This window comes from Lytechinus variegatus, chromosome 2, assembly GCF_018143015.1.
Source record: "Lytechinus variegatus isolate NC3 chromosome 2, Lvar_3.0, whole genome shotgun sequence".
In the NCBI taxonomy this organism is placed as follows: Eukaryota; Metazoa; Echinodermata; class Echinoidea; order Temnopleuroida; family Toxopneustidae; genus Lytechinus; species Lytechinus variegatus.
In genome coordinates this window covers 19417381-19660346 of record NC_054741.1, presented here as the reverse complement: position 1 = coordinate 19660346, position 242966 = coordinate 19417381, and the positions used below count along the sequence as shown (strand labels likewise).

The 242966-nt window shown below is 36.4% G+C and overlaps 8 protein-coding genes across 10 annotated transcripts; 4 read left to right on the top strand and 4 right to left on the bottom strand.

Annotated features, from left to right (window-relative positions):
* Positions 1-50545: 50545 nt before the first annotated feature.
* Positions 50546-75909, top strand: LOC121409681 (histone acetyltransferase KAT6B-like). Its single transcript, XM_041601590.1, has 4 exons — positions 50546-50633; positions 69920-70087; positions 72062-72231; positions 72948-75909. The coding sequence occupies exons 1-4, from the start codon at positions 50546-50548 to the stop codon at positions 73314-73316; spliced, it is 795 nt and encodes a 264-aa protein (XP_041457524.1). The 3' UTR covers positions 73317-75909.
* Positions 75910-83425: 7516 nt separating this feature from the next.
* LOC121407514 lies at positions 83426-88442 on the bottom strand. Its single transcript, XM_041598642.1, has 5 exons — positions 88008-88442; positions 87241-87470; positions 86666-86749; positions 84969-85085; positions 83426-84364 (listed from the first exon to the last, which is right to left on the bottom strand). Exons 1-5 carry the CDS (start codon positions 88038-88040, stop codon positions 84226-84228), a joined length of 603 nt encoding a protein of 200 aa, XP_041454576.1. The 5' UTR covers positions 88041-88442; the 3' UTR covers positions 83426-84225.
* A 4807-nt stretch (positions 88443-93249) lies between these two features.
* On the bottom strand, positions 93250-103438 carry LOC121407513 (solute carrier family 52, riboflavin transporter, member 3-A-like). 2 transcript variants are annotated; one of them, XM_041598641.1, is made up of 3 exons: positions 103197-103438; positions 94092-95433; positions 93250-93643 (listed from the first exon to the last, which is right to left on the bottom strand). In XM_041598641.1, the coding sequence occupies exons 2-3, from the start codon at positions 95259-95261 to the stop codon at positions 93410-93412; spliced, it is 1404 nt and encodes a 467-aa protein (XP_041454575.1). In that variant the 5' UTR covers positions 95262-95433; positions 103197-103438; the 3' UTR covers positions 93250-93409. The 2 variants fall into 2 exon arrangements, with proteins under 2 accessions (XP_041454575.1, XP_041454574.1); XM_041598640.1 differs by lacking the exon at positions 103197-103438 and adding an exon at positions 100225-100587.
* A 7004-nt stretch (positions 103439-110442) lies between these two features.
* Positions 110443-126001, bottom strand: LOC121407512 (solute carrier family 52, riboflavin transporter, member 3-A-like). 2 transcript variants are annotated; one of them, XM_041598639.1, is made up of 3 exons: positions 125916-126001; positions 111558-113259; positions 110443-110868 (listed from the first exon to the last, which is right to left on the bottom strand). In XM_041598639.1, the coding sequence occupies exons 2-3, from the start codon at positions 112755-112757 to the stop codon at positions 110638-110640; spliced, it is 1431 nt and encodes a 476-aa protein (XP_041454573.1). In that variant the 5' UTR covers positions 112758-113259; positions 125916-126001; the 3' UTR covers positions 110443-110637. The 2 variants fall into 2 exon arrangements, with proteins under 2 accessions (XP_041454573.1, XP_041454572.1); XM_041598638.1 differs by lacking the exon at positions 125916-126001 and adding an exon at positions 117033-117308.
* Positions 126002-127801: 1800 nt separating this feature from the next.
* On the top strand, positions 127802-157784 carry LOC121407511 (deoxynucleoside triphosphate triphosphohydrolase SAMHD1-like). Its single transcript, XM_041598637.1, has 16 exons — positions 127802-127902; positions 135847-136016; positions 137371-137437; positions 138354-138432; positions 139258-139418; positions 139905-140020; positions 141316-141386; positions 141976-142125; positions 147056-147271; positions 148301-148392; positions 149882-149941; positions 153498-153693; positions 154459-154551; positions 155256-155360; positions 157018-157155; positions 157572-157784. Exons 2-16 carry the CDS (start codon positions 135869-135871, stop codon positions 157695-157697), a joined length of 1818 nt encoding a protein of 605 aa, XP_041454571.1. The 5' UTR covers positions 127802-127902; positions 135847-135868; the 3' UTR covers positions 157698-157784.
* A 12844-nt stretch (positions 157785-170628) lies between these two features.
* Positions 170629-200848, bottom strand: LOC121407510. Its single transcript, XM_041598635.1, has 4 exons — positions 200713-200848; positions 178838-179033; positions 177897-178268; positions 170629-176370 (listed from the first exon to the last, which is right to left on the bottom strand). Exons 1-4 carry the CDS (start codon positions 200721-200723, stop codon positions 174118-174120), a joined length of 2832 nt encoding a protein of 943 aa, XP_041454569.1. The 5' UTR covers positions 200724-200848; the 3' UTR covers positions 170629-174117.
* Positions 200849-215578: 14730 nt separating this feature from the next.
* LOC121407509 (mucin-3A-like) lies at positions 215579-234753 on the top strand. Its single transcript, XM_041598634.1, has 2 exons — positions 215579-215688; positions 229397-234753. Exon 2 carries the CDS (start codon positions 229417-229419, stop codon positions 234109-234111), a length of 4695 nt encoding a protein of 1564 aa, XP_041454568.1. The 5' UTR covers positions 215579-215688; positions 229397-229416; the 3' UTR covers positions 234112-234753.
* On the top strand, positions 220446-224095 carry LOC121409680. The gene is made up of 3 exons (XM_041601588.1): positions 220446-220493; positions 221073-221223; positions 223524-224095. Exons 1-3 carry the CDS (start codon positions 220446-220448, stop codon positions 224093-224095), a joined length of 771 nt encoding a protein of 256 aa, XP_041457522.1.
* Positions 234754-242966: the final 8213 nt, after the last annotated feature.

Below are 242966 nucleotides of genomic sequence, written 5' to 3'. Positions count from 1 at the left end.
AAATCGACTGTCATTGGAAATAACGTAATAGCTTTGGTCTGTTGGATGTCGATTTCGGCGTTGCACCTGTACTATTACATTTGTTTTGTGTATGATTTTATCTCTCAAAATACTCGTCAACCAATGTCAGGCACAGACTGTCCGACGTTAATTATATATTTTTCGTAGTCAAAGAAAAATATCACGCTGCACCTTGCTGCATCGATTGCCAGTTTATTATCGCATTATTTATCTACAATTATCTTTAATGAAATTTGAAATGAAAGCGCTTATATGTTACAAGTATATACATGTACATGTACTTCAATGTGATGACTTACTGTATGTACACTACAAATGCGATAGGGCATGAACATGGTTGTAAAAAAAATCTGAAAACTGTCCAAACGAGTATTTCGCAGTTGTTCAAGATCGTCAATTAGTGCATGGTTACAGTACTTACAGATGAACTGATGAAATTGATTCTGAATAAAATACAGCACAGTAAATGTTGAATGTTCGTTGAAGTTCAATGTTTAGTGCGTATTTTGTTCGCTGAACGCTGTCTTTGCGGTGATTCTCTAAATCTTTTATTATTGCAATAGAACAAAAGGCAAAAAGAAGAATAGATAAGCACAATGAATATGCTACGATTCACTGTAATTGTTTTCTTTTCTTTCATCGATGATTATTATAAACCTTGAGCATTATAGTTTATCCCAGTCTTATTTTGCTGCTTCTTCTCCTTCGTCGTCGTCTTCTCCTTCACCTTCTCGTTCTTCTTCTTCCTCTACTTCTAGCTTCTTTTCTCTTCCTCCTCCTTTTTGCTATTCTCCATCTCCTCCGTGTATTTTTGTTCTTCATATTCTTGAACTTTTTCTTGTTAGTCTTCTTCTTGTTCTTTTCATTTTTTCTTCATTCTCTCCTCCTTCTTTTCCTTCTTCTTCTCCTCCTCCTCCCCTCCTCATCCTCTTTCATCTTCCTCTTCTTCTCCCCCTCCTCCTCCTCTTTCATCTTCCTCTTCTTTCTTCTTATTCTTCTTTTTCATCTTCCTCTTTTATTATTCTATTTATTTATTTATTTATTCATTTATTCATTCATTCAAATGTACTTTGAAGGAAAACAAGTTCAGAATGGGACACTGTCATTAACGGTTTCATCCACCATGATTAGAATAATTGCTTTCCGTTTTAATGGTCTCCTCACCCTCTCCCCTTCACCCCCCCCCCCCCTCTTTCTTTCTCTCTCTCTCTTTCTCTCTCTCTCTCTCTCTTTCTTTCTTTCTTTGATTATATCAATCAAGCTATGCCTTATTAAGGTAATAACAGCCATAAGAAAGAATTTCATAACTTGAAATAGGAATGATGACCATACAAGTGTATGTTCACATGAACGTAGCCCCAACGAAAACAAAAATGTCTCATATCCATATAAAGTACTTTGCCATTAAATGCTAATTATAACTAACTAAAAAAAAACTTTCATAACTGCAGAGTTTTTGCTTTCTATATTATGAATTTTCTATCACTTTCGTTAAATAACGAACACAAAAGTTACATGTACTTTTATTTCATTCCTTCGTATCTGAAAGCAGTGGTAATCTTGGTGTTGTTGGTTAGCTAAATTCGGAAATATGGTATCGCAATTGGTATAGGTGGTCGACTGTTGGTGGAAGTGTGTCGGCAATCAAAATAAGACATCTCTGGAATTTTCAGCGTTGCGGTATGAGTGGTCTCCATTGATGTAAAGCATGATATAAGTCATGTATAACATTTCTACTTTCTACTTATGTACATGAACTTCTCGGATATCCGTCGACTCAATTTCTTGACTATTCCTAAAACTGCCCATGTTTCGTCACCACGCTGTTACGTCCCTACATACATGTTTCAAGTTATTTATTTCAATTAGATTTTACTGCCAGACCATTCCTTTAAGTGTCTATGACTATGAGAGTCTTGCAAGTTTTCCCTTTCACGCACCCTTCCTTGTCAGGAGCCTTTGGTGGGCTGTAGGCTGCTCGTTTTATTACATCAGTATTGTGTGTGTATATGTCAGGGATAGCTGTTTATCACCCCCTCAACATCCACCCATGTTAAGAGAAAGACTTGAGGGTACAACTTCACTAATGACATTTCTCCAATGTATGCTACGATGCTTAGGCTCTAGCTCAGAGGTTGGTTGGTTTTGTCGGTTGAATAAAGACCATTGGCTGTGCATCTGCGTTAATGAAATCATCAGGTCGTAGCCTATTGAAATGGTGCGCACATGATTATTAAATCCCGGTGACGAGTTTATAGTTCAAATGTTTTGATACGACCTCGGGTAACTTTATTGTGGAATGATCTTTGAATTAGAATATGTACTTTGGGTGATAACTGGGAAATGTGATATAGCTGTTCTACTCAAGGGCTTATCCGGATTTTTCGAAAGGGGGGGGCACATTTTCCCGAGGGAAAATTTGACAAGCAAAAAAAAAAAGTCTTCAATTTCGAAAGGAGGGGCACAACGGCATTTTTACATTACAAATTTTAATTGTGCCTCTCAAAGGGGGTGCACGGGCCGGCTGTGCCCTCCCCCACCCCCTGGATCCGCCAGTGGTTCCACTTCCTATATTTATCATCATCTCGTTGCAATTATTTGTGACATGATGTTGTTTTCAGTATTCCATGCCTTTGTCAATCTCGGAATTCAACAGATATAGAGTCTACTTGATGTCTTATTTGGATCACACGTAGGCTTATATGACGTCAACAAAGTTTTTACTATAGTAAATAAGCGACACGGAACTCCAGATCAATGTTTCACTTTTATGCTTACATATACTTTGTTAATGTTTTGAAATAAATGATTGTGCCACATGGTCTGTCATGGTTCCACGGCATTTCCTCTGGCGACAATTGCTCCGCTCCAAATTCCACACCCTGGATTTGAATTGAATTGAATTTATTTTCATACTGCACAAGATAACAAAATAATAACATAATACAAGAAATGCATTTGGTTACATAGAAAATACAAAGATAATGGCAGTAAATAAAGTGAAATATGAAGGAACCTGCATGAAAAGCAGAGCTTGTAATGTCTGCAGGTTCCTTAAAGTAATTATGAAGTTCGTAAGGAGATCGGACACTAAAGAAGAATTAGACTACAAAGGAAAAGCCAAACATTAGCGCAAAATCAAGGGGTAAAGAATTAGAGGAAAAGTGGACAATGTGAAATATAGGAGGGGGATGAGCGAAGAATGAAAAAAAAACATTATACCTTTAAAAAGGTACAAATCAAATACATTATATATATTCAGCCAGTGCGTCTTAACGGTGTCCATAACTGGACAAAAGAAATGATTTCAGTTTACATTTAAACATACTTAGGGATAAACAGCTAGTTATTTCATTTGGAAGATTATTCCAAAGCCTTGGTCCTTCGAATACAATTGTTCTTTGAGCAAATAACGTACGAGTACGTGGAAGGTGAAATGAGTCCCTTTGGCGGGTAGGGTATAATGGATGAGGTTGTTTCTTTGAAACAAGGAAGAAAAAATTTCCGGTAGATCATCTTTTGAGAGTTGAAACATGAATGTACCCAAATGAAATTCGTAAAGATCATGAATTTTGAGGATTTTATTTTTTTATAAATAATGGATTTGTGTGTGCATAAAGTCAGATTGGTTAATTACCCTAAATGCCCGCTTTTGTAATTTGGATAACATTTCTAATACAGTCTTGTTTGTATTACCCCAAGCCAATATACCATAATTTAATCGTGATAAAATGAGAGTCATATATAAGTTTAATAGTATATAATCAGGGAAAAATAATTGTGCTTCTAGAAGTCAATTTACTCAAGTAATTAATGTGACACTTCCAAGACAAATCATGATCAATATAGAGCCCAAGAAATTTGGTGGATTCAACCTGTAATAAATTTACATTATCCGTGACTACTTGACCAGGTAAACTTTTGAGAGAATTACTGAAAATCATAAAATTTGACACTATTTGACAAGATTTGACACTATACACTTCCCGAAGCCTAACATGAAACCCTATTGCAACCCTAACCCTACATCTTAGACGAGATTAAGCCCGGAGCAATTGTCGCAGGAGCAAATGTCGCGTCGCCTCTGTCATATGTGCAGTTATGGCCACAACTATCGACACCGTTCTCGAACTGCAGGGTAGAATGAAAGGCACTCATCCATTGGCTGTAAGTCAAATGACGTCATTATAACGCAGGAGACGAAATTGTAATGTCCGTTTCTTATCAAATGTCAGTCGAACGGGATGGCGAGAGATGTGATACATGCAGTGATGTTAAAATTTATGAGTATTGGCATGATTATGAATAATAATGGCATATAGACCATTGTGATGACCATCATACTTTCGACGTCTCGACGATAATTACAGTGATGATGGTAACGTTCGTTAACATTTTTAACATGCCTTTGTGTTAAAGACAAATTCAATTCAATTCAAATAAAACATTTATTTTCTTCAATTTCAGTACATTTTTCATAAACATGAATTCATACATAAATCAATTTGCTATAACAAATGAGAACGGGATAACTTTCTGAAATTCTATATTGTGAGGGTTGACATTGTTTGAATCTTGGGAAGAACACAGCGCTGAAGTGTTGAAGGGAAATGGACAATAGACAAGGGTAAACATTATTTCAGGTGATGTCATATATTCAAAGGGTTTTCATGACCGCGATACATGTACAGGCATTCATCCATCATGTCATCACAGTTTATATAAGGTCATAGTCTTGGCATTTCTGCCTGAGGATTTGTAGCATCCACCACCCCCATTCTGTATGTTCCACAACGGCGTCCTCTGGCCTGCTCACCTCTCAATCGTTCAGAAATAGGGGTGTGTCTTTATCTATTCAAGCTTAGGTCGTATTGGGTGATTTCAAGTTCAGTTTTGACCTATTGGTTATTGGTGTTAGGTTAATTTTTTTACACGAGTATAAAACCAAACATTAAATGAAGATTGTCCTGAAAAGTCAATCACTAGTTTTTGAGATGTCAATAATGTGATTTGGATCAGTTTTACAAACTCAGAATAGATTTTGGAGCTAGGGGAAGCAATCAAAATTCCAACACCAACACCGGACTTGAAATCACACATTATCTCTAGATGGTTGAATAACCACCATCATCCAAATCATGATAAATGTTATCACATTTTTTATTCTCTACTCATGAATGTAATTATAATCAATCGAAGCGCTTTATTTTCAATAGAATTGAAATCACGACCAGGAACAAGACGACACTCTCCCACGGTCGTACATTGTTCAAATTTTGGGGCAATATGCCCCCTCCATTCGGCCCCGGAATAGCACCCCATGCGAACAAACGGTCTTGCGTCTTTGCGTGTACATCAAATGGGTAGAATTGAGCTACTACATTGGCATCTAATCACGATGTAATTGCCGCATGCCCAAAGAGCTCAATTTTCTTCACATTGAAGTTAATCACAAAGGTTTATTTTCAATAGGTCTAGTGTCATTTCGTCCAATTACAACTCGTCTACTATCATCTAGTTTATTATCAGTTCGTCCACTATCAACATGGTCTAAATGTCATTTCGTCCACTCACCATTTTGTCTAATGACCATTTGGTCCAATAGCCATTTAGTCCATATACCATCTCGTCTAATTGGACTAAGTGTTATAGACGAACTGGTGATTAGATGAAGTTAGAATTGGACCAAATGGTTGTTAGACGAAGTGTTTATGGACGGAATGGCATTAGACTAAATAAAGTTAGGATATGTTGTGAGTGGACGAGTTAGCAGTAGACGAATTGGAAATTTATAATCACTAATATCATTTTAAGTGAGTTTTTCTCATGGACTAGAAATGTTTTTATGCCCTTAGAACATATTGATAAAATATAATTGCCCCTTTTCATTTTTAACACCCCACCCGATGTCCTTTTTTTATGTTTCTTCACTTCAATCTTGGTACCAACATCCGAATTATTGGTAACGCGCCCCTTCTTTTATTGTTTCATCCTTTCATTTGTTTAAAGATCTTTTACAAACTACAACATTCTCCTTTGTCTCAGTTTTTCAGCACCGACTTCTTTCTCTTTATTCACGGTTTGCATTTTCCGTTCCCCTTTGCACGCGTCTGGACTACAAGCATTACAAGACAGATCCAGATACCATAAACGTTCTTCTGTTTCGAAATGCAATCATCGGCTCACCGCGGAATATTTCAGGACTGAATCATCATAACCACTGAAATGTGATTACTGTCAAGTCCTAGGAATGATCCGTGGCAAAACATAGTTTTTAATAGAAAGACTGATCAGTGAACTAGAGTTATTTAAAGGTTCATATTCAACTTTCAGTTTCATAAAACTTGTAAATCGTTTGTTAACAGCTTTTGAGATTGAGAGTTACATTATTGGTATGACGCAATATTCGTTCAGACCTCTTTAGAAAGGCAGTAATTAATTATTTTTTTCTATTATACGTAAACTAAATTGAAGATGTATAGTATATCAAATTATAAAACAAGTTGACAGATATGGTGTATCACCTAAAATAGACGGTATTTAGCGGTATTCTATTTGTTAAACATATAGCTTTGCTGATGTTGATATCTATGTCTACACCATTACACGTATGCATGTACATGATGTATAATTTTTTGCCGCGACACAAAAGGCCCCAACGATCGAAATATAATTTTTTTAAATGCCAAATTACTTGCGATTAACAAAAGTACTAACAAAGTCGTATTTGCCATTAAATCATTGGAATGGACGAAGATCTTACATAGCATTTTGTTTAAAATGTTCGATAGTAAACAAAAAAAAAATGCTCATAAAATTCTTGGCGCCGTTTTCTTTTGGACGTGTGGGGGAAGACGAAAGACACGATGGAGAATGTTCTTAGATGCCAAGAGCCTGAATATTGGAGCAGTGAGCGAGTGGGTATAGATTTACGATGTGGATTTGAATGGTTTAGTAGCACACCATCAGTCATGAGTTACTCAGCTACTGTCTGCAGCGGGTCGTCTATCTTTCAACGGTCGGTCCGTTTGGTATCTAATCATTGCTCTGAATGACCCTATATTCATTATCTTCAAATATATTCGTATTTTAACAATTACCATTCTCCCCCAGAAAGTAGTATGATAAGGCGCAAATTGATGATACAGTCCTATTGTAGATAGGTCATGTGACCCATGTCTACACAAGGACGAGTAAAGTCACAGTATAGGCAAGGGATGGAACATAATGATTAAACATAATGTGCCTTAACTTAAGTAGAATAAGGTCCTCGGTCAGTTTTATTTCGTTCGACATTCACCATTAATGATCTATTTCAAAACCACGACTTAACCATATTAACCAAGCCACCAGTCCCACAAGTATATATATTATGCCTTGGTTGTAGTAGGTCCATAATTATCCTTATAATTATCAATATCTATAAATCCCGTGGCTATGTGGTCGTGATTTTTTTATACGTCTCCTAGGCCTATCTTGTGCAACCTAACAACTTTATTGCTCCACACATCAAACCAAAACTCATCTTTCGGATTTGAATGTGCTTGTTCTGGTTTCAAAACCCACGTGTTACTGACTGGGGATCTTCCTACTTGATAAATCTTTTAAAATCATCATCGTTGGAACCGACGTGGAGCGCATGCATTGTGGCAGTCGGTCAATTTCTCGTAGCAGGTTATTTTCGTCACCCGACTACGTCTCTGGATCAATGCGATGAGTTAAAGCCATAGGGTGCATCAAATCCAATTTGACACCCCACCCTCTCCCCCCTCTCTCTTTCTCCCTCTCTCTCTCTCTCTCTCCCTCTCTCTCTCTCTCTCTTTATCTTTCTTTCTTTGTTTGCTTGTATCTTTCTTTCTGTTTTTCTTTATTTCTCTCTTTCCTTCTTTATTTTTTTCTCTTTTTTATATTTCGTTCTTTCATTTTTTTCTCTCTCTTTTCTTTCTTTCTTTCAATTGTTTTTTCTCTCTCTATCACCCGCTTATTTCTCCTTCATTTCCTCTTTCTTTTTCTTTTTCTCTTGATACGTTTATATTATTCTCTCACGTACTGTACATTTCCCACTTTTTGCGTTGATATTTCTTGATATTTCTATCTCTTTCTTTCTCCGTATATTCACTCGTCATGTTTTCAAACGTTCCCCCATCCCTTCGTCTCTTCTTCTGCTGCTTCTTTCTCTTCTTTTCTCCTTCCTCATCCTCCAACTATTTTTTTCTTCTTTTCTTCTCCTCCCTATTTACATTCACCATCATATAAATCAATACTGATCATCAATCATATTACCACCACTTCTATCCTTCTCTTTTCCATTCATTATCGTCTTTTTCTTTTCACGTACTTCATCATCTTCTTCTTCTACTATTCCTTCTCCTCCTCCTCCTTCTTCTCCTCCTTCTTTTTTTTCTTCTTCTTCTTGTCCTCCTCCTTCTTTTTCTTCTTCTTCTTCTTCTTCTCCTCCTTCTCCCCCTCCTTCTTCTTCTCCTTCTTCTCCTCCTCCTCCTTCTCTTTCTCCTCCTTTTCCTTCTTCTTTGTATTAAATGACACCAAGGACGTACAACGTTACCCCTCATTGTCAACCTGCAATCTTTCAGAATTTTTATCTTTCACTGACTGTTTGTATTGATATGTAGATGTGCAGCGTTCTCAAACTAAAACGTCTTTGATTCCTAATAAAAAGATCTTAGACGTTCTTTTATTCATGTCTTTGATTTTGATATTAATGTAGAAGGCATAATGACACACGTGTTTCTAGTGTTTCGAATCACTAACATATTCATTAAAGGTCAAGTCCACCCCAGAAAATGTTGATTTGAATCAATAGAGAAAAATCAAACAAATATAACGCTGAAAATTTCATCAAAATCGGTTGAAAAATAAGAAAGTTATGATATATTAAAGTTTCGCTTATTTTCACAAAACTGTTATTTGTACAACTCAGTGATATGCAAATCAGAGAGTCGATGATGTCCCTCACTCACTATTTCTTTTCTTTTTTATTGTTTGAATTATACAATTTTTCAATTTTACAGATTTGACCAACTAGACTGAGCCACAAAATGTTAAAACAGTAGTATCATGTCAGGGAGGAAAAAAAACTTTGATACATATGATATCGAGGAAAAAAGTAAAATATTTCATATTTCATACAATAAAATACAAAAGGAATTTCATATTACATATAATAAAATACAAAAGAAATAGTGAGTGTGTGATTTCATCAGTTCCCTCATTTGCATACCGACCAGGATGCACATATAACTGTTTTGTAAAATTTAGTAAAATTTTAAAATATCATAACTTTCTTATTTGACATCCGATTTGATGAAATTTTCAGTGTTATGTTTGTTGGATTTTTCTCTTTTTATTCAAATCAACATTTTGTTAGGGTGGACTAGTCACGTTCATTACACATTTCATTTGCTACTCTGGTTAGGGCCGTGCATTTTATATGAGCATTTAACATACATGTAATGTCGCCGGTTCGTTACAACATTGAAGTCTACACAACACACTTCCGCTTTCAATGTTTCGCAATTTTTCTTTAATTATTTCCGCCGCCCAAACCTGCCATGAATATATCCAATACCATATGCATGTATAGTTCATGTAATGTTTCATTTTCAAGACGTAAAAATGGAATTCCCCATATAAAACACACAATAACTATCATGCCAGTTCATAATGTTTGCACAAAGAAGTATTCGATCAAGATAAGTTAACTGATAGCGTGAAGACTTTGTTCTACACTCGACTAACATATCCTTTATCAATTTATCAAAACATGATACATGTATATTGCGTTATTCGATGTAAAACTAAAATGTCTATCTGTAGATGTCAGGCACAGAAATGGATGACGTAAAGTATGATAATAATTGAATAATAATGATGATTGATATGAAAATATATTCATGGGTTTCTTGTATTTTGAATCATATTCATGCGTACATGTAGGTGGCATGTACTCGAATTAAAAGATTGTACATGTAATGTATGTTAGAAGGCTAAATCAAACGGCCAAATCAATCTCATATTTTATAGGCCAAGAGTTTTACTTTGCTGCTAAAAAAATATAATACGGTTATCTGATTATTCTCCCGCTGAAATTTTCAGATCGCTTGCTTCGTTCTTTCGCACAACATCGATTATCAGTACACTCCTTTTCCAATTCAAATCAGATTGGGGGTGGCACGCCAAATGTGTGTCTTAATCAATTTGGATTACATGAGATACTCGCTAAAAGCTATTTGTTTAATAAATGTTTATTTTATATATGTTATAGACATATTTTCTTTGGCTGTAATCTTCAGGAACATTGGATGAATGTTACCAAGCATTTGTTTTCAGTTTATGTTATATTTACATGCATGGTCCCTCTTAACCCGATATAAAGATATTCTAGGCGTTACGCTGAAATAGACAGACTTTAGATAAGCATTCCATTGTGAAAGCAAGTTTTCAGGGACAGTAATTATCTCATTCTAAACATAGTAGCTTTAAAATGATCCATTCTGTCTTAAGATGTGAATAATATACTTTGATATCACATGTTGGGTCTTAATATTCAAGTCGTATTTAAAGTCAAATGAGAGGAACACCAAGGACACACACCAATTTACGATGACCATTAGGTATACATATCTTTCTCGTAATACTGTCAGTATCATTATAGTGTGAACAGGGTTTGACTGACAGATCCAGGATTTTTTTTAATGAGGGGGCTCATTATATATAGTTTTTGACGAGCAGGAATAAGGGGTTTATCTTTTAAATAGAGAGAGAGAGAGAATGGAACATTATGGGAATGTGAAATTGCAAGTTCAGATTGCGTAATAAAAAAATTCCCCTCTGGCTTTTCAGAAGGGGGCAAACATTTACCCCTTCAAGGCCATTCGAAGAATTGCGTGTGAAATTCAAGTCGACTGATACCACGGACCTACTCAATCAAAGTCTATAGATGCGGGTTTGTCCCGCTTAGAGATATTTATGGAACTGAAAGTTCACTGCAGTTCTCAAAGTCTGTCCAATTTAGATTTTGGTTATATAGTCCACGTGTACATTGGCTTGTTTGTAAAATGGAATATTGATATATTGTGGCTGTGTATTTATTGTCATCTGTATTGGTTTCAGTTGCCTTTTAAGCTTTTCATGTGTAACATATTTCATGATGTACTTGAATAAGAAAAGAAATCGTCATAATCATCATTATTATAGGAAATAGGATTATAAAAAAAATCCGGCAATATCTAATGAAAAGACAATAACAGCGATCTTACGGTGTATTTCCAATTCGTCTAATGCCAATTCGTCCAATTGCCAACTCGTCTACTATCATTTGGTCTACCATCATTTCGTCCACTCACCACATGGTCTACTTCCATTTAGTCTATTGCTATTCCGTCTAATAACCAGTTGGTCCAATAGCCATTTAGTCCATGTACCATTTGGTCTAATTGGACTAAGTGTTAAATTGTGCAAAATGAATGAAAATGAAATGGATATTAGACCAACTAGGTATGAGACGAAATGGTCATAGACAAAATGGTGATTTATACGAATTGATGATTGGACCAAATGGTCAATGGACCATATGGTTGTTAGACGAAATGTTGATGGACGGAATGGTATTAGACTAAATGAAAGTAGACCATGTAGTGAGTGGACGAGTTGGCAGTAGACAAATTGGCAATTTACCTATCGTACTACGGGATTTGAAAACGCATTTTTAATGTAATACATCTGACTCAAGACTATACGCCCGACTGTATTGAATATAATAAAGGGTGTTTCCGCTCTTCGTCGCACAACAGATCCAGAAACATAGAGAATGTATTGCCAATTGCCCTCCATGACAATGAACAACCAAGAAGTCTTTGTCGAAAAAATGGTGAATCAAAGCATCAGTTTCCACGAAACTGCTGTTCCGGTCCACGAAGTTTCGGCAAAGACCATCTCATCCAGCTGTTCATTGTCATTTTGCAGGCATTTTCAATACATTTGCTGTGTTCCTGAATCCGTCGTGCATCGCGGTGCGAAAACTGAATATTGGTAGGTTGATCAGGGAATTGTTAGTGAGATTAATAGACTGTTAACATGGTGTGCAGAGTCGACTTTTGAAGAGGAAGTTTTGATAAACATTTTCCACGGGATACTGTAAATTATCGCAAATTATTGATTTGTTTATTTGATTGGATTGTCAATATCATTATCACTATCATGTTTTACATGAAAACAAACTAAAAGTGAAAATGAAACTAATCTAAATAACACAAACGTGTATTATGTTGAGAGATAAACCCAAGAACTGTTCTATTTCAGGGCCCTTGTCGAGGAAAAGGCACTGGTGCTTATACACATTGATTATTCCTTTCGAAAAGAAAACTTTGGAGGGAGATTCACTTTGTCCAAAATTTGGTTCTCGTCGCCAGAATACAGTCTGGAGTCTATCACGAGAATTTGGGTCGACATTTTCATCCTTTAAAATATGACAAACAAGCGAGCAACAGCCAGAAAATGCAGGGGGAAAATTATCTTTTTTAGGGGGGGGGGGCGATGAAAGGGAGAGTTCGCGAGAAACCATGCACAAATCACTGGTTTGTTGTGTTCAAAGTTGTAAAAGTAACCCGAACATTTTTCTTTTTTTTAAGTTTAAACTTTTATGTTTCATTTCCCCTTTCCAGTATTAATTTATTCTCTTTTTTGAGGAATGGCATTTTCACTTCATTACTCTATCTATCAAGCAAACTGATTTTTTTTAAATTGTTTTTCAAACATTTCAGCTTTAATCTCGATGCGATGGAGATACAAATTGATAAAAGCAGTTTAGTCATTATCATGATTATTGTGTACCTCGATGCATGACGAATTTTCTCATGTTTATGGGACATAATCGATTTTTTAAGATTAGTGAAGGATACAATCATGGTGTTTTTTTTTTTTTTCTTTCTCATTGCCCTACCTTTCTCGAACTCCCATTTTCTTCTTGATCATAAATTCTTACTTCGAAGCAATTTAAAATAGCAGGGTAGTCCCACGTATTGTAATTTAGTAATTGCACTCATTTATCAAAAAATGCTACTAAAAAAAACAGTAAAAGTCGACAAACATTTTCCTGAGTGATATTTTGTTTTGTTCTTTGTCTTCGTTCATGTTTATCCTGTTTGTTTTGAGTTTGTTCAACTTCATAGGGCTGAATCCGTATATCATCATCAATTTCTCGATACTCGACCTTGCCGGGTTTTTTTCGGGGGGGGGGTTGAGGGGGGAAACCACACATTAATATAGATCCTTTAACTTATGTTTACTACTTTAAGATGGGATATGACTGTGAGAAACCTACTTTATTATAAATATTTCATATTATGATATTTTCATTTCATTTTATTTTCTGTTGTGCTTGTTTGGTCCGAAAAGAATATCCCTTCAATATTCACTATTGTGTAGTTTTGATGTCGTTTTTTGTGGGCGGTTGTGGTATCACTTTGTCCATGCGTGTATGTGTGTTGATTAATAAATTATTGAAATAAAGCAAGGATGGAGGGGGAAAACCCAAGTACTAAAAGAAAAAAAAACACGTCCCATAGAAACTGCTGTTTCTCCCACGTGAAGCAAGAGTTTTTTTTATCATGTCATTATTACAAGCAGTTACATCAGGCGTATCCATCATTATACAGGGCACTCGAGTAATAAAACGAGGGGGGCGGGTCGGGGTCATAAATGAAAGAAAAGCTAAGGTCACAAATGCGTTCGTTCGAATCTCGCTGTTCGTACGAAATCTGGACTTCGTAGAGATGCTTAGAATGTTCATAGATTCTTACAGTCTTCTCAAGACCGTCTTTTAACGAAATGATTTTCAGTTAAACATTGGCCTTAGAATTCGTACGTATTTGGCAAGAAAGCCACGAGTTATTCTTTCGTATGACTTTCAATCATCTTACAAGTTTTGTTGTCGCAAGATGGTTGTATTTGTAACTCATGGCACTCGTAAGAAGGAGAAGTCATTCGAAAGAAGATTTGACCGAACGGTTTCATGGATTGTGTACCTACGCCTTACGAGTCCTTTGCGAACGCCTGAAAAAAGTCAAGAGTCGTTCGTAAGTGCGCCGTACGAATATGCATTCGTAAGGCGTTCTTACAAACGTCGTAAGAGCCATCTATGGACAATTTACGGCTTTCTTACGATCACTGTAAGAATTCAAGGCTTTTAGAATTGTCTCCCAATCCTACCAAATCTGGCGTACTTCTACTTCTTACGATGATTTTACGACGTTCGTATGGCGCCTTATACCCCCATTACACCAACGCTACGTCCATGCAGTTCTCGCTACGTCAAAGAAAAATTGCCATGACGCAGTGGGAACTGCTGCAGCGTACTGAGAGCGTAGAGAGAACTGTTATTGACGTGGCAAAGTCTGAATGATTTCCGAAAACAAATTTTCCGCTACGTGGACTTTGAACATGTCCAAAGTCCGCGTAGCGGAAGCGCCGTCTAAACCGAGCGTAGTAATGACGCAGTAAATACCTACCAACATCTTCATAGACGTAGCGGACACCGAAAGAACGTGGCAACAACTCTGTCCATGTCTACTGTACTGCCACTACGCGGCCACCACGTAAACTCGGTTGGCTCTACGTCCAAATAGACGAAGGTACAGAAAGTCGCGCAATCTGCTGGATGTAGTCGGAACGTAGCGGGAACCGTTTCGATGCAGCATGGACCGGCTCTAAGCGCAGAATGAACTTTGTGGGCACACTACACACGCAGCACAAACGTCACATTAACGTGATGTGGACGTAGCACGCACGTGACAATTTCACATCTTTCGAGAAATTCAAACAAAGTTGGCGCCACGTCCCAGGGTTTCTTCTGAACTTCAAGAACGTAGCGGGAACTTCGTCTGGTGTATAGGGGGTATAACGAGGAGAGGATTTCGTGCGAAGTTAAAAAAAAAGTCTTCGACTAAGTCTCACTCTCACGTCCCTGCTCCGACCAAGCTGTGAACGGTCCACAAGCGGTATGCGAATAGAGGTCCAAAATCGAGCCATTATACAAGGGTGGATCATAATATGCAAGGGAAATGCGGCAATCGAGTAATAAGGGAAGAATGTAAAAAAAGCCTATTATATTTTCAAAACGGTACAAGTTTGAGGAGAATGAAACCCAAATATTTTAGATGCCTAGCTTGTATTGAAGCAGAAAGGTGACAGACATGGAAATGTGTCATTTGTTTCCCCATTTCAAATAAGTAAATAACTCATAAAGTTGATTTCGAACAACATGTTTTTTATTACAGTTTTTTGAAAGGGTCACGAAAGCATGCATATATCTATATTTATATCTATAGGTCTATATAAAACGCAACATGACCAGTTGGCCTATCTGTGTCCTCACATTTTCTGAAATTTTATCCCCCTCCCCGGGCAGGAGATTCATTCGTACAGTTTGCGGTTTTGATGACTCTTTCCATAATTTGCGATTAATTTAGAACGCCATACTTAAGCTCTATACTTATATACTTAAAACTCTAGTTTTAATGATTTTAAGTATTCATTCCCGTTTATTGTCGCTACGAAATTAAGTAAACCCAGACACATTTGATTTGTGAAATTGTGACCTTATCATCCTTTCTACATCAATTTTGTTTTCGCGCCATTTTATTTTAGGCTAAGCCTCCTCCTTTCCCATCCCTGTACGAAGCCGAGTGACCGATCAGTACGTAGGCAGATATAAAACAAGGGGAGTGTCCTAATTACGACTCGTGATAAAATAAAAATTAAAGAAGTAACGAAACGCAAACTAAACCGCCCCCACAAGAAAGATAAAACAGAACAAAAGAGAGGCGTAGGGGTAAAAAAAGAAACCTGAAGTATGTCGAGTTAAGCTTTAAAAATTCATATTTGATTGATATTCCATTATCTTTGTCGTCAAATCAGCGCACTTTGATTAATTAGGATGTTTGTTTATTTTGTTTCCATATTCAGTAAAAGAGAGGAAAAGGGAATAAAATTTCAAAATAATATTCTTGTATAATTATACCTCATTTTTCGTTATCATTTCATTTGTTTGCTTAGCAGGTATATCTGCTGTACGTCATATGACCGTTTTTATCAGGGAATTATTGGTGAGAGAATTCTCTGGTTTTTATCTAGTTAATATAGTTAATACAAGCAACTGGTCTTCTTCGCTGATCGTCTAATACCACATAGGCTAGATGCATTTGGTCTACTATCATTAGGACTAATTGCCGTTTGGTTTGGTCTAAACTACACTTGGTCCAATTCCTGCTTGGTGTAATTGTCAATTCGTCTACTTATATTTTCCCTCATTTCGTCTACTGATCATTATTTTTAAATCAATATGTTTCCAGTTTGGTCTACGACCTGCATGGTCTTTACATCACTTGGTTTAATTTTCCTATGTATGTGTGTAGTCTATTTTCATGTGGTATAATGCTACTCGGTCTAATTTTCATTTAGTCTTTACCAATGTGTATAATTGTCATATCGGGCACACACAGTTATGGTTAATTAAAACTCGATCTGATTATTATTTCATCTCATTCGTTACTAAACGTATTCTTACTTCAGCACCACGCGAAGTACTATTCAAAATCTAGTCTTCTTACATGTACACTTATTCAGGTACCGACCAGCCTCTCGTTAGACCTAATAGACATTAGATTCAATAGTCCATAGACCAATTGGTCGGTAGACTATCAGTCTAACCTGTTATAAAACATAATCTAATTTTGCCTAACTGGTCATTAGATGAACTGAAATATCGCCTATTTCGATATTAGCGGACATGGATAAACCCTGAATTGATAACCGAAAAAGTGAACTAGTATTACACGTAAATGTAATTAGACGGGTCATGTGGTCCAGTGGTTAGAGCATTGGACTCATAATCGCAAGGTTGTGAGTTCGAATCCCAACTCTGCCATTGTCTCCACTTTGATAAAAAGGCCCAAGAGTGATATCTGTCGTCTATTACGTCAGCCACTATGACTGATTAACCTAGACGTAAAATGTTTCCAAGGTAATTGGTTATATACCAGCTTGGCGTTTACCAGCAAAAAATGCTGTCCTGCCGAGTTCCTACGGGAGTTACCACAAACAGAAACAGACAAAATGGATAACATGTAGATGAATAGAATCGAATGTAATAGACAACTGGGCCCTGTCTTCCAAAGAGCTTTGACTGATCTAATTAAACTCAACTATATGGAAATCCAACAATGTCATAAATTTTCCTGAACGAAATTTTGTCACTGTCATTTTTTGTACAAAGAGGAGCACAGTGAATTGTCAAGAAAACAATGAATGTACTATATGAATATACATCATTATCTAGAAAATATTTTGAACATATTTAGAAATTGACATTGCTGGCTTTCCATCGTTGTGTTTGATCGGATCAATCACAACTCTTTGTGAGACGGGACCCTGGTGAATAAACTAACTGGTGAATGTAGGCTAGATGGTGTTAGAGCAAGTGGGTTATAGACTAAATTGGTATAGCCTATATGACGTATATGGTCAGTAGAAAAAATTCAGACCAAACGGTTATTAGACGAACAAGTAACAAACACAAAGCAAAAGCGATTTTGTGTCTCGCCCACTTATGAAAATAACCAGAAATATCGTGATTTGCGAGGGCACGCAACAGAATTGTATCGAAACTTCATTGTGAAATGACTGGGATGGAACAATACTTGTCATAAGAGCCTTGCACGTAAACTTTAACGTTGACCTGAAAATGACCTTTGACCTTACCATGTGACCTCCGACTGCAGCAAAAGATGCAGGTCCCCCAAGTCCATCTACCATCCAAGTTTGATTGAAAAGTGACTTACGGTTGCGGAGTTAGGTGTCATATGAGAGTCTTGCATGCAAACTTTAACGTTGACCTGAAAATGACCTTTGACCTTACCATGTGACCTCCGACTGCAGCAAAGATGCATGTCCCCCAAGTCCATCTACCATCCAGGTTTGATTGAAAAGTGACTTACGGTTGCGGAGTTAGGTGTCATATGAGAGTCTTGCATGCAAACTTTAACGTTGACCTGAAAATGACCTTTGACCTTACCATGTGACCTCCGACTGCAGCAAAAGATGCATGTCCCCCAAGTCCATCTACCATCCAGGTTTGGTTGAAAGCGACTTACGGTTGTGGAGTTATGTGTCATAAGAGAGTCTTGCATGTAAACTTTAACGTTGACCTGAAAATGACCTTTGACCTTACCATGTGACCCCCGACTGCAGCAAAAGATGCACGTGCCCCAAGTCCATCTACCATCCAAGTTTGGTTGAAAGCGACTTACGGTTGTGGAGTTATGTGTCATAAGGTTTGTGACAGACGGACGACGGTCGACATTTGGCGCCTTCACCTCTGGTGGGCGAGACAAAAATGAGACCATTAGAAATTGGACCAAACGAACAGAAGATTATGTTAAGCTACCGCTTCGTCTATTGCCGACTCGTCCACTCATCACAGTGATCTACCTAAATTTCCACCCAGCCCGATCGTCCACTCATGCCAAAAATTGGACAAGCAAAACAGAAGATGGGTTTCCGCTCGCAGATGAAGGAGATTTGAATCAAATCTTATACATTGAAGCATACCAACCTCAGTTCCAGAAATATCTGGAACTGCTTTCCAGTGCCTTGTTATCTGTTTTATCTTTACATGTATTTGGAATATAATGAGGTTTTATTTTTGCTTACCCCACCCCCTCCCCTTTCAAGTTGGAAGTGGTGCATTGGATGATACTCCAACGCAAAACTATCAGTTTATGAATAATTGCTCCAAAGTACCTTCAGTTTTTGGTTTTGCTTCCATGAATATGATAATCTGTTCAGTTGGGAAATACATTCCTGCGTGAGGTGGATTTCCTCACCCAATAGCTTGGGGGATTTCCCCCTCTTGAGTACGTGGAAGAGAAATTGACACACGTGGTGCCGTGATATATCTATTAACTGCCTCCGCATTGTATTATAACATAAGACTTAGAAGCAGATAATTAGAGTGATAAGAAGTCAAAGTTGCTTACTATACACTCCTCTTTTATTATTACTTTTTATGAATTGATACTTTAAACATTTATGGATGTCCCTTGAATAAATAATGTATCGCCTATTTTGTTTCAAGATATTAATAACAGACCCGGTAGTCGGTGCATGCTCATAAATATTCATATTTTTATTGAAGGGCGTATATACATGTACCTTTCGTTGTTTTCTTTTATATATATGATTTTCCCGCTTCACGTACACAGTAAAAACGCTGTTTAAGATTTTATACAACGCTGTTTACTTTATGAACCTTACAGTATTTGTTTAACAGCTTAAACAATCATGATTAATTCATTGAAGATTAGATAATGAAAATTAAACTTTGTTGCTTAAGATTTAAATACTTGTTTAAAGTGTTGAAACAATTACTGTCATGACTGTAAGGTTCATATACTAAACAGTGTTGTACAGGTTTTTTTTACTTTCGAGATGATCAAAAAGTGCACTTGCGTGATAAAGAAAACAAAAACACTTATTATTACAAAATGTAAAAGTCTACTCGTATATAAAGTAAGACTTATGTTGTAAAGTATAAGAACTGTATTAATATTTCTATCATGTTTACTTATAGTATACTGTATTAAAAGGAAACAGATGCGATTAACAAGAGAACAACGAAATTAATTGAATATCAAATGTAAGAAAAGAGAGTAAAAGAGATATAAAAGGGAAGAAAATGGGAAAAGGAGAAAAGAAGAAGAAGAAAAGGGAATAAGAAGCAGAAGAGGCAGGGGGTCGAAAAAAGAAGATTGAAAGGGGGAGTTGGTGGAGAATACGAAGAAGGGGAGGGAAGGAAGGAAGGAAGGAAGGAGGAAGCAGAAAACAATTAAAAGATGTAGTAGTTTATGCTAAGATGAAGAATAACGGTGAAAAGAAGAAGAAAAACGACGGAAAGAAGAAAAAGGAGAAGAGGAAGGAGAAGAAGAAGTAGAATAAGGGGAAGAGAAAGAAGTAGAAGTAGAAACAAGGGGAGGAGGAGGAGAAGAAAACAAGGAAAATAAGGAGGAGGAATTAAAAAAAAACATTTTCTCCCACTTTATCCAGCCTATTCAAGGGTTAAAAAATCAAGATGATGGCATAAAACAGGGGACATGTGACCCCTATCTTTTATTACCTTCAGGTCAAGGTTACTGCCCCTTCGGCATGCTACTTCCGGTCATACGCGTGCCGAAAATCTCTCCAATTCAATTAGCGTAGGGGAATCTGAAGAAATGCGAAGTGCCGAGCAAGTAATTATTATCCCAAAAATATGACTGACTGCACGATGGATTGAATGTGGACACTGGTGAGCCATAAATCTGTCTCGGACGCCGGTCAAGTATGGTCAAACACGACAGGACTTGATATACGATAGGGCATGGATGAGACAAGGATTGTTGTCAAGGATGCGATACACCGAGCTTGCCTGTCAAGAGAGTGTTTTTGCTATGCTTTGGCCATGGCTCTATTGTCATTTAAATTTTCTTTGTGTCTTCAGGTCAAATCGTATTTTTTTTTTAATATAAGACATTTTAACGTTGAAGGGTTGGTGAGGAAATGGTGAAGAAGGGGATAACGTTTCTCCGACTGTTTATTGACTGAAACATATTTTGTTTATTGATTACGATCTTAATCAGCATTCTAATATCTGCAACTTCACCTACCCTTGTTTCCAAAAAGTTTTCAATGCCAATGCAAGCTTCGAATTCACATTCACGCCCTCACTAGACTCGCAAGTTCACGGTAAGAATCACTCAAAGTCAATAGCATAAATGAAAGGTGTTGCAATATTAGAAATAAATGGGCTATTATTTTATTCCAAGATAATAGTAAACACTGCCAATTATTGATGCACCAAGGCTCTTTTTTTATTCGTGTTTTACCGCGACGAACGTATAACAGATGCACAAAGTTATTGCCGATGTGTCGACCCCACATTTTCCCACCACAATTTCAATCGAACCATTCTCATTCAAATAAATGCTTTGCCGTGATCTGGGTTAACTAGGGAGGTAACGTTTAGTTTTTTTATTGCTACAATTTAAACAGATTTAATTACCTTCATAAGACTCGTTAGTTTATTCTGGCCGAGTTCAAACAACGACAATTCACAAATCAATGACAATATTCCGCATGTATCGAGAGTATTTTGACGCAATGTTTCAATGGTATACGACCACCACGCATGATCATCATTTGGCATTAGAAAGAAACTGTGCCGAATTTTAAGATCAATTAACAATTTTCATTAATATACGAATACCGAATAATTTTGGCCATAGAACTCCTCCTGTCTTACAGTTTGTGGGCCCTTATACAGAACTTATATAAACCATGAGTCGACTGTACGCCAAATTTACCCAGACATCCATAACGGCTACTTACTAATTAAAATCAACATTTGAAATTAAAGTCTGCATTATATCAATACTAATAAGTTACGTTTAAGGATCATTATGTTCACTTGCGAACGGTTCATCGGTGAGTTCTAAAATATTTTGATATTTGTTCTCGTGAGAGAATGGTATACGGTATATTGAGTCCTGGCGACCTTGAGGGGAAGTATTCAATATTACCTGCCATCATACCCCAAACTGGAAATGTTCAGATTGAATAGAATCGCGTATTCAATTACTGACTTTACTTTAATTGTACACGTGTTAAGTTTGCTTACTGAATCTGATACGAGCAGCCTCTCCTCACAAGGTCTCGCAGACAGACAAATGCAAAAATGGAAAGTGTTGTGGGATGGGAAATTAGGGCCCGTTTCACGGAACCGTCGCAAGAGGGGCGTTGTTTGACGACTCCAGAAACGTGTTATAGAGTGAATACATGCTGTTATATGTCCATGAAGTTAGACTTCTGGTGGCCTTGTGAAAAATGGTCCATGGTGTACGGTCTTGGCCCTATGATGATGTTGAGATGGGGTCACACATCTGGGCCATACCCCATGCCATTCACGGAGGCGCTCTTCATTATCATGTTATCTTCATTAATCACCCGTTACAATTAATGTAATTATCCCTATGACCGTGATCGTGCTTGCACCTGTCTCATCATTTACCCCTCTCCTATCCCCGTCTCTCTCCCCAACTCCCTCTTCACCTCTTCTCTATCTATCCTTCATATCCACGTCACTTTATTTCCCGCTCTTCCACTTCTCTCTATCTCTGCTCTTTTATTTGTTGCTCTTCTTTTCTGTCTACTTTCTCTTTCTCCTCTCCTCCCTCCCCCTCCCCCCTCTCCCTCTCCCCCTTCCCCCTCTCCCTCTCCCCCTCTCACCCACACTCTCAATCTACCTAACCATTTCCCTCTCCCATTCGAGTGATCTCGTTTATCACTAAGTTGCTTGTGTGTGTTTTTTTTTCTGTGTGTGTGTTTTTTTTTCTGTCTGTCTGTATATTACATTTATGGATATTTCTTACTCCTTTTCACTATAAGGATTCCAAGGCAAATTCCCGTTTAATCATGGACCTTAGAGTAATAAGTCACTGGATCCTCGTCCTCCTAGCCTCCACCTCTTTTGAAGAAAAAAAGAAATCTCTCTCTTTAATCACACAACCTCATGCAAGCGATCAAGTAAACCAAAATCTATATGTATCAGCAATTGATTTTACAAATTTTCTCTCTTCTCACTTTCCTTTTCTCTGATATTTTTATCTTTAAGATGTGTACACCTACATGGCTTGTCTTTGTCTGTTATCTTTCGATTTCTGTTTTCACACTTTGTCAACTTTCTCTCCCTTTTCGCCGTCTATTTGCTTTCTCTTTTACAACGGAAGGTGATCCCCTCCAATACACCTCGTTTTTTCGACAACCACAATCGACAGTTTCGTTCAATCAACCATCACTTCGTCATGTTTGGACAAAGAGAAAGCGAGAGATGAAAATTGAAGTGTAAATTAGGCATTGGTCTACCGCAGTGGTCAAGAGCGAGCAATCTGAATTAACCGAGCAATTATTATTTATCTTGATGGTATGTATGTGTGCAGTGATTCGTCCCCATTGTTAAGTTCCACTTCTTGGGCGTAATGGATGGGCGAAGGCCTCCTCCAAGACGCTAAAAGGCTTCGGCATCGTGTACTTTTATATTTGCAACTTGCAAGCGCAAGTTTAATAGTTTGTGCCATCGAACGCAATCTTTAAAATTAAGAATTACGTGATGGCCTTAGAAGCGAGAAGGTTTAGTTTCCGTTCGTCTAATGCCAATTCGTCAAATTACCAACTCCTTTACTATCGTGTGGTCTACCATTAGTTCGTCCACTATCCACATGGTTGAATTGCCATTTCATCTAATCACCATTTCGTCTAATAACCAGTTGGTCCAATAGCCATGTAGTCCATATACCATGTAGTCCATATACCATGTGGTCTAATTGGACAGTGTTAATTAGGCGAAATGAAAATAAAATGGATATTAGAGTTTAGACCATCTAGTTATGAAACGACGTGGTCATAGACGAACTGGTGATTAGAACAGGTGATGATTGGACCATATTGTCATTGAACCAAACGTATGTTAGACGAAATGGTGATGGACGAGTTGGCAATAGACGGAATGACAATTTACCGGCGAGAAAGCGGAGAATCATATGATTTTGTAGTAAAGAGAGTAGTGAATAGAGATGACTGGGTTTTAAATCGCCCAATAACATGCTTATTGTGCAAGAGTTCTGGTATATGGTTAAACCGATTAAATATTCTTAATCTTACATGTTGTTCTTAATTAGATCTGTACTGTGTGAAAAGATAATGAAAATCTTGAATACGTCATTTTCAAACAGCATTAGATACTTATGATTGAAAATATTCTGCATATTAGGCTTTTACAGAATGTGTTTCTCATGACTTCGAGACTCCACTTTCAATGCATAGTACTCATTGGCGTCATTGACCATTCGGGAGAGAAAAAGAAATTGCGTTAGTTTCCCTGTATTTATTGAAAGGTGTCCCATTATCATTTGATTTGCGTTTAAAAAAATTATCATTGAGAAATAAATACAAATTCTGATATCAAGGGGGAAAAAAAAGCACCCAGTATATACACGGGCATGTATAAGTCCTTGATGATACGAGCATAAACCTAGGCATGTCACCTAGTTCGAATACAAAAGCACAAGGCACAGTTTTCATTTTACATTTGGGTATTGTGTGCACAGGCTTAAAGGAGAACAGTATTGATAAATCGTTATAATCAATATAAGAAAAATCATCATACTTTACCCATATTTCAAAGGCAATTATAGTTGACGGAACTTTGAAGAAGCTCAACCTCACAATAATATCAGCTAGCAGCGTATCATATCATTATCAGAATGTATAGACTCCATTTCCATGCATGTAAATTCTCAATAACGATATACCATCATCGTCGGTCCTTTCTCGCATTAATTTATTTGCGATGATAGAGCTAACAATGATTAGATGGATATGGAGAGAGTGACCAAAATATTTTGCATTTCGAAGAATTGTCAACATAGATATGTTTGCTAATGATGGTTCAAAAGTTCATCCGTTATCAAGCCCCGAGAACATGGTGGAATTGAATCTAGAAATTTGTTTACTCAATCCTCAGCTGGGCCACATGGGAGATCGATAAATCCATATTCCAAACAAACTATCCAAAAATGATTTTACGGGCCGAAATTCGTTTTCTTTTCGCGGAAGAATTACCCTGAAATTGCGGTGAAAGTGGGTCAATTCATGCTATACGTATATTTTGTGGATTTGCATTTTCATGAAACGAAAATCACTACTTTAACAGATGCTGTCAATGGGGTCATACCACATTGTTTATAATGTCAGATGCAGATCGTTTATGTAAATGGTTATTGGCATTAATTCTAATACATCGCTAACTTATAGCAAAATACACTCATGCTTACAGCTCGTATATATGCATCATATATTTTTATTCAAGATCTACAGTGACATACTGCATCTTTTGTGTATGTACAATTCATGTCGTTGGATGTAAACTAAATTAATTATGTTGAACTTCATTCGGTTGGTGTGTACGATGCACTAACATATTTTCCAATGATAATTCTTCTCACCTTTCAATGATGCTGGAACAAAATGTGAAAGCTATCATTGAACAGCTTTAAATTACACTGACCATACAGGACATCTCCACCCCTTGTTCCAGGGAACGATTCTCTGCCAGTCTCACAAGCGATACAGAACTATTACATCTGCGATCGAGCGCCACGAAAAACGCCCCCTCACATTCAAATGGGGAAAGAGACTCAGAGACTTTTCCATCTTTAAAGCTTCATGTCTTCTCGAACATGCTAAATATCACGATTTCCGTCAATTTTTCACCAGTTATGAAAGTAGAGAGAAGAGTGAAGTCGTATACAATCGATACTTGTCAATTGCACATAACTTTGAAACCAGAGATGTTGATTTATTTATTATAAACGACGGAGCTCACATGCAGTCTAATAGCTACAAAGAATCATCTATTGCGTAATTTATGCGAAAATAAACTTCGCAATTTTCACTTTCGGATGCAAGTCCTTTTGTTTGGCTGGGAACAAAGTTGGTATATTTATACCCTATTAACACGTTTCGATTAAAATATCCCACAAGAAATTGCAAGTATACAAACACTACAGCACGCCCCGCGCTTGGCCAAATACAAAATATTTATGATTATGATACATGTACTGTGAATGAAATATACCACTGTTTACGTTAAGATGAAATGTGAACAAAATTATGAATTCATTGGCGTGCATATTTCATTTGGAAATGATACGGGTTAGTAGGAGTGAATCGCCCGTTATCTCGATGATTGAGGAAGAGGATATTTTGTCTCACTGGCAAGGCTACCACGGTGTGTAATGCCATATATCAGCTAAGTCCTTCTTACTATTGTCAGTACACATGTAACGGTTCACTTCAACTATCTTCTATTCTATCAGTATATCGGGTTGTCTTTTTAATGTTTTATGGGTGGAAATAATGCAGGTTTAACAAAATATATCATGGATGAATAGCACTTTTGAAGATTAAGCAAAATGTCATATTTTGGGTTATTGTTTGTTGTAGAAATATGAGAGTTGGTCAGGCCTGACACTACACATCTTGCATGTCTTGGTTACATTGCCAGTGGGTCTCCATGTATTAGAGATTCCGACATTCAACTGCACATAACTTTTTGTCGTTTGTCCACTTGTTCTCAAACTTTCATTTCGTTTCATTTCATTATTTCCTTTTCCAACAATCATTTACAATATGTTTTGTTCCATGCATCTTGATACATGATCAATAAAACAAGTGAAATTTATATGTCTGATAATCAAGATAACCAAACAAATAGGTTGGTTGGGAACAGAGGAAGGCGCTATAAAGCGAATCTTGTAGAATGTAGCCTCCTGTTAAGATATTCGTATAAACAATATAATACAAAACACAAGTACAACATGGTGAAAATTTGATCATAAATCCAGTTGAATGTATAGTTTTTAAAAAATAAAGAAAGAGAAAATTACCTTGTTCTTTGTTATTTGTGTTTTCAAACAAGCTGACTTGTTTCACTCTCCGCAAGGAATACCACACGATTGGGGAATCGTTCAAGACACAACCTGCGTCATCAAGTCACTATCTGCCTCTGATCTGTTGATGAATACCTTCATTCGTGATATAGAATGCTGGTTATTTTGCCATTATTGTTTCATCTCCTTAAATCCAATATCATTCATTATGCTCAATACACTCTAAATTTCGACTGAGATCGAAATTTAATATCTATGGTAATGACTGGATTATCCGTCGATTCTTCTTCACTTCAATATACTAGTTATTGTGTTTATTATTATGGAAAATTTGATAATCAAATCTGTTTGTATTTACAATCCACCCAGTACCTGCTCAAACATTTAAAGAGCATAAGAGTTTACGCCATCCACCCACTCTCTTACCCCCCCCCCACCTCTTCTCTTTCTCACTGTCCATTCCTCCCTATTTACCTTTTCTATATTCAATTTATTACCCCTTGACTCCATTTCACACTCTTCACTTATTCTGCTTTCTTTTTTTTTCTTCATCTCCTCCCTTCGTGTTCTTTCACATCTTTATTCTCTTCCGTACCCATCTCCCTCCCTTCCCCTCTCTCTACACTATCTTCTCTATGCCCCCCCCCCCTCTCTCTCTCTTCCATTTCATCTTCAGATCTCCCGAGACTGTCTATCTCTATCCCCCATGACGTATCTTTCGCTACCCTTTAATCAATTTTATCCCCGTCTCTCACTGTCCAATAATTCGTGAACTCGTATCATCATCACCCATACCATTGATCATGTGCATCGCCAGAGGTCGATGACCTAACGTTCATCTACAGGGGTCATCCACTCGGTTGTGGAACCCCCAATCCAGTCACGAAATGGCGGGAAACTATACAGACATAAATTCATGAATCATCGTGGGAAATTACATCTTGGGGGATATAGTATTTGTCAGATTGTAGTTTCACGCAAAACGAAATAATAAAATTGGTCATTGATGTTAAGATGCAATAATCATTATATACATTATAGTCGTAATGAACAGGAGTATTATAACGAAGGTAGAATATGAAATAAAATTAAAGAATGATTCTGATTAGTACATCAGTCTTATTAGTTTGGGCCTCACAAGTCACACTGCATACAAAATCATGCTGTCCTCAAAGCCGACTGCACTGTTAAAAAAACCCTGATTTTACAGGAAAAAAAGAGAAAATTTTGCAGAAAGCAATAACATAATCTTTCTGTAAATTCATAAAACAGGATTTTTTCTGCAATTTAACAGAACAGGTCTGTTTAAAAAGGGGAAAAGAGTGTTTTATTAAAGGAAATTTGTAAAGTTCCATACACCAAAAACCAATTTCCTGTAATTTTACATGATATAATGTAAGCTTACGCAATCTGGTAAGATTACAGGTGTTCTCGAGACTCTGCTGCAGGAACTTCTTTTATTTCAAGGATAATTTTTTTAACTGTTTGAATTCCAGACCCATGTAATCAATCGTAATGTTCTCATGTTGCGCTGAAAATTTTAACCAGGGTACTAATAAAAACAGCATATGTTGATTGTTTGTGTATTTTGATAAATAAATAAGTAAATGAATGTAACCATGCCTGGGGCTTTAACCGTCTTGATGACTGTAGCCTATACACACAAAAAAAGAAATCATCAATAAGATAAATGAATGAATCATAAGCCCGTTTGAGCTAATTTCATGTATATTGAACAATCGCTTCAAACTAGTGACTATTACGTAGAGCTCTATACAATGCATTTATATTGTTTTAACTTTGATTTATCTTTCCTCAGTGGGTTAGAAGTTTTTAATCCTTTTTTTTTCTGGGAACCTATGATTACAAACTATGCTTTTCAATAGGTTCCTCATATTTCACGTTACTCAATTCAATTACTTTGTTGATCTGTAATTATTCTCATTATGTTCTAATTTGTTCAAGATGTGTTTCCTTCTGGTGGAATGTGAAACTATAAAATCAGTCAATCTATAATGATCATATTGTGCACTATATTAAGAGAGATTACGTATATAATACATGTAAAACAAAGAGGATGGAGACGATTGTGACGTCAGAAAGCACTTATTACAATGGGTATCATTTGACTCAGTCGAGTATATGTATCGCAATGTTTGTGAGAGCTTGATCATGGATATTTCAAACCATGAAAACTTATTACAGATGCATGAACGATTTTGAAACAGGTATGTGAGTTACATGAGTTATATAGAGTTTGTTACAGTCGCGGCATCTTTGATGTTTTCGGAATTCATTGTGTTTCGTTGATAACTATGGATGAGTAAATACGCTCGGGAAAAAGGAGGGGGTTTTAAATTTTCACTTCAAAACTACTTTCTTTATTTCGATGATTGGAATTATGGAATAGGAGGGTTATAATACCCATTGCAATTTACATTTCAATGATAATATTGTATGCAGACTTTTTCTTGAACAGATGTGTCTATAATGCGCGCGTTACCAAGACATTTCTTTATTTTGAATCAGTCGTTGGATTTCGTCCTGTTTTTGTATTGTAGACCTTTATAATTTGCATGACATCGTATTATTGTCAACAAGGGTATATAGTACAGTTTCCATTTAATTTTTAAAAATGATGGATAGTAATGAGTCAGAATAAGAGTACTCTATTATACAGCAGTACGACATACGTCGGTTTTAATCTAAGCTTATCATGCACTAATCAGAACTAGCCAAGAGTGCAACTAGTCTGCACTCAGGAAACCTAAAAGTTATTTCGTATTCCAGCCACGTTTTTAGCCGAGGATCGCCTCTATTCTTCCCGCGTGTTGCAGGGGATGCACAGATCATCTCCCTCTTCGCCTACTCATCAACCGCTGCATCGAATTCATTCAATCCAAGTTTTAAGACCTTACTTGAAAATTACCTTTGAAATATATATGTATTGATTTATTTATTATATTTCCAATCAGCCCAGACATATCAACTCTCGGAGGAGTGCGAAGTGTTTCTATGGTTACGGGAAAACGGACTGGATTATTATTTCTCAAACTTTATGAGTGGCAGCTATCAGACGCTGAGAGACATCGCATCCATGGATCCCACCCCTGAAGTTCTCCGAGAGCTAGAGGTCCAACTCCCGGCTCATCGCAAGCGGCTCCAGTTAGCAGGTAAGTGGAGGTTCTGTGTTGATAGTGTTCGAAGCTTATGAGATTACCATGAATTATTCTTATTTTTGTGTTTGGTTTCTGTTTTTGCTTTTTTGTCTAATTCATGAAATCAATCCGATATAGAAATCGAAAAACACTTACGCACAGACACAAAAAGGGTCTGTATTTTTTTTATATGAAAACATTGTTGTTTTCAGATGATTTTTTTTCGCTGTATTTCATATAAAGGGTGTATACTCTATAAATATCCAGTGCTAGCAATCCTAGCATGATATTGGCTTTGTTATTATGGCTCTGATCTACCTACGTACGTCATACTATGTTCGAAAGGCATCATGTGGGCGTTTATTATTTTTATGTAGCTGTAATAAAAAAAATGCGCTGTTATAAGATTATAAGACATGTAATGAATTTCAGATCTAGAGGTGTCTCGTTGTATTTTTGAGTACGTTAGAGCGAACATTAGATCACTGTAGAAATTACTAAGTGCAATTAAGTGATAGCAATTATAAGCAACTATATTTGTAGCATGACGGTAAAGAGCCAACATCAAATCAATGTAGAAATTACTAAGAGCAATTAAGTGATATCAATTATAAGCAATTATATTTGTAGCAAGACGGTCAAAAACGCAGAACTGTTTAAAATGATATTAATATAATAATTTTACAGTGAATCGAGGGATTAAACGCATTTTATTGATCGGAACAATGTGTTTGGTAAATACAATATACATACCTTAGCTTGGAAGATTGTTCATCGTCCTATTGGATTTGCACGGGATTTCTCCGTTGCCATTCTGGACCTTGACAGGCTTGTTTACGGCAAGCTCGACACATCAATGCACTATCGTGACTATAAACACCTATCATGACTGTCCATGACTCTGGCGTTGAGATCTAAATGGAAATGGAGCTTTGCATGTATTTGACCTACATTCTAATTTGATTTCAATCTAATTAAACGCACCAAGACGACAGGAGTCGGAACGGATTATTAGAAAAGCATTTAGAGTTATCTGGATTTGACCTTGGAATGAATGGTTAGTGTCTTTTATTTTAAGATGTCAGTTTTCCTCTCTGTTTTGTCCACTCTCCTTTCCTTTTTCATAATCTTTTTTTTTCTTTTTCCTCACTTCATCTTCATCCACCTTAATATCATTTCCCTTTTCCTTTCTTTTCCTTCCTCCCTTTGTCGTTGTTGCCTTCTTATTCTTTGTATTGTATTCTGTTATTGTTATCATTATATTTTATTATTGTTGTTGTTATAATAATTATCATAATCGCCATCAATCAGTCTTGTGCACCTCGATTCAACCTGTGTATGGTATACACATCATGTACTTGGTGTTTTTCATATCAAAATAAAATAAGGGCCTCTTGTACAACAACACTCTGACCCTTCTCGCTTCCATTTTGGTCGCCCCTAATGCTGCCCAATCAATAATAAATATACATTGAAACTCATTTATCAGTTGAGTAGCAAAAGGTCGTTGCCTCACACTATTAACCGTAGAGCTTAACTCCCTTCTGTCTCCCCCTAAATAGACTCATCTCATCTCGTATTAAAAAAAAAGACAATAAACCATTTACTTGTTCCGGTTGGTTGAATGATTGATGATGGAAATAGTGAGAGTCCAGTTTCTTGACGAGGGAAGATATATCTTTGGGGTTCCGTCACGGGTTCTAAGAAAAGAATTCTATATATTTTGTTAGATAATATCACTTATGTCATATCAAATGCCTTATTGAGAAGATATACGAATATTTTTGAAAATCTGTTTTGAAATGGCAATGCGGATTTTGTGAATATCGAGTATATTGATACATTATGTTCAGGATGTATCGAAACCCAAGAACGCAACTTCTTTGTTTTTTTCTGGCACAATGATGATGATGATGATGCTTAATTTAATGATGATCATGATGATGTTGGTGGTGATAATGACGATGATGATGTTGATGATGATGATTATGATGATGATTATAATGATAATAATGGTGGTGATGATGATGATGATTGTTGTTATGATATGAAAGAGGTTGTGAGGTGGATGATATTTGTGACGATGATAACAGTAATTGTGAAATTAGATGAAATGATGAATGATTTTGATGATGACGATGATGGTAACTATAAAAACATAGAAGATGTTATAGAGCTGACGAAAGTTTCTATCCAATTAAATCAATTACGTGTGTCTATTTCACATTTATATGAAATTGATTGAATATTTATCATTTTATATACATGTATTATTTATTATCTTAACGAGAGAGGCGTGGATATATGTACCAATCGCTTTGACCATTGTTTATGATATATGTGTGAAGAGTAGAGTAGAATCAAGGATGAAGCAAAGTATACACTATGTTGTCAATTATATGATTTATTATTTTATGTAAATATATGCATATGCGGATCCAGAAGTTAGGCCCCATCGATTTTCCTGGAGGGGGGGGGGGGCTTGCATTCTCGTCCAAAATATTGTTCATGGGAGAATGCTCTCTGTGAGGGGTGATGATAAATGTTGCCACTCATCTCAAAGTGCCGCCCCTTGTGAATCTTGGAGCCCCACTGCAATTATGCCAATTGGTATGTGATGGATTACAATAAGGTTATCATGATGGTAATGATATAGACAAACGATTTGAAGTCATTACTGGTAATATGCCGTGCGATACATTATATTTGGCTTAGGGATGCATATGACCGAAGTGACATTCCATGCCATTGGAAATATCGCAATAGCTTTGATCGGTCAGGGGTCCATTGCAAAAAGCGTTGCGTTTAAAACGCAAGTCCAAAATCAATCGCAAGTCAAAATACGCGCTGTTGATTGGTTGAAAATCAAGTTGCGCGTGATTTTTTGAGTTGCGTTTGATTGCAACTCTGTCTGCAACGGGCTCCTGGAGTCGGTTTCGTTGGTGTGACTGTAATATGTACATGTATTTTAACAAAAATTGATTTCATTTTTCATTTAATTCGATTTCATTTATTTCCAGTTCCAACGTTCACATTATGTTTTGTCCCATACATCTTTATTCATAATACAAGGAAAATTTTTGTGTACAATAATCAAGATAACCGTATTTATACAAAGAAGTTGGGTATGGAGGAGGCTGCTAAAAGCGAAACTTGTAGGGTGCAGCCTCCTATTGGAATATTCTTATAAACATTATTAAAAATATTTTAGCTTTCTTTCCATTCTACATTCATATCTCAAGATAGAACCGAATGCTGAAATGAAGTCCCAAAACATCGTCACATTATAGTAAGCAAAATACATTATGTACTTGATGAAAATTACAAACCTAGTTTCCAATAAGCAGCCTAATTAGATTGGTGTATAATAAAATATGTGGGAATACCAGAGGCTCGTTGTAATATCATGTCTTGCCCAATATGTCATCAGCCGAAAGGAAACACATTATGAAGTATGAATATATGAGGTATGTCAATGTTTCATTTGGGTATTAGAGTGCAGTTTACTTAAGGGTACCTTAGGACGCCATTGGACGCCATTTTATGTCCAATATTATGTATCGGTGATACCTGCTCATCTAAGAATCAGATACCATTTTGCGTCGAAAGCTTTGATACTCCTTTATGAACCATGATGAACATATACACAAGTGGTTTTAAAGATTACCCTTGTTTTTTTTCATGTAATTTTATTTCTGCCAATTGAATATGATAGAGGTAGGTTGGTAAAGTATGTATAAATTGTACGAGGCACGAGAGAGAACGGGGAAGAAAATTGGGTGGAGTATCAATGTTTGTGTGCGAACAAGAGGAAGAAGGGAGATGGAGAGAGAGAGGATATCTCAGAAACATAGAGAGGGAGAGAAAAGAAATAGAAGAAGAAGGAGAAGAAGAACAAGAGGAATAATAAGGAGGAGAGGAAGAAGATAGAGAAGAATGAGAAAGGGAAAAAGAAAAAGAAGAAGAGAGAAATGTAAACAAAAAGACGGGAAAATGATGAGCTGAGGAGCGAAGGAGAAGAGAGAGGGGGGTTCTAATGACCGACCGAGCGAACGAAAGGACAGACGGTCAGTCGCTTGACATAGCCCCGGGTGACCGATGGCGTGATCGTACAAGTGTTGGATGGGCAGGCCTCTGGTCACTTGGGGGAAATAGCCATCGCAATTAGCCGTGACTCGCTTCTCGTCGCCATTACCAATATCCCATTTAATCCTCGAGGACTATTTTCATAAAGGGCTATGGAAAGTTAAGCTTGACTTTACGAACAACATGAATAAGTACCTCAATCATTTTAATCATATCAGCTACAATATTATCTATCCATATGTATATGCGTCAGCGATTAGGGTAATGAAATACAGTCAATGTTTGTGTAATTCAGGCCTATCTTACTCGCCATGAAAAAAGTAAGAACCACTGGCGTACGGATGGGGGGGGGGCTTGGGGGCTTTGCCCCTTTCAAAGTCCCGCGATCAAGATAAAGAAAATAAAGAAAATAAATAATAAAAGATTAGAAATATAACCGTATTTTTGAAAATATTATATCAAAATATCTCATGAAATTAGAGTTTCATTTCAAGAGACCCAAATTTACCCACATACGCAACGTTGTTCCCCTCATTTTGGCTCTTTTTTGAAGGGGGGGGGGCTAATTATGCCACTGGTCAGGACGTAAACGAACGGACAGAAATGTAGAGGAAAAAACAGTGAAGATGAAAATGGCGGGTTAAATATGTTCATGGTATTAGAATCGAAATTTCATCTATAAACCTAAACTAAATATGGTTGTAATCTGTATCACGGGGAACGTGCATAAAAGTTGATTAGACAAGGAAGAGTGGCGAAATGTAGCATTATCTCTCGATAATTCAAGTCATGCCCAGCCTGTAGTCATTGTAATTTGGAGTCATTAACCTCCTTTCATCATTGCCGCATGTCTATTCTTTACGAACATGATCGGCGAACTCATTAATAAATTATTTGATAACGGTCTTGGTGAAATAACGAAGCGAGTTTGATACCCTTTGGATGACCTGTGTGTCATTATGTGAATGTATTGTGTTAGTTTCTATCGCAACCACTATTGATCTATCCTGTTCATTTTTTTCTTCATCCTCTTTTCAATCCATGGTGATAGAGATCGGTGAATCATGAACGCTTCGATTCTTTGCATATAGTTGGGATATGGGGGGGAGTCGGTGAAATTCTCGAGGAAGAATAAACAGAGCATGGTGAAAAAGGATATCCTTTTCTAGTGATGTTTATTTTTTATTTATTTATTTATTTATCTATCTATCTATCTATCTATCTGTCTAACTAAATATCTATTAATTTAGTTATTAATTCACTTATACATTAAATTCATTTATCCATCCATTTATTTATCATTGTTTACATTTGACACGTTCATGCGTCGGTATCAACAATGCCCATATAATTTTCATTTATTTCAATGTATGATAAAAGAGAAGTGCATAGAAAAAAAACAAAGAAATTGCGTTGTTCGGGGTGTTGTTGCCGCCTTACCTGGAATCGAACCCCGGACTTAGTGTCAGTATGGATGCCTTAAAAATACTCGGCTATGGAACCCCAACCTTAATCAGAATCAGGGAGTAAGAACGATGCAAAGATGACCATGTTAGTACTATGCACATCTCATTTTGATAAAGGTCGGTTGGTCTCCAGTTTTCATATCATACTCTTGGGTAAAGAAGGCCAGTTTCACATAATTATGATGTCTTCTTATCTAAATAATCAACTGTCTTCGTATACACAGTACTTTGGTTTCGTCTTGAATCAAACATAATTTTGAAGTCACACTTTTGAAGCCGTATAGTCGACCAATATTTCGTCATTAACTGCATCTCTCCATAATGTCTAAGTAATTAAGTATGAGAGGCACAACTATGATCATAATTTGATTACTTTGCCAAATAAATAAATAATCAGTTATTTTCGTGGTTGGTTCGCCTCTCCATATAAACATAATAAGGAAATGATAATTGATATAGCGGTAATGGTACTTGGGGTCGGCTAACCGCATTCGAATGAGTATTTTTAATCATTTTGACGTCTATATTCCGGAAACAGACCTTAATAGACCCTTATAATGTCTATTGTTTCTGATTTCAAAATAGAACATTTCACTTTCATGTGATTTGAGGGTGTCTTTGAATGTTAATTTATTGGGCGTCACGTGGATGTGGTACGTGTTAGCTCAAGAATAATGATGACTTCATACGTGATGTGTGAAACTATAGCCGTGATCAGGTGGTGTATAGTCGTCAGTTTCGGCTTGTTTGTGAAGCTTATATACGTACGTATATGATGTTAGTGCACTTCAGCCCAAGTCACGCCAATTCTCTCTTGTCGAGTAAAATGTGCCTCATTCTTTTATTAAAACGTAATGATAATAATAATTTCATTTCACTTTGCTGTGAACATCACGCAATTTCCAATTGATACATCAAATTCTCCACTTCGTTCGTGGCAGCAATGTACAATGTATGACGCTTTGGAGCTTGGTTCTGATTTCACAGATTTTTTTTTCTAAAATGTGTCCAAAATTATCGGTTCACTTCCCTCAATGCAGCCTTTCAGTAATGCTTACCAAACGACACACGACCAGCAGTAGAAAACTATAGATTGTTATGGTCATTAAAGTTATTTGCATCAAATATACTGTATTACACCACCTTGAGTATTTATATTTCAATAATTGCTGTGTTGAAAAGTTTGCTTCGAACGCCATCAAGCAGATGTTTCCCGACCAATATCACTTTATGTTCCTCGTACGTATTGCCACGTGCCTTCCTCGTATCTATGCTGACTTTGACCGTGTCCGCTAATTGACCGCGATTTCGTCACCTCTCAGTCGAGACCTGGGACATGGCCGGCCGAGAAGAGATAGACCACCCTGGACAAGGGGTCGAAACTCATGAATGATAGATGAAGTAGGGTGGCCGGCTGATGAGCGAAATAGAAAAGTTGATAGGGTGTTTTGGGGTGATGGTAATTGAAGTGTCGTTGGAGCTGGTTGGATAAACGAACAATAAGGTAATGGATTGTTGAAACAGATGATGCTGATTATGACGTTGCTGGTGGAGATGGTGTTTGGTGGTCGTGGTAGTGGTGGTAATTAGGGGTGGTTATTATTCGATTCTGATGATGCTTTCGATGGTGATTGTTATCAGATAACGATGGTGATATTGATGATGGTAAATATAATGATGATGATGATAGTGATGATGATGGTAGTGATGATGGTGACTTTAATGATGGTGATGATGATGATGACGATGATGATGATGATGATGAAAGTGATGATAATGGTAGTGGTGATGATGATAGTGATGATGGTGGTGGTGATGGTGATGATGGTGATGATGATGACGATGATGATGATGATGATGATAGTAATGATGATGATGATGATGATGATAGTGATGATGATAGTAGTGTTGATGGTGAATTTAATGATGATGGTGACTTTGATGATGATGATGGTGATGATGATGGTGATGGTGATGATGATGATGATAATGATTATGATGATTTTATTTAAATATTCAAACATGTCTACCAGGAGCCATCATATCGCTCATTGGTCTTATCCCGTCAAGCTGTATTATGTACTTGAGTATTAATTGCAAACAAATTTTTTACACAGGATTTTCTTAACCCCGGACTATCGCTAACCCCGTACTATCCTTAACCCCGTACTATTTTTTTCCTTTTCACACATGCCAAATTGTTATTGCTAACCCCGGGTAAGGAATGCTTGCTTTTCACACACGAAACTCGCTAACCCCGGACTAGTGGTTTTTGTCGATCATTCGTAGTACAAGTACTTCACTTGTACACTTTTTACACACGCTACAATTTCCTTAACCCCGTACTATAGGTGGGGCCAAATAGTACGGGGTTAAGCTTAGCCCACTTTCGTTTTACACATGCGATCTTAACCCCGTACTATTGCTCTTAGCACCGCAATTGGTGGGATAACCCTGCTTTTTTGCAGGGCCAAATAATCCCGTACTATAGGTGGGGTTAGCCCACTTTGCAAAAATGCTGTGTAAAAAGAAATACCCTTTTTAGACAGGCTAAAATTTCCTTAACCCCGTACTATTGGTGGGGCTAAATGGCAATTTAGCCCCACCTATAGTACGGGGTTAAGCTTAGCCCACTTTCGTTTTACACAGCGTTTTTGCAAAGTGGGCTAACCCCACCTATAGTACGGGATTATTTGGCCCTGCAAAAAAGCAGGGTTATCCCACCAATTGCGGTGCTAAGAGCAATAGTACGGGGTTAAGATCGCATGTGTAAAACGAAAGTGGGCTAAGCTTAAATAGTACGGGGTTAAGGAAATTGCGAGTGAAGCACTTGTACTACGAATGATCGACAAAAACTACTAGTCCGGGGTTAGCGAGTTTCGTGTGTAAAAAGCAAGCATTCCTTATCCGGGGTTAGCAATAACAATTTGGCATGTGTGAAAAGGAAAAAAAAATAGTACGGGGTTAAGGATAGTACGGGGTTAGCGATAGTCCGGGGTTAAGAAAATCCTGTGTAAAAAGGGCAATAGTGGGCTAAGCTTAACCCCGTACTATAGGTGGGGCTAAATTGCCATTTAGCCCCACCTATAGTACGGGGTTAAGGAAATTTTAGCCTGTGTAAAAAGGGTTTAATCGCATTGGTCAATATTGATGTAAAATGTATGCTGTAAATTTGGGTCGCCAATTCGCACTCTAGATTCGTTTCATATATCCACTTAAGTTCAAGCCCCTAAATTTATCCAATTTACCGCAGTATTATCCGAGAGTATTATAATAACCCCAATCCGAGTATTGTCCTGTGAGGTGGAGAAGACATTGATATACCAACGTCTTTCCGTCTCACAGCACAAATACTCGGATTGGGGTTATATATAGCGAATTATGGAACAAGAAAAAAGCACTTACAAAATATGACAACAACTTTTTATTCTGATTTACTTCTTGCTTCTCGCATAGTGTTTGTGAATAAATGCATTTCTGAAGAAACAGAAACTCCCAGGTGCACGTTATTCATGTTATATTCAGACCTCATCAGCAATTATTATTTTACCCCAGTTTTCTGTCCGCTGACTGACCCCTCTTAGGGCACGCCATGCTTCACCAAATACCTTAATAGATTCTGCACGATCCAGGCACCCGAGTAATAAGAGATTAACCAGTGACGTGATTAACCTAATCACATGGCGCTCTTTGTAGCAAAATATGATTTTTTGTTCCTCGCTATAAAGCCGACTGCATTGAATATGTCAGCTTCCTGCATATATCTCATTTGGATAGACGAAACCGATGTCAATTTTAGCTTTCCAACTTGTATTTTTACTAATTTATCCACAAGATTTAATTGTTAATTGAACGTTAATTATTAATGATATTAATGATGATGGGGCGGCTGACTTTTGTACCGTGCCTTGTCAACGCCTCAGGCAGAAAAAACGATTTCGAACTTAATATGAATGTAAATTAACAGGATTATATTAAGTGAAGCGAAGTGGAGTCAAATTCTTTTATATGCCAATGCTCTCAGGGTAGATCTTTCGTGACCGTGCTGCGGGAGATGACCAAGAATGACCAGTGGACCGTTTACTCTTTCTCACATCATCGATATGGCTGTGGTCAAATATACTTTGATGAAGAGAAACTGGGCGTATATCTTGCAACCAAGAATATTCTCTTTCCACAGAGTTATCGACTTGGCCAGAGGGGCTTGGTGAAAACAAAAACAAAACATAAGTAAAGAAGGGTTTATTCTGAGCAAAAGAAAGGGAAGATGTGAATATATAATTACTCTGCAGTGACCAATAATGAAGTTAGCCTGGAGGCGAGGTTGTGTTGCCGAATGTGAGGCGTCGACGTTCAAAAAATTATCTGCCGCAAAACGGTCAAAGACCCTCCGTTTTTGTCTCACCTGCGAAGCAAAGTGAGACTATAGGCGCCGCTTTTCCGACGGCGACGGCGACGGCGGCGGCGACGGCGGCGGCGGCGGCGGCGGCGGCGTCAACATCAAATCTTAACCTGAGGTTAAGTTTTTGAAATGATGTCATAACTTAGAAAGTATATGGACCTAGTTAATAAAACTTGGCCATAAGGTTAATCAAGTATTACTGAACATCCTATTAGAGTTTCATGTCACATGACCAAGGTCAAAGGTCATTTAGGGTCAATGAACTTAGACCATGTTGGAGGAATCAACATCGAAATCTTAACCTGAGGTTAAGTTTTTGAAATGTCATCATAACTTAGAAAATATATGGACCTAGTTCATGAAACTTGGACATAAGGTTAATCAAGTATCACTGAACATCCTGCATGAGTTTCACGTCACATGACCAAGGTCAAAGGTCATTTAGGGTCAATGAACTTTGGCCGAATTGGGGATATCTGTTGAATTCCCATCATAACTTTGAAAGTTTATTGATCTGATTCATGAAACTTGGACATAATAGTAATCAAGCATCACTGAAAATTTTTTGCAAGTTTCAGGTCTCATGATTAAGGTCAAAGGTCATTTCGGGTCAATGAACTTTGGCCAAATCGGGGGTATCTGTTGAATTACCATCATAACTTTGAAAGTTTATTGGTCTAGTTCATTAAACTTGGACATTAGAGTAATCAAGTATCACTGAACATCTTGTGCACGTTTCAGGTCACATGACCAAGGTCAAAGGTCAATGAACTTTGGCCGAATTGGGTGTATCTGTTGAATTACCATCATAACTTTGAAAGTTTATGGATCTGATTCATGAAACTTGTACATAAGAGTAATCAAGTATCACTGAACATCCTGTTCGAGTTTCAGGTCACATGATCAAGGTCAAAGGTCATGTAAGGTCAATGAACTTTGGCCATGTTGGGGTTTTTTGTTGAATAACCATCATATATCTGTAAGTTTATTGGTCTAGTTCATAAAAAAGGGAAATAAGAGTATCCATGTATCACTGAACATCTTGTGCGAGTTAGAGTAGTATTCAAAGTGAGCACTGCTGCTATATTGAACCGCGTGATGCAGGTGAGACGGCCAGAGGCATTCCACTTGTTTTCAAGGGCTTTCGGTTTACGCGCAACCTGTCAATTTAAAACCAGTGTCAACTAAAAAGTCTTTTTCTCTCTCTCTTTAACTCTTTAACAGTTATTCAGAGTTCTACACAGGAAGATATCAAGAACTGTTAAAGAAACAGCTATAGCTTTATAATTTTTTCCCGCTTGTATTATTCGTAATCCTTATTTACATCTTCTCCTATGGATTGCTTGCGACAAAGATGACGCAAACAAACGCCTTTTCTGCTCCCTCTCTCTCACCCCTCCCTCTTTTTATTTTTTTTCTCTCTCTCTCCCTCCCTAACTATGTCTGTTTCTTTGTGGCATTTCGAGTTTTTTTTCTGAGTATCTTCATTTCCCCCACTATCTTTGATTTATTAATTTATTTCATTTTGCCAAAAACTATTTAAAAATTATGATATTTTGAAAAAAGTGAGGGGTTATTTGTTTCTGTTTTATAAATACACATTATAAAGAGCCGGATATTTACTAATTATACAAGTCTACTAATGTCGTTATTATCAATTTAACCAAAAAATGCTTACATATGAATATACCTTTCTATACAGCACCCATGTCTCATCTTAGAAAAGTAATTCGGATCGAATGTGATTTCATTTGGCAGCTCGCAAGCTATATGCGCCTTATTAATATATCCAAAGCGCTTCCAACATTAGCTCCCATATTCCTTCGACAATTGTTCCAATCAAACTCAATAATGTCAATCGATATCGAAACAATGATTAGTCTTATGTCTAAACTCAATTTCATTTCTTACTAAGGAATAATGCAACGAACCCGAATAACACTATGATATTGTGCAGTGGAGGGGGGGGGGCGTCATGGAAAAAAATGAAAGTAAACTTCTTTGATTTTTTTTAAGTAAAATTCTTACATCGAATATGAGGGGCTGTCTTTAAAAGACGTTGTGATTGGGTTTCGAGCTCAGGACATCAGTGTCTATTTCAAATGATCCAATACGACTCGGAATCTATCGATATTAGAAGCTGACTGCGTCGCTATTGACAGTGTTCATAAGATGATAAAGACCCCCCCCCCCCCCGCCCTTCCCATCCTCTCTTCTCTCGCTCGTTTCTCTCTCCCTCTCTCTTCCTCACTTCACAATCTGATCAACCAAGTAGTCGTGATATGATGTTTCCTCCAAAAGACTGGCTCCTGTTTTCCGCTTCGACAGTATAGATTCGAATCAATGATAATACATGTTTGATATCAATGTTTGTATTCATATCAAACTTACACACCGGTATAATTCATTTCATTATTCATATCTTTAAAATTTCCATCAAAGAAAGAAGAATGATATGTAACTGTCCCTTTCTCTATCTATCCTCTCCGTGCTTTTCATGGAAAAAACTGCATTTTTGTATTTTATTTATATAAAAGGAAACGAAGTAAACGTAATCATGATATATATACTCCTCCTTCATTGCACCTCTGTTTTATGATATAAAAATAATCACGTATTGGACTTAAGAGAACTTTACTGTTTAGTTTCTATGACATGCAGGACAGTAATCTGACGAGTATTTGAAGGAATTTACGTAATTCATATTGATACGATTTCTTATAACACAAAAATTATCATGACCCGACCTGGTTATTCTGATGAAAATGATTAATAACGGGGGTATAACAGGCGATTATAGATTATATCAGTGCAGCAGTCCAAAGAAATGAATATTGATGTGAAGTCATTATTGTCGGTGTGTGATTCGTCTGCTAAATGCTTTCAGCGGCTCGTTAGAATTAGTGCCAGTCACGAACAAGACGCACCCTTCTCATGCCATGCTTTATAGTGAAGAAATCGGAGGATGCTGGATAAGAAAGCTTGATAAAAGCCTAGGTACAATGGAAATTAATATTTAGAAAACACAGTGTGAATAATGGAGTCCAAAAAAGGAGTTGGATGTTGAATTTTATTAAAAAAGGGAATTTGTGAGTCGGGGTATCCATCAAATACAGATCGATTTAGATTAGTAAGTAGATTCAAAGATCAAGGCTGTATCACTGTTAAAAAGGAATTTTGAAAGTGTGTAACTGCTGTTTTTAAAACAATGCACCTGACTTATTTTAAAGAAAATAAGGGATATGTCTTTGATTTGTCTTGCAACATCCGACCATGATGTCTACTTGTTGTATTATTTATTATCATATTGAATAGAAAGACAAACGAAGCAGTTGAAATAGCAAAAATCACACACTAAATCCACTGCTAAAAACACCGCATCACCAATGAGAAACATCATCTCCTCCTAAGATATATATATATATATATATATATAAAACCACATTGTAAAACTCTTAAGCGTAAGACTGTAGTACTATAAACACTTGCAATATTATACTTAATTTATATATATGTAAATACTATGTCCGTTCCATCTGATTTTCTTTTTTGGTAGGCCTGACGAAGGCCGATGATGACCAAAAGCCTGCAATAAAAAAGGACACCTGAAAGCTACGTCTCACTAGTCGTTATTTCTGACTTCCAAGTATATATATATATATATATATATATATATATATATATATATATATATATATATATATGTATGTATGAAGGGTTAGGTATGGGCTTTTGTTCACTAAGAACATTTGTCCTCACGAGTGGCTTTTCTTTTTTCTGACAAGCCTTCTCAGAAAGGTCAACATTAATTTCGGAAGCATTTTCCCGTCCCAAATTTCCAGACAAAAAAAGTCGTAGAAATTCTGCCAGAGTCCCCTCTGCCCCCCAAAAAGACTTGATGAAAACAAACATTGTGTACTCAGTGGGGGGAGGATGTAGAATTAAAAATATATAGAAAATATTGGTATTTTCAATGCACATAAATGTCAACGACTGAAACATGGGTTTCATGTCTGAGTTATCTTCATCCCTCGTGATACTCTTCACCAACAACAATCCAGTAATGTTTTCATGTGCAGCCTGCGCCTTACATTTCGCAAGGTATTCTTGACGAGCAGATTACGATTTCGTGTGCGCACAGACAGCGCGCTCGTGCGTCAGGTCCGTCGATGCAATGTAGTAGATTGGTACATCTATCTGCTCGTCGACGGGCCTCGCGGAGCTCTTGCGCAAGTGTACTCGAATTTGCATGTCCTTCTTCTCCACTATCTCCACAACATTGAGAGGCCACTGGTCTATGAATAATTGATCAGAACAGAAATCATTATGACGATTAATAATTCATTATCTTTCGTGGGAAGCTAAGCTGGATATTTTTGGTCGTAGCGAGCGTGTTTTATTTTGGAAAAATCGCGGTGCCGATGCCTATGATCAGGTGAGTAGCTTTTGATGTTGGCAAGGATTTCTATATGCGTTTCTTTGTAAATCAACTATGAGAATCAAATACATTATCATTAATTCTTATTAATTTAAACTAACAATGAAATATTGAATTCTTGTGACAAAAATGAGGATATTTATCTGATCGATTAGCTGTTTTAGATTGTCATTTCCGAGCTTGTATTTGCTTCGTTTGTGTCGTTGGCTCGGTTGGGAAGTAGTAAGTAATTCATTATAATCGGAAATGTTTGACACATGATATAACAACGGAAAATATTATTAATATAACAATTTGTTGTAGGGTTAGCTGCAGGAATCGTGGTTTTTTCTTTCAAGTACCATGATCAGCATTGAATGGGGACAAAATACCTATTGTATTCCTGTTTTCACGTGACGAGGAAACTGATTTTCCCAATCAACATCGTGCCATAAACCAATCAGAGATGTATCTGTAGTAGGTCTGCGTGTAAAATATAAACTCATTTTTATTATCATATTTATATTGCACTACAATGATATGTTGGTGTATTTTTAGGAGGGGCTACCAAATGCATCTTGACAAAAAATAGGCAGTGGATTATTCATCATCCTGCATTGACACTGTTTCATGACTCGAGATAAACAGATATCATACACAATATGCAGAATTATGACTGGTTGAAGAGTCTTGTGAATTTGGGATAACGGAATTTTTTTCTTCCAGTTTCTGTCCTATCCAATGCAGTAGGGCCTACCTCTAGGTGACAGACCAATGAATCGAGTGCTGCCCAAAAGTGAATTCTCCACAAATCAAATTTCGAATAAGAGTTCTAATATTCTCGCAAATGAGCAATTGAGACTAACTAGTTTTTCATATTAAAACAGAAAATATACGTTTAGAATTCAGAAGGAAAATCCAATGCTTATAAAACACGAAATATTCAAATTATGTTATTGGTTCATCGATTAAAAAACTGTACTAATTAGAGTAGTATTTGTAATTGTAACGTATGAACCACTATTTCTAAGCCCGAAACTTGACAGTCGTTTTCGCTATACCCTTATAACTGCGTTGTATTTATATTTGACGTACGAGAACGTATGCAGTCCTACATATAAAACGAACTCTAACAGGGTTGGATGCAAGTTCAAGAGGTTGTCGTTTCCGTTGCACTTTTTTCTATTCCTAAATGCGGGTTTACAATAGAGGCACAGGCGCAAGAAAAGTCACCCTAAAATGGGCCCCTTTTTGTCTGCATGGGTTCAACAGTAAAAGGGGTCGAGATAACAATGCGACCCGAACCGAGCCGTGTGCCAACGCTCAATGCGAACCGCATACGGCGTCGTGCACGGCAATAAAAAAAAGAAACCTCACAAAAACTCGAAAACGAAGCCGTCTCGTGACCTCGGCTGACCTTTGAATAGCGCGTGACACACACGCGACCTGCACCCACTCACCTCGCGGCGGACCTTGGCTTTACAGGAATACCAAAATGAAGGTCATTTGACGGTCAAGTTGTCTCGAACCAAGGGGGTGACGATTGTCCATTGCAGCACACGTTGTAGGATCAGGTCACGGGAATGCCCGAGATCTCGCTCTGTTGTACAGAGTGGCAAATGTACGCGCCATGATGTACAGATGCATTTCTTGTAAAGTTCCGAAATTATTAACCATTTGTTTTCTCCGTTGTTAAATTTACCCATATTTCGCTGCAAAAACATTTTTTATTTGAATCCCCATGATGGTATGATGGGGATCTAATAACAATTTTATCTTGTCATTTTTATATTTACCCCCCCCCCTACCGTCACCACCTCTTATGTCAAATCTTTGTATTTTTCCTCCCGTGTATGTTTGTTTAATTTTTATTGGATGGTAATCAACACGATCGCAATGGAAATGATTTCCAGAGGCCTGTAACATAAAGCTAAGCAATTGGTCGCGGGGGTGATTTCTAAGCTTGATTGCATTGGTTTTTGTGTATGATCAATCGTAAGAATTAGGCCAACGATTAATCGCTGAGCTCTGATGCTGCTGGTCCCAGGTTATGATGTGTTGTTATTTTAACTGAAAGTCTGCGAACGAATACTAGTATTTATTAACAGATATAGCTTGGATAATGATTAACACTTGTGGTGATTTCCCGGTTAATTCACTCATCCATTTAAATAAACATGTCTTTTCTTCCATTTTGACAAAATAGAATTTTCAATGTAAATTTTACAATATCATCCGTTATAAAATACCATAAATAAAACATGTTTGTTAACAGCATGTATCGTGATACATACACGCGATGTCATATGTGCGTAGCTAAACTGTAATTGGGTCTCTGTATTCCTTACTTTTTCGCAAATATGCATCACGCGGAAACACACACACTTTAAGATCATCCTTTGCAATCTTCTATTTTTTTCTTCATTTGATATTATGTATAAGAAATGCAGGTATATTTAGATGTACATTACAAAAGCTACGGTGCTACTTGCCAAGTATATGTATATCCTTAAATGTGTACAGATGCCGATGATTGTGCAAAGTGCTAAATGCTGTAGTATACTAGTAGCAGAGCATATAATCAGACCTGTTGAACGTCTGTTGCCGGCGGTTTCACGCCCGAACTTGAGGCGATCTTCAGGCAGGCTGATGTTATTGACTATTTGCGTGATGTGGCGGGTCAATTTGACGCTTCGGTGGTCAATATATATACATACATATATATATATATATATATATATATATATATATATATATATATATATATATATATATATAGGCCTATATATATATATATATATATAGGCCTATATATATATATATATATATATATATATATATATATATATATATATACAGTGCATATCAAGACAATAATCCTGGAAAATCATATATTTGTAATATCCTGAAGCGTTTCTACATTTAAACATTTGTAGAGATAAGCAAATGACGATATAACTGTCAAAAAATCTTTCCACCCGAGTGAGCTCCACTTTCTTTTGAAAAATTCGTGAAAATGATTTGCGCTGAACTTGGAATTATTAATATGAATAAAGTAGATGTTAATCATGAAGAACAAATGGACTGTAGTAAGTAAGATTGATTTGATATAATACCTTTTTAACGTGTTTCCTTGCCCAAAACACTCTTCATAGAGTGCTATTGCGCCCCCCCCCCCCTCCCCACACACCGAGGTCTTCGTGAAGATATCTCCTTTACTTGTAGCTGTGATTCAGTTAAATTGCGTAGGCATGATTTTCGTTTTGTTAATCATTGACAAGCTTGGAAAAAGTGTGGAGAAACGAGTAATAAATGAAATGTAAACCCATTTCAAATTATTAAAAACTTAGTATACGAACGCTGGGAATGTCTGAAAAAAACTTGTTTACATTCGTTTATGTCCTTAGACCGAGCTGGCACAAAAAAGGTTAAAGGTTGTGCTTTCTTAGGGCTGGAATGTTAATTTGGATGGCAAATTTGTAACAAAATGTTTGATTGGCTAAAAATGCAAAAGAAATGTTTATGAGAAACGTGTCGCACGGTCAGTTTGTTTTCGGCTCTTTTTTAACATGAAAATGTGAAAATGAGCATTACTGCGCGAACCAATTTCTGCGAGCTTTACAAATATGGACAGTACTTGCTCAAGCATATCAAGTAGTGTAACATTTTGTCAATATATATATATAATACCTTTTATCCAGATATTCATAAATCTCTCACCTGCGTTTACACACACTTCATTTTTCAATTTCTATTTTTTTTCCATTTCTTTGATGAATCGTGACATTAAATTTTTCTTACAGACGCAATTATTTTTGTCGATTTTCATGTAGCCCTTCCCCTTTTCTGCTGATGTCTGTTATTTTTTCTATATTGTATTAATGTATTTCTCCCGTCACTTTATAAGATTGTCACTAGTTATATATCAATGCCATGTCATGTCATTGCCATGTCTCATACATTGTAAATTTGTTTTGTATATTATTCCAAGAAATGCAGAAAATCCTTCCAAAAATGTATATACACGGAACTAACTTTGTTGTAAGTATATTGTTTCATTAGAGTTTTCCCTTACAATTTTATTGAAATGCTATCTCATTGTGAGTTACTGTCATTGACATATTAAAGGACAAGTCTACCCCAACAAAAAGTTTATTTGAATAAAAAGAGAAAAATCCAACAAGCATAACACTGAAAATTTCATCAAAATCGGATGTAAAATAAGAAAGTTACGATATTTTAAAGTTTCGCTTAATTTCACGAAACAGTTATATGCACATCCTGGTCGGTAATGCAAACGAGGAGACCGATGACGTCACCCACTCACTATTTCTTTTGTATTCTATTATATGAAATATGAAATATTCTAATTTTGCCCTCATTGTCAAGTGAAACAACGATGAATTCCTCCCTGAATATGTGGAATTAGCACTATTTAATATTATATGGTTCAGTCAAGTTGGTCCTTATTTTCAAATCTGTAAAAAAAAGAAGAAATATTGTATAATTCAAACAATATAAAAAAAAAGAAATAGTGAGTGATGGACATCATTGACCGACTCATCTGCATGTCATTGACTTGTGTATATCACTGTTTTGTGAAAAATAAGGGAAACTTTAAAATATGCCATATCTTATTCTACATCCGATTTTGAAGAAATTTTCAGCGTTCTGCTAGTTTGATTTTTCTCTATTTTTTCAAATCAACATTTATCTGGGGTGGACTTGACCTTTAACTGCCTACCTTCAATCTTGTTTTAGTCCGTTTATATTTATCTAAACATTTTGCACCAACACATTAAACGTTTTCACATACCTCCCTTGTGAACGCTACACATCTTGCATTGCTCTTCTAACCATTGCGAGATTGCGACGAAGAACATCCATCTCATGCTAAACATGTGCCAGCAAGTAACCAAGGATGTGATCAACCAAAATTGCAGCTAGACACCAGTTGTGTAAGTAACATTCACTCGCGAAAAAAATATCAAAACGGTAAAATTTCACTGAAATTTGCAGGGCAAAACTCTGATGAAACCAAACCTTACAACACAGTGGGTTTCGTGCTTGTGAATTAAAACCCCAAAACGTGAAAAAAGTAGGTTTCGTACCCTTCGCGTTTGATGGGCTATAACTCTGTGACCCGTGGCAATTGTGACGTAAGAAAGGTGCCAAATTAAGTTGAGTTACTCAATTATGTGAAATAGAAATCACTAGAATAAATCATATATTATTAATATAGCCGACCTTTGAACTGCGATTACCTTTTTTTAGAAACACCCTGTATATGTTTAATATATATACAGTGCGTATCAAAAAAAAAGTTTACACTTTGAAAAAGTCCTGGGAATTAAAAAATATACACCATGTGGATATTCTTTTCCCATATAATCTTGGGTTTGGGTCTCATCTATCCAATGGAAGTAAAAGTTTTGACAGAATGTTACACTTGAGTGAGCACTGTCCATTTTTGTAAAGCTCGCATAAATCTGTTTGCGCAGAAATGCTTGTTTTCACGCTGTGTCAAGGGGAAAGGGCGAAATCAGACTTACCCTGTGAAACATTTCTCATACATTTCCCTTGCACTTTTTAGTCAAGTGAAATAAAACAGATACGTTCAAGCAATTTGTAACAATTTGCCACCCAAATCGAAATTTCAACACTTAGTAAGCACAGCCTTTACCCTTTTTGTGCCAGCTGGATCTGAGGACATAACTGAATCTGAACAAAACTTTATATCAGACATCTCCAGCATTTTTTCACTATGTTTTTATCATTTAAAGTGGGTTTCTATTTCATTTAATACTTGTTTCTCCACACTTTTCCGAAGCTTGAGAATGATTAACAAAATGAAAATCAAGCCTTAGCCATTTCATGTAAATCACATCTCAGTGTAAAGCAAATATCGTCACGATGGCCTCGGTGTGTGGGGGAGTGCGGTGGGGCGCAATGCACTCTTCGAAGTGTTTTGGGCAAGGAAACCCAAGGAAACAAGTTTAAAAAAGGTAAAAGATATCTTCAAATCAATTTACTAGCTAAATTATACGTGTTCTTCAAGATTGAGTTCTACTTTTACTCGCATAACTATGTTAAAGTTCTGCGCAAATCATTTTTCACTAACTTTTCAAAAGTAAGTGGTGCTCACTCAAGCGGAAATATTTTTTGACAGTTATATTTGTTTGAATGGATCTGCACCAATGTTCAAATGTGGAAAAATCTTCAGGATATTACAAACATATAATTTTACAGGATTTTTTCTAAGTGTAAACTCTTTTTTTGATACGCACTGTATACATATTAGGAATGGAGGTACTAGATCAAAGATTGTCATCCTTGTGCTTCATCGACATCTTTAAAGCAATGGTAACTCAAGTGGGGATCAACGGCGAACCAATGGCAGAATTGTTTCCTCCCATAAGAACCTTTTCATTGTAGAGACTATGCTGCTGATGCCAACACCAAGGGATACAGAGCATTTCCTCCTTGGAACCTCTCCACTAGGAGCAAGGGTAATACCTCGTGTCGGAAGTGAGTTGTGGAAAACCTTTTTTCCAAGGATGAGTTTTGGTTGTTCGAACATACATTCCTCCAGAGCAATGTGGAACAGCTTATGTCCACCTATTTAAACAGATTCTGGGTCTACTAACAAATCTGTCGATGAAGCGGTAACATATATCTTCTTTGTAAGCCTCATGATCAACCGGAAAAAGTTTCTACTCTTTTGGCAGATCTTGAAGGCCTGGTCACACCGCCCGAGCGTTGTTGGAGCGGTCGTGGAGCAGAGAGAAAAAAAATCATCACCGCTCGCTACCGTTCACCATTTTCGATTTCGATTGTTTTTTATTTTTGTTTTCTATTTTTTCCCCAATTTTGTGAGCGAAATTCGACCCTCTCTCCCTACCGCTCCACGACCGCTCCAACAACGCTCAGGCGGTGTGACCAGGCCTTAAGCACCAAGTTGAACAGTATCGAGCGGAGGATTCTTCTTCGATCATGGCATATGTGCCAAGGCCATACAGCAGTGGCGTGTTGCTCTTCAGCAACTCGGCCTTCCCCAGACTCGATGAGCTCGTACGGAAACCTCCAAGCTACCACCTTTGGAAGTAAACGGTTCAGGCGACAGTGAAGCAGGCATCTGATACTAGACAGCCGGGTGCACTTGACAATAGGGCTTCTCTGTCGTCATGGTCTCGGTTTCCTCAGCCCAAGGCCAAGCCGCCGAGGATCTGTACCCTGGACACATTGCCAATCCAAGTCTGCGGGGGTCTGCGGACACCGTCACTATCCGTGCCCAGATTAACTTGCTAAGTCTATCTGACTCAGGCCAGAGTTGCCAAGATCGGAAAATCCACCGATGACTGCTGGTATTTATCCATGTCCACCCATGAAGATGGCTAACACATCCATTGTATTGGAGAGCATCTCCATTGTAGACGATCATTAGGCCCCCGGTAAAAGCACCCCCCCCCAAAAAAAAAAAATCGTTCTAGTCTAGAACCACACCATATTCGTAATTGTTACGATCTTTCTTTTTTTTTTTGTTAAATATCTATTCATTTATCATTATTCATTTATTATTATTATCATTTATCTATTTATTATTTTTAGGGGGATGCTTTTGTCATTTTAAAGGACCCCTCCCCAAGCTAGAAAAACTTTTCCCCATGTGTTCTTCCACCCCTCTAAACCATCCCTCTTCACCACCCCTACCCAAACCCCACCCAACCACCACCCATTAGCCTTTAGTTTTGCTGAATCAGGGTTTCAGCACAAACAATTATCAAGGGTATGAGGTGTCAGACTAAACACATGGAGATGATACATTGCTAATTGAGTTTGGCACTACATTAGTTTATAATATCAGACCCCTTAAAGGGGAATGAAACGTTTGGAACAAGTAGGCTTGTGTCAAAACAGAAAAATCATGAATAAGAACAAAGAAGGTTTAAGAAAAATTGGACAAATAATTGGAAAGTTTTGAGCATTTGCATATTGCAATCACTCATGCCATGGAGATCCTTCCATTGGCAATGCGACAAGGATGTGTGATGTCACATGTGAACAACTTTCCCTTTGATGGACTAGAAAATACCCCCAAAATGTATCTCTTTGGATTTTATTTAGGTGATACAAACTCTTTATCCATGATGTATTCTGTAAAAATCTGTATTACATGCCCTCCTAAAGAAAGAACACATGATCTAGTGATAGATGTGATAAAAGAGGCAGTTTAAGTGAAATATGTACTAAAGTAATGGGGAGAGTTGTTCACAAGTGACATCACACATCTTTGTCGCATTGCCAATGTGAGGATCTCCATAGCATTAGTGATCGCAATATTAAAATGCTCATAACTTTCTCATTATTTGTCCGATTTTTCTCAAACTTTCGTTGATCTGTTTAATTGATTTTTCTGTTCTCACACAAGCTATCTTATTCCAAAGGTTTCATTCTCCTTTAAGTTTTATAAATTCTTTTGTTCCGTTTGGCGGCTACTAACCACCACCAAAAATATCTGGTAATAATGCTAAGCAAGAAAATATTCCACCGATTTCATAAAGTTTCTTTTTCAGCTTTAGGCTAGCTCAATATATTTAAGGCCCTTCTGACCACCCCCAACACTGAGGACCAGCCAGACGCGCATTTCCTTAAGAGACATACATGTACATAGTTACATACTATACTGTATTACAATGAAGATGGAAATTGGTAACCTTTTCAGGTAGGCAGATGCTGCTGGTTCCCTTACTATTTCGTTGCCTTGTTGAACATCTTCAAGACCTTGTACCCAATAATGTATCCATGCTGCCACTATTCATTGCCATAATAATCTTTGCATGTTGTCTTGGTGATACCATCTTATGTGACCGCATATTTCGTGTAATAATCCTCTTTATTTGCTTTCATCTGTCACATTTTCCCCCTATTTTATCCAGTGTATGAAACTGGATTTCCATGGATTTCGTTTACTACTGATGCTAGCGTGGTGATATAAGCCAATTTTATAATGCCAAGTTTGACGTGGAATCTTTCTCGCTAAGGATTATTTCCACCTAACCATTTTGAGTAAACATAATGTTTCCAAATTGTATTTAATCTTCGAGCGACTCCATTTAAATAAATAATAATAATACTAATAGAGGATTTGTATAGCGCACGTATCCATCTTCCTATGCTCAACATGCTCAAGGCGCTTCTATGTTACCCCGGCTAAGCTAGTCCACAAATTGCGGTGCGCACAGCTTTTTACGGAATTACTTCCTGCTGGTATTTTGATAGAAACTTTTAGTGTCTCAATTGTCTGATTTTACTTCCTCTGTTCAAATTATATTATTTTCAGATTGGAGTACACCTTGAACGATTTTGTGATCGAATATTTAGGTGGCCGGTGAAAGCACTGAGTGAAAAGATTTTCAGCTGGTAATCACTACAAGATCACATGATCACTATAAGGTCACAAATAATTTCTGCTAAGAATAAAAGGTTTATTAAAAATACATAAGAAATTTATAAATTCATATCGTATTTTTTATAAAAGTTTTGCTAAGAAGGCCGCGAAGACTGCCTCGACCAGAAAATATTGTATTCTGACTTATCAATTCTAATATTTGTATCCCTATTTGTTTACTGGGGGTACAATGCATTTTACATATTCTTTGAGGCGAAAAAAAATCTGGCAAACCTGGTCGCTTTTAATATCTACTTTTACTTTTAAGCGAATGATGCTGATTTTGAAATTGATTTTCATGGCTTCATTTCGTGTAGGCTCATGTACGTCACACTTTGCAAAGTTATCAAATACATGTATATTTAGCAATATTTAGGTAGTTTAGATAATGTATTAGTGAATTTTTTATTGTTTTGAATGATCGGGTCTCGCCCATCGTAAACTCTCACTAATGTAATATCTCATGTATTACTTTCTGATATCATACCTGCCGGGCATTTAGTATTGAGACATAATGATTCATGCTTACAAAAACACAATCGTTATCATGTAGTTAGGCAGTATATAAATAGGCCTATACAACCTAGAACCTTGCTAGAAAGTCGTTTGAGATTTATTTTTTCTTTTGATCAAACTTTAATGGGTGCCTGTATATAAAACAAAGACCAGCCCATTTCTCTTCTCTCCCTGAACCGCAGCCCCTTCACTCTGCTCACCCTCCATCACACACACCCACACACCACCCCCACACACACTCCACCCCCACCCCTTCTCTTTCTCTTGTTTTTTTTCCTCACTTACCAATGCACCCATGTGTAATGAATACAAGGCTCTTGTTTTACACACGAAGTTTAATGAGATTTTTAGCATTATGCTTCTTTCATTCTTCTATGTTAGTTCAAATTTAACATTTTTCTGGCGTGGACTCTTTCTCTTGTTTTATCTCTCTCACCCATGTATAATTAATACAAAGCTCTTGTTTTACACACGAAGTTTAATGAGATTTTTAGCATTATGCTTCTTTCATTCTTCTATGTTAGTTCAAATTTAACATTTTTCTGGCGTGGACTCTTTCTCTTGTTTTATCTCTCTCACCCATGTATAATTAATACAAAGCTCTTGCTTTACACACGAAATTTAATGAGATTTTTAGCATTATGCTTCTTTCATTCTTCTATATTGGTTCAAATTTAACCCTTTTATGGGGTGTACTCTTTCTCTAGTTTTCTCTCTCACCCAAGTACAATGATTACAAAGCTCTGTTCTTCTCTCCGCATTTCCCTCCCTTTTTATTCTTTATATTAGCAGTCATGGCATTTATTAGTCAGTAAACACTACTTTTACTACACTACTTTGTTTATCCAGGGGCTAATAAACATGGGTATAAACGTTGTGCGTGGGATACAAAAATACGATTTTAAACTAAAATCAATTTGACCATTGTAGTTTTGTATAGACATCGCATTTTCGCTGTCTTTAAGTGTCGTAATATGAGTGTCGGACGTTTACTCAAAAGCGAAGGCAAATGTCTCCATATTGTACTTTTATTAGTTTAATTGAGCAATTTTCATGGCACAGTGCTATCTCAACTTCTGTCAACATTGCTCCTTGCTTTGAAATCTAGTGTTTCTTTCCTATTTTTTTTTCTTATTCTTGAATGAAAGCACCGAAAAACATCAAACAACAATCTCTTATTTATATTCTGTTCTCACATTTGTTAAAAAGTATTCGAATTCTATATCATAATTCCCTTTATCCCGCTCTTTGGTTGCTTTCAACCTTAGCCAGCCTGCTCTTTCCATTTTCCATAAACCTTGGTTTTCTTGTAAGACAGCTATAATCCTTGAGTACACACAACCATGGCAACGGTTATGTTGCATGCCCCTCTTAAAAAAAAATCTCTCCCCCCCCCCCCTCCTCTCCACTCTCTCTCCCTCTTTATCCCCCTCTCCCACTCTCTCTTTCTCCCTCATCCTCCTTCATGCGGCCAACATCTTGTTTCGTTTAATATTTGTCTCTCTCCATCTCAAGTTTTGAGTTCAATTTCATGAACCTCGTTTTTAAAGCGGGCCGCCATGCTTTTCGGCTGGGCACCAGGGACAAGCGCTGTTAGTGGTTCTCAAAATTTGTTAATAAATGGAATGTGTATATAGAAACAATTTTCACAGTCGGATAATTTATATAAGGCACTTAATCACGTTATTACTTATTTGTTTTTTATTCTATGTATTTTTTTATGCATTTTATTTTTATTCTTTACTTATTTTTTATTTATTTATTTTATCAGGGGGGGTCGTCAAATTTTCAAATGCGCTCACCTTCTTTGGTTTGGTTCCGGCAGTCATTTGGTACTTTTAAAGATAATTAGAGAAATATACCACTATGGCAACAAGGAACAATTGCGTGATTTTTAACCCAGTCTAAGTTTGATAAACCTAACCAACATCATTTGATGTCATTGGTGCAAAAAGGGGTGGTTTCATCTTTCACACTGACACACGCTTGGAACGCGCTTTGAACCTCTTTGTTCTGTGAAACCCTTACCAGCCTTAGGTTCTCACTATCGCATTCTCAGAGTTGAATTTATTTATTTGTATTTAAGTTTAAGGTTCCAATAATCTGAGTCAATTTGCCCCAAAGGGTGTTCTTGTCATACTCTCCCTGAAATATTACAATTTGTTGTCAAAGATTTTTAAAATCCAATAATACCGAATTCTGATATCTCACCGTCTCATCTTTTTATAGATTATGGTTCTGAAAGCGAAATATTAAGTTTCCTTTCTCTTTCTCTTAAACGAGTGCGTGCTGTGACTTCAGCATTTTCATTCACTATTTTCAAGATCAAGTTCAGGTTATTTATCCGTTGCTTTCGACTATTTCTTTAATAACTTTGCTCCTTATAACTGCAAGCATTTTGATACAGGATTGGATTGTCAGCAGTATATCACAACCTTTACAATTTGTTGAAAGTGTACTTGTATCTGTTTTTTTTTTCATTTTTATGATAGACATACAAAAAAATAATCTCAAGTTTTGAAGGGTTAGTTTGTGTTTCCCGAGTATGTTCTCATTATTTCATAATTCAAGTGCTTAAATAAAAATCATGAAATGTATCAAACGAGAATCTATATTTCAATAAAATGATATTTCATTTAAAAATTGGGCAATGCCTCGTGCAGTGCTACTTTACTGGACAATACAAATGAAGATAACTGCTAAATTTTCAATTCCGATTTGGCGGGATTTTTTTTGTTTACTCAATTTCTTTTAACGTGGTATCACTAACATGGTCAACGTTAAAAAAGGTCAAGTCCACCTCAGAAAAATGTTGATTTGAATCAATAGAGAAAAATCAGACAAGCACAATGCTGAAGATTTCATCAAAATCGGATGTAAAATAAGGAAGTTATGACATTTCAAACTTTCGCTTATTTTTAACAAAATAGTTATATGAACGAGCCAGTTACATCCAAATGAGAGAGTTGATGATGTCACTTACTATTTCTTTTGATTTTATTGTTTGAATTATACAATATTTCAATTTTTACGAATTTGACGATTAGGACCTCCTTGCATGAAGCACAAAATGTTAAAATAATGGAATTCCACGTGTTCAGGGAGGAATGAAACTTCATTTCACATGACAATGACGAGAAAATAAAAATATTTCATATTTCAAACAATAAAAAACTAAAGAAATAGTGAGTGAATGACATCATCACTCTCTCATTTGGATGTAGCTGGCTCGTTCATATAACTGTTTTTGTAAAATGAAGCGAAATTTGAAATGTTATAACTTTCTTATTTTACATCCGATTTTGATGAAATTTTCAGTGTTATGCTTGTTGAATTTTTCTCTTTTTTCCCTATTCAATTCAAGTTTTTGCTGGGGTGGACTTGTCCTTTAAAGTCTAGTGTGCGCGAGGTCAACCAACAGTCATACAATATAGCGTAGGCTACAGCTCTAGAATTAATCTGGTTATAATTTTTTGTTCATAAAAAACAATGAGCAGATTTTGTATTAATGAAATGAAATAAAGGACTCTTTCCATAAAATATTTTTACCCGAGGACACGGGGTTATATAGCTTTATCACAACTTTTTTTTGGGGGGGGGGGGGCCTCGAGTTTAAATCAATGTTGGAATTGTGCTTTTCTGACGTTTATTTTGTTGTGGTAAGATATTAAGGTCTTTTAATTTGTGAATCAATGATTCAATGATCATGACAGAATGACAATCAAAATAGCTCCACATGTGAGGGGATGAGATCTCCCCCACCCCCCCCCCCCCATACATGACTTTTCGATTCAGTTGAGAAAAAGTGACGTCACATTTCGGCGTGATTGCCCCCACGCCATATCAACGTTATGGCACTGCCCTTGCTTGAATATGTCGTGTTTACACGTGCATATGATGTCTTTACATTCCCCAAAGTTTCGATGGTGATATTTTTCGATGAAACGTTAAAATTATAATAGCGTTTAAAAAAGTTATTGTAAACTTCGTTTAGGTAAGAAGTTTTTGAATTACCTCTATTTTATGGGAAGTGGTTTGACTCTCTGTTTATAAATTTAAAAAAGCATCATATTTTTCCACATTCTCAACTCAATTTAGTCCTTACGAAGAATTTAGAAAACTGAGAATGACACAATCGTTAATGAGATAATTGAATACATGTATGTTGCTAAAAATATGTCATATTTAACGCAGATTACAAAATTTTCATTTGGTTTGATCAACATATATAATATGATAATGTTCAAACGTGAGGAAAAATCTGGAATCACTTCCGAGAATTTTACAAATTTTGTATATTCACAGTTCTCATAAAATAATGAAATACACGGAAAATAAACAATGCATAGTAAATCGGAATAACGTTGTTTGCGAAGGATACCTATAATTAAGAAACGCGTTGAACATTAAAATCATAGAGGAAAAACGCTATTTTATTCCTTTCTTTCACGACTTTACGATGAGAATAACCAGGGCATGGGCCATCACTCACTCGATATCACCCTGATTTTACAACTAGATTTCTCCCGCCAAAATGTAGGGCAACATTTGCTATTATCGTATCGTGGCCTCCTTACCTGTCGTCTGCTGCACACAGTAGTCGGGCACGTTAAACTGTTCTACGGCTAAAGTTACCTGACCAACACTAATATTTTGGCTGCAGAAGTGCCCGCGCACTTGTCGTTGAAGATTTGACCCAAATTCCAAGATTTGTTCTTCCACTTGAAGCTGTCTGCCCTGCCGCGTCTCCCCCATCTTGATTTGCATTGTTACACGCGATCAGGAAAGGGCTTGTTTGGACGTAATTAGGGCATGGAATTCATCTAGGCCAAATAGGCCTCTCACTATCTGTCGGTCACGGGAATGCCCAGGGGGGTCTCAACATGATCAAGACGCCACTAGACTTTGGTGCAACGAGGTAGTTTTCGCGCCGCTATGCAGAACGCTTTCAAGAACATAGAAACTATATTGTCAAACGCCTTTCATAACAAAGGTCAACCACGAAATCTTTGTCAAGAATTGGTGAATAAAAACAGCAGTTTCGTCCTGGTGGGTGTTTCATAAAGCTGTTCGTAAGTTAAGAGCGACTTTAAGAACGACTGGTGATCCTTTCTTGTGATAAATGGTATATACATTGGCGATGTTTAAGCGCGTAAGAAAGGTTCACCAGTCGTTCTTAAAGTCACTCTTATCTTACGAACAGCTTTATGAAACGCCCCCTGGGCTCTGAACAAAAGACGTATTTGCAATTTTTTTCAGCTCCGAAACTGGACAAAACTGGTGTTCCGGTTCACCAATCTTCGACAAAGTCCTCCCAACAGTTCATCGTAATTTAGCGGGCATTTTCAATACATTTTCTATTTTCTTGAAAACGTTCTGCCTCGCAGTGCGGAAATTCATTTTTACTGCGTTTGCGGAGTATCACGTGTGTTCAAACTTGTCACCTTGTTGGAAGGGGGGATTCATATCGAAAAGCAGCGCTTTAATTAAACGAAAAAAATTTCTTTGTTACATGAAAGAGATTTCATATTTTTTCTTAACAAATATAAAGGTTTGTATAAAAGTGTAGTGTTTTCAATTTCAATATTGTAGACAAAAACATAGCATAAACAAATGGACAATACACCATTGATGAAAATGAGTGTTTTTAACACTTAAATTCTGATCCTGTTAAAGTTGTCTTAAACATTTTATTTTTTTAAAATCAATACTATGCATGGGGCACCAATGTATGAAAGAAATCCTTCAAAGCAGATGTTTAATCAGAGTGGTTTATACAATTCCAAAACGCAGTATATTTGTATAAATAAATCTCTACTGAAGTATTAAGTGTACTTCAATTGATTGAAAGATCATTCGTCTAAAGGAAGATAAAAATATCACAAACAAATTTATTAGAGAACTACATAAAATATACCAGCGACAACAACCTCCTAAAAACTTTTAATACAACTTTGAAGAGTCGTATGACTGCTTGTGTATGTAAACTGATAAATCAGATGCACTGAAGAATTACAACACCTTAAAGTGTTGGTAGTTTGTTTAATTTTGTTGTCCCCTTCTTAAGAATGATGGAAGCACATGGTGATAATATCAAATTGTCAGACATTTATAAACGAAGATCCGTCACAAATTACGATGTACTAAAGAACAAAATGTTATCAAAATTAAAAAAAATGCTATTGTTTCCCCTTTTTTAGTTTGTATGGATGAGTTGAAATTAAATTTACTGATAGGATATTGAGCATGGACAACAACAGTATATAGGGCCTACATGTAGTAAAGTAGTGTATCGTCGGATAGTGATTTGATGATGTTTATAATCTACATCATTCTCTACATATTAGAGCATTCAGTTTGAAACCAGGAAAACACCGCACCATAAAAGCGCGGGAGGGAGTATTGGCATGTGGAAGAAATTATTTTTGGATGTCGTGAAACGCCCATGGGTATCGTCTGCGCACGGTAACGACTGTCCCGCTTGGTCGTTCGTCCGGTCTCCCGACACATTTCTCATTAAGATTCCTTGCACGCCTTGACCAACCACAACATAGCACATAAAAGACCAGGAGACAAAGAATGATATGAAAAGATGGAGCGAGATAGAAGGGGGAATCATCTTTAGATGAAAACAAACAAAACGAGAAAATATCTTAAAATACGGACATAACTATCGTAATTAATTACCCCTGTACCCGAAATCAGTTGTCATTTCTTGTGCTAGTAAGGGGCGAGGTTATTTGATTTATTTCGCTGTTTGCGATGCATGAAAAGCAGAGTTCATCGACTTCAGTCTACAGATCATGTTCTTGATTAAACCATAAAACCATTGTTTTAATACAGAAAGAGTGACTTTGGATTGGAAATGTGTATTTATTACTAATTTTTGTTCTAGATCGCGAGTAATTTCGAGATTTTCGAAATTAGTGTAAAAATAACACATTTACGCCGTAAAGTCACTTCAGATTAACCAGTTTATTTTAAGATCAAGGCGAGAACATTTCATTAACTTTGAAGAGAGTGTTGCTACCATATCTAAAGTCTAATATCGTTTCCAAAATAATTTCCACAACTTAAAGTACATCCACATATCCTTGGCGTCTGTATTATAAACTATATTGTGCTACTTTTTTCCAACTGCTGTGATTTCTTCTAGTACTGATGTCTATACTGCTAGCATACCAACGCCACCGTCATCATTTCTCTTATTGCTCCTGCTGCTACTCCTCCTACTACTACTACCATTATTACTATTACTACTACTACTACTACTACTACTACTAGTAGTAGTAGTAGTAGTAGTAGTACTACTACTACTACTTCTATTCTTCTACTACTTCTACTGCTATTTCTTCAACGCTACTTCTACCATACTGCTTCTACTATACAACTACTACTACTACTACAACAACTCCTACTTCTATCGCTCTTACTTCTAATACTGACATTACTTTTCATGTATACTGCTTCTACTACTACTACTACAACAACTCCTACTTGTATCGCCCTTACTTCTAATACTGACATTACTTTTCATGTACTACTGCTTCTACTACTACTTCTACTGCTATTACTTCAATACTACTTCTACTATACTACTTCCACTACAACTGCTACTACTACTACAACTACAACTCCTACTTTTATCACCCTTACTTCTATTACTGCCATTACTTTTCATGTACTACTACTACTACTACTACTACTACTACTATTGCTGCTGCTACTGCTACTACTACTACTACTACTACTGCTGCTGCTGCTACTACTACTACTACTATACTATACTACTACTTCTAATACATCTACTGTTATACTTCAATACTACTTCTCTTATACTACTTCTTGTACTATAATACTAATACTACTGCTATTACCACTACTGCTGCTGCTGCTGATGTGGATAATGATGTGATTATTGCTGCTGCTAATGCTTCTAATCCCAAGTAAAAGCTTAAAACATGTATAGAAAAGGAATGCAAAAACGGAAACAGCTACATGTATTATTAAAATCTGTTAATGGTTTCAAAGTGAACGCCCTCTAGTAAGGGTAGGGTAAGGGTTGAGTTGGAGGGATGAAAGAAGAATTTATGGATATTTCTAAAGAGAAAACAGCTATTTCGATAACGTTCGAGAGGGGCCCATCAACGTAACGCATAGTATAAATGCATACACATCTTATGGATCTTGTGCAATTCTTCAATCAATAATAACGCCAATGCAGATCTTCAAAGCTCAATAGCAAAGGTCATTAGACGTAAGTAACCTTGGGCTGAATTCACGAGAAGACCATTGCTTTCCAATCATCACCTTCGCATCACTATACGGCAAGCTAATCACTGCTATCACTACTACCCGCCTCACATTAAGATGTATGTTGTCAGATGGTAGGAAAATAATGACTTCTCGAAGCGTAGTATATAGAGTCCCATTAATTTAAGGTACACGCCAGTGGAATTCCTGGAAGAGCTATTAGCCTAGACCCTGGCGGAGACTCCGGGGTGTGAAGGCAAGTACCATTTCATCGGAATTAATTCATTTGGGTTTATAGTGTACTGTTGATTAGTTTCTGTGGTTGTGGAAATGCACGTGACTAGATGGGCGTCACGTGACCTACAAGTGACCTAGTATAGTTAATTGTGATAAAGGATAATGACCTCAGTCAGCTGGGGGGGGCATTTTACGGAGTGTCTTGTTAATGAATTATTGGAAAATCTCAGCCAAACCATGGTCCCCACACCACTACGAAAGATCAAACAGACGTGTGGATTTTAATAGCTCCTTGTGGTTATCCTCGAAACAACTTGGCAAATTTGAATATTTTTATACAATTTATATTTGATAAAAGCAAAGTGTTCAAGGACCAATTGTTGCGGGACTGAGATGCAGCCTCTGTAATGGATGAATGGTGCCATGCACCTGTTAAACAAATCATTTATTTGACGTGTACCATAATGTACAAACCTCCAACAAATTGTTGGAATAAAAAAAAACATTGTTTCAACAAATAACTACAAATTTACACGTCAAATCCAAAGGATTGAGCTTATGTTGGCATATTCGATGACAGTGATGGAAAAGGGTCCAAACGTTTCGCGTTGGCGCCGTCGTTGGCAAAATACATATACGGATGGAAACCAATTTAAATGGTGACGTCACCGATGACAAAGCTGGCAAGTTTTAATCAGATATAATACAGGCGTCATTGAAAATATAAATTTGTTTAATCCCCAGATATTTATTTATTGATAGGTTCTTTTCTGTGTAATGTAATCCTCATTTGTTTCTATTGGCGCAAGCATTCGTAACTGTAGACGTATTAAGGTCTGTTCGTGTAGACTACGGTTTGACTAAGTAGGATTAGGTTATAGTCGTATTGGCGTATTGACTAGCACAAGGTCATGGCCTGAATCTATTAAGGCCGATCTTCTTTCAGGAGATTTTCTGCGTTACAGCGATGTGAGATTTCAAGCATAAAAAAACCCTCGAGTATTATAGAAAAGATCTGATTGACCGCATTGTATTCGTTGGGTGAAAGTTAAAGATGCGATTCGTTCTCTTTTTACAACCATATTCCTTTTTTGGTTTTAAATCATCATAAATACTATAAAAAATATTAATTAATTGATTGATTGAATTGAATTAAATATAAACCCTATTACATGAAGGAAATGGGATTTTGTGTTGATGTTTGCTGATATATTTACCACTTTTAAGCTTTAGTCATTTTTTTTATTTCCGTATTTTCATCGCATCGCATTGTACGTCTAGCGTAGATGTTAACACACTTCCAAGCGTATTAATCAATCAGTGTATGGCTTATTAAAGCAAATCATACGAGAATTAACCCGTATTCAATTTTGTAAATGTTGTAAGGCAGACAATTTACATGCAATAAAATTAATATCATATGTAAATGTAAAAAATCTTTTCACATCATTCGTCTTCTTTAGATATGAAAATACTAAAAAAAATTACAGAGAAGATAAGTCTTATGATAGCATGTTAATTACTATCTGTGGTGGATTGACCGCGTTAGTATGATAAAATATGAGACCATATTTATCGCCTACTAAGAATCAATGCCATTGATTCCGAAATATTACATTTCCACTCGGCCGTGCCGTAGCATGCAAAGCTTTCTCTAAACCCATTCCAGAAGTTAACACGTGACCCCTTAACGTCCATCTCGTGTGGGGGTCGTGGAATGGTCAGCTACGGTCACTCACATTGCACGCCGTAGCGAATTGAAGCTAGGGGCTATTTAACCAACACTCCACGGTTGTCTGAGTATATTTACGCAGTTATATGAAAGAGCTGTTGACATAGCCTGCTGTGAATTACACAACATGGCGACATTCCACTCTTACTAAGGTTGATCCTTGTGCATCGAAATGTTCGTAAAATATACAAATAAATCATATTTGTAGGTTTTTTGAAATTCCAATTATAGTAAAAAATCACACATCTATTTATACATAATTTGAGGAACACTGATATCACAAGACATAATTCGAAAAAGAATTTCGTCAATTTAAGTAGATCGACATAGGAGGAGGGGAAGAAGAAGAAGAAAAAATAATTGCACATTTTGCGGATTACTTTGGCACATACAAAGTGGCAGATTTGCATTATAAAACAAATACATCGTAAGCTCACTACTTTATCCCAAAAAATATGTTTTATAGTGAAATAATACTTTGTCAATCGATATTTTTTCAGTGGTTTTACATGTAGAGCAAATGTGCAATTTAAACACAAACTATGATTTGGTTACATTTTCAGTGATATGAACTTGATTCTCCTAAAGTTTATTGAACTGGAGATAAACTATTTCATATTCAAAATAATTTCAATAATCACCTCTCTCATGCGACTTTCCAAGTTCCCAAGAAAGAGATTTAATATGCTGACAAAGCCATTCTAATTCCATGATTTAGTTTTTAAACACGGAAGCACTGAAACTCTGATTCAGAAAACCAACTGCAGGAGAGATTTGATACCAGCCCTTTGACAGATAATATATTCTATCTGTGTTTACTCTGGTAAATTGATTCTAGGTTTCTTGGAAAGCCGTGAGTAAAGGATATGAGTCAATATACCCTCTGCATCATCGGATGATCAGTCAGCATCTTCTCATTTATTATCCATACCAAGCTTCGTCATCCATCATATGAAAGTCAAAAGGTCACTTTGTTAATCAAGTCGATATATGAAACTATTGACCGCCGTTAACCCCGTCGTGATTTAAAAATACATTCTATCAAGATGACAAAAATTGGATATTGATACAACTCTGGTTTGTTTAAATCGTTTTCTATGAAATATTTTCTATGAACATTTTCTGTCCCTATATTTCTAACCAATTAATTTTGGTTGCTTTATAAAAAAAATAAAGCACATTATCTCTTGCGGAATAGATGAATATTCTTAACCCTGTATTTTATCGTTATTGAATAATTCACGTCATTGGAATTATTCTAGTTTATTTCTAATTATTCTTGATTATATTTTGCCAACATTCCTGTCAATTTCGATTAATTCACTTTTAATTCAGAATACGGACCACTGTGATCATACTGTATGACAATGTGTTCTTTCCACCAGGGTAAAATATATTTTTTTCTTCATATACTCCAGATAATGGTATGGTCAGTAGTGATTCTTCAAATCAAAGCTTTGAAAATCAGCTTTAATCAGACCACCATATTGTATTTGATGAGGAAATCTATAGTATCATTTCATTTTTTGTATTATTCATTTATTCATATATTCATCATTATTTATTTTGATTTTTTTTTTGGGGGGGGGGCTATCGGTCAGCAGCGTCCTAAGTACATTATGAAACATAAACAACAAAATTCATATTGAAGCATACAAATGAAATGTGCCAATTACAACTCACTCTCTCTTTTCATCCTTTTTTTTTAATGTATTGAAAAATAAAACTTGTGCGCTTTCATAATACGTTATGTCAGATATGTCAGAACGAGAGTCATTGGTGCACTTTTACTCGCAGCTCTGCATGATGAAAAACGTTTCCTGGAAAATAATATTCATTGTGGTCAACAAGCTCGAGATGGCCATTAATAAATTTCAGTTGGTGAATGACTTATACCCCCTGACAAAAAGATACGAGACAAGTCAATAACCAAACAAAACCTGAATGACACATCTCGCCCTTAAAAAAATGAATCCGTATTCAACGTTTGTAATTGATTAAACACAAAAGATGATTGGACGGCGAGGAGGGGCTCCGAACACCGAGCGATCATTTTTGTTCGTCAAATAGCTTATTCCGCCACGATCGCCTTTATTTCGCATGACTTTCGTGCGTCTTTTGTATGTTTGGTGTGTATTTCTTGGAAACATCCCATACCCTTTTTGCTAACCATTTTTGGCGCGCGTTAATTTTATTATGGACATGGTTTTATTTAGCGAGTGGATGCGGACTGGATAGCGGCACAGTGATAATGCATCTGTGTGGATAGTGGTCATCGCCCTTTTACCATATTTTTGGTTGTGGATTTTACACCACCAGCTTTCATCCCTTTTTTATACAACAGTAAAATATATATCTAATACATATTCCATCGCTTAATTTCCTAGACATATAAAACTGTCATCATGAATCCAGAGACATCGAAAAGAAAATTATCTGTAACTTTTCACTTTCCTCGACGTAAATATTTTTGACAATTCGTTAACGGTTTTATTCTTTTTCATCTGAGCCGGTTGCTAAAAAGACATGCGTGTAAAAAAAAGAGAGTGCAGTTCTTTTGAAAACCTAAATTAATGATATAAAGAATTTTTTAACTACTTCATATTCATATCCCACGTCTCTCTTCAAAGTGTTCTATGTACATATAATTATGAATATGTATAGTCATGTCATAATTTAAAAGGCTCACTTCACCTTAAAAAAAATTAAAAGCGCTCTGAAGGAATTTGTGAGCATCTTAAATGATGTTATTATTTCTTTTGATTTATTTGATAAAATAGTAGTAATAATGATGATAATAACAGTAATAACAACTATACTAATCATTGATATCATGTACATATATATATATATATATATATATATATATATATATATATATATATATATATATATATATATATATATATATATATATATATATATATATATATATATATATATATATATATATATATATATCGTGACTGCTTCCAGCCTGAGTGAATTATTTTCTATTCTTACCGTGACACGCTCATCTTATCATTGTATTAATGATGACGTTACCCATCGAATGATGACGTCGCACCTGGAGGTTTATAGCGGATGTTTCCATGTCAACGAGATTTTATCACTGTTTTTGATAATAGACCGAGTAACACGCACCACCTATGATTTCTACGCTGTGCTTGATATAGCAGCTATACATTGTAATATTTTGTTTTCAACACTTGTTTTGGATTACAATAAAGTCATAAAGTTTGGAAATATATTATGAAGAATTGTGTATGCGTGGTATAAGAACAATGAACGAAGAAAGGAACATACACAAAACCCTCTCAATGCATCAAAAATACCTTTTAAAACTTTAAGAGAAACATACTTAAAGAAGTTGAATGGGCGCTGTGGTGTCCGTCTGTAACCCAGTTATGGTATTTACAAATTGATTCAGAGATTAAATCAGGTCCTCATTCACGTCTTTCGGATGATGACGCTTAAAGGGGAAGTTCACCCTGACAAAAAGTTTATTGTAAAAATAGCAGAAAAAATAATAAAAAATATTGACGAAGGGTTGAGAAAAATTCATCAAATAATTTAAAAGTTATTAGAATTTCAATTATTTGATTTGTGACGTCATATGCGAGCAGCATTCCTACATAGCGAATGGTAAAAAATCAATGAAATGTCATTTTCTCAGAAAATTGAAAATTGTTTTTACTGTACCTTTTGTATATCAATAGACAAATCATTTCACACCCGATCATGAATAGAAAACAAAATTAAGTCATCAGCAACCATATAAAATTTGAAATTCATGCATTTTATATTACATAACACATGGGGCAGCTGCTCGTTTATGACGTCACAAATCTAAAACTTTGAACTCTAATAACTTTCTTATTCTTTAACGGATTTTCCTCAAACCTTCACCAATATTTTTTCTGCTATTTTTACAACAAATTTTTCTTCAGGGTGAACTTCCCCTTTAAACATCCAGATAGTTGTAAATAAAATCATAATAATTATATTCGGATACATGTTTTTTTTTATCAGAAAGCACGTATACACTTGTCTCGCATACACGGGAACACACTCAAATATGTCTCTTTTGTAATATACGGTGCATATCAAAAAAAAGTTTACACTTAGAAAATTCCTGTAAAATTATACATTTGTAATATCCTGAAGATTTTTCCACATTTTAACATTGGTATAGATTCATTTAAGCAAAGGACAATATAACTGTCGAAAAATATTTACGCTTGATTGAGCACCACTTACTTTTGAAAAGTTTGTGAAAAATGATTTGCGCAGAACTTTGAAATAGTTATGCGAATAAAAGTAGACCTTAATCATGAAGAACACATGGAATTTAGCTAGTAAAATTGATTTGAAGATATCTTTTACCTTTTTAAACTTGTTTCCTTGTCCAAAACACTCCACAGAGTGCATTGCGCCCCACCCCACTCCCCACACACACTAACATATGGAATGTTAAATCAACATTTGAAAGGTTGGAGGAGTGACAACCTTTTCCAAATTTACATCCAACTTTGTATAAAGCAAAATCCAACATTTTAAGTGTTTGGTAGAACCATTTAAAGTGGTAAATGCAACATTTAGAAAATGTTGTCCCTCCTCCAACCTTTCAAAATGTTGATTTAACATTCATTTTTTAGAGTGCACCGAGGCCATCGTGACGATATTTGCTTTACACTGAGCTGTGATTTACATGAAATGGCTTAGGCTCGATTTGTATTTTGTTCATCAGTCAAGCTTTGGAAAAGTGTGGAGAAACAAGTATTAAATGAAAAAAAATGAAATGTAAATCCACTTTAGATGATAAAAACTTAGTGAAAAACAATGCTGGAGATGTCTGATATAAACTTTTTTTCAGATTCAGTTATATCCTCAGATCCAGCTGGCACAAAAAGGTAAAGGTTGTGCTTACTACGTGTTGAAATTTCAATTCGGGTGGCAAAATTGTTACAAAATGCTTGAATGTATCCATCTTATTTCAATTGACTAAAAGTGCAAGGAAAATGTATGAGAAATGTTTCGCAGGGTAAGTTTGATTTCGCCCTTTGCCTTTAACACAGCGTGAAAACGAACATTTCTGCGCAAACAGATTTCTGCGAGCTTTACAAAAATGGACAGTGCTTACTTAAATGTGTAACTTTCTGTCAAAACTTTTTTTTTCATTGGATAGATGAGACCAAAACCTAATATTATATGTGAAAAATATCCACATGCTCTATATTTTTTAATTCCCATGGCTTTTTAAGTTTTTTATGTAGTCATGCGATGCACTCAGTATACACATATATGTATATTTTTTCTATTTCAAATGACTTTATAGGAAGCCATCAAATTGAAATATATTGATCTTATATCAACAAATTTCACACGAAATATTCTACATGCAGTATAATTGTCAAAACATCCCCTATAAAACAAAACCACATTGAATGCTCATTCATTATACTTATCAACGTTACTATGCATGAGAAAGTGATGCCAGACGTTGATAATAAACTAATCTAAGTCTTGGCATGTTAATCGCAGTTGAATATTTACTTAAGTTTATAAGTATAAAGACAATGTTCACAAATATCTATGGATGAATATGAACTTTTTTCTTTCTTGTAGTGCCAAAATTACGTAAGAGAAGGAGGATAGAAGATGCAGAGTCCGCCACACCGCTGGCTATTGGATACTGGGGTAAACCACCAACGCTAGAGGGCGCCAAGTTCGATTTTCTTTGCATCCATGCAACTCTACGATCACTCAAACCAGATGGTCCAACATTCAAAGAGGGTAAGTGGTGACCAGAATTTCAGTAATTCACGACAAAACGTGACACGAATATTGCTTTAAACATTTTTTTCTTAGACAATGCGTGAATACTTTAGCCAAAACCTTACAAATTGTCAGAATATTCACTTAGAAAATCCTAGAACACTATTAGCACATAAAACACTTAGACATCATGGGCCTGACATATGGAATACATTGCCAAGTTCGCTGAAACAGTTAAGATTCATTTCTCCTTTCAAAAAAGGTATTAAATCACTATTATTGAATAAATATTCACAAAGTTGATAGGCTATTTCTCTATATCTTATGAAACACATGTTTTAAAAAACAGGAAAACAACAACTATAAGAATACAAATAAAGCATACATTATGAGGACCAAGCGCCACGCACGTTATCATTTCCCCCCCCTCCCCCGTCATTATGCACCTGCACCCTTATGCTAAGATAATGTAGTAAGAATAATTATCATCGTTTTCTGGGGTTGCCACGCAGTCAAGCTTAGCTTATAGTGGCAACCCCTGCAACCTTCTAATAATCGATGTTTTAATAGAAAATGCATTATTTTTTTGTATGTTTTGCTTGTCAGTTATATGTATATTATTATTGTATTTTCTTTGTTAATATGTTCATGAAAAAGTGTTGCAGAAACCAATAAATGAAAAATGAAAATGAAAATAATGGGGAAAAGGAGAATGGACTCATTAAAATTAAAAACAGTGGACTCATGAATGATATAGCGTATACCACGGCAACAGGCGTCAATTTAGCGCATTGCGACAAAAGCAAGAAACAAATATATTGATGGTTCCTATATACAAGCCGTTCAAATGCATTGAAAGTGTTTAAGCTTTTCAATTCTTCCAAAATGTCGAAATTGATAAATTTATCAAAATTTTGCAGCATTATAATGGATAAGTTTAATAAATGAATAAAATATTTTTGTCAACATTTTATTTTTGAACACACGTTCATGTATATTTGTTAATAAACAATCATTAGGTAAAGGGAAATTAGACTTCTCTCTAACTTTTTAAAATCAATTTTGTGATTCATTTTTATATCAGAAATATATATTCACGTTATATTCACATATCGGTGCCTTTGCATTGCAGTTCCAACTCTTTCAATCCTATAACATGCTTTCATTCGTCTATCTGTCTGTCTGTCTATCTATCTATCTATCCTTCTTTATTTTCTTATTTTTCTTTCTGTCTCTCTCCCTTCTCTCACCAATTGATTTAGAGACACAGTATTCCTTTCACTATACCGTTACGTCTCTAATGTAGTATTTATTCCATTACTCTGTAAATATGTGATTGTATATATATGTGTAAATACTTCGAAAGTATAATTGTTTATGAAATTACTTTGAATATGTATCATGTTAAATGTTCAATGATAGTGTCCCCAATGCCCGAATTAGGGTGACATGGGTAAATAAAATCATTTTCATTGCCAGCATTGGACCGCATACATTCGTAATTCCGAAGCTACGTTATTCCGATGGTTCGGATATTCAGAAGGTTCGTATTTCCGAAGGTTCGTAATTTCGAAGGTTCGTTAGTCCGAAAACGAAACGAGGTTCGTAATTCCGAAGGTTCGTTAGTCCGAAAACGAAATGAATAACGAACGTTGTTTCGTTTTCGGACTAACGAACCTTATTTCATTTTCAGATTAAGGAACCTTCGGAACATCGAACCTTATTTTGTTTTCGGATTATCGAACCTTCGGAATAACGCCACAAATGTTCAGATTAACGAACCCTTTAACGTTTTCGGATTAACGAACATCGAGGTATAGGCAATTTACGTGTTTCGGAATAAAGAACCTTCGGAATTACGAAATGTAACCGCATTGGACATTGGCGCAGTAAATAATATCATGTTGTTATTGGTAAATCCACCGAATGACCACTGATATCAGTGTGACTAATTTCTTGAACAAATTCTTCTATATACTTTTTCAATTGAAGTTTTCATGGTCGATTCTGGGAGTGACGTAGTGACGGCGCGTCAAGAGATTTTAAACCGGTTAGATCTGGAACTAATCGGTACAATCCAGAGCAGAGGAGTTCATACCACCGTCGAGAAGCAACTCTACAAAGCAATGCTAGTCATAGGCAATCATGAGGTTGAAATTGAGGTAACACAAAATCAGCTATTTTTCTCCTTTACTATATGTTTTTTGTTCGTTTGTTTACATATTTTCAAAACAAGAACTGAATATTGTATTTACTGTATACATTCTTCCCGAGAACATTTGAATATCAATTTAAAGAGAATAATATTTTTATAACTGATAATTTCGTCGCAAACTTAAGTATTTTTGTACACTGTACAATATAAAATGATTTTTCAGTTTACATATTTACAGCAAGCAATTATCATATCATACTCAGTTGGTTCTAAATGAAACGTCTTTACAGATTGGTTATATTAGTATTATTTTGTTTGAGAGATTTAAATTCAGATCCTCGGATCCCTAAACAACAGAAATTACATGGTTTTGTCAAAGTTAGATTTAGTTTGGATGCTACGTAGTGGCGTAACGAGCAAAAAAAATTAAGAGAGTCAGATTTTACGTATTGGACAAAAATTTAAAAGAAGTTGCGAGTGAGCGAGCAAACATTTCAACATTTTTTATTGTAAAAAATCAAATTTTGTGATAGATTTTGACTAATTTTTCAAAGAATAATATAATTTTTCTTTGTCGTGATTTTTTCATCTTTACGCCACTAATTAGAAACCGAAAGAGTTCCAGTTAATACTGATATACTTTGCTCTCATATGAAAAATCTCTGTATGTATGTATTTCTTATGTTGTATCATTAAGAAAAAAATATATATGTATTTTTGCAGATCATGGCTGAGCCATACGAGTCCATTGGAAACCGTGTCATGAGGCACTTTCGTCACGTGATAGACAGCACGGTACACTATTGGCTGCCTGAAAGCCGAGTAGAACCTTCCGAAGGCATGACGGCAAGCAGCCGAAGCGACCCGAATACCAGCGGCGAGTCGGGCGAGACTTCGGGTACGCCCGAATCGGACGAGGAAAAAGCCGAAGAAGAAGAGGAAGAGGATGAGAATGACGAGGAGGATGAAGAGGAGAATGATGGCGGAGCTTCTGGTGATGTGGTAGATGAAGGGGATGAGGAGGAGGAAGAGGAAGAAGGCGGGGTGGAAAACGGCGCTGAAGAGGCTGTTGGTAATCAGGGAGACCCGTAAGGGGTCATCAAAAGACCAAACTACTGACGGGTAACGAGTTGGAGAAGTCATGTAGTCAAGATAAAGGGTGCCAAAACCCGTTCAGTTCATAGAAATTCACTTCATATTCATGAACTGAAGAAGGACAGGGGTTAGATATTTACTCTATCAACTAATGGATGATTACTCTCTCGTGTGATTATGAGTACAATCCTGAAAGTAAGGGTCATGAACGTGGGTTTATTTAATATTGTCTCATCAAACAAACTTAGGCTAGATAATTTGTGTTGATTTTCATTTGAGGAACGCCGATAATGAAGACACGATTAGGGTGGTCCCGTTGGTAACGCATTAGTATTTCCGTGGATTGTTGACATTAAGAATGCACCAAAGGCACTAGGTAGCCAATTATGATTTTTGAGTGAGATCTAAAGTTGTTTATGAAAAACAATTGAACCAAAAAGGGTATAATTTCGATGGGGAATTGTAGATGTATGAGAATGATCAGAAATGATATGAACTGAACGAATCGGACCAATCTTAATATTCAGAAGAAGAATTGTACCAGATTGAAAAGTTATCAAATTTTAAATCTTGAGGAGATAATGTTCTCGCACTCAAGAAATTTGATTAGTTATAGTCCTTTGATCAGTCTATCTATTTTGGCGATTGAATCAGTTTTGAACCTAAAAATATAGTTGACGATAATGCTAAATCATCTTGCCAAAATGCAAATGAAATATGCCGACATTTCTTTCTACTACCCCTCCCTGTACAAAAAAAGGATGTGACTAAAATTGTACGATTACGTAAAATCAATCCTGAAGAGCATAACATCGTGGCTCTAGATTTGATTCCTATTCTTAATGATGCACCAAATCGAATATTCGTGTAGAGAAGTGGGTGCGCACCTTCTGTAAACGAATATTTCAATTTGGCTGGGCAATTAATTGAAAATGATGCTTGAAGCTACAAGTCGAGGAAATGGTGAGAAATTATGCGTTCAACCTTCTGCAGTTCAAGTTTCGACCCAGGTCCAGAGAGTGAGAACGAGTGATTTTTCATAAAACATTTCAATCTGAAATATGGCGTCAACGTTAATAACATTCCCATTTTATTGTCGAAGATGATCAATGCATTCGCGTTAATACGATGAGACGTATTTCAATCTTCATTTAAAATTCATATTGATTTCAAACTTATAGATCACCCAGATAGGCCCTAATTTTTTAACGTATTTATTATCAATCGGTTGTCAGTGTCTCCAATAATGATCGAAAGGATGAGGTACTGACTTTGGAAAATATGTATAATAATTCGGATAAATCCATTTGAATCCATCAAACACTATACTATCCGTACTCTGATTCTGTTTCTGTTTTCTCACTCAATCCGGGTTTTAGTTTTAGCATGTTTAGATGGATTCATGTCTAAAAAACAGAAGATTAAAAAGTACTTCGAATATGAATATAAAAAAACACTGAACTTTGTAAGTAGATTATGTTGCATTATCCATGTTAGACGTCACATGAAAAAACGAATCCATATTCCAGATATCACCCGCCAAACTTGGATCTCCGAAATTCTGACGTCGCAGTCTCAAAACAAAAACGAAACTCGTATTGATATGGCAAGATACAAAGAAGTCTTCTAGCGCACTGTATTCGACTTTCTGAAAGTAATATGGTATAACAGGTACAATAAATATGATGCTGTATATTGTATACATGGTCAGTATTGCAGGCCGGTTCAGCTGTAGGTTTTTTTTTTGTCTCTATATTGGTGTATGAAACGTCAGTCAAAGTGGTGAAAATATATTTATTTCCTTTATTTCTCTCATTGTTTTTCATATTCATATCGGTGTTTGAAAGTATGCTAGGGTTCTAATCTCTGCACCGTTTGAGAATAAATAGCATTTCAAAAATGCGTTGAATGATATCAAAATGCACGTGATTAGTGTTGTCATGAATAAGCCGGGAGCGGTATTCTTCAAAATGATTTTGTTTTTATTTTTACCAGGTGTTCGGCTGGATTGTTTGGGCTTTAATTTGTGAGGAAATTGAGCAGATTGAAAATACTCCAATACCTTGTCTTCTACTATCAAATGTGAATCGTCATAGATATATCTTTTGATCATCACACCAATCATCATTATGATCGTTTCAAAGTTGAAAATGAGAAATGTGTGTCAGATGTTTACCGAGTTTCGTGCAGTCTCGTCACATCTATATATTATAATTATATGATGTCAACATAGGTACTGTAGTTGCTATCAACTTGCAATGTTTAGTTTCATCTTTACGGATTAAAATTCCGTATAGAATATATTGGCCTAAACTACCTTACATCCAAAGAAAGTATCGCCGAGTCGTTTTGCACAGAGCCTTAATTTTTAAAAATTGTCTATAGTAAGGTATAAACCTTTGTTTGAATATACTTTCTCATCTCAGTAATTTGTGTCGGAATGATGGCGTCAAAAATTTGGTTAGAAATTTTATACGAGCATAGTCTTTGGGCAGTGTTATGGTCTGCGTAGTATCTCCTCCCTTCTACCTTTTCTTTTCGTTTTCTTCTTCTCCAATTTCTTATTTTGCCCATTTTTCTTCTTCCTCCTCCTCCTCCTTTTCTTCCTCCTCCTCCTCTTCTTCTTCATCTCTTCTTCCTTTTCCTCTTCTTCATTTTTTTTTCTTCTTTTTCTTCTTCTTTTTTTCTTCTTCTTTTTCTTCCACGGCACTGTACATATACATGCTCCTGCACAATTCTCCATGTACGAATATATTCCATTCCTGTGGACTGTACTTTCACGGATGATGGTTACTCTTCCTATTCTTTTCCTTCTTCCTATTATTTTCCTTCTTCTTTTCTTCTATGTTCTTCTTTCTTTTTCCTTCTTCCTCTCCTTTTTCCTTTTTTCTTCTTCTTCCTCCTCTTATCCTTCTTCTTCTCTTCCTCTTCTTCTTCCTCCTCTTTTCTTCTTCTTGCCTCCTCTTCTTCTTCCTCCTCCTCTTCTTCATCTTCTTCTAACATTGACATCATAAGTACAGACACGTACCTATCACTTTAACGCAGAGCGATATATCTTCAACAGAATCAAAATTCGAATTTAGCATTTGACTCATTTGTTGCAAATGTATCACTCATCAATGTTTTATGAATGTGGGTTGAATGTATACAATGACTTCTTCGTTATACCAGCTTTAGTTTATATGTTATAATAATGCCGTTTTGAGTGTGAATTCGAATTGTAGCCATGGTAACGCTTTAATGCAACGCACTGTCTATATAACATTGCCAAGGACAGGCTTTAAAAGAAAAAAAGTCTTTAAAGTGTGTCGATGTGGTAGTGTATATTATACAAGAGTTAATATATTCCACAGATGTGCTAATATATGAATTATTCTATTCATGGTATTTTGTATTTTGATGTATCAACATTCTACATTTTGTGAATACGATTACTATCCACGGATGGAATATATTTATCCAGTTATTTACTACTCTGGTGTACATATTCATTGCCTCTTTGATGTGACTAATGGTATTCGCTATAAGCGTCATGTTTTGTCAGAGTTGTATAGTTCTTGAAGTGCATGCTGCTTCTTTTTTACAGCTTCATTTTCACATTTCATTATTTAGAGACTTATTCTAAGAATTTAAGAGTTGCTGCGATCTCTTCAGAATCTCTGCGGAATCTTTAATATGGGGGTGAATTCGTGTTAAATTCAGAAACGACCCCTTTTTCTTATGTATTAACTTGCTTACTTCAACATGTTCAAATATTCTCTGTGCTTTGATCATACCTCCACACTGTAAAACAACTGAAGTGTTAAAACTGACACACTGGTTGGTGTCCTTCATGGACCACACATCATAGGTGTTAATATTACACCCTAGAGATTGGACATAACACCAGAGAGTGTTAAAGCATCAACCAAAGGTGTTCTAATAACACCCGTATACGTGTTGAACTAGCATTAAAAAAAATTAACACCAAAGCTAAATGACTGGTGTGGTCATGAATATCAATCAACACCACAGGTCCACACGTTCACGGTAAAATAAGATGGAGATATATATGCTATTGTTTATAGACAGAGCAGATTATTCAAAATATTTGCGGATAAAATTTGTTTGATTTGAATTCCTGATCAATTGCGATTTTGAATGTTATCTATTTATTTGCCTAATCTTCAATGTATTAGTATTGTCATCCAAACATAATTATTATAGTTATAGTATAATGGGCCTACATTTATTTAGTTTTCTTTAAGTCAAGTAATATTGTAGTAGCTTTCTGAAATACTTGAATGTATAAAAACCAGACATGGTACTATTGCAATTATTAGTACTAGTAGGCTATCGGGTATTTTTTTCAAAATGAATGAAGAAAACAAAGATTTACAAATTTGAAATGAATCGTCGATGTCGGGTTAATTTCATTATTTCATTTATTTCGCAAATCGACTGTTATACAGGTTGTCGATACTTTATTCACAAAATTTATCTGAAAGTGTAGGCCCAACTTTTTTCTTAAACCGACATAAATAATTTTCAAGATAATTATGATTCCATGGATTTGATATTATAACTCGATTCCGCTATGTCTGCAATGGTATCAGAATGTATGTAGATCGATGTGCATTTTGAGCGAGTATTTTTGATGTTGGTACAAGATTTCTGATGTGTCTAATCTGCCTGCACTTCATTGGCAAGTATTGTCTTAATTGGTAGATGTCAATATTGTGCATTTTTTTGATGAATTCACACATTTCTTGGATCAAAACTTTTGTAATTTACAACCTTTATCACTTTATCTTTGCTCTCCTCTTCTATACTTATATTAGTTTATTGGTTTATGACAGCGCTGATACTACAATGTTTTTCTTTCTGCTTTGTTTTGCTCTTTCTTTTTTTAAAATCTGTACAGGGGCTCGTATGCCGGAAATATATTACAATATTATTTATTTTTAATGAAAACAATCATGCGAAATCTAGAGAAAGACATGTGGTTGTGTATGGGATTATGGAAACAAAATTACTTGGAACTCAGGACGATTATTATACTACTTCACTGACTCAAAACAAAAAGCGATGCAAATGGATGTTTTCTGAATGTTTGTTATACAAGAGAATGCCTTGGAACTGCATGGAGCAAACTTTGGTAACGATTGTTTTTCGTCTATTGGTATACACAGGTCAGGTGTTTTTTGAATTGTAGATAAGAAATTGTTCGATGAATAGGGGGCAATACATTAAGAAGAGTCTGTAGTTTTTTTATCATTTTTAGAAAACTTTTTAATTGTATACTATCAAAAACAAGGCTTGTCCAATCACTCCTTTTGTTTGTGTGTAGACGGGAATTCGTTGTCATGGAAACAATTTTGAAATAAACATTCTTGAGTTTTTATCGGTGTTGGGATCTGATGAGGATGCATGGTTGATTGAGTTACATTTTAATTTGAAAAATGGCAAAAGTCATTTGAATCGATTGATAATGAATTTGGCAGATTAATTACAGTAGCTATTCCTAACATTGATATTTTGTAATTAAGATTGATCACCCCTTAGGCTAAATGATTGCCACTATCAGTCTACTGAATGAACACGAATAGGGAAATTTATAATCATTATTATTGTGTATTAGTTTTCAAATGAAAATATGAAAGCATTGATAATGAAATAGTGCGATAGACCTAGCTAAATCTAAGTTATCAGACGTTAATTATGGATGAATATTGTTAGCAATTGTTAGAATTTCCAATGAATATTAAAATTAGCCAAGAGATGTAATCGTAGATTGAATTGTACAGTAAAAAAACCAACACTTTAGAATGAACAACCACTTTCCTTTGGACGAAAATTTTTAGGATTGGAATATCAATAGTGGGATATTTTATGGCGAAAGAAGGATAATATGTAAATGTGAACATTTTTGACTCTGTACAAGTACTACCGTAAATCCAACTCTATATGCACATACATCTAGTCGTAATCAACCCAACAAAACCGTCAAGATATATTTCATATTAATTATCTTTTGATGAAAGCAAAAGATTCATGTATGACATGAACGTTTCATTCTGATTCCTTTCTCTTTTGGAATTTTTTTTTTCATACGTGTACTTGTATTTAACAATCGCCACGACGACAGGCGTGAACAGTATTACTCAAGGAGTTGGATCTTCGGTCGTCATGGTAGTTTTTAGGATTAAAGTTCTTCACCTCTTTGTGATAAATGGCGTAACGTAATGGGTAAGGTAATTTACTTTGAAAATGAAACACAATTAATGACGAAAGGAGTGGAAACGATTTTCGGGGCCCTTATAAAGAAAGGTTGAGGTTTATAATCATTTACATTTCTTTCTCGTGTTTATGAAACGAGGTTTTCACATGGAGCCTACCGCGCCCACGGTCCTAGGCCCTGTTTTCATAAAACTCGTTATCAAGCATGACTTGTCAAAGGCAAAGTTATAAGGTACTGTCACAGGCTGTTGAACGGTGCCACCTGATTGGCCGGGATCAACTTTGCAATAAAATACAAGTAGAATCTGTTTAATAAGAATCTTATAAGACATGGCCATTATGACTTTTCACCCTATCTACCCTTTCCTTGCCTCTCATGTAATATCTTTCTCTTTTATACACCTTGGTTTGTAGCACCGGACACCCACGCCCCGCCCATATACGCTACGCCACTCATCATAATATAAATATACTTACGATTGCCATTTGGAGATGGCGAAAATGTGTGTGAAAAAATGCTAAGTACTGGACTATTCAAATCATAAGTATGTGTGTGTGTCGTATCAGTCCTGTCAAACAGTATTGTGCGATATCCAAAGAATTTAAAAGGAATAAGAAGTATGAGATGCACCATATCTAAGACTTAAAAAGTAGAGGAGCGTTTGGAAGAAATTCATGTACATGTATATTGTAAGACGTATGAAAGGCGGACTAACTTGATGTTTAGAAAGATTCGTGACCTGTCACTGTTAGCTATGTTGATAGATTCGGTTACATGTTGTCCAAAATCTTTGTGCTATGTCAGAAAATCTCCCACAATAGCGAGTTTTTGCACCGTCACATAGAACGAATTCTAAAACACAGTTTTGAATATGCCGGTCAAATGACAACGAACAGCTTGGAGGTCCTTGTCGAAAATTGGTGATCCAGAACAACTGTTCGTCCCTGCACTCAAAAAATATTGGTTAAAAGTGCTCCATGAAGGTAATAATGTGTCCAACCAACATTGTGCATTTCTTTTGGGCATTTTTATTTATCCAGTGTCATGAAAATTTGCCCATTCTAAAGTAATTGCTGCTTATTTTTTAACCGCATTGGATAAAATTCTGCCCAAAATTGGTTGGACACATAATTACCCTCGTGGTGGTAAAAATTTACCCAATATTTTTTACTGTTTATTCCTTGCTGACGAAAACTTGCAAATAATGTCGTTTGTCCAGCGTCCTGGGGAGCGTTTCATGAAAGGACTTGTCGGACGTTTTATCCGACAAGTCCCATTTCATCCGACAGTTACTATAGTAACAGTGCCTCTCAGCCAATCAGAATCAAGGAAAGATGTCAGATCTGACAACTTATCGGACAAACATGTTGATGAAACGGTCCCCAGGTTGAAACCCTTGTCTTGATTCACCAATTTTCGACAAAGACTACTTGGTTGCTCATTGTCACGAAGGGCATTAAACAATACAATTTCTATGTTCTTGAAAGCGTTCCATGTGGTGGTTTGAAAAGGGCTGATTTATCTACAAAGAGGAAGTGGCGCGTCTTAATATGAACGTAAACTTTGCACCATCCAGGGGGGGGGGATATAATACAAAGGAACACTGACCTTTCAGAAATTTGCACCTCTTCAAGGCTATGTGTAGCACTGGTCCGTACATAGTGTGTAACTTGGACTTATATTTCGTAATGCATACTCAATTCAGAATTATGTTCATGAAAATATACTTATACTCTGTAAACTTTGAATGATATTATCATGATAAGTAACATTTCCAGATCTTCGTATTCTGAAAGAAGTCGACATTCTCATAGAATACTATTTTTCATTTTAAGTGAAATTGGATTAAATGACCAAGTACGTTTAACGTAATTGATGTTATGAATGACATTCTCATATATTTGGTGGAAATAGTCTGAAATCTGAATAAAAGTTAATGGTCAAGGAGTATAATAGAAGCACCATGATGATATTTTTTTTCTTTTCTTTCGATGTTTATTCCTTGCTGTGAAATTACAAACCTTGATGTCAATGGTCACACTATTTTCATGTTGTAATATTGATTTATTGATGGATTGTACATTGAATTTTGAATTGTTATGATTTCAATTGTGATAGTGAGTAGTCTTAATTCTACCAATAATGTACATCATTATTTTTGCAATTTGTAATTTATCATAATATAGCAAGTCAAAGAAGGTCTTCAATGAAAAATAAAAAGTGCGCGTACTGCACGCTGATTTAGCCTGTATTGCTGCATTAAAAAGGTATTATAATGCAAATTGCATTCATCTTCCATAGATCAATGGTCAAATGAAGTAATTTCCACCACCGAAACACTTTGTTTGTTCAATATTGTGTTAGTTGTTAGTTAGTTGTGATAATAATGGCAGAACTGCTAAAATCCACATCAGGCATAATTTTCTTGATGTCAGTTATGAATGTATTTGTGATAGAGTCATGAGTGGTATTCTGTTGATAAAATCCGGAATTTTCCGTACATTCCGTTGTCACATTTCCCGAATAGTGTACTTTATGTCGTATTCTTTATGATAGGAAGACGCCCCTACATTATTATGAACATATAGCCAAGAAATAATTGAACTTCGTTATTCTGAAAACATTCTTAAACGGGCAACTGTCTACGAATGATGTAGTCCAGGACAAAATACTAGTAACTTTATTCAAAAAAGTTACACCTATTAAATTCACCTATGGGAATGCAAACTAAAAGCTTCCATATACGTACATGTAGAATTACCCTTTAAAATTGCCCTTTTCTCATTAGCTTTATGATGGTGTTAACTAATGATAAGATAGGTTTAAAAATGCGATGTATAGAGTTTAGATTAAAGGACCTGTAAATTTTAACGAAAAATCGTTATATTGTTGCCCGAGTTGTAGATTATTGTAAAATTTACGTTATGTGTGTGAACTTATTTGAGATGTGAACTGCGCAAGCCTTAAAAAAAATGAAAATATGATGTTGATGTAATTTGTGTTGTTTGTTTTTCAGGTATAGTAGCAGAATGAAAACAAAAAATACGTTTGAATAAAGTGCTCCATAAAGGCAAATGATTTTTTGTCGGTTGAATTTACTTTTCTGTGGAATGTGTAATAGGATATAAAAAGTATAGTAAAGCACATCGGAACACAGCAAAGACTGTGGTGTTAACCGGTATACATAGAGGACCACACCAGTCATTTTACTTCGGTGTTAAATTGGCAGTGTTAGTTTAACACCTATAGGTGTTATTACAACACCTTTGGTTGTTATATTTACACTCTATGGTGTTATGTTCAATCTCTAGGGTGTAATTTTAACACCTCAGGGTGTGGTCCTCTATTAACACCAACTGGTGTCAGTTTTAACACCACAGTTTTTACAGTGAAGCAATTCTGGGGCCCGTTTCTTAAAGAGTTGCAACTGTTGTAATCTTGCCATTATGGCAACTACCATGGAAACCTTGATTCGGATTAGCTGCTGAGCCCTTTTACCGATGGTAGTTGCCATAATGGCAAAGCTAGCTACAACAGTTGCATCTCTTTATGAAACGGGCCCCAGGACTGGGGACATCCAAGTGGCTAACCTCTTTGGGGAGGGAACTCGTGACACAAGTAGTTTTGGGCGGCAATTAAGTCGTCCTAACGAATTTGGCGGAATAATGCTATCTTCGATCGAATGCTATTTTTCTCGTTAAGTTTCTAGAAAGCGAGGGAGCGAAGCGACCGGGCATGTGTATTTTTAATTTATTGAAGGATTTATTACACAGTTTTAATAGGGTCGTGATCATGGAAAACAGAAATATATTTTTGTTTCTCTTCTTGCTCCCTCGTTTTTGTTGGGGTGAAAATGTTATATGCCCCTGCCGAATTCGGCACCCCTGATTTAGATGTCTTTGATCCGATAAAGGGCCTTGTTCTTTTTGGTTTGAAATTATATGAAAGCCAAGGAAAGGTACAGCGTATGATGGACGAGGGGTGGAGGGGAGAGTGAGAGAAAGATGTGTTAATTGAGAAAATCTGTGTGGCATAGGTAGAGAGAGAGAGGGGGGGAGGGATCGGGGTTGAAAAAGACTTAAGTGCGAACAAAAATCGCAATAGGTCATTAATACCCATTACGAAATACAACATTAGAAACAAAATTACTCAAATATGCGCTTTATTAGAAAAGTTATTACATATCTTGAAATTCAATTCCCTATTTAGAAGGTTTATCAAAGATGGGGAGAACGTTAAGCAAGGAATGTAGGGTAGGCGGGCCAGATGAATATAACTATTTTAAGGGAAAGTTATTTAAAAGTTTATCAATTAGTATCGGGGCAAAGTCTTTAATTGCGATTCAGCCCTAATCCGATTCCTTCTACAAGGGAAATTTTGTCAATACAAGAGCTCAACATCGTGAACATGACCTTTATTAAAAACCCTTAATAATCACGATATCATGGCTTATATGATTACTCAAATGTGTTTATTTTCGATGATCAATTAGAGTTAACAATACGACGTCCACCAGTTGTTGGTTTTCACGATTTCTTACAATATCTGCTCTCCTATCCTATCTATAAATGATTATTGAGTGAGTATCTTTTTATTAAAATTCAAATACTTGGGCCACGTTTCAGGGAACTGCTTGTCATGGTGGGGTGTTATTTGGGATAGATAGTTATCAAGCAGGAGCTCGGGTTAGACATCGTTTCCTCCGTAGCTGCGAAGTTTCTCGACCTTATTGAAGGGGTTGCAGGGGTAGGTGAGAGTGACTGTACGAGACATCGGACCCATGTGAGGAAAGTGGTCCATGTTGATCAGAGGAAACATCAATGGTCTGGAGAAAAGTGATGAAAATTCAAACAAAGCGAACTTAAGATCATGAGGTTGGCGATATAGTTTTGATTTGTTTTTATTCCTTCTGTGATAAAATCTAAATACATTAGCAAAACAGGTTACTCCTCTATTGAAAAAAACACACACCATAACTTCTTAGCAAAATAAAATGTTTCAGCGAATATGGCTGCACTCATTAACAAACTTCCATGGGAAGATTTGATTGGTCAATTAAGGCATGCATGAGTAAGCAAAATAAGGCAAAAGTGTCACCTTTGAAATATGAGAAGGGTCAATTTGGTAAATTTCTGTTACAGAGTTTGGGAGAATAGTAATTTCTGGTAGCGTCGTGAGTCTACTATTTATCCCTCACATGTCTCCTGGCGTGCATTTTTTTTTTTAATTTACAGTTTCCGGTTCAATGAACCGAGTTACTTTGAAAGTTTTAATCTTTCTTACATTTCGATTTTTTATAATCTTGTTAGTTTATCGAAAAAAGAAAGAATTGCGATGTGTAGAAAGTGAAAAACAATAGTACAGGTTGAAGCGAATATTAGAATCCGGATTAAAAATAGAGCGATGGAGCCACCAATGATGGACCTTACCTATAACTGGCTTTCATAGTGGTCGTCATCCTGAGATTGGGTTCATTCAGATTCTCCATGGGGATTCGAAGCGGTGACCTAGGACGGTAGCCTGCATAACCGGGACACTGGCGGACACTATACCGAGTAATGAGGGAAAGAATTCAAATTGTGAAATTTAGGGGGGGGGTGGGTAATAGGAATAGAGGACAATCAGTGGCGAATCCAGGGGGCAGAACTGGTCAGTGCCCCCCCCCCCTTTGAGAGGCACAATTAAAATTTGTAATGTAAATATGACGTTATATTACAAGTGTCCCCCCCCCCCCTTGAAAGCGAGGACCTTTTTTGTTGGTTGTCAAATTTCCCCAAGTAGAATGTGCCGCCTCCCCCTTGGAAAATCCTGGATCCGCCCCTGAGGACAATGATAGTACGTGAAAATTGTCATTTTTTCAAGCAATCTGCTTATGATGACAATCCTTCTCCTGCAAATTTTGAACATCATATAGTTAATCATTTTTGTCTGGAATTATCTTTTAGTAATCTTTATTTACAATTTATGCCAAAAATGCTAACATATTATGTTTATTATGTTATGAAAAATGTATTATACAAATGTTATGGATGCAGAAGAAAACAATAAATCAAATCAAATCAAATTAAAACGAAGAATAGACGAGAAGTGGATAATACAGATGTAGGATCGGTTAGAATATTGTCAGCAATATACCACAATGTTCACGCAAAAAGGAACGGAAATATACAAAAATAACACAGGAAAATGCCGGATATCGAAGACAGAAAATGTTCATATCAGAAATGAATTATGTAATTAAAGAAACCTTATGGCCTTTCTACAAAAGTAGCAAAGTAGAAATGTCAGAGAACATTGAAAATTAATCTAAACCTCTGGTGACGATTGTTATTATCAGTATCAAACGAATATATCAGAATACGAAGACAATTAGATTAGATAATCATTATTGAAATGCAATAACACAACCAAAATGTACTGCCCCTGCACTACGAGAACGAAGCCTGTCCATAGTGGAGCGTGGTGGCCCAGTGGATTAGTCTCCAGACTTTAAAACAGAAGGTCGTGGGTTCAATTTCACAGCCATGGCGTAGCTTCCTTCAGCAAGAAATTTATCCACAGTGTGCTGCACTCAACCCAAGTGAGGTGAATGGGTACCTGGCAGGAATTTATTCCTTGAAATGCCGAGCGCTGGAAAGGCTGCTTTAGGTACAGCCTGGATAATGATATCCAAGTCCTTTGGAAGCGCATAGAGACGTTAATCATATGCGCTAGACAAGAACTGACTATTATTATTATTATTATTAACCACCCAAGGGAAACACAAAATGTGGCCTTTATTGACAGTGGCTCCGACAGACATGTTATATACACACAATCTGCCTCAATTTGAAACAGTTTTAGTGGTCACTATAGCCAGGTGGCTGCTATAGAAAGGTTCTTATACACACAATCTGCCTCCATTTGAAACAGTTGTAATGGTCACTATAGGCAGGTGGATGCTACGTACATATGGCCACTAACACAGGTTTGACTGCATATTGGTATATAGAGGTGACGTGGAATAGTACTCCCGTTAATTTTCAGACCCCCCCCCCCCCATCCCCGTTATTTGCAAAAGTGATCTGGTAATGGTAGTTGGAGTTACAGAATAATGGGAAAGGGATCTGGTTGCTGCTATACTTACTAGGTCGAAGTAAGCCTTTCTCGTTTGACGAGATCTGTTATCGTTTCGTTTACAGAAATACTGCCACCATCTTTCAATTTTGATCTGAACAGAAACGGTAAACACAATCATGGAAAATGTCAAAGTTTCATTTTTCAGTCTTGTGGTTCGCACTTCAACTCCAACCGTACTGCCAAACTGAGTACAACAAAATACATAAATAAATTATGATTGATAAACCATTATTTGCATAACGGTCTGTTATGACTGTGTCACGCTAAGACTTGTTGTTGAACATTGGAGATGACATTGCAGGTTTTTCTTTGCTCAAAAAAAAATACTTAACGATCCTAACATGACTAAAACCAGATGCCTGGGAGCTGATCGAATAATCTATGAAACAGGCAAACCACAATCACGTATCTCTGCCAAAAAGAAATTGTTACCTGAAAAGTGGGTTAATATTTAAAATAAAAGGTCTCCACCAAACGCCAAAAAAAAAGACTGACGCAGTTGCTTCAGACATTTCTTTCTTTGTTAGCAAAATAACCCCCAAAAACACCGACAAGCGGAAAAGGGTCCCTGCCAAAACTTACTTTCCTGATTTGGGCCTATTGATGGCGGGTATAGGGGTGAATGCCGTGGTGTTAATGACAGGTGTTGGTCTAGGATAGGACTGTCGAGGTTTGATCCTGGCCCGTTCCTGGATCCGATCCCATACTGGAGGTGTGATCTCCTGCCAGGTGGCTGGACCAACGTCGTATCGCCAGGGACGGTATTTTACCAGGTCTGCGTTCCTCTCTAGCGTCGAGCTTGGAGGACGGAACTGAGGATTGAGAATTTTTAAAATATATCTGCATAAAATATTGTTGGCTTATTTACAATAAGGAAGAAGAATTTAGGTGAAATTTGCACAATAAAAGTTCATCATCACCCCCTCCCCCTCAACGAAACAAAAACATTTCTTACTTGTTAATTTTTAAAAAATAATTTTACAGAAGACACTCTTTAAAGCTTTATTTCCTTATAATTTTCAAAGCTTAACTTCCTAATAAAAAAACGGAAAGCCCCCCCTCGTAACTGGGATGGCAGAAAAGGATCAAGCTTTTCATTGTCATGCACATTTCGTGAGTACAGTGGTGTTCTTCAAGTTTTATTTTGTTCATCTGTGGATTTCTCAATCTGTGTATCATATCGAATATTCGTCATTAAAAAGAAAGTGCTATTATTATTTGAATTTTGCATATATAATTTTTTAACCAGATAACATTTGCAAGATCGAGTACTAAAAAACCCAATAAATTATCGAAAGAAAAGGAAGTTTTGACCATCGTTCACCTAATGTGAAACGTGAAAGAACTACCTTTGGGACTGGAAGACAAGCTTGTTCTGTCATCCTTCGAGTCGTTGATGTCCAGAAAGCTCTTATAGCAAGCTGGTTGATTTCTTCAGGACTTAGTCCCTTCAAAGGATCCTCGTCTGTGTCTTCCTTGAATGATTCTTTCTTTCCTTCCTCCCCCTCTTCTTCTTCCTCTTCACTTTTCGATTTTCCTTCCTTCTCCGCTTCTTCCTCTTCTTTTAAATCTTTCTGTTCCTTCGTTTCATTTGTCGTTAGGCAAGTATTCTCTTGACACGGCGGTTCTTTGACATCGTTGTCATAGTTTATCAACTGGAAGGATGTCTTAGTAAGATGGGGAGGGTCTGATCTTACTATAGGCTTGTCAACAAAGAACCTGAAGAAATGAAAGATGGTTTTAAAGGACACGTCCACCCCAACATATACTTGATTTGAATGAAATTAGAAAAATCCAACAAGCAGAACATTGAAAATTTCATCAAAATTTGATATCAGTTAAGAAAGTTATATTTTAAAGGTTCGCTTAATTTCGCAAAATGCACATCCTGGTCGGTGTAGAAATGAGGTCACTGATGACTTCCCCCACTCACTATTTCTTTTGCATTTCATTATATTAAATATGAAATATTTCCTCCTCATTCTCATGTAACACAGTTTTATTCCTCCCTGAATGTGTGGAATTCCTATTGTTTTAACATTTTATGGTTGAGTCAAGTTGGTCATAATGGTCAAATCTGTAAAAAATGAAATATCGTATAACAAAAAAAGTGAGAGACATCGTCAACTCTTTCATTTCAATGTAGCCGAGCTGTGCATAAATAACCAAAAATATGCAAAACTTTAAAATGTCTAATAACTTTCTTATTTTACATCCGACTTTGATGAAATATTCAGCGCTTTCCTTGTTACTTTTTTCTCTATTGATTCAAATCAACATTTTCTTTTCTGGGGTAGACTTGACCTTTAAGTTTGAGTGAGATATTAGTCGTATTACAAGCTCATTTATGATAGATTTGTGTCATGTTAAGAAAACTCAGATACACATTGACGTAATGATAAGGAAATATTAGATTGGATACTGTACACGATTCCCCCTGGTAAATAGATGGCATAGATTTAATTGGAAGCAGTAAATCGGTCTCTGACGAGTCTCACATCAGAATTGGGGAAAGAACAGCAGCAAACTCTACAACGAATATCTAGACCTATATTGCAAACACTGAAGGGCATTCATTTCCATATCATAGTGCTTATCTAGGAACATAATTGTGCTTACATCTACATTGAAAAATCTTATTATATCTCCCATAAAGACTTTATTTTTGTTGCTTGATTTATGCTTCATTTTTTAGGATGATTGAATTCTGCAACGAAAATCAAACTAAACTTTACCCCAGTTATTCATTTATTTGTAGGGGGTATAGGATGTAGATCTAGGCATAATATTTTTCGATTGAATTAGGGAATATCTATTCTATTGTATATTTTTAGATGAATATAAAAATTTGTTTAAGCCAACATATTTGTTTAAATGATTCAAATTTACTAAAAAAATTACGCTGGTACTCATTAAAACATAGATATATGTGAAATAATTTATTTTATATTCTACGTCGCCGGTCGTCATATAACAGATTTTCTTTGTCTATACCCAAAAGGCAAGAATAAATAAAGGAGCAGCAATCTTGTCTTGTCTTGTCTTGGGTTAAGTCGGCATATGCAGACTTGCTGTACTCCGCCAACTTTAGTCCCAAATAAGATTTTTTCAGAAGTGATATTCAGAAAATTTTTTTACCTAATGTTGCATCTCATTCCCTGGTCCCAGCCAGCCTCCCAGTGTCGTTTCGGTCCTTGGGGCTCGATCGGAAATTGTCTTGGAGATAGTTTAGCTTCCTTCTCGAGTTCGATTGAGGGTAGTTGATGGAATTGAAACTTTGGTGGTATTTCACTTGGATTATACTGATAGCACAATCGATTGGTTGTGCTAATAGATTTAGGTGGGCCCTTTATTTCCATAACATGGAAACATTTGCTAGTTTTATTAATCTGTCCCTGAGCCCAGTTTAAATTTCATATAAATTTAACAATCTAAATTACACTCTTGCTAGCTATAATAGATTGACAGTTCAAGTATTCTTATTGTCTTAAAATCTTATTACGTCATCGCGTTGTCAAGCTTTATTGCGCACGCGCGTGCTTTTCGCGCTCTTTGTGACGTATGGAATTCCCCTCTTCTTCTCCTCCAAGTCATCACATGTTATCGTTTATCTTTAATTTGAAGGACTTCTAATTATCTTACGAAACATCTCTCTACTCTTTCATTGATTCATTCCTCGCCTTTAAATTTACATCCAATCTTTTCCATTTGAATTCATTTCTGATAAATGAAACTGTCCTGATTTAGCATGGTGAACTATACGCCTTATTAATGCCACGAATAACATAGAAAAAGAAAATGTTATATAAATTCTTGTTGTCCAAAATAATAAAGAGGGGCGATGATTGTATTTACAACTGTCGCTTTCTTTTCTCAAGGGGGAGGGTACGGACGTTAATCCCGGGTGTGGGGATATATCCCCAACTTTTCGGAGGCAGGTTGCATGTACAATCATCCCCCACTTTTCAAGATAACATCTTTGTTAATCTTCAATTGAATAATACTGTTTTTAATGCGTTTATTCATCTGTGCAGTACTGAGTGCTTGAATTAGCCTATAATCTTGCATTCTAAAAACGCAGTATTATACTTTTGAATACCTTTTGTTGTCCTGTCGATCAGTGAGAATCGTTGTGATTGCTGAGGACAAGATTCTGGAGACCTTTCATCTCTCTCTTTCTCATTTGCTCTTATTTTCTTTACCCCCTAAATATACTTTTAATAGGTTTTATGATCAAGTTGTCGTTGTTTTTTGGGAGGGGGAGTGGGGGTCTGTACTGTTCATACGAATATTTTAATAGGAGGCTCTGCTCCGCTTTTTTAGCACCCTCCTCAATTTCCAACCTATTTGTATAATCGTCTTGACTATAATTTTTGTACTTTGAAATTTACTATATATTTTATTACTTATAGTAATTATCTGCATATCAAGATGCATGAAGCCCATTGTAAACAATAAAATATGGAAAAAACGAATGAAATTTAATAACTTATAAGGATATGATGACGAGTTGTAACGATCTTTTAGCTCCTTGCAGAGTTATTTATGATGAAGATCAAGATCACAAAACCTGTACGCTTGGAAACATATGCCCAATACTACTTATTCATTGATTTGATAAAAAAATAATCATCCGCTTTTGGTTACCTCCGATTGACTTTTAAGTCCCTCGGTGGTGACTTAAAGCGTTCGGTCATCCAGTTGCTCACAGCATTCATTGTTCCTTTGCAGACATGTAAAACAAATCATTCGACTCCTTTTTTTCAAAAGTAGATTATTTTATTATATTAGAATAAATGATGTTAAAACGTATATCTATTGAACGGCAATTCTGGTATACACACTCTAAAAACAGATCAGTCAAAAATGACTAGTTAATAGGGTCAGCTGGGTGCAACTGTTATTCTCGTCATATCTGACTATTTTCTAGCCGTATTTTACTAGAACAGACTTATTTTTGACTAGAATATATGTCCGAAATGTGATAATCAGTGATTGCCACATCAGTTGCTCCCAGCTGACTACTGGTCTAATAAATCACACTGATTTGTTTTAAGAGTGCACAGTTTAGGACTTTATATTAGGTCATAAAAACATGTTAAAGTTTCTGAAGCAATCATTATATTGAAAAGGGTGATAAGCATTATTGATTATTATTTAAACAGGGTCTATCTCATCACACAGATAGTATTTTTGTACATCAATATTCTTAATATATATGGCAAGAAAATCCCGCCGACGTCTAGTACACGGAGAAAACGAGGAAAATGACTTTAAAGTGATTTATAGTCTCGGTTAGAAATAATGACATTTTTATATAAGCACAAATTATATAAATTCTAACCAATTTAAGAGGAAACCTAAAAAAGTAATGTACATGAAAAAGAGTCATACAGTCATCATTTTCACAAAGAGTAAGATAATTACAATGAGACTCAAATAACATTAAGCTTTGAAATCATATATATGGTTCAATGAAATGTTTATGGACCTAAATTATTGTTTATTTGTTGACATGCAACGACATGAAATATACACACCACATCCTTTTTTGTCTACATAACTGGATGGGTAGTCGAACTTGAGCACATCTGGAACCGGTTTCATAAAAAGTTACAACGAATGGACATATCTAACTGTTGTCGAATTGATTCACTTGCCCGAATTAAGATAACCTCCTTGTCATCGGGTAATAAGATATCATTATTCTGCTCTTTAAAGGTCAAGTCCACCCCAGATGAACGTTGAATTGAATTAATAGAGAAAAATAAAAGCATGGCACTGAAAATTTCATCAAAATTGGATGTAGAATGGGAAAGTTATGACATTTTCAAATTTCGCTTAATTTTCACAAAATAGTTGTATGCACCACTCAGAGATATCAAAAATGAGAGAGTCAGTGATGTCCCTCGCTCATTTTTTTTTTATTGTTTGATTCATACAATATTTCATTTTTTACAGATTTGATAATTCCACATGTTCAGGGAGGAATAAATCTTTGTTTCACATGGCAAACAGGAGAAAATTAAAATATTTGATATATCATAAAATGAAAAACAAAAGAAATAGCGAGTGGATGATGTCATCAGTTGCCTCATTTGCATACTGACCAGGATGTGTATATAACTGGTTTGTGAAATTAAGCAAAACTTTAAAATGTCCTAACTTTCTTGTTTTTCACCCAATTTTGGTGAAATTATCAGTGCTATGCTTTGTGGACATTTCTCTTTTTATTCAAGTTGACTTTTTGTTGGGATGGTTTGTCCTTAACTGAGCTATTGGAATTGAATCGAGTTATTTTGGAGTGCCTCATTGACCACCGAAGTGTCACAGAGGGGTTCCCAAGGTCATTATAAATTTTCAGAAAACACACATTGTTACTCCAAATAAACTTCTTAAAAAGTGAAGAAAAAATAGATAAAGACCGCAGATATGTTATGAGCTCCCATCAGTCGTTGGCATTTTATCAAAATGTAGCAGGTCTACAAAATTTGATGCTTTGTTCTCACTTCTAATGTACATTGCTTGTCTAATCATATTCCCATAAGTCAACTTGATTTTGTATCGTAGACTGTTCCTTTTTGCATTCCGAACTCTGAAGCCACTACTGTGGTCAACGAACACCCTTAAATAGCTCATCAAACCTTATACGTACTCGATAATAGCAATGACGCTTCTTTGCACTGCTAACTTTGGTACTGTCCAAAGTCGAGCTGCTCAGAAATGCTCAAACATACTAGCAATCCAAATGCTATGACGGCTCGCAGATGGGATATCCTTGACATGGATCGCTGTAGTACGGTACAAACACAGAGAGGACATTGACGAAGGGAAAGATGATGAGGGCGCCTGTCATTGAGCCAAGTTGGGTGACGATACCGTACCATGTCAGCAGTCGATGGTTTTGGGGCTGGTTACGGAGGATAAACCCGATGGTGGCCTTCACGTGAGCAAAGAGACCACCTGCTAGGATCCAAGCTATCACCTGAAGGATGTAGACGAGGGAGAAGGGAGGTAAGAAAAGAAAATAAGTGGGAGGAGAGGAGAGGAAAAATAAAAAAATGAAATTAAAATTAGGGATCATGATGCCTCATTACTCTTTTTACGACTACCGGCCTCATTACTCTTTTTACGACTCGGTAGAGACGCTGGAGTAGGATATTGTTTCTACCTTAGGACACTGATGGAATCTTTGTATAGTTGAGATAATGAGGCATGATTTAGTAAATAGTTTATGTCAAAATATTTCGAAAGTAAAGACATATTTTTTCGTTGATTATTCAAGGAAAATTCGTAATAAACGAACTGAATTTTAAACTGACATTTAGAAGCAAACTTTGTAAATGATTAATATCATTATGTAGGCTATTTCAATTATATCCGAACCATCAACAAAATGACTGCAGAATGCGAATTTAAACGGTACGTCTTACCACAAGAACGACTCCTGATATCTCTCCCTGTAGGGGTGGTGCTGGACTCAGTAAAGCTGTGGCCATGCAATAACCTCCCATCAGGAGTCCTAGAAGACAGGTCCCTGCTACCAAGACCAGACTCGTCTGTGGGAAGAACATGACGATGAAGCAAGCTAAAGGATTGGCTACCTGGCCCAATGTAGCCGCTAGAAGATAAGCATTGAAGCCGTAGGCGCCACAAGAAAAGCTCTGGATTGACGGAAGAACGCTGTTGCTTAAGGCATTGGTAATGGCAAGGATGACAAATAAAATGGCGTATTCTCCTTTAGAATATCCTTGTCGTTGCTCAGAAGTCTCTTCTTCTAGTCTGTCTGAAGCCTTTTGTTTTTCCGTACTGTCCTCTTTGTTGAATTCGGTCTCGCTAGACCTTGACTCGTTGTATTTTTCAGAGGATGACTGTGTCTCGGTAGTTTGCTGAGCGTACTCCTTCTTGGACGAAGGAAGAATGTGCAGGAAAAGGAAGGCTGCGAAGGACAGAAACATGGATGCGCAGAGGAACGAAAAGAAGGTCTCTGGTGCGAATTTAGCCGGTTGCGTTTGCGACATCCATGATGTGCAATTGTCGCCAGTTGAGAGGTAAGTGTAATTGGCGACGCACACCTGCTTGCCAACGCCTTGTCCGAGGGCTACCAAGCTTGGTGCCAAGGCACTAAAACCCTGACCAACGAAAAACCATGTCATGTACGAGCTTTTCAGTTTGACCATGAACGGGATGAATGTCACCGAGGATGTACAGTTCACCAGAGCTAGGACGAAAGACAGGCATATCAATGCAGTACTGCGTGGTTCTCCAAACACTCCCCAAACAGTCGTCGCATCCCAGAAGAATACAAGAAGAAGACATGCCAATACTCCAGCGGACAAACTCAAGTATATGGTGGGGATCTCAAGCTTGTTTCCCTTCACGAAGTAGCTGAAGGCCGTGAACGAAAGAGGTCCAACGTTCGCTAACTGGATGATGATGACCAGGTAGGAGGCAAGATTGTATCCTTCAGGGATTCCGAGGGCTACCATGAGGGGCAGTTCCACCCATAATCCATTGATGGCCAACCATGATCCCGACCCGAAGAGCACCACCAAAATAATCACGAATATGTGACGAAATCGATCTCCTAATCTCTCATTCATGGCTGTCTATCAAGTAAACGTCGCTTATCCAGCTCCAAAAGTGAAGAAATAAGCTGTTGACCTACCGATTTTTTTTGTTATCTAGTTTTGTGATGGTACAAAACACCTGCGATGTCTAAGATGATTAGAGGACACTGATACCATTCGCGTAATCACTGGCTTCGTTAATTACCTAGAGAAAAAAGCAAACAGAGCAATGTAGTTAAAACTTATATAAGAAGAAAATATCATTGAAGTGTATGTGGCTAGGGGAGGGGGTTGACCGACGAATGTTCGAATGTACCATTATCACTCTAATCAGGGAAGTACTTCCCTGCTCTAATGGTATCGTAAGAAAACATGTGTATAGCATTACGCATGGACCTATGCACAACTCAACTTGAAAATGACAGTCATCATGACATGAATGATTTTGCAACAGAAAATATACCTAACTGGTGACAATGACTACAAAAGATGGAGGAAGAGGGCCTCACATCCCCATGGCGTGATCAACAAGTTACGCTGAAGTGATGTCGTGGCGATGACAAAACGACAACAGACGAATGAAGCGATCCAATCGACGAGACACCAAGATAATGACCCAGAAATCTATTCAGCCGTGTATACCCTGTATTCACTCACTGCCCAACTTGAGCTGAGTGAAGCAATTAATGAAATAGATATGACATAAAGCCAGAGATCAAGATAACATTGCTGACCCCAATACAAAGTACAGCAAACAACAGTGAGATAAGATTCTGTTAGGGGTACCATGAGAAGGAACATAAATTTACACGAGATCGAACTATAAAGATAGAAATAAAAGCTGGAATCGGATTTACAATGATAATCATTTCTTTATATGGGTAAACTAATGGGCCCGTATACTGATGTAAGGTTTAACATAGACCATGGTCTAACCCTGTGCTAAAATTATGGAAAGCCAAAAGTGTCCAAGTTTTTTAAAAAAAATGTATGCTTCTTATGTTTACTATGCTCTTTCTAGATTCAACGATGGTGAAGATAATCATAATGAATGATTTGAGAACCAAATAAGCTGAAATATGATATATCTTCTAATAGTCATTTACGACCGATTGGCTATCTATACTTAAACCACAATTTTAAACCTGAGGGCAGGATGATTCAGTATCCATGCCATGTCAATTTAGGGTTTCTTATAATCAGCTTCATATCCATGCTATGAATCACGTGACAATATCCGTACCAGTGGCGGATCCAGGTAGGACACATCGGACCTGCCCCCCCCCCCCTTGAGATGGACAAAAAAAGTTTATGGGAATATGTCATGCATACGCAATTGAGGACATTGTTTTGTCAAATTTTTTCCTGGAACAACATGGCCTCCCTTTTTGTGAATTTTTTTTTGGCTTGTCAACATATTCCTGCAAAATGCCCCCTCCTTTGAAAATCCTGGATCTGCATTCTGTACCGAGTTAAATTACATTTGCATTAATATGATGGAGACATCGATCTAATTAATCATTCGCCTAAAACTTAATTTCGTATAGAATAAGAAACAGACAGGTTCATTGCGTTACGTCGATAGGAAAAGTGGAGTCACGATATTGGTCTTCACTACAAGATACTTTCTTGGTTACTTGGTTGATTGTTTAATTGATTGATTGATTGATTGGTTGCTTGTTTAATTAGTTAGTTGATTGATTGGTTGTTTTAATGATTGGTTTATCGTTTGCTTTCTCTTACAGATCAGTTACCAATCTCAAGAGTCTGTCGTACAACTTAATATGACAGCATATCATGTATTGCTATCTTGATATTTATTAACAACAAAAAATAATTTCTCGATATCAATAACTCAATTCTTGATAAAGAAATTTGTTGATATCAAGAAGTGATTCTTGCAATCACTGATTGCCAGCCATAATTATGTCTGTATGTACGTCAGTCGTGGCACTGGAAAGCGGGGTGCAGGGCCTGGGATGTACCATAGGCAACACTCCCTTGAAGTCAAGTTGGTATGATAAAATGTAGAAATTTGACAAATATCATCTTCATTTCGGAGCTAAAAAACTTTTTCCCGTTCTTCGTCATTTCTTTTTCAAAACCAGCAAGTCACTCTTAAGAAATCGTTCCCATGTCCCTGACGTTTTCTGTTTCTGTTTGTGGTAACTCCCGCAGGAACTCGGCAGGACAGCATTTTGCTGGTAAACGCCAAGCTGGTATATAACCAATTACCTATGAAACATTTTACGTCTAGGTTAATCAGTCATAGTGGCTGACGTTATAGACGACAGATATCACTCTCGGGCCTTTTTATCAAAGTGGAGACAATGGTAGAGTTGGGATTCGAACTCACAACCTTGCGATTATGAGTCCAATGCTCTAACCACTGGACCACACGACCCGTGTGGTTCGTTGGTTCGTGCTGGCAAAAAAGTCAAGGAATGACAGCCAAATTAGCAGAGAAATCTAGTTTGTGTTATGGCAAAATTCTAGCATATTGTGTAAATTCTTTACATTTCATAACCCAACCGATCCACAAAGCAAATTCACTTAGGAGGCGTGCCTAATAACGCTGAAGCTTCTTTAAAGATAAATAAAAGGTCGGTTACTTTAAGGCAACGTCATCAAGGCTGATGTACTTTATCATACATCATTTTTCTTTCATAATTATGCTCAGATGTCATCTGATATAAAATATGTGCTTTTTTATTGAAATCTCGACAAAAGATTTACAGGATCCGAACCGAACTAGGTCATGTTATTGCATATAATCAATTACTGAAGAGATAATGTGATCAACACGCGTAACACCTATTTCAATAATTCTTTAACTGGTATTCAGTTTCAAACATTGACGTCCGTGTTGTGGGCCCGGAAGGGGAATCTTCCACGCATTGGCAAAACTATTATCTTTTTTAGAAGGGATCTGGTAATGTATTGTTGCCTGCTCGTTATTTGTGAGAATAGACTTTCAAAAGCCAATAAACAAAATAGTTCTGTTATTTTGTCCATCTTGAAAAAAAAATACAATATCCATTTTAGGGGGCGTAGAAGGCAGGGTTGTACACAAAGCATAATGCCAACAGTTTTCAATGGTACCCTGTTCTTTCTTCTTTTTTTTAGGGGGGGTCAAATATTCGAGGAGGCAAATGTCAACCCACTTCAGCTCTATGGTCGATCAGTTTCATCGACGAGCACCATTTCATTTTTTTTCCAAAGTTAAAAAACATAGAGCATTACTGGCTTGTAAAATATATGAAGTTAGAAATTAATTTAAAATTCGAGGGCGTGGCCCTTTCAAGATTCTCAGGATTTCGTGCTTGATAAAGGGCATATAGGATATCCTCACTATGGACCTTAGGCTAGGCGTAGGCCTATATGTTTTCTAGGATGTACGGTCTTCAACATGGGATTAAATTTACCCAGCAAGTTTAGGGTGAAATATACGGATATTGGTGAAGGTTTGAGGAAAATCCATTACAGATTAAGAAAATTATTATAAGTTTAAGTTTTGGGTTTATGACGTCATCAACGAGCAGCTGCTCCATATGTTATGTAATAAAAAAATGCATAAATTTGTTTAATGGTTTGTGATGACTTATTTATTTTATATTTAGGAACGGGTGTGAAATGATATGTCAATTGATATACCGAAGGCAAAGTAAAATCCATTTTCAATTTTCTGAGAACATGGCATTTTATTGATTGTTCACCATACGATATGTAGAAAAGCTGCTCGCATATGACGTCACAAATTAGATTATTAAAATTCTAATAATTTTTCGGATGGATTTTTCTCAAACCTTCGGCAATAATTTTTATTATTTTTTCAGCTTTACAATTTTACAATGAACTTTTTGTCATGGCGAACTTCCCTTTTAAGAAAAACAAACTGTGGTCGCTTATTGTTGGCTCTGTCATTGGCCTCCTAAGCTGCTTGCTGAGGGAGGGCATCAGCCAATAAAATAATGTACAACATTTCAGGAACTTACTTAATATTTCACTCACAATTTTTGATCGTGCCCCTCCCCCCCTCATGCCATGACTCACGGTACGTTACTACTATAGTGTATAGAAAATGACTCCACTAATATTTTAGAATGTAGACAAGAGGGCGTTTTAACCATCGATTGACATGAAAGAATGTAATCAAGAGGATATGCCCTATATTTGCAAATAATAATGTTTGCGAGTGAAAATGCGAGCTGATTTTTTTTCAGATTGAGACCTTAAAACAGGAAAAGCATGGAAGCACTTCTAATCATTGTAATAATGAACAGAAGTATCGCAATAATAAAATATTGCGAGCGCGAGGTGGACAATTGTTTATGTTCAAAACTAAAAAGAGGCTTATTTTAAGTACTGTATGTAGGAATTCACGACCAAGAGCATAGTATCTCACTAATCAAATAATCCGAGCGCGGGGCACGAGAGCTTAAAAGTTTTCATATTCAGACCTGAAAATTTATTGTTTTAGGAATTCATCAGACGTATCTCATCATTAAACAAAGGCGACCTGATATTTTTTTTTACATTTAGACATAAAAAGGGTACCCGGCTTACAGCACTATATAGCCGTAATCCCGAAAGAGATGCGTTGGCCTATATCACTAAATAATTTAAGGACGCTAGGAGAAATTTAAATCTGTTTTCTAATGAAGTCAAAACTCAATGTTTCAAGCGTCATTAAATCCTCTTGTCTTGGACGGGAATTATGAATCTCAAATTGCTTCCGTCGGGAGGAATGAAAACATTCAAGTCATGTGCAAATTATGTTTCATATTCTGAAAAAAGTCCTCTTTCACTATAATTCTCTTTCTTACCCCCCCCCCCCCCCCACTTTCTCTTCCTTTCCCCCGTTTTTTTTTAATCTCTTTTGCCAGCGGAGGGGGGGGGGCTCTTGCCCCCGTGCCTCCCATAGCTGCATGCGCGACATCAAATGGCTTAATATCTCGGAAGCGCCAATCGGAAGACATATCCTCATTTTGCTTACCATTCAGAAGCTTTAGTAGTCGTAGTAGTGGCGGATATCAAATTGTGCCATTATAATCTTGACGCTGAGACTTGACTATGGTGATTGCCTCACTAAAACATTTACAAGACTGCCTGGTGTTCATCTTTTTTAAATCACATTCCTGCACAGCATATAAGGCCCGGCTCGTCGTTTGAATAGGCCTAACTTTGTTGAAGTAGCTACATGATTTGACCGATATTTATCAACCATGCTTCATTACACGTGCACTTTCTACTGTTCCCTGTTCGATATAATGTGTTGTTTGGGCATAATTCATGCTTGGCTGGTTTTATCAGGGCGTCTCTGGTTTTATAGAGCCCCCTTTCAGAGCGGTCATGCGACACACCACGTGTATTGCAGTGAGAGTGTTTACAATGTCTGACCATGGTCTGACCAATGACAACCCTTCCCTGGAGAGAGTTGATAAAAGATTCTATACCTTGATTGTCTGGAATGATGCACGGCCCTTGGTAGCGGGGACAAAACCATTTTTTTTCGCTTGTCAAATATCTTGGAAACAAAACGATCTTCATTTTCTAGTAAACACTTTTTTTGCTTGTCAAATTTACTTCAGCACTCACAGCAAAAAAAAAATCGTTCCCAGCAGTGCCCATGAATGATGGCGATCAAAGGTATTCTTTCGGCCGACTTTGTGGCCTCATGCCTCCCATGGAGAGTTGGGTAAAAAAAAAGGAATAGGGGTTGAGTTCTGTAGTAGCCATATCTCATATCTCCATGGTATAACGACGAAAATGCCCTTTGTTTTTCAGCAATTGAACTAAACATTTTAATTTTATGTCCTACGTCTTGTACTCGTGTTATATATTTTTTTTACATAATATCTGTTTCATCTACTACATTGTATTCATATTGTGACATTTTGACCATGCATGCATGCGATATGCCATGCATATAAATGAATGAATATATAAATAACATCTGAACCGAATCGAATGAATCAATAAATACTTTTTTTTTCTTGAAGACTTAATGTGGATCTGGATTTAGATATTCACTAAATTAATGATACTCCGAAAGCAATAGAGGTACATGTATATGTAACTGGGGAAAAATGACAAAATAATATCCCAAAATTATTCTTGTGTGTTTTTAATGAAACACTTTCATTTTTGCTCAGAATCATATAGGCCTATATGTATGAACAAACAAGAACAATTTTAACCCAGAAGTTTGTCATTAGACCTATGTCTATGTGAAGGAAACCTATATAACCATTTTTGTTTTTGCTAAAAAACCTAGACAAATTCAAAATCGCACCATTGCGATTAAGCGGAACTTATTATTTGTGCTAGATTTAGTTCAATTCAGGCCATCAAAGGTTGATCGTTTGAAAATGGAATATTTTAAAGTTCGACCAGCAATCCTGCGATTTCACACGTAACGTGTTGATATGTGAGCCGCATGGGCGGACCTAACTTTTATCAATAACAAGGAGGGGGGTGTTAACCGAGAAATGTATATAGGTCATCACATTTTTTTTACTTGTCAGCACAACGGCGAGGAGGGGGAGGGGTTAAACCTTGGGTTAAACCCTATCCCCCCGTAGATATCCGTCACTGAGCCATGTGTTAAGCCCGGTGTTGAGGAAGAGGTGTGATGTAAGGTCGAGGAAAATAACTGAATTTATGTTCATGATTAGACAATGACCTTTGTTTGCATGACTTTCTCACCGGCATTAATATGGTTTCGTTTAGGGACTGATGTACTAGAGGGGTTTGGGGGTAATGGGTCCCAAAATAAGTTCTATGACCAAGAAAAAAGGCAGAGAAAAGGGATATTTCAAAAATGTGAAATAATTTATCAGTAGAGAAAGATTTCATACCATCATGAGTTCGACCAGGGAAGGGGGGGGTGGGGGTCATGAAGTAAACTCCCACTTCCCTGGTTCAACATGATATTCCAGAATAAGCTTGCTGCAAGCAATATTTCCTCACATGAAATAAATTAAATTGATTTACAAACAAAACTAGAATAAAAATCCTCACTAAAATGTAAAACAAAAAATTAAGGTAACAAGTAGATCGATGAATTCCATAAATTTATCGTTGTTCGATTCCCGGTTCGATTTCACAAATCCACTTACTGTACGTAATACAGTGACATGCTACCATTACCCTATTCATTCCTGATAAGTTGTCTAACATTTTTGAAAAATGGTCAAAACTAATAATTTTTTTTGTGGTCATGAATTTGTTTTAATGTTGATCTTAACTCATTATAATAATGATCAAATACCATACGAAAGAGGGTCTATGATTCTTAGATATAAAGTCAACTAACATACATGAATCCATATATACACACAATGATATTTGATATTCACCAATTGATCCCCCCCCCAGCAACACTTAAAAAGGGGTAGACACCATAAACTGAAATATCAACGAATCGCCATTTACTAATTACATAAATCGACAATTTAAAAGTGCAGAAAAGTACACATGTACAAGAAGACATATTAATAAAGCTCTTTGTTTAGGAGCAAATTTTGTTTCTTCTTCAGATTTTGGATTCAGGGGCGGTGCATGCCAGGGTAATTTTATAGAGGGAAAGACGATCCAAAAGTGACGTCATTTTTTCCGATTTGATAAAAGGGGTATTATACATAATATACGACCCAGATCCAATTTTCATATCATCTCCTTTTTTTTATTCTTTCTTTCATATTACTCCTCTTTCTCTTTCTCACCTACTAATTGACAAAGTAGGGGCACCTCCTGTCCCATGTAGCTTCGCCTGTGGTTGGATTATGCAATTCTAATTGGCATGTTCATGGTCTCACACACTTAAATTAAATGCGAAAAGCGAAAGAAACATGAATGAATAGTCAAAAGAATATGATCCAAGCGATGTTAATTATCGAAATGATTGTGAAAAAAAAAATTGTTACCATAAATGCATAGAATGAGTAGAACGCTCTGAACACATACCTTGTTGGTTTGCCAGTAGATACGATTGATGTGTTGAAATAATGACTCACGTAATTAATAATACAGAAAGAATTGTTATCCAACTGCTGGATTTTTTTCGTGAAGAATGTCAATTTTGATCCGCTAAATGATGACGTATATTAATTATTAAAACCGAATTGTTACTGTCCGCCGATTGCACTTCCAGAGCTAGAATAGAGTCAAATATAAAGAGACGCGTTTATTCAGTGTTAGGTAAGTCCTCCAAATCATCGTGTTTTGTAACTTCACTCGAACTTGGGCAAAAAATTGAATTGACGGAAACGATTAAGATAACATCCTCAAACAATCGCTTTTAGCCAATGAATCATTAACAGTAGTATCCATTATAATGTATTTGAAAGGACGTTAAGCACCAAAGTTGGGGTTGATTGAACAATGTGATTTAAAGTTTATACCATAATAATGCACGAACTTTAAAGGGATGTCCGGGCTGAAAGTATTTATAGCTTAATAAATAGAGTAAAATTATTCACTGAGCAAAATACCGAAAATTTCATCTAAATCGGATAACAAATAGAAAAGTTATTGAATTTAAAAATTAGCCATATTTTGCGAAAACAGTCCTGATTAATATTCATTAGGTGGGCTGATGACGTCACATCCCCACTTCTTTTGTATTTTATTATATGAAATAAGGTTTATTTTTTTTTCCTCCAAGAAATAGAAGAATTGGATCGACAACTGATTTAATGCATTAGATATTTATTGCTGCAACTTATTTCATTGTAAGGGAGACATATTGTTCACAAAAGTATGAAAAAAAAATGATTTTATGTAATAACATAAGAAAACGGAAAGTGCGGATGTCACATCATCAGCCCACCTAATGAATATCCATGACGACTATTTTCACATAATATTGCTATGATTTAAACTTCAATAAATTTATTATTTGTTATCCAATTTTGATGAAAGTTTTGCTCAGTGAATTCTTCTCTATGTATTCAGATATATTTTCCGCCCGGACCATCTCTTTAATATTAAGACAATAATGAGACCCCACCCACATTATCATGTTGCCAACTGGTAGACATGTCTCATTCGGCCACCAAGTGCATGCTTTAATTCAGATTTACACCCCAACCACCTGTTAAAATCATAACTCCTGAGTAGTTTAAAAATGATAAAACAAGGGAGGAATGTACTATGTGAACTTGCACTATTAACCTTCACTGCAGTTAAATGTTTTGAGGAGTGTTGACCATGCATGTCGTGGAAGATCAATTATTGTCAAAACAGAGGATGAGAGGTCAAACGGCAGAAGCAATCGGCAGCTGAAACCTGATATCGTGATACCGTTATTTGTATCCTTCAGTGGCATGAAAGAAATACAATCGGGTATCAAACAGCAAACTTCGCTTAACAACAAATATAAATATACATAAGTTAAAAAAAATAAAGCTTGAAATGATAAGGTCATACAACAAACAATAACAGCAAGAATAGATGAAAATTAAAAAAATCCCATATATATTCTCAAGAAAACAACGATGGCATTGTTGCCGAAGTCAAGTAAATGAACAAGGGGGACCCGTGGATTCTCTTGTATAGTAAATACATTCGAGGATAACTCAGGGGGTTGGATCCGGGCATGCTCCATCTTCAGAAATTTCATGAGAAAATGGCATTTTCATGGAGTTTATATTAAAGGGATGGTCCAGGATGTTCTCAAGAAATAGAGTAAAATTCACAGAGCAAAATGCTGAAAAATTGATCAAAATCGGATAACAAACAACGAAGTTATTCCGGTGAAACATGCAGTTCTAGGCATGTCTTCATAAATATATTCATTAGGTGGGCTGATGATGATAATATCCCCACTTGTTCTTTTGTATTTTATCATATAAACTTAGGTTTATAAAAAAAATTCTTCCAAGAACTATAACATTTGGATTGACAACTGATTAAGTGCATTGGTTATTTATTGCCGCAACTTATATAACGGAGACACATCATTTACACATGTATGAACAAATGAAACATTTATGATTTCATGTAATAACATAAGAAAAAAGAAAGTGGAGATGTGACATAATCAGCCCACCTAATGAATATTCATGACGATGTGCATACAACTGTTTTCACACAATATTTATTAAGTTTGAAATTTAAAGGACAAGTCCACCCCAAAAACTTGATTTGAATAAAAAGAAAAACATTCAACAAGCATAACACTGAAAATTTCATTAAAATCGGATGTAAAATAAGAGTTATGGCATTTTAAAGTTTCGCTTCATTTCACAAAACAGTTATATGCACATCTCGGTCGGTATGCAAATGAGGAACAGATGACATCACTCACTATTTCTTTTGTATTTTATTATATGAAATATTCTAATTTTCTCCTCATTGTCATGTGAAATGAAGTTTCATTCCTCCCTGAACACGTGGAATTCCATTATTTTAACATTTTGTGCTTCAGGCAAGGAGGTCCTAATCGTAAAATTCGTAAAAATTGAAATAGTGTATAACTCACACAATAAAAAACAAAAGAAATAGTGAGTGACATCATCGACTCTCTTATTCATGTAACTGGCTCGTTCATATAACTATTTTGTTAAAAATAAGCGAGACTTTGAAATGTCATAACTTTCTTATTTTACATCCGATTTGGATGAAATTTTCAGCATTGTGCTTGTCTGATTTTTCTCTATTGATCAACATTTTTCTGAGGTGGACTTGACCTTTAATAACTTTGTTATCCCATTTTGATGAAATTTTCACCATTTTGCTCTGTGATCAATCAATCAATCAATCAACCAGTCATTCATTTATCAATAATATTCACTCAATTAATAAATATCAACTATCATATTCAATCAATCTACAAATCAATTAAATTGGTTTCCAAAACAGCAAATAATAATAATAGCTATTTTTTATAAAGCGCTTTTCCATTTATGGCTCAAAGCGCTTTTCAGCATATTATCACCCTGGTCATTGTATTCGTTTCGATCCTGCACGAAAGTGCACAATTTCCACTACCTGGAGAGAATTTCTAACCTTCATCGCAGCCTCAAAAGGCGCTGGCAAATTCAAACATATCAACAGTACAACAGCCCAACATGTATTCAATTAATCATTAATCAATGCACAGTACCTTGACCAAGGAAAAATTCAAATTACCTAAATTACATCTGAATATTCCAAAAATTAATCATTTAACAATCAAGGAAGAATACCCCCCCCCCCCCATTTAGTAGGCAATCTAAAACTGGTCTATTTTATATATTAGAAGTTCCGTTTCACACACAAACACACACATTAGAGACACTAATTTATGTATTTATCATTTCAATCATCACTCTCTTTAATGATTAAATCTATAATCTCATAATTGTTTCACAGTACTTCAAGAGACATGACTCAAAATTCCATAATTTCAGATTTAAATGAAAAACAAGTCACTATCTAGAAAATCTTTTAACCATCTAAAGTGATTTTTTTTTCTGTCTAGATTATAATGCATCCTTCTTCATTCCTTCAATACACATAATCATTGGTACACTGCAAAAACTCTGGTGTTGATTTAACACCAGCCCAGAATCTATATATGTCCACACAAGAGAAGTGTTAAACAACACCAGTTTTGTTTTGGTCTAACACCAAATAGGTGTTTATACAACACCAATTAGTATTAAAACACCATCAGTTTGATTCCAAACTGGTGTTGTTTCAATACTTCTCTGGTGTGGACATATATAGATTCTGGGCTGGTGTTAAATCAACACCAGAGTTTTTGCAGTGTACAAAAATGAACTTCTAAAATAAGCACCATCTTCACATCGTAAGATACTCAATTTTACTCTATTCATAGCTGATACAAATAATGACAATTTGATTGACCATATTATCAAGTGAAAATACAAATTACACACCATTTCAAGTAAGCTAAAATAAATCGAAATAATAATTATATGTAAAGAAAATTGCAATTTGCACCAAATGATTCAATCAAATAAAGATTAATTTGGTCAAAACTCTCTCCAAAGACACAATACAAAATAGACAAACTGGTAATAAAAAGTTCTACCAATAATCAGATCTCAATCCAATTTAGTGTCATAAATAATTATCCTCTCCAAATTATTAGTTATGCTATCAATTTTACCCTGTCTCAAGTTTAAATTCCAAGCATTCAAGAATAATTACAAAAAACAGCAGCAACAATCTTTTACAATAATTTTCATATAAATATAAAGATCTGTGATCAATTTTCATATATTTCTATAATTTTTTACATAAATGAATTTTCATAAATTGATGATACAGTTCATGAATACTGCTTCCATAAAATCTAGATTCTGATATTTTATTTGAAAGCATACATGGACGATGTAAATGTAATATCTACCAATACATCTCGGTATTTCAACTTCAAGACTTTGTAACAATATTTTCACTGTAGTTCAATCTAAAGGCCTGGTCCCACTGGCCGACGGACACAACGTATTTATAACAGATATAGCGGACAAGCAAAATTTTAGGGTTGCTACATCCGTTTTCATCCGCTCCAGACAATGGACAAAATAGGCGAACAATGAAATCACAGTGGACGGATGCTCGATGGATATAGAGTGTATGAAACATGTATGCAAAGAGTACATAACAGATACATAACGTTTTCCAACAGACGGCAAGATTCTTTTCCGTTTTACATCCTCTCTGCATCCATAAGTGCAGTGGAACCAAGCCTTAATTGAGTTCATTCATTAGTTAATCATTGAAACTCATTGGGATCAGAAACAACATTTTCTGGATAATCTAAAATTCAATCATCCAATACTTGCACTGCTGAACATATCTTTATCCAAAGACCAGTTCTTTAGCCCCATTTTTTCTATTTGATGTGCATTGCAAAGTAATTTAGCTGAGCTGCCCAAAAGAGCAGATAATTTAAAATTTCAGTGGGCAAAGTTCATCAGCATGGTTGGGGTGGAGAAGGAACTGAGAGTCAACACATAGTTCTCTGAAGTGACTGCTCCCCCCCCCCCCAACATTTGTGACCCAACACCAAAATACAGGTCACTAAAGACGGTGCTGCACCATCCCGAATTTGCTCAATCTCGAGATTTTATCACTATTGGCCCTCTTCGCGATTAATCTCGAGATTCAAGAAACCCCGTCTCCACCATCGCAAGAAGAGCGATTCCTGCTCGAGCGAGGCATCGATGCATTATGGTCTGACGCCGTGAATAGATAATCCCGAGTGCGTCTGCACCTGCAAATTAGTGGGATAATTCGTAAAATAGCGTGCTATTTTGCAAATAATCCCAAGTTGACTTGGGAATGCAATCTCGAGATTGATCCTACGAACTAGCGCGATAATTGCGTCTCCATTGCAAATAATCTCGAGATTGTTCAGGTTGGGATAATTTGCCGGATCAGAAATAACGCGCTAATTTGAAAACTCGGGATGGTGCAGACGGCCCTAATGGGGGATCTGACCTTGGTAATAATGTAACTGAATTAAAGGAGAAAAATAAGAAACACAGAATGGTGTTGTTTAAATAAAAGACAAGAAATTTCTGTGCACTCAGCTGTCAGGAATTTGTTAAGTAAATTGTTTGCCAAAGACATTTTACTCAAATTGTGCATTGGAGCAAATTGAAGGGAATTCACAACCTTATATCAAAATGACAATGAATCATCTCACACATTGAATCATTTGAGATACATAACAATGCAGTACTCTGTTGAATGTTATCAAAGTACTCTAGGATAAGTACTTTCCATTATAAAACCTGTGATGGGCTGGGGTTTTCAGAGTGTTCGGGGACAGGGGAAGAATTGGGTTTATATATAATGTAAGGCACTCCCGCTAAACCAGAAAGCATATCTACATCAACATTTCCTTCAGTTACTGCTTTGATTACCTAATTCACTAATACTGCAAATATAATGACAATAATAGTAATGATAATTGTTATGCTATATTCCCATTTCAATAACATACACATTCACATCTTTCAGCATTCAACTATAATCTTTAAACCCCCAAAAAACAAGTATCCTGTTGTTGAAACCAAACAGAAAAATCCCATACAAAAACTGGATGCATACATGTGCATGTAAGGAACCTTTCGAGCATACTCCATGAATATTCTATTTTTTTCCAAACATAAATTACTACATAATTCTATGTAGAATCTATCATACCATGCTTTCATAATGGAAACTATACTCCTCATTGTGCATACCATGCAACTATATTAAAACCTACATCTTGGTTCAATGACATTTGCTCTGGCGACAATTGCTCCACTGTGAATGCCATACATTAATGGAATGACCAACTTCAACCCTGGATGTAACACTAAGACCTTCCCTAAATCCAACATAAAGCTCTATTCCAACCCTGACCCTAAACCTACATCATCAGACGAAATAATGCCAGGAGCAATTGTTGCAGGAGCAAATGTTGTGTCACCTACATGTATATCCTTGCATAAAGAACTGAATGGATGTCATAAACATGATTCCAATGATATAACAGAATTCAGTTTCCTTGAATAATATTTGCATAGTAATACCTACATATATACATATTACCAAAGGTGTTCTTCAAGGTTAGTCAAGGTCAAAGGTACATCACAAGATCACTAGTACATGATAGTCTACAAGCAGAGACCCTTGATTTTTGCAATTTGCATGGTGCACAATGCAGAGTCTGAAGTAGTGAGACTAGATTCACTGTGTACTGTGGTTGGCTCTGACACAGACAGAGCCTCTGACATGTAGTCTTCACTCAAGACATGGTATAAATGGTTAAAGTGTCAATTTTGAATCTGTTCTTGCAGACTAAGTACATGAAGTGGATTTCACATCATATAGTGGAATGTACATGTATTTTTATAGTGCAAATTTACACACTCTACTTCTTAGCATGGGGGAAGTTGATTATTTCCGCTGCTCAGTAAACAGTTTCTTTTAAAAAATGGTACTTTAGATAGAGTTCACAGACTTGCAAAACTACAGCTATGTTATCATGCATGCCTTGAAGACAATGCTAGTTTTCAATGTATGTCTTGAAGGCTTGCCACAGTTTGCCATGCAATTCATACATGTAATGAATGGTTGAAAGGTAGTATATCAAACTTCACTCTGTATAGCTTATGATGTTTATAATCAGAAACATGCATTAAACATAAATGTTTCTTTGGGCGATCAATTAAATAATTTCATTGTTCCTTTTTTACGCAACTATAAGCTACTGCGTGCTGAACAAAATTTGAACTTTTGTATTAATCTAACCTGCTTGTTCAGGTTGTAAACAAATTTTGCAATGAATAAACATGAAGAATGATATCTGTCATGGACATTTAATGGACTGTTGACCCTTCAAGTGGCATTTACTGTTTGCTCAACTGCTGTTCAAGAGTCTACACTACTAGAAACGCTATGACGGGCAAGCCTCAAAACCATCGCATGGAGATGCATAGTATGGAGTGAAGAGGTAATAGACATTGACGAGAGGAAACATGATACAGGCACCGACCAGTGAACCCAGCTGGGTCACGGCTCCGAAGCCAATGAGAAGCTTACGATTGTCGGGTTCGTTGCGAAGGATCCAGCCTATGGTTGCCTTGGTGTAGGTGAAGAGGCCCATGACAAGTATCCAAGCAAGCACCTGTAGTAAGAGTTTATTGTAGCCACGGAAAGAGAACAGCAGATGGGAGGGGAACGGTGGGTGGATGAAAAGAAAGAAACAAAGAAATGACTTTAAATCTTTGATTCTTACAAGATGAAACCAGGGGCCCGTCTTACACTATGGAAAGCCAGCAAAGTCAACATAGAAAATGCATGTTTGCCCAAATTTCTTTCTAGATATGAATGCATATCCATAAATTCATTGATTTCTTGACAGTTCAGTGTGTTCTCCTTTGTTTACAAAGGACATTTTGCACATTTCCTGTAGAAAAAATTATGACACTGATGGATTTCCATAGAGTGATTGGATCAATTGTAACTCTTTGTAAGATGGGGCCCCAGATCATCCATTGTAAACATAAACAATATACATAACCAAGTAATATAAACAAGTGATCATGGGAAACAAAGGATTACCAATAAAGGCTATAAATTGAACTAAAATATACAATGAATTAAATCTCTGGAGTGCATTCAAATTAGAACTCATGCCATATTTTCTATAAAACTATTCTTTTTTACTCTTTCAAGTTATCATAATTCATGAGGTTTCTTCACAGGTCCGTACATCCGTGGCCACATTTTTTCTTCTTTCTTAAATATTCCTAACCTTCAGTTTGCTTGATGCATTTTTTTTTTACTGGAAACAAATTGAAGTTGATGTCTTACCACAAAGACGGTTCCGGCCATTTCATCTTGCAACGGTGGTGTAGGACTTAGTGCTGCTGTTGCCAGGCAGTAGGAGCTGATAAGTGTCCCACAGAATGCAGTCACTCCTACCAGGATCAGACTCTTCTGAGGGAACAGCATCACAATGAAACAGGCTACAGGATTGGCTACATTACCCAAGGTTGCTGCCAGGAGATAAGCATTGAAGCTATACGCTCCACAGGAGTAGCTCTGTATGGATGGAAGGATGCCATTGCTGAGAGCATTCACATAGCCAAGCAGCAGAAAAATGTAAACGTAAGCTTCTTTAGATTTCCTCTGTTTAGGAATCATTGGGTCTTTGCTTGTAGGACTGGGTAGATCCATAGCATCCACAGCATCAAAATCATTTTCTTCACGTTTGGCATACTTCCCACTGGCACTCAAAGACATGCTGTCCGAGGAAGAGACGGATTTGGCAGAGCCGGACGATTCTGATTGGCCATGAGCATCTACAACATATTCTCGCTTGGCGAGTGGAAGCGTGTTAAGGAGGAAGAAAGAGATGAGAGATACAGTCATCATAGCGAAGAGGAACCAGAAGAAGTCCTCTGGAGGGAAGCGTGCAGGAATGGTTTGTCCCATCCACATAGTGCAATTCTGGCCTGTAGTGGCATTCACATAGGTGTAGTTTGCAACACACTCATCGTTTCCAACTCCCTGACCCAATGCAACCAGACTTGGCAATAAGGCGCTGAATCCTTCTCCCACAAAGTACCAAGTGAGATATATGCTTTTCAGTCTGGACATGAAAGGTGTAAAGGCCACAGATGAAGTACAGTCTACGATGGATATGAAGAATGACAGAGAAAGTAGAGGTGTGCTTCGTAAGACCCCTCCAACATAAGTGGTCACATCCCAGAAGAAAACAAGAAGCAAGCACGCTACGATACCAATTGGAAGGATGATGTAGATGGCTGGAACTTCAAGACGTCTGCCTTTCATGATGTAACTCAGGATGGTGAAGATCAAGGGTCCGATATTAGCAATCTGGATAATGATGACTAGGTAGGAGGCAAGATTGTACCCCTCTGGAATCCCCAATGATACCAAGAGGGGCAGTTCTACCCAAAGACCATTGATGGCCACCCATGATCCAGTCCCAAACAGGATAACAAGCAGTATCACTGGGAACTTTCGAAGACTCTCCTGAAACCCCATTCTGACTTCAATCCACAGCTCTTCAAAAGTATCTTTCCTTGACAATTTCTTTTGTAATTTTACCTGGGTTTTGACATCTACGCTAAATGTAATAATACTTTTTGGAGGTTGTATGTATGTAATAGCTCTATAGCAACTGCCAGTTCCCAAATGATTTTCCTTCAGATCAAATTATCAATGAATGTAACTTTGTCAGACTGGTTAACACAGATCTGATTGCACTCTTATGTAAACAGTCCAATTCTGAGTTGTGTAAGGCCGAGGTCAATTACCACATCAAATAAACTTTATCCTGCGGAAGCTCGTCAAACACTTCTGTAGACTCAATCATTCGGCATTGATAATGTCTCAATCCAAAGTGTGCTGGTACCATCAGTCCTACACATTCAATACCGAGTTCTGGATCATACTTCCACGAATCCTCCTCATTCATGTAAGATTGAACACCGAATGATGCTGGTGGCTGTGTGTGTGTCTCTCTCTTTCTCTTATCAAGAAATTCCTGCAGGAAATAAAAAAGCACATAAAGTTCTTAAATACAGGTAGAGTCATGGTACTATTCCTTATAATTCTTGTTAATCTCAATGGGCTTCCATCACAGCAGGAGATCTGAAGATAAAAATAAACTGGCAGTCATACCCTTTAATAAATAAAAGAGATAGCTCAACAACTAACAAAGTGAATGTTGTATTTCTCAAGCTCACATAACTGGAAATGACAGGTGCATTTAAAAAACCTACATTTACATAATAAAGTGACTCCAGGTCAAGGAATTAACTTCATGACTTTTGGACTCCTCCTATCACATGACAGGCAAATAAAAAAAATCATACATAAGTGCTTTCAGACAGACCCTAAGTTTCAGAATACCAGTTATACTCTGATAGAAAAATTTATCCAGATTTTACCCAATCTGAAAAAGGACATTTTTTCCAGTGTGAAAGCAAATTACTTGAAATATCCCATAAACATACAAGTACTGAAACATAAATAGTAGGTACTTGACAAAATAATGAGAACTTTCTCATGAAATTTTCCAAGGTTGTGGCTATTGTCGCAGTGTGAAAGCAAATTACAAGAATTTTCCCAATCCAGCAAGAATGTTGGGCACAGTTGGCGTGGCCATGGGGATGCTGAGCTAGCCATATTGACTCGCACGCCTCATCAGTAGTCTGCAGGCACAGACCCTGATTGAAACTTTGATCAACAAGTGGGCCTCCACACAAAGACTAGCACATACAAAACTTGCTAGCTGCACATATTCAGAGCCTTTACTCCCGTGAATGGTTTGCACAGCAGACTACCTCATCTGCTACTAGACTACACTGTACATGCTCATAACTTTGAGAACTTACCCAAAAAGTCTCTGGTTTGGGTGGGTATAAATGTGAAAATAAATATCAATTATCAGCGCTGAACAAATTCTACTAAATTTACAGGTATTCTGGTGATTGAGTCCATTTGAAAGCACCTTACATTGTTCATGACAGTGTTGACAGTTATGATTTAATTGCACATTAGCTGTCTGTTATCATGTTTTATCAGTTGTTCAGGCTGTAAATCAATTACACTCTTATACATTTATTGGACTGTTAATGGCAAGAGAGATAGAGAGAGAAAGAGGATGGGAAGAATGATATCCATGTAGGTACTGTACAAAACTAAATCTGCAATCTACACATAAGAATATTTAGAACAGTCAAGACAACTTTTTACAATTAAATAGGCTTATAATGTGAACACTAACTAATGCATCATAGCCTACATACAAAAGTTGGAAGACTGCTTTTCATGGTCGCACAAGCCTATTTACATCTGGCTGGCAAAAGATATTCATTTAGTGCCAACCCCATTCTCATTTTAAATTTGATAACTAGCTGCTTAACAAAATGTATGAATATGATCGGCCATCCACCACTGATTCCAGGGAGGGTAACTACTGACCTCCCTTTTCCCAAATGTGGAAGAAATATCACCAATTTTGGAACTATTTTGACTGGTGGAAGAATTATGACCATTTCACTGTCTCAAGTGATGTACTTCCCCCTAAGAACTATTTTTTTTAATTGACTGCTGATTGAATGCATTAGGTATTCATTACTGCAACTTATTCTATCATAAGGGAGACACAGCATACATACTTGTATGAAAAATTAAATAATTATGATTTCATGCAAAAAAAGGAAAGTGGGAATGTGACATCATCAGCCCACCTTATGAATATTCATGACAATGTGCATTTAATTGTTTTCACAAAATATTGCTCAACTTAAAAATTCAATAATATTGTTATTTGCTATTAGATTTTGATAAAATTTTCAGCGTTTTGCTTTGTAAATTTTAATCTATTATATACATGTAGATCTTTTTAGCCCGCATTAACCTATAAGACTTGCATATTGATTTTTTTTTCATTGCATATGTAAATGTAACATTTTTTGGAACAGTCACTGCCCCTTGCAAGTTGCTGCCCAGTGATTGAATGTAAGATGGCCATGTGTTTATGAAGTACTTGGGTATCAATCTACATGACTCACATCATATCTTACAAAGATTAGTATTTGTATGATAAGTCTGCAGTAAGTATGCTATATCAACAGTCCATGCCGAAACAAAAGCAGACAAGGAGAGCATATTCCAATAAGAAATTGTTCAGAAGTCATGGGTTTTTAATGTCAATACTAAGTATGATGAATCAAACATAGGATATTAATACAGTGTACGGTTACTCTTATTACCCGGGGGGGGGGGGCACTCAGTATATAATGCATAGTGGGTATGTGCCGCAGAGGGGACCCCCATTTTTACACTCAAATTTCTTTTCCAAGGCATAGCATTTTTGTCTTATTGAGAAGGACAAAGAAAGCCGCTCCAAGGCATAGCATTTTCGTCTTATCGAGAAAAAAGAAGAAAGAAATCCGCTCCAAAGCTTCGCATATTTTTCGTTACGCCGTTCCGATCGCATTGATCTGCTACAATGAGCTGCAATTTTGGTGAAAAGCAGCCGCAGAGTGCTGTCCTATCATCGCCTCAGCTCTCCGCGAGCGCACCCGGCGGAGGCCGCGATAGCTGCATCATGCACACATGACAGTTCCATAGGGATGCATACGCACTCACACACTGGCGATCCGTTCCAAGGTCCCGTTTTCACAATTATTTGTAGTTCCGAAGCCTGTTCCAAGGACCCCCCTTTTTCCAATAAGCCCGCTCCAAGCCCCCGTTTTTTGTCTCGCCCGCGGCACACCGCCACCATTTTTTGGTCGAGTGCCCCCCCCCCCCCCCCCCCCGGGTTATTACATAGGCCTACATGGTCATTTGAATTTTCCCTAAAGATGTGTAAAATCCTTGAAAAAATATTTTCATTGCAAAAAAATAAATTACACAAAGTGGAAGTTTGGAACAATATAGGCCTACAGATATGCTTGAGCATGAAGAGGGGAATTTAGTTTCAAGCCTACCCCCCCCCCCCCTCCCCTCTCTCTTTCTATTTCTCCCTCTATCTCTCTCTCTATCTTAATCAATCAATGTAAAGTCAATCCACATCCCCCCCTATTTCTGGTGTATTGGTCTCAATATATGACTGTTCATATATTTAAAGGTCAAGTCCACCACAAGAAAATGTTGATTTGAATAAATAGAGAAAAATCAACGAATAACGCTGAAAATTTCATCAAAATTGGATGTAAAATAAGAAAGTTATGACATTTTAAAGTTTCGCTTATTTAAAAACAAAAGTGATATGCACGACTCAGTGACATGCAAATGAGACAGGCGATGATGCCCCTTACTATTTCTTTTGTTTTTTTATTGTTTGAATTATACAATATTTAATTTTTTACAAATTTGACAATACGGACCAACCTGACTGAACCATACAATGCTCATTCCATATGTTCAGGGAGGAATAATTGTTTTTTCACTTGACAATGAGAAAATTGGAATATTCATATTTCATATAATAAAATACAAAAGAAATAGTGAGTACTGTAGATGTCATCAGTCTCCTCATTTGCATACCAACCAGGATGTGCATTTAACTGTTTTGTTAAATTAAGCGAAAATTTATGTCATAACTTTCTTAAAAATCAAGAATATGGTAATTATATTATATTGGTTGGCTTGGAATGAAATACCAGAAATATTCCACTCGTTAGGGCCAATATTCCGCTCATCTCCAATTTGTTGATTATTTTCCCAAACTCTTGGAATATTTCTGGTATTCCATTCCAAGCCAACCAATATAACATAATCACCATATTCTTGATTTTCACTTACCTGCTGAATTCAAGCTGTGTGCATTCTATCAGACTTCAGCAACCCATGATACTCTATATATATCCTCTATCCAATAAATAATGCAGCTTTCTAAATGAAATGCTGGTACATGCCTCTTTTATTGAAAATGGAATCACCTTTTTCGCATGCTTACAAATATACACACATTCAGATTTCAATAGAAGGCACACAATGAAACACGAGGATGTCCACGTTTTATTTTGCAGTGAGTAGGCCTCTACAAATGCAGTAGCTTGCAAGGAACATCCTATTCAGAATAATACATGCTAACTATATGGTTCAGTGCCTCTAAATACTACACGAGGTTCCTCCCACACACAAGGATGATGTAACACACATTGAGTGCTTTCATAAGCAAAGCCATTGAGTACAGATTGCTTTCAATCAAACCAGACTAATTTATCTTTCTTCTATGTTATAATGACTTCTGTTCACGAAAGCTGCGCCTGTCTGGGTCAAGAGGAAATAATTTAATTAAGGAGTTCTAACTGACCTGTCTGAAGTAAATCTAAATTGAATAAGCAAGCCAATTTGATTACAAAATCAACCCTACAAGCATGTTATCAAGACTAGCACCATCAACACATTTGTCAAGGCCTCGAGATTGGTCTACATACTCAACCCAAGCAGCAGCATTATTTATTCATTTTATCTCCATTATTTGGTTACCGGTATATGGCACGGAAGAAAGAATTATTTTGGTTTGATGCCGCCTAGCTGGTATTGAACTCCTGTCTTCATTCCCGTTTATGAGGCGAATGCTCTTACATGTAAATCAACTGAGCCAACACAAAAAAAATTCTCCATGGAGAACAAGATCAGGGCAAAATTTCAGCCAAATTTATAATTTTTGAAATTTTGTTCCATTTACATTTTTATCATACATCTAGTATATTATCAAATTACCAATACTCATCCATAAGCAGATTAAGCACCTATACAGGATCTTGAAAATTTATTAAACCAGGCTAATATCAAACCTCAACAATCCAAGAATCTAAAAGAAATAGTCCTAAATTAATTTACCTAATATACAAAAATTATTGGGTTACTACCCGGGGGGGGGGGGGGGGGGGCACTCAGTATATAATGCATAGTGGGTATGTGCCGTGGAGGGGACCCCCATTTTTACACCCAAAATTCCGTTCCAAGGCATAGCAGTATTCAGAAAAAAAAACAATAAAAGCCGCTCCAAGGCAAAGCATTTTGTTCTTATCTAGAAAAAAAGAAAGAAATACGCTCCAAGGCTTCGCATTTTTTCGTTACGCCGTTCCGGTCGCATTGATCTGCTGCAATTTTGGTGAAAAGCGGCCGCAGAGCGCTGTCTGACCATCGTCTCTGAGCAAGCGCAGCACCCGGCGGAGGCCGCACTAGCTGCATCATGCACGGATGTCCGTTCCATAGGGATGCATACTCACATGCTGGCGATCCGTTCCAAGTACCCCCGTTTTACAATAAGCCCGCTCCAAGGCCCCCGTTTTTGTCTCTCCCACAGCACACCCCCACCACTTTTTTTGATGAGTGCCCCCCCCCCCCCCCGGGTTACTGACTTTACTCTGTACATGTACATGTACCCTGCCACAAGATTAGATGGAAGGGGCAAAACTATCCCACCCTTTCAATACCTACGTGATGAAAGAAACACAAATGAAAATGAGTTTTTTCCTCATTTACCACGAACTATAATGTCATCATCACGGCAATGCAGTACTTACCCCACATATTACAAAAGTATTTTGTATGTCTTCCCTCAAAGATCAATGTGTGTGCCACGCCTCACAAGCAATGGGAAAATTAAAGCTGAGGCAGTGTGAAGATTTCTTTTAAAAATGCATTTTATTCTTTTATAATAATAAAAATAATAACAATAACAAGAACAACAACAATAATAAAAATAATAATAATAGTCTGCTTTTATATAGCACTAAATACATGTACATCAGAACGACATCTCTAATGCCCTTTTTACACAGGATTTTCTTAACCCCGGACTATCGCTAACCCCGTACTATCCTTAACCCCGTACTATTTTTTTTTTCCTTTTCACACATGCCAAATTGTTATTGCTAACCCCGGATAAGGAATGCTTGCTTTTCACACACGAAACTCGCTAACCCCGGACTATGTGGTTTTTGTCGATCATTCGTAGTACAAGTACTTCACTCGTACACTTTTTACACACGCTACAATTTCCTTAACCCCGTACTATAGGTGGGGCCAAATTGCCATTTAGCCCCACCTATCGTACGGGGTTAAGCTTAGCCCACTTTCGTTTTACACATGCGATCTTAACCCCGTACTATTGCTCTTAGCACCGCAATTGGTGGGATAACCCTGCTTTTTTTGCAGGGCCAAATAATCCCGTACTATAGGTGGGGTTAGCCCACTTTGCAAAAACGCTGTGTAAAACGAAAGTGGGCTAAGCTTAACCCCGTACTATAGGTGGGGCTAAATTGCCATTTAGCCCCACCAATAGTACGGGGTTAAGGAAATTTTAGCCTGTCTAAAAAGGGTATAAGTGCTTAACAGATATATACCCTGGTCATCAGATCCTGGCATGCCCGCATACTGTATGCACTTTCTCCATTCCCTGGGGAGCATTCCAACAAGAGTTCCAAGATTCAATTGTTAGGCATACTACATCTTTCGCATCCTACTAGGTACCCATTTATTACCTGGGTGGGAGTGGATAAGTATGGATTGATGCCTTGCCAAAGGACGGTAGACCATGGTGAGATTCGAACACACAACCCTCTGATTTCATTCATTATTTTATATCATTCCAATCGTATGTGATCCAGTAAAATAACATACAATACTATGCACTCTTCACTCAAAGCCAATGAGTGTGCCTATTTGGCTCGGGGGGGGGGGGGGGCATTTACTTTGACGAGTGGATAACATGCACGACCAAAAACACACATAAAAAGGATGTCTTTTTCAAGATAGGGCACGTTGCATATGTAACATAATAAGGGTGTCAAAAACACAAAAATTATAAAAAAGGGTATATATTTCGCTAGGAAAGCTAAGTGTTTAGGGTAAAATTTGTGAGGGTAGGTATAAAAAAGACTAAAATGTTTTATAAAGGATGTACTTTTTACCCCAACAGTTAACACTGAACACTATGTGTTCCGACTTGCACAAGGTGTGAGAGGTGAGGCCGTACTAAACCCAAAAATGTAGGTTGAGGTAAAACCGACGACCTACGTCCGTGACATATAACAATTAAAATATCGCTGTACTTGTTTAGGGAATTCAGGGAATACCAGTACTTGCCAAGGGTATCGTTTTGTTTCCGATACTTGTTAAGGGTAGGGTTTAACATGCTAATACCTGTTAAGAGGCGCACTTTCAGAATTATAGAAAATACATGTTTAGGGTGCTGTTTGAGACCCCATGGTCGTGCATGGTATCCACTCGTCAATGGAAGTGCCCCCCTTGGGCAATTTGGTGGAAACTGAGGAAGTAGTTTCATCTGCAAAATTTGCAACCGGCAAACCAACTGCCCAACTGAATGTATTTTTGTACACTACACACCCCTATCAAATTTTGTTTGGTGAGCATAATGACAGAATATGCTAAGGGCATGGTTGGAGGGGTGTGATTTTAAGGCTAGTCTGGCGTGCATACCTGAATACAGGTGGTCCACCTCTCTCAATGGCATAAAAAAAAATTATGTATAAGAGCAAAATAAATCAACATTTTCAATCTCTCACGCTGCAGAGGCTATGGTACTTATCATTGACATGCACACCTCTTGGGCCTCTTCCTAATTTGTTCCCGCAATTGGACATTGGCCGGTACTCACAAAGAAGAAAATGGAGATGATAGTACAGTATTTTCATTTTTCAAATTAAAAGTTTGTGAAAAAAAAATTACAACCTGTGACACAGAAAATCCTTGATCCATGACTGTTTATTAGAAAAGTATTCTATGGTGATGGTTCCTGCCCTTTGCCAATCTTTTTCCAGAACAAAATATAAAAAATACTTCATGACCTATTTCAGGGGGTGTTTTAAGACTGCCTCGAAGTTTGTCAGTTCCAGGTATTTTCTGATCAGGAAATTTGCTCTGATCTACCCCGATCAGAAAATACCAGGTAATTCTGGCTGTATGAGAGCAAATAATGTGTAATATCCTTAAAAGTAAATACCCACTAAATATCAAATACTTGTAAAAATTATGAGAACTTTCATGGGGATTTTTCTCCAAGGTTGCAGGTATTTTGGCGGTGTGAAAGCACATCACAGGAACTTTTAACCCAGCGTGTAGTACATGAAGTACATGATTCCGTAGGTGGCTGCTGAGTGCTGAGCAAGCAATTTCAAACCTCGTGCCTTGCCTGCTTATCAGACCATACTGAACATGCTCGTAACTTCAAAAACTTACCCCGAAAGGGTCTGCTTGGGGTACATACGAATGCAAAATTAATGGGTATTTTATGCCTGAACAAGATCTCATAATTTAACAGGTACTCTGGTGATTGAGACGGTCTGAAAACACAGATTTACATGTGTGCAAGATAACTTTAATCCATGAAGAGTGACTTGCATGAGTAAAGCCATAAATATCTACATGTACATGTATATCAATTGCTTTAAAGCCAGGTCCACCCTAGAAAAATTAATATATTTAATAAATAAAGAGAGAAATATCCAACATAACACAAAAATAATCAAAATAAGATGGAAAATATGAAAGTTATGACATTCTAAATTTTCTACGCTTATTTTTCCCAAAACAGTTAAATGCACAACTTAGTGGCATGCAGATGAGAGTCGGTGATATCCCTCACTATTTCAATGTTAGTTTTTTTATTGTTTGAATTATGAAATATTTCAATTTTATGAGCTTTACAATGAGGACCAACTTAACTGAACCATAAATGTTAATCAATGGTAATTCCACATCTTCAGGAAGGAATAAATCTTTAATTCACAGGACAATGAGGAGAAAATAAGAATACTTCCTATTTCATATCACAGTCATGGATGACTTCATCAATCCCCTCATTTGCATACTGACCAGGATGTGCATATAACTGTTTTGTGAAATTAAGCAAAACTTTAAAATGTCATAACTTTCTTATTTTACATCTGAATTTTGATGAAATGTCAGTGTAATGCATTTTGGATTTTTCTCTTTTTATTCAAATCAACTTTTTGTTGGGGTGGACTTGTCCTTTAAAGGAAACAAAAATTGTGGGAAAATCAATTTTCAATAAAAAGGAGGGATTAGAGACAAGCAATGCAAGATGATTCAATCAAAATCAGTTAAAAAAAACACACAAAAAATATGAAGTTTGGAGATTTCACTTTAATTGCATTCCTAAAATTGGCAAAATAGCAGCACTGATATGTACATGGTGAGGTACTTAAACTCATGGTTATCAAATTACAGTGAGTTGTCCATCAGTTCTTCCATTTTGAATCAATTTTCTACTCTGTGGGTTGCCATAAATGTTTTTTTCATAATTAAATAATCACTTGAAAATAATAATTCAGTATGTACTAAAAACAGCCTCTCATCCTCAACAGAATTCTGGCTCAAGACTCAGAAATGTCCTGTACAACATGCAACATTTTCATTTCTAATTCACCCACGAACAATATATTTTTGTTGGTTGTCATTTTAACTACCCATTAGTACCTTGGAGTTCCTCGTTTGTTTGGACAGCAGGTCGAAAAATTTGAAAATTGCTGATTTTTCTAGTATGGAATTGCCCTTAAGATGTTGTTGAATTGTACAAAGCATTGGTGAGAACCACACTTTGAGTATGGAAATGCTCTTTGGTACCGAAGGTATGTCTGTGACCTAAAAGCCATTGAAAAAGTTCAGGGATGCATTACCAAATTGGTGCCATCATTGAAAAATGTAGACTACAGTACGTAGAAGGCTTCGTTCTATGAAGTTACTGTCCATTCAGTACAGAATGTGAATAGGGGATATGATACAGACGACCAAGATCATCAATGGCTACCAAATTGGTGCCATCATTGAAAAATCTAGACTACATGACATGAAAGCCCATAAAATACTACAAGTTCACTTCACAACATTTATGGTGAGTAGTATAAAAATCCAACATTATTCACAAATTAGTTCAGTCAATTAATTGTAACTAACTATAATTTAATCAAGCAAACTCTTATATTCCTTACATAAATTACACCTGAAATTCTCGCATAGGGAAAATTATGATGTGATTTTTTGTCTGAATGGAAATTTGTTCTTATGAAATTGGTGTCATTTGAGAGCCAAGTATAATCTGTATTAGGGTTGATGTTATAAGTATATGCAGATCAATTTGTATAACTTTAATCACTAAAATGAATAAACAGGGTAGTTTAGGGAAGGGGGAAGCGGTACACATTACATGTGACTCTATGGGATTGTTGTATTGTCTTGTATTGTATTGTCTATTGTATTGCTAAGTAACTTTGGCTTTCTAGGGGTTAGACCCTTGATTTTGGTATTAATTTACAGCTTGATAATAATATAACAGGTATAATGATACACCTCTAGACACAAATCATACAATTATTAATTCATTATGATTTATTACAAATTTTAGGTTGAAACTTAAAAGTGCTGATTTTGTTGAAAATAACAAATTTGCATACATCAAAATGTGAATGAAATTAATGACTCCCCTTAAGTTACATATCATTTGAAAGGAAATTTCATGAGCTGTAAAAATCTGGTAATTATTGGTCTGGCCAAAGAGAAAAAATATGGATGTCTGAAATAAAGTTTATTCAGGATCCTGAAATGTTTAACATTTTCACTCATATGTCAGCAGTTGCAGTTTAACATACCATACCTCACTTTTTTATAGGATTTTTGGAATCCTTATGAAATTTCCTTTCAGAAAAACATACTGTTTTTAATGGATAGGGTAATATTTTCAAGGTTATAACTATTTTTATATAGGTGCACCATAATTAGATTTGGGAAATGTAACTTTTACTAGACAAAAATCTAGACCAAAAATGTTTTTTTTTGTTAATCTGCTGATCTCCGTTGGGGCCACTCACCAATTACAGAGACCGAAGTTCTAACTCGATCAGGGGCCCGTTGCAGAAAGAGTTGCAATCAATCGCAACTCCAAAATTCAAGCGCAACTTGGTTTTCAACCAATCAACAGCGCGCATTTTTGACTTGCGATTGATTTTTTGACTTGCGTTTTAACGCAACTCTTTCTGCAACGAGCCACTGTACTTTAGGGACTCAATGGCCATATGTTTCGGATAAACCAGGGAGTGGGAGTTGCGGGACAGCCGAAGTAAGTCACTGTTTTCTTCCTTTTGAGTTTATTTTTCCCTGTTTTGGTACATTTCAGGCCAATATAACAAGGAATAATAATCTTTAGTTTGGTCCGGTTATTTTGCTACATTTTTATGAAATGAAGAATCGATGAACGAAGTTGCATTCTTAACCCCCTAATGCTGGCTGCAAGATCGCGAGCCGTCTTTGTATGAGAAATAAAAAAAATGTTAAATAACTCATCAAAACAGACGGCTGCCAGCTGTCAAAACTTTTACTAGAATCTTATCCAATATCTAGGTTTAGATTCTAGATCAAACACAAAAATAGATCTAAACAAGATTAAGTCTAAGTTATATTCAAATTTTAAGCTTTTTGATTTGGCTACTCCGCCCCCGGTGGGGTCACTCACCTGCAGAGGGGGACGCGTATGACCGTTACCGCAAATGCAAGTAACCCCCTATTGCAGTCAATTTCAAGGACATTTTGTGAAATTTACCCCCCTATTTTCACGCAAAAGAAGGACAAAATTGCGATAAAATGGTAACTTGAAACACCCCTAATTATAAGAACATTTCTCTCATTTCGCAAACTTACCCCTATTTACCATATTTCAAGGACAGGGCATTTATACCCTTTCCTCAGAGGAAATTGCAACACAGGCGTCAGAGTGCTCAGTCCTTGAAGATGACCAAGAGCCATGTCCTACTGATACAATAAAAAAAAAGAACTTTATTTTTCTTGAAAAATAAGAAAAGTAGAATTCTTTGTAAAAATAAATGTAGAGTTGTCCACATAAAGATACAGAACATGATGAGCACGCCCTCTGCGGCTGGTGACTCGGCGACAGATTTTACTTCCCGTGATAGTTCTCCCCTTTTTCCATCAGAACGAGGACGGTGAGCACCACTATTTTCACTACTTCGAGGAGTGTTCTGTCCGCGGACCTTCCGTGAAACTGACCCCTTTTCCCGCGATTTTGGTAACGGTCATGCTGTTCAAAAGTCATAATGAGTGACCCCACCGGGACTCCGCCCACTCGACTTTTTGTGTTAAATGACAAATGGCCAAATCAAAACTAAAGCTAAGCCTAAGGCTAAGCCTTAGAAGTTAGAATTCTAGACTAGACTAGTCACTAGGATCTAGTCTAGAAATCTACTTTAATCTTAACTTATTAATCTTGAATGGATTTTCCTCAAACCTTCACAAATTTTTACAACAAATTTTTTGTCAAGGTGAACTAGCTAGCGCTAGCTTCCTGGCATCTCGGAGTACAGCTTTGGACTTGGACCTAACCTCGCACAACTCGTATGAAACATCCGAGGATTTAGCTCCCGCGTAATTCGAGCGACTGTATCACAGAAATGTGATAATACAATTGGGTATACGTGCGTAAGAATTGCGTGCGCCGATAATAGCAAGATCCTCTATGCTCCAGACCAGTGTATTCAACAACGGGCGTTCAATAACAAATTACTCATGAGACATGAAGTGGTGGCAAAGAATAAACATTGATGCCATTGCCAATAGTTCATCCCATCGGCGTACAGGTACTGATCATATAATGTATTACTTTATCCTCATGTGACTTACCAAAGACTTGAGGTAAACCATAAATCTGTAGTGTAGGGTTCCTTGACACGGCAGCCGGCGGCGTGGTTGTCCGGTAATTACGGGAGAACTAACTATCGATATCGGAGCTAGCTATGCCACGCCCCCCCCCACAAAATACACAACAAAAACACACAAAACTATTAACTTCCTTCTCTTTCCTCCCTTGCTTTGCTTTCGTCTCTCTTTTTCTCTTCTTTTTTTTTTGCAGACTTTTTTTTGGGGGAGGGGGGGGGGGTTAGGGGCACCGGCCCCACCGCCCCCGCCCTGGCTTCGCGCTTCCCCTTTTCCCTTTGATGGTTATAGCTTTCTTTTCACTTTTCCCTTTCTTCCTCCTCTTTTTCTTCTTTTTATCTTTCTTTCTTTCTTTTTTCTTTTCGTTTTTTTTTCCGGGGGGGGGGGGGACTTGCCCCTCTGCCCCCCGCCTGTTACGCCACTTCTCATTAAACCTATTAGATTATGAGATTCTTTTTCATGAATTCATCATCTTCAATGTCCCCTTTTCAACTCGTAATATCAATTTTCAGCTCTTGCTTATCGGAAGAGGAATATCATTTTCATTATGATAACAAATGTGATTATAATGTCCTATTCCTAGGAAATCTTATAATATTAATGATAATGATGAAATGATTAGCTCGCATCATTTATTAAAGAGATGGTCCGGGCTGAAAATATTTTTATCTTAATACATAGAGTAGAATTCACAGAGCAAAATGCCAAAAATTTCATCAAAATCGGATAACAAATAATAAAGTTATTGAAGTTTAAAATTTAGCAATATTTTGTAAAAACAATCGTCGTGAATATTCATTAGGTGGGCTGATGATATCACCTCTCCACTTTCCGTTTTCTTATGATTACATAAAATCATATTTTTTCATTATTCATACTTGTGTGAATAATAAGTCTCCCTTGTTTATATTGATCACGAGGAGCCACATAATAATTTCAAGAGTTTTTGCTATACCATGAACGTATACCAGCCATGCGCAGTTTTATGTCATCATCATCATCATCATCATGACCACCATCATCAGATCAACATCATATCGTTTTCACCATCATTATTGCCGTTTTTCATCACAGTGTTTTTTTTTTCCTTCTATTTTTCTAAACAGTTAATATTTTAATATTTCGCAGTCATCCATTCGGCTCATTCAATAAGATAATATATTTACTATGATATGGTTTGTCATAATTTTCAATCTCAATTATATTTGCTCACAGTGACAATCCGTCTTCCGCGAGGGGTTTTCTGTTCAGTGATGTATATTTCTGATTTATTGTCAAAGTATTTCTATTATATCTATGCTACCATAAGATATTGATATGCAGAAAAAATCAAATAATTTGTCTGGTGCGGGAGGGGGGGGGGGCTTGTATGTGCGCCTATGTGATATTTCAAAACAAGGAACATTGCGTAACGTGTGTTGTGATCAATTAGTTTCGATTGATATGCAAGCTAGCGAAAAAAATATATTCCTGGTATTTTAGAACCTACTTCCATTTTAAACCAATATTTTGATTAATTTGGGGGCATTCATGTATGGCCTTATATTGCTGGCCCTCCGATAAATTGACGGAGATTTGGGAGCAATAGCATTGGACCATCTTCTTGGACTGAATTTTTCTTCTTCTTTGCTTGTAATTTTTTTTAAGCAAAGCACTCAGCACCCCTTTTAAATAATCGTTTATAGGGCCTTGTGAGTTTTGATTTAAATGCTATTGAAATGCTGACGATTTTTTAATGTTTTATTGAAAAAAAAAATCAACATGATTACATATTTAAAAGATTTTTTTGTAGATAAGTAAATCTTCCCTTTATTTTAGTTAGGCATCTTTCCCTTTCCGTATACGGACAACTGAGGGCGCGATACTTGTAATGGTTCTATACGTAAGATCGTATCTCTGTGTAATGATTTATAGCTTGCTGCGGACGGTACAGAGGCGCGGCGTTTGATTGACGGTGAGTAAACTTTTAACAATTTCATTTTGTCTTTCATTCAATTGTATCATTCCTTTTGATTTGAGTAAGAGTCACAAGTATTATTATATGCCTATGTCTTATTTCAATCGTTGTTTGTTTGGCACTGGGCATAATCGTGATATAGTCCCCAAATCCAAAAGTGGGGATCATTAGAATCACACCTACCAGAACGCATGAAAATCACTTCCTTTCTCCAGAACACAGTCCCCAACTCTCGCACAGCTCTGTAGCAAAATGATAACACACACAAATGAAACACACTGTATATAAACACTAGGGTTCTCTCCCTATTATATACTCGTGATACAGTCCCCACTCAATGGGAAATCAAGTTCGATTTTCACGGCGGTGGGGACAGCTTCAACAGTATAGTATACTCGTGATCCAGTCCCCACGCTATGGGATACACAGTTCGCTTTGTACGCAGTGGGGACAGTTCCAACAGTATAGCTATACTCGTGATACCATCCCCACGCTATGGGATACACAGTTCGTTTGGCACGCAGTGGGGATAGCTCCAACAGTATCATACTCGTGATACCGTCCCCTCACAACATGAAATCGTGCTCGTTCAACAAGGGGATGGGGACAGTTTCCCAATGCAATGTGAAAGCATTTTAGGGTATGGCTGCGGAAGTTGGGGGGGGGGGGACTTCAGCCCCTACCTTTTTCCAAACATAAACGTGAAAATATGACCATAGAATTGTGATTTTATGTGCAGCTTCCCCCTTTTGCACCCACAAATGTAATGCACTTTACCCACGAATGTAACAATTTTTGATCGCCCACCCCGGGGGGCCACTTACATTGACGAGTGGATACCATGCGCGACCAAAAAAACACGTAAAAAGGATGTCCTTTTCACGATAGGGCACGTTACGTACGTAACGTGAAAAGGGTGTCAAAAACACAAAATAATGAAAAAAGGGTATCTATTTCGCTAGGAAAATTACGTGTTTAGGGTCGAATTTACGGAGATGATAAAACAAAATTAAAATGTTTTATAAAGGATGTCCTTTTTGCCCCAACACTACGTGTTTAGAGTCCTATTTGCGGGAGGTGTAGAAGGTGGGGTCGTACTAAACCAAATAAGGTAAAGCCGACAACCAAAGGACCCGTAACAATAAAACATTCCTGTACTTGTTTAGGGGTTCATTTCAGGGAATATTTGCCAAGAGTATCGTTTTAATTTGTCTCCAATACTTGTTAAGGGTAGGGTTTCACACGCCAATACTTGTTAAGGGGTGCATTTTCAGAATATGGAAATTACGTGTTTAGGGTACTTTTCGAGACCCCATGGTCGCGCATGGTATCCACTCGTGAATGGAAGTGGCCCCCCCCCCGGGTCGCCCACAGATGTAATAATGACTTTACCCACAAATGTAATAAATTTGAAGGGATTTTCAGCGAATCCTAAACTAAAATCCTATAGAAATGCCTTCACAGCACACAAAGTTCAAAGTCTTTTTTTCCAGACCCGGTTGATTAATAAATTATAATGTGAGCCCAAAGTCTTTTTTTCCAGACCCGGTTGTTTCAAAAATTATATAAGTTCAGTCTTTTTTCCAGACCCGGTTGTTTAAATAATTATATAAGTTCGAAGTCTTTTTTTCAGACCCAGTTTTACAAATCATTTCTTAAAGAGTCAAAAAGTAACACAGATCCCCACCCTCTTATTAATGTAAAATAACATGGAAATATAGCGTAGTCTTACATCCAGACCCAGGGTTTTCCAAAAAAAATGAATACTACTACTAATAAATTAATGATTATATCAATTTATTAGAATGATTCAATTCGATAATAATAATATTAATTTATTAGTAGTAGTATTCATTTTTTTTTGGAAAACCCTGGGTCTGGATGTAAGACTACGCTATATTTCCATGTTATTTTACATTAATAAGAGGGTGGGGATCTGTGTTACTTTTTGACTCTTTAAGAAATGATTTGTAAAACTGGGTCTGAAAAAAAAGACTTCGAACTTATATAATTATTTAAACAACCGGGTCTGGAAAAAAGACTGAACTTATATAATTTTTGAAACAACCGGGTCTGGAAAAAAGACTTTGGGCTCACATTATAATTTATTAATCAACCGGGTCTGGAAAAAAAGACTTTGAACTTTTGTGCTATATGAAGGCATTTCTATAGTATTTTAGTTTAGAAGGATTCGCTGAAAATCCCTTCAAATTTATTACATTTGTGGGTAAATAGTCATTATTACATCTGTGGGCGATCAAAAATTATTACATTCGTGGGTAAAGTGCATTACATTTGTGGGTGCAAAAGGGGGAAGCTGCACATAAAATCACAATTCTATGGTCATATTTTCACGTTTATGTTTGGAAAAAGGTAGGGGCTGAAGTCCCCCCCCCCAACTTCCGCAGCCATACCCTAAAATGCTTTCACATTGCATTGGGAAACTGTCCCCATCCCCTTGTTGAACGAGCACGATTTCATGTTGTGAGGGGACGGTATCACGAGTATGATACTGTTGGAGCTATCCCCACTGCGTGCCAAACGAACTGTGTATCCCATAGCGTGGGGATGGTATCACGAGTATAGCTATACTGTTGGAACTGTCCCCACTGCGTACAAAGCGAACTGTGTATCCCATAGCGTGGGGACTGGATCACGAGTATACTATACTGTTGAAGCTGTCCCCACCGCCGTGAAAATCGAACTTGATTTCCCATTGAGTGGGGACTGTATCACGAGTATATAATAGGGAGAGAACCCTAGTGTTTATGTACAGTGTGTTTCATTTGTGTGTGTTATCATTTTGCTACAGAGCTGTGCGAGAGTTGGGGACTGTGTTCTGGAGAAAGGAAGTGATTTTCATGCGTTCTGGTAGGTGTGATTCTAATGATCCCCACTTTTGGATTTGGGGACTATATCACGATTATGCCGTTTTACCTAGTTTTAATATATGTTGATTTGAATGTTGAAAATGGTATCCGATATGACGCGATCGTGATGAACGCAGGCGTGAACGCCAATTTGGAGCTAACCTAGTCCTAGAGGGCTCCCGGCCGCGGACCGCTACGCGGCCGGCCGGGAGCCCTCTGGGTTAGTTGGGAGCGAGACCACGGATGGGTGAGATGCGGGAGAAATTCGACCGGCCATAATTAAATCTCTTTGATTTTGCGGCGTAGGTAGCCTGGGGCGTTTTGGGGAGTGAAAGTCATATACTGTACGTATGGTCACTCCTCACTAACGCCTGGGAGCCCTACCTTTATTCCCCTACGAACGGGTACAAAACCAGAAACCTTCGCCCCCGAGAGTTCTACTTTCCCTGAAGTAATCACGGACGGACATTAATTTCATCACCGATGGACAAAGTTAATTCACTCAAAATTCAATTCACTCTAGTTTTATTGTTTTCAAAGTTACTCCAGTTTTTTTAATGGTCTTGCACTCTGAACATTAATCTATCATCAAACATAAATTAGTAGGAAAAAAATATGGGAAGTAAACTTTCCTTGTAGATGTTAACATTTCTGTCCGTCTGTGATGAAATTAATGTCCGTCCGTGATCATTTTTATTAGGATAATGTCTATGGATTCAGCTTTTTATTCTTTATCAGAATAGAAACAGAAATAAGAGTGTGTAGAAGTATTTCACTGGAAACTGTACATCATTTTATTTGAACATAGCTAAAATCCATACATTTTATGCATATAATAAATCAATCAAAATGATCACGGACGGACATAAATTTTATCATGGAGGGACGAGTGAAATACTGTGGAAAGATATGCAAGTGAGAAACTTTGCTGAGCAGATTATGAATTTAATTTTAGCTTCTAATTGCAGTGAAAAATGGTTCTGAGAATTATTCAGAAATCAAATGGAATAAACCTACAACTATTCACAATTTTTTGTGATATCTTTGTTTGGCCGTTATTGGGGCTATATTGTTTTCTGGAAAATTGTTAAACATTATTGGAACAGATAGCTACATGTACATGTATATGCCAAAAAAAGCAAGAAACAAAATATGCCAAGAACAAGTCCAAAGCTGTAGATTTCATCAATTCAAGCTTGCAGAAATTGATGGAGAAGAAGTAGAATTCAATGCAAAATCTGATAAGCAGAAAAATAATTTTTTTCATGTACAAACCTATGGATTCACAATGCTTCTAACAGAACATGACGTGCATTCTTGAGGCTTGTGAAAATTACATGAATACCTTTTTTCGAAGTCCATTTTGGAGCTAATATTAAAGTGATTGGTTAGCATTGGTTTGACTTTTAAAACATCTGAGCTAGAAGGTCACACTTGTCACCTGTGTCTGTGATACGTTCCAAAAATGAAGCCGAGAAAAAATTGCATTTGAAAATAATTATTTATTGCTTCAAAAATTGAAATATAAAGTGACCGGAAACACCATCTTAATTTCACCCCATACACTTATGTGTACTATTTAGACGCCTATTTACAAAATCGGTGTTTGCATTGTAGTTTTAGCTTTTCGTTCTCAATAATGGTTGTTTTCAGGGTTAATTTGTTCTAATGCATGCACTTGTAAACATTGTTCATCTTGGTTTGAGAATTTTTTAAATCGGCTGCTCACAAAGTTAAACAATACCTTTAAGCAAATCGCTTTTCTGGTAAACTGTGAAAATGCATAAAGCTTGCACTGTAGTGTTTAAAAGTTTTAATTTAATTGGATTGGTATATCAATTTCAATTTTGGATTCAGTCAGGGCCTAAATACATGAGGGCTGTTGATGTTATTGGGTATCTTCACTTTGATGTGTGCAAAAGATGGATTTAAAGAGAGCCCCTGACAAGTGTTGATCCAACAAACAAGCATAAGGATCAGCGACCTGTTGATCTTTTCGATTTAGTTTTGGACCTTAAAAAAAACATCTTTGCTTTTGGAAAATTAATGCCTAAAAATCATCATGATCATAAAAATACTTGTATCAACATGATCATTGAACAAGCTGTTGATTTGGAACCTACTAGTATTCTACAATTTAAAAGACAATATTCTTTCCATTCGATTTTCACAAGAACTGGGTTTAGAGCAATCATATGTCTAGATTATACTGTGTGTCTAGCATAGAAATCAAGTTGCTACATCTTAAATCAAGTTGCAGCAACTTGATTGAAGTTGTAGCAACTTGATTGTGCAACTAATAATATTGAAATATGTACAAATCATCAATACAGTAGCATTTGTTACCCCAAAAAAGTATTAAGAACTTCTTACAGGGTACTTCCATTGTATTTTGATTGTGTCCGTCCATGATTTCCGTCCGAGATGTCCGTCCGTGATGGAAAATATTTGCAATTCTCTCAGAAATTTGATATTGGTTAAGAATTCAATATGCTGAACATAGAAGCTAACATACCCGAGTGTTATTTGCATTCACAATTATTGGTCCATGTAAAGCTGTTTAGATAGAAACAATAAAAATGTACAAAAATTCTAAAAACCACATTTCTATCATGTCCGTCCGTGATATGGCACATTTAGTGGATACCTGTGTTTGTAGGTAACCATGGCAACAAACTTTTTTCATCATTCAGCATACTTTGTCCTTCCCTTCACTATAAAACACAAAGGAACCTTGTTCATCTTATTCATTTGTTACAAGCATTCAAAACTTTCAAAATCTATCAAATGTCCGTCCGTGATGAACCGATCACGCTCAATATCGGAATTTGAAACTGCGCTACTCGCTATTTTTTAAGGCTTATTCATGATTTTGAGTGGATTTTGGATGATTTATGGAAAAACGAGGTACGGTACAGAAAAAAAGACCCAACAACAACTTGCCCGATCGGCAATTGACTTTGAGAAGTGCTTGCCCGCACGTCATTTTCACTTGCCCTGGGCAACCGGGTTTGTCGCGCCCTGTTATCATGATCCAAGTCCCCAATGATTTGGATCCACGGACAATTTAAAATAATGACGCCATGTCCTACACGACGCTACAGCCTTACAGGACTTTGTGATGAATATTTTTATTTTTACATAGAATCTGGAGTGTATGCCAAGTTGTTGTGTGTCCGGACGATCAACTTTTGAAAGTCATTTGGAAAAAGTTACAAGCAAAGTTTCATAAATTTTTAGTACAAAATGTTAGGAAATGTTATAAAGAACCAAATGGAAAATGATTACCCGGTACAAGTATTGAATTCATATTTTTAGTGTAATCCAAAGACAAAAAAGAAGGCTTCAAAAAGATAAACTGTCCGGACACCCGACCCCCCCATCCTACCATACCAGACTAGATCTACTTTTCATCATGGAGCCTTGAAACCCTCCCCATACTTGCCTAAGCGGGACATATAAACACTTATGGATTTCATAATTAAAGCTGTAAATTACCTTAATTTGTGAGATTTCATTCTATATTTATACAACTTCATACGCCTTATGCGTATGAAGGTACGAAAAAATGTTAGTATAAATATGAAAAATGAGAGGTTTCTTACCAGACCGATCTCTTGCAGATCATGTAAACAGCATAAATCTAAGAGGATTGACCCTTTGTTATGACGTAGCCTCGATAAGCGATTTTATCAAAAGCCGTTATAAAGAACAATTTAAAGATAAAATTTATTTGTTTTAGCTATTATGCATATTTTGGTCTGCATCAATATTGGTTGTGCAGTATCAGAGCGTATCCCTAGAATGACCGAAATTCTGTAGAGTATCCCATAGGCTCCTGTGAAGAGTTTGCTATTGAATACATGTATGAGAGCATATTCAACAGTATAGTGCGAATGCGTGAAATATACAACACTTACAACAATGAATGCAATGCGGTGTGAAGCATAAGAGCACAACGGCACTGAAGAATGCCATAATGAATTACAGTATGCAAGTCGCATGTCAACGACCAAGTTTGATCTTAAAAAGTGATGATGCCATTTATGTGATAAGTGATTATGACTTGTTAAATCTAATTTCTCCCTCTTTTTGATTGCTAGGGGTGGGATAGATTATATTGGATGTCTTTCTTGGAATACCAGAAATATTTCACTTGTTAAGGCCAATATTCCACTCGTCTGCGATTCTTGGAATATTTCTGGTATTCCTTTCTGAGCCATTGAATATAATATAATTATTATATAATGATGTCAAGCCTTGTGAAAATATTCTTATTATTTCCTCATTGTCCTCTGAATTTTTTTATTCCTCCCTGAACATGGTATTACATGTACCATTGTTATAACATTTTATGGTTCAGTTTATTTGGTTCTTAATGTAAAATTTGTAAAAATTGAAATATTGTATAATTCAAACAATAAAAAACAACAGAAATTGTGAGTGATGGACATCATCAACTCTCTCATATTCATGTTACGGAGTTGTGCATATAATGCGTACTTTGGTCTATATCAATTGCCCGTTCAAATTCAATACTATATCGTATCCCTGAAAGGACCGATATCCAACGAACATTCCATAGGCTCCTGTTAAAAAACTTGCTGTTCAAGACGAGACTGTATTCAACCGTCTAGTGCGCATGCTTGAATTTGTGAAATATACTATACAACGCGTAAAACAATGCAAGCAATGCTAGAGCAGCGTAGAGTCATACTCAATGATGTCATAATGAAATACATGTTAAGTCGCATGTCAACGACCAGATTTGATCTTATGAAGTGATGATGCAATTTATGGTAAGTGACATGACTTGTTCAATCAAATTTCTCCCTCTTTTTTTTTTGGGGGGGGGGGAGTAGCTGGGATAGATGATGATAATTATATTGGATGGCTTTATTTCATGAAATACGAGAAATATTCCACTCATTAGAGTCAACATTTCACTCATCTATGATTCGTTGAATATTTGCCATTCCTTTAGGAATAATTCTGGTATTCCATTCTGAGCCATCCAATAAAATATAATTAGTTCATGGGTAATAAACTGAAATCTATTTATTTGTTCCAGATATTTGCAAGACCTTTTCACCATGCCAGATTCCATGGATACAAGCTTTGAACTAAACAACAGTTCACACAATGGTATTCAGCTGCACCAGTGGCAGAGTTGGACACCTGAGGATGTTAGAAGATACTTCACGGTGAAAGGCTTGTCCGAAGAGGGCAATATCCTCATGGGTAAATCTTGGAACTTGTTGCATAAATAGGCCTTCATTTTATTTCAGGGCATGACATCTTTGTCATAGGGCACATTTGTAAATTGTATCACAATCTGGAAAAATGGGGGGGACCCAACAGAATTATTCAAAGCAATAAGAGGGGCATCAAAGAGAGTCAATAGGGAACCCAAGGCTAGACATGTCTTTGAATGATTTAAGCCTGGATTAAAATTATTATGATGACTGAAACTAATGGTAATGCCTTCAGCTCAGTGATAAACCGCTAATGAATGTATGTGGATAGTAACCTATAATGTCAAAGTTGCTATGGCAGCACATTTTTATGCAATATGACCCCAGAAATAGTGTGAATTTTTTAGCTCTTCAGTCTCGATTCATTTGTCTTAAAGTGATGATCCAGGCTGAAAATATTTATATCTTAATACATAGAGTAGAATTCACTGAGCAAAATGCAGAAATTTTATCAAATCAGATAACAAATAATAAAGTTATTGAAGTTTAAAGTTTAGCAATATTTCGTGAAAACAGCCGTCATGAATATTCATTAGGTAGGCTAATGTCACATCCCCACTTTCTGTTTTCTTATGTTATTACATGATATATTTTTTTCATTATTTCATATTTGTGTGAATAATATGTCTCCCTTATTATAATGAAATAAGTTGCAGCAATAAATATCTAATGCACTAAATCAGTTGTCTGAAATCCAATTTTTCTAGTTCTTGGAGAAAAAAATTGAATAAACCAAATTTCATATAATAAAATACAAAAGAACAAGTGGGGATGTGACATCATCAGCCCACCTAATGAATATTCATGACAACTGTTTTCACAAAATATTGCTAAACTTTAAAATTCACTAACTTTGTTATTTGTTATCCGATTTTGATGAAATTTTGGGCATTTTGCTCAGTGAATTCTATATTAAGCTATAAATAGTTTCAGCCCGGACCATCCCTTTAAATATTCTTAAGGAGAACTATCAGCACCTACATGTACTAGGTATATATCTGATGTTGTGTTTTGTTTAGTAATGACCAGCATGTTGGAATTTCCAATGTGACTTACATTTTCAATCCCATTCTTTCCTTATTTTTTATCTGTGTTCCTATTTCATTATATAAATCCTCATACATTATTTATGACAAACCTTGTACCCATTACTTTTTTATTTCATTGCCAATAAAACAAGAAATGTTTACTGATCAGAAAATGAGATTGTGTAATGCATCTCAAATGTCTAAAATTTAAATGTCACTCGATAGAATGATATCCATCATTTTGTTTTACATATATGTTAATTCACCATGTAAAGTTTGTCAAAATTATAATTTCTATCCTCTAAACTGTAGGTGAAAATATAGATGGAAGTCATTTATCACAGCTTACAGAGGAAAGGCTCGAAAAGATGGGAGTACAGTAAGTATAAATGACTTTATAACAGATTTGAGATACATGAAAACTAATAGATAAATTTCAGCACCCATAATGCAGCTTTTTTTTATTCATGAAATATTGTGAACTATATTTTTTGCCTTTAAGACAGTTAAACTTTCATAATTTTACCTTAGATTAGACCGATAATCCTAAATAATAATGAGGAAAAGCATGTGTCCCGCAACACAAAGGTTAGTGATTAATCGTACTCTCGAATTTCACGATTGATTGTACATTGTAGTCAATGTGATCAATCTTAGAAAAATGTTTACGATCATTGCTAAGCTTTGTGTTACGGGTCCCTGATTATACAATGACTGTCATTTCAAATAAAAGTCAAATCTTTAACTTTAATATTTTTCGTGTACCCATGAAACTAGACTTAGTAATGAAGTTACTTGTATATATAATGCAGTCTTGATTTTGCTCTTGCCTTTTTTCAGTTGAAATGTGCACTGTATCATTCAAATAAATTGTTTATCAGAGAATGTACAAAACTACCTGTATTCATATAAGAATTGAAAAAAAGCTGTAATGGCAGATATGGTAATATATATATTAGGCTTTGAGGAAGTCCAGTGGGAATTATTTTAACCGAGTTTGATCTGGCCAATTACTATTTTTCCCAAGGGGTGAAGCCCCAGTGAGAAAATAATAATAATGCCAGTTCTGTTACCCTTAGCCCCATGTAATCCCCCCTGATTTCTAATGAAAGATGCTTGAGATTCGAACAGGCATGGTTTATACAAGATTTAATTGAAATGTTATACAAATTTTCTTATTAGTTGCTCAACAGTAGCATGTGCATGTTCTCACATAGATTTTTTTTCTTGCAAATAATGAATGGAAATGAAATTACAAGAATTGTTATTTGTTCATCATATCCTGTATATCTTAGAACCATGGGAAAGAGGCTGTCTGCCATAAACCTCATCAACAATCTGACAAAAACTTCACATCAAAGTGTGAAAACCAAGGTAAGTACCATCATATGACCAGGCTATATCATTCAGAATAATAATAAGTCTTTAAATTAAGATAATTCTTTAAGATCAAATCGAGACTTCAAAATCAAGATCAACATACATGTTTAATATTTCCATATCATTTAATAAATATTCAATGAAGGCATACTTTTTTAAACAGAAGTTGTCCAGACCAACATGAAAGCTTGACAGAGGTTTGTTCATACATAGCAAAGCTACATGCAATTTGGATTCCAAGAACAGTTTGTGTATGAATAATGATAATCATATCATTTGCATGGTGCTTAAAAGAGATGTTTCTAAAAGCTCAATGTTCTCACTATAGTGTAGCTAGAATTTACTACTGAAAAACAAACAAAACAAAGACGTGCACTTCCATATAGGAAAGCAAACAAATGATATACTGATTGGGTACAATTTGCTTAGTTTAATTACTCTAAACTCCATTTTGTGATTGTAACCACACCTTGAATTTATGTTCAAGATATCAACAATGTGTATGAGCAAGTTACTAGAATATAATTTCCCAGGTCATCAACTTCAGTCATGCTTGATTTTGCAAGAAGAATGCATGCTTATTGTCTTATAACATGACCCCAGTTTAACATCAGGGTCGGACTCTGAACTCGGTACCTTGTAATTCAAAGACCTTGGAACACTCCATTGCCTTACAGTATCTCTATTGAAACCAGACTCGCTGACACTGTACTCCCTAGCTTGAGAGCCCATTCTTGATAAAGCAATGTATACCTGGATACAATATTATATCCAGTGACATGATTTTTATTGTGTTTTTGTGCCTTGACTTCCTCTCAGGTTTTCAACGACTCGGTCCATGGCCACATTGACTTTGACCCTCTGCTGATCAAAATCATAGATACGCCACAGTTTCAGAGACTGCGCTTCATCAAGCAACTTGGCTGTAGCTACTTTGTCTTTCCAGGAGCAGCACACAATAGATTTGAACACTCACTAGGGTAAATAGCAAGTGTAGGGACTATGGTAGCCTCGAATTACCATTGATTACATATAAGTGCTATTGCTTGGAACTTTAGATGGCAACTTTGGTGAATATTCATAGTGGCAAGATCTTGGATTGGTTATCATTCCAATTCGTTCACACTAAAATTCACACAATGAATTAAAGGCTTGTAAGATTTCCCTTTTCTATCCAAAGAATTTCTTAAGACTGGTAATATTGATGGATTTACCAAATTATAGTCTGGGGCCCATTTTGTAAAAATACAACTGTGATAACGTTGCCACTATTTATGGCAACCGCAATGGTAAGAGGACTCGATAGCTAATCAAAATGAAGGTTACTTCAGTAGTAGTTACAATAGCGGCAAAGTTAGCATAACTGCAAACCTTTATGAAATGGGCCCTTGATGTTTTTAGATTACGACTGTCATAGAGCAACAGGTGAAGAAAACCAATGTACTCATTTTCTTGACTTAATACAGGGTGTGTTACCTTGCCAGAGAGCTTGTTCTTTCTCTTCAACGCAAGCAACCAGAGCTGGACATCACCAACAAGGATATCCTATGTGTGCAGATTGCCGGGCTTTGCCATGATCTTGGTAAGAACGAGTGTTGAATAATTTTGATGGTTTGATTTGCCTTTAACCCTATTCTAACTTGGCTATATGAGACCAGGCTTTATGGGGGGGGGGTGTCAGTTGACTCCCTTGAGATTTTTCGCACAATCGCCACAAAATTATGTGTATAGAGTCAGATATGCACTACAAATCTGTGAAGTAGAATTTTCAAAAAAAAATCTTTTATATATATTTTTGAATTAATTATGCAAATAAGTATATGCCTTTGACTCAAACTAAATAGATAGGAGTCTGCTAATTTCTTGGGGAAAATATTAATTTTGACATTTTTAACAAATATCTACAAAAATTTGCTAAAACATGATTAATTTCCTATGTATTTTATTGTTATGTGAATTTCTTATTTTGTGCGGTGGTGTAGTCACGAAATTCGTCACTTACTTAAGGGTTAAACAGCTCTTGGCAATTTCCACATACACAGGTGTAATAGTTCAGATTTTCTGCTATTCTTTAAAAATTATTATTTTCAGCTTATTGTGTGCTTTGCCTACATACAGGTATAAAAATATATGAGCATCTGAAATTTTAGCTATTTCCATGTGGTCACTCACAGCTCTGCATATATATATAGGCATTATTATTCTTGTGTAATTGTAATTTAGATATTTGTATGCCTGTTTTGATCAGGCCTTTCTTTCTTTGATGCTAATATGTCCATTGTCATCTGAGTTCTCGAATTTGGCTTTTTATTTGTGATACTGTGGTATTTTTACCATTTATCCATTTTTTAAGTTCTGAATAAATTATTTTATTAAATTGATTATACCTTTGATATTTTGGTATACCATTCTGTTATGAATTAGCTTCTCTTTTTAGCTAATGATTTTAATATTCTAAGGGTATTTCATAGAAATTTAACTGTGACTAAAAATTGCACTTAAATTTCCTGTTGCATGTGGTAAATTATTTTTTAACCCTTCAATGGGTGAAACAAATCACCAACAAAGAAAGAAAGAAAAAAAACAAAGGTGAAACCTTCTGTGTGTCTGTCTTTGATGCTATTTTATACAATAAAATCTATGTGAGAGGATAAACCGTTTCTTTGTTATAGTTTTTAATTGTAATACTAGCTAAAAACAAAATGAATGAAATTGATAATCAATAGAAATGATTTTTCAAAAACAATTTTTTTCAAGTCTTGCTTGAGTTCTTTAGAACACCAAATTGCAACCTTATGCGTGTAATGACATTTTAATGCTATGTTATTTCATTTGTCTATTTGTACTTTAAATGCTCTATTATCATTTCATCATCAGGTCATGGTCCGTTTTCCCATATGTTCGACTTATTCTTCATTCCTCATGTAAGACCTGACTTTAATCACAAGGTAAGTGCAAATCTTTGCAGATGAAAGGAAAACTCTTCCAAATTTTATTCTAGAGTATTTAATATATATATTGTTTGAACCATTTTGACTTATTCTTCATTCCTCCTGACTTTAAATACAAAATTTTATTCCAAGAGTAAACAGTTTTGAAGGTATCAAATGTGATATTTACTCAAAATGATCTGTATTTAAGTTTGTCTTATAAAATAATGGTGGAGATCCTACTTGATAAATCACACATCTCAAAATCATGGCCAGAGATGATCAGGGAATAAGTTTTGCTTACCAAAGTCAGTTAACATTCTGTACAGTTCCGCCTAAAAATCTGCAAAGACTTTTTGTGTAGTATTTTAAAGATTTGGAGCAGTTATGCCCTGATAATTATCATTTATTTGTATTCATAAGTAGATTACTTATACAAAATGAATGTCTGATATATTAGGATCCAACATGATAGCAAATATGAATGAGTGTCTAGCCATTTATGCCATGTGCAACTTGAACCTCCAACTCATTGTTTCAGGGTCAAGGGACTGAACTACTGCACTACTTTTGTTCCTCCATTTATTTTTATTTTTTCTCTGAACAGCATGAGCATCTATCTGTACTGATGTTTAATCATCTGATCAAGGAAAATCATCTAGAGGAAAAACTGAAGGAGAATGGATTGGATGAACAGGATCTAGTATTTATCAGAGAACAGATTGAAGGATTACCCAAAGACTCTAGCCAAGATAAGGTCAGATAAGATTTTGCCAAACTCATGGACAGTTCATTCACTCGTATTTATTCTACATACACCTTGTTGGTGTTTTGTAGGTTAGGCATAAGTAACAATCTACTGTTATCCCTCTCTAAATAGATTCTCAATTTTTTTTTTCATCAAATCAGCTACATATCAGCTTAGGAAAAATCAAATCTTTATTTGAGATACCTCATAATTAAGCACAAAATCAGGTCACAGTCATACAGAAATTCATACAGGCATCTGATCAAATTTATGTTTTAAAAATTCAACATCACAATTATTTTGTTATGTATTCTATTGTTTTCTAAATTTCTAATGTATTTCTATGTTTTTCAACTTCTTGTTTTTTATTGTTTTTTCAATGGAAATTGTCCCCGACAATTTCCATTGAAAAAGCAATTATTTTGACCATAAAAAAGATAAGATTAATTGATTTTAAGCAGTAAAAGGAAAAATAATGATACATTAAAGTAGAAATATATTGAAAATCGTAAAAATGGAGAATCATATATCACAATAAAGGAGAAAATAAGGAGAACACGATGGTGTACATCATTTATCATGGAGACCGATGAAACTCGGTTAATTGATAGTTTAAAGTTCTCTCTCTGAATGCTTCAAACACGCAGAATTACGTCCGCGAAATTGGGGATTTTTTATGACGTCACTGTCTGTACGAGAGGCGTGCATGATTGGCTCTCCCACATGAAGCTCCACTTGCATGCAAAACCTGTTGCAAGGGTACATTTCTCCACATTGTCACTGAATACTTCGATCCCGAAATGAAATAAAACCCAGAATTTTATCTAGATTTGGATTTTCAAATTGATGATTTTGAGATGAAGAGAATGATGATGAAGTGAACAAAACAGTGACGTAGTTGGAGGTAAATTGGGCCGGGAATTACGCCGATGATGATGATGAAAATTCAACTTGCATCACGATCACAAGTGAAGTCATGTATGCCGATTCGCTACCAATTCATGCTGCTGGAAGTGCTAGCTACACCGCGCGGGCCAAATTGAATTCATGCTGAACATGAATAACCACATCCAGACAGAGTCTATCATAAGAAGGAAAACAATGATATAACTGTACTTACAAACAAGTGAATAATCCGAACCTGAAGGCAAATCAATTACTCAACGAATAGTGGCAGACGATATGGCATATGCACTGACGATAAACTTCATGTGGCTGGGATAGATTGTCACTCGATCGTTCTGTTAGATGTAACTTTTATCTCATTAATTTGACAAAATTACGAAACTCGGGGAATTATTTATCTATATAAAAATGTAGTAACATCTCTTATCATTTTTTGAATTACGATAAAACCTGTTTTGAAGGAAAACGTTGAGGTAAATTGAAATTAGATGTAAAAGATCATCCCCATCATTATGTGATCGTAAACAAACCATCACAACAACACATGCCGTATTGTTTGCTCGCCTTGGCTGAGACTGAGAGAATATGCACGTGTTGCACAGCTCTCAATCAGCAAGGCGAGCAAGGAAGGAATACGTGCATGTTTGAGATGGTTTGTTTGCAATGACATACAAGCTACGCATGTTGGGGGATGATCTTTTACATATAATTTTAGTTTACCTCAACGTTTTCCTTCAAAACAGTTTTATCGTAATACAAAAAATAATAAGAGATGTTACTATATTTTTATATATATAAATAATTCCCCGAGTTTCGTAATGTTGTCAAATTAATGAGTTACAAATTACATCTAACAGAACGAGTGACAATCTATCCCAGCCACATGAAGTTTATTGTCGGTGCATATCGTCTGCTGCTATTCGTTGAGTTGATTTGCCTTCAGGTTCGGGTTATTAACTTGTTTGTAATTACAGTTATATCATTATTTTCCTTCTTATGATAGACTCTGTCTGGATGTGGTTATTCAATTTCATGGATTTAATTTGGCCCGCGCGGTGTAGCTAGCACTTGTAGCAGCAGCAGCTGTATGATAGCGAATCGGCATGTACATGACTTGTGATCGTCAGGCAAGTTGAATTTTCATCATCATCGACATAGTTCCCCCAATTTACCTCCAACTACGTCACTGTGTTGTTCACTTCATCATCATTCTCTTCATCTTTAAAATCATCAATTTGAAAATCCAAATCTAGATAAAATTCTGGGTTTTCTTTCATTTCGTGATAGAAGTATTCAGTGACAGTGTGGAGAAAACGTACCCACGCAACAGGTTTTGCATGCAAGTGGAGCTTCACGTGGGAGAGCCAATCACGCCTCTCGTACAGACAGTGACGTCATCAAATTCCAGTCAATTTAGAGACCGATGCGAGGCATATTTCGGAGGGGCATTTTAGCGTTTTTTAATCGGCGATTTTCACCTTTTTGTATTATTTTCGGTATTTTTGAATGACCCACTGATGATCCCCACATCATTACCTTTCCATTGATATATAATAAGGCCACATTCATAATCAATATATTTCTCCTTTAATGAATTTCGGCTAAAAACACTATGTGCATTGGATTTGTACTCAAATTCACGTTTTTGAGTAATTTTGGGTCTGCATGCACTTACGAAATGTTGCGTAATTTCCGAATCGCGTACCCGGGGGTCACAATTTTGGTCTCAAAAGTTGCGCGAGACTTGAAAGAAAAAATTCAGCGAGCGACGCGGTCAAAAAAATTTGCGCGGCGGATTTATCGCGAAAAATGTTGAGGGGGGCTGAATCAGCCCCCCCAGTCTTTTTAGGGTTAAGAATGACTATGATATGATTAGATTTGAGATTGCACTGTCAAAATCACATGGCCTCTAATTTGCTGCGATCACTAAATAGTTGTTTAGTTGCTCTATATGTGTTCCAGCAATTTATCGGTTTGGGGTAAAAAAAAAATCATTTTGAATATACATAGCCCATTTTTGTCCACAGGAATGTAATTTTATACAAGATCTAGGATCATTGGTCTTCCTGACTGATTATTTCAGATAATACTAAAAATTGTATTTTGAACTTTGAATCGTTTGGGAACTTTTTTTTCTTTTATTAAATTATCATTTTTTTTCTATAATTAAATTATCATTTTTTTTCTATAAATCTTATCAATCTGTGATATCTGATAAGGGGCCCGTTGCAGAAAGAGTTGCCTTTAAACGCAAGTCAAAAAATCAATCGCAAGTCCCAAATGCACGCTGTTGATTGGTGGAAAATCAAGTTGTGCAAGATTTTTAGAGTTGCGATTGATTGCAACTCTTTGTGCAACGGGCCCCTGATGTCATGATGGTGGAGACATATTTACGAATCTAAAGAATTAGTTACAATTCAGAAAAAAAATTAATGTGAGAAATGTGCCCTTTATTTTTGATTGATGATATTTGTGATAATGAAACTTGAAAAGACAGGGAAGAAAGGGTAATGATATGATGTATAATGCCAATATTTAACAAGGTCACCTTCAGGAAATGTCCTATAGAGAAAATGTGGAAATTTACTTTTGATTAAAAGCTGTGATCAAAGGAATGTAATGTACAAGCCAGGAATCAATTAATCATGAAATATACAAGAAATCTACCATAAGATTGTAAGTAGACATTCCACCTGTCAATCATCGGGTGAAATTTACTCTGAGGCATGAAGAAATTAACACAGATACTTCTCCTCCTCTTCCTGTGTAATGTACACTAAATCTGTAAACAAGCAGGAATCCAGGTCACCTTTTACACTGTATTCTATTACAATTTTTTAGGGGGGCAAATGTCTCCTTGACAGGGATTTCATTTGAACACTATATAAAATGAAGTCAGATGGCATTGGTATGGAAGCTTAAAAGTGCCACCGAGATGTTGAGATAATTATCTCGGGAAGTCGACATCTTGATAGCAAAAGATAAGATGACCAGATCCCAGATCTCATCATGTCGACATCTTTTAGAAGAGATGATGAGATGACAAGATCCCGGATCTCATCATGTTGACATCTTTTAGAAGAGATGATGAGATGACAAGATCCCGGATCTCATCATGTTGACATCTTGTAGAAGAGATGATGAGATGACAAGATCCCGGATCTCATCATGTTGACATCTTGTAGAAGAGATGATGAGATGACAAGATCCCGGATCTCATCATGTTGACATCTTGTAGAAGAGATGATGAGATGACAAGATCCCGGATCTCATCATGTTGACATCTTGTAGAAGAGATGATGAGATGACAAGATCTTGGATCTCGTCATGTCTACATCTTTAAGAAGAGATGATTAGATGACATGATCATGGATCGAAGATCTTGTCATCTGATCATCTCTTCTACACGATGTTAACATGATGAGATCCTGGATCTTGTCATCTGATCATCTCATCTACAAGATGTTGACATGATGAGATCCTGGATCTTGTCATCTCATCATCTATTCTACAAGATGTTGGCAAGATGAGATCCGGGATCTTGTCATCTCATCATCTCTTCTAAAAGATGACGACATGTCGAGATCCGGGATCTTGTCATCTCATCATCTCTTCTAAAAGATGTCAACATGATGAGATCTGGGATCTTGTCTTCTCATCATCTCTTCTAAAAGATGTCAACATGATGAGATCCGGGATCTTGTCATCTCATCTCTTCTAAAAGATGTCGACATGATGAGATCTGGGATCTCGTCATCTTATCTTTTGCTATCAAGATGTCGACTTCCCGAGATAATTATCTCAACATCTCGGTGGCACTTTTAAGCTTCCATACATTGGATACTAGAAATATTCCAGAAGTAACAGCAGTGCAATATTCACCAAGTGGAATCATTCTGAAATCCCAACTAAAAAGATCTATAATAGGATTTTAATTTATTTTTGGGATGGTGTGAAGTGGGTTGATCATTGCAGAAAATGAAATCAAGGTTTTACTGAAATCAATACAATTATCTTTCTTACATCTTTGTAGAAAGAGTGGCTATACAAAGGACGAGGGCGTGAAAAAAGCTTCCTGTACGAGATAGTGGCAAACAAGAGGAATGGCGTTGATGTGGACAAATGGGATTACTTCGCCCGGGACTGTTACAATCTTGGAATAGCCAACAGCTTTGACCATCACAGGTACATGAAGTTTGCCAGAGTGATTGAGGTCGAAGGAGAGAAACAGATTTGCAGCCGAGACAAGGTAATTTTTCAGAAAAAAAAACACAGAACATGCTCATTTAAGCGAAATTGTTTTTATCTTTCGAGATACAAAAGGATAAGTTTGAATCCTCTCATTTTGTATTACACTTCAAGTTTAGACCCCCCCTTCCCACAGAGGGTGTGGCATTTACTTTCAAAAGTAGCTTTTAGTCTAAATTGATGTTATTGTCATGATCATTTGTTCCATATAATCCCAGTAATCCTTTTGTAATTGGTACAAGGAAGCACATTGACTTTTTAAGGGTAAAGCTTGTCACAAAAGGAAACACAAGAAAAGCAGCTAGGGCCATGGGACAACGTTCATCCTTTAAACAATATAGAATGCCCATAATAGCATGCCTGAATGCACACACAAAACACCCACACAACTTTTCATGAGTTAAGAGCTTATTATCTGAAACCCCCTATCACACAATAAAGCCTGAGTTAAACAATGCAACTGTGCACAGATTTGAAATTCCTCAGCACATTCATTTATTCATTCAATTCAAGGTGTATCAAAAACATAAGTCACAGCCAAATGGCTGAATTGGTCATGTATATTAAAGTGCAAACAATTGATAGACTCCTTACATATTTCAAACATTAAAAAAAAGCAACATTTCAAATACTGAGATAAGAAGTATGTATGTAGATAACAGGGCAAGACTAGTTAGACATTGCTTGCTTTCCATAGTTACAATTAATCAGATCAATTGTAGCTGAGTAGCTCTTTGTAAGACGGGCGCCAGGTCTTTTTCCAAGCATTAGAAATTTTGTGTGTGCTTATCTTTAGTTAGAATTCTACAGTGCGATTGTTTCTCAGCTTAGATTTCATGATTTCACAGAATTATTTTATGTAAATGTAGAAATAGACATACAATGATATGATGACAGGCTTGATTTTCAAAACTTTCTCATGAAATTCCTGTTTGCTGCGATTACATTCATTGATACCATTAATGCAGTTTATATTTAATTTCAGTAATTATTATTTTTTTTAATTTTTTGTAATATCCTATGTAATTAGGAGATAGGCAATCTGTATGACATGTTCCACACCAGAAACACCCTCCATCGGAGAGCCTATCAACATAAAGTAAACAAGATCATTGAAACTATGTAAGTATTTCAAAGTATTCATTTTCTCATTCTAAACTCCTTTGCTGTTCTGTACATATGATGCACCACGCCGTACACCGGGGTACCGTAGTACCCCGGGGTACAGCGTTGTGCACCGCCATCTCGTGTTGTAATAGTGTACAGTTACATTGTTGTCATGGTGATCACGGTGCGACAATCATGACAATGAATGGGGACAATGATCACAACGCCTATTTCCTTTTTTTGATACAATCTAATGCAATAATAGTAAACAAATTATGTTATACTTAAGAATTTAAGTATACTTTTAGACAGCTAACTTACACAAAAGATTAGCTTATAGTCCCAAAACTCGCCCTGGTACACGCGGTGGGGGTGGTGTAGGCTTATTACTCGTCCATCACAGGCACAGCGCAGTGCATTTGCAATGGTATTGCATGAATTTCCAAAAGTGAAGATAGCCATTAGTTTTTGTATAATGATCGAGCAATGTTGGGGGAGAGCTAAAATTAAATTTATGGACTTTGATTCTTGTGATTAACGTCAATAATTATAATTTTACGTAATGAATAATATTAATGTCATTAAAATGAATTTATAATGATAAAGTTATCATTTGCATGCATTAATTGTTACATAAGATCACTAAAAAGAAAAAAAACATCTGTACAAAACATTAAAATATATTTGTACATATTTTCTGGTAACCCAGGGTACAGCGCAAAAAATAAAATAAATAATTCAACAAAATGGCGGATTATTATTTGGTACCCCAGGGTACCAAATACTGCATCATATATCTATCTAAGTGATTTTCTATTTGTTTTCAATCTGTGCAATTGTTTCTGTTTTCCTGTTCCCCCTTTACTCTTTACACTATTTTAAAATGAAATTTTCTCTTGAAGCCCATATTAAACTGGTTTGAATGCTATGATAATTCATTTTTTTAAATATGATTTATCAAATATAATGCAAGAATATATTAACCATCACAATGTCTAAATAAAAAAAATAAACAGTATGAAAAAAAATCCTCTATTTAGTGTAAATTCAGAATACAATCTTTGAGCTTATATTTTTCTGATATAGTATCAATAAATTTGTATATTAATTTTCATAGCATCTCTACTGAGAAAAAATTAAAAACTTAAATGGGAGAGAGAGGGGTGTGCTGAATATGATTAACTGAAAAATTGAAACTTTCTTGAATAATCCATCAATAAAAGTAATATGTTTAATATGGGATTGTAAGATTTGAATGCTTGAAAATGGTTCAATATTATTCACATGATTGAACCTTTTCCAAAGCTGTAATTCTTTCCTCACAATTTCATTTAAAAAAATGGTCAAAAATATTTATTGATTTCATGATTGATACAGCTACTAATAAACATAATTTAGGTATGAGGACATCAATTTTTTAAGTGTGAAACCATTATCTAAATTTATTTTCACTGCCTTTGCAGTAACATTTTGCTGACATAATTAACTCAATTTTCTCTTGTAGGATTGTAGATGCTCTGATCAAAGCTGATGAACATCTCAGGATCTTTCCAGGAGCTAATGGGTCAGTATCTAATTGTTTCGTTTTTTGTCTCGCCTGCGTAGCGGAGCGAGACATAGGTATCACTATTTCCGGTGTCGGCGGCGTCGTCAACAATTATGTTGTACACCCAATAACTTTCTACAGCTTCGAGGTGGGATCACCAAATTCATACCAGAGGTCCATCTCCTGAAGGCAAAGGTCAAGTTCGAATATGAGTTGAATATGAATAAGGTCAAAGGTCAGTGAACTTTCCATGACTGGCACTGTGCTATGTTGTACACCCAATAACTTTCTACAGCTTCGAGGTGGGATCACCAAATTCATACCAGAGGTCCATCTCCTGAAGGCACAGGTCAAGTTTGAATATGAGTCGAATTTGAATAAGGTTAAAGGTCAAAGGTCAATGAACTTTCCATGACTGGCACTGTGCTGTGTTGTACACCCGATAACTTTCTATAGCTTCGAGGTGGGATCTCCAAATTCATACCAGAGGTCCATCTCCTGAAGGCACAGGTCAAGTTTGAATATGAGTCGAATTTGAATAAGGTCAAAGGTCAATGAACTTTTCATGACTTGCACTGTGCTGTGTTGTACACCCGATAACTTTCTATAGCTTCGAGGTGGGATCTCCAAATTCATACCAGAGGTCCATCTCCTGAAGGCACAGGTCAAGTTTGAATATGAGTCGAATTTGAATAAGGTTAAAGGTCAAAGGTCAATGAACTTTCCATGACTGGCACTGTGCTGTGTTGTACACCCAATAACTTTCTACCGCTTCGAGGTGGGATCACCAAATTCATACCAGAGGTCCATCTCCTGAAGGCACAGGTCAAGTTTGAATATGAGTCGAATTTGAATGAGGTCAAAGGTCAATGAACTTTCCATGACTGGCACTGTGCTGTGTTGTACATCCAATAACTTTCTATAGCTTCGAGATGGGATCGCCAAATTCATACCAGAGGTCCATCTCCTGAAGGCACAGGTCAAGTTTGAATATGAGTCGAATTTGAATAAGGTTAAAGGTCAAAGGTCAATGAACTTTCCATGACTGGCACTGTGCTGTGTTGTACACCCAATAACTTTCTACAGCTTTGAGGTGGGATCACCAAATTCATACCAGAGGTCCATCTCCTGAAGGCACAGGTCAAGTTCGAATATGAGTCGAATTTGAATGAGATCAAAGGTCAATGAACTTTCCATGACTGGCACTGTGCTGTGTTGTACACCCAATAACTTTCTACAGCTTCTAGGTAGGATTGCCAAATTCATACAAGAGGTCCATCTTTTGAAGGTGCAGGTCAAGTTAAAATGTGAGTTGAATTTGATTAAGGTCAAAGGTCAATGAACATTTTACTTCAGAACTCGGTACTCTCTATACTTGAACCAGATTTTGTATTTTACTTGTTTATTCTTTAAAAGCTGTTGTTATTTATTTAATGAGCTATAGTTCTTGGTACCATTTATAATATTCACACAAATTTGCCAAAGGTACAATAGAAAAGCTGTCAAAGTTTTCACTCACATTATTATGAATTACATTTTTTTTCACTAACATTCATTTCCTTACTTCCATGGAAATCATTATAGCTTCATAGTATTAACAGCATTCTTAGTGTTATCTCATTTCCTAGGGATAAAGTAGGCCTATAGCATTATTGCATATGTAAACTGTCAGAACCACAATTCACCCCCTAAACTGCTGACAGCCTCAGAAGTCATATAGCATAGTTTTGACATACATTCTCTTCATGACTGCAATATGCAGGCGAGACAACGCTTGGCGTTTGCCTTGTATATGCCTGTCTTGACAGTACGTATTATGGTATCATGCTCGGTGTCCGTCCATCTGTCTATCCGTCTGTTAACTTTTCCTTGTATACGCGATAACTTCAGTTTAACTTAACCTAGGCTCATATAATTTGGTATGTATTATACTAGCGTGGATCCAGGGAAGCCTCTTGATTTTGAGGTCAAAGGTCAAGGTCACAGTGACCTATTTTCATTGTACCCTTCTGCAGTCCTTGTAAACGTGATAACTTCAGTTTAACTTAACCTAGGTTAATATAATTTGGTATGTATAATACTAGCATGGATCTAAGAAAGCCTATTGATTTTGAGGTCAAAAGGTCAAAGGTCGAGGTCACAGTGACCTATTTTCATTTTACTCTTCTGCAGTCCTTATAAACACGATAACTAAACTTAACCTAGGCTCATATAATTTGGTGTGTATGATACTAGCATTGATCCCAGGAAGCCTATTGATTTTGAGGTAAAAAAGTCAAAGGTCACAGTGACATGTTTTCATCTTATCCTTCTGAAGTCCTTGTTAATGCAATAACTTTAGTTGAACTTAACCTAGGCTCATGTAGTTTGGTGTGTGTATGATACTAGCATAGATCCTAGCAATTCTATTGATTTTGAGGTCAGTAGGTCAAAGGTGAAGTCGCCATCTTTCACTTTTCTTGCTTGACCAATAGCTCCATTTTCCGCGTTACAGACTGGCGTATTATGTGCTCACCTCAGCGACACTCTTGTTATACATATATAAATCTTAAAGAAATAAATGTTTGTAGATGCCTTCATATATATGATATGTTTGTTTTGCTTCCCTGTATAATTATCATTGATAAATATTTTGAATTAATCATTATATCATAATTTTAATTTAAAACAAAATGGGAAATATGTTGTAGTTTTTACCCACTACCCAGCAGGTCTAGCAGTAGAACAAGGGTAAGACTGGGTCATTATAGTGGATGTTAATATCTAACATTGGAAGTACACACCTGTCCTTGAACACAATGGAAGGGATTGCCATGGATTGCAAATATGAAAGAAAAATTCTGATTGGTTCCTGGTCAATGATTTCAACGAAATGCGCATGCCACAAAGATGTTGATTGGCCATTGCCAAATTAGCTATTGATGTCAAATGTGTTTAAAAAGAGCCATGGTTAGCAATCAAAACATGCCTCTGAAAATGCATCCAGTAACACTTATTTTGTGGAGAGAAAGTAATATGAATGTGCTTCAAAGAGTGACCTATTTTGTAAATTCATTCCAATATAAAATTTGGGGAAATGTTTTGTAAATGATGCAGGAAAAAGCTGACCATATCTGATGACTCCAGTGTTGCCATTCTTATTCAGTGTTCATGTGATTGTTTTAAGCATGTTTGTGAACCTTGGTTTAGTTTAATAAAATACATTCTCTTCTCACAAGACAAAAGGCTTCAAGTGATAATACATATACCTCCTTATCAGGGGCCCATCTTACAAAGAGTTACGATTGATCCATCAACCGTAACTCTATGAAAATCCATCAGTATCATAATTTTTTCTACAGGAAATTTGCAAAATGTCCTTTGTAAACAAAGGAGGTCACACCAAATTGTCAAGAAATCAATGAATTTATGGATATACATTCATATCTAGAATTTTTTTTTAACAAACATGTATTTAATATGTTGACTTTGCTGGCTTTCCATAGGTTTCCATGGCTTTCCGCAACTCTTTGTAAGACGGCCCCCTGATGTATCTCTTCTAATATCTCTCTTATTTTGGGAATTTCTAATGCAGGAAAAAGTTGACCATGTCTGAATCCCTTGATGACATGCATGCCTACACCCACCTGACAGATAGTGTACTTGAACATATCCTCTTCTCCCAGAATAAAGGCCTGAAGGATTCCCAAGACATCATCCAGAAGATCCTTACCAGGCAGCTCTATAAGTGTGTAGGACAGTCACAGCCACCTGCTGGCACTAAATTAGAGGTAAGGATTATATGGGATGGGCTTCCTGAAGAGTTAAGCACTTGCATTCTGAATCATCAATGTTTTTCTAAAATCAAATGCAAATATTTGACATTTTTAGTTTGTAACAGTTGTCGATGAACAATCTTGGACGTGAAATGTCACATTGATGAAAAATTCATAATGCCTTTTTCATTTTTCTTAATTGTTAATTTAACTTAACCATCTTACTATTATTGTTGTTAATCATCTTTGTTTTATTTGTATATATATATATATATATATATTTTTTTTTGGGGGGGGGGACTTTTAACAATTTTTTTCTTAATTATAAGAGCCACAACCATGCTTGAAGCTGCAATATTTTCTCTGTATTGAAGATATTGTTAGTCTGTCAGTCTGTTGGTCTTCATCAATTTTGATTAAATTTGGTACAAATGATCATTGGATAATGTGTGTTGTTGATGATGATGGGGTCAAAGGTCATTTAAGGGTCAAAAGGCAAAGTTTTGGTTCAACGTGCTCTCACTTCTTTATTTCTGCATCAATTATGATCACACTTGATACAAATGATCCTTGGGTAATACCACATGTATGTGTGTTCATTAGGGGTCAAAAGATCATATTGCATATTTTATCAGGCGAGACTCTTGGTTCGCGAACCACCTTATGTATAACTTGTGAATTCATTGTTTCTTTTCTTTTTGGTCACAACTGGAAATACGCAAACAGATCTGCGAACCACTTTGTTTATAACTCTTGAATTCATTGTTTCTCTTTTTGTAGTCACAACTGGAAATACGCAAACAGATCTGCCTGGCAGTGTCAGAGGAGGACCTGAAAGGACCCCAGCTTGATCTAGATGACCTGGTGGTTCATGTAAGTATCCAATGTTATTCTGAAACTTGGTGAATATTCTTGATCTAGATGACCTGGTGGTTCATGTAAGTATTCAATATGATTCTGTAACTTCATGATTTTTTTTCACTCCATATTTTCCATCGTTTCCAATATGTTTCCATTGAAATCAGTTTGTAGGTAAAGCTTAAGTTTTACATACCATTAATGATGCAAATATATCACTTATGGTGCAAGTATACCAATATTTGGATCTCTGTATCTTTCATGGTTTCAAATATTTTTCTGTTGAAATCAGTTTGTAGGCAAAGCTAAAGTTTTCCATACAACTAATGGTGCAACTATACCACTAATGGTGCAATTATTACAAATATTTTTAGCTCCATTTCTTTCATGGGTCTAAATGTATTTCCATTAAAAACCTTGATTCTAGCGAAAAGTGAAACTGACAAATCATTCACTAATCAAAAACTCATAAGCTACAAATTCATTATAATGCCAGGTTTGTGTCTATTTTTCAACCCAGCTAATTTTAGTTTTTCCAAGGCAAACAATCGGCTTGCAAGCAGTGAATAAGCACAAAACTTGCATTGTTGTGCTTTGCTAATGGGCTTTCGATTTGTAAATTTCACATTCAGCCTCAGTTATGGTCTGTAATGAGAGCTGATCATACCGTTGATGGTGCAACAATTTGTTTCTCTATTTGATTATCATTGTCATATTAGGTGGTGAAGATGGACTATGGAATGGGGAATCAGAACCCTGTGGATTATGTCCGGTTCTACTCCAAGGAAGACCTCAACAAGGCAGTCAAGATCAGGAAAGGACAGGTAAGGAGCCCTCTAGAATTTTGTATGTTTCTCTTAAGGCCACTGCACACCTTACAACCCAACTGGTCGCCGACTGGTGTGCGACTGAGTGAGGGGAGATGTGACGTCACAGCTCTTGTCAGCTTGAGCGTCGCAGACAGGTCGCAAGGAAAATCGGAAGGATTTGACATGTTGAATCCTTATGGCCGGATCGCAAGCTCAATCCAACCTCCAGCCAATCAGACAGTAGAGTTACACTATGCGTATATGATAAACAACACGCATACACAGTAGTAAGCTCAATTTCTCAGATGCTATGGCAAAAAGCAAAAAGTGCATGCGTGTGTCGCAGATCGGATCGCAAGGTGTGCGGTGTCGAGGCTTATGACTACCTTGCGATTCATCTCCCCTCACTTAGTCGCAAGCCAGTCGCAGACCAGTCGGGTCGTAAGGTGTGCGGTGGCCTTTACGTAATGATAGATGGGATCTGTAGTGCACCGTATCCACTTTGCTGAGTGCCCAAGGCCCAATGAAAGAAAAAAAAAAGAGAGAGAGAAGCTTGTTCAGCTGTGTAGCTTAGTATACCACGTGTATTGAAAGATTAAATTGATGTGTTCTTCTTCTAGTGATAAATGGCCATTTGTTTACATAGCATTAAAAATTGTCAGCCTGTGATTGGGCAAAATTCCAGTCATGGAGTTAACTACTGACTGCTGCCATGCAGTGTTGTAATTAAATACATGTATGTATAAATCAGATGCATAGTCAAGTCGCATAGAACAAAGAACTCTTTTAAGTTTGGTCAAGTTAAAACTTTCGCTACTGGGTGGCATTGACCCTGCAATATGTCCTGGGGTATACTGCAGTTCCATTTGCCATATGGGCTGTAGTATGCCCTATTGGATAGTGAGCCTCAAATCTGTAATATTGTATATCTCTTTATCAATATCATATAACAAACATGGCTTGATATCATCATCATTAGTGCTAAATACTAAGTTTTGTCTATTCTATTTTAAGTTGTGTGCTAGGATGGGGGTTGTTTACATTTCATGTTATTTCAGTCGCTTGAACAACCTTCGCAAAAAAAAGCACACATGCTTCATTACCAGTAAAATTTTGTCACAGAGTGTGCTCTCTGCTGATGCATAACGGGTTATTTATTTGATAGTAATTTGCAACAAATGCAGGGTTCCCAGCCCATCAGGGAAATCAGGGAAAATTATTCAACTTTTTTCCAGTTAAGGAAATGTCAGGGAATTGGAAAAAAAAATACCTCAAATCAGGGGAAAATGCCTCCAATGAGGGAACAATCAGGAAATTTTTATCAGCCCAAAAGTCGAAAGCACGGTAGTCAGTTGTATTTTGTTGCATATTAACCTCTTTCTGTGTAAGGTGAGGAAAGGATGGCTGTATGGAGGAAAGGGAGCCAATTACATGCCTGTGTAATAGTACATTATTGTTTTTATACTGAAAATACATATAATTTACAGCAAAAACTTCGAAAATATGCGAACCTGGGAATGGGTTTAAATAATTATCAGGGAATTTTTAAACTTCATCAGGGAAAACTCACAGAATTTTGTTTTCTTGAAAAGCTGGGAACCCTGAAATGTGGGTACATGTGTTCTCAGAACTTCATAATAATGCATCTTTGTAATGATGTGTCACTTATCAGGTGTCCCAGATGCTTCCGGAGAATTTTGTGGAGCACTATATACGTGTGTACTGCAAGCATCGTGATCCTGAGAATGTTGCAAAGGCTGAGATGTGTTTCGCCGCTTGGTGTGCAACAAAGGAGTTTAGCAAACCAAAGGTAATTAAAAAGAACAGAAACAAACACTCTTTGAGGTCCATTTCTTCTGACTTATATTTTGATTGGAATTTGTTTTTATCTTGCCTTACCTATTTTTCTTTTCATTTGATCGTTGATTTTAAGCTAACAATGTATTTAAATTCTGCTGATCTGCTCTCAGTCCCTTTCTATTATGTCAATTCCATAGTCTAAAGAATTCTCTTTGCCTGATGTACATACAGTTTCAATTTCATGAATTGTAAATTCTTTTCACAGACATGGAGATTTTTGTATTCTGTTGATTTTATGCACTCTTTTATCCATGTTATGTGAAAAATATGACTCGATACAACACTTTAGAATAGTTGCACCATTGGGCTTTCTCCTTAGGAGTGAATGGTGAAATTTTCTTTATAATTTCTTTTACAACACTACAGCCTGGAAACTTCCTTGATTCCGCAATGACACCAGCTTCCACTAAAAGACCTGTTGATGAACACCGAAGCCCATTTGACACCAAAAAAGCAAAGAAAAGCCTTGATGACACTTACAATAGTATGTAATAGTAAAATGATATCACTTGTGATAGTTTCAAATACACTTTCCTTGTGCCTTAACCTATTCTTACTGTGTTGGGAGAAATAGACACAGAGGTGATTGAAAAGTGCCTTGAATTGAAATGCAAAAGTTGGTTTTAGATCATATATATAGTGAGTGGAACCCCTTTTGATATTTACAAACAAATGTAACGTGAGGAATCTTGAGGACGAGAGATGGATTTTAGTCGTAGTATTTTGTTGCAAGATAGTTTTAGTCACTGGTGCTTTTAATGTGCACAATACTCAACATCCATTATTTTTAACCCTAAATAGACTGGGCTATTTCGACACCTATAAAGACTGGGGGACCCTTATGATCTCGGCCGTTGATCGCGCGATCGCGACGAAAATTGGCGCACGCGTTACCCATGGCATTATCTACAAAACTATAACATCAAATTCGGCAAAAAATCTCATGTCTCATTAATTATGCTAATTTATGCGTAAAATCATAAGTTTGCTCTAATTAATAAAATAATGCCCCTGAAATGCTAATTTTTGTTTCACATACTCTAGATAGGCATCTGATCAAATTGATTTTAAAAGAATTTCAAAATCAAATTTATTTTCTTATGTATTCTATTGTTTTCTAAATTTCTTATGTATTTCTTTGTTTTTCGACTTTTTGTTTTTTATTGTTTTTTCAATGGAAATTGTCGGGGACTTTATTTTGACCATAAACAAGATAAAATTAATTGATTTTAAGCAGTAAAAGGAAAAATAATGAAACATTTATGAATTTTGGCTAAGAACACTATTTGCATTGGATTTGTACACAAATTCACGTTTTTGAGTAATTTTGGGTCTGCATGCACTTACGAAATGTTGCGTAATTTTGGAACCGCGTACCCGGGGGTCACAATTTTGGTCTCAAAAGTTGGGCGAGACTTGAAAGTAAAAAGTCAGAGAGCGACGCAGTCAAAAAATTTCGCACAGCGGATTTATTGCGAAAAATGTTGAGGGGGGGGCTGAATCAGCCCCCCCCCAGTCTTTTTAGGGTTAAAGCACAATTGAACTGCCTATTAAATTATTGGTATTTTATCAGTTATAAATTATACTATTTGCCATGTCCTCTTAATGTCCAGGGTCTATAGATCTACTTAAAGATTTCCTTATTTGTTAAAAAGATAATCACAATTTTCAATATCCCTTTGCATCATTTTGTATAGTTCTGGTAAGTGGTACAACAGATTTTTTTTTTATAAAGCCATACTTGAAAACCGTCAGGATTTCCTTGGGTAATGTGCAATGACTATTTCTATTCCTACTTTTTTTAAAGTCTTTCCTTTTTTTGACTGACATTTGAAAGTTCATGACATTTACTGCTCACTTATAAGAAAATAGCTATCTTCAAGAACATGGGATTTGGAAATCATGAGAAGATGAGAAGTAGCCAGCACAGTAGCTTTTAACTTTGAATATGATATTTGAACTTGACTTTTAAAATTAGTATTATTTCAGGTCCTCAATAGTAATTTTAAATTGCTATCTTAGCCATTTTGTTCTGCCCCTTCCCCACTTTTCATGTGGTGCACCTATTTTGAGATATGCGTCAAATTGAAGAAACTAGGAGTATTGTTTCATTTTTAGTAATGTGAAGCTTTCATTTGTCTTAGCAACTCATGTAGCCATGATGTTTATAGAAAAGTTTGTAAAAGAACCAAAGATTATGACAGAGTAGGTGGTGCCACCTATCAAAAGCTGTGTATGTTTTATACTTCTAATTTGTCTAAAATTAAATCATTCTATATAGCTGCATTTATCGTTGGAAATCATTTTTTCCAATTTTTTTTTACTCCAAATATCATTGGTGATAGAATAGGATTAACTTTATAGTTTATATTACCACTTCATCGTCTAGTATGAAATGTTAATTTCAAAGTCTAATTGTTCTTTTTCTTGTCAGAAAAAATATATATTGGTAAAAACATGAATTTGGTCTAGATGCTTTATTAGGTGCAAAAGAAGATGAATGTGGAATATGTACATTATTATTGTATCATTATGAACGATCATGATACTTTCATATGATTGTGTGTAAATATCCCACAGTTGGGAGGCTTTTACTGTATACAGTGAATACTAATTACACTTCCATATTTATGTAATTGACTTGAGTAGCATATGTATGTGTACATGTAACTTGAAATAATGGTAATATAATCAGATTTGGTGAGTATTTTAGACATTGGAAGGTAATCACTAATATGCAACTACATAAAATGTGTACGTCTGACCCCATGTAGGTGAGACGTTCATTAATTTTTCTGTCTCTGATTTCTAGTTCTTATGACAGTCTTTAATGTTCTCATACGATTATGACTTGGTCAGTTTATGAAGTGAAATAAGACGTGAGAAAAATGGGGGTCGGATGTACAAAAAAGGTTGATTATTTTACGGAATTGCCTTAATATTACATAATCAAGAGCAATAAAACAGTGTAGTAAAGTTTCATGTTCACAATTACGTACATACGTATTAGATTATGTTGATTTCTTGTTTCTTTTACATTGAAGAAATGTACGTAGATTTTTATTATAAATGATGGAAAGATATAGTAGGATTTTAACAGATGTGAAATATAGTACCTTTGAAAATAATACAATATTTTCTCCTTCAACTTGCCTTGAGAAAAGTAGTGTCAATTTTGGTGACACACATGTCATGTTCAAACATGTACTTCAAAGTTGTTTCTTGATGTACATTCCATTGTATGGTTGATTGCAGTACTCTTTTTTTAAGTCAGAAGTAATGTTTATGTTTTAATGTACTGTATTTAGCATTATGTTGGTCATCAGAGATGCTGCAAGGGATCTTTTTATTCATACTTTTGCTTGTTTTCATCGTAAAAGTTTTTATCAAAATGCTATTTTACCTTAGTTAATAGTGCATTGACTGATTTATTCATGAGATTGATGAATACAGCAAAGCATTCTTTGACTCCAAATTCTACCTACAAAAATCTTATGAAACAGTAAGTTATATATTTGAACCTCAGTGTCGTGACAATATTTTAAGTTAGTGATTGCTAGTTTGTACTTACAGTTAAGTGTTACATTAGAGAACATGTACATGTAAGTAATTGGGGTGTTGTAATATTGGTTCATGTTCTGTTCTTAATCAAGAGATTGAAAATTTATTTCTTTGACTTATTCTATATTTCCTTTATATGATTAATGTGACAGCTACATTATTGATTCTATATTTCGGTAAATTAGTTGAAATTTATGTATTTCTTTGTTTTAGATTTTCTTAAATCTCCCATGCATCAACAGTTGTAATTTATCAATACAAAACATTGTTTTCTATTCTACAATGCTACTTATTTAATATAAGAAGTAGATTGGTGTAGAGGGTGCGTGGAATGATAAGAATAGAGGCTTTAGTCTTACATGAGAGAAAAATCACTAAATTGTTAAATATCGAAACTTTTAACATATTATTTACTGATATACAACTTCCAAGAAATTTGTTTTTAATACACTGGGTTGACAGAGACATCTGTTTAAAAAACTAATGGAAATTGTCTGTAAAGAATGTCATATAGAATTAGTTTCCAAGCCAAGAAATTGCAAGCTACAAATTCTAATGCAAACTCAACAATTCCACAGATTTATTATCAGAGTTTATACAACCTGTACAATTTTTCATCGAAAGAGAAATTTGCTTTCATGACTATTCATTTTCTGGGGAAAATTGACTTTCTTCATTCGCTTGTCTTGTACTGTGTGTACAATGTCAGCATCTGATCTTGAATCTCACAATTGCATTGAGAATTGTATGATAAAATAATTAACACTGGTTAGGTATGACATCATCATCATTGCTTATATTGAAGCCAGGCTGATGTTTCATGGGTAGAAGTTTCATACAAAAATTAAATACTATTTTTCTAATCTAGCACTCTTGTATAGTGTTTAAATTTTGTTGTTTGACAGTTGTATACTGTGATTGAGCATTTTTTATATTCATATGGCCAAGAATTCCACCAGATTACTTTTACTACCTCTGCAATTCCTTTTTCTCTTTATGATCTCTATCCCGGATTCCTTACTAAACTTAATTTTTACTTCTTTCTTTAGTCTTTCATGTACCACAATTTCAAATCAACAAATTTTCATGAAACACTATATGAAACTAGTTAAGCTCTGAGATTTGTTTTCATTGCTCTTCTGAATGGTTTTGTGGAATTAGTTTTTTTAATATACAGTGAGGCCAGATGTTTACATAACACCCAGGAAATTCAAAGAAAAGTTGACACTTGCCAAACATAAAATTTACTGTTTCTTATAAATGTTTGTGTGATCATGAAAAATTTGATATGAAACAAATGAGTATGTCGTGCCCCTTTATCACATTGCTTTGTCATCAGGAGCTGAAAATATTTAGGTGTCACTTTTCCCTCCCAAATCTCCATATTTCAGACAAATTAAAAATGAAAACTTGATAAAAACATATTTCATAGTTACTTCTCAACACAATCATTTCAGATTACACTTTCTGTTCAGTGGTGACATATGATAAAAATTGTAACAGAAATCATAGATTTGACATTTATATATTTCTATGAAATGATATTTGAAATTATAATTACAGACGATAGAATACATTTAGCACAAATATTACCTTTTTCTTTAAATAGAATTCCTCCTGAAATAAACTTCAATCCCAAGTGCATCCGAATCATGTGAAAGAGCTTAATAAGCTCTTTAATTTGATACCAAATTGGTCATGGTAGTATTTATTTTTATGAAGATATATTAAATGTTATGTTTGGCAAGCGAACAAATTTCACTGAATTCCATGGGTGTATGTAAACTTTTGGCCTAAACTATATAAATCTTATGACACTGAAAGGATTGGATGTAGAAGAGAATGTGTCATGAAAAGGGAATCCAAACTCTTTTGCACGGAAGCAGAAAAGTATAATGGTGTGATGAGTGGTGCAGGGACAACTTTTCCATCTTGAACAGAATTGTGAGGTTTTTCCCAAAAGCACCTTTTCCTTCAGGGTGGTAATCGTTATAGAAATATCATATTCCACAAGTCCTTATAAAAGAAAAATTTGATTCTTACTAAACTAAACTCTTTCAAGTTTTTAATTTTGTTTATTATTGAAGCAAATTGAGTTGTCCCTCCCTTGTATCACCATGACATCACCTTCAATTTTAGGTCAATTTTAAAATAGCCATATAGGTATGATAATTTTGAAAAAAAATTAAGCTTGAGCTCTTGGTGGCAAGTTCTTCTGTTCCAATTCATCACATCACACCTCATCAATTCACTTGATCTTTATGAAAGATTAATCTCTTGTCCATCTCTTTCTAACCTTTCCATTCCCATTCATTTTCATTTCTCATTATCTTCTCTTTATTCTACCACCCATCCAATCACATGGTCAGCTGTGAAGAACTGTGCACACTCTGCCAAGATCCAATTTTCAAAGAAACTGTAAAAGCATTTGATATAAACATTTCAAGCTACAAGAATTAAATCTTACCTGATCAAGTTCTAAAAAGAGGTATGAATACTAAATTCAACATTCCAATCTATTCTGAGCCTCCCTGTATGAATGAAAGCAAATTCAATCCCAAATGGTAATGTCACCATTAGCGCCTGACACTAGACTTTATACTAGTATTTTTAGCATTAAGCTGCACTTCATATATGATAATCTATTTTTTGAACTTTTATATTAAATGCAGAATGAAATTAGTTCAAAATATTGTATCGTGTAGTGTGAAGTGGGCTTAAGCCACCTTTACTGAATAATTTGAAAATATCTTCTCAAATTTTCGTCTTTTTCTTCCATTTAAAACATTTTTTCCCCTAGAGTTGGATTGAATGACTCGTCAAAATTGTCATCTTGGCAAGAATCAAACTACTTTCATGATAGGCCAACCTCTATGTAATGCACATTGCCTCTCACTTGCTTTCATGAAATATCACTACCCTCTATGTACTCTCAAACACTTGTTAAAGGGGAATCAAACCGAAATAAAAAAAATTGTTTTTAGAGGAAAAGGAAAAATTTGACAAATTGATAGGTGAAAGTTTGAACAATATCGGACAAGCCATAAGAAAGTTATGAATTTTTTAAGGAATAGGTAATAACTATACCCATGGAGACTTCAAATTGGCCACATATGTGATTTTACAGTGATGTGAGGCAAGGAAATCTCTGCCATGTACTCCAAAAGTACTTCAAAAGTTTTAATTCAACTTTTTCTTTCATGAGGACATAAAACAATACATATAATATATAGAGGGTAACATTTAGATTCCTGCCCCTGGGGAATGGTTACTTAGGAGAAAACCACAAATCCCTGATAATTGTACATAGCCTATGAGAAAGTTGTCCTTGCCCCTTGTCATAATTTACTTACCCAGTTGCCAATTTGAAATCAACATAGACTTAGCCTAAGGGATCTCAATTTTAAAGCAGCCATAACTTTCTTATTGCTTGTCAGATTTCTTTCAAATCTTTTTTTTTCTCCTTTCCAACACATTTATGACCAAGGCTAGATTCCCCTTTAAAATGGGCAAAAGAAAAGTCACAACACAATGAAATAGTGTTATACAGTCCAAACATGGCTCTTTTTACTCCATTCCAATAAAAAAAAGTCTTTCATACTTTTTGAGTACAGTGCAGTAAGCATTTGACATGTCTGTCTATCTCTGTGTATTATTTGACATCTGCGTAATTTTCTTTCTCAATGCCCAATTCAACCGTGACATTATGAAAGGTCACCAAGAACAATGAAGCAGCACAAAAGATCTGGGCCCCGTCTTACACCGTCTTATATTTGACAACTATGGAAAGGCAGCAATGTCAACATCTAAAACACATGTTTGCTAAAATATTTTGCAGATATGATGTATACTCATACATTCACTGTTTTTTTGTTCTTGACAATTCAAAATGCTTCTTTTTGCTCTCATAGGACATTGCGCAAATTTCCTGAAGAAAAAACTATGGCATTGATGGATTTTCATATACTTCAGTTTGATCAGATCAATGGTAAATCTTTGTAAGATGCGGCCCTGACATTGTCTTAGTTTGCACAGCCATTTCTCCTCTTTTTCTAATAATAAATCACTTGAAATGCTTCTATCTCACTGCATCACTGTTTAGAGACATTTCAGTATGTCACATATGAATGGGTCTGTGTCTTGAGTGATACCAATCAAATCATCATCGGAAAAAAATGACAAGAATCATGATTACATAAAAACAACCACATTTTGTAAAAAGAAAGGATTTCACTTAAAAAACAACATCCTAATTAGAAAGGCAGGTGCGCCATAAATCTGTGTAGTGATCACCAATATACAGTAGTATGGAATACATTTTTTCATTTCCACAAAGAACACTTCAAAATGTAGCAATCGTAATAGTAATGCAAAATTACAAAGTGAGGAATATTTCATGTGACTTTTTAGAAGTGCCTATTTTTCATTACCACCATATCTAGCTTATAATACAGCAATTGCATCACTAACAATGTGTCCATGACATGATTAAGTTTATCAGAAAACTTTATTACACTTTATCATTATTTCTACGCATACACATAGAATAACTTTTGTAGTCAATTAATATGTGTATGTTTTCGTTTTCTCCAGAGATTTTGTACCGTTATAAAATCATCCGAGCTTAACATGACTTTTGGAGCTCCCCTTCGGAGATGGGGAATCCATGGAAACTCTTCCCACACTGGTGGTATTAATATCCTACACCCATACCCATGTGTGAAAGGAGTAGGAAGTGAATGGATGAGGGATGATGATGACCTTCTATACCCTCAGGGGTATTGTCATCATACCACGGATAAAACACCCACATCCAAACCAGAGTCACATCTCCGTAAAGACTCCTCCATGACCACAAATATATTTAACTTGCCATTAATACCATTTGATTGAATGCAAGCCTGCACGGCGCGTACTGCATCGACACGATTGCTTACAAAAATACCATTGCAAACTTCCGTGGGATAAACCAATGAATAACCCTTTATCAGTTTGAAGGTGGGGATATAAAGTCTCAAAATAGATTTCTAAAAATATATATGTCATTGTTATTTTCTCCCTCCCTACAGATTGTATTCACAATTAAAAATTTATTTGAATTATATGATAAATCTCCATTTTCCTCAAATCTCTATAATTATTACACGATTCTTTACATGATTGTTACTTCAAAATGCATTTGAAATATACCTGCCAAAATAAGGCGCAGTTTAATTAAAAAACAAAGCATATATTTTGATGGCATTGATTCAAAGTGTCAAGTTTTCCTTTATGTTGCATTCTACAATTTCATTACCTTCTTCTGCTAATTACAAATTTGACAGGGTTGCAAATTATGCAGATATATCAAATATAATGTCAAAGTGAGAGAAATTAACAATTAGTGCTAAGTAGAGGAGGATGAGTGAGATAATTGAACTCAGAAAATTATGAACTGCTGTTACATACTCTGATGAATGGTGGTTTTCTTTCAGTCTTGAGTATGCAACCTCATGAATATATTCAACCGAAAACATCACTCAAGAGGAAATCCATTTACACGATTATAAAACAACACATACAGATGATCTCCACAAGGACCTGGGTGATGTAACATTGTGAGTACTTCTACCTTGTTTTAAGCACTACTACAAAATTACAATCACTTTAGTTTCCCTGGGGGCATTCATACAAGTCTTTGAAAAATACAGAATCAAAATTAAAAAAAAAAACCTCTTAAACTTCTGAGTAGCGATAGTGATTAGCAAAGTAATCTCAGATATCAGACAAAACAAAGTCCTTTTAAACCTGATGACAAGATTATGTGAATAATGTTAGACTAAGAACAAGGATGACCTCGAACCATGGAGGTAAGAGTTGGAATTTCAAAACAGAGAAGTAAAGCATCTTACCAAAGGTAAAAATTGATAGCTCACTAGAGTGGATGTTTTACTGTGAAGGATCACATCCTGATAATCAAATTGCAAATGATAAATGCTTGAAAAACAGAAACCTAGATTAACTTCAGTTTGATATTCAAAAGTACTAAAGAAACTCTTTAAAATTGAATTACTTCCATAACAAGTTTTGATCATATTTTTTAACTGCTATTTTATTTAGTTTTATATAATCAGACTGGAATCATGGCATGCATACTAAACTGTGATGAAGAAAGCCTTTTGTTTTTTTTCTGATGAAGAGTCTGCAAGGATCACAAAGTGTGTAAAAAAATTTTTTTTCCCATTTTGTCAAAAATGTTTGATTGCATAAAATCTTTAACAGACACGCTTTTCTTTTCCTTCACCTGGTTAGAGTATACACACATGCGAGGGGGGGGGGGGTCATGCAAAACTGACCCAAAGAATATGGGGCTCTTCAACAAAGGGGCATAACAGAATGTAACCGAGACCATTTGGGCACCATCTTACAAACAGTTGTTATGAATCGAATTATATTAACTTTAAAGTTAATATTTTGTTTATGCAGTGTCTCTTTGTAAATAAAACAAAGATGCTGATTAGTCAATAGTCATACATAGACAGGTGTTTGTCAGCTTCAGAGAACACTTTACATTCATGCATGCTAGACGATGGTTTCCGTGGTTTCCCATAGCTGAGACTAATTACAACTCTTTATAAGACAGGGCCCTGAGAAAGTTCTTTTCCCAAGTACTCCCTGGGGGGTGTTTCACCAAGATTTAAGTATGACTTAGAGTCGCACTTAAATACCTAGTTGCGTACGGTATGAAAGGCTTGACAGCATTGGTCAGATCGCGTCATGAGGATGCGCACTACTGTGTGTCTATCAATAAGATCGCGCGTTCCACATCATGTACTCAAAGGCATTTAAGTGCGACATAAGTCATATTTAAATCTTTGTGAAACACACCCCTGGTGTATTTGTATAAATATAACATCAAATAATCAGATATCTTCAATAAAGTTGGAAAGATATAATCAATATAATGAAATGTATATGACAAAAAAGAATAAAAAATATCAATTTTATCTCTAGAATCATGATCTTTGTATATCTTTCTATAACTCTGTTATATCAGCCATGAACAAAATATTAAAAAAAAAACACCAAAAGATGATGATGATTGTATCACTTAGCATTCAAGCAGCTTAGTCAATGTCGATCCATTGTGTGTATACATTGTATAACTGTTCAAACTTATTGTCTTACTGAGCCAGTTCAGATATACACAAAAACATTATTACACAATAAACCATTTCTCAACAAGTTTTACAAATACACGTACCTCTCAAAATGAGGTACATTGTAACATTTTTATTCATGTTTTCTTAAAGATAAAATTATCATACGTCAAAAATCATGTTATGCATTCAAATGCATGGCATTTTTATTTTTGCACTATCACATACCAATATCACTTTTTGACACAAAATAGTATTTACATTAGATTTAAGTACAACCATACCAAAATAGTTAATAAATTTTGTGATAACTCTGCATTTTACAAAATGTGTAGGCAAAATGACACCCACTATTACATATACAAGTGTATGGTGACAAATATAAAAAGGTTGGAGTCCAGTGTGTTTTTACATACAAAACACTTCCTGACCCTAAATTTTACTTGATTCATAAAAACATTAATTTGATGATATAACTTGACAACCTTATACAACATACTGGCAAAGACATGAAAACATCCATTAACAAATTGTGCATGCTTTCTGAAGCCAAATATATTGATCAAATCCCTGATAGGCTAGATCCCCCACAACATGAAACAAAACAATATAAAAGAAACCAATATCCAAGGCAGCTTACAGTCAGAAATGATAAATTTTGATTTTTTTTTAAATAATTGATATAAAAATTGGGAGGCTAATTTCTGTGTCATACTTCAATGTATTGAGGTCATTAAATATTATGGATTGTTATTTTATAAGGTTGGAATTGAGGGTTGTGATTTTTTTTAACTTGCTCAAGATGTAACTTGAAAAATAACTCAACAGTAAATTTGACATCCATACTCATGGAAGAGATGTTCAAATTTCTCGTAAAATGCAAGCTTGAGGTTGGATCACTTCATCCTGTCCTCTTCGGCCCATGCTCTGAAGTCGGGTTTAACTTACACCATATGTATTCTTACTCATGGGAAGCCAAAAATGTCACAAATTTGCTTACATTGCATGTTTATTATGTTTACTGTGCTCTCTTAATTCTTTAATGGTGAAGACAATTATCTTTAGATCAATCTGCCCCAGACAGTTAAGAATGATTCGAGAGTACAATTAGCTGATACACTGAACCTCTACTGTTAGAGATTTATGTCACAATTGGCTATCCATAGTTAACCCATGACATTAAACCAAAGTTTAAATTAAACCCGACTTCAGAATATGGGCCCTAGAGTCTGATCAGATCACGCACCAAATATAAGATGATCCAAGCATGGACCCAGGAGGACCATGATTCTATCTATCTTGTTTTGCAATTGATTCATAGAAATGAAACACTATTTGTGGGTCTCTTTTTCTTTGTTCTTTTCTAGCAAGGTATTCCTCTAAATCTGAGAAAAACACCAACCATGTTGGTGAGAGCTATTGCCCCCAAAAGTTTGTTTTGTCATAACAACCCTGCTAAAACGTGCCAACTTTTTAATTCAAATTTGACAAAATACACATTTTTGACAAAAAAATAAAAAGGCTTGCTAAAGGAAGTTGTAGGACATCCATATCATTATCAGAGGATGCTCCTGTCTGCCTGTGTAGGCATGCACAGGAAACAAAATGTTGTAAGAGCTTCATCATATTTATTAAAAAAAAGACCAACCCCTCAACCAACCCTATATACCACAGTTAAAGCAAACAAACATATTTTTTGCCTAATAGATTATGATATCCAGCAATCAGGAACTTATCAAACATTCAAACAATGTAAAATGTATAAATAAGTAACATTTTGTGACTTTGGATTCTGGAACCAATTGATTTGAGGGGCTACAGCCTCTTTGTTATTAAACCAATCTCTTAATTATTGACATGGACTTAGTAAAGATGATTGCAGCTAGCCTGTGTCAAAATTTTGTTCATTTTTGACTGAGTGGAATTTGTATAGTGCGCTTTTCTTTTGGAGCCCAATATAGTTTAGCCTTTGCATCACTTAAGAAGAGGATTATTATTTATTTACCAGGCAGGTTCATATAACTACAAAATATGGAGAGCTCTTTTCCCATATTTAGAGTCAAAACAAATGTTAGACAATAATGAATTGTCTAATGGACGGCTTGGGATTGACTCATTTTCTAATATATATATATCTTTAGTCTCTCTCATACAATGTTTATTTCATAGACTCATGTTTGCTCTGAGAAAAATAAATATACAGACATGCACATGCAACTTCTATAAAAAAACAAATTTTTTCTCACCATGTTCCCTTTTCTTTCATCCAATTAGAGATCATGAGCAGACAAAAAGCCTATGACCACAGTAAAAAAAAAGAAAAAAAGGTTTTGTGTCACTTTTCTTTATAGCCCAAACTCCATTGCGTGCCTTTTTTAAAGTCTTTGTTTTCAGCCATAGTGATTTTGTATTGGCAAATTCTACTTCCTGGAAAGTTGTCTTTGCAATTAAATTCATTCACCGAAATCCATTTTATACTGCTTTAGAAAAAAGGGAAAATAGTGTTCTCCATCCCAAATTACCAGTTGTGAGCAAATAATTTTTTTTAAAGAACTTTCGAAAAAAAATTAGAAATGCAAAATCAGTTTTAAAAAGTCTAATCCATACAATAAAAACTTAATAAGATTACTTTGTCTAAAGCTTTAAGACATATTTTAATTTTGTATTAAATGTTACCAACAAAAAAGTTAGCACAAAGAATCAACATACAATGTCTGTTTTTAATTTGTCATAAAAAAAAGCAAAAGATGATGAATCTCTTTTGAGGTAGGTACCAAAGCTTGTGTTATGGACTATCAAAGCAGGCAAACTGAACCGTCTCCCAGCAATTTTAATTCCCCCCTACCGGAGAAACGATTGGGCACAACAAAAACCCAGTACGACCTGTAAACCAACATGTCAATGGTGCATACCTTGACAAGCAAGTTCTTACAATGTGTTGGTTTATTTGATGATCAGGATTGAGTCTGCCTTCAATGTTCGACATGCTACTTTCCAAGCAAATCTTTTTTCCATTCAGTAATCATGTTATTCATCATGAAACATAAACCAGTAAAGTTAATAAGCAGCATAATTGCTTCATACACAGTTGCCACATGCCACAGTGATGAAGCCTACGCATTGATAAGTCTCATCATTGTTTTTCTTCTTGTAATGCATGCCAGTATGCAGTAGGGAGAATAATGTCACAGGCTGGGCATGCCAGAAGATGGTTTTCATTGTATAACCATGTATTACCAAGCACACAAGTAGGCATGGGGGACCAAACAGTTACTTCTTATCTAAACAATGGATATAGATCCATGGGAACAAAGAGTTAACTTCAAAAGAAGCCATTTCATGAAATATACACATACATTCATATATACATATATAAAGGCAACGCTAGACGTCTTTACCACACATTGAACAAACAAAACCCCAAAAACAAAAATAGCACAAGTGAAACAATTTACAACTTATAAGGAATATATATAGATATAGATATATAGATATAATTATATATAGATATTTTGTCATCAAAAAATACATGTTGAATAAGAAAGAAGGCAAAAGTGCCAGTCACAAATTTACTCATTGAAAAAAAATCATACAACTTCTTGAAAAATATGAAGTATCAATCAAAATGGCTCTTAATTTGTACATGCATATTTACAGAAATAATCAATTCCTTTATTTTTTTCTAAAACCTCCTTGGGAGATATGCAGGCGTAGAACCAGCTAACCCACATATCTCCTTTCGTAAAATCATACGCATCGCAGGCCTAAAGCATTGATGTTTTTAAAAAAGAAATTCAAAATAGTACTTCTGTTCATACTATAGAATTCAATGAATAGAAACAAATTACAGAAAAACAGCCAATTTCCATGAAGCAAATAATCATTTCTAAAAAGCTGATTTTGTCTCCACCTTTGTTAAGGAAAAAAAAAACTTTGACTCTTACAGCAAAAGTACTACGCCATAGTAAATGTCTACTGTACTTTCATTTGATACAAACAGAATAAAATCAATAAAATCAAACTCATTTTATGCATGAATGCATATGACACAGTCAACCATTGAATAATTTTTAGTACTTCCATAAAATGACTATTTCAAGAAATCAAAACAAAAATGTTATCTTGGTCATAGAACAAAAAAATTGACATAGTTTCAATCCATTCCTTGTCTACTAACTTTTGGTAGCAGCAAAGGAATAAAAGAATTATCCCTCCAGAGTATTGTTCTGAAATCAGTTTCTGCAAAGATTTATAATTCACAACTACATTTTCAAACAATCTACTAAGATTACAGTTGTAAATGGCTGTATGGATTTTTTTTTGGAGGGGGGTGAATTCAAATGAAAGTATATGAAAAGGGAATGTCCTAAATAGGGATGTGGGAGTTGCACAAAATTAAAAGATTTGAATTCTTCTGGTCCAGGTAGTTTTAAGACTTTCTAAGGTGAATGCATATCCTAATGTGTAACTGGGCCCTTTTAAATATCTTATATATTTCGCGAAAATAACAACAGCAAATACGTATAATGTATGATAAATAAATAGCAATGATTCCTATATGGCACTCATGATTTGCATGGTGGACACTTTGGACAAGATTATCTTTTGATTAAAATAGTGTAAAAGAGAATGTGGAGTCATTTACACGTAAAAGAATTTAATTAACCACCAAGATTCCCAGTGTTGATCACAAGGAAGCAAAATATTCCTTTAAATGCAGCTCAAACTTTAAACAATTAAACTATTTTACTATTCTATTCCAAATATCTATTTGTACAGCTTGCCTGAAAAACATTAGCCCGAAATTAGGGATTTTTCGTTCCATCTTCTCAAAGGGGGGATCTATAAGTGACCTATGAATCACAAGCTAGATAACAAAAAAACATTAGACATGAAAGACGACTACATCGCACAAGTTCACAAAGACAATAATCTACATTTGACATCCAAAGAGTCCCTAGACAGCAATTCATACAACCATGATCAATACTATTTGTGGATTACAGCGAGCACAATTTGCAGCATGATCATATTTTCCAGCAGCATTCATTAGAACAAACTATAATAATCAATCACATGTGACCCCCATCATGATACACCGTCTTTGATTTCTAAGGATTTAAGTAGAAGTAGATCATTAGAAGTTAGCCAGTCTAGTTTATAGACAGATGCCATTATGCATTGCCCTTTGAGCAAAATCAAATTTCTGCATTTTATAACGGATACTATCTTTGAAAACAAAATATAAAAGATAGCTGTCAAACAAACTGAATATGTACCCAGAGGACCTCCTGCCCTGCCCCCCACCCCCCAAAAAATCTTCAGTATGTCATAAAAATATATATCTTGGTTCAACCCTATCAGCTGCAAATTTTCTAATGCTCTCTTTACAAAAAGCATCTTTATCAGGCACACTCTTACTTAAATACAAAAAAAATCTACATACCAAACATGGACATTGCTTTACATCATACACTGTTACAATCTTCTGAACGACCATCAACTACATTTATCAGATAGTAATATAGAGACCAAGTGCAGACAAGAAATATGATTTCATCAACTCTACTCTAGGAACATTTAGATGTAAATTTGTACACAAATTGTGATGAATTAAGGACATGTGAAAGCTCCTACAACATGATTGTACCATGAAAAAAAAAGAATGAATTAAGAATTAGAATAATATATTTATAGTGCAAGCACTGGACCATACTGGCATTGCACAGAACACAAATTTGCTTCAAACATTAATAATGATCATTGCACCTCGTGTTTGATTAGATGAAGTAGATCACTGGGATAATACATCCATAAAAGAAACATCTACTTTCTACACTCATAATAAAAAGGACACAACTACATTCATGTGTAATATCTAATGCTTAAAATAATTAAAAAAATACATCCTTGGCACACATCACATACTTATTTTGGTTCAAGCATGAAGCTTCTTCTTATCATATACACATGCTTCCATTCTGAGCCTGGAATCAGCCAACCTCACTCAATGTAAAAATAAGCAGCATAGACCCATTCCTGATCTCTAACCTTCTTTGCACCAATCAATACAAACCTCAGCAAAATGTTTTGCTTTCATCCTGGTGTTTACACCAAATTGTAGAAAGGTACATGTAACCTTTTCTGTGCAGGCATACAAAACAACAAATCACCTTGATAAAGCAACCTTTGGTAAGACGGCATGCTGCCCTTCATCCATTGGAAAGCTGGGATGTCAACTGTGGACTACTAGAACCATCATCCAAGGATGCTCCAACACCCGATGAAGATGATGACGAAGCATTACCTACATGGGTGTGCTGAAGGGAATGCTTACGACGCCTGTGCTCTTCGAGCTCAGAGGCCGTCTTGAATCTCCGTTTCTTGCACAACTCGCACTTGTACGCTTTCCAGCCTGTCAGTGAAAAATAATCAAAGCTGCCATCTGGATTGTAACTGCTCTTAATGCGCTCCTCTTCGTCGCGGTCTAACTTGCGCTTTCTCTCTGGAATCTCTCGGTATATATTGAAGGTGGACTTTCTGCTGCGTTTCTTGTCCATGTCCTTGGAGCTCTGTTCTTCCAGCGATGTGTTATTACCAGAGGACTGGTCACTCCAGGCTACAGCTGCTCTTTCTGTGGAATAGAGTCCAGACGTGCCACTGATGGCACGGTGAACCTGACGGGTAATGTCTTCAACCTGGACAAGCTCTTGACTGGACTCGCTGCTGCCACCATGTTCCAACATCGGAGGCCTCCTCCTCTCAAAACTCCGCATTTCTCCACTTCCATGCTGGGACAAAGACCTTTCCAAACTGGAATACATTAAATGGTCTGGCTTGAGTCCAAGTCTATGAGATGTGCTGGATGAAATACTTGGGGAAGCAGATTTGTCATCAGCATTTTGTCTCATCAGCATATGGTGGTGGTGGTGGTGCATTCCTCTATGATAATGCGGCCAAGCTCCTTGATAACCCATCATGGGTACTCTACCAGCCTCATTATACTGAGTATGACCAGTCCAATTTGGAGTGACTCCCTCTGAAGAGTGCTGACTACTCAAGGCAGCTGGACTCCTCTTCCGTCTGGGTCCAACATTGCCTGGCTGCCTCAGGCAATTGTAAAGAAATGAGTCCTCTGACATCTGCGTTGGCAGAACACCTTTTGCATGATCAGAGCTTGGCCCTGATGGAACAGAAGGCTCACTTTGAACACTAGCCTGTGATGAATATGTAGGTAAACTGCGCCACATTTTCCTTGGATCATTGTCAACTGCAAAAGGCTGATGAACAAGACCAGAATACCTTGGCCAGTAAGCCATGCGAGGAGAGTTCTGGTCATGTGCCTGGTAATTCATAGGTACTTGAGGTTGCTCCTTTTCACGGTTAGCATCTGCCTGCTGGTTCACTTGGAAGTCTGGGTTTAGTCCATTAAGTGGAAGCCTGGCATCCCCCTCTGTCAAGCTGTAGCTACGTTGCCTATGGCTGCGGGGGGCCGGTTGACCACTAGAAGTCTCATCAATGCTTCCAGTCTTTCTGAAAATAATACTCTCTGAACCTCTCCGCTGTACCCCCTCGGGTCTCTTTTCCGCTACTGCACGGCTAACAAGATCGCGTAACATATTCTTAGAACCTGACTCATTTCCCTGTCTCTCTTCCGATCCAGGACTACTCTCTTCTGAATTTTTCCCTTCAGGGGATTGATCAAGCTGTTCTGTTGGTTTTACGATAGGCTCAGAACTTTGGCGAGGCAGTGTACTAGGAATTGTTGGTGTGGTTCGATCTGTCAAGCTCATTGAACGAGGCAAATTTGAGCCACCGGAAGGCAGTGAACTGTCACTTGGAGGATTCGGCAAGTCCTCCGTTTCAATATCCTCAATCGTATCTTGTCGCCTGAGAAGGCCACGCAGGACAGACTCTGGTCGGCGCCCAGTGCCACCACTTCTCCCACCTGATATTGAAGATCTCCTGCTGCCTGGACTTGAAGCAGAATGTTTTTCCTGCTGGCAGGCATCAGGGTTACCATGAGGCTCAGTTGATTGAGACTTTTGAGACCGATTATCACTACTGTTTTTTCCTTCCACATCTATATCAATTGACTCTCCAGAGTAAGAGGCCTGTAGTAGGCGTCTCCTTTTAGGGCACATGATCCTTACAGGACTGACTGGCTCTGTCTTGATGTAACTTTCCTTTGTGCTTTCACTCAATTTCGGAGTCTCCATTCCAGGTCGTTCTGGTGATTCTTCAGAGGCTTGTCTTGAAGTTTGTTCCACACTTTTGTCTTGATGTAAAGTTGGTGTTTGGATTGGTTCTGTACTTGCAGACAGGTCTTGGTCTGTGGTGGATGGATTGCAGGAACTACCCCTGGAGAGGACTTGTTCTTGCCTGCTCTCACCTGCAGAAGGTGTACCCCTCAAGAACTCTCCTTCAGTAGGAACACTCAGAGATGAAGCACTGTTACCACGTTCCTGCAACAGAGCAAGAAATAATAAAATATTGCAATTCTCTCATTTTTCATAAATAATATTTCTTCAATAAATATTGGCTTACAATGTACGTTAGCATTGCCAATATGGCAGTCAGTACCCGCTGGCACCTTCTACCACTCAAAATTTCCAACTAGCACTCTATGCAAACATCCATCCTGCACTTATTTGCCCATTGAAAAAAAATATGAGAAACTGATAAGTTTTCATCTCTATGTTATGGAAATGGGATGATTTTTTTAACCAATAAAATAGTCAGCGCCTCAGGGGTGACAATCCTATCAAGTTCAACTACAAATTTACAATCACCTCCCTAAACCCTTTGTTTAATTTGACAAGCATTCACATTTTAATAATTAAAATAGGAAGCACTATTAAAGGGGTGGTCCAGGCTGAAAATATTTATAGCTTAATACACAGAGTAGAACTCACAGAGCAAAATGCTGAAAATTTCATCAAAATCGGACAACAAATAATAAAGTTATTGAACATTAAAGTTTAGCAATATTTTGTGAAAACAGTCGTCATGAATATTCATTAGGCGAGCTGATGATGTCACATCTCCACTTTCCGTTTTCTTATGTTATTACATAAAATCATATTTTTTTCATTATTTCATACTTGTGTGAATAAAAAGTCTCCCTTATAATGAAATAAGTTGCAGCAATAAATATCTAATGCACTAAATCAGTTGTCAATCCAATTTTCTAGTTCTTGGAGGAAAAAATTTGAATAAACCTAATTTCATATAATAAAATACAAAAGAACAAGTGGAGATGTGACATCATCAGCCAACCTAATGAATATTCATGAAGACTGTTTTTACAAATTATTACTAAACTTTAAAATTCATTAACTTTGCTATTTGTTGTCCGATTTTGACGAAAATTTCGGCATTTTGCTTAGTGAATTCTACTCTATTTATTAAGCTATAAATACTATCAGCCTGGACCACCCCTTTAAGGGATTTAATTTTAAACATCATTCCTTGTTTGCAATCCGATGATTAACAGGAATGAATTAACGCATAATGTAGACAATAATATAAGAAAATATCATAGCACATGAACACCACATAAACAAACTTTTTTTTGCCTGAATCCTCAAAAGGGGGTTTAAAATAGAAGGGTATTTAAACTATAGATTACGCAGATTTTGGGCATCACTTCAAGTAATTCAGAACATACACTGAGAGATGTCAAATAATAAATGTGTGCTTATAGAAGAAGGTTTCTAAATTCAAGCTTGTTGCTAAGATTTATTTGAATCGATTTAACTACAACTTTGGGCTACTTAATTTATATGAACAGAACTAACAAAGCAACTAGTGTATATTCAGTGCACTTTGTCAAAGGTGCTAAACCTATCATTGGATTTTTTGGCAGTGTGAGCATTCAGTGGAATTATGCACAAAAGTTGCATAGTCCAAGCTTAACCCCCCCCCTTTGAATCAAATCTCTTCCAATAATTTGGGGCTAAATGTATTACATGCATATGTATATGCCTACCATTTGGCCATCATCTGGCAGATTTGCCAGGTTGCCTGTACTGGATGTGACTCTTCCGTTATTCGGCTCACTCTCCGGCTGTTCCTCTGTGCTCTGTCTTGAAAGCTGTTCATCGTCCTCGGAGGATCGTCCAATGCCTGCATGCCAAGTCGGCGGGGAGTTGACAAAAGGTCCAGACTCTCCAAAGCAGACTGCAATGCTGCGCGTTCCATGGGCGGAGTCGAGGTGGCTGTTGAGCTGGGCACGGTCCTCAAAGACAAAGAGGCACTGTTTGCAGAGGAAGCATCGGCGTGGGAAGTGGACCTCTGACATGTGACTGGCTATCACATGTTCAAGGGGACTGCAGAAGGAGCAAATACGGCACTTGAAGACCTGAAGCAAAGAATATCGAAACATATGCAATAATTCCAATAATTAATGATTAATAGTACAGTTTGTAGCTGGCAATTAATTCATTCGAATTCGTACTTATTAGAGTGTCACTTTCTAAAAGATGTTAAATCACTCATTTTGGGTATAAAAGTTAAATAATGGAATGTAAAAATATTTGTTTAAATCTTACACTCATCAGGGTTTTTAAAACTCGCTTATCTTGCTATATGCTTTACTAAAACCATTTCAAGCATCAACATGGCAGAAATCCTAGATAAAAATAATTTCTTTGTAAAACAAGACATACTGCACATGTACATAAATACATATCCAAAATATTCTCTCAGGCCTTAATTTTTACAAAAAACCATATATTTTTGGTCAAGGCCACTTTTCCATCACACACATTTCTGTATCACAGAACAAATGGCAACTGAAGAAAACTATATCCCAAGCCATTGAGACAAATTAAAAGGGCATCCAAAAGGGCATCAAATGAAATAACCCTCGTGATGATGGATTATTTAATCCCTATTCAGTAATTTGAAGAGCCGATCTCCTGTCGTTACCTGGATGACATCAAAGTAATTTCTGAAGTGCTGCAGCTGGGAGTCAATGACCCTGACCTCCGCGTAGGGGTCAGCGGCCGGACTCCCTCCTTCCCTGGGTTCCGTCATCCTGGGAGTTTCTAAGCTTGGACTTCTCAACCGTCTGGCATGGTTGGGAGGGGATGTATCAACGCTGGAATTCACAAAGATCTCTTTCCTACACATGTACAAAGAAATGGATAAGATGAAGAAGAAATGTGCAGAAATTATTATGGTGAAATTGTTCTCAAGAATACAGTAGGTCAATTCCAGCCAAATGTTGCATTTTTCCATTTTTAAAAATTTCTTTTCTGAGCAATTTTGTTTCTTCTGTTTAAAAGTATACAGTTTTAGGTTTACAAAAACATAATTATATTTACTATACCCTCATTCATTCATAAAATACACAATGTGCACTCTGTTGCACTTTGGTACTAAGATTTCATAGAAATTGTACAACTTTGACCCATCCCTGGCTCCTGGCATGCAAAGGGTGCTGACGAAAAATTCCACTGTCCTTGTGACCTCCAAGCAGTAATTTACCATTAGCTGTATTGTTTTACATGCTGCAGTGAAACGGTGAGGCACAAAATACATTTCAATGTATGTATGTTTGATGTCCCATAAGTCACAGTTTTAAGCATTAAGTTTCCCTCATATGCTACCATAGACTCCTGCAGACAAGTATTGGACTTTTTTATCTACCACAGTACATGCTTGCTTCAACAAATCAAGCTGTGTCTGCATTGGACTTGAAATAACTATACTGGGGGGACATACATTTAAGTCCCATAAGTCACATGTCCCATAAGTCACACATACAGTTCGTAAACCATGCCACCTTAAAGCTGTCCATGACATCATAGAGTGAGATGAGAATGCTGAAAAGCTGGAGAACAGTATGCTGACTGTCAGAAAAAACAGTCAGAATATCATAGGCAGTGAATGGAACAAAAAAAAAGTTTGGATTGTGTGCCCATCCCCCCAAAAAGGAGAAAACTGAATATGATCTCTAAAATGCAAAGCTTGAGTACGGGTGAATTGGGTTTGTTTCACCCCAGCTTTTATTCATTTTTTTTAAAGGTCCAGATCACTCTCTCGGTTTTCTTGTCTCCTTGGAGTATGCATCCACTGTTTTACATATGATGTGAACTTGGTATATAGTTCCATGGAAACTAAACTTATTGCAATGTCCCATCAGTCACAAATTTTGTAGTTGAGCAACCCTCTGTATCCTGTCAAAATAAGAGCACCAGTCCTCAGATGCATAAGGCTACCATGAGCAGAGATATTAAAAGGGCACATACAGCTCTCCCTACCAGCCCCTGTAAATGCCAAAAAGTTGTTCAGAAGCTTGCAATCAAGTTTTCTTAGAATCATTCCTGCCGCCTGCCAATTGAAAGTAACATGTACAATTTGCAGAGTACCGAAGTGTGACGTCACAATGTCATGACATCGAATTGGCCGGTTCTAAACTGAGTCGCAGCTGCATAATCGTCAATACACATTTGTATTTGCAAAAATGGTGATGTGTGTTGTCCCTGGTGGTTACCAGCATTCTGAGAGTCGTAAAAGGGCACTGGTTCATAAAGCTAATCGTAACTTAAGTGACTTTAAGAACGACCGGTTATCCTTGTGGTTAATGTCATCATAAATTGGCAATGTACATGTATTAGCATGTAAGAAAGGATCACCAGTCGTTCTTAAAGTTGCTTCTAACTTACAAACAGCTTTATGAAACGGCCCCTGGTTATTTTGTTTAGAACCAGGCCGCCATGACACCATGGCAACTGACATCATCGCTTCGGTACTGTCTAAATGGTGATGTCCTTTATACAGGCATTCTGAATTTCTATGAAAGAGATGACATACATGTAACAACCCAAGCAGCTGGCAAAAAAGAATTTGAGATAGGGTGCACCCCATGATGTATATTTTTAACTAACTTTTTTGCATTGTAAAAGTGTATACATGTAGTTGATGAATCTTGATGTACCCTTTGCCAAATCGTGTCCCATACATGTAGGTTTCAAAATTGGCAATTTTTGGCGGCCATCTTGGCGGCTCTCCTGGATATTTCTTGAAAATCAATTATTTTAATATTTTTTGCAGGGACAATGGTAAAATCTTCCATGTAAATGAATACACTTTTTACTATACAAGTATACATGTAGTTTAGATAGTAGAATAATTAAAAAAAAATCATACCAAAATTGTTGTTTTTGTCAAAAATTTGCATGTGCACTAATATCTATCTGTTTTATCATAAACATCAACAACTAATGAAAAATATTAGCTTTCGACATGAAAGAGAATATATTAACAAGAATATTGATATACTTCATGGCAGCATTAATGTCTTAATTTGCTTACATACAATACACTGAAAAGGTCTTTTCTTACCATACTGTATGAGACAGATAGAGAAAAGCAACATTTATTTGTCCCATCTGTAACAAATATGTCCTATCATTTTGTCCCATCAGTCACAATGGAAAGTGTGTACATTCTTATTCTAATTGTTCATTTTTCATCTGTTTGCTAAATATTTATGATTGTAATTGTTTATTGATTACTTTGTTATTATTTGATTACAGTTCTTAAAGCTTGCTGAGAAGTTAAGAAGTTTTATTTGGTTAATGTTCCCTTTATATATTCATGAAGTGCACGAAAAGATGTTTCTGCCTTTTGTTGAATTTATTTCTGACACAATAGCATGAATTATTAAAGGTGTCATGTTATTAGGGAATATTTCTTCATGCTGAAATTAAGTTTGACTTAAAAAGTCATTGAGAGGAAATGTAAATTCCATGAAATGAGATAGGGTCCCATCAGTCACGTTCACTTGTCCCATAAGTCACACATGACTGCACACAACTACTGAAACAAATGAAATGAATCAAGTCCAATTCAAGTATTGTTTGTGAGCACTATTACTGGTTAATCTCCAAGTCCAAATTTAAAAACATTGTCATAAAACTGAGATAGATATGGCACTTTGAACAAAAGAGCTCAATTTGTGTGGTCCATCGATGTCCCATAAGTCACAATGACATTTCTGAATGTATAGCACCCTATGCAACCAAGCTGCAAGCATACATTTTTGTATGTAGTAAGTTTCAGTATTCTTCTTTCAGTTTAATAAAGTAAATCCATGTTTATGCAGCTACTATTTCAGATATGTACTTCAGTTATGTGGAAAAAAGTATCAAATGTCCCATAAGTCACAATGGAATTGACCAGTAGTATATCGGTTTCACATACATGTAATGTATGAAGGCACTACTAGGGAGTACAAAACTAAATGTTATTAATAATGAATTAAAATTTTGTTCACATTTGTCATTTTCATAGGATATTTACCCACAATAGCCTATACACTGTATGTACATGTATACGTACATCAATGACACGACCATATACAGTACATATAACAAAAACCCAAGCAAGAGAAAGGTGTACTTTTGTACATGTCCTATTTAGAGTACTTGTATGATAAAAGAATCAGTCTACACTTGTATAAGAAGAGGGAAGCAAAGTAAGGAAAATATTGTGGCATCACAATATCTATAGATGTTGTTAAAGCCATATTCAAATGATGTTCTCATTAGTCATTGAATCAGAAAATACATTGGTCTATCAACAACAATCAGGAACTACATGTACATTGACAGAAAGAATGTTACATTAGAGCTTAATAAAAATAGGTATAATTTGTACATTTCAGGGTATGCACCTAACAGTATCCATTATCAAGAGGCTTGTGGGTCAACCATTTTCTTTATGATTAGAACGATTATGTACAAGATAGCATGAACCATGAGCAAGAATTGAAAATTCTATAAATTCAAAGTTAAACAATGAATCGAAAGTCCAGGGAAGAAAAAGAATAAGCAAAACCATATTGGTGAGGTCTGGAAATGAAAACTGGAATGGAATGCTTGTTTATAATCACTTTGAAAGAGAAACATTGTGATTAATGCAAACGTTGATTATGTACATGTTGGTCGACCAATCTCTCAGGATTAAAGCGTACAAGCACGCATTCATAGAAACACACAAACTGTAATTAAGACCTTTTAGTTTATACATCTCAGATTCAATGAGCGATAGGCACATAGAAATAACTGCCAAACTTACTTTATCTTGAGCATGGTTCATGTCTTGTGAGTAAAAGAAAATTAAGAAGCAACATAAATGAATGCCATGAAGGCAGGTCACACATGTATGGGTGGAAGTGATTTGCAAGGTCATTTCAAATAAACTCCATCAAAAGAAATTAGTATTTGAGGGTTAAATCCTTCAAACAGTGGTTTTGCAATGCAATTTGGGGAACCTCACAAATGCTTCTGGGCTTGTAATGTCAATTACAGTCATCATCCAGTCAACAGAACATCAAAGAGGGCGAAATGAGAATGTTTCAACAATAAAAAAAAAATCCCTTCAAATTTCTATAAACTGCAGATATTTTGCTTTATTATGATGTAGGCCTACCTGACATCCAACTGCTTCTAGACCTTTCCTTCTAGTTGTATGAAGGGTTTATTTCCAATTCGTCTAATTGCCAACTCGTCTACTATCACTTGGTCTACCATCAATTCGTCCACTCACCACATGGTCTACTATCATTTAGTCTAATGCCGTTCCGTCTTTACCAGTTGGTCCAATAGCCATTTCGCCCATATACTATTTGGTCTAATTGGACTAAGTGTTGAATTGTGCAAAATGAAAGAAAATTCAATTTAAATGGATATTAGACCAACTGGTTATGAGACGAAATGGTCATAGATGAAATGGTGATTGGACGAAGTGATGATTGGACCAAATGGTTGTAAGACGAAATGTTGGACAGAATCGCAGAATAGCATTAGACTAAATGAAAGTAGATCATGTGGTGAATGGACGAATTGGCAATTTACTGCATGAAGCCCTACCTGTAGCTACCTGCACACTCAAGTACTGTACTGCTTCAGATGGACAGGTTCTTTCTCCTCTTTATCACTTTACTTTAATGAATCTGTGGGCACTGCCCTTTATACTTCTATCAAAACTATATGGAAATGAATCTGTAGGCAGGAGGATATTTTTAAGTCCCTTCAAATTACTCTGATCTTTGAAAGGCTTACCGGTAGTACATATACCTCCCACACATCTACTGCAGTCAACAGGGAAACTACATGTATGTATTTCACTATTGAATTTATATCTTTTTAGATTAGCAATGGATAAGCAATGGAGATACAGTAGTACAAAACTTTGCAATTATTGCATGACAATTCACATTTCTTTTATCAAGGGGAGGGCAACCAAACTAGAATTGAAGACAGGCATTTATTCTCTATTGTAATGTGCATTTTCTTGTACTTATCTCTACTTTTTGTTCTTGCTGTTTTCTAAGTGCCTTCAGCATTTAATCAAAACGGAAAAGACGCTATATAAATCCTGTGTATTATCTATCATTATTTATTAAGGTCTTTGGTATTACTCGGCCAGGGATGGAACCCTCTACCTCCTGTTCATGCGGCGGACGCTTTACCACTGAGCCACCATACCCGAGAGAAAGGTTTGGCACAAATCAACATCAGAGAATAATAAACTTATCAATTTCCTTTTTTAGATTCAATGTTATTGTGTCACATGAAAGCAACTTCTTTTTGACAATGTCATGTAGGCCTACATATTTTCATAGAGTGCCATTTTCTCAGAAAGTCATTTCACCTGTGCATTCATCACACATAGACACACAAAATTGTAATTTACATGTTGATGTTGATTGCAATATGCAATTGTATAACAATAACAATTCAGTAATCCCTATCAAGTGCCCTTTTCTCAGAACATGAATTTCCATAATTGAAAATAAACATAATAAGATACCAAATAGGTAGTTATCATGTAAACTGTTAAAAGTAAATGATATATACCTTTGCTAGTTCAGACTCATGTTGATACACCCTGGTATACATGTATATTGGTAAACTTGCATAGTGTACATGTACAGTAGATCAGCACAAGTCATCGCATTTAAATGGATGAATAATTCAAGCAGATGTGTGGGAGGTTCTAGCCAAATCCAGAATGGACAATCCAACACAAGCAATAGCTTTATAAATTAATACAAAAGTTGAATCTCTCATAAGCTTTGTCGACTTCATTTATAGAGTTGTTTATATACATTGTACTGTATAAATGTATAAAATATTTATATCCGAAGGAACTGGTGCTGCGCTAGCATCATGAGCATCTCTGGACAGTGTGTGCGCTCAATAAGACATCATTATTACTATCATTATCACTATCATGATCATCATATTATTATTATTATCATTATTAGTAGTAGTATATGTAAAATGATATTGATGAATATCCAATCTCTAAGAGTGCATGTACATGTAGGTATAAAAGTGGGGTTGACAATGTATCTGGACCAATATTGCACCAAAATAAATAAAAACAAAAATATGGTACACTGTAAGCATACAATGTAGCCTACATGTATCAGAGTTCTGATTTTGATGAAATTTTCTCCATTTTTGTTGTTGTTGTTGCATGTTTGATTTTACTATTTAAGCCAGAGTACCCATTTCATTGCACCTCCCATTAATATTCTCCTCTATCATGATTTCATATCCAATACAATGATCACTCTGTACATGTATGTTCAAAACATGACGACAAAGAGCTAATATTCTGATATATATCATGACAACAGCAGTGGAAAGTAAACTAACATTTCTTTGCTGAATGTTTTGTGGTTTGCATAGTTTCATTTTATTCCATAGCGAAGCCTGATAATTGGATCGCATATATTGGCAAGATGCAAACACCTATTGTTCAGGAGAAACCAAAAAAAATCCCCTTTCCTACTTCCAAGATGACATAATACTTGCAGGAAAACATAATGCCAGACATACATTGTACTGAAAAGGGGATTTACAGCTAACAAAAATATACAAGCTCTGTGGTTTATTTTGAACTGTTTGCACTGTAGGGGTGAATATGAAATAGATATCAAGCGACTGAACAGGAACATTCAGGTGATTCAGTTTTTCCATTTCTTCCTGGTCCGTGGTTAATATCTTAAAACTGGTATATGACACAATCACACAAATTATGCAAAGTAATAATTCAGCTTATACATTTAGCACTTGATCCAACAGGAGTTTCAGGACAATTTTGATCATTATAAAGCAACAAATACAAAAAATATTAAAAGGGGAAAAAATAAAAAAATGAAAGTCAGATTATACTCATTTCATTACTATGCAAGAGCAGGCAACATAAAACACTATTATGCATACATATGACACCTTATTTTTTCAATTTGTATCGATGTGATGAAATTACAACAAGTCATCATCCTCCGTGGCAAAAATTGGTTGTAGGCATAGCCTTGACATACCTGTAGCATTTTAAGCCAGTTTAATAAAGATGATATATACACAGAGTGCATCAATACTGTGTGTAGGAAAGCTTATTGTGAGGAGCCTGGATATATGATGCACATAATCAACAATCTAAAACACGAATAGATGTACATATGTACTGTAGTTGTACAAAGCTCTCTAACTTCATATGCCAATGGCGTGAATACACACAACTTTGCACACAATATTCAAGATGCATTGCAGTACAATTATCTTTAATTATCTTTAATTATACTGAAAAAATAAGTATAAAATATTGATGTTCATAGTAGCACACTACATTTTACAAGTAGGCCTATATCCTTTGTATGCAATCATTTCAGATTTCAGAACACTCAAGTCCAACTTCGAAAAGCAGTCAGTGTGTCAATAAAAACAAAAATCTAGCATTTAATTTGACAATCAGATTTAATCTCAATATGATGCCAACAATCAGATACACGTCCTTTTCCAGATAAACAGCCATAATGCAATACGCCTTCAGTGTACATGTACATCCTCTCAGAGAGAAGTACAATGTACTGATCAGGAGATGCCTCGAGTGTTGCAAACCTGTATAGAGAGACTATCTTTTTTTTTCAATGCTCATATCATAAACACTACCAGCTAGCATACATACATGTACTCCAGACCACAGCCCGACCCTTCAGCAGCGATAGACGAAAGAATAGGCATCACTGTAGCAAATCATGCAATCTTCAAGTCCACGATCAAACTACTCCGTGTTCATAACTTGGGCTCCTCTTATTTACAGATGAACAGTTTCCTAGGACCCTAACTTGTATTTCAACCAGGCACCTCGATGTAAGAGCTCTTCTCTGCAAACAATGATGTACGTGCACAACACTTTTCATACTGTACGGATGTAAGAGTTCATCAGTTTGGTGCTTTCTGTTGAAGCGTCAAGTGGAGTAATGGCGAATGCAAATGAGTTCACAAGGAAACGCTGCGTCTTCTGCTTGATGGGAGACAAGCAAAGATGGGGGCGGAGATGTGGTGTTGGCAATCCCTTTTGAACACCCACATAACTTGCCGCATGTGGGTCCACGTGCAAGCTGGGGAAGATGCCTTCTCAGGCGAATTGAGGGTAAAGGGGGATAAAACTAAAAGTGCGCCAGAATCGGGCGAAACTTTGAACTGCCTTGAGGTTTCATTTTATTTCTAAGCTAAGAGGGTTAATTGGGGATAGCCTGGAGCAAACACAGAATCCAACACCATCATCCTGTAATTCCCAGCATAACTTATTCAATGATACTACAAGGATCTAAATAGATTTAGTAGTACATGTAAGTGATACAAAACTATTCATTCTATTTCATAAATCTCAAATCATATGCACTATATCTCTTGAGATAAGGGTTGATGTAAAAAGTACTAGGCCTACCCCCCAATTCGCTTCAATTTGCCATTAAAGTTTAAGCTATTTTTCACAGAACTAGAAATAAAATTGTCACTGAAAGAAAAAAACACAAATGAAAGAGTGCAGAATTGCTCTAGAATGAATGAATTCATCTATTTGTGTGGATCAAATCAGTGCAACCTTATGCAGTCAGTAATTAGATGAACGACCTATTAAACAACTTCAGAATAAAATGAAGGCCGAAATGATCAATTGTTGTCTCCAATAGCAACAATAATGCCCTGTAAAACAAACCTGAGATCATATAAACAAGGGATGCTGAATTGCCAGGAACTGAAAATTATAGATGCAAATCACACTTGATTTGCCCTGTGTACATTTGAGTTAATTACACTTTTGAATTGAAGCATTCTTTAAAGGGAAACAATCCTATAGCGATAACGGTATAAACCTGTAACTAGTGGGAATGACAAAGAAATCCTGCCAAAAGTACTCTTATACTACTCTGCATGCATAGAAATAAATGTGTAGGGACAGTGATTTTTTTCCCGTTTTACCGGTAGATAAAATGGAAATTCCATTTGGTTCTTATATTTTTCATGTAAAAATTCATGGAATTCACCTTTGCAAAATGGAATTCATGTTTTTGCTGTGTACATTTTCAGTGACAAAATGGAATTTCTATTTTTAAGATCAAGTTGAACCTGAATTACAGATTTTCAGAAACGAAAAAGACTATTTTTTGAAATTTATGGAAAATCACTGTCTCTGTGTGTGAAATTATTCCATGAATTCTTTTCAATTTTAGTATTTTCTCCAAGAGGAATGCAATGTAAACAGTCAAACTCTACATTATCAGATAGTACCTTTATACAAGTAAGCTTGCCATTAAAACAAACAGTACTTCTGTTGTGTATGCTGGCAAAATTAAATGACTGTCACTAAAAAAAACTGAAAATGGGCAAAAATTGAGCATTTGGGCTACATGTATGCTCTACGAATGTTTATTGGTGCCAAATTTCTATTGTATTGACTGACGTGCTTGTATGACTTGTAGAAAAATGAATGACACCAACGCCATAAGAGACGTTATTTTTTTCATATTTATGAGCTATTTTGGGATCAAATATACACATATACCGTAAGTAACGGTGTATTAACCGCACCTTTTTCTCGGCGGGATAAAAGCAAAAGTCGGGGGTGCGGTTTATACACGGTGACGGGTCTGAGCCAGCCCGCCGTAACCCCTCCCGTACATGTACGATGTCTGCCAGTTCACAACACATCGAGTGGCCGGGCGTAGCCGCCCAGGCAATGTCGTTTAGAGGGGTATGAGCCGCGGGTAATGGGAAGCGATTAAGATCTTAATTAAATGTTGTTCATAACAAACGCACCCACCTTCATGACACTAATTTTGACTTTATTCTCGATTCAAAGTAGTGAATTTCCCTGGCTAATTTAAAAGAGACGCCAAGCATACTCAGTAATATTTTGTCACTGCTGAGCGAGAGTACGAGTGGAGTTAGCTGAGAGATTGCGTTGTAATGTGGTTATAGTGCGACTTAAGCTGGCGCTATTCAAAGTCCCGTTTCACGCCAGCGCCAGCTTGTTTTTTCCTTCCTAGATTCTGTTTGCTTTTCATAAGATACCATGTAAACCACGCACGAGAGAGAAGGCACGAAGCCGTAAAAAACAACTGGAAAAAATGTCAATTTCTTTGTTTCTTGAACCTTCCTGTAATCCCGTATCCAAAATTCATGCTAAGACATCAAATTTCTGAAAGTGATTGTGAGGGCAAGAATTGTGAATGTTTCTTCCTCCTACGCTGGAAAAGACACAGATCATAATTTGATAAGACGTACTGGCATGACTGGTACTGTATCGTAGTTTGCAATGTAATGGCAGTGCTGTGTGTGTGTGTACACTGAGGTGAGTGAGTGTGTAAGATGCCAATATTGGCGGGACCGTTCTTTCTAACATTTGTAGATAAATTGATCAAGAACAGCAGATTACTGCTTACCTGTAACCTCTTTGGATACTTTGAAATCTTAAAACTTAGATTTTGTTTCTTCATACCTCAAATATGCATGTTAATGTGAGAATTTTTTTTTTTTTTTTTTAGTCCAAAGTTGGGGGTGCGGTTAATACACGGGTGCGGTTAATACACCGTTACTTACGGTACATGGTGAATATATTCAAAATAGCAGGGTTAGCTAGGCAATTGCAGTACCGGTATGCATGAAAATCTACAGTTTGGAAACTTGGCCAAGCCAAGGAGAGTGCCCTCGGCATGCCCTATGTGCGATAGAACCAGCGCTCTTATTCAGAGATAGACACTAATGAAGTTATACCACTAGAACTTGAATTTAACCTTAAAAGGGATGTTCTGAGCTGAAGATATTTGTATCTCAATAAATAGAGTAAAATTCACAGAGCAAAATGATGAAAATTTTATCAAAATCGGATTACAAATAACAAAGTTATTGAATTTCAAAGATTTGCATGATTCCGGTGAAACAGTTCGAGGCATTTCTTCATGAATATTCATTAGGTGGGTTGATGATGTCATATCCGCACTTGTTCTTTTGTAGTTTATTATATAGGTTTATTCAAAATTTTCCTACCAAGAACTAAAACAATTGGATTGAAACTGATTAAGTGCATTAGTTATTTCTAGCTGCAACTTATTTCATGGTAATGAAACAATTATGATTTAATGTACATGTAATAACATAATGCTAATAACAACAATAATTATGTAACTTATACTAATCGTTTGCACCAAGTTCAGAATATCCAATGGGCATCATTCCATGAACAATAAATATCCCTTATAAATGCAAGGCATATGCAGTGTACATATACTGCCATCACACGTACCATTCAGCTCCTAATACAATAAATCAACTTTAACATGGAAATCATTAAAATTCTGCCTTGTCTAGCTGTTATTTGGCTTGAAATTTGATGGCAAAGCACCATCAAGCATCATCTGCCAGGGAACTCTTTTCAATTCCTGTATATGGAATATCAGAAATTTTTTTGAAAATTCCCAAAATTCTCACAAAATTCCCATTCATTCCCATGGAGAGTTTCCACCGCGAAAATTCTGCAACCCTTTACCAAAGTTGAAAGTTTGTGGCAAATTTCAAGAGTAATGGTAAAAAAGAACTGGGAAAGTAGTTTTCCTGTTTTGTTTTTTTTCTGGGGGGTGGTAAATTGCACATTCTTACCATGGCAACGCGATTTTCGACACATGGGGGGGATACGTGTACTGTAGGAAAGCAAACAGCTGCCCACACGTAATATGCAAATGCACGGTCAGTCAGATCATTGTATCGGCACTGCATTGACTTTGTACGTGAAAATACGATACAACGTTTTTGACTGATCGCGTGCACTGAAATCTCGATCAGGGTTGTTGTATCACCTATGGCGTTTTTGTACAGTATGGAAAATCTAAACCGCTCAGAACAAAATAACAAGCATGTACATGTAGCTCTCTTGCAATATTTTCTCTGATCCTTGGATTTGTGTTTTAAAATAAAGATATCAATGTCAAGTGATTGTCTTGGTCTTTTCAAAAATGTATTTTTCTAGCAATGAAAATGTTGCAATGCTGGGGAATCATGTGTAGAAATTATAGTAACCTTTAAAGGGGAATGAAATCTTTGGAACAAGTAAGCTTGTGTCGAAACAGAAAAATCAAAGATTAAGAACAAAGAAAGTTTGAGAAAAATCGGACAAATAATGAGAAAGTTATGAGCATTTGAATATTGCAATCACTAAAGCTATGGAGATCCTCCCATTGGCAATGCGACAAGGATGTGTGATGTCACATGTGAACAACTTTTCCTTTGATGGACTATAAAATACCCTCAAAATGTCTCTTTTTGCTTTTTCTTATGGTGATGCAAACTTTTTATCCATGATGTATTCTTTAAAAATCTGTATTACATGCCCTCCTATAGGAAGAACACATGATCTACTGATAGAAGTGATAAAAGAGGCAATTTAAGTGAAATATATACTAAAGTAATGGGGAGAGTTGTTCACAAGTGACATCAACATCTTTGTCGCATTGCCAATTTGAGGATCTCCATAGCATTAGTGATCGCAATATTCAAATGCTCATAACTTTCTCATTATTTGTCCGATTTATCTCACTTTTGTTGATCTCTTTCTTTGATTTTTCTGTTTTCATACAAGCAATCTTGTTCCAAAGGTTTCATTCTCCTTTAAAGTCTATTTTCTCTAAAACGGGTTTGCACTGTCGTTTGTGTGATACGACGGTTCAGACGACTGCCAATGATATTTGCAATAATGATGAAAACTGAAAAGTATAAGATTAATGACTGAAACAATTCTCAAAATATGTGTCAAATTTTTAAGGTATGAACCAGTCAAATCTTCTCAAATTATTACATTTTCGCATATTAATTGGACAATTTTTCTCATTCGTTATTTACATGTACAAAAGAAAATTTATCATCTATGCCATTTTCTAATATTAACTAGCTAGACTTTATACAGTAGTCACTTTATGCCATTTTCCTATTTTTTCTCTTTATTCCTTTCCTTTCTTCTCCTTATTTGTTTTTATTTCTTCCTCTCTTTCTTTCTATTTTAAAAATATTTTTATTATTTTTACACATTTCTTCTTTCTTTCTTTCTTTCTTTCTGTCTTTCTTTCTTTCATTTTTATCTTCCTTTTTGAATTTTGTTCATTTTCTTTTATTTTTCTTTCTTTTTTTCTTTCGTCTTTTCTCTCTTCTCCATTTCTTTTTCTCTCTCTCTCTCTTTATTTTGTTGCCTTTTTTTCCTTCTTCTTTCACTTTTTAATTTTTTTCTCTTTCTTAGTTCCTTTTTCGTTCTTTATTTCTTTCATTCATTTGTTTTTTTTTACTTTTCCCCTTTTATCATCCTTTTTATTCTCTTTATTTCATTTTTTTCTTTTTTTTTCTCTTTTTAAAATTGTCTGTTTTTGTTTATTTCCTTCCTTTTCTTTCTATTGTTGTTATTTAAATAGCTTATACGGCGTGTGACATTCAGCAGTGAATATTTGCGCCAGTATAATTTGCGGTTAATTTCATATAACTTTTCTGTATCAATTCAATAAATGTAGGATATAGCGCTACATCATTTGCACAGTTGTGGGAGAATCACAACAGACTGTTATTACTGATCACTTAACCACTTTAGATGTATTTTCTGGCCAAGCCTGGATCGGTACGTTGATCAGGTTTCTCAGTTACAGCATGAAGGGCATGCGTAGCCTTAGGCCCCCCCCCCCATACCAGTCAAGGAAGTGTGATGTCTGTTGGCAAATCTCTTTCATCCGAGTTACGAAATATATATAAGTTACCGTAGTATGAAAATGTTAAGTTCAGAAAAATGCAGACGTTTTGGGTCTTGTGCAGATATTGTGCATTTGGTTAATTTTCACATGTTAATAGAATATAGGCCTAAATAATACTATAATTGAGGCCTAAACATTTTATGATATATAATATAGACCTACATGCATGCAGTATCAAAACACACACACAATGTTCTTCTATCAACATTGATTTTACAGGAACCATCAGACATTTACATATTTATATATACATACTACGGTGCGTATAAAAAACAAGTGGAATGCCTCTGGCCGTCTCACCTGCATCACGCGATTCAACATAGCAGCAGTGCTGACTTTGAAAACTACTATAACTCGCACAAGATGTTCAGTGATACTTGGTTACTCTTATTTCCACATTTTATGAACTAGACCAATACACTTACATAATGTTGTAACCCGCACCCGTTGCGGTACGGGTTAACCTGCCGGTATGCCTCCGATCGCGGGTTGCGGGCCGGGCCGAGTTCATTCTCAAACCCGCAGACCGTCATGCGAAAAAAAGGGAGAATAAACGACGCATAATAAAAACATTCACAGTGAAAATTGAGTTAAGATCATGTGCTTCTTACGTGGCAGATTCTTTTAGAGACGTAGATATTTCCTTTTAAAAATGCCGGCGTATTTTTGTCTTGTGAATAGTGAACAGGACTGAGTCTGAGACAGTTCAACATGATAAATACATCGAGTTGCTCTCTTTCAAAGGCCAGCGCCAGTGCGTGCATGCAGCGCAGTCAAAAGCAACCGCATGGGCCAATGAAACTCGATGTTGAGTTTCCCGTCCCATTTTTTCCAGCTCATAATGAGGAACCGATTTCATTATTCATTATTTTTCAGAAGATGAAAGTTTGACCTTTTGTAACCTTTTAACGCACTTTATTCTGTGGAACTTGAAGCCAGGGAAAAATTAATCATTTTTTTGGGGGGGGGCTCCATTTTCATTTTTTTTTGCAATATTTCAGGGGCTCTTTTCAAATGCTACGTTTTTGTATTTTGAGGAATACCTGTTCACTTATTAAATTAATTATTACTTGTTTAATATTGTATGATTTTTAAAGTTTTTTTTCATGCCTAGAATCTTGGATGTGGGTGTGTTTGTGTGGGTGAGACTGTGAGTTGAACTTGATATAAATGAATTTAATATCTAAATTTTACTCCATCTAATTCCAGTACTTGGCCATGTAATAAAGGCCCACATACCCTTACTTTTCCTGAAGTTCTTTGAAAACGCAGATCTCCACGAAAATTGTATTTCTCTATGGGGGAGTCTAAATTTGGTGAGAATGAACTCATTAATAACTTAAATATACATGACAATGAAGAAATCATCAAACTTCATTGGCAGTTTTGAAAAATATACCCGAAATATAAACTCTGTCTGAAGCAGAAAATCACCATCATTGAGGCCTTTACAGAGCGAATTGTCCCCCAGAGCTCTGGCAGAGAGACAGAGCTCAGACTAGCTAGCACAAGCGCCCATGCGTACGTGGGTGAGTCTCCCGTCGGCCTTGTAACAGATTGAGCTTTGATGATTTTTTTGTCTGATATTTAACTCATCCCCTGGAAAAATAAAACAAATGATTTTTAAGTTATAATTAGCAAATAAGATAAGTTATTTTGGATGAGTACTAGGCCGTATGATAACTCACCAACGCGAGTTTACTAGACTTTGGGATTTATTGAGGTAGCTCAACCATACCTCGAGCGATGTTCGTGCAGGCTCCACCACTTCTACGGTTGTTCAGTGGAGCCTGCACGAACATCCCTCGAGGTAAGTTGAGCATGCAGCGTCATTCCATTCACAAAAAAAGAAAGAAAGAAAAGATTTGCAGGTATTTACAAGATATACAAGTAATTGTCTTACTGAAAAGCTTATATTAATGTTTTAAATCAGTTTTGAATCTAGATATCCAAATAGTTTATTTTCAGAATTTGATTTTCAAACGCGGGCCAAATTTCATAACGCGGGCGACGGGAAACTGAACATCGAGTTTTAGCGGCCATATTATCGAATGAAATACAAAAACAGAAGGAAATAATATAGAGATAAACGAGAAGAAAAAATTGACTGTATCATTATCCAGGTATTTATTGCAATTTTGATTACTTTATAGACGAGGTCCCATGGAATTGAATATTGTAATTATGATTGTTGTGAGTCGCATTGTCGACCGACCTGGACTGAAAAACAACATTGCCGTCTGCCGATCCTTGCTGGGCAGCCTGGGCTAGCTAGCGCGCTGAGCTGCGGCTCGCTAGCTCCGATCCGAGGCGTTAATTGCGTAATGCTTTCAATTTCGAGATCAGAGCGGACCCATTTCGTGGTACAAAGTCACCCAAAAAACATTTTCTCTCCGGAATAAAAGGCGAATTTGCAAATTGTAAGTAAATTCACTCTAGGCTAGGTAGTAGTAGACATATATTTTCCTGATTTGAGCCTGTATAGTGTGGGGATTGCAGAAATAATGTTTTTCATTTTTCAAAGATAAATTGACTTGCGGGTTAAAACCCGACGGGTCAGCGGGTCCCGCTTGCAAATTATTGGATTATACGGGACGGTACGGTTCGGGTTTTCACTTGCGGGTTACAACATTACACTTACAGAGATAGGATGGGATGGTAATTCAACAAATACCCCCAATGTGGCCAAAATTCATTGACCTCACATGACCTTTGACCTTGATCATGTGACCTGAAACTTGCACAGGATATTCAGTGATACTTGATTACTCTTATGTCCAAGTTTCAAAAGTCAAATCAATAAACTTGCAAAGTTATGATGGTAATTCAACAGATACCCCCATTATGGCCAAAGTTCATTGACCTTTGACCTTGGGCATGTGACCTAAAATGCGCACAGGATGTTCAGTGATACTTGATTACTCTTATGTCCAAGTTTTATGAACTAGACCAACATACTTTCAAAGTTATGATGGTAATTCAACAAATACCCCCAATTCGGCCAAAGTTCATTGACCCTAAATGACCTTTGACCTTGATCATGTGACCTGAAACTTGCACAGGATGTTCAGTGATACTTGATTACTATTATGTCTAAGTTTCATGAATCAGATCCAAAAACTGTTAAAGTTTTGATTGTAATTCAACAGATACCCCCAAATCAGCCAAAGTTCATTGACCCTAAATGACCTTTGACCTTTGTCATGTGACGTGAAACTCATGCAGGATGTTTGGTGATACTTGATTAACCTTATGTCCAAGTTTAATGATCTAGGTCCATATATTTTCTAAGTTATGATGACATTTCAAAAACTTAACCTCAGGTTAAGATTTTGATATTGATTCCCCCAACATGGCCTAAGTTCATTGACCCTAAATGACCTTTGACCTTGGTCATGTGACATGAAACTCTAATAGGATATTCAGTAATACTTGATTAACCTTATGGCCAAGTTTCATGAACTAGGTCCATATACTTTCTAAGTTATGATGTCATTTCAAAAACTTAACCTCAGGTTAAGATTTGATGTTGACGCCGCCGCCGCCGCCGCCGTCGGAAAAGCGGCGCCTATACATGTAGTCTCACTCTGCTATGCAGGTGAGACAAAAAGTGGAAATTTTTGCTTGCTCGCTTCGCTTTCTCACAACTTTTTAAAACATTTTATCCGATCTGCCATATCTAGCTCCCTCAAAATTGACTCAATACACCATTCCCATTGAAAGAAATGATTCCTATCTTGTTTGTCCTGTCAAGCACATAACTTGGTCAAGGAATCAATAAACCCTTGAAAATAGGATTCATGTCTTTTATAAAAGGTACCATAACATAACTTGTTCACCATAATAACAGGATTTGAACCATTTCAAGGTATCCCAATTAACATTGCAAATCTTCTTGCTCGGGTTGACAAAAAGTCTTCTTTAATTACTTATGAAGGAAAATTCAAAGGTAAAATAAGTTGAAGTGAAAAAATTATTATAATTCAAGTAAATAAATAAGTTCGTAAATGAAATTTGACAGCATAATTCGAAACTCATTGCAAAGAAAATGAAAAGGTTAAGAGGAAGTCTGCTGATTAGCAAGAAGTCTGATCATCGAATTTCTCATTTCTGCTATTTTGGCGCAAGCCTCTTTTTGAAACCCCGACAAAAACGTTCCGTGTTTACTCAAGCATGGACAAAATTTATTTTTTAAACTCTTTGCACGCTGAATTAATTCTGAGGGGATCCATAATAATGACAATTGTTTCCATGTTATTTTCTTTAATTCAACATTTTCATATCCCACCATTGATACTTATAATTATCATAAGGATGTTACCCAAGAACTATTGCCTCTGATTAGCTTATCTAATTTGAAGGTGGCGGAGAAAACTAATTATTATGATTGTTGAATTTAATTGTACGAATGGGCAAGATTGCAACATCAGCTCGTATAGACTTTTCAGAACTGTTCGTTTTTTTATATGCACTGTAGTACATTTACATAAGAAAAAATACAACAATCGATTATTTCAATTAACAATGACTTAATTAGATAAATTACCTGAATCTTTGGGTATTTCTTACGAAGGATACCAAAGCTTTTTGATCCGAATACTCTGTTGAATTGAGGAGTCTCTTTATATCCAATTCACTTTGGGTGTGTTTATACTTCCATTGCGAGGACAGAATAAGAGTTTTCAAACATCGTTTCAGAACGCCGATCGTAAATGTGGTTCTGAGAGTGCTTTTATACCCATCATTTCTGAGGAGAAATCATGATCCCCAGCTGCCAACGAAAATCGTACTTTTCGTTGAACAAGAAAGCGAGGTCAAATTGGGCGAGAACTTTTCGAAAGTTTTTTTTTGAGAGTGTTGTTATGGTCGACTAATAATTTATTCAAACATTGAACAATTTCAGACATTAGTAATTGCACTGAGTTACTTGACATAGCCATAGAATTTCCACCATGGTGAGAATCATGGTGAGACAAAACAAAGAATATTAAAGTTTACATAAGAAAATAATAAGACATTTTTTTTTATGCTACAGGGGCTTCTGGCTCAGCAATGTCTCCTCATAACTCATGGTCCATTTTTTTTGTAAATCCCTAAACATTCATTGAGACAACAAATTAGAAGAGTAGTACTAGTCAAATGTACATTGGTCAGATGAGAGGTAAGTCCCCATTAGAACCATGCGACTGTATTTGCCCGCGGATTTTCATCTCACCGGAAGCATGTACCAAATGACGTCGTTTAAACACGTTTACGATCGTGGTTCTGATTATACTTCCCCAGAAACCCTGATTCTGGTAAAACAACGTTTTGAAACGTACCTTTTTGTGAGTTTTCTGAAACGTTGTTTAAATGAAAGTAAGCATAGACGCAACCATGTTTTAGAATAATCACGTATGGAAATGCTGATTCTGGCCTGAAAAGTGGAAGCATAAACACGCCCTTTGATTTACCTCAAGTACGAGCATTATCCTTTTTCGCAAGTATTTGGGACATTTCATATAGTGGAGAATTGTTTCCAGCACAACACAGAATGAGCAAAGAGCTGTTTCATGGTTGTTTACAAACTGCCTATTTTCATTAAGATAAATATTGTTCCTCTTTCTTTCTCTTTTTTTCTTCCTCTCTTTATTACATGTATTTGTAATCTATTCATTTCTTCCTTCTCTTTTCTTTTATTCATTCCTTTTTCCTTTCTTCCTTCACTTTTTTCTTCTTTCTTCCACTGTTTCCTCTTTCTTTCTTTATAAAATTCTGTCAGTTTGCTACATTCTGCTACAATTATTCTAATATAAATTTTTGTTTTTTAAATATTGAGTGTCAGGGGGGAAAGAGACTAGTACTATCGCTGGATCTCAGAGCTTCCGAATACAGGTTTAGCGGAAACAGGTACATCTGTGGTGAGAAGCATATATCCTGTCTGCGTGGTCAGTGGTGTGATTGCTACTATTAGCTTTCTTTCATTGAGCACAAGAGGGCGTTATGGCATGGTACGTAGGAGTGTCTAGGTGGAGGTGCTGTGGCCGAGTGGTCTAAGGCGCTTGGCTATACATGGAAAGTCCGGAGTTCGATCCCCGGCCGCGGCACCTATGCCCGTGAGCAGGGCATTTAATCTACAATGCTCTTTTATCCTGCTTTCAATAAATGGAAATGCTATAGTATGCATTACTGACTAGGTGTGCACTTGTTTTTTTTTTTTATAAAGTCTATTCTGAAAAGTTGTTTAAATGAAAGTCCAGAGTTCGATCCCCAGCTGCGGCACCTATACCCGTGAGCAAAGCATTTAATCTACATTGCCCTTTCATCCTGCTTTCAAATAAATGGAAATGATGTATGCATTATTGGTAACTAGGTGTGCACTTGTTTAAAAAAAAAGGTCTATGCCTATGGACAGAGGAGGATAATGAAAAATTTCCTGAATTTTTTTTATTTTGACGATTTTCGAAAGTCTTGCAATAAATGGAAATATTTCATGAATTGGAAGTTAAACCCAGGAGTCTACAGGAGAAGGAAAATCCATGTTTGGTTCCGAAGAAGGAAAGGGCAAGTCAAACTCTTAGTTTTTAACCTTTACCAGCAATAAATGAATATTCAAGGGGATTATTTCATTCAGTATGGTTGTAACTACCCCTTATCGACCACCTAATCTTCTAAGCATCGTATCTGCGAAAATATTCATCAATTATACCCAGTTTTCGTCTCATTTGTGCAGAAATGATTCCCATGTTTTGCTCGGCAACTCCGATTCAATCCGCGTATATATCGACAAATAACGAATACGATTTTACATTTGCTCATTTGCACCTGTCTTTTAAAACCGACCAGCCTCTTTACACTACGTTTACGGCCAATTCTTGTCGCAGTAGCAAAATATTTTTACTCTTCCAAAACTTATTTCTATGTCAACATGCTAAAAATGATCGTCTCACTACTTCCACTGCTAGCTCCAGCAAAGGATTCGACGATTGACGACGGATATTTGTTCTAAAGCCGCTTCCTATCGAATTTCTTGGTTTTTCAGCGGGGTTTGGGTCTGATGATCTGATCAATACAATTTTGATTAATTCTACTAAATTTTTACTTGTTGTTGCTTCTTTTTTTCTCGTAAAATCGATTCTTACCATTTCTAAAGTAGACTATGGACACTGCGCCTACTCTCCCGCGCGTATCGTTTGTAATACGCAATAATTTAACGCGCGCAAGGTGGTCAGTTTCAAAAGAGGGGGTCGATATGTGGTAGTCTCACCATACAGCTCGTAATGTCGGACTCGTAGACGTGATACAGTCCCGACTCCAAATCCAATCCCTATCCTATTCGCCATGTTTGATGTGTTGGGCGAATGGTATGGGACACTACATCATGTACATGTACTAGGTGCGAACGAGTGGCAAGAGCTTAGAACAGAGTTCCGAAATCACCTCTGTTCTGGTGAGATCATTGCCAAGGCCAAGCCAGATGAAGATCCAGCTTGACAACAACCAAGCCCCAGTCGACAGTCTCGCACAGAACTCCGTCCATACCACTTTGTACAGGGTCACTCACATCTCGTCATACATAAACACGCACTGGCACTGACGAGCGATTGCACTGGCAGATTCATGCCGCAATCGAACAAAAATAAAACTCAGAATTCTCTTGAAATTAGTAAAGTTAACCATCTACAGTACTTTCGTATTATATTACGGTAGAAACAAAGTGACAGTTACTTACTGTTTGAACATAGAGGCACTGAACTGCAAAAAAGCATTGGTTTCCTCATCTTACTTCGCATCCTTCTCTATTTTCTCGCAGAGTTGCTCATCAATTGCTCGCGAAAGGTCAGCATTGCCAATTTACTGACTGTGTTTCTATACTGATCAAAGGTCATGCATAATTCTTGGAAGTGAGAGTGAATTTTATTTACCTCAAGTGTTTTATCATAAAAAAAGATTAGATCTCTGCGGAGTTGATGGTAACTTTGTCATTTATTAGTAGTTCTCCACAACTTCATCATTTTCTCAATACTGTACTGACAAGTTTGTCAGTTGCTCTCATCCAAGTAGTCTAGGAGCCAGAGGGCTTTATTCAGAATTTTTGGTGGGGAAGGTTTGACAAGCTTATCCGGGGTAAAATTGTGCGCTGATTCCAAAAATGCCACTCTTATTGACCGTACTCACGCCATTTTGGTCATTTTGGCCAAATTTTGGCCAAAAATGACCATTTTGACCACTCTTTGGAAAATGGTCCCTTAACAGACTGCTTTTGTAGCCACATGCAATTAAAAGGGTCTATCTTAAGTAAAAATGCACACAGATTCCAGATAAAGTGCTTTCATTTGCCAAAATCACAATAGCAGTGGTCATTTTGGCCATAATTTGGCCAAAAATGACAATTTTCATGATTTTTTGGCCGAAATGTGTTACAAATATTGATCAGAGCTTCGACTGGATGTTTTTAGAAATCCACATTTATTTTCAAAATGTGCGCTGGATCATAACCATCAACCTCATGTAATTTATTCCATCAGTTTTTACCTATGAGGGTCATTTTGGGTACTTTAGACATAACTGACCATTCGCGCAATTTGCATTATTAACCCTTCAAATAGGCAGGAAATTGAGGTCTTCAGCATGTTTTTTCTTATTCCCTTATAAAATGAGAATGCATTTAAATGTCCTTCATGTGTAAAATTTTATGCTGATTCCAAATATATCAGTCTAAATGACCCTATTTAACAGTTTAAGGTCATTTTGGCCACTTATGACCCTTAAAATGACCAATGACATCAGTTCAATTTATCCAAAAATACTTTGAATGTTACCAGAATCGTTACAAGGGCATACTGTGACACCTAACATTGGTGTATTAATCCTTGAAATTGAACATCTCAAAAGTATTTTGACCTAATGCAGTTTATTCCATCAGTTTTGACCTATGAGGGTTACTTGGCGTACTTTAGCCACAACTGACCATTCACGCAGTTTTGCATACATTTGTATAATAAACTGCATATAAAATGGCCAATAACATCAGTTCAATTTATCCAGAAATACTTCGAATGTTACCAGAATCTTAACAAGGGTGTGCTTAATACCCAACACTGGTGAATGAATCCTTAAAATTGAGCATCCCCAAAGTTGACTACCTTGGTCATTTTGGCCACCTTGACCCCCCGGCCAGCCCTGCTCATTGTGTATGTTAATTCAGGTGATATCGAACATGGTGAGGAGAAATTTTGGATTGCGTTAATATTAGCATCAATTATTGTTAAATGGGGAAGTTTGAAAGCTTCTTGGTGGAAATCAATGAAATTATTCCACACAGACCATAACTATTGGACCCTGTGGTCATTTTGACCACGTTTTCATCAATATTGACCAGTGACCATGGACCCTAGGAATCTCCAATTAGTGGAGAGATCAGCTAAGAGAGAGACCTTGCATGCTTTGATGAGTCAAAAAGGGCTCAAATGCTGGTCAGTATCATTATCAGCATGAGCTACCAATAATCGGTGAAGAGTGTCATAATTGTGATAAAATCCTTTACATCGTGCATACATAAGGTTGTTTGACCATGGCACTGTGGTCATTTACATGATTTTAGCCACCATAACCACACAGTAAATGTTTATGGAAACCTCACATATATGGGGCAGTAAATTCGCGCAATTTGCATTATTAACTGTTCAAATAGGCAGGAAATTGAGGTCTTCAGCATGTTTTTTCTTCTTCCCTGATAAAATGAGATTGCAATTAAATGTCCTTCAAGTGTAAAATTTTATGCCGATTCCAAATATATCATTCATAATAACCCTATTTAATAGCTTGTGGTAATTTTGACCACTTATGGCCCTTAAAATGGCCAATGACATCAGTTCATTTTACCCCCAAATACTTCGAACGTTACCAGAACCATTACAAGGTGTGCTGCGACACCTAACATTGGTGTGTTAATCCTTTAAATTTAACATCTCACAAAGTATTTTGACCTTGTTTAATTTATTCCATTAGTTTTGACCTATGAGGGTCATTTGGGGTACTTTATACATAACTGACCCTTTACGAAGTTTTGCATAATAAAGTGCACATATACATGTAAGCAGGAATTTGAGGTCTCATAGCGTGTTTTATCTTCTTCCCAATATAAAATGCAAATGCGTTCAAAAATCCATCTTGTGTAGAATTTTATGCAGATTCCAAATATATCAGTCTTATTGACCCTATTCAATAGCTTATGGTTATTTTGGTCACTTATGGCCCTAAATGACCAATGACATTAGATCATTTTACCCCCAAATACTTCGAACGTTACCAGAATCGTTACAAGGGTGTGTTGCGACACCTAACATTGGGGTGTGTTAATCCTTTAAATTGAACATCTCAAAATTATTTTGACCTCATTCCATCAGTTTTGACCTATGAGGGTCATTTTGGGTACTTTAGACATAACTGACCATTCGCACATAGGCAGGAATTTGAGGTCTTCAGTGTGTTTTATCTTCTTCCCTTATAAAATGGGAATACATTTAAATGTCCATCTTGTACAGAATATTATGCTGATTCTAAATATATCAGTCTTAATGACCCAATTGAACACCTAATGGTCATTTTGGCCACTTATGGCCATAAAAATGACCAATAACATCAGTTCAATTTATCCAAAATACCTCAATGTTACCAGAATCGTTACCAGGATGTGCTGTGACATCAAACATTGGTGTATTAATCCTTTAAAATGAACATTTCAAAAGTATTTTGACCTCATGTAATTTATATCATTAGTTTTGACTTTTGACCATTTTGGGTAACTGACCATTCGTGCAATTTTGCATAATAACTGTGCAAATCGGCAGGAATTTGAGGTCTTCAGTGTGCTTTATCTTCCTCCTTTATAAAATGGGAATGATGCATATGTCGTTCTTGTGTAGAATTTCAAGCTGATTCCCAATATGTCAGTCTTAATGACCCCATTTAACAGATTATGGTCATTTCGGCCACTTTTTGGCCCCAAATGACCAATACCATCTGTTCAATACTTCAATTTATCCAAAAGTACTTTGAATGTTACTATAATCGTTACAAGGGTGTGCTGTGACACCTAACACTGGTGTATTAATCATTTATATTGAGTGTCCCAAAAATATTTTTGACAACCTTGGTCATTTTGGCCAGATTGTCCCCTGCCCAATGTGTATACTAAATTAGCCTATAGTGAACATAGTGAGGAGACAATTCAGGATTGTGTTAATATTAGCATCAATTATTGTTAAATTGGAAAAGTTTGAAAGCTTTGGGGTGAAAATCAATGCAAGGATTTCATATAAATCAGTGTTATTGGCCGAACTATTGGACTTTGTGGTAATTTTGATCACCTTTCCTCAATAATTTCTCGTCACCACACATTATTTGATTTAAAAAGAGCTCAAATGTTGCTTAATATTATTTTCAGCTTGAGTTACTACACCAATAATCAAGAGTTTAATGAATGTGATAAAAACCTTTACATCAAGTACACATAAGGTTGTTTGACCATGCACTTTGGTCATTTTCATGATTTTATGCACATTAACCATTTTGTAATTCATGGAAACGAATTCAAGAATGATGTTAGATGAGACATATTACAAAAACTTTCTGCACCAGATTAATACAATGATTTAGAATATATCAGTCTTAATGACTACTTAGCAGTCATTTTGGTCCCTATAATTAGCAATGACAATTACATGTATCAAAAGTATTCCAATGTTCTTGCTCTATATTTTTGTAAGATTTGTTGTATCAATCATAATAAATGACAAATTATTTAATTCAATATGATATTACAAATAGTACATAATCAAATGTGACCACTTTGGCCACTTTGACCGTTTATCCAATGTGCGAATTTTGAAATAAAATTGACTTAACAGCAATTGTAGGTCTATGAACATGATGAAATGCGTAATCCCTTTTCATGGGAAATATCAAAGGCTCACCTTGAGTAAAAATTGTGCCAAATATCATGTGACTGTCTACTGTGGCCCCTTTGATCACTGTATGTTCCTAAATAGCCAGAATTATTTTCCTTCTTTGAAGTCAAATTGTACTGAGAATCATTACAAAGCAAAATAGGTCACAGTGAAGTTCACAAAGAGTTTTAACTATCATTCATTTTTACAATCTTTGTTTTTTCTTGTACAGTGATTCACAAAGCTCACATTGGCATGATTGGTGAGCAGGAAACTTACCCTTAATTCTTTTGAAGACGTACTGGGTAATAAAATACATTCTCTATATGAAATTATTCTCTGTGCCGAATTTTGGTCATTCTTTAACAATTTAGGGCAAGTTTTCCACTTTCAACTTTACCAATCATGCCAATGTGAGGTTTGTGAAACATTACACAAAATGGCAAAGGTAATAAAAATGCACCATGGTTAAATCTACTTTGACCAATAGCTTTGTAATGACGCACCTTTGAGTTCAGGATTAGTGCCTTCCTCTAGAATATAGTTATCTGTATAATTTAAATAAAAAATGAGGGAATGATGTTATGGCTACTCAATGACCACACAATGACCAAATGGTGAGGTATTTGGCACAATTTTTTTTACTCAAGGTGAGCTTTTAATATTTCCAATCAAAAGGGATTGAACGCATTTCCACAATTGCTCCTGTTATGTTTATTTACAAAAGTCATACATGCGATAGATAGTCAAAATGGCCAAATTGGTTTCAAAATTTTGATAATGTGCTATTAGTCATATCATATTGATATCAATAATTGATAAAATACATCTTATTAACAATACGGAGCGACAACAACACTTGAATCCTCTTTGATACATGCAAATGTGATTGGTCATTGTCGGGACCAAAAGCGACCAAAATGACCACTAGCTCATAAATGGTCATTAAGACTAATATATTTGGAATCATTAATCTACATTAATCTAGAAAAGTGTCTTAATATAACATGTAAATGATGCTAAAGTGTCTCATTCATGAATTTACTGCCCCATATATGTGAGGTTTCCATAAATATTTACTGTGTGGTCATGGTGGCTAAAATCATGTAAATGACCACAGTGCCATGGTCAAACAACCTTATGTATGCACGATGTAAAGGATTTTATCACAATTATGACACTCTTCACCGATTATTGGTAGCTCATGCTGATAATGATACTGACCAGCATTTGAGCCCTTTTTGACTCATCAAAGAATGCAAGGTCTCTCTCTTAGCTGATCTCTCCACTAATTGGAGATTCCTAGGGTCCATGGTCACTGGTCAATATTGATGAAAACGTGGTCAAAATGACCACAGGGTCCAATAGTTATGGTCTGTGTGGAATAATTTCATTGATTTCCACCAAGAAGCTTTCAAACTTCCCCATTTAACAATAATTGATGCTAATATTAACGCAATCCAAAATTTCTCCTCACCATGTTCGATATCACCTGAATTAACATACACAATGAGCAGGGCTGGCCGGGGGGTCAAGGTGGCCAAAATGACCAAGGTAGTCAACTTTGGGGATGCTCAATTTTAAGGATTCATTCACCAGTGTTGGGTATTAAGCACACCCTTGTTAAGATTCTGGTAACATTCGAAGTATTTCTGGATAAATTGAACTGATGTTATTGGCCATTTTATGTGCAGTTTATTATACAAATGTATGCAAAACTGCGTGAATGGTCAGTTGTGACTAAAGTACGCCAAGTAACCCTCATAGGTCAAAACTGATGGAATAAACTGCATTAGGTCAAAATACTTTTGAGATGTTCAATTTCAAGGATTAATACACCAATGTTAGGTGTCACAGTATGCCCTTGCAACGATTCTGGTAACATTCAAAGTATTTTTGGATAAATTGAACTGATGTCATTGGTCATTTTAAGGGTCATAAGTGGCCAAAATGACCTTAAACTGTTAAATAGGGTCATTTAGACTGATACATTTGGAATCAGCATAAAATTTTACACATGAAGGACATTTTAATGCATTCTCATTTTATAAGGGAATAAGAAAAAACATGCTGAAGACCTCAATTTCCTGCCTATTTGAAGGGTTAATAATGCAAATTGCGCGAATGGTCAGTTATGTCTAAAGTACCCAAAATGACCCTCATAGGTAAAAACTGATGGAATAAATTACATGAGGTTGATGGTTATGATCCAGCGCACATTTTGAAAATAAATGTGGATTTCTAAAAACATCCAGTCGAAGCTCTGATTAATATTTGTAACACATTTCGGCCAAAAAATCATGAAAATTGTCATTTTTGGCCAAATTATGGCCAAAATGACCACTGCTATTGTGATTTTGGCAAATGAAAGCACTTTATTTAGAATCTGTGTGCATTTCTACTTAAGATAGACCCTTTTAATTGCATGTGGCTGCAAAAGCAGTCTGTTAATGGACCATTCTCCAAAGAGTGGTCAAAATGGTCATTTTTGGCCAAAATTTTGCCAAAATGACCAAAATGGCGTGAGTACGGTCAATAAGAGTGGCATTTTTGGAATCAGCGTACAATTTTACCCCGGATAAGCTTGTCAAACCTTCCCCACCAAAAATTCTGAATAAAGCCCCCTGGCTCCTAGACTAAAGAGGCGGGTATTTCAAGAGAAAGCTAATCGGACCGTGCACAGGGGTGGGGCCCTTCCTCTCACATTATCTATACAGTACGTGCGTATCAAAAAAAGTTTTCGCTTAGAAAAAAATCCAATAAAATTATACATTTGTAATATCCTGAAGATTTTTCCACATTTTAACATTGGTACAGATCCATTTAAGTAAATGACGATATAACTGTCGAAAAATATTTCCGCTTGAGTGAGCACCACTTATTTTTGAAAAGTTAGTGAAAAATGATTTGCGCCGAACTCTGAAATCGTTATGTAAATAAACGTATACCTTAATCATGAAGAACACATGGAATTTAGCTAGTAAAATTGATTTGAAGATATCTTTTACCCTTTTAACTTGTTTCCTTACCCCAAAACACTTGGAAGAGTGCATTGCGCCCCACCCCACTCCCCCACACAACCAGTGGCGTAGCTAGGATTTTTTCCCGGGGAGGTCCTTGCTTTTCGGCGGGGGGGGGCGGGCACGCACTGGCCAGTTTTCCGGTGTGTGTGTATGTGTCCACAAGGGCGGATCCGACTTTCGCCAATAGGGGACGGGGCCCGAAATTATCTTCACCTATATCAGTCACTTGTTAGTTTTCACAACATAAACATAAAATAATCTCATAAGCCTTATAAAAAAAAAAAAGTGCGAGCGCGAAGCGCGAGCGATTTTTTTTTTACTTTAATTTTTTTTTCCTGAAATTTAATTTTCTGGGCAATGTTATGTGTGATCCTGAACAAGATTCGTATGTACCCCCAAGCACGAACAGAAATTTTTATCAACTGTTCTAGCATTATCCAAAAGGGACCTGTTAAGCCTGCTTACAGTTACCCACGAAGACGGTTTATATTTAAATAATGCGAGTGCGAAACGTGAGCCAATTTTTTGACATTCCGACCTAAAAAAATGGTCATTCTAAGCACTTTTTGTATTAATTAATGGGATAGGTATGTAACTAAACAATTGATGCGAGCGCGAAGCGCGAGAGGAAGAAAATTGAGATTTAGACCTAAACGAGGGACACTCTATTCTATATTTTGTAAGTCATAAATAGGATATAGTCAATTGACGGTATCATTAATAATGCGATCGTGAAGCGTGAGCAGACAATTATTAATATTCTGATGTAAAACTGGATAATTTAAGTACATTTTAAATAAAGAACATGCACGCTATCGCGCATGTTTTATATTTGGACCTAAAATCTGGGCATTCTGAATACATTTGTTTAATGGAACATTATGGAATACACCTAGACAATATATGAACTTGGCAAATCAAACAATGTGACGGCGCAGCGTGAGCTTAAAATGCTGATATGTAGACCATAAAACGGACATTTTACAGAGCACTTATATTTATAATGAAAGTTCGATGTCCGAGCTAAAATATGTTTTGCATATTGCCTTCAAAACTTGCTCCACATCAGTCTATTGAGCAAGATATGAATCCCATCGAACAGGCAATTATGGCGCGAAGCGCCAGCAAAAATTGTATGTAGTGACATGAAAAGATTTTTTTTTAATTGCGCAAGTCTTCCCCTCACATTATTTCACTAACTCGTCTTCCTACTCTTATTTTCCTCTTCTTTTTCTTCTGTCTTTCTTCTTCTTTTTCTTTCTTCTTTCTCCCTTTTTTCTTTTCTTTTTTTTTTTTGCTCTGCCAATTTTTTCTGGGTGGGGGGCACCTCACTTAAGCTACTTGGGGGCACACCAAATCTCATGGGGGGCACGTGCCCCCCTCCCAGGCCCCCCGTAGCTACGCCACTGCACACAACGAGACCATCGTGACGATATTTGCTTTACACTGAGCTGTGATAGCATGAAATGGCTTAGGCTCGATTTTTAATTTGTTAATCATTGTCAAGCTTGGAAAAAGTCAGGTGGAGAAACAAGTATTAAATGAAAAATGAAATGTAAACCCACTTTAAATGATAAAAACTTAGTGAAAAATGCTGGAGATGTCTGATATAAACTTTTGTTCATATAGTTATGTCCTCGGATCCAGCTGGCACAAAAAGGGTAAAGGTTGGTAAAGGTTGTGTAAGTGTTGAAATTTCAATTTGGGTGGCAAAATTGTTACAAAATGCTTGAATGTATCCGTTCTATTTCAATTGACTAAAACTGCAAGGGAAATGTACCCCGAAATGTATGAGAAATGTTTCGCTGGGTAAATTTCGCCCTTTCCCCTTGACACAGCATGAAAACGAGCATTTCTGTGCAAACATATTTCCGCGAGTTTTACAATAATGGACAGTGCTCACTCAAGTGTAAAATTCTGTCATAACTTTTACTTTTATTTGATAGAGGAGACCCAAACCCAAGAATATATGTGAAAAAAAAAATAACCACATGTTGCATATTTTTTCCTAGGGCTTTTTCAAAGTGTAAACCTTTTTTTAATACGCACTGTATAAATTATTTCGGGACCGGGTACGCCATGGGGTTTTCTATATTGATTATCGAATTCAATCTAAACTAGCTCGATGTTACCATTGCCCAAAGAATATATTTGACAAAAGGAATGAGACGTCGAGCTGCATGGCTCCTGCAGCATTAATTGCTCCGATCGGGTTAGAGTTAAAGATTGTAACCATATAGGCGGATCAGGAGGGGGAGCGCTCGCCCCCCCCCCCCCCGCCTATTGCCGGAACAAAAAAAGGGGGTTAGAGAAAGAAAAAAGAAGAGAATTGAGAGGAGAAAAATAAGATGAGAAAGATGAGTGAAAAAATAAGATGAGGAATTCAAAAATACATGTCACTTTATAAAATTTTCACTCGCACTTCACCGTGCTCGCATTGCTGCTCAACATGGAGCTTAAAATATAAAGTTTTGAAGTCAATATACAAAACATCGGATCGGAAATCGAATTTTCAGTTTCGTTGATTTACAAATTGATTTTTAAAGAGTGCTTATAATTTGTAAAAATGTCATATTGGTCAGAATATTAATATACACAACAAAAAAAGTAAGTCCCCCTTAAACAAACATCAAGGGCGCCGGAAGCGGGGGGGGGGGGGGGCAGGGGGGCGCTTGCCCCCCCAAATAAAATTTTAGGGGGGCAAAACGAGATTTCCCCCCCCCCCATGTGCCCCCCTGAAAGTAGAAAAATGAGAAATTATTTAAGGACAAAAGTAAACGATGAAGGCACTTTTCTGCCTGAAAATTGTCATTTCCATTGTCAAAAATGAAAAAATTACATTTATAGTAAGCCTCGCGTCTTTTGACGAACAGTTCCTCTGTGAAACATACCTTCGATAAGCCCGTTTTCCATCTTAGTACAGTGTGATAACGTTTAACCTTTTAATGAATACATTTCAGACTAAAACCGAATGGCAAGCTAATTTTTCTAATATCTAAACCTACAAATTATGAAAAAGATGGAAATCTTCTTAGATAAATGATTTTTTGCAAAGCGCGAGCGATTTTTTTTAATTTTTATACTATGACCTGAAAGTTTTTTTTTCCAATTATTCCCCTCCCTTCCATCATTCAACTTTCTTCCCGGTCCTATCTTTCTTAATGCTTATTTTTCTCCTCACCTTTCGCCGCTTCGCCCCTTGATCTACCTATGATGACCCCTCCCACGGCAGGAATTTTGTGCAAAAATGGAATATAAAAGTCTCGTTAATAGAGTATTTAAAAACAAATTTTGGGGGATCAAACATAATTAAAGTTCACTGTGAAGGATTAATCATAACTCATGAAAACTATTCTTTATACTGAGTACGCGAACAATGAAAATATTCTTATATTCCAGGTAAATTTGGAATAAAGGGAAAGTGAATTGGCTTAACAAAGGTATGGTTTTACTGGGTGTGGAACATTCTCGTCTAACCGTCTATGCACTAAATTTACTTATAAGTATCCAGAGGCGATTTTCTTATTTCGTCATTTTTATTAGTTATGAAATTGACAATGGCCATCGATGTCATCAAGGTCATCACTCTTTGGCTGGCATATAGGGCTAGATGCGAGTTCGAGAATAGCTGGGCCGGTATGCCTTTTCTTTTCCTAACCATGTCTGTGTATATATATTTCGAAATTCGAGGATACATGTGTATAATTTCGATTTTGAATTATGTATTTTTTCCATAATAAAAGAGCACAAATAGTAGGGGGACATTTGATATTATGTCCCCCCTTTCCAAAATGGTAGGGGGGATGCGTCCCCCTGCCCCCCCCCCCTGGGATTTCCGCCCATGGTGATGGGGGAGCTTTTGCATTTTCTAGAATAAAATTGAAGGATTTCGTGCACACTTTTGGTGAATTTTGTGAATTTTGCCCTCTCGATCGGCGGCCCCCGGCTGCGTACGGTCATGTTTGTCATCTTAAAGTCTTTAAAAGGCCTATATTACATTGGTTTGAAACAATTTCGTTTGCAATAAGGCTCGCAATTTGCTGGAACTGCGACCCTGATCATGATGAAACACCAGTCTGGGTCAGAAGGGAGGAAACAGGAGCAAAAAGAACTCCAAGACTGTTTAATTCTCAAGAAATTTATTTTTGAATGCTCTTAGAAACGCAACTTTTATACTCCACTTTAACACAAAGTCCTTACCGTGGGGGTCCCACACCCTCTCCCGCTCGATCGCTTCGGTATCTCACGCTGTCAAATATATTGTGCCACCTTCGGGATTTTGCCCCCCCCCAAAAAAAAAAAAAAAAAAAAATGAAAGTGTTCCGGCGCGCCTGACAAACATCAATAATTTCCGAACCAATGCGAGTGTTTAATATATTTTTACATGAGCGTGTGGGTAATTTTATAAGCTACCCTCTGATAAAATGTTATGGACGTATTTTACATCATGCTTCAGTGAGCACCGTCAGAAGGCAAAAATGTCACTTTTCAAAAGTCACAAGCCAAAATATCAAGACTTTTATTCCATTTTATTGGAACTAATTCCGCATTCTCATCATGAAAAATAGTCAGAGGGCTTGTAAGGTACTTTTTGAAAGACGATACAACTTTTTGGGCTAAATTTCACGGTTGAATAAACACAAGTTCAAATTTGCTATAATTGGATTTTTGACACATTTCTCTCAATAAAAATGATAGAATATGATGACAGTTATTTTTGGGAAGAGTAACTTCAACAATATTCATCGTTTCACGGTTCAATGAACATTTATTGAAAACAAAAAATACGATTTTCAAATATCATGGGCTAGTATTGTTTTATTTTGGTAAGTGAAAATGATTTTATCTTAACTTTTTCGTTATGTTCATGACCAATTTATCATGCTTCAATGATTCAAAGGCGTTTAAATAAACATCCACTCTTGAATGAATATGTGGAAAGTAATTAGCTCTTTTTTACGTTATTGGAAAAAATGAAATTTGTAACTTTGGATATCTGTGACAAACCTCCTTGCATAGTTCATTTGATTTGATTTTTATAAAAATCCCGATGTTTAATGCATCAGTGAGCACACAATATTCGAAAATTATGCAAATGAGAAGAAAGTTCAAGGCCTTTGCCCCACTTTGTGCCGTATCAAATTGTTATTTTAGTGTGCGCGCCTTTTAGATAGTGTTACTCTGAAGCCATATGCGAAGTGTCATGAAATAACTGTTGTTAGAAGTAACAAAAACCGCCCATGAAACAAACCCTCATTCATATTTGTTAAAATTTTGACTTACTCTCTCATAGACTTGTGTACATTATGGGTGCATATGTTTAAGAATAAGTAACCCCTTATTCAATATGGTGGAATTTTTTTTCAATGCTGTCTTTAGCAATGTCATTTGGCAGTAATGTTCATCAACCTATGGGCATAATTCTGTGCGAAAATGAAATCGATTTGTTTATTTATGGATGAGTGAGCACGCATCAAAGTGGGAAAAATGGTATTTTCAATGTCACAGACTCATTTCAAGGGGTAATAAAGCATAAGTGGCGGAAGCGGGGAGACGGGGGGGGGGGGGGGGGGCAGGTCCCCCCAAATTTGAGGTGGGGGGACGGTCCCCCCTAAATTTTTAGCTTGTCAATTTTGTTTCCTGTGTCCCCCCTATATTCTGGTGGACCCCCATTAAAATGTCTCTTGTGCCCCCTGAAATTAAGGTTGATGACCTTTTTATTTTTTTGCTTGTCAAATTTGTTTACATGCATGTGTCCATTACAAAATTTCAGGTAGACCCCCCTAATTGTTTTGGCTTCCGCCGCCAATGTAAGAAAGTGAATATTGGGGGCAAATTCGGTTTAAAATGTGACGAAAATTGCTATTGTTTTTATCATCCATCATTTCTATCACCACACACTTCCGAACTTCAAACATTTTCATGGTTGAGCGAGCAGATTCGAAACCTTAGGAATGAATACTCGTTATACTGCATAAAATGTATTCTTTTCCTAACAATTTCTCATGATCAGTTTAATGTGGATCCAGAATTCAATATGGGGGAGGGTCCTATAATCGGGGGAGCCACCAACATTTTCAAATTTTAACATGATCTAACGAGTTGTAAAGGATACTATCATAAACCCCTAGATACGTCACAATACAGGGGCCGCGGAACGGTTTTTTTTTTTTTTTAATTGGTTTCTGCAACACTTTTTCATGAACATATTAACAAAGAAAATACAATAATAATATACATATAACTGACAAGCAAAACATACAAAAAAAATAATGCATTTTCTATTAAAACATCGATTATTAGAAGGTTGCAGGGGTTGCCACTATAAGCTGAGCTTGACTGCGTGGCAACCCCAGAAAACGATGATAATTATTCTTACTACATTATCTTAACGTAAGGGTGCAGGTGCATAATGACGGGGGAGGGGGGGGGGGCGCTTGGTCCTCATAATGTATGCTTTATTTGTATTCTTATAGTTGTTGTTTTCCTGTTTTTTAAAACATGTGTTTCATAAGATATAGAGAAATAGCCTATTAACTTTGTGAATATTTATTCAATAAAAGTGATTTAATACCTTTTTGAAAGGAGAAATGAATCTTAACTGTTTCAGCGAACTAGGCAATGTATTCCATATGTCAGGCCCATGATGTCTAAGTGTTTTATGTGCTAATAGTGTTCTAGGATTTTCTAAGTGAATATTCTGACAAGTCCGTGTTGGATATGAATGTAAGTTGTTATTATATGAAAAGAAATCGGTAAATACAGAAGGAAGCAGTTTGTAATGATATTTATTTGTTTTCAAATGGGGGGGGGGGGGGAACTGACCATGCAAAAAAATCTGGTCATTTTTACATTTTTGTACATGCTTTTGGGGAAAAAAGTGGGGGCTGAAGCCCCCCGGCTTCCGCGGCCCCTGCAATAGATCGTGCTCACTCATGAACACCATATCAAAATTGTGTGTGGAGTGGCAATATGATGGATAGTATAACAGCATATTAAACACCATCATCGGATCCCGGCCTATAGTGGTTTCACAAAGTTAATGGAGGTCAATGATTGGTCCCGAGATTCAAAGAAAAAAATATTTTGGGTTTATACCTACAAAATCAAGGTCATTTTCCTTACATACATGTTTATACTGTTAGGCTTCCAGAATACCTGGGGATATGCTGCCTATACGGAGAATAATCTCCACCGGCTCATGGAATTTTTTTGTTCAGCACCTCCCAGGGGGTACCCCATATTGGAAAACTAAGTTTTCCAATGGGAAACTGCTCCCAGAGATAATATTGCAAACTGGTATCTTTATGATCCTCCTCTGTTTTTTTTTTCTTTATTTGTTTTTTTATTTTATTTTGGCCCCGCCAATAGGGGGATCCCTTGCCCCTAATTGGATATATGTAGTTCACAAAATTCTCGCCTTGTATTCATTGGCGGCGGAGCAGTTTTTTTTTTTTTTTTTTTGGGGGGGGACGCAATAGATATCTATTTTTGCACCCCCCACACAAAAGATAATCCTCTGCTCCGCCGCCAATGCTTTTATTTATGATATCATTTTATATGTTTTGATTTTGAGAAAACTACCGTAAGCGCGTACCGTACGCCGACGACGCGACATGAAAAATATAAAACAAATTGTTGAAAGACTAACATTTTGTTTTGGAATCAATTCAGTCTGAGCAAGCTGAAACAACGCAAAATAAATACATTCCAAGGTCATATATCTGTCAAAAGGTGAATATATTTTGCTCTTTATATTACTCATTGGTAATCACTTGTATTTTAAGTGTAATTTTCTGTGCAATATGCATCTTTACTTAGATTTAATTTCTCTTCATATGTGTCCCATGTTCAGCACCACGACTGATGTTTTAGCATTGTCCCACATACCTGTTATTGTGTTAGTATTATTAGTTTCAAGTGAGATCGCGTTGGACTCGAGCTTTGCGCTACGCCGACGACGCCGGGCCGGGCTGAACCTGCCGAAGCGAAGTCGGGGAGCTCAAGCCAGGTCAAGCAAAGGTTTTGCACTTAGTGAACTTGGTACTCTGGCTGGCCCAGACTCTTGTAGGGGAAGCTGTCTGCCCATCTCTAATGTTTGTTTGATAATAAAATAAAAATGAAAGTTTGAACTTGATAGTTGATGAATAAAAAAAATTATGTTAGTTGGTGTCACTGCGCGTGTGCAGTGGATGTGAAATGAGTTTAACTAGAATCTATCTATTGTTTATGCTTCCATTGCAGAGACAGAATCAGAATTTTCAATGTCATTTCAGAACGCTGATCGCAAAGGTTCTGGGACTGAGCATGTTGTTTATGCTTCATTTTTCAGAGTCGAAATTGCAATCTGCAACCACTCACACAACATGCGAGGTTAGTAATACTAACCTCGCACAACGCGTGATTTCATAGTGGACTTTGACGTTTTCATTCATCACACGAATGTGAGGGAATAAAACACGCCACACTTTTCACTATTTCTCCACTATGACTCTTGCAATTGAACATTCGTATTTTAACTTCATTTTAAAAAGGAATTATTTATAAAACTGTTTTTATCGCTTACCTCCAAATATCAACCGTTCAATCTGTCCTTAGTTATCCTTGATACTGCGGTGGAAAGTACGCAAACAACAATCGAAAAGCAATTTTTCCTATCGAACATTCTCGATTCAAGTCGTCAGCGCATGATAGGAAATTGTACCAAAAATCAACAGGTTGCATCTCATGTATATACTTATTGGTAAAGTACGCCATCTTTTGACAAGATGATGATGAAAGTGGATTGAACGAGCAAGAAAATAATGCTGATCGCCTAGAATGCAGCTAGCTTGCAAAACCGTAAACAAAGGTATACCGTAAACAAACGGTAGGCACTTAAGAACCAAGTTTGAAAGGACACTCGTAAAATTACGTCACTCTCGCCGATGAATATTCATTAGATCGTTGTCGTGCGTGTTCAATACAAACCAAAGACCGATACAAACTCTCTGCATGCATGCACTCAGTGTGTATAGAACATTTTGCCTTAAGAGGGCGTGCGATATTATTCACAAAGCCGGTAGGCACTTAAGAACCAAGTTTGAAAGGACACTCGTAAAATTACGTCACTCTCGCCGATGAATATTCATTAGATCGTTGTCGTGCGTGTTCAATACAAACCAAAGACCGATACAAACTCTCTGCATGCATGCACTCAGTGTGTATTGAACACGCACGACCACGATCTAATGAATATTCATCGGCGAGAGTGACGTAATTTTAAGAGTATCCTTTCAAACTTGGTTCTTAAGTGCCTACCGGCTTTGTGAATAATATCGCGCGCCCTCTTTAGGCAAAAATTGATATCCACGCTGAGCAGAAGGTATCTACGTGAAGATCACGAAAAATGCTCTTATTTTATTAAAAAACAGCAAAGAGAATTCAACAAACGATCCATATGGTTCGGTAAGTGTCATAGCACAATGAGAATTCTTAGCTATGATGTAAAGTCATAGTTATTTTAGTAAAAAGGGTGTAAAAGATTCGCGTGCACCAGGTGCATATGAATCCTTCGTATGCGAGATGATTTGAAACCATGGGTGATCTGCTACTGGCTTCGCATTATAATTTTTCGTTGAGCAGGAAAATGAGGTCAAATTGGGTGCCCCCTTTTTAAATTTTTTTTTCCAGTAGAGCTGCTGGTTCAAAAATTGGGTTTGTCCCAGAAAACAACCTTGATATCCTCATAAACCAAGACAAATAATGCCCTTGATCTGGAGACAGTTTTTTTTCACTTTCCCCTGCGGGACAAAGACAGAAATTTGGGGGATAAAGTTGAAAATAGATTCAGTGACCTCGATTCCCAGTAGTTCACCATATATTTTTCATGACTTGCCGTCTTCCTCCATACATGTCCAATAATCTTGTTCAACCTGATGACTAGTCCGGGGGGGGGGGGGGGCACTCAGTATATAATGCATAGTGGGTATGTGCCGCGGAGGGGACCCCCAGTTTTACACCAAAATTTCTGCTCCAAGGCATAGCATTTTGTTCTTATCGAGAAAAAAGAAGAAAGAAGCTCCAAAGCTTCGCATATTTTTCGTTTGCCGTTCCGGTGGCATTGATCTGCTGCAATTTTGGTGAAAAGCGGCCGCCGCATGCTGTCCGACCATCGTCTCTGCGCGAGCGCACCCGGGGGAGGCCGCTCTAGCTGCATCATGTGCGCATGCCAGTTCAATAGGGGTGCATACGCACGTACTCACATGCTGGCGATCCGTTCCAAGGACCCCCGTTTTCACAAAATTGTAGTTCTGAAGCCCGTTCCGAGGACCCTCCTTTTTACAATAAGCCCGCTCCAAGGCCCCTGTTTTTTGTCTCGCCCGCGGCACACCCCTACTACTTTTTTGGTCGAGTGCCCCCCCCCCCCCGGTGACTAGTGCACTTGATTGGTGAATGAACTTTCCTAGATTTCTTGCGTGGAGGAATCTTTGAAAGCTGAGACAGTCCCTGTAAACTGGGACGATCTAAATTTTCTGCCCAGTGCCTCTACTGTTTTTCTGAGCGTTGTTATGGTCGACTATTACTTTTGAAAAAAAAATCACGCTACTTGGGAAGCTGCTCGCATATTACATACATGTATAAGTATGACGTCTCTAATAACTTTTTAAATCTCTGCTGGACTTACCTCAAACCTTCACCAAAATTTTCATTATTTTTTCTGTTATTTTTACAATAAACTTTTTGTCAGGGTGAATTTGAACAGGGTGAAGTAATATTGCATGCATTTATGGTTGTTATTTTGCAATTAGATTAAGGTTATGATTAAGAGAGGAGTAATGAGCAAAGTACAAGTCAATTTCCAATGAAATTGCTGTAGTGTAAGCACTACAGCAATAAAAATATTGAGTCTAAGAGTGACGTGAAATTTTATATTCTTCATTTTTTAAGAAATTATAAAATAAGTATCTTCATATGATGGAGCCCAATAAGGTGCACCAGACCTTACATGGAATTTTCGAAGTTTATTGCCAGTATTATTTATGGTAATTTATTTTGAAATGTGAATATTGAGAAATTATCCTACTTTGTAGATGGTTCCACTATCAGAGAATTTTGTTATTAATATTCACATGCAGCTACTTTTTCAAAGATGATATACTGTACATGTTGTAGGGGATCAATTATTATTTTGTAATGGTAAGTTACTGAGTCAAGGTTAAAGGTCATTTCGGATTAATTAATTCAGATTGAGAATTGGCATATTTTAGAATATTTAGAAATATTTAATCAAATCAAATGAAACTTTTATTAGATGATTATTGGAAATACATGATGATATGAAATGAATAACAAGTCTCTAACTTTTAAGTCAGAAATCAGTCAGAAATTAGAGGTCAGCGAAGTTAGGATTTTGAGTGAGTGAGCCCTGCTGCTTTTTCGAATGAAATATTGTAATGCTGGTGAGACTGCCAGAGATGTTCCACTTATCATAAATACATTGGATTTTCAAGCTTATAAGAAAATGATCATAGTGTTTTCGTTGAACACTTACTCTGCAAATAATGCCTTAGGCTGAGGTCACATAGGAGTATACTATTCGGATACAATGTGCGTTTTCGAGGGTGCGTGAATAGCTTGAATAAAAAACAATAAGATTGGGTAATACTGGTTCACTTAAAAGGGTATTATTCGGAAATGTTGTATGGACATGTAGCTGCATAAAGTATAGTATAGTATTAGTATTCTATAGTACATGTATAGTTTAGTACAGTGGGAATAGCACTTGTTCAATTTTTGTGCAGAATAAACAATCCAGTTCGAATGTGGCAGCTGGTGTGCTGTGGTGAAATAAGGTGAATTAATTACAAATAAAATAATTTCTTGGTTCCCATTTTATTGCAGTTTCATGGCACATGTCATCATATTTAAGTTATCCAGAACTTCAGGAGGCAAGACTTCCATATGTCCCCTCCACAAAAATAAAAAATATGAAAATGGTTTATAAAGTCATGTCTGACATTATCTAAGAGATTAAGGAAGGAAAAGTTGGATACATATCAAATATGGCTTTATTCCGTCAAATTTTCGTGCAGGATTGAGTCTTGTGTATTTCCCATTGGTATCAGTTTGTTTAGTCAGAAAATCAATTCGCTACAGTCTTGGAGACTAGGCTAGTCGCGAAATTGGTTTATAATCACTGTGAAACCCTTGGCTTTCAGCAATTCCTGCTAGTTCAGTGAGTTAGGCGACAAGATTGGAGATACAGCGGAAACTCGTCGAGAGGTTCAAATCCAACCAGAAGTAAGTAGTAAAAAGAGAACAAAGTAGTTTTTGTAGTAGAATTTTTTTAATTAGTGGAGGCGACAATGTACGGAAGTCTTTCCATTCAGGATTGCAATATCAAACCAATTACCCCCCCCCATTTTTTTTTAACTGAAAGAACAATACCTCATGCACATTTTGCATGATTTATGTGGGCTCCTCATTTTTCTTTCGTATTTTACCTCGAAATGATTGAAGACACAAGTTCAAAGTGGCAGAACCAACCCACAGCGATGGTTAGTTCAGCCATGTTGTGTATAGTTGAGCCATATCTAATTACTTGATTATTCTTATAATAAGTTGAAGCTAATGAGGAAATAGATTTAATTAATGAAAATATTGTCTATAAAAAGATTTCTTTATTATTTCACTTTTGTGAAAGTTCATCACAGATCTTTGATGGATGGGGGAGTAGAATTAAGCTACCCTCACCATAAAAATAATGATATCAAAGCGAAAATGGGAATAATTGATAAAAATCAATTAGGCTGATGCGTATTTGAAATATTTAAAAAATATATATTTTTAAACATAACCACAATATTTTCAATCACATTTCCCCCAATGAATAAAATGTTAGTTTTGGTGTGTAAAATCATATGACTCAAATAACCCCATCTCGTTCAACTAACCCTATTAAAAAACCCCAAAATTGACAGTTGTATTAAACAGAAGATAAATATTTTGCAGAGATGTTCACACAAAGGCCGATACCACCCCACCAATTCCCTGTCTTGGCCAAACAAATTAACGCCCCTGTAATCTCCCATTCGTCTTATCATATACTCTTTCAACCAAATTATATTCTTCAACAGGTTATCATGGATGACTACAAGTACACGGTAATAGAAAAAGTTAGACAGATGCCTCTGCTGTGGGATCCAGAACATTTTGATTATAAAAACAAGGATCTACGACAACTAGCATGGGACAAGCTTGAAAGTGATATGAAGCCGCCAAATAAAGGTATGTGTACCTGTACTTGTTTTTAATCATTGTAGGGGCATTGTAGTACATTTCTGAACACATGTTGATATTGCCATCCCACACTCCCCTGCGGATCACAGTAAATCTCTGTGATAGCATCTCTCAGGCCAACTGCGTCGTCAGCAAACCTTGCCCTGGAATGTGTCATCGTACTTCACAGATGATGTTCAATCTTTCATGCGGCCATCCCGTCTTCTGACATGGTTGTGAAGAAACCGGGCCTGCATTCGTAAATACAACTGCTTTGTCCAGTTGAAGGTGAATCGGGAGTTAGAAAACAATGTTTTTGCCAAAATGCAGAAAGCGCATTCGACAATACGTCGGGCTCTGGAATGTCTAGTTGTACATACGTCTGTCATCATTCACGTGATGGGCTGGAAAAGGGCGCATCAAATCCATCTTTAAAGATAAATTCCAGTTTCGGTAACAATCTCAAAATGACTTTATACAGAATCTAATATAATGACCACCCAAGTGTCTGTTTGTATGAATAAAAAATATGTGCCAAAGGATTCTGGGAGAAATTGTGTAATTGCTGAGAAATAAGCAAAATAAGCGCGGATTCTGTCACTTCCGTCGGGTCTTTATTCCAGCAATGATAATACACTGTCCCACGTGTGCCTATCTGTGTTGGTGATCTTCAGTGTGAACGTTTTTCAGCGTAGATTTCAAGATTTCACAAAGTTCAGTTTATGTAACTGTACCAGATCTAGATCCTCGATGATATACTGACAATTAAGCCTGGTTTTACAGACTTTCTCATGAAATCAGCGTTTACTGCAACTACTGGAATTTCTCTTTAAGAATCTGTTCATCTGACATGTTTATTTTGAAATGTGTTTTTGGAATGTACAGCTGATTCCTTTCCAAAATATCAGTTATTGAATTTTTCAAGATGCTGGCATCACAAAATTTTCCTTATTGACCACAATCAAGGAGCAAGAATCTGCATCACTTAATGCCATGAGCACAATACAAGGAAAGCCATTGTAATTGTATTTGATTTGATTTATTGTTTCACATTCCACAAAAACATACATCTGTAGCAAATAAGAAAATAATGACAATTACATTTTTTTACAAAGTAATATAGAATCATGTGAAATGTGAGGAATGTATTAAACAGCATTATTTTGTAAACATGTCATAGGTTCTCAGAAAAAAAATCATTAATGATTACAAATTCTCATCGCAATGAAGAAAGATGAATTAAATGAAGAAAAATGAATAAATTATACAGAGGTCTACATGATAGTCACTCGAGCCAAGAGTTTACCTACATACAAGCATACAATTGTAAAAGAAACATTTTAAGTCTGTTTAAAGAGAAATGCCAGTAGTTGCAGTAAACACTGATTTCATGAGAAAGTCTGTAAAACCAGGCTTAATTGTCAGTATATCATCGAGGATCTAGATCTGGTACAGTTACATAAACTGAACTTTTGAAATCTTGAAATCTTGGCTGAAAAATGTTCACACTGAAGATCACCAACACAGATAGGCACACGTGGGACAGTGTATTATTATTGCTGTAATAAGGACCCGACGGAAGTGACCGAATCCGCGCTTATTTTGCTTATTTCTCAGCAATTACACAATTTCTTCCAGAATCCGTTGGCACATATTTTTTATTCATACAAACAGACACTTGGGTGGTCATTATATTAGATTCTGTAAAAAGTCATTTTGAGATTGTTACCAATACTGGAATTTATCTTTAAAAGAATACAAAGAGGGTGATTGAATTATATGGGTGTCTTAATTGTTTTAAAATGTAGGCCCTTTGTAGGTAAATGTTTTGAGAGCAAGGCAGTACAAACTGGGAGCATGGATATCGTGTACTTGTCGAGTTGGGTTTTTTTTGTAGTACTTTGACCCACTGTTTGCTGGGTGCACAAGCACAATGTGTTTCCCATCAAGCATACCGACCAGCAAAGGATAAGCCCACAAATTGCTGAAACGTTTCACCATTTGTTCCAGTCATCCTCGAAAGGTTTGGGCATCTCGAGAGGCTGAAGTACTGTCCATAATTTCTCACAGGTTTCATACACATGTCGGGCTATCATATTTTTAATATGTGAAACGATGCTGACATTGACGCAGCAAACAAGGATCCTGTGGCAAGAAAACACATGAAAAAAATCTATTTTAAAATACATGTCAATATGAATAGATAAATAAATAAATGAATGAATTAATAAATATATAAAGAAATAAGTGAAATTTTAAATGAATTTACAATTCCATGTTTTTTTGTTCAATTTTCTTTTCATTTTCAGGGGTGACAGTGAAACAAACTTGGGAAGGCTTGAACCGTGCTTTCAACAGTGCCATGAGTCGGCGAAAAAAGAAGACGTCTTGTAGCGGCCAAGGCAACGATAAGCCTTGGAAATTCGAAACATCAATGGGTTTTTTGAAAGCTGTCAAAGAGAAAAGGAACACTTCATCCAACCTGGAGGAGATGGACGATTCTGAAAGTGATGAGAATTGGAGTCGAGTGGTATTGGAACAGGCCATAGATAAGTCGGGCATTTATGACATCCATGATGATGACGAGGACAACGTGGCCCCATCAATGTCATCCAAACCCAATTCAAAGAGGAAGGCAACCGATGATGCGCATGACGACCCACAAGCTGGATTATACAGAGTTATGACTCAATGTATGGAAGAAAAACAAACATCCCCTCGACTCAAGTTCTTTGAGTCAATTATGCCACAGGTTGATGAAATGACAGATGATTGTTTTTTAGACTTCCAGATAGAAGTTCTAAACTCTCTCAAACGTTTCCGACATGATCCTGGCCCAGATCGCTCGAATTACAGTCACCACATGACCCCAGCAACATGATTGATGTTATCGTCAGACTTTTGTTACAAGAAAACTATTAAAAAAACTGACCCAACTCCACAGGGGGTCAGTTTGGGCAAATCAGTTAAAACTGATTTGATTAAATTTGTGTATCTGATCACAGCACTGTATCAGAATATCAGTCTGTATGTTTTTTTTTGGGGGGGTTAACCATCAAGTTTCAGTTAATTGGAGGAAGTCATTTTGTCTCACCTGTATAGCAGAGCTAGACTATAGGCGCACAAGTGGCGGCGGCAGCATCAGCATTGCAATCTTAACCCAAGGTTAAGTTTTTGAAATGTCATCATAACTTAAAAAGTATATGGACTAGTTCATGAAACTTGGACATAAGGGTAATCAAGTATTACTGGACATCCTGCCTAAGTTTCAGGTCACATGACCAAGGTCAATGGTCATTTAAGGTCAATGAACTTTTTGCCATATTGGGGGTATTTTGGGGGATTGCCATTATAACTTAGAGTTTATGGATGTAGTTCATGAAACTTGGACATTATAGTAATAAAGTATCAGTGAACATCCAGCATGAGCTTCAAGTCACATGACTGAGGTCAAAGGTCATTTAGGGTCAATGAACTTTGGCCAAGTTGGGAGTATTTGTTGGATTACCATCATAACTTTAAAAAAAAAAGTTTATGGATCTGATTCATAAAACTTATTAAAAGAGTAATCAATTATCACTGAACGTCCTATGCGAGTTTCAGGTCACATGACCAAGTTCAAAGGTCAATGAACCTTGGCCATGTTAGGGGTATTTGTTGAATAACCATCATAACTCTGAAAGTGTGTGGATCTAGTTCATAAAATTTGGACATAAGAGTAATCAAGTATCACTGAAGATCTTGTGTGAGTTTCAGGTCACATGACCAAAGTCAAAGGTCATTTAAGGTCTGTGAACTTTGGCCATTTTGGAGGTAATTATTAAATTGCTGTCACAACTTTCAAAGTTTGTGGATATAGTTTATGAAATGTGGACATAGGGGTAATCAAGTATCACTGACAAGTCTTAGATCTCATGATCAAGGTCAAATTTCATTTCGGGTCAGTGAATGTAGTATTGTATCATTATATGAATGGTGTTTTTTGTGAATATTTTTTTTATAGTAGTTTTCAAAGCCAACACTGCTGCTATATTGAATCGCATAATGCAGGTGAGACTGCCAGATGTCTTTGACACTGGTTCAATCATAGAGTTGGGTCGACCTTGCATTCATACAGAAGTTTGGTACATGTCTGTAATAAAATATTAGTTCTACATAGCATCACAACTTATCAAGCACTTTACATGACATATTTATTTGAGTGTACGTGTGGTGATTCTGTGTTTGAGCTGTGTAGGCATGTGTGGGTGTCTGTCGTGTTTGTGCATGTGATAGTGATGATGTGAGTGATATGCTTTTAAGCACCCTTATAAGATTGGTGGGGGGCTGATTAAACCTCCCTCAACATTTTTTGCGATTAGTCCGTCGCGCAAAATTTTGTGCCCTTATCGCTCGCTGACTTTTTACTTTAAGTCTGGGGCAACTTTTGAAATAATATTGTGACCTCCAGGTACGCGGTTCCAAAATTACGGAACATTTTGTAAAAAAACAATAAAGTTTTATTGTTTTAAAAAAACAATAAAGAATAAAAGTAAGAGAACAAAGAAATACATAAGAAATTAGGAAAACAATAAAATACATAAGAAAATAAATGTGATGTTGAAATTTGTTTGAAGTACATCTGATCAGATTCTTATAAAGAGGCTGTGAACCAAAAATTAGCATATTCAGTTAATTAGAACAAACTTGATTTTACACATTAAATTAGCATAATTAATGAGGAATGAGATTTTTAATAGAATTCGATCTTATAGTTTTGTAGATTATGCCATGGGTAATGCCCATGATCGACGGACGAGATCATCAGTCTTCTTATTCGTCGAAATAGCCCAGTCTATAGGGTTTACTCAGTTTGACCAGAAATGAGAGTTGAGTCGATTTTGTACTCACATACTCAATTGATTGTTTCACTCACCTGATCGTGATATCCGTTTCCTACAGTTTGATCCAATTAGCCCTATGGAGAGTAGCCTCTTGTCAAGGCCCTGGCTGCTTCCCGAGGGCGAATTAGCCCTATGGGGGGTAGCCTCTTGTCAAGGCCCTGGCTGCTTCCCGAGTGCGAATTAGCCCTATGGGGGGTAGCTTCTTGTCAAGGCCCTGGCTGCTTCCCGAGGGCGAATTAGCCCTATGGGGGGTAGCCTCTTGTCAAGGCCCTGGCTGCTTCCCGAGAGCGAATTAGCCCTATGGGGGGTAGCTTCTTGTCAAGGCCCTGGCTGCTTCCCGAGGGCGAATTAGCCCTATGGGGGGTAGCCTCTTGTCAAGGCCCTGACTGCTTCCCGAGCGCGAATTAGCCCTATGGGGGTAGCCTCTTGTCAAGGCCCTGGCTGCTTCCCGAGCGCGAATTAGCCCTATGGGGGGTAGCTTCTTGTCAAGGCCGTGGCTGCTTCCCGAGGGCGAATTAGCCCTATGGGGGGTAGCCTCTTGTCAAGGCCCTGACTGCTTCCCGAGCGCGAATTAGCCCTATGGGGGTAGCCTCTTGTCAAGGCCCTGGCTGCTTCCCGAGCGCGAATTAGCCCTATGGGGGGTAGCTTCTTGTCAAGGCCCTGGCTGCTTCCCGAGCGCGAATTAGCCCTATGGGGGGTAGCTTCTTGTCAAGGCCGTGGCTGCTTCCCGAGGGCGAATTAGCCCTATGGGGGGTAGCCTCTTGTCAAGGCCCTGACTGCTTCCCGAGCGCGAATTAGCCCTATGGGGGTAGCCTCTTGTCAAGGCCCTGGCTGCTTCCCGAGCGCGAATTAGCCCTATGGGGGGTAGCCTCTTGTCAAGGCCCTGGCTGCTTCCCGAGAGCGAATTAGCCCTATGGAGAGTAGCCTCTCGTCAAGGCCCTGGCTGCTTCCCGAGAGCGAATTAGCCCTATGGGGGGTAGCCTCTTGTCAAGGCCCTGGCTGCTTCCCGAGGGCGAATTAGCCCTATGGGGGGTAGCCTCTTGTCAAGGCCCTGGCTGCTTCCCGAGGGCGAATTAGCCCGGGGGTAGCCTCTTGTCAAGGCCCTGGCTGCTTCCCGAGGGCGAATTAGCCCTATGGGGGGTAGCCTCTTGTCAAGGCCCTGGCTGCTTCCCGAGGGCGAATTAGCCCTATGGGGGGTAGCCTCTTGTCAAGGCCCTGGCTGCTTCCCGAGGGCGAATTAGCCCTATGGGGGGTAGCCTCTTGTCAAGGCCCTGGCTGCTTCCCGAGGGCGAATTAGCCCTATGGGGGGTAGCCTCTTGTCAAGGCCCTGGCTGCTTCCCGAGGGCGAATTAGCCCTATGGGGGGTAGCCTCTTGTCAAGGCCCTGGCTGCTTCCCGAGGGCGAATTAGCCCTATGGGGGGTAGCCTCTCGTCAAGGCCCTGGCTGCTTCCCGAGGGCGAATTAGCCCTATGGGGGGTAGCCTCTTGTCAAGGCCCTGGCTGCTTCCCGAGGGCGAATTAGCCCTATGGGGGGTAGCCTCTTGTCAAGGCCCTGGCTGCTTCCCGAGGGCGAATTAGCCCTATGGGGGGTAGCCTCTTGTCAAGGCCCTGGCTGCTTCCCGAGGGCGAATTAGCCCTATGGGGGGTAGCCTCTTGTCAAGGCCCTGGCTGCTTCCCGAGGGCGAATTAGGATATCCCTCGCTTCGCTCTGGAAGCAGCCAGGGCCTTGACAAGAGGCTATATGGAGGGGAAATCAGGGCCCCATCATATCTAGAAATTATTTTAAAGGTCAAGTCCACCTCAGAAAAATGTTGATTTGAATCAACAGAGAAAAATCAGACAAGCACAATGCTGAAAATTTCATCAAAATCGGATGTAAAATAAGAAAGTTATGACATTTCAAAGTTTCGCTTATTTTTAACAAAATAGTTATATGAACGAGCCAGTTACATCCAAATGAGAGAGTCGATGACGTCACTCACTCACTATTTCTTTTGTTTTTTATTGTTTGAATTATACAATATTTCAATTTTTACGAATTTGACGATTAGGACCTCCTTGCCTGAAGCACAAAATGTTAAAATAATGGAATTCCACTTGTTCAGGGAGGAATGAACCTTCATTTCACATGACAATGACAAGAAAATGAAAATATTTCATATAATAAAATACAAAAGAAATAGTGAGTGAGTGATGTCATCAACTCTCTCATTTGGACGTAACTGGCTCGTTCATATAACTATTTTGTTGAAAATAAGCGAAACTTTAAAATGCCATAACTTTCTTATTTTACATCCGATTTTGATGAAATTTTCAGTGTTATGCTTGATGATGTTTACTTGGCTGGCTTTCCATAGTTGTGGTTGATTGGATTGCTCGCTACTCTGTATGACAGAGCCCAGGGTCCTGTACTAACACAAAGGTTAACAATCAATCGTACACTTGATTTTCACGATTGATTGTATATTGTAGTCTATACAATCAATCGTATGTTATACGATCATTTGTAAGCTTTGTGTTACGGGCCCCTGGTCATTATTTTTGTAGCTCTTGTATGACATCAGCATGTAGTTGAAAAACACCATCTCATCAGGGTGGTCTATCAGGTTCAGAAATGTGTATAACTCCCCCAACTCGGGTCACATTGGGAAGTGATGATGCACCCCTTCACATGTGCTTCCTCAGCTTCGGCCGGTAGGAGAAGAGCCAAATCTTCTTCGTCCACCTTGACAGCACCAAAAGAATATCTAAGTAGGAAATGCGTGCTTACCTTGTGACTTGTGTGACCTGCCGTGACCGTATAACGTATCACAAATACCGTACACTGTATAGGGCTACCGTATACTTCTATGTGAACTCCTTACGCAAGCCTTATGCAAGTCAAGGGCATGCAGTGGTCGGGATTTTATGTAACCAATGAGGGATTTAAGCATATGGGACCATGCATCAAAATAAATCAAGTATTCATTATGGGACATAAGTTCTTGTTGATATCAGGGCCTGAAAGCAGAAAGTGTAAATTTGCCTCCCCATCATCTTTTGGGCAAATACAAAATGTATCCAAAATGCTTAGAAAATTGAAACTAGAATGCTAAGCTTTGAAAATCAAACAATCTCCCCAGAAAAAATCAGGGGGGGGGAATGTCCCTGTCCCCCCTCCCCTGATCGCCGCCTATGAAGACATACATGTACCTGTACCTGGAAGAGCAGTGGCCAGGGATATCTTGAAATGTGCTACAACTTTGTGATAACATGGATTTCAAAACATTCATTGTTTTTTTCTATCTCTTTTTTGTGCAGATGAGCTTTGATCGCAGAAAATGGAGTCTCAGGAGAAGAAAAAATTGGCAGTTGTGGCTGGAAAGAGAATGTCCGAAGAGAGTGACTCGGCAGATGCCTCCATGGAAGATCTATGTCGGAAAAAATTCAAACCAATCGCACCTAAGCCTGTTATAAGAAAAGATCAGCATCAGGCAGTGTTGTCAACAGCTCTTCCTGTGAAGAACGATTCAACACAGAGAAAAGAACAGGTTGTGTTTCCATCTCCTAAGTTTGATCCCAGCAGTGCATTCGTTATGAGACCAGGAAACTCCTTCCCATTCATGTGTGGTGGACCCATGATCATGCCAATTCCAGTGCCAGTTGTCCCTGGCAAAGACGGTTCCTACGTCCCCCTGCAGGTTCCAGTTCCGATTCCAGTTATGGTGCCTGTTGTTGTAAGTCTCAATCAAGCCGCTTCTCCAAGTGCCTCAAACACAGTCACAGTATCATCCGATTCCACTCATAATGCTCCATGTGGTGAAAAGGAAAGTCCCGGTGGCAGCAAGAAGGACAAAAATAATAAGAAGGTGGCTTCGTCAAAGCAAGACAAAACGTCTTGCTCAGGAGACAGTTCAGACAGTAAAGGAGCAAAAGCTAAGCCGTGTCGGTACAAGTACAGCATGATAAAAAATGAATCTCTATTCAGGGATATTCTTCGTGGTGTTGGAGGGGATTTCATGGCAAACCACGGCATATCTCTTGCAGTATCATCCAGTGATGCCATTGATGTTAATAGCATATCAAAAGGAATGGTTGCAACATTGGGTCAGAATAAGAAAAACTCTGAGAGCATTCATGATGATGCACCAGAGTGTAGTCAGAGGCAATCCGAAATCCACAAAGATACAGATGGTGATGACTCGAATCCATCACTTACGGATGTAAACGAATATCATGATGGAAGTTCAAAAAGCACTGGAGATGTGACGGATACTGTAGTATCAAGTAAACCTCAGTCTTCACTTTCCACAACTACCGGTAATCAAGGATCAGTGGTGACAGTACCAGGAAATGTTTGTGTGAACAACGGCCCATCAACATATCCATGTTACACTAACTCATCAAAACAAACAACCAAAAACCCAACTGTGTCTGCTTCTCAGGCAAATTCAAACCAAAGATCGCTTGGAAATCAGTCAGAGCAAAGTGTGCCGCATGAAAGTAATAATTTTCAGAGTACTTCCACTGTACATATGAGTCAATCAGTGCAGCCTTCTGGAACAGCTCTTAGCAATAAACCATCAAGTGTGCGTGCTACCACTGTGTCATGTCCTTCGAGTGTTCCGGAATCATCTGTCCATACATTTTCTTACTACAATACATCTTGTCATAACAGTGTGCCTTCCAACCTGACAAATTCTAATACCCTTGTTTCCACACTATCCAGCTCTGTAGTTCCCAATAACAATTTGCGGGGATTACGTCCACAATGTCCCCCAACAAGTTCCACCATCGTCAGTGCTTCTCACAATCCCCATTGGAATTATGCCCAAGGAAATCCACAAAATATGACGAGAAATGAACCCCCAAACAGGAACGTGCTGAGACCCTTTCATAATTTAGCACAGAGGATTGCAGCAGTTCAAAATTCTGAACATGATCACCCAGATGAATCTAATTTTTATGGTATTGATGAGCTTCATTCCTTCGGTGTAGAGATGGACCAGTCTGCAGGTAGCTTACTCAGCTCGTCCGATGACAGTGTGAGTGGTGTTCTTGGTATGACAGATGTTGCTGCTTCTGTGCCTGGAACGCTGACAGATAGCCCAACAAGGAGAGCTGTCACAGCTATTGTTACACCACTACCTCGCAGTGTTCCCCTGGCAACAAGCACAGCTGGCAGTACTTCTGTGTCTCATATGTCCGAAAATGTTCCAAACGCATCCCAATCAGGATCTCAGAGTTGTGATGTTCCACTTGGGCAAATGCGACCATCTTCTGACCAAGGAAATATTGATAGCAATACCCCAGGATCCAGTCAAAGTAACAGGTTTCTTCAAACAATTTCATCTTCCACTCAATCAACACATCAGTGGAGTTCACCAAGTATCGATAGTGCGAGAAGACTACCTAATGCTGAACTATCTGCAATGCGTAATCATTACCCGCAACCAACTACTTCTGGTAGTCAGGCAAACGGAATTATGAATTTTGCCGCATCTACTGTCGGTCAGCAAAGGAGTATGCATATGGAAGGTTTGCAAAGTCGAACAGGACCAACAGTAACGTCTTCTGGTCTCATGTCAAACGAGCGTGTTCCTAATACACAAACTTGTGTTGAGAACTCACCGTCTACAACTCAAACACCAGCAGCATATTCTGCTGTTTCTCAGAGTGCTACATTAACTCAAAGATCACAGTCATCCATGTCTACCAATTATAATATGCCAAACATGAGTACACATCAAACCCATGTATCAAGGCCAAGTTTTGATAATGCTAATAGGAATAGTTCAGGAAATGCACCTTCATATAGAAATAGGAATGACATGCCAAACCCCCAACAGATGCCAAATCCTCTAATAGCAGGAAATTCCACCAGTGGTTATCCAACACAAAGCCACACCAAGCAAAGTTCATACCCAGTTGGTGTAAATTCCAAAGAGAAATCTCCAAGCAAAACAGGAGGCAACAGGCAAGCTGATCCTCGGCAAAGTCAAGTACATAATTCTGTTCCATCATCATCTCATATGGTTCATCAATCTCAGCCTTCCATTTTGCCCGGTGTTGCCACCAGCCAGCCCGGGTTATCAGGTTTCAATAGTGGGAATTTCTATAATGCGAGTAGAAGCCAGGCACCTATTACAGCTCGTTCAGTCTCTGATTCAAGAGGATTGACAGTGACATCTTCTGTGACTGGTCCTTCCATGAGCAATGTATGGCAGCCTTCCTGGTCCGGTAATGTCCCACCCAGTCAGAGTCATCCTTTTACTGGTGATGGGAGTCGACACCAGCAACCAGTATCTGCTGCTCATGCCACTTGTCCTAATCAAACAACAGCACAAGCAAGACATGTAAGCACGACAACTGTCACTGCATCTACCTCGGTACAATCTGTTCCATTGCAGAGCAATGTTCAGACAAGATCAAGCTTGATTGAAACTGTGCCACCACCTGATAATCAGTCTAGAAATCATATGGGTATGTCAGACACTAGAGGGAGTTCTTCTAATCAAATGCACTTACCTGGTTCAGTACAAACTCCTATGTTTTCAGGCAACAATCAGAGACAGTCACTTCCGCATCCTGTCTCTTCAGGAAGTTTCAATGTCCCTTGTACAGAATCAGGACCAAGAATGCCCTATCCACTAGTTCCTCCTATCATGTTTGGAAATTCAACACCTCGGGGTATTCCCATGGGAAGTCCTATGGGAGGAATCCGTGGTGTACCACTCCCAGGAAGCTTTCCAACAACTAGCATTTCAGAACAGAATGTTCAACCCCCTCAGGTAATGTCATCTTCGCCATCAGCCATGCATCATACCCTTTCTCCTGCTATGCATGAACGCCATCGGATGTACTTGCCTTCGCATTTCAATACTCTTCACAGGCCTCTCTACATGCCACCAAGTCCTGCACCAAGTACAGATCTTCCCTTGCTCTCTCCCCACTCCTGTGGCCAACTCCATGTCCATGACAGTGTCCTGTACAGTCCCAGATATCCATCTTCCATTCATAGTTTGTCTCCAGGTGTCAACACCAGTTTCCATGCTTCTTCTTTGCATCGGAGCTTTTCATCCTCCGACCATCAAGAGAATTTTGCCAGAAATAGCATCAGTCATCCTGCACCTCATTATGATAGCCCTATGCCATTGCGAATGACACATCTTGGACAGAGTTCAATGGGTGTGGCAAATGCAGTTAGCTCTCAATCAGGTCAGGTACCACCGTCGATAACCTCCTTGCAACATAGTAGCATTGTAGCCAATAGGGAGCAAAATTCAATTTTTGAACAGAATCTGAAGAGACTCCTTGAGCGAAGTGCTAGAAGACACAGCATGGCTTTGGCCAGCTCACATGGATATCCAAGATCATTGCCATGTGACCATACATTTCCCCCTAGACCAATGAGCACCTTTTCTTCACTTTCATCATTTCCCCCTCCACATTCTTCATCCAGTGTACCCTTCAGTACTCCATCCACAATTCCTTCAACTCCATCAATCCAACCACAGACAAGGTTACCATCACAACCACTGCCAAGCAGGCATGCAACAACTGCATCATCATCAGGAACGGGTACAGCAACAGTCACTACAGTGTCAACAACTCTTACACCAACAACATCCTCAATTGTGACAAGTAGAGCTATTCTTGGAAACACAAGTGATAAGTACCTCCCTCTTGAGTTGCTCAGTCCAGATTCTGCAAACACTCAACCAGCAACACCTGCCACAACCCCATCAGTACCTTCCCCGCAAGTTGCTGTTGACCTTGTTGTGAAATGTGGAGACACTGTGTTGCAGTGTAGTCGCCAGGTTCTTCGAGAGTCTGGTCGGACTGTTCTTTGCTGCTGGCATTGTGACTACCACACTGCTGAGCCACGTAAGATGAAAAGACATCAAAAGAAAGAAAACGAACCTCTTAAATGTCAGCTCTGCAGTTACCAGAGTAGCTCTCGATGTAGTGTTAACCAGCATTACAAACAGGAACATATGGACAAGGATGATCCTTTTCGTACTATTAGTCATTAATAATTTTATATTTGCATGTCATGGATGGAAGCTTTGTGGAAAGTCTATCTATTGTGATTTATGCACCCAGTTGTGAATTTTCAGGATTTTGGAAAAATCTCCTTCAGACATACTCTTTACCTTACCATAGGTCAAATTTTCATATATTTTGTTTACTGAATATTGGGTATTCAACATTTTATTAGTACACAGAGAAATACTTGCTTGTCCTTTCTGATGAAGAATTATTTTTTTACTGCTTGTACAATATCCCACAAAATACCTTTTATACTTTAAGGATAAAATTGGACCTTTGAAAAGTCAGAAGTTGATTTGAATGTGAATAGAAAAAAATCAGAACAAACATCACACCGAAAATTTCATCAGATGGGATTGAATCTAGGAAAGTTATTACAGTTCAAAAGTTTGCTTGTTTTTACAGATGAGTTATATGCACAACTTTGGGATATGCATAGGAGAGAATCATGTGACATTACATCCTCACTGTCTCCACTGTGTTCTATTATATGAAACATTTCATATGATACACAGAAGAATAGTGAGTGTGGGTCATCACTGGTTCTCTCAGTTAAATGTTACCTGTGTTGTGCATATAACTTTTTTTTGTAAAATTTGATCAGAACTTCAAAGCTTCATAACTATCTTTCTTTATATTACATCCATTCTTCATTGGATGTTATCTTTTTGCTTGTCTAATTTTTCTGTTTAATTTAAATCAGCCTGTTGTTTTGAGTGGACTTGTCCTTTTTTTAATCTGAAATGTGACAGTAAACATATTCTGTTGAAGGCAAACTTTTTGTGAAAACCGTTTTGGTCACCCTAATCTTAATGGTATTCTGAAAGTTATATGTTGTTATATTGTTGATTGTTCATTAATGAATTTGAAAACTTGAGTTTCTCTGTCACAAGAGTCATTTTTTTTTTTGGGGGGGGGTGGGGGTATATTCTGCACATCCCTATCAAATAGTGTTAACTATGTGCCCCAGCTACTATGCAGTAATTGTCCCAATAAAAGTAATTTTTACATGACTGGCAAAAAGGACGTAACAATCTGCAAGATGTACATTACGGGTGTAACTAGCATGAAGTGTACATATAAAGTTATATGATGTAAAAAGGTATTATTTTGAAAATGAAAAGGTTTCTAAATCATCACCATGTACATCCAGTCTTGCACAAACTAACTTTAAAAATTGTGTATTCACATTTTGTACTTTTACCTGCAGTACTTAACATATGTAATTAAGTAGTATGTGATATACTTGATGGCTGTGAAAACTGGTTTAAGTATTTTTTTTAGGTTAGTTCATTTCCATACAGCTATATTAAGATATATTGATATTGAATACTGCGTGTCTGAATAATTCAATCTTAATCAAAGGACAGTTTGAGGGGGGGTATGCACTTATATTGACTTATCAAGTAATGTTAACCGAGGTGACATCAAGGAGTTCTGAAAAGCTGACTTTAATTGCAGATTCAGCATTGTACTCACAAAATAAACTCAATGGCCCGTTTTCTGAAGTCGGGTTTAACTTAAACTCAGGTTTAAAGTTGTGGTTTAAGTATGGACAGCCCTCCCCCATTTCAAAACTGTTTGGAGGCCCCTGGTGGATTATACCTTCAGGTACTTTCTCTTTTTTTTTTCCAAAACCATATACAAAAACGACCGAAAAATGACCATCTCATTGTGATTCTTTTTGCACGATCAGACCCCACTCCCACTCCCACTTTGAAAACATGTTATGAGGCCCCTGGTTGGTCAATACCTTCAGGGTTGTTTTCTTTTACTCTTGTTTTTTTTTTCAATTTCATCTGTACTTAGATATGCTATATATGTACAATGGTTTACTTCTTGTTCTTGTATTTATGTAGAGTTCATATCCCCACATTCTGCTATATCAATGCACATCAATGTGTAAATTTGTATTCATGAGTATGGTTTGATTAATTTTTGAACATTTTAATTTTTGTGCGAGTTAGGATGTATATGTTTATATTGTCTGAACTATGTAAGGTTTTTATTGAGTAATGTGGGTGGTGTTGGTGTAATAATACACCTGTATGTGGTATCTTCCCAGCCAATCTTTGTCTGAATCAGACATTTGGGGTGGTTTTCATGAAAGGATTTGTCGGATGTATTATTTGACTAGTCCTGTTTTATCCTTCAGTTACCATAGTAACTGTGTGATGAACTGTTGTTTCATTCCCCACTTGAATAGTGTGACGTCATGTCCAGGTAACTCTGCCTAAGTTGAATCTTTTGGGGCTACAGAAATCTGATCGATTTAGGAGAAATTTGACTTGGAAAAGGTGTATAACATGTTCTCAATAATCTGTTCTGAAATATTGCTTTGACTTTTATAGGCAATTATTCGACTTATGGAAGGTCAACTTAGGCAGAGTTACCTGTATGTACACCCATGGCAATAAATTCATGTTTGTTATATAATTGTCCCATTGTTTATGCAGATTTATTTACATAAAAAGACGTAGGCTCATTAATGCTGTAACCCTTTAACAACTGTAAATGTAATTCTCTGTGACAGAAAGCATGCATGATTATTAAATGCTCTCTCAATAAAAAACAATCTTTGGAGTGAAGTCTGCATAAATCATGGTTTCAATCCACAGATTGATGGCTATATGTGTAAATTTGGAAAAAAAAGTCTATAGACTTTCACAAAAGATGGCGATATACGAAATGATATCTAATGAACAGAAAGCATAAAAAGTGTATTTTTACTGTATTATTGAAGGGTAGTTTCCACATTTCTATGCTATTCATACTTTTTTCATTTGTACATGAGTTATGATCTCAATTGCAATCAAATGTTTGGAAAATGGTCGGGATTCATAAATTGTTATTTTTTTTAAAGGAATTAGAGGGCGATCCGTGGTGGAGCTATTCTTTGTAGAATTTCTTTCTTAGTTGACTTACCCATCATGTTGAAATTTATCAATACTTTTTACAACTTCATTGTGTTATGTTGTATTTTATACATGGTTAATTAATTTTTTTCTGTCTTATTTGAAATAATAGGTTTCTTGGTAATGAGTATGATATGTATAGTTCAAGTCTCGGACCAGAGCTAAAAGTGAAGTTGGCAATGGAAATACATATGCAACAATGTAAGTTTTATGCATATTCACTGCTTGTCAGCTGAATAGTTTGTTTTAAGAAAAACTCAAATTAACAGGTTTTGACAATAGGCTGTTTTGAGCCTCTAACATATGGCCTGAATTATGTGGCTTCACATTGTTTTAGGATGGTTCTAATTCCATACTAGAGAAAGATTTATGTTTGATTACCAAATTATGAATTAGATTTTTTTTTCAATTTGCAGAGGAAAGCGTCTTGGACAATTATTCAATACCTAAAGGGATGAAAACCTACAACTCTTTACTAGGTTTTTTTTTTAATTTCTTTGTTTGGCTATTATTAGGCCTAAATTGCTATGTCAGTGTTACACATAATCTGAATGCAGATAGAATTGAAAAGCTGTGCCAAAATTAAGCGAGAAAGAAAATGTGGCAAACACTAGTCTTTGGCTGTAGATTTTATTAATTCAAGCTTGAAGGAAAGATATCATGATATATCGATGTGATGGAAGTGGATAAAATAAATGCATAATCTGAAAATCAGATTTGTCTGTAAAAACCTAATGTATGGAATCACAATGCTTTAACACAAAATGGCATCATGGTCTGAGGCCAGTGAAAAGCAAAGAAAGCCTGATAATTGAAGCTTCATGTATATTATTAAGCAAAATACTTGGCTAGTGAATGGTGAATGCATATATCTTGCATTGCTATGTTTCTTACTTTATAAGCTTTCAATTGGTATATGTTTTGTCAATATCACTTTTGTGTCTGATCTGGGTCTTTGAAAATGAAAGAGCTTTGGGCAAGTATATGAGAAGAGTTATGGGATTACATAGAGAATGTCCTTATTCAGTTTTATCATTTTTAACTACACTGTAATGGATTTCATAATGTGTAATTGAACCATCTTGGATTTTTTTATCAGATTTGTAATCAATATTTCCCCATAATATTGTGCCTTTAGTATTAATAACACAACAAATCAACGATTGCATAGTTTTATATTAATATATTAAAGACATATATGGTACTACGTGTAAATGTAGGCTTATAATTGTCACCTATTATGGATATAAAAATTTGTTTTTTAATGTTGTGTATTTAGATTTTGTACTTTTGCACATGAGAAAAATCATAGCTTATTTCATTTTCATTGTTTTGACTTTCCAACTTAAAAAAAAGTTATTTAGGATAATGTCAAATATGGAAAGTCTGTACAACATATGTAAATGTATTTGAATATTTTTTTGTAATTGGACATGTTTCAACTTGCGAATGCATGATAAATTTTGTGTTCAAGGCATCATTATTGAGTTGTTAATAAGTACATGATCATGGCTGTAAGCATGGGAGTTGGGGGGGGGCAGAGGAGAAAAATGACCCAAGAAATTGTAATAACTCCCAAGTTTTCAGTGTCCGCCCAAATTTTCAAAGGACCCTTAAATTTCAGTTGAAATGTTTAAAAAGAACACCCCTGCGGTCTGGTCTGTTGCTTCTTTATAAGTATGAATTTAAATTTCAACACTTTTTTATGACTGGGATAATTATATGTCCGGAATCCAATTCAGGATATATTTAAACATTAATATCTAGTTGCCTAAGCAAAGATGCTCCATGTTTACATTTTCAACGTAGCCCAAATGGAACATAAAATGATCTTTGATATTCATATTTTATTTGACAAGTGGATGTTGTGTGTGACAGACAAGTATTCAATATACACAATATGCATTATAGAAAACTTCATTGTTTAAGAATCCCTTGAACTATTGCTTTATGCAGTTTTAATTATGAGCTATATTATGATTATAATGTGTGTATAGGAAAACTATATGTACTTTTTGTTTTCATCTTTAGAAAATGCTCAAGTTGGTTTAGAAAAGGAAAATACGTGTATAAATGTTTGTTTTGTAGCCCATATTTCTTCACTTAAAGGCCCATACTTAAAATATAGTATATAATAAAGAAGTTGAACAACAGTGTAAATTTGGGGGTATACAGTAGCTGTGGTAAACCAAGATATTGTTTTTGTGTAAACTGTGCTCTGAGTCTCAGGCTTTAATGGTCAAGGAAATAGTCATACAGTATTAAAAACCATTCCTCAGCTTTTAGTTTTCTTCCCCAGAAATATTGATAAGTTTAAAAACTGTTTTGTCATTTTTTGGCTACCTTTAATTAGATTAGCAATTCAAACCATTTAACTTATCCTAGTAAGCTTTCACATCACTCAGTGATTATTGTATGAATGGGTACAATATTTTATATTTTTATTGTATTTTGCACTGCTTACAAAATTTTAAGAAAATATTTTCTAGTCAATGAAAAATAAAAATGATTATGAAAACCTACATATTAGTATGGATCCTAAATTGTAACATAAGTAACAAATGTGTAAATTTCATTTATGTATAAATCTATGAAAGGAACCATCCTTGAAAATATTATGTTGAATTATATACATATGTTTATATATTTATAATTTTTCTTAGGTGATTTCATCCCCACATGCACAAGTGCAAGCTGTTATAGTTTCTTAAGAAACTGGGGATATTGAAAAAAGGGATAAGTGGGAGAGTAAATGTCTTCTTTTAAATGAGAGAAAAGTCTCCTGTTTTGGTTTGTGGGGTGTTTATTTTTACTGAAATGAAACAATGTTTAGCTTCCCTTTGGGAGTCAGTGTTTGAATTCGCTGTCTTTTGTGAAGAATTGATAAAACTTACTGATTACTGAATAGGTTAAGACGAATATATATCACATGTAATTACCATATATGTATTATATGGGGGGGGGACTCTCAGTAATTATCACAGTGATAATATTACAAGCTCTGTTGATTTATTCTATAAGTGGCTAGTTGTACTTTGAAATTTACCATTTCTTTGTTTTCTAGATTTTATGCACCAAAGATCCAAGTAATAAAACAGATTCATATATGATCTTTTGTACAAAATGGAAGAAACGTTCTTGTGTTAATTTCTCTTTTGTTTATAAGTGTATAAGTGGTTTGCATGTTTTCATGGAGACAGTAAAGAGCAAATTGTCAGTGGAACTATGATCAAATAAAAGTATTATATTTTTTCAAAGGTTATAATTTTGAAGAGATGTTTTACCCAAAGTGACCACTCTGAATATTTCTTCATTTGGGTTTAATGTTGTATAATATTAATTGTAGAATGCATTACAATATATCTAGAAGTATACAAGAACATTCTTGGATGGCCAAAGAAAGCATAGAAGAGGCAAGTAGAAGAGGGGAGTTGAGGATGGAGGTTGCACTGAATTGAGCAAAGTAGGGGGGGGGGGGTAACTTGGGTAAGGGCGATCACTGCAAGTGTGAGCTGAATCTAGCCTTTTTATTTATGTTATTGATTGATGATATTCTCATCCATCCATAAGAGTTTAAATTTTGAATATTTTTTCCTCTATTTTTTTACATTTTCACATTAAAGTTTTCTGAAATTTGTATCTATATGCTGTAGCACCAACAATTCAAAATGCTTTAACAGATTGGGCAAGATAAGGACATAATCCTCTCTCTTTATTTCAGTTAAATGGCAAAGTGTAGAGCCATTTGATAAATGTTTATTTTTTCAAAGTTATCAAACAAATAAAATATCTTGGCATTGATGATAGCTAATTTTTCCATCCCTAAACTACAGAAAGCAAAAGCCTAATTATAATTCGTAAATGATAATTAAAAAATGTAACACCTAATTGCTGCATATTTTTCAAGACACTGGTGATCCCAAGTACAATGTCCTTCCCAATTAACTACCAATTGAAATGATACTTATCCCATGCAGTCGCAATTATTTTTTTCTGATAAAATTAGACAATAATGAGACAAAGTACAATCACTGATTTAATCATAATTGATATATATATTTCATATATAAATACTCTGTATCAACAAAATTAGAATTGCAAAAGAAATGTAAAAAAAAAAATCTGTTTTTACAATGATTTCTACAAAGACAGAGCAATTTCATGACAGTAAAGCTAATCATAGTGCAATTGTTGCATCATGTTACTGTTTGGTTTCTGGATTTAAAAATAAAAAAAAAATCAGCAAAATATGAAATTACAAAAAGCATAATAATGAAACTGCTAACATGATATGGAAATTACAAGATTAAACTGAGGGACAGAGGGATGACTTCATTCACTGCCTCTGTCAAAATACTATGGCAGATGAAATGATTTCAAGTATTTATATTCCACAGAACCTTGCTATAGGATTTGTCAAAGTAAATTGTGTGAAAAAAAGAGTAATTTTCCCTTCAGATTTTCCCCTTTATTTTACATATTTCATATCATTTCCTCCTGACCTTGACATATGTGGTGTGAATAATATTTTCCCATGACATATATTATGCTAAGAATGAGGCAATATGCAATTTGAAAAAAAATGGGGAAAATCTGAAAAATTGTGTACAAAACAAATGGAGAGTGGTCCACAAAATCAGCCATTTTGAAGCATTATTGCCGCTTTGAGGGTCCCCATAGAAAGTACAACAAGACCTTATGAACGTCCATAACTTGCTTATTTTCAACCGATTTTGATGAAACTTGTTTTAAATTGTTCCTCTGGCTTAGTGATTAAATTTTTCGAGGGGGTTAAACTGAAATACTTGGATTACGTATGTATTCTTGCTTGATTTATAGTTTACAGTTGGAAAAGTAGAAAAATATGTCTCGGGAGGGGGGTCTAAGCAGTGATATTGGCAATGCAATAAGATTTTGGAACCATTTGGTTGCTTTTAAACATACAAAAATATCATATTACCATTACATTCAAATATCAATGTCACATGTTCATGTGACATACACAGAGATTATCTGTAAATTGCACATACAAATTCTATATTACTTTTACATACCGAATATTCATTTCATGAGAAATAAAACTTCACATCCTGGGAATGTTCAGAGAATGTCTGCAAGTCAATAATTTGTTTACTTGTAAAGTAAGCAATATACATTTTCACTCAAATCTTGACCAAACTTGAATACAAGTCAATATTCTTGGTTATGAATAGCAAGCAATGACAATGCTATGTATGTATTCTATATTATGGTTGCGAAAATCACACATGGGGAAGAGCACATAAAAAATATAACGAAGCAAAAATTAAAACAAAGGTGAGTTTTTTAGATTTATTCTGTTTTTTTTTTCTTCAACATTATCCCTTTGTCATAAAATGGCTCAAGATAACTAGCTAAAGCACATCCATTTCATAAAATCTTATTCTTAATTAAACATCACCAATATAGGATGATAACATGACAATCTATGAGCCATGTCATCTTTCATCATTAATTTTGGTTGACTCTACATAACCTCTAAATATTTCAGAAATTTTGCTGAGATACAATGAGCAGCTCCATTCATTTGACTGCTTACATTCTGAGTAGGCTACTAATTCTTTCTTCATATTTTCAAACTTTGTAGTCCAGAGAGAAATGCCAAATTGCCATCTCGATTATGACACTTCTAGTGAATGTTCCAACCTTTTGTATGTCCTGCTAATGACATAATTACAGAGCATTCCAACATCGTGATGACTAGAAAACTGATCATTTCAGGAAGCTCCGCTAATACAGTGGTTAACACCCAAATATATTTTTCATTCAGAACAAATAAATATTTAAAATAAGAGGATGCCATTAAGTAAGAGCTTCTTATAAAGATAGGATAAGTGGAGTGTTTGGAGTCCAGAGAGAAAGAAACAGGAAAGACATAAATTCAG

Excerpts from the sequence above, each read along its gene's own strand:
- LOC121407511 (XM_041598637.1), top strand. The coding sequence starts at position 135,869 with ATGCCAGATTCCATGGATACAAGCTTTGAACTAAACAACAGTTCACAC. Across the intron at positions 147,272-148,300 it reads AGATTTGCAGCCGAGACAAG|GAGATAGGCAATCTGTATGA; the intron begins GTAATTTTTCAG and ends CTATGTAATTAG. Across the intron at positions 148,393-149,881 it reads AACAAGATCATTGAAACTAT|GATTGTAGATGCTCTGATCA; the intron begins GTAAGTATTTCA and ends TTTCTCTTGTAG.
- LOC121409681 (XM_041601590.1), top strand. The coding sequence starts at position 50,546 with ATGCTGCTGATGCCAACACCAAGGGATACAGAGCATTTCCTCCTTGGA. Across the intron at positions 70,088-72,061 it reads TGGTCCAACATTCAAAGAGG|TTTTCATGGTCGATTCTGGG; the intron begins GTAAGTGGTGAC and ends TTTCAATTGAAG. Across the intron at positions 72,232-72,947 it reads ATCATGAGGTTGAAATTGAG|ATCATGGCTGAGCCATACGA; the intron begins GTAACACAAAAT and ends GTATTTTTGCAG.
- LOC121407512 (XM_041598639.1), bottom strand. The coding sequence starts at position 112,757 with ATGGGGTTTCAGGAGAGTCTTCGAAAGTTCCCAGTGATACTGCTTGTT. Across the intron at positions 110,869-111,557 it reads TGGCCGGAACCGTCTTTGTG|GTGCTTGCTTGGATACTTGT; the intron begins GTAAGACATCAA and ends CTCTTACTACAG.
- LOC121407514 (XM_041598642.1), bottom strand. The coding sequence starts at position 88,040 with ATGACAGAACAAGCTTGTCTTCCAGTCCCAAAG. Across the intron at positions 85,086-86,665 it reads GAAAGGCTTACTTCGACCTA|TGTCCGCCAGTGTCCCGGTT; the intron begins GTAAGTATAGCA and ends TACTCGGTATAG. Across the intron at positions 84,365-84,968 it reads ACTATGAAAGCCAGTTATAG|ACCATTGATGTTTCCTCTGA; the intron begins GTAAGGTCCATC and ends ACTTTTCTCCAG.
- LOC121409680 (XM_041601588.1), top strand. The coding sequence starts at position 220,446 with ATGATTGAAGACACAAGTTCAAAGTGGCAGAACCAACCCACAGCGATG. Across the intron at positions 220,494-221,072 it reads AGAACCAACCCACAGCGATG|GTTATCATGGATGACTACAA; the intron begins GTTAGTTCAGCC and ends ATTCTTCAACAG. Across the intron at positions 221,224-223,523 it reads TATGAAGCCGCCAAATAAAG|GGGTGACAGTGAAACAAACT; the intron begins GTATGTGTACCT and ends TTTCATTTTCAG.
- LOC121407513 (XM_041598641.1), bottom strand. The coding sequence starts at position 95,261 with ATGAATGAGAGATTAGGAGATCGATTTCGTCACATATTCGTGATTATT. Across the intron at positions 93,644-94,091 it reads TATCAGGAGTCGTTCTTGTG|GTGATAGCTTGGATCCTAGC; the intron begins GTAAGACGTACC and ends TACATCCTTCAG.
- LOC121407510 (XM_041598635.1), bottom strand. Across the intron at positions 178,269-178,837 it reads ATTACTTTGATGTCATCCAG|GTCTTCAAGTGCCGTATTTG; the intron begins GTAACGACAGGA and ends TCTTTGCTTCAG. Across the intron at positions 176,371-177,896 it reads TGCCAGATGATGGCCAAATG|GAACGTGGTAACAGTGCTTC; the intron begins GTAGGCATATAC and ends GCTCTGTTGCAG.
- LOC121407509 (XM_041598634.1), top strand. The coding sequence starts at position 229,417 with ATGGAGTCTCAGGAGAAGAAAAAATTGGCAGTTGTGGCTGGAAAGAGA.